Genomic DNA, 284,997 nt, shown 5'->3' with positions numbered 1-284,997 from the left:
GGCCGTAGCGGAAGGCTCAATATCAGTGCCTCCCTTCCTGGGCTTCCGCATCGGATGGGTGCAGCGGAACTCGAGCCTTCCACTTGCCTCGCTTCTCCTGGACTAGGGTCCAGCCCTCCATAGCGTCGTCTGGGGGTTGGTTAGCAGGGGTCGTGTCGGGGGGTGGAGGCGATGGTTCAGGGGTTTGGGGGAGTAGCAGTGAGGCAGCATGAAGGGCGGGGGGTTCTCCTTGGGGCGGGCCCTCTCCTATACCCAGTAATATCTTTGCCACACCCTCCTCCATAGGCTCTACCAGATTGGTAATAGCAAGGGTGGGACTCCCTTGCTCGCCTGGGCGTTGTAGGGAAGGTGATTCTTGGGCCTGGATGGGAGCAGCGGTGGATCGAGTAGGAGGAGGGTTGGTTTCAGGTGCCGGGTGGCCAGGGGCGTCGGCAACGACGGGGCCGATGTCCTGCCAGGTCTCGGGGGTCTCGGGTGCCCCTCCCCCCTGGGCCAAAGGGCAGTCTCTGCGGACATGCCCCGCTGAGCAGCAGAGGTAGCACCGGGCCTCTCCAGTGGAGTAAAAGACCCGATAGCGGGCTCCTTGGTAGGGGACTAGGAAGGACCCCTCGAGCGCCTCTCCGTCCTGCACCGCTGCCGGCGGTAGAAGCTGCACTTGCCGGTGGAATGAAAGGACGTGACGGAGGGTGGGGTCCTTGCAGCCCAACGGGAGAGGGCTGATGACAGAGACAAGTTTCCCCAGGGTGGAGAGAGCGGGTAACAGGGCGGCATTGGGTAAAAAGGGAGGAACGGAGGTGAGGACGAGGCGAATGCCCAGGTCTTCTAGCGGCTCTAGGGGGACAAACGCCCCGCCCCCACCGCCAGGCCCCTCTCCACCGCCTCCTGGGCGGCAGCCTCCGAAGCTAAGAAAAAAACGAACTTCCCGTACATTTTGGAGCCCGCCACGATAGCCGTGGGTCCTACCACCTTCGCCAATGCCTGCACGTATGTCTCCACGTGGGGCGAGGCGGGCACAAAGAGGCAACGGACGCCGTGCCTCCTGGTCATGGTGGGAAAGGGCCCCGGCCGCTGGTGATGGCAGCGGAGGCAGTGGGTGGGCGAGATGACAGGGGGAAGCCTGCCACCGCCCGGGCATACGTCCTGGGGGCCGGGGGAGGGACGTTCGCAGAGCTGGTGGACGGAACAGCGGGGGGGGGGGGGGCGCCACGGTCGATGACGAGGCCACAGCGGTGGGGGCAGCCCCTGCCATGGAGGGCCTAGTGGTTTTAGCGGGGCCCTTTCCTTTCTTCCGCCCTGGCCTTTCCGGCCAACTGGGGGGGCGTTCCTAGAATCTGGGGGGGGCGGTGAACGTAGCAGCGGCAATAATCGCCCCGGTGCCGCCTGCTGCCGGTGCCCCAGCGGGGGTGGTGGCAGGTGTTTTGACAGTGGTGGTGGTGGGGAGGGTTCGGGGGTTGGGCAGGGGGGCAGGTGGGGGAGGGACAACTGATATTGTTAGAGGGGCCTCGCCCCTCTCATTCCCCGCCATTGTGAGCAGGGAGAGACGGGGAGACACCAGAAGGAGGAGGGGGAAGCAGATTAACCGCTCCTCCTTGCTGGGCTGCAGGCGGGGCGGGGGTACCAAATGGGTTGGACTGGAAGGGGGGAAAAACAAAAATCGGGGTCCGGTGATAGGGGCAAGCTGTGGGGTGAACAGTCCAGGGGGGGGTGGTTGTGGACCCATGCACGTTTGTCCAAAGAGTCTCATTTGGTCGGCTGATATGTCCGGTCCGAAAGGCAAAGTTCAAAGCAAACAGCTAGATCCGAAGGCAGATGGCAGGTTGCCAGCAGGGACGGACAGCGGGGGGCCGTGACAGTTGTAATAATGTTGGGGGGGCACCGATGGATCGGGGGGCAGCTCCGTGCCACACCTCCTGTGCGGCCACAAACACAATCAAACCACAATCAGACTCCCCCCCCCACAAAAGTATAATTCAAAAAGTTACTCAATCTTACGGCCCCCTCCACGATGATTTGTAGCTTCCCTGGGTGATTTCTTCTGTTTTCTATCTTCTTCTTCTCCAGCTCTGTTGACTTTGTACCAAGGCTTCCGGTATGTCGAGAATGTTGCAGAGATAAGAAGTAAATTCCGAGCTGCCAGCAAAACGGCTGGGTCTGGGGGCTTCCACTCCCCCCTCCGGGTAGCAGGTCGGCAATCTTCCCCCCCCCCCCCCAGGGGTTTCAGCTAAGGCAAATAGCTGCGCCCGGGAGCAGGCATCGGGGGGGTGCTGGCGGCAAGCTGGCAGCAGACCAGCACTCAACGGCAGCAAAAAAAAATGGCAAAAAAACAAAACAAAACAAAACAAGCGTCTGGCCCGGTCGGGGGGGACTAAGGCAGGCTCAAAAAGTAAGAAAAATCCAGGCCAGGGGGCTTTAGGAAAGAATAGAAAGCAGATAGCTGAGGAGCAAGTGAGGGAGGTCCCGTTTCCCAACAGGGAAGGTTCCAGAACAATCAGGAACCTTCTGGAGACAATTAAGACAGTCTGATTAGAACACCTGCAGCCAATCAAGAAGCTGCTAGAATCAATTAGAAGAAGGGGTTGGCAAGAGGCCATGGGGAAGTAGCCCAGGGAGTTGTAGCTGTCACACAGCTGTTCCAGGAGGCACTCTAGACAGCTGCATTGCACAGGGCCCTGGGCTGGAACCTGGAGTAGAGGGCGGGCCCGGGTTCCCCCCAAATCCTCCCAACTCCTGGTCAGACACAGGAGGAGTTGACCTGGACTGTGGGTTCACAAAAATGGCCAAACTGAGGGCTGCCATGAAGCTCCAAGGCGAGCAAATCCGCCAATAAGCGCAAGACCCACCAAGGTAGAGGAGGAACTTTGTCACACAGTATATACTGACTTTCATAGATTTTGCCACCCGATGGGCGGAAGCAGTAGCTCTAAGCAACTCTAGGGCTAAAAGTGCGTGCCAGGCACTAGCAGACATTTTTGCCAGGGTAGGTTGGCCCTCCGACATCCTTACAGATGCCAGAACTAATTTCCTGGGAGGAACCATGGAAAGCCTTTGGGAAGCTCATGGGGTAAATCACTTGGTTGCCACCCGATGGGCGGAAGCAGTAGCTCTAAGCAACTCTAGGGCTAAAAGTGCGTGCCAGGCACTAGCAGACATTTTTGCCAGGGTAGGTTGGCCCTCCGACATCCTTACAGATGCCAGAACTAATTTCCTGGGAGGAACCATGGAAAGCCTTTGGGAAGCTCATGGGGTAAATCACTTGGTTGCCACTCCTTACCACCATCAAACAAATGGAATGGTGGAGAAGTTTAATGGAACTCTGGGGGCCATGATACGTATTCGTAAATGAGCACTCCAATGATTGGGACCTAGTGTTGCAGCAGTTGCTCTTTGCCTACAGAGCTGTACCACGTCCCAGTTTAGGGTTTTCACCATTTGAACTTGTATATGGCCGCAAGGTTAAGGGGCCATTACAGCTGGTGAAGCAGCAATGGGAATTTATTATTCCCAGAATTACACCTTCTCCAGGAACTAACATTCTGGACTTTGTAACCAACCTACAAAACACCCTCCGACGGCTACGCACCGACAACATCTAATGACTTGAAGACATCTAATGTGTCTAAGTTTAAGTCAACTAAAGAATATTTGTGTGGCAATAAAAGCCAACCCCCTCCCCAACCCCCAAGTCCAGTGGTGTTAATTAAAGGAAGGGCTACGAGCCGACGTTCTCACCCACCCCAGGACTGACTGAACGGGCATACCACTTCATTGACACACGTAATGCTCACCCAATTAGAGCCCCAACTTACCAGGTGTCTCCTCAAGCTAAAACTGCTGTAGAATGGGAGATCCAGGAAAGGCTGCAGATGGGTGTAATCCACCCCTCTGGCAGTGCATGGGCATCTCCAGTGGTTCTAGTTCCCAAACCAGATGGGGAGATACGTTTTTGCGTAGACTACTGTAAGCAAAATGCTGTAACACACCCACACAACTATCCAATGCCACGCACAGATGAACTATTAGAGAAACTGGGACGGGCCCAGTTCATCTCAACCTTGGACTTAACCAAGGGGTACTGGCAGGTACCGCTAGATGAATCCGCCAAGGAAAGGTCGGCCTTCATCACACAGGTCAGGCTGTATGAATGTAATGTGCTCCCTTTCGGGCTGTGGAATGCACCCGCCACCTTCCAAAAACTTGTAAATGGTCTCCTAGCAGGATTGGGAGAATATGCAGTTACTTACCTTAACGATGTGGCCATATTTTCAGCTTCCTCGGCAGAACACCTGGAGCATCTACGAAAAGTCTTCGAGCGCATATGGGAGGCAGGACTAACAGTGAAGGCTAAGAAGTGTCAAATAGGTCTAAACAGAGTGACTAACCTTGGACACCAGGTTGGTCAAGGAACTATCAACCCCCTACAGGCCAAAGTGGATACTATCCAAAAGTGGCCTGGCCCAAAGTCAAAGAAACAGGTCCAATCCTTCTTAGGCTTGGCTGGATATTACAGGCGATTTGTACCGCAATACAGCCAAATTGCCACCCCACTGACAGACCTGACCAAAAAGAAACAGCCAAATGCCGTTCAGGGGACCAAAGAGCGTCAGAAGGCCTTTAACCAGCTTAAAGCGACACTCATGTCTGACCCTGTGATAAGGGCCCCAGACTTTGACAAACCGTTCCTAGTAACCACAGATGTGTCCGAGTGTGGTGTGGGAGCAGTCTTAATGCAGGCAGGACCAGATCAAGCATTCCATCCTGTCGTGTTTCTCAGCAAGAAGCTATCTGAGAGGGAAAGCCACTGGTCAGTCAATGAAAAGGAATGTTACGCCATTGTCTACGCTCTGGAAAAGCTACACCCATACGTTTGGGGACAGCGTTTCCACCTGCAAACCGACCATGCTGTGCTACAGTGGCTTCATACCGCCAAGGGAAATAACAGACTTATTCGGTGGAGTTTAGTTCTCCAAGATTTTGATTTTGACATCCAACACATCTCAGGAGCTTCTAACCAAGTGGCTGATGCACTCTCCCATGAAAGTTTCCCGGAATCAACTGACGTCCAAATCATCCTTGAGATGTGGGAAATATTGTTAGTCTTTATACAGTTAGAAGTATATTTAGAGAGGCATGTGTCTTATTAATACTGTTTTCTCCTAGAGCTCCAGGAAGAAATCACAGCCAGTGTTTCACCCTATCTGCGATTTGTGGGGCGTGTCATAAATATAAAGGGAAGGGTAACCACCTTTCTGTATACAGTGCTATAAAACCCCTCCTGGCCAGAGGCAAAACCCTTTCACCCGTAAAGGGTTAAGAAGCTAAGGTAACCCCGCTGGCACCTGACCCAGAATGACCAATGAGGGGACAAGATACTTTCAAATCTGGAGGGGGGAAAAAGGCTTTTGGCGGTCTGTGTGATACTGTGATACCTTTGCCAGGAACAGATCAAGGATGCAAGCCTTCCAACTCTTGTAAAGTAAGTAAGTAATCTGTCTAGACAATGCATTAGGTTTTCTGTGTTTTGGCTTGTAAATTCGCTGTGTTGGAAGAAATGTGTATTCCTGTTTTTGTGTCTTTTTGTAACTTAAGGTTTTGCCTAGAGGGATTCTCTGTTTTGAATCTGATTGCCCTGTAAGATTATTTTCCATTCTGATCTTACAGAGTTGTTCTCTCTTTTTCTTTGTTCTTCTAATAAAGTTCTGATTTTTAAGACCCAAAAAACACAATCAGATTCTTAAAAATCCAAGCCTGGTTTGTGCTCATCTTGTTTATTCTCAAGCCTCCCCAGGAAAGGGGGTGTCAGGGCTTGGGGGGATATTTCGGGGAAATAGGAACTCCAAGTGGTCCTTTCCCTGTTCTTTGTCTAAATCACTTGGTGGTGGAGGCATACTGTTCAAGGACAAGGCAAAGTTTGTTCCTTGGGAAGGTTTTTCACTTAATCTGGTAAAAATAAGTTTAGGGAGTCCTTTATGCAGGTCCTCACATCTGTACCCCAGAGTTCAGAGTGGGGAAGGAACCCTGACAGGGCCCTTGCAGAGCTAAGGCCAGGGTTCCCAGGTGCCGGGGGAGCCTCTCCCTGGCTCACAAAACCCAGGGTGCTCAGAGTCAGTGCCCAGGGAAATCAGCAGTGGAGTTCTGTGCCCACCTGGGATTGGCTGCACCCAGCTCCCCCATCAGGCTCAGCTCGTCCCCCGACTCCCCCCGTGCAGCAGGTGTCCTGGTGTCTGCCTGGCCCCCGAGGGGCTGGGTGTGTCACTGCAGATGGCGCTGCCGTGGTGGGTATCGGGCACTGGACAGGCTGGGGAATCCCTGGCACCAGGGGTTAATTGGGGGCTGAGTTGAGGGCTCAGGCTCATGTAAGCAAGAAGGCAGATTAATTACATTATGGGCAAGCAGCGCTGGCAAAGCTGAGCCTAAATCCAGGCAAAGCCCTTAATACCCTTTAAGGGGACATCACGCTGCAGCACAAATCCCCGACTTCCCATGGTATGCCCAGGCCATGCTCCCGCCCGGGGAAAGGGGAACGGGTCTGGCTGGCTTTCCCTGCCTCCTGGCCATGCTCCAGCACCCTCACTGGGACATGGCTCCTGCATCGCCCCAGGGTGATGAACTTCACGCCCTAATGGGGCTTAGCTCGGACTGGGAGCCAGGCTGCAGTCCCAGCTCCTGGCAGCCCTGCCTGGGTGGATGGCGGGGAAATAGTCCAGTGGCCAGGGCGCCGGCCAATGCTGGGTTCCTGCCATTTGCAGGGTCAGGGAATTAAGACTCCACAGACAGCCTTAACTCAGCCCTGGCACCTGCCCAACCTGGAGCCACGTGACCCCAGAGTGGGCAACCAACCCACCAGCCCTTGTGCTGAGCTGAGTTCTAAGCCCCTTCCCCACTATCCCCCAACCCTGCTTTAGCTGGCCCACCCCAGACTGGCTAGAGCCAGAGATTCTCCCCCCCAGCTCACAACATCCTGCCCAAGGCAGCCAGAAACTCCAGACTAGGATGCCGACTCTGTCCCCTACAGCACCGCTCCTCTTGGCCCCCATGGACCAGAGCCTGCGGGCCAGGGCCAGGGGCTCCAGCAAGTCTGTGTCAGCTGGAGTGATGGGGCTGGAGCGGAGATCCTCTGCTGGGGTTAGCGGGGGTTCTTGTTCTATAGGCCCATGTGGGAGAGACAGGGCAGGCAGTGACCCAGCCTCCTCCCCGAATACCCTGTCTCAGATCTCAGCTGAGCTCCAGGGGGTAGGCAGGTCCCTGACCCAGCATCAGACTGCCAGAGGTTAACACCCCTCAAGCAGCTGCAGCCTGGCACCAGTGAACAGGAGAGCCCAGGGTGAGAGGAAGAGGCAGCCATGTGGCAGAGAGAGAGCCTGGCCATGGCCACCTGGCACTGCCTCTGGGCTCCAGGCATGGGCGTTTAGCAGCAGCACTTCCAAATTTTCCTGCGAGAGGGTCGCTGGCTCCTGTGGGGGGAGGCGCATGTGCTGTGGCAGGGGGTTTGCTACCCCTGCCAGGGCCTCAGACTTGGTGCCTTTCCTTTTGGCAGGGGAAATAATCGTAGCAGGGCTCAACCCCTCAGGGCCCATTCAACCCCTGTCATTGCTTCCCACCAGGACCCCAGCTGCTGCCAGCATGGGGGGTGGGAAGGGGGCGCTGGACTTCTGGCTTCATGGACCCACCTGCAGCGAGCAGCCCTCTCCCGTTCGAGGATTGTGGCTCCAGGAACAGCCCTGCTGCCTCCCAGAGCCATTTGGATGGGCCAGTGCAGGCCCTTTGCACCTGGCATTAGAGCATGCCAGAGTTGGGGGCAGGAGCTGAAAGGCCAGGGGCAGCCACGCTCTGGGATGTGCTTCCCTGGGGCATTGAAACCTGCTGGGACCTGATTAACTGCACCCCAAGAACTTCTCTCCACCTGGCTTAGAGATGTCCTGGGAGCTGGGCCACCCCACAGCTGCTGTCTCCAGGAGCCTCAGGGTAGGTGGTGCAGGTACAGTACCACCCCCTCCCTGTTCCCACCCCTGGGAAAGGGGAAGGCAGGGACCTTGGCCCTATCCTCCCCATGCCACGAACTTCCCCCAGCCCTGCAAACTCCCACGCCAGCTTCTTCTCCAGGCCCCAGTACCCCAAACAGGCTGAGCCACCAACAACGCTAGTATCAGTTTTAGCCGTCCAAAGCCAGGCCTACTCCCCCTTTTCCACCGCAGCTAAGCCTGGTGCATTGCCCCACTTCCAGCTAATCAGCAGGGGTCCCCTGCTCCTTCCACTTCCTAAATTGGGTCGCTTCTCCAGCAGGCCAACCCCAGCCCTGCACAAGGGAGCAGAGCTCCTGCCACCCAGCCCTGGGCACCGCTCCCACACAGACTCTTCCTAGGGTGGGACCATCTCATGCATTGGCCGCCTTCCCTGGACGCAGTCTCCCCAGGATGCAAGGGCCAGGCTGCCAAAGGTATTTAGGCCTTTAAAGGTTTTCAAAAGTTGCAGCATGTCGACTGCTCCGCCTAGGGCCAGGGAATCAGAGGCAAGTGGCAGCCACACACATCACTGCAGGAGAGACAGGGAGTGAAATGTAAAAGTGTCTTTTAATATAAATATAGATACATCTGAATGGGTCCAGCACAGAGAATAAAAGCACGGCCTTCAGAGATAGGCAGACCCAACACCCACATGGGCTTGGTCACTCTTCGCATGTGGGGATAGCTCAGTGGTTTGATCATTGGCCTGCTAAACCCAGGGTTGTGAGTTCAATCCTTGAGGGGGCCATTTAGGGATCTGGGACAAAAATTGGGGATTGGTTCTGCTTTGAGCAGGGGATTGGACTAGATGACTTCACCCTTCCAACCCTGATAGTCTATGATTTCATCAGTCCCTGGTGACTTGAAGACATCTAATGTGTCTACATTTAAGTCAACTAAAGAATATTTGTGTGGCAGTAAAAGCCAACCCCTTCCCCGCCCCCCAAGTCCAGTGGTGTTAATTAAAGGGCGGGCGGGTGCTCGGTGCCCCGGGGCAGCCAGCCTGAGGAGTCATGGGCTGAGCATGTTTCCAAAGATCCAGCTTGGGGACTGAGACAGGCCCAGGTGAAAAGCAACCCCATTGGGTGGCGTGGGGGGCACAGGAGAGCTGCCGGTGCAGGCAGGACCGAGGGAAGTGGGGCCAGGATCAGGCCGATCTCTGCAGGGAGAGCAGTGTGCACAGGGCGATGGGGAGCTCAGTGATTGTGGTCCAGATCTCCCTGGAAACGCAGGACCCCGGGGGCTCCAGCCTCATTCGCCCCATGGGACACAATGCCCCTGGCCCCAGGCTGTGCCAGGGGAACCCGGCCTCTGACTGCCCCATAGACCCCAGCTGGCTTGAAAGAGGCTGGAAACACCATGTGGGCAGCAGGCTCTGGTGCCCACAGCTCCTGGCGCAGGGGATTTACAGACTAACCCTGATCTCTCTCACAGAGCTGGTGCCCAGCCCTGCGAGAATCTGTGCCGGGTGCTGGCAGGGGGTGCCTGGCCACAGCTCCCTGGCTAGACAAAGGGCATTAGCAGTGATGTGAGCACCAGGAGCAGTAGGACGGCCAGCAGGCTGGGCTGGGGGAGCCAGGCTGAGCCCCGCAGGGTCTCCTTGTTAGTCTCGTCCCCAGCTGAGCCCCGCACGCTGCCAGGCGGCCTGGCCCGTGCACTGCACAGGTCATGCAGGTTCCCTTGGAACTGGATCTTCCTGGACTCCTGGCGCAGTGACTCCCAGATGGCAGCAGCTTCATCGGGGCAGCTGGACAAGACCCCGCTGGCGCAGGTGTGAAAGTCGTCCCAGGACCTGGGCCGAGGAGAGGGAAGAGTCAGAGACAAAGGCCAGAAGGGTCCATGGCGATCAGGCCTTGTGATCTGTGTGTTACACCAACTGACAGGCCCCCATGCCTATAGCCAGCCCAGCGCTGCTCTGTCCCACTCCGGCCCTGCCCCTAGCCAGCCCCACCCCACCTCTAGCCAGCCCGGCCCTGCCCAGCCCCTAGCCAGCCTTGCTTCACCCCACCCTGCCCCTAGCCAGCCCTGCCTTGCCCATAACTAGCCCTGCTTCACTCCACCTCACCCCCAGCCAGCCCAGACCTACCCATAGCCAGCCCCACCCCTGCCCTGCCCCCAGCCAGCCTGGACCTACCCATGGCCAGCCCCACCCCTGCCCTGCCCCTAGCCAGCCCAGCTCCACCCCTAGCCAATCCAGCCTTGACCCACTCTCCCCATAGCCAGCTTAGCCCTGTCCTGCCCCACCCATAGCCAGCCTGGCCCCACTGTTCGTGATGGTAACAGAGCATTTAGGCCTGTGTATTTGCCTGGAGATAGAATTTTGGGTTTGTCCGTTTGATTTTTGATATTCTTATACCCGTATGAACACGTAAACAAGGAACAAAGACACAGTGTTTTGCTTCTGCCCAGCCAGACGGGTTCGTTAGTAGAATGAGAAAAGAAGAAATAGAGCTCACATGATGCTGGGAATTTCTCAAGGACAAGGGCAAGCAGCCAGTTGGGAGGGATAAGGGGGATGCAGGGAGGGATAAGAAACCCTAAAAACCAGAGAAAAGGGGACCTTGGCCAGTGTACAACCTCCTTCCCTGCCCACCCAGGGGTGCAAAAGAGGTGGTACCGAAGCCCCCGGACTCAGAACCCTCCAAACCAGAACAGCGCCACAGATTGTAAGGGGTGGGACTGGGGTGAGCACTCAGGTATAACTAAGCCTACTAAGAAGGTGCTTGCGGGGCGGGGGAGGAGATAGGACAAATCTCTACTGGCGTACAGAACTGCGGCTATGCTCGTTTGTTCACCCTAACCAACATCGCATCGCCTGCGCTTCCCCCTCCAGCCTCCTGCTTTCCGTCTGTGTCACAGGAAGCAAGGGAGGGCAGGGAAGCCCTAACACCCACGCTGCCCATAACCAGCCTGGCCCTGCCCCACCCCTAGCCAGCCTGATCCCCCCCCTCACCCTGCCCCTAGCCACTCCCTCCCTTCCCTGCCCTGCCCCTAACCAGCCTGATCCCCTACCACCACCCTGCCCCTAACTAGCTTAGTCCCCGCTGCCCTACCCCAAAGCCAGCCTGGCCAGCCCCTCCCTGCCTGGCATGGTTCCTTGGGCTAGCGCAGATCTTCTAGAACAGGGGTAGGCAAACTTTTTGGCCTCAGGGCCACATCTGGGTGGGGAAATTGTATGCAGGGCTGGGGTGTGAGAGGGAGTGCGGTGTGCAGGAAGGGGCTCAGGGCAAGGGATTGGGGCAGAGGACGGGTGCAGGAGGGGGCTCAGGGCAGGGGTGCAGGAAGAGTGCGGGGTGTGTCGGGGAGCAAAGGGCAGGGGCTCTGGCCTGGCACCACTTACCTAAAGCGGCTCCGGGGTGGCAGCAGCACGCACCGGGACCAGGGCAGGCTCCCTGCCTGCCTGCCCTGGCCCCACGCTGTGCTGGGAAGTGGCCGGCACCACGTCCCTGCAGGGCCCCTGGGGCACGGGGGGCACAGGGCTCCGCGTGCTGCCCTTGCTGTGCCTCCAGGTACCTCCCCCTCTGCCCCCACCCCCAGGACTTGGTGCCAGCCGCTTCTGAGAGTAGCACGGGGCCTGCGGCACCATGGGGGGGGGCAATCCCAGGGGCCAGATCCAAAGCCCTGAGGGGCCAGATCCGGCCCGCAGTTTGCCCACCCCTGCTCTAGAAAGAGCTGTCCAGCCTCCCTGTGCAGAGAGCCCAGTGCCCATGGCTAGTCCCCAGCCCTGGCCAATGAGCAGGATGAGACATGGCCCTGTGCAGATCAGCCCTCCCGGACTCCACCTCCACACACAGGCCAGCTGGCTCCTCCCAGCACCGAGTTCCCTGCCGTCCCCTGCCCCCACTGCTGACAGGATCTGCCCCCGCAGCCAGGCTGGGAACCTGCCCCCTTTTCCCCCTGGCTGGGCCCCTCGACCTGAGGTCCAAAGGGTTCTGCCGAGAGTTCTCCCCCCAGCCCCGCAGTGCTGTCCCCTCTGCCCCACAGCCGAAACCCCACTGTCTGGGGGGCACCTGCAGGGAGACTGGGACCCTGCTACTCTCACCTGCAGATGGTGTCCAGTTCCTGCCTGTCCTGCTGCTGCTTCTGGACGCTCTGGGCCATGCTGTCCCCCAGGCTGATGAGGCATTCGGCAAAGCCCTTGTAGATAGCGTCACATCTCCGCCCAGCCGTGCTCACCGGATCCTCGGCCACAGCTGCACAGGGGACAAGAGTCACTGATAAGCCCCCTCTCCAGCTCTCAGCCCTCACTGGGCAGGTCTGCATCCTGGCCCCAGCTCCCCCAGACCCCACAATGGGGCTTCTCCCTGCCCCCGGGACGTTCACTGTTTCTGTCTGCCAGAGTGTTGTACGTGAGCCCCATTCCCAAGCCATGCCTGCACATACAGGGACTATCCAGCCACATGGGGGGCAGGGCAGAGCTATTGCCCCCAAGGGAAGAGGAGGGGGAAGGGTTGACCCCCCCCGGTTGAATCTTGGGCTTGTAGAAGGGACACTGCACTCTGTGCAATGCCCTCCTCGTGCCTGAGGTCCGCACACCTCCCACGATGGGGCCCACTCCAGACCTTCCTGTCCCATAAACCTGTGGGATGTTGCAGTTACTTCCACCCCAGAGGAGGCTGCAAAGCAGCAGTGGGAAAGCCCTCCACTGATCCCGAAGCAAAGCGCTTTGGACTGTGAGCTACAAGGGGATCTCACTGAACTGGGCGACAAAACGACCGATGAAATTCAATGCTGATAAGTGCAAAGTCAGTCACACTGGAAAACATCATCCCAACTGTTCATACAGAATGACGGGGTCTAAATTAGCTGGTCCCACTCAAGGAACATCTTGGAGTCATGGTGGATGGTTCTCTGAAAACATCTGCTCAATGTGCAGCCACAGCCAAAAAAGCGAACAGAATGTTGGGAGCTCTTAGGAAAAGGACAGATCAGATAGAAAATACCATAATACCCCTGTATAATTCCATGGGATGCCCACACCTTGAATACTGCATGCAGATGTGGTCGCCCCATCTCAAAATAGATAGATTAGAATTGGAAAAGGTACAGAAAAGGGGTATGGAACAGCTTCCATACGAAGAGAGATTAATAAAACACTGACTTTTCATCTTGGAAAAGAGATGAAGGAGGGGATATGATAGAGGTCTATAAAATTATGACTGGTGTGGGCAGAATGAATAAGGAAGTGTTATTTACCCCCTCACACAAGACAAGAATCAGGGGTCACCCAATGAAATTAACAGGCAGCAGGTTTAAAACAAACAAAAGGAAGTACTTCATCACACAACGCACAGTCAACCTGTGGAACTCCTTGCCAGGGGATGTTGTGAAGGCCAGAAGTATAACTGGGTTCAAAGAAGAATTAGCAAAGTTCATGGAAGACAGGTCCATCAATGGGAGGAGAAAGGGAGGCACCAAGACGCCCTGGAGACTGGCACTACTATGTAGCCTCCATGCCCTGAGCAGGGGCAGCTTGCTGGGCAGGGGGCACTGTTCTGTGCCCCTGCTGAGCAGCTCAGTCTGTGTCACGCTCTAGCCCTGGCATCTGCAGGGGCAGCTGGAGCTGCAGACAACACCCCACCCACCTGTAGCCATCCGTGTCTGGGGTTTGCATTCGCTCCCCAAGCCTCCTTCCCGGGCAACAAGCTGAGCCCAAAGCCATTGAGCTCAGGTGTGTCTCCCCATTCAGCTTCCCACGGCAAGGGGGGTCCTGGCATGGGCGAGGCACCACACAGCAGGTGGCTGGAAAGTTTCCCTCAGTGCCCCAGTTGCTCTGGGCAACTGGGAGAGGGACACACGGCCATTAGTTGCCTTTACCCTGCGTGGTCCTTCCCAGCCCTACACCAGGGCCAGGGTGCTGACAGCAGCTGCAGTGGGCAAAGCGGTGCTCCCATGGGGTTGCAAGCCGCCAGGAGTGGGCTCCCCTGTCCCACGCGCTGGAGACGGGTCCTGCAGGGAAAGCCCAGGCAGTAGCATCTCTCAGGCTAGAAACGGGGCTGGGATGAGCGAGATGGGAAATTCTTTGCTGCTGGGCACAGACCGACCCTGTGGCTTTGTCCCAGGCTGCCTAGCGTTGGCCTGAAGTGGTGGCTGGTTGTGGCTACACCCCAGGCTGCTGAGTGTTCAGCCAGGAGGCCCGGCCCGACGCCGTTTGACGGATCCTGGTGCCTCGTGCAAATCCAGTGCATTGTAGGAGTCCTGCAGCGCCCCTCCTGTGTGCCCAGCTGGGAGCCAGAATACCCGCCGCGAGGTGCTGGACCAGCTGAGCTCCTCCACGGACACAGGGAGGAGGCCAGCCCCCACATCCCTGTTGCGAGCAGCTCCTGGGACGCGCCTGGCAGGCTGTTGTGTGAGGCTGTGAAGTTCTGCCCAGGCACCAGCAGCCACAGCACCCTGGCAGGGCTGTTCCTCCCACAGGGAGGGGAGCGGGACAATCTCAGACCTACCTCGCTCTACAGGAATTCTTTATTAAAGCAACAAAGTTGGGTTAATGACAGACAAGCTGGGGCAGAGGGCAACCCCCCCAGGACTCCCAGTGCCCAGCCCCACCGCCTCCTCTGCCACACAGTACCTTCCAGGATGCCTTATGGGATCTTGCAGGATAAGGCGGATTTAACCTTCGCCGTCAGCCAGACGGCAGAGCCTGGCACAGCATCGCCCTGCTGCTGCGGGAGGAGAGGGGTGCCATCTGACCACATGGGGCCCTCTCCTGGTGGTCCGTGGTGTGGCACCTGCCCTAACCCCCTGCATGCCCATTCCCAGCCTGGCTCACTGGCCCAGCAAATGCCATGCAGTGCCATCTTCCAAGGCACATGCCCACAGGCCACTCTCCAGCGCAGGTATAGGGGAGACACGGGCCAGAGGCTGGGATAACTGCCCTTGCTGGTACAGACACTGCCATGGTCTATGGCAAAGCCCCCTGCCTGTGCGACCAGCTGAGCAAGACAGAGGTTACTGCTCCCAGTCTTGGCCCCCATTGCAGGTGTGCCCACCAAGGGGCATAGGCTGAGCAATCCCAGGCCTCAGACACCCACTAGTGCCAAGGGACACTGGCAATGCCACTCCCTGGGGACAGGGCAGTACCCCACGCCCTCCATCCCCAGGATCCCTGAGGCTCAGCAAGATGGTTGAGATCAACTCAGGAGGAGAAAGCAACAGAACTAAATCGGCGGCACGTGGGTAACCAGTGATGGCAGGGGAAGCGAGGGGTGTGAGAACAGCCTAGGAACACCTGGGTGGGCACCACACGGAGGAGAGGGATTCGTTGGGGTGCTATGGGGGTGAGGCTGAAACAAGCGAAGGAAAACTTAGGCTGTCAGGGAGCAGTCCCTTGCAGGAGGAGATTTGCTGGGCTGGGAGACAGTCTCCCCAGGACAGGGCACACCCTGGAGACACTGTGCTGCAAGGAGCTGCCCGAGGAGTGGAGCAGACATCTGTTCTCGCTTTTCCCTGCTCGAGTTTCTAGCATTTTATATACAAAGGCCATTTCTGTCCAAAGCTCATATCCCGTGACTCCAGCTACTACTCCCCTAGGGCAGAGCCCCGCGTGGGACTGGTTTCAATCCTGCCCTGCAATACCCACCCACTCCTGTGTTGGGTATTGCATTTTTATCCCGCTCCCACCGGCAAAAACCAACGCTCCCCCCAATCCCGCAAGAGAGACAGATTCTCCCACGCTGCTAAAAACACAACAGCCGGTTCATATAGTAGCAATATAAACGGAATTCAGACCGTTTTTACCACTAACCGAATAAACCAATTTTGCCTAAACCATGTACAAAAATACTGTAACTCCTGTTATAACGGGCATCAGAGCTCTTTCTAGCCCTTGCTTAAATTATAAGTATTAAAATCTTTATTAAAAAAAAAAAAAGAAAAAAGCTTGCGTTGCTGAAGTTGGCTGTCAAATGGCTGTCGTGTGTAGATCCCATGGAATATAAACCAATTGCAGTACAGCTTTGCCTTAAAAGGTGCAGATTTTTGTTAATGATTATAAAAATTAAGTTGTTTTTTTTAAAAAAATTGAGAATTTTTAAACTGCTGTGATGTTCCCCAGGATACAGTCTGGACTGATGGACAGTTGAGTCCCCTCAGTTCCCCAACCTGGGGTGCCTTTTACCCTACTTTGCTGAGAGCAATCGCTCCTGGTCTGCTCACAGGCAGCCTCCAGCATGTAAATCACTCCCAGCTATACTGTACGAGTGCTGTAGCCAACCCACTCTTGAATTACATGGCAGGGCAACACTAGCAAAATCCCAGTCCCAGACTTTCCCCCAACCATGTGCATCCCGTACTGCCCAGCACCCTCCTAGACAATACAAACTCATAGAAGTCCACCATTTCATTAATAGAAAATTATATGCATAAACCTTATCTCGAGTTTCCTAAACACTTGAATCCAAACACACACCAGTTTAGATAAGACAATAAAACACAGATAGATGTTAAGTGATTACAAGTAAAGAGGTATAAAGTCAGAATTAGTTATAAGAAAATAAAAAGATAAAACACATCTAATACCTAACTTTACAAGCTAAATGAATTCAAAGCAAAGGTTTCTCTCACCACATGCTCTAGCAGTCTTACTGGTTGGAAACCTTTCAGCCAGGACCCCTCCCCCAGTTCAGTGTTAATTTTCTTGTCCTTCAGGTGTTGTTGACATCACAAGCAGCAAGAAAGGGAGGAGCATTGTGGGGCATCTGTTCCCTTTTTATAGCTCTCTTTTTGAGAATCTCTCCAGCTGAGGTTCCGGAGACAGAAGGTCTGAGGGGATGGGAACCTCCAGCTTTTTCTTTGCCCACATGTAAATTTCTCACTCTCGCCCTTTTTTCTGCCAAAGAATGGTCACTTAACCAGACAATACTCCATTTTTGATTTTGTGGATACCTGGCTGAGCTGCCAGTTTGCCTTTGAGGCACTGGTTTATGCCTGCTTTTCTAAACTTGGATCATGTCTCAGTAACGTCATACAGTAGAGTCTTATAACTATATGTTGCCACATATTTTACCAGGACAATAACTATCAGGAAATTATGAGTTTTCAAATGATCTCACTTTGGACTTTGTACAAAATCCGTTACAGTTTTGTAAAAAGGGGTAAGCGTAGGGATACAGACCGTCACAACCACTTAAGCACCGTTTCTGGAACTTTGAAATATACCATTCAAGTCATTTGTGTGTCAGAATGATTATTGCTTTTTGACGAACATTTAACAGGAAAACTGCTCACTACACTAGGTTTTTCACAGAAATAAATTTTAAAAAGAGGCTCAAACTAAGTGATCGATAAGGTCAACTTAAAACAGCAGGTGTACCTGCACTTGCATTTTGTTTTCCCACAAAATATCAGTCTGTGGGTTTTTCTGTCCACTCAGTCCTGCCCACAACAAAGTACATTTCACCCGTTCCTGCTATTATAGCAGTGGATCCTGCGGGACCACAGTCCTGCTGCAGGGCTCTATTCTAGGACAGGGGACAGACTGCTCTCTGCTTGTGGTCCCTGGGGGAGATGCGCTTCACCCTATGGCCTGGCTTCACCTCCATAGGACAGATCATCACTGCCCCATTCCCATGCAAACCCTCCAGGGCCAGCAAGAGCCCTGAATTCAACAACAGCTTCCGAGCCAGCTGCTGCCAGATACCTGCAGGGCCCAAGCCCCAACTGCAGAGCAATGGAGAGGGAGCAAACAGTCCAGATTACAAGGAAGTTGTATTAAACGTCCTAGACACAAGGAGGTTAACCACTGGTGGGGGAGCGGGGAGCTGTTTTCCTGATTTGTGGTGATGTCAGTCAGGGGGTGGGGCTCTCACAGTGGCACCTAGGCCATGCCCACTTGCAGGTAGCAGCGTGGAGAGGGGGACAGGGATTCTCAGAGCCTGAGGTCTAGCCTCTCCCACACTGGCTCTCTGCTGCAGTAATCCCAGCAGTGTCCCTTTAACAGCAGACAGAGCCAGATGCAGCGCTGGAGAATCAGTGTGGGATGTGGTGGTTGGCAGGCAGCCTCCCCATGGCTAAGGCAGCAGGAGGCGCTCAGCAGGAAGTCGCTCTCTGCACATCCCCCAGGCAGCAAGCAAGGCAGGAGAAAGAGCAGACAGCCCTGGGGTAAGGCTCACCGGCTCTGCCCTTGCTTTGGAACTCTGCAGAGCTCTGCGCTGGCGAGGAGGAAGCTGATTAATGTTTTAAGGACGCTGGCCTGATTCAGCCTGATCAAACACATCAATAGCCACCCCCGCCACCCAGTTCCTCCACATGGGCAGGGCTGCACAGAGCCACCGGGCTGGAGGCCCCCCGAGCCCACTGGGAAGCGAGCACAGAGGAACTGGCCAGAGAAGAGGGCAGAAAGCAGATCATTAGCTGGGGAATGTGGCCAGCCCCCTGCTTTCCATCAAGATGCACCAGCAGCTGCTTTGGGAACAGGCTGTGTGTTCCTCTGGTGCAGCCTGCCAGGGAGGCACTAGGGGTCAGGCTGGCAGCTTGCCAGCAGACCACCCATTTAAAATCAGATCCACGTCCCCGCAACCTTAATATTTGCTTAGGCTCCTCTGAAGGCACTAGCCAGCTGGCAGCCGGGGCTCGAGGGGGCAGCTCAGCGCAGGGGAGCTGGTGTCAGTCATTCGACTCTGCCCATGCACCTGTGACTAAGCCAGAGCAGACGCAGGGAGGCCAGGATCCACGTGTCCCTCCCCACAGGGCTGCACGGCAGCTTGCCTGGCAGCCCGGGGTCACCAATGAGCTCTTTTGGGGCTGGGCACTGGGCCAGCCTTAGGGACTGGCGATCAGGGTGGTCACCCTGGCTGCCAGCTTGGGTTGGGCTCTTTTGCACTCAACCACTTTCCAAACATTTTCCAGCAAAACACCAGGGGCCGCCCTGCTGGCCACCCAGCATGCACCCCAAGTCTCCCCATGAACTCATCGGACACAGGTCACAGACTCCAGGTCTCCCGAGTCCCACTCCTGTGCTGTAACCACTTGCCCATGCTCCCTTTCCAGCCTGGTTGCCTGCAGCTTGTGTGCCCAGTATGTCTGTGCCAGGCAGGACCACTGGGACCATCCAGCCCAGCCCCCTGAATAAGGCCTGCTGAGCTAGAGCAGAGCTTTCCAAAAGAGACCCAGCCCTGACCCACCACGGCCCCTGGTGCCAACGCACCACTGCTCAAAGTTGGCCCGATTTCCAGTGGGAATTTGCCTCGTTTCACCTTACAGCCATTGCTCTGTGTTACATCCTGGTCCACTCCCCACACTGAGCTCAGTTCCCAGCTCCCCTGCAGGTGCCCCCCAAGAGGGCACATGGCCCTGGCCCCTTCCAGGAAGCGGCTGGGCTGGCAGCTCTCACAGATGCACTGCCTCAGCTCCTCAGCCAAGCTGGCGCCTGGCATCAAGCCTCCGGGGGCTCAGGGCAGCATGTAAACAGGGCCTTGCATCAGCGGCCTCTGGGGGGGCTGGCAATGACACAGCATGTGCTCTGCATGGGCACCTAGGGCCATGCTCCCCTCTGCCATTCTTTGCATCGGTCTTCACAGCTGAGGAGGTGAGGGAGATTCCCAAATCTGAGCCCTTCTTTCTGGAACCGTCCCAGCTTGAAGCGTCGGTAGAAGCGGCTTCGGAACAAATTGATGAACTTACTAAACAGCGATACCAGGACCAGACGGTATCACCCAAGAGTTCTGAGGAACTCAAATGTGAAGTTGCAGAACTAGTAACTGTAGACTCAAAAAGAACAGGAGGACTTGTGGCACCTTAGAGACTAACCAATTTATTTGTGCATAAGCTTTCGTGAGCTACAGCATCCGATGAAGTGGGCTGTAGCTCACGAAAGCTCATGCTCAAATAAATTGGTTAGTCTCTAAGGTGCCACAAGTCCTCCTTTTCTTTTTGCGAATACAGACTAACACGGCTGCTACTCCGATAACTGTAGTCTGTAACCTGTCACTTAAATCATTTCTGTACCAAATGACTGGAGAATAGCTAATGTGACACCAATTACACAGAAGGCTCCAGAGATGATCCCAGCAATTACAGGCTGGTAAGCCCAATTTCAGTACCAGGGAAATTGGTTGAAACTATAGTAAAAAAAGAATTCTCAGACACACAGATGAACATGATTTGCTGGGGAAGAATCAACATGGTTTTTGTAAAGAGAAATCATGCCTCACCAATCTAATAGAATTCTTTGAGGGGATAAACAAACATGTGGACAAGGGGGATCCAATAGATACATCATGTACACAGAATTTCAAAAAGCCTTTGATAAGGTCCCTCACCCTCTTAAACAAAGTAAGCAGTCATGAGATAAGAGGGAAGATCCTCTCATAGATCATTAACTGGTTAAAAGATAGGAAACAAAGGGTAGGAATAAATAGTCAGTTTTCAGAATGGAGAGAGGTAAATAGTGGTGTCCCCCAGGGGTCTGTTCCGGGACCAGTGCGGTTCAACATATTCATAAATGATCTGGAAAAAGGGGTAAACAGTGAGGCAAAGTTTGCAGATGATACAAAAAACTATTCAAGAAACATAAGTCAAAAGCTGACTGCGAAGAGTTACAAAGAAATCTCTGAAGACTAGCTGACTGGGCAACAAAATGGCAGATGAATTTCAGTGTTGATAAATGCAAAGTAATGCACATTGGAAAACATAATCCCAACTATACATATAAAATGATGGGGTCTGAATTAGCTGTTCCCACTCAAGAAAGAGATCTTGGAATCATTGTGAATAGTTATCTGAAAACTGCAGTCAATGTGCAGTGGCAGTCAAAAAAATGACCAGAATGTTAGGAACCATTAGGAAACGGATAGATAATAAGACAGAAAATATAATGACATTGTATAAATCCATGGTATGCCCACATCTTGAATACTGCGTGCAGATGTGGTCTACCCATCTCAAAAAAGATACACTGGAACTGGAAAAGGTACAGAAAAAGGCAACAAAAATGGAACAGGGTATGGAACAGCTTCCATAGGAGGAGAGATTAATAAGACTGGGACTTTTAAGCTTGGAAAAGAGATGACTAAGGGGGGGGATATGATAGAGGTCTATAAAATCATGACTGGTGTGGAGAAAGTAACTAAAGAAGTGTTATTTACTCCTTACCATAACAGAAGAACTAGGGGTCACCAAATTAAATTAGGTTTCAGAGTAACAGCCGTGTTAGTCTGTATTCACAAAAAGAAAAGGAGGACTTGTGGCACCCTAGAGACTAACCAATTTATTTGAACATAATTTGAGCATAAGCTTTCGTGAGCTACGTAGCTCACGAAAGCTCATGCTCAAATAAATTGGTTAGTCTCTAAGGTGCCACAAGTCCTCCTTTTCTTTTTGCAAATTAAATTAATAGCCAGCAGGCTTAAAAGAAACAAAAGGAAGTATTTCTTCACACAACACGGTCAACCTGTGGAACTCGTTCCCAGGGGATGTTGTGAAGGCCAAGACTATAATAGGGTTCAAAAAGGAACTAGATAAGTTCATGGAGGATAGGTCCATCAATGGCTATTAGCCGGGATGGGGTCCCCAGCCTCTGTTTGCCAGAAGCTGGGAAGGAGTGACAGGGGGTGGATTGCTGGATGATTCCCTGTTCTGTTCATTCCCTCTGAAGCACCTGGCATTGGCCACTGTTGGAAGAGAGGATGCTGGGCTAGATGGACCACTGCTCTGGCCATTCTTATGTTCACCCTCACCATACAGCAGCAGGGACTGGGGAGCCTGCATTACAGGAAGCAAGGCCGAGACCCTTGAGCAGCTCGGCCAAACAGCAGAAAGGTGCTAGCACCATGGAGGGACAGTCTTGGTGCCAGGGCACAGGGCCAGGAGCCAGGGCAGGCTCGGGAAGGTCCAGAGCCAATAGCAGCGGCTATTTCCCAGCTTGGAGAGAGAAACACCAGGCTCGGCACTACCTCCCGGGAGGGGTAGGAGCCTCGCCACACTGCAGAAGAGGAACAATCCTGCACTAGCCCCTGGGAAGGGCCTGACGGGACCCAACAGGCCCTTCCACTCCAAGTTCTCACTTGGCCTGGGCATCAGCCCAGGAGGTGCCCGCTTCACGGGACTAGGAGCCCTGGAGGGCAGGAATGCAGGCTAAGGGCTGGGGTAACCACACAAGGGAGATGCAGCCAGCAGCCCAGGCTTGGCTCTGGGGAGGTTTCCGGGGGGCACGACGGGAGCTGCCCTCTGTCTAGCACGCTTGGATATCCCTGCCCTTGGACTCGGCTCACGCTGCCCGCCCTGGCAGACCAGTGGATCCCAGCAGCGCTTGGAGTAGGGGCGGGGGCAGCTGTGCTGACATCCACCCCCAGCAGGCAAAAGCCACCCAGGGGTTCCTGGCAGAAACAGTGTCAGCCGGGCAAATGATTCACCCACCAGCCCAGCCAGCAGGGGCACGTCCTTCAGGGAACCAAGAGGCTGACGTGCCCAGGGCTGGAGCCTGCCTGGCCCACAGGACCTGTGCAAGGGCAGGTGAGCTGCAGCTAGCATCTTGCACGGCAGGGTCAATGCAGAGCCCCCCTCCCAGGCGCACCCACCCCGGGAGTGTGGCTGGGGGGAGGAGGGGCATCCACTAGACGAGAGTGTGCTGAGAGTCATGGTCCTGCGTCCCACCCAGAGGGCGGCACACGCCCCCCACTCGCAGGCCGCCCCCGGCAGCAATGGAGTGCTCGTTTGTAAATGTCACACGTGCGTGGCTTGGCGGCAGGTCAATTAACCAGAATATTTCCAAGGCCCCTTGGCTCAGAAGAGCTTGGACCGTCTCTGGGGCACCAGCGGCAGCCGCACTCCACGGCAGCTCTACACCTAGCCAGGACACACTCGTGTGGCTGTGTTTTCAGGCCTCAGGTTCTGGGCGCCCTGGGTCCCCTCTGCGCCCCACATAGAAAACCTGCACCGGGGGCAGATCAGAGGCCCACAAAGCTGTGCTCTGCTGTCCTCACCCCCACCATCCCCCAATTCCCTGCTCTGCGGGGCCCTGGGGACCACCAAGAGGGGGGACAGGCAGGTGCCCATACCTTGCCAGCCAACAGCATTCAACACACCACAAAACAGTCGCCACCCCAGCTGTGAACCCACCTGGGAAGTACGTTAACCCGAAAGTGGCAGGGAGGGGCTGCAGTTTTATTTGTTTTTTAAAACTTAAAGTGACTTTTGCAAACAGCGCAGACAGGCCCCTGCAGGTTTAGCAACAAGCAGAGTCAGCGAGACAGCTCCTGATTTGTCCTCCCGAGAGGAAAGGACTCAGGGTCTCCCTCTGCAGGGCTTCCTCCCGTCACTGCTGGAACGGAAGGCAAAGTCTCGGGGCCTTCCTCCACAAAGCACATGGCAGGGCAGGAATCGCCCGCCACGGCCGGCCACGTTGGGGCACCGGCCCAGCAGTTTCAGGCAGGAGAGGAGGGGGACACTGTAGGCCAGAAAAATGGCATCAATCCAGCTGGCCCATGGCCAGGATACTGGATTAACACCCGGACTCTTAAGTGCCTGCGGATTTATCACAATCTCACAGCTCCTCCAAGACCCCCTCCCACAGCAGAACAGCGCCTCCTAGAGCTGCACTGGGGCACCACCGAATCAGCTACACCAGTGCCTGCCACGGTCCTTCGCTCTCCAAGCCGAGGACTGACCTCTGAGCAATGCAAAGACAAAATGGGGTGAACAGAGAACCCAAAGGGCCTCGCGGGTGCCTACAGAGAGACGTGGTACGTCTTCTCCAGTGTGGCACTGTCCCGGGTCAGGACACAGAGTTCCCAGAGGCCGACACGAACGTTGAGCAGCCACCGGTAGCTCACACCTGCTGTGTCAGGTGTCGGAGAAACAGAAGACCTGGGTCACGTTCTTGGCCTGCCATTACCCGCAGCGCATATGGAGGCGCCCAGACCTGGCTGAGTGCCCGTGGGATGCTGGAGCTTCCCCCTTCGTCAGCGGCCAGGAAAGGGATGGGGATCTGGTTAGAGAAGAGGGGAAAAGCTGCCATGAAGTACAATGATGGTAACTAACGAGATGACAGCAGGGGCCTGCCCTGTCCCAGTGCGGCACTGCCCCGGGAAGGCTGAGAGCTGCGGACGATGCTGTCACTTCCATTGCGATCCTCCTGGGGAGAGCGAACAGACACCCAGCCAAAAGGTCACTCATGCAGGAACAGGGTCCCAGGTCACCTGCAAGCGGAGGACAGGTGGCACTGAAATCCACACTGGGATTTCTCTGCCAGACAGAGCGAGCCCTCTGCACATTCACAGGGGAAGGAGAGTAGTTGAAGGTAGCTCCTCCGGCCTGCCGGAAGAGAGCCTGGAGAAGCACCTGGTACTTAGGCTACAGCTCGCCTAGGGTCTGCCCTACGGCTGTGCTGAATGAACGGCTGGCCTCGGGTACCAGCCGCAGAGACTCAAAGCGCAGGGAGGGGCTGTTAAAGGAGCTGGGAAAGTAGGGGAGCGTCTGTAACCTACAGGGCAGGTTTGAGATGGGAAGCACTAGAGAACTGGATCCTTGATCACCACGACCCTCCTCTGCTTCCCCCATCCTGTCTGGGCCAGCCAAGAGGTGCAGCACCCTCACAGCCCTGGGGCCATCCTGAGCACGCAGCAGGAACATTCCCTGCAGCAGGTCCTGGAGCACTGACTGCTGAGCAGGTCCAGCCCTGCCAGCTGCCAGCCTAAGCCAGAGGAGTTAGGGCCCTGCAAAGCCGGAGTGAAGCCCTCTGCTGGCCTTGGCGTTAATCAGTCAAACAGGAGCCAAATATCACTCCAAGGACTCGCCACTCAACCAGCCGGGATAAAGGATCCAAGAATAACCCTTGGGCAGAGCTGGGCGGAGCCTGCCCAGCTGTCTCAGCCCTGCACAGAGAGCCCCCAGCCAGGACCCCAGACGTACCCACCCAGTTCCAAATGGGACTGCTGCCCGTGGACAAGGGGGAGGAACCTGCTGTGTGGGGAGAAGGGGGAGCTAGCAGCTGATGAACCCCAGGCCTAGACCATACTCAGATGTGGCTCGGAGAGGTTCATCTCCCAGGGGCGCTCTTGGCACAGCTATGCTCCAGCCGAATGGGGTGCAACACTCCTCTCTCTCAGGGCTGGCAGGGGAGACCAGAGGGTCACTGGTCCACATGAAATCCCCACACAGATAGTGGCAGGACGGAGAGTCCTCATCAGTGACGCCTGGCAAAACCCCACTGATCCTCACCCAGGCCCTCGCAAACCTGCCATGCCGAGTGAATTCTTACCTTCAAAGCAGCTGACGAGGCTAAGGGCTGGAGATGCCCAGGCAGACACACGGACCGCCTTACCCCTGTCCTCATATGACACTAGAGGGGCCCAGAATGAAAAAAGCTGCCATGGATTCTTGGAGACTTTTCCCAGGTTCTCACGGTGGGAGCAGCCCCCCAGAGCATTGCCACGACTAGACCGAGCATCTGAAAGGGCTGAACACTAGGAACAGGGGCGTACTTCATTTTGTGAATGGAAGTTAACTGATCGGAAGAGTTCAGCGGGAAGTGATGAGAAAAGCAAGGGGCTCAAGGCCCCTCCTGGTAAAAAGGGGATTACAAAGCCCAGAGGGGAAGGGGATGGGTGGAGCCACTGGAGAGAGGGGCAAGTGCAGGGAATCACCTGGCTGTTGAAAAGTGGGGGGCAGAGGGTAAAGTTGTGAACCGCAAGAGGGGCTTGGTTTGTTAGGATCTGGAATGGGGCCAGGAATTGGATAGTGCAGTTCTACACAAACCTGGCTGGACAGTCACTCGTTGGCCTATTTCATCCTAACAACAGTCCGTGTGAATGCTGTGATCAAACAGCCAATCAGCATCTAGTGATTACCAATGAATTCACCAGCCTCAGCCTGGCTGAAGTCGAAGGGAGTGGTAGGAAACAGAGGACAAACCGAGCCAGTGACAGCAGCTCATTCCTTGAAGGCAAAATGTAGTCACCTCCAGGAACCACCATGGAGCAGGAGCAAAAGGATCCACACTCACTCCAATCTGTTAAAATTAGGCTTTTTGGCTCCTCCAAGATCAAATGTGCCTTGGACTGAATCTTTGCTACTGAAGCTAAAGCAGAATATGGATGAGTTTGGTGACCCTGCAAGTGAGATTTTCAAGGCAGTCATCAAAACATGTCCCTGAGACTCTGGCCTTTGCTCCAGGCCTTCAAGTAGCTCTCCAGCACCAGTGTGTTTCAGGAGTTCTGTATGCTTTTCACCCCCAAAATGGCAGAGATCAATTGGCGGCTGTGGGGTCAAAAGCGAAAACAAAGATTTGAACTTCATGACACAATTGGGGCCTTTTATTCTAAAGGCAACCTTCAAAACAGCTCAAAGAGCAAGACAGAGAAACACCTCAAGCACTCTGTCCTGGATATCTTCCTCCAGACAGCTCTCAACTCACTCCTCAATGCTGTGAGAAACTGGAGGAAAGATTAAAAGCAAACTAAAAAATAATTAACATTGCTATTAATGCACAAGGACTGGCTGAAGCTGGGAAGTGACGACTACCGGCATCCCATGCAGAGAAAGAGACATTCCTACTTAACGCTGTTGATTCCGCAACTGAAAACACGCTGACGATACCAGTCAGGAATGCAGAGAACAGTCTGGCCGTGAAGCCTTTGCCATTTGCTCAGACATCCGGGGGCTCAGCACTCTGCTTAAACCTCACTAAGAAAGCAGCAACTACCAGCAGTCCTAAAGCGCATTGTGAGAGGTCAAGAGGTGTCTGAAATCACCATCAGCCTTGTGGTTGGGTGGTTGACTGAAAAGGTGGCGGGCAATGGATGCCCCAGCTTCCCAAAGATGCTTGCTGGACCTCTCAGGAAGACTCTCTCCACCTGCGTCCAGGCTTCTCCATCAGCAGGTCACACTGAGCATGAGGGTGATGCTGATCCAGACAGCTGAAAGAAAGCTAATGCTGTGCCAGTATCAGGTCTGACATCGATCCTGGTCAAGATAATGGAGCAGCTAATATGGGACTCAATTAATAAAGAATTAAAGGAAGGTAATATAATTAGTGCCAATCAACATGGGTTTATGGAAAATAAATCCTGCCAGATTAACTTGACATTTTTCTTATGGCATTACAAGTTCGGTTGATAAAGGCAACAGTGTTGGTGTAATATATTTAGAGAAGGTGTTTGATTTGATACCGTATGACATTCTGATTAAAAAACTAGACCGATATAAAATTAACATGGCCCACATTAAATGGATAAAAATCTGGCTGACTGAAGGTCTCAAAATGTAATTGTAAATGGGAATCATCATCGAGCGGGTGTGTTTGTAGTGGGGTTGTGCAGAGATCAGTTCTTGCCCCTACGCTATTTAACAGTTTTATTAATGACCGGAAAGAAAAACATAAAATCATCACTGATAAAGTTTGCAGCTGACACACAAATTGGGGGAGTGGACAATAATGAACAGGGCAGGTCACGGACAGAGCGATCTGGATCACTTGGTAAACTGCGCACAAACAATATGCATTTTAATATGGCTAAGTGTAAATGTACACATTTACAAACAAAGAACGTCAGCCATATCTGAAAGATTTGGGGATGGGAGTGGATGATCAGCTGAATGTGAGCTCCAGTGTGAGGCTCTGGCCAACAGAGCTCATGCCACCCTGGGATGTATCAGCCAGGTACAGCGGTAGAGCTGTTATTTGACCTCTGATCTAGCATTGGTGTGACCGCTGCTGGAACACTGTGTCCAGCTCTGGTGCTGAACAACTGAAGAAGGATCTTGATAAACTGAAGAGGGTTCAGAGAAGAGCCATGCAAATAATTAAAGGATTGGAAAACCCACCCTAGAGTGATGCACTCAAGGAGCTCCATCTATTTAGCTTAACAAAGACATGGGGTGACTTGATCACAGTTTTATGTACCTACTTGGGGAATAAAAATTTAATAATGGGCTCTTCAGTCTGGCAGAGAAAGGTCTAACATGAGTCGATGGCTGGAAGTTGAAGCTAGACAAATTCAGACTGGAAATAAAAAGTGTCAATTTTTAAAGGTGAGAGTAATTAACCACTAGAACAATTTACCAGGGGTTGTGGTGGATTCTCCATCACTGACAATTTTCAAGCTTGGCTGTTTTTCTCAAAGATCTGCTCTAGGAATGATTGTGGAGCAGGTCTCTGGCCTGTGCTATACAGGAGGTCAGATTAGATGGTCATGAGGGTCTTTTCTGGCCTGGGAATTGCTGACTCGACAAAAACCAAGGACCGAGAGACACGAGTCACAAAAGGAACTGAGGGAGGTTCAGAGGGACAGGGCAGATCACGAGCTGCTGATGCAGCTGCTACAGCCACCATGGAAGACTGACTCCATCTAACTACCAGTAAAGACCTGGAGCCACACAAGGGGAGAAACCGAGAAGTGACTGAAAAAAGCTGTGCAATCTTTCCCTTGCTTAACCCACATGACTGAGCCCAAACACAAAGCACCAAGGGAACCCGGAACAGGAAAAAGAGGCTGAAACTCAGTTCAGTTCTTTTTCTGTCCCCAACATTTACAGTGGAAGATCCAGGTTTGCACCCACACCCGTCCATGCAGGAGATCACATCCCCTCCCAGCCCACTGCGTCAGAACGGCAGCAAAGCATGGAAGTAGAGTCCCAGGAAGCAGCACCGAGAGTCAATCCAGAATTGTTTAAGGTTTTAGCCCTGACCCTTCCTCTCCAGCCAGATTAGAGTCAACGGAGCAGCTTTTAAACATCCAGACCCGGCTCAGTCTCAACTTCCTAACCAGTGGGAAGTTGGCAAAGGCACTAAGGTGGGAAAACTGTCAGCACCTTAGGGCAGGTACAGTAGAATGGGAGGAGGACTAACCAGGTAGCAGCTTGGGACTTGCAGGTCTTCACCTTTCCAAGGTGGACAACACGTGCCTTTCAGTCTCTGAGGAATAAGCCTGCGTGGAACGTGGCTCACAGCCTGCGTGCCGGGTTTCAGCCCCGAGACACTTCTGCCGGGACGATTCTGGGTTCTCCCTCGCCCCACTAAAACAGCACCGTTCTCTCAGGTTAGGTTTGCTGTGACGTTCCCCGATGGGAGATTGAGGGGGCGGGGGAGATTGGGAGGGGAAAGGTGCGGGGGTGGGGGGGAGGATAGAGCTGTGCACCAGGATGGGGCAATCAGGAGGGGAAAGGGAGAAGGAGAGGTGCTGATTTTCCCCCCTACAATAAAATTGCAATGGAAAATCTGCTCAGAGTTCAGGTGACCAAAGCCAGGTTTTGACAGCGCCCCAGGGAGCTGGATTCAGAAAAATCTACCAAACCTAAGCTGGGTCCCTGCAAGCACCACAGCTCACTGCCCTGCAGCAAGGCACAGGCTGGGCTATTGAGATCTTGGCGCTCTGTGAGCAAAACACTTAAGCCACAAAAACAGAGTCCCCCTGCAAACCTCACCAGCTGCTTCTCCTAGCCCCTGCTCTCCTGGGGACCAGCCAGCCCCTAACCCCAACTGCCCTACCCTTGCCCCATTCACTAGGAGCCCTTAATGCTGCCATGTTTCTCTTCCTCCAAGCAAAGCCAAGCACTGGATGATTCCCAGAGGAAGGAAAGCTCCAGCAAAGTCCTGCTTCATTCAGCACAGAGTCAGCAACCCAGGGGCACAAACCTCCCCCCCGTCCCACCCACATGGGTCCTGCAAAGGGCTGTGCCTGAGAAAGGCCCCATTGATGTTGTGTGTGGGGGGTGGGGTGGGGATCACACATTGGCTCTGTCAAGGTTCCTTCCCCACTCTGAACTCTAGGGTACGGATGTGGGGACCTGCACGAAAGGCCCCCTAAGCTTATTCTTACCAGCTTAGGTTAAAACTTCCCCAAAGGTACAAATTTTGCTTTGTCCTTGAACCCTATGCTGCCACCACCAAATGTTTAAAACAAAGGACAGGGAAAGAGACCACATGGAGACTTCTTCCCCCAAAATATCCCCCGCAAGCCCTACACCCCCTTTCCTGGGGAGGGCTTGATAAGAATCCTCATCAATTTGTACAGGTGAACACAGACCCAAACCCTTGGATCTTAAAAACAATGAAAAATCAATCAGGTTTTTAAAAGAAGAATTTTAATTAAAGAAAAGGTAAAAGAACCACCTCTGTAAAATCAGGATGGAAAATACCTTATAGGGTAATGAGATTCAAAACTTAGAGAATCCCTCTAGGCAAAACTTTAAGTTACAAAAAGACAAAAACAGGAATCTACATTCCATTCAGCACAGGTTATTTTACCAGCCATTAAAGAAAAGGAAATTTAACACATTTCTAGCTAGATTACTTACTAACTTAACAGGAGTTCTGAGGCTGCATTCCAGATCCGTTCCCGGCAAAAGCATCACACAGACAGACCAAACCCTTTGTTCCCCCCACTCCAGATTTGAAACAAACAATCTTGTCCCCTCATTGGCCATTTTGGGTCAGGTGCCAGCGGGGTTACCTTAGCTTCTTAACCCTTTACGGGTGAAAGGGTTTTGCCTCTGGCCAGGAGGGATTTTATAGCACTGTATACAGAAAGGTGGTTACCCTTCTCTTTATATTTATGACACGCCCCACAAATTGCAGATAGGGTGAAACACTGGCTGTGATTTCTTCCTGGAGCTCTAGGAGAAAACAGAGTTAATAAGACACATGCATCTCTAAATATACTTCTAACTGTATAAAGACTAACAATATTTCCCACATCTCAAGGACGATTTGGACCAGTTGATTCTGGGAAACTTTCATGGGAGAGTGCATCAGCCACTTTGTTAGAAGCTCCTGAGACGTATTGTATGTCGAAATCAAAATCCTGGAGAGCTAAACTCCATCGAATAAGTTTATTATTTCCCTTGGCAACATGAAGCCACTTAAGTGCAGCATGGTCGGTTTGCAGGTGGAAACACCGTCCCCAAACGTATGGGCGTAGCTTTTCCAGAGCGTAGACAATGGCATAACATTCCTTTTCACTGATTGACCAGTGGCTTTCCCTCTCAGACAGCTTCTTGCTGAGAAACACGACAGGGTAGAATTATTGATCCGGTCCTGCCTGCATTAAGATTGCTCCCATACCACGCTCGGATGCATCTGTGGTTACTAGGAACGGTTTGTCAAAGTCTGGGGCCCTTAGCACAGGGTCAGACATGAGTGTCGCTTTAAGCTGGTTAAAGGCCTTCTGACACTCTTCGGTCCCCTGAACGGCATTTGGCTGTTTCTTTTTGGTTAGGTCTGTCAGTGGGGTGACAATTTGGCTGTATTGTGGTACAAATCACCTGTAATATCCGGCCAAGCCTAAGAAGGATTGGACCTGTTTCTTTGACTTTGGGCCAGGCCACTTTTGGATAGCATCCACTTTGGCCTGTAGGGGGTTGATAGTTCTTTGACCCACCTGCTGTCCAAAGTAAGTCACTCTGTTTAGGCCTATTAGACACTTCTTAGCCTTAGCAGTTAGTCCAGCCTCCCTTATGTGCTCGAAGACTTTTCGTAGAAATTCCAGGTGTTCTGCCCAGGAATCCGAAAATATGGCCATATCGTCAAGGTAGGTGACTGCATATTCTCCCAATCATAGAATAATAGAATATCAGGGTTGGAAGGGACCTCAGGAGGTCATCTAGTCCAACCCCCTGCTCAAAGCAGGACCAATCCCCAACTAAATCATCCCAGCCAGGGCTTTCTCAAGCCTGACCTTAAAAACTTCTAAGGAAGGAGATTCCACCACCTCCCTAGGTAACGCATTCCAGTGTTTCACCACCCTCCTAATATCCAACCTAAACCTCCCCCACTGTAATTTGAGACCATTAGTCCTCGTTCTATCATCTGCTAGGATGACCATCTACAAGTTTTTGGAAGGTGGCGGGTGCATTCCCCAGTCTGAAAGGGAGCACATTAAATTCATACAGCCCAACATGTGTGATGAAGGCCGACCTTTCCTTGGCGGATTCATCTAGCAGTACCTGCCAGTACCCCTTGGTTAAGTCCAAGGTTGAGATGAACTGGGCCCGTCCCAGTTTCTCTAATAGTTCATCTGTGCGTGGCACTGGATAGTTGTGTGGGTGTGTTACAGCATTTAGCTTACGGTAGTCCATGCAAAAACTCCCCATCTGGTTTGGGAACTAGAACCACTGGAGATGCCCACGCACTGCCAGAGGGGTGGATTACACCCATTTGTAGCCTTTTCTGGATCTCCCGTTCTATAGCAGTTTTAGCTTGAGGAGACACCTGGTAAGGTGGGGCTCTAATTGGGTGAGCATTACCTATGTCAAGGGACTGGTATGCCCGTTCAGTCAGTCCTGGGGTGGCTGAGAACGTTGGCGCGTAGCTAGTGCACAGCTCCTTGATCTGCTGTTGCTGCGTACGCCCAAGGGTCATGGAGAGGTTCACCTTTTCCACGCCACCAGCACTTTTCCCTGCGTAGTAGACATCTTCGGGCCACTCAGCGTCGTCTCCTCCCTGGGCTGTAAACTGACAAACCTTTAATTCTCTGGAATAAAAGGGCTTTAGAGAATTAATATGGTACACCTTAGGCTTTCGGTTGGAGATGGGGAATGCTAGGAGATAATTAACAGCTCCCAGGCGCTCCTGGCCTGTGAATGGCCCTTCCCACGATGATTCCATTTTACGGGCCTGGAGTGCCTTTAAGACCATGACCCCGTCCCCTACTTTGAAGGAACGCTCTCCGGCATGTTTATCATACCAGGCTTTTTGCTCTTTATGAGCATCCTGTAGGTTTTCTTTAGCAAGGGCTAGAGAGGTTCAGAGGGTATTTTGTAGGTTGGTTACAAAGTCCAGAATGTTAGTTCCTGGAGAAGGTGTAAATCCCTCCCATTGCTGCTTCACCAACTGTAATGGCCCCTTAACCTTGAGGCCATACACAAGTTAAAATGGTGAAAACCCTAAACTGGGATGTGGTACAGCTCTGTAGGCAAAGAGCAACTGCTGCAACACTAGGCCCCAATCATTGGGGTGCTCATTTACAAACGTACATATCATGGCCCCCAAAGTTCCATTAAACTTCTCAGACAGTCCATTTGTTTGATGATGGTAAGGAGTGGCAACCAAGTGATTCACCCCATGAGCTTCCCAAAGGCTTTCCATGGTTCCTGCCTGGAAATTAGTCCCTGCATCTGTAAGGATGTCGCAGGGCCAACCTACCCTGGCAAAAATGTCTGCTAGTGCCTGGCACGCACTTTTAGTGCTAGAGTTGCTTAGATCTACTGCTTCCGGCCATCGGGTGACAAAATCCATGAAAAATCAGTATGTACTGCTTTCCTCTGGGTGTCTTTTTCAGAAAAGGATCCAGAATATCCACAGCAACTCGCTGAAATGGAACTTCAATGATGGGGAGTGGCTGGAGAGGGGCTTTGACCTGGTCTTGGGGTTTTCCCACTCTTTGGCACACCTCACAAGACCGGACATGGGTAGAAACATCCTTGCCCATTCCCTCCCAGTGGAATGACTTTCCCAAATGGTCTTTGGTCCTGTTCACTCCAGCATGGCCACTAGGATAATCGTAGGCTAAGCTTAAGAGCTTTACCTGGTACTTAGTTGGAACTACCAACTGTCTCCGAGGATGCCAGTCTTCCTGGTGGACACCAGAAAGAGTTTCCTTGTATAAAAGTCCTCTTTCTACAACAAACCTGGATCGATTAGAAGAGCTGAGAGGCAGTGGGTTGCTCCGTGCCGCCGTCCAAGCTCTCTGGAGGCTTTCATCTGCTTCCTGTTCGGTCTGGAACTGCTCCCTTGATGCTGGAGACATCAGTTCCTCATTGGATTGTGGACCTGGGCTTGGTCCCTCTGGAAGCGATGTAGGGGATGGGGCTGTTTCCGTGGACTGTGAACCGCTCTCCACTGGTGCACTATGTTGGGGTTCAGGCTCCGGCTGAGCCTCTTGTGTAGGGTTATCGGCTGCTGCTGGTGCAGGTTCGGTGGGGCCCTCTGGTGTTGGGGTTGCAAGTACTAGATTCAGTGCTGGCAATGGGTCTGGTGCTGGTTGTCCTGCCGGTTCCGGTTCTGGGACTGGCTCTGTCTGGGACTCTGGGACTTGATCCACTATTGCTGTTGCAGACGTTGGCATGGGGTCCGGGTCCATCACCCCGACCGAGTCCTAGTAGAAGTCTCCAGAACAGAGCTAGGCGTGACAGATTGCTTAGCCTGGCTGCGGGTGACCATTCCCACCTTCTTGGCTAGCTTTACATGATTGGTCAAGTCTTCCCCCAACAGCATGGGGATGGGATAATCATCATAGACCGCAAAAGTCCATGTTCCTGACCAGCCCTTGTACTGGACAGGCAACTTGGCTGTAGGCAAGTCGAAAGAGTTTGACGTGAAGGGTTGAATCGTCACCTGGACCACTGGGTAGATTAAATTGGGGTCCTCCATCCAAAGGAAGCATGGATAGCCAGCACTTGGGCTCTGGTGTCCCTCCACGCAGTGACCTTCTTCCCGCCCACACTCACAGTTTCCCTCCACTCTGAGGGTATCTAGGAGGCATCTGGGCCTGAGGACCTCTGGTGTGATTCTGGTGCAATGAATTGTCATCTGTTGGGGTTCTTGGGGCAGTTGGCCTTTACATGCCCCGGCACGTTACATTTAAAACATCGTCCAGCTGACGGGTCACTGGGGCGAGGTGGGTTGCTGGAGAACGGTGTGGCGGGACGATAAGGTGTCTGGAGCTTTCCTTGGGGTGTAGTTGGGGCCTTGGGCTGCCCCCGGTATAGGGTGTGGTCTGAGGGTGTCCCTTCTGGTATCTGCTCCAACTGCAACCAGGGTTGTTTCTCTCTCCTCCCATTTTGTTCTGGTTTGTCCCGCCTCTCTGGTGGTCTGGGACTGCTCGTATCGATCAGCATAAGCAGCAAGACTTTCTGCTGAGTCCGTTTTCTTATCCCATGAACACTGTTTTATATCCTCCTTGGACATATTCAGGAATTGCTCTTGAATCATTAAATCACACATTCCTTCAAAGCTAGTTACACCGCTTCCTTTGACCCATTTATCTAACATATTGTTCATCTGGTTTATAAGCGCCACATTATTTAGTTCAGGTCCTCTCTTAAGGGCTCTAAATTTTACTCAGTAAGTTTCAGGTGTAACTTGAAATTGCTTTAAAACCAAATCCTTGAATTTATTATAGTCAGAAGCCTCATCACTAGGCATCTTATTGAATATGTTCAGAGCTCTTCCAGTCAATTTTGCGACCAATTTGGTCACCTTGTGAGCTTCAGGAATTTTATGGAGTGTGCACAGTCTCTCAAAGGTGAGAAAATGTTCAGCAATATCACTGGATTCATCATACTGTGGACATAGTCGCTCCCATTTGTGGATTGTTGGGTAAGGATTGTTAGGGTTATTCAATATATTCTGCTGAGCCTTTGCCTTCTCCATCTCCAGTGCATGCTTCCTCTTTTTCCTTCTCCTCCAGTTCTTTTTCCTTTGCCTCCATTTCTCTCCGGTGGGCAGCCTCCCTTTCTTTTTCTTTGGCTGCTTGTACATCCGTCTCCATCTGTCTGAGTTCTACCCATCTTTCATGTTCCTTTTGTTTTTCCTCAGCCCCAAATCTGGCTAATTCCAGCTTCTGTTGATTATTGCTTTCTGTCATTCTAACCTCTCTGTTTTTAAGCTAGCTATACCTGAGAGTTAGGAAGAAAAAAAAAACGTGGCTTGTAAAATTTTGCTGTGCTGTAACCTGATACCTATTTCCTCTGATGGCTGTTCTCAGCCTACAGAAAAATCCTTTTGTTATGCCTGCTGCTCTGTCCCCCAGGCAGAGACATAGAATCTACAGCTGCAATCACCTTTTACAAAACCCTTTAAAATCCTGCTGTGCTTCTGGTTCAAAACGATCTCAAAATGATCCCACCGCTCTGCCACCATGTCAAGGTTCCTTCCCCACTCTGAACTCTAGGGTACAGATGTGGGGACCTGCACGAAAGACCCCCTAAGCTTATTCTTACCAGCTTAGGTTAAAAACTTCCCCAAGGTACAAACTTTGCCTTGTCCTTGACCCCTATGGTGCCACCACCAAGTGCTTAAACAAAGAACAGGGAAGGAGCCCACTTGGAGATGTCTTCCCCCAAAATATCCCCCCAAGCCCTACACCCCCTTTCCTGGGGAGGGCTTGATAAGAATCCTCACCAATTTGTATAGGTGAACACAGACCCAAACCCTTGGATCTTAAGAACAATGAAAAAGCAATCAGGTTCTTAAAAGAGGAATTTTAATAGAAGTAAAAGTAAAAGAATCACCTCTGTAAGCCTCGAGGCCCTATTGCCTAGACTGTAGAGTATAGGCTAGAATATATTTTGATGTTCATATTCCTTACAAGGTAATCAGATTCAAAACATAGAGAATCCCTCTAGGCAAAACCTTAAGTTACAAAAAGACACAAAAACAGGAATCTACATTCCCTCCAGCACAGCTTATTTTACCAGCCATTTGAAAGAATCTTGTCCCCTCATTGTCCATTTTGGGTCAGGTGCCAGTGAGGTTACCTTAGCTTCTTAACCCTTTACAGGTGAAAGGGTTTTGCCTCTGGCCAGGAGGGATTTTATAGCACTGTATACAGAAAGGTGGTTACCCTTCCCTTTATATCTATGACAAGCTCCAAGCAAGCGTTGTTGTTTTCATCTAAACCACCACCACCCACAAAGGAAAAGTTCAGGAGCATGCGGAGATCTTTCCACAGGGGGTGTGACGTTGTCCTAACCAGCCCTTGTCTCCCCATGGATGGGCAGAACGGCTCAGCCCTTGGCCCCAGAAAGGGTGCTGAGGTGCAAGGCAGCTCTCGGGCCAGGAAGGGGACAAAGGAAGCCAGGCATGCGAGATCCAGAGCCCGGGGGTGGGGGGGGCACACAGCGGCTGAGTAGGGAAGAGGGCTCAGGACCTGGCTGCCTGGGGAGCTGCCTCAGGGCAGGTAGGGCCCGAGTGAGGCACAGGCTGGGACACACCTCAGGAGAAGCAGCATATTTGTCGGAAGTCCCAAGCCACTGCCATGCCCTAGGTGAGGGGCTCACACTGGTTAACCCTCAAGCCAAGGCAGCCATCTTGTCCTGGCCCCATGACCAGATGTCAGCACATCCTCTGCTCCTGCCTCTCTCCTCTGCCTGCAAACTGATCCCAAACCCAGTCAGCACCGGGGCTGCCCCATAGCAACGTCCCTGCTGAGGGCATAAAAGCTCCTCCTCACAAGCCATTGGGCTGTCCAGGGGCGCTCTCTCCTGGACATGCAAAACAAACCAGACTGCACGCTAGACTCTCCCCCTGCCCCTGTCCTGGGGTAACTCAATCCAACGCCACCCTGGCCCACAAAGACGACTCCATAGAGCAAAACAACTCAGACCTTTCACACTTCCAGATAACACTGGTGGCCAAGCAGCCAACTTCCCTCGACACTTGGAAAGGTGAATTCTCTCACCCAATTCAGCCAGCTGGCCCCAAGCCTCTTGGGAAAAGCTCAGGAGTTTGCACGCACCTTGCGTTTAAAGGAGTCTCAGACTTGCATGGGAAGGGCATGAAGCAGAAGGCACTGGGGTGGAGAGTGGCCACATGCCCTAGGGAAAGCAACCAGGAGATGACTGGTCTTCAGAACTCTCATTTGGGCCAGGCTACAGCACTGTGCCCAGACAACACAGCAACGGGAGCATGAGGGAGCAGACGGTGGGAGGGTGGTTCAGGGAGATGATTCCAAGGGCAGAAGAGACCATTGTGATCATCTAGTCTGTCGTCATGTATAGCACAGGCCAGAGACCTGCCCAAAAATCATCCCTAGAACAGCCCATCTTGATTGAAAAATTGGCACCGATAGAGAATTCACCACAACCCTTGCTAAGTTGTTCCAATGGTGAATTATTCTCACCGTTAAAAATTTACATGTTCTTTCCAGTCTGAATTTGTCTAGTTTCAACTTCCAGCCATTGGCTCGTGTTAGACTCTCTGCTGGACAGAAGACCCATTATTAACTATTGGTTCCCCGTGTAGTTACTTACAAACTGGGATCAAGTCAGCCCTCCACTTTTCTTTGTTAAGCTAGATAGATTGAGCTCCTTGACTACCACAACAAGGCAGGTTTCTGATCCTTTAATCAATCTCGTGGCTCTTCTCTGACCCCTCTCCAATTTATCAACATCCTTCTTCAGTGGTTTGGCACCAGAACGGGACACAGAATTCTAGCAGTGGTTGCACCAGTGCCAAACACAGAGGTAAAATAACCTCCCTGTTCCCACTCAGCCATCCCATTTATCCATCCCAGGGTCGCATTAGTCCTTTCGGCCACAGGGTCACACTGGGAGCTCACGTTCAGCTGATTATCCACCACGACCCCCAAATGTTTTTCAAAGTCACTGCTTCTCAGGATAGACTTCCCCATTCTGTAAGTATAGCTACATTCTTTGTTCCTAAATGTATACATTTACATTTAGCCATATTAAAAACACACGTTGTTTGCTTGCATCCAGCTTATCAAGCAATCCACATCTCTCTGTATCAGCGACCTGTCCTCTTCATTATTTACCATATCCCCAATTTTTAGATCATCTGCAAATTTTATCAGTGCTGATTTTATGTTTTCTTCCAGTTCATTAATAAACATTTTAAATAGCATAGGGCTAAGAACTGGTCTCTTAAGGACCCTCCTAGAAACACACCACTTGATGATGATTCCCCATTTACAATTACATTTTGAGACCTTTCAGTCAGCCATCTTTTAATACATTTAATGTGGGCCATGTTAATTTTATGTTGCTCTAGTTTTTTAATCTAAAATCCCTTTGTTTCCCTTATCAATTTTCTATAATTCCAAGCTTCTGACTTATACTCATTATCAGCTTCCCTTTTCTTGCATTTGTTATATACGATTTCTTTTTCTTTTCTTCATAGCGGTCTTCACTTCCCCTCTGAACCAGGTCAGTTTAAAGAATATGGTCTTATTCCTCGATTGGGGCTTTGGGGGCATCTAGCAAAGCGTTCTTAAACCACTCCCAACGATCATGGACATTTTTTTCTGATTAAATTCTTCCTCTCAGCTGATTGGGCTCACAAATTGTTTTCGGCCCTGTAATTTGAGCTTTTTAAAGCACCAAGTATATATCACTCATCTGGACTTTATTCTATTTGTGCATTATAAATGTGATCAAATCATGGTCACATGTACCTAAGCTCCCATTCGTTTTTAGTTCTGTGATCAGTTTCTCTTTATCTGTCAAGAAGTAGTCTACTACAGAATTCCCCCATGTTGGATGCAACACTTGGAGAGTTAGGAAATTGTCATCTAGAATATTTAGAAATTCCAAGGATATTTTACTACTAGCAGCATGAGACCTCCAGCGTGCATCACTCAGATTGAAGTGGTCCATGATCATGCAGCGTCTTTTCCTAACGTTGTAAATAGGTGCGTAAGGAGCCGGTCATCCTGTTCCCTAGCGTGATATTGGGCATCTGCAGCAGACGCCAAATACCCCATCTTGTGCTTTATCTGTTCGGACATTGATCTGTAAGCATTCAAGATCATTTTCTTCTGAGTTATCAGTGACTCTGAAACAGGTAATGCCATTTTGGAGACAGAGTGCCACTCCCCTTCCCCTTTGCGCACTTGATTCTTCCACTGATTTGAATATTCCCAACATGGGACTCATCCCCCGAGGTTTTAGTGGTACCAACTAGATCACAGTTATGCTAGTAAGATTCCAATTCCTCTTGTCTGTCATCCTGGCTCCCAGCATCGGTGGAAAGGGAGAAAAACAACACACAAAGAAACCTGAATACAACCATTCCAGTAGGAGGCAGAAGCAGGCAATGGTAACGTCAGGGATTTGTGCGTGTTCATGAGCTGGGAGGCCAGGAGACCCCCTCGCACACACACAAGTTATGTTCCAACTCACATGACCATTGCTGAACGAATTATGACATGCCATTTGCCACAGTCTGCATCTTTGAGATGTTCCCCATGTCAGGAACCTCGCAGGTAAGTTACCTTGTCCAGCAGAGTGCCAGAGTAGGAGAAGCTGCCCAAGACTCTCCCTGCCCCTTAATCCTGCCCTCCTCCCTAACTCTGGCCAGGAACGGCCGCCTGACAAACGTGGTATTTTTATTTGTATTTTTAATATGCTTACCAGGAATAAGACCTCCTGAATGTTCAACAAATAATCCACCCGTAATAAGATCTACTTATCGCCACGCAAAGCAATCTTCCCACACACCAGCCCTGCAGCCTCTCCGGCCTCCTGCATTACGCAGCCCCTTCAGTAGGGCAAAGCAAGCCCGACGTCCCTCTCAAAGCAGGGAGAATGCCCTCAGGAGTGGACATTCCCACTGTGGGAACAACAAAGTCCGTCTTCTTCCTGGGCCAAACTTTACAAAGAGAGCCTCCAGCAACTAAACTCTGGCCTTTTAGCGGGCCGTTTCCTACAAGCCTCCTCTGGGAATAGGAGATGGGCCATCGGGGTTAAAGGGACCTGTGAAGGAGGTTTGGGCCCTTTCCCTCCCTCTCTGGATAAAGAAGGCCCCGAAATAAACACGAAATAACGGATAGAGGCCAGGTGCACACAGTTCTGTCTTTTTACATTTCCCCCCCTCCCTGTTTTCCCTGGAGAAGTGGAAGGCGCAGTCATAAATACCAAGGAAGGGAAACCAGGTTCATTGAGAGGGGAAGGGGTTTTTCATTCAGTCTGTTTGGAGCTTCTTGTTCTGGTTAAAGTTCATTTAATGCCAATCCCCAGCCAACATTTAGGAGAAAAGCTCCTTGGTTAAAGCCACAACCTCATGCTGCCCTTTCAGCGAAGGGCTAAGAAAGCTCCTTGTCCAGCCCTCCAAGGCAAGTCAGGTTGCCTCTAAATGTGATTTTAGCCATGTCAGTTCCAGGATATTAGAGACAAGGTGAGGGAGGTAATCGCTCTTATTGGACCAACCTCTGTTAGCGTAGCTCCAAAGCTTGTCTGTCTCTCTCATCCACTGAAATTGGTCCAATAAAAGACAGTACCTCGCCCACCTTGTCTCTAAGGCAGGACAAATAACCCATCAAATATCAGCCTTTATTTCTCCATCAGAAAGCAGCAGAAAGGGACAAGGCTAGGTTTCCCTGTCCAGGGTGCCTTGGAAAGGGGCCGCATCAGCCTAGCCTGGAAGCTCCTAGAGGGGCAGGGCAGGGGGAGGGATAGCTCAGTGGTTTGAGCATTGGCCTGCTAAACCCAGGGTTGTGAGTTCAATCCTTGAGGGGGCTGTTTAGGGATCTGGGCCAAAAATTGGGGCTTGGTCCTGCTTTGAGCAGGGGGTTGGACTAGATGACCTCCTGAGGTCCCTTCCAACCCTGAGAGTCTATGATTGTCCCTTTCCTACCTTTGGTGCAGCACCTAGCGCAATGGGGTGCTGACCTGTCGCGCCTCTGGGCTCTGCTGGCCTCAGAAGGGTAAAGCTACAAGAATCCCTCCTTTGTTCCGAAGCCCAAGGGGAAAGTGTGTTGTTACAAAGCAGGTTTCAATCCGGACACTGCAGCGCTGGGCTAGAGCGGCGGTTCTCAACCAGGGGTACACACACCCCTGGGGCGCTCAGCGGCCTTCCAGGGGGTGCATCAACTCATCTAGAGACTTGCCTGGTTTTACAACGGGCTGCATAAAAAGCACCAGCGAAGTCAGCACAATGGAAAATCTCAGGCAGGCAATGACTCGTTCATACTGCTCTGAATAGGATAGGCTGAACTGCAAGTACAATAGTTCTGTTCCCAGGGATTTATTTTAATAAGGACATGGTACAAAGGAGAGAGTCAGCCACTGGTCAGTAAGGGGGGCTGCCACACTTCTGTACTCTGATGTCTGATTGCCGAAACAAGTAGTTTTTAAGTGAGGTGAAGCTTGGGGGTAGGCAAGACAAATCAAACTCCCGAAAGTGTGGGGGGGTGTCGGGGGGGAGACAGGCGTCTGGAAAGGTTGAGAGCCACTGGGCTAGAGCATGAGATCCGGGCAGACAACCGCGGGGCCGCACACCACTGCCCCAGCTGGGAAAAACCCACCCAGGGACCCCGGGCAGCCTGGGGGACTGGGACCCCAGAGGGGGCGGACCATGCTGGGAGGCAGCATCAGACCAGGGTCACCCCCCGTGCCGGGGCGGGGGCCCCAGGGGAGCAGAGTGACCGGGAGGCCCCTGGTTTCTCCGGCGCTCAGAGCCGCCAGCTCCAGCGGGGAAGCCAGGAGAGTCCCCCGCTCGCAGCCCCCCAGCCCGGCCCGGCGACCCCGCGGGGAGACCCTGTGCGGGCGCTGCCCCGCAGGCCAGCCGTGTGCCCCCGGCAGCGGGCACCGCTCCCCCCAAGGGGTCCCCCCGGCCCGCCCAGCCCAGCCCTGCTGCAGCTGCCCTCGGGCCCGGGGGCTCCCGGCTGCGCCCCGACTCCCAGCTTGAGCGGACCCCACCGCGGTCAGCCCAGCCCCAACGCCCGGGGGCCCCACGTGGCTGGCCCCAGCCCGCCGCCCGGCCGGGGACTCACCCACGTGCAGCAGCAGCATCGTCCCCAGCCAAGCGGGCAGCTTCCAGCGGCCGCTGCCCATGGTGCCCGGTGCCCGCCCCGTGCGCCCGGCTCCGCGCAGCCGGCAGCCTCCTCTCGGCGCCCCGGGCGGGTCCCCGCCCCCCGCCGGCCCATCGCCCCGCCCCATGGCGCCCACGGGGCTCCACGTCTCCAGCGCGGCTCCCGGGCCCTGCCCCTCCGCCGCGGGGCTCTGGCCCCCCCGGGGAGCCGCGCCTCCCCGGCGGCCCCACGATACCACCCGGCCCCTTCCAAGCAGGCGCGTCTCCTGCGAAGGGGACAGCACCGGGGAGCCAGGTTCCAAACGATCAAAGCCCCTGCGCCGCCCCCCTGCTAGTCCTCCCAGCCGGCGGCTCTGGCAGGTGCCAGTCCTTCCAGCTCCTCCCAAGGACCGGGGCCCCCTTGGGCAGAAGATCCTCTCTGGTTAAGCCTAGCTATGGGTCCAAAAGTCCTTCGCTTGTCTGCTGGCCTCTGAGGCTGGAGAACCCGGTCTGAACCGGCACGCCGGAGATTCTGGGGCTGGGAGGGGGGTTACAATACAACCTGGGTGAATTTACCTACTCACCCCCCACTGCTCCCTGGGGCGGGTCTCGGCTTCAGCCTGATCCCTGTCCTCTGATCCTATTCGGTTTTCCATCAAGCCCAGGCCAACTGTCCACAGCATGGTCCGCTCATTTCCCAGAGACCGTTACAGCTCTGGGATTTTTGTCCATTAAACAGGGGTCGGGGCAGAGTTTATAGAATTGTTCTAGAACCATTAACACATAGGCCCCATCAACCAGGGTAATTTACCTAATTACCTGCCCCTGTTGTTAGCCCCCAGAGGGCTGTGGTCAACCCCACCCCCTGGAATTACATACAATCCGTGGCCCACAATGATCCATAAACCAAATTGCCCTATCTGTCACAGGGAGGATATGGCTTTTGCTTCTCACACTTGACATTCAAGAAAGCTGGTTAAACTTTAGGAGCCTTGACTCGGATGAGAAGTGAATTCGGGATTTCTCTAGCATTTTGCATGCTGTCTCACTGCACTTCGCAAGGGCTTGAGCCAGATCCTGGCAGCAAAGGGAAGTGTGGCAAGTGGTGGTGGATTACTCTGGTGCTTTAACTTCAATGTATGGAGAAATGAAGCACAGCACCTTCTCCCTCCAGGAACTACTACAGCATTCATGCATGGGCTGAGCTGGGCAAGCCAGTTCCATGGCTGTGCGATTTGTTGCAGAACCGTGCTCCCAAATCTAAGCTTTCATTAACAAAATACAAAGTGTCTGCGTTTGGAAGTCATGCTGGGAAGGAAATTAATGCAGCATTTGCTGACCGCCTGAAAAAAGGAGGTGTGAAATGTTCTTATTCCGCTTAAACGTTAACTCTGAAACTTAAGGACGACAGTGTAAATGTCAACATTATTAACTTTTTCACTGCTGATTTTTTTTTTTTTTGTAAAGAACACAATGTAGTGAGCTTTCTCCAGCTGGTTACTGGCACAGTTACCCACACAATTTAGGGCTCTTTCCTCCCCCTTCGGGGTACAATGGCTCTCTATAAATTAACGGGAGCTTGTCACAATAAAGGAGTCTTTATCACACAGTAAATTTTCTTAAACATGTATTTATTAGCAATTGAGAATACACATGCCAAGCATCTAATGCTGACCACTCCCAATAAAGCAGACTGATGTTTCCCAATGGGCAGTCAGGGTCTGATCTCATCTGGAACTCTGGCTTCCACACAGTCTAGTCATGCAGGGGTTAAAAATCCTAGCAGCTTTAGTCTTGAGCTGTATCCCAGAGTAAAGGTCCAATGTGCTTATTTCCTGACCCCCGTTACATAGTTAACATGAGGGTTTCTCTTATCTATGTCATAACCAATTATTTTACTCCAAGCATAGCTATGCAAAACACTAACCAATTATTTTCAGTATACAAAGATTCACATACCTAAGACCACCTACTCATTAGCTTTTGTTGGTTTCAAAATTAGCAAAATCTTTTCAAGGTCTGCTTATCTATACGCTCATTAGTGGGATAGCCTTGCAACAGCAAACCCTTGTGCTTTTTATTATCAAGAAGAAGCTGCAGACACTCAGGGCTCCCATTCTCATGACTGTGAATATCTATCTATCCCTGTTCGTAATGCTGCAGCTACTACATTTCTATCTATCTGTCTGCCTACATCAAGGCCGAATTCTCCTGACTCTAGCTTTTGTTTTCAATTTATGGTGGCTAAACGTAGATGGCTGCAGGTTACGCTAAGGTGACTGTGGGTCATGTCAAGTCCGGGCCTCTGGTTACAACGCAGGGAATTACGAGTTCAAACCCACACTTCTTTCCCCTTCCTTGTTAGATGAATGAAATTTGCAAATGAAGCACAAGTTAAGAGGAACTCAGTAAAGAAGTTAGTTCATTTCTGTACTGTAAGGGGCCTCCAGTAACTGGAATGCCAACAAAGCTCTTGGAGATGGGCTCAGTCCAACAGCTAAAAATGCCCACTCTCTGTGGGGCTGCATGGGACGGGGTTTTAACGGGAGAGGCCCCAGAGCCCATCCTGCCCTCTCTGCAGCCTGGCAAAGGACCCCCCAGCAAATCTCACCCTTCTGAAAGGAAAAGACTGACAAATTTAAGAGACTCCAACAAAGGAGGGCACGGCTGATAAAAGGATTAGAGGGTATCAGCTAGGAAGAGATTAAGGGGACAGACTGTGCAAACAACACAGGGGAGGGGAGAAAGACCAGACCAGGCAGACTGGCGAGGGGAGGGGGCGGTTATTGTAGTAACAGGCTGTAACTCCAAGGCAGGTGATGTGGCTGGAAGGGGGAACTGGAGTCCCATTACCACAGCTGTTCAAGGCTGCTCTGGGTTTTGATCCTGCTGGCCCTTTCCAGGATGGGGTGGGGCTGGCTAGGTGACCTGGCCAGCCCATTCTGGCTCTGGGGATTGGAGAGTGACTAGGCCCAGGGGCTCTTCGTGCATTGTATGTACAGTCAGCTGGGAGCCCAAGGGTTTCCTGCCCAGTATTTTAATCCTTAAAGCCTTTTTGATTTATCGAGCTGCAAGAACCCCCCGAGCAGCAGCCGGAATACTGTGGCCAGGCCTGCCCCAGCTGATTGCCGTTGTGTAAGATCTGATCCCCGCATTCCCCACAGCCGGCAAGAGTCCTCCACATGGCAGAGATTTTCACCACGAGGGGGGATGGGGCAGCTGCCACTGCCTGCCTACAGTGGGGCTGGCTCCATGTCTCCAGGCACAGCTTCAGGGTTCGCATCGTGCAGGAACTTCTCTTGCTTCCAGTTCCTACAAAGTATTGCAGGTTTCTGCCACGCAGCAATGCTCCCGTCAGCTTGACCAGGAAGAGCGGCTGCATGGAGGCTGGGATTAGCTGTCACATGCTAGCCAAGCCGGGCTGGATGGAGCTGCAGAGCAACACTGGCAGATCACTGTGTTCCGGCCAGCCAGAGCGAGCCAGGTGGTGTCTCATGCCTGCAGCTGGCTAGGGGTGCATTGGGGCGGAGGCAGGGTGCAGGACACAGATGTCCCCGCTCAGGTGACTCATGAAATTACTGTATTAATCAGGCCTGGTCTACACTAAAAATTAGGTCGACCTACCTACGTCACTCACAGGTGTGAAAAATCCACACCCCGGAGCAGCTTAGTTAAGCCAACCTAATTCCTAGTGTAGACGCCACTATATTGATGGAGGAATTCTCCATTGACCTAGCTACTGCCTCTCGGGGAGGTGGATTAACTACACTGATGGGAGAGCCCCCACCCCTTCCCCATTGGCACAGGTAAGCGTCTACACTGAAATGCTGCAGCTTCAAGTGGGGATGAGCCCTAAGGCTGATGAACTGCTCTTCCCCGGCTGCAGGGGCCTGAAGGAGACCCAGCCCTGCCCCAGAGGGTGTTCCTGGACCCAGCCACTGCTCCTGAGCACAGGTCAGCATCAGAGCAGCAAAGCTCTAAATGACAGTGGCGCAGCTGGTATCAGGCACTTCACAGACAGCAATCAATGGGCCGCCTCCTTGGAGCAAGGTCTTGTCCCCATTACACTAGTGGCTTTGATCAGGCAGGTCAAAGCTAGTCGAACAGCAAGCTGGATGCAGACTCAGGGAGAGAACCCAGCAGTCCTCACCCCCTGTTCCCGCATTGCAGCCACGAGATCCCACGGCCTCCCAAAGAATCTCACTGCTGCTCTCCTAAAGGGTCCCTCCGCCCCAACAGGGGAGCAGCTGTCCCGAGATGCCGTGCAAAGGGACGAGAACAGAGGCAACGCTAGTAGTTTGTTTTTTTCCAAAAGTCATTTATTGAACGTTTCTTAATGTTATTCAAAAAAGAAAGATTCAAATTTTAGATAAAAAGAAAAAAAAAAAAACGGGTTTAAAGGATCCTTGGACATGCTCCAGCACACGGAAAGAACAGCCCAGAGGGGCTCACAGCATGATGCTCCCTGACCAAACTGCCCCAGAGCCCCGCTTGGCTTGCCCTTCAGAACCAATGCAGGAGATGTGCACGCACTGCCCCCTGCTGGCACCAGACCTGCCCTGCATGGGGGACTAGCCAGGCTTCTTGCTGCTCGGCCAGTGTCACTGTGGGAACCAAGGGGCTAACAGAAACCATTTCCCCCTTCCACCCGCCCTACAGCATTGGGGAGTCAGCCGCCTAACTGGCTGAGAAGGATTCTGTGGGCTCCTGGACGGCAGCCTGGGACCCCTCCCGGGAGTGAGGGGTGCATGGCCAGCCCCATCCCCGCTCCCCTCTCCTCCACTCCTGGGAGCAAACGCCCAACTAAAGGGGGAAGAAATGGAATGGCCGTGCTGCTGTGTGACCAGGTGGTGGTGACTCAGGGATGGATGGGGGTGGGTGCTGAGAGGCCCAGAGCTCCCAGAAGAGGCTGTTTAAGAAAATAAGCCAAGTGAGCGTGGAGTGATTATTTGGGGCTATACACAGCTGGCGTTAGCCTTAGCGACGAGCAGGCTTGCCTTAGACACCACACACTGATTTGCTGACAGATTTCCCTGGCAAGAGCTCTTAACACAAGCCACACGGGGTTAGTAACTACTGGCTCTGCAGGGCGGGCTCCCCGGCAGCAACCCGCAGGGCAGCCGTGCGCCGTTAGGTCATGCTGGGGGTGACCAAGCCCTGAAGCATGATCATGAGGCGGCGGGCCGGCTTGCTCAGGGTGTTGTGAGATTCCGCCTGCAGGAACTGGAAGAGCTTCTGCCGCACCTGGTTCATGACCGACCCCATGTGGTCTCGGGTGATGGGGTCGCTGTGGTCCAGGTGCATCACCGCCTCCTCCAGGTAACTGAGGGGAGAAAGGAAAGCCCAGAGTTACGACTCCACTTCAGCCAGGGAATGTGCAGGCACCTCCTGTCTCCCCTGCCCCGGCTCAGGTAGCTAGCTCCTGATTTGTCTCTTAGCAAGGAGTCCAAGGCTGCCCCCGCTTCAGCACACGGGGCAGCTGGCAGACAGCTCCCTGCGTGCCACGTGCAGCCTGGTCGCTTGGACTCACCGGCTAGAACTCTGCCTGGACTGCACTTTGTACCGGATCTATAAAGCACAAGGAGTTTCTTCAGTGGTGTTTTCACGGCGTGAAGCAGAATGTGAGCTTTATTTGGCACTGGGGCAACATGTGACCTACGCAGCTCTCAAGCCCCAAACAGGGAACGAAGGGTGAAAGCAGACCGAACCTCAGGCAGGAAGCAGCACTATCATCAAATCTAAGAGTATGGCAGGAAATCACCTTGACCCAGACAGCAATGTATTGTGTCCTCCCATAGAGCCAACTTAGGACTGTTGTGGGAATCAAAGGCCAGATCTCCCCTTTCGAAGTCCCTCTATCAAGTCCTAGGGGAATTTGCCTTTCCAGGCTTCCAGACATTTCTGTTGCCCTTCTCAAGCTTTTTTATTTCAGAGGCCATGTGCCCTGCTGCTCTGCAATCATGGAATCAGATCCTCTCTGCTCCAGGATCTCTGCTGTCCTAGTAGAGAGCTACGTCTCCTGCCCTCATGGCTGTGAGGGAAACCTTCACACTGCGCAGCCTAAGAGTCAGCTAGTGAGCCAGTTCCCACCCCTGAGAGTCACTGCTTCAGGCTAAGTGGGAAGTTGACTCTGAAATCTAAAGATGTCAGTATTACCTGAAAGTGTTAACGACTTCACTGCGGAGCACTTTAGTAAAAACCCAAAGTCCCAAACTGCTATCTACCAACACTCCCTCTGATAACTTCCACCAGGCACCATCGGCACATGGAAATTAAAGATCACGGGGCAGCATAAAGTTATATTAACTATCAAATCATCCCAGGCGAATTGCGCTGGCTGTCCTGTTCATTAGTGGATTCAGTTCAACAGACACCTCCACATTTTCATTTCTCTGAACCTCCAGGCTGTCACACTGAAGTGCCCCAGAATCCAGGAGCCCTGCCCCAGAGACTGCCAAACCGTGGCTAAGCCTACTTTCCCGTGGGGTGACCAGAACTGAGCACAGGATTCAGGGGGAGGGCACATCACTGGCTTAGAGCCTCTCGTCTTCATATACACACACTCAGCAAACAGCCCAACTCAGCACTTAGGTACACTGGTGATGGAAGCTAAAGCAAACCCTATAGTTGGGTCGCCGTTATTTTTCAGCCTGTGCTCTGAGCAGAGCCTCTCACTGAGTTGTCCACGACGATGCTCTGGTCTTCTCCTGAGCGGAGAAGCCAGTAACATGCCGGAGGAGTTTGAGTTGTTCCTCAGAATGAGCATTGCCTGGTACTTGTCTACAACCAATCTGGAGAGACACACTGCTATTCCTGTCGCTAGAGGGTGGGGCAGGGCGGCGCTCCGGACCGACACTTACTTCAGTTTCAGTTCGGTGCGGGTGCCCAGATCCGAGGAGAGCTGCTGAATGAGAGACAGGAGGACGGGCTGGGAGAGCGGACATGGGTGCTGTCCAAACACCTGCTGAGGATCCACCGTCTCACAGACATATAGGACCAGGTTCAGATCAGCTGCTGTGAGAGTCTACGAGAAACGTATGTATTTAGAGATGTGGGGTGGAGGGGGACTGAGGAGCACTACAATGGAGGGAGGAGGCCCTGCTGCATACTTGGGCACAGCTGAAAGCAGGCCTTCCTGCCCAGAGATCTCTGCTCACTCAGCACACCAGCTGAAAGGAGTTCGGCTGCACCACACGTGGTAAGGACAGCTGTCTCCACTTAGGAGCCCCAGGACTGGAGCAGCAGATTGAGTCTGCAGGCTTCAGCCCAGTGGTGCGGGGAGGTCACTCACTGCACTGCCTCCACCGTCCATGCATTTAGCCCTTCGCTCCCAGGAACACCACGAGCATGGCCTGCGTTTGTTCAGAGCGCTGGGCAGGGGAAACCAGACCGATGGGGCCTGGCACACGGTAGGATGGTGCTCAGATCACACGTGGGACCCGGAGAGGAACACCACGAGCATGGCCTGCGTTTGTTCAGAGCGCTGGGCAGGGGAAACCAGACCGATGGGGCCTGGCACACGGTAGGATGGTGCTCAGATCACACGTGGGACCCGGAGAGGAACCTAGACGCTACTGTTCTTTCTGCGCCCCCTGCTGGCTCAGTGGCAGAGTAACAGTGCCCTGCACTTACAGGTGTTGGTACGCTGGGGTCAAGCACATCAGCTACTTTAATACACGGCACTACAAGGCTTTCTACGTTTTCACAGTTAACCCTTCACCTGCCCCACCCCACTGCTGTCAGAACGGGAAGCACCAGCTCCACAATGCTGCAGTGGCCAGAGCTGCCCACCTTGGGGGAGCCTTAGCAAAGCCTAGCTCCTGAGGAGCTACAGCAGCACAAGGGGCCATCTCCTCGCCTGGGCAGAGCCAGGGGACACATCTTGGCGCCTCTGGGAGGATCAGGCCTACATGGCAGCCTGCGTACCTGCTGAAAAGCCTGGTTGAGGCGGCCCTGCTGCAGCAGCTGCAGGACGTGAGTCTGCTGAGACTGGAAGTCCAGGTGAGCAGAGGGGATGGGCGTGCCTGCTGAGGAGCGCATCGCCTGCACAATGCTCGAGGTGACGGCCGCTTGCTGCTCCTTCATGGCCAGGCTCACCTCTCCCTTGATAACCCTCTGCACCTGGGTCAGAATAGAGTCCTGCATGCTAGAAACAGAGGGAGGTGTGAGAACAGGATGGAGCTGCCAGGGATTGCGCTGCTCTCGCGCTGGTCAAGCAGGGCTCCAGCTATCAGCATAGGCGCTTCTCACAGTTTACATTGGCATGAGCCCCAAGGGTTAACATGAAGGGCTTCGGTGCCCAGGCACAGACACTAAATACCTGGAATTCGGCAGAGCCCCTGCACAGGCGCCCGGGGCTAGGAATCTGTAGGAGAGGCATTCGCAGGGCCCCATTCTCCCCCATTCCTTAGCGAGCAGATGTTTGAACTTCTGCATGCGTCTGGTGCTGGTGACAGGTTGTAGAGATCCCTGCCCAAGCAGTCCCACCACACACAGCGGGGCTAGTTCCCCCACTGACCCATGCACTCTGAAAGGAACACCTGAAAGATGCAGGGGAGCCAAGTCCCCACTCAAGCCCTTGATAAGGGAGAGTTAGTGCCAATGGAGAGGGTGCTCTCTGAGATGTGGACACCTGTCTTCCGGGACACGGGCCCCAGCTCATAATGGGCATAAAGGGCAAAACTCTGGCCAGCTGCAGCCATGTCAGACCAGCGGAGATTCCCTGGAACCCAGTGGAGACTTCCCAGGGGGACAGGAAAATCTTCTCTCTGGGAAGGTACATGCTGTGCTGGCTGGAAACACGCAGGGACGCTGCCCTCCAGGTCTCTCGACAGCGAGAGTCGAGGATCAGCTCGCCCACCTGAAAGTTTGTTTCACTGCTGGGGTTCCCTAGATGTCAAGGCATGCGTTGCTGCAGAACAGGGGGGAGAGTGAGGGATTCCCCCAGGCTGGCTGAGGACATGGCGCATCAGGGAGATGCTGCAAACAGCAGCGTCAAATCAGAGTCCTTGTGGAAGGGAGTTGCCGTGCCCCACGGTGTGCCCAGGGCTCTGCCCGAGTGGCAGCGTGTGCATGCCAGGGACCAAGCTTCCATTTAGAACGAAGAGGCAGCTGCATGTTACAGAGCGAGCCACAAGCCAGCGTGGCCCCATTCTGTGCCTTTGAGAGCAGCAGAGTCGCACAAGCCTGCCGAAGCGCCTGCTGAAAAGCAGAACGTCACATGCTGCACCCCCACAGGGCAGCATGCCATGGACTCTTTGCCCCCCCCCCCCCGGTCCCTGCCCATTCCTCCTGCATGTCCAATCCAGCAGAAGCCCCAGACCCAATGCCTGACTTACTTGCCCACAATGACATGCAGCTGATGCTGCACTTCGGTGTGCACGCTGCTAGTGATGGTGGAGGCCAGCTGATCTGTGCTGCTCTGGAAGGTGCTGATCAGCTGCCGGAGCTGGCCCAGCATGGAGTCTCGGGCCTCCTGGTCTCGCGCCTTCTTGTTCTTCATGTGAGTCTCAAGCTGCTGGATATCTGCAACAGTCAGACGGTCCCTCAGAGCGCTGCCAATCACCACACCATCCCCCAGCAGAGCCCAGCTACTAGGGGGGGCTACCAAACCCTGTGTGTGATCTGTGACCTCCAGCCTCCTCCCCATCAGGAGCAAAGGGCCATGCGCCTGGCAGAACAGCAAACCCGACAGGTTCTGAGTGGCTGGGCTTTGCTGGGCTGTTCCGTCGGGCAGGGCGGGGCAGAGCATATACTAGAGCCCACTGTTGGCAAAGAGGCTCAATACCAATAAGGCCACAGGACAGGCACTGGGGACATTTCCTAGGCTGGAGCCAGGAGAGGGGAGGCCTGCAGAGATCAAAGGGGCTATTTCGTGATGGATTTTGAGGTTCAGAAGATGGTCTGATCAAAGGCAATGGGGATGCAAGCTCTGCAAAGGAGCAGCAGCCTTTGAGAGCTCACAAGGGCAGGGAGGGGCCCTGCTGACCTGGGGAACATGTCGCTAGGCGAATGGCTGGAAAGGTGCAGAACCAACCAGAAAGGCTGGAGTCCAGCAGTGCACGTCAGCTGGGGTCAGAGGAGTACGTTACCCGACAGCACGCTGGGGAACAAGCTCCAAGGCTTGGCTCACTGAGGGGGTGCAGACAGGCAGGGACGAGAGTCCCTTATGCAGCACTACACAGTCCCCCCAGCCATCCTGGGGTGCCCAGGGGAGTTCACTTCCTCCAGCAGCATCCCAGGTTGACCACTGACAGACAGGGTCCAGTGTGGAGATGGTCCTACCCTGCAGCTGAGCAAGAGAAATGGCTGGTACAGTGAGGCTATCTTGCCGGCAGAACTAGAGATGCGGCCCAGCAGTCTGCCTACAGGACTGGGAGCCAGGCACACCCCAGATCTAATCTGAGCTTTTAATGTCCTCTTCAAGCTCCCCTCACCCCTTCCTCAGTTTTCCCATCTGTAGAAGAGGGATTACACTTCCCTTCCTCATAGAGAGGCCGTGAGGAGCAGTAATTCTCCGTAAAGCTCTCTGACGAGGAACCACACTACATGAGGGCAGATCTCGGTTTCCAACAGGACTCACATTCCTGCGTCCCCTGCTTGAAGGTGTCGTTGATTTGCTGGAACATGGACTGGCAGCTCTTCTCAAACGCTGGCAACACAACGCTCTGGAACGCTTCCTTGTACGCCGACTGGATGGGCCCCTGCAGAGCATCCGCCGCTGCCCTCGCAACGGCATCTGTCAGGTTCTTCCAAGAACACAGGAGACCCTGCGTTTAGCATTTTCCTGCTGCACACCTAGGATGGAGGCACTTCGCCTCCCCCAACCCATCTGCAAGTCCCTGGACAAGCCAGAAGCAGTTAACCCCCCGTCCATTTGCCCTGGGCCACGAGCCCACCAAGCCTAAGTGTTAACACTATGATCTGATGGCTGGGGGATCTGAACGAGTGCGCCCGAAGGAACATCCAGGTTTCCTGGTACTTTAGCTCCATGGGTGGCTCTTCCCCCTTAACCTGCTAGCTCTCGCTGAGGCAGGGAGCTGCAGGGAGCTGGCGAGCAGCCGTGAGAACAGAGTTGAAGGAGTGAAGAAGAGCAAACACAGCAGTGATCTTCCACACACAAAGCAGAGGGAGCCTGGAAACGGCAAACCCACTAACACCGAGGGAGGAAAGTTGCTGTCCATCTTGGGGCAAAGGGAGCGCAAGCACCAAGTGGCATGAACTATGACTCTGGGATTCACTCAGGTCAGCTTAGACCAGCAATTCTCAACTTCATTGGACCGCAACCCCTTCTGACAACAAAATTATTATATGACCCCGGGGGAGAGGGGCCTGGAGCCTGAGCCCCAGGTCCCAGCAAGTCTAATACTGGCCCTGGCGACCCCAATAAAATGGGGTCCTGACCCACAGTTTGAGAACTGCTGGCTTAGACCAACGCAGTCTGAGAGAAAGCGGCTGGATAGCCATAAACCAAGGATCATGGCAGTGTGTGAACTTTGGTGGTGCGGTGTGGGGGGGTTAATGAATAAAATGGCACTGTGCCAAGTCTTGGGGGACCCTAGGAGGTGGGGTTAGTCCCCAGCTTAACATCTTCATTAGTGATTAGTCTGACGGGGGGATCGCGTGCTTGTCAGACACTCTGGAGGTGGTTGCAAATGCTCGTGAGCAGAGAGGAATTACATGGATGGGGCTCTGATTCAACACACGGGTAGGAAACAGGAGATTCCACTTGGAAAAATGCAGTTAAAACCCCACTAGGAAAAACACTCCCAAACATGAGGGACAGAGCAGCTTCCCCTGGCCCTGCATCACCACCACTTGCCACCCGGCTAGATCCGAGCGACGGGACGGAGAGACGACAACACAAAGTGCCAAACACCTTTCTCCCACCTGGCTTCCTGTTCCCTGCTAATGCTAAGAGGCAGCTCTGGTGCTGGAAGGGCCAGCAAACAGGTTGCCCGTCACCTGCACATGCCAACGGCTCCCACTGGCTTTGGGGCAAAGTGCAGGAGAAGCAGACTTGCCGACCCAGGCTGGCTGCACTGGGGCTGTTCCCGACACTAAGGCACGGCGCCTGGGCCTGGGCGTGAGCCTGTTTCAGCTGCCAGGGGAGGTGAAGGCACTTTCAGGAATGATCGCTGGCCGTGCATTCAAACACACAGTGCCCTCCTGGACAGGGAAACTAGGCAGAGCAAGGCCTAAGAAGCGGATGAGAGACTGGCGGGAGCTGGTGCCTGGCTCCTCAACAATCCAGACAAGGGGTCTCATCTGCCTATGCTAGCAGCTAAACTGTGTTGAGCCCCCGCTGAGGGGCAGGCAACGTGTCAGCTGTGAGTGGCTCACCCCAGAAGGGGAACACAGGATGGCCAGGTGGTTGTTGGTCTGGGCCTTACCTTTGATTTCACTAGCTTGGTGATGTTTTCCTTCAATGTCCCCTCGACAGCGGTGAGCTTGGCGGCAATCGTATTGCTCAGCTGGCCAGTGACAGGGTCCAGGCTCTTGGAAATGTCTGGGCGTGACAAAGGAAAAGGTGACTCAGGTTCACCCGAGCACTTTGGCTTTTCCCTTGCCGAGCAGTGGGAGGGGGCCATGGCACCCAGAATCACCTCGAGCCTGGTCATCGTTCTCAGGGGTGTGAAAAATCCACCCTCGAGCACCGCAGCTCTGCCAACCTACTGCCTATGTGGCTAGGTCAGGGGTGGGCAAACTTTTTGGTCAGAGGGCCATATCTGGGTATGGAAATTGTATGGCGGGTCATGAATGCTCACAAAATTAGGGGTTGGGGTGTGGGAGGGCTCCAGTTCGAGGTGCAGGCTCTGGGGTGGGGCTGAGGGGTTGGGGGTGCAGGAGGGTGCTCCCGGCTGGGACTCAGGGGTTTGCAGTGGGATTGGGGCTTCGACGGGGGTTGAGGCGTGGGAGGAAGTCAGGGGTGCAAACTCTGGGTGGCACTTACCTCAAGCAGCTCCCAGAAACAGCGGCATGTCCCCCTCTGGCTCCTACGTGGAGGTGCGGCCAAGCGGCTCTGCACCCTGCTCTGTCTGCAGGCGCCGCCCCTGCAGCTCCCATTGGCTGCAATTCCTGGCCAATGGGAGCTGCGGGGGGCAGCACTTGGAGTGGGGGCAGCGTGCAGAGCCCTCTGGCTGCCCCTATGCGTAGGAGCCGGAGAGGGGACACACCCCTGCTTCCGGGAACTGTGCGGAGTGGGGCAAGACCCCGACCCTGCTCCCGGCTGGAGCACCAGAGCGGGGCAAGCCCCGAACCCTGCTTCCCGGCGGGAGCTTGAGGGCTGGATTAAAACGTCTGGAGGGCCGGTTGTGGCCCCCGAACTGTAGTTTGCCCACCACTGGGTAGGTCGATGGACAAATGCTTCTGTCAGCCTAGCTACCGTCGCTTGGGGAGACTGAGTTCCCACAGGGATGGAAAAACCCTCCTCGCTCTACTTTGTGTCTATACTGTGGTGCCATAGCTATGCCACTGATAGCACCCGCCATGTAGACATGGCTCAAGACCCCTTCCAGAGCAGCACATCCCTCCCCCAGGAGCTCCTGCGAGCCCATCACAGATCCCCGTCTCCGGAGAGGTCTGCGATGCCAGGAGGTTCTCAGGGCTAAGCATGCCACATCCACAGTCCTGCGCCACCTATCGCCGCCCTGCAGCATGCGGCTTCACACCTACCTGCTAGGCCCACGCCGTATGAACTACCCAGCATCAGCACTTACACTGGGGCACTGTCTTCTTCATCTCCTCGCGGATGGTCCTCTCCAGGCGATTGCATGCAGCAGTGGAGAGGGACTGCGACAGCTGCTGGGACAGGTGCTCCTGGAGCTGCCCGTTCCGCTGCTGCCCCTCGGTCAGAGCTCGGTCCAGCCTCCGCTCTGGAGGTCACACATTAAGGAGCAACAGCCTCCAGGAGATGCCCCCTCCGATCCCGGCACTCCTCTCCTCTGGTGATGGGCACTGACCAGATACATACTATCTCCTGCACCACCTGCGGCTTCCAGAAGAGCAAGCTTGGGCCTTCGGTAATGGGGGACTCCAGGATACGGTGGTGTTAGCTCTTATAACCCCACCTGCCAGCAAACAGGCCACGGGAGGGATCAAGAGCAGTAACCGGAACCAGGTGCAGTGCAGGCTGGCCACTAGCATGCACCTGACAAGAACCATCAACCCCGCACCACAGCATCCCCTGCTATTTGAGTGCTGGGACCCCACACAGCTCTTCCGGTGCCCCCCAACCCCGCACTGCAGCAACCCCCCATCCCAGCCCTGGCACCCTTGAGCAGTGACTGCTGAACTCCAAGGTGATTTTATGGTACAGATATATGGCTGCTGCGACTGACGGGAAACTATGATGTCTCTCCTGCAGCACCACTCACCCCAGAAGGCCGGCCCTGTGGCATGCTGGCCCCGAGAGGGGTTTGCCAGGAAGGATACGCTCTTGTTCTTGCTGAGAATCAATCACTCGTTCCATGTGACCCATGAGGGAGCTCTGCACAGCATCCAGGTGGTCAGTAAGTCTCTGCATTAGTTCCATCTGGTTCTGTCTCAGCTCTGTGAGCTCCCTCTGTTGGCTCCGCAGCAGAGACATCAGCTCATCCTGGCACTCGACAGTCACCTGTTTGCAGACAAGGCAGCCAAATGATACGCTCTGACTCCACTGGCCACTGCATCTGTACTGAGATCGGAAGTCAGCAGAGAGGTTGAGCCCCTGCTAGGGAAACCCAGGGCCAGTTCACCCACCACTTAAGCCCAGGAGCAAAGCTCAACACAACCATGATAAGATTCAGGGCCAGTCCCAGGCCTCAAGGAAGCCAAGTGGCACAATTCCCCCCATCTCCAATAGGATCAGCACTTTGGCTTTACAGGAGCACACCGATGAGACCGCAAAACACACCATGTCCCAGGTTTCTTCCATGACCTAAGAGATTGAGCTGACTGGTAGCGAACCCTGCCCAGACCTTCCCAGGCTGTCTAACTCCAAATCTTTTGCTCCCCAAAGGTCATGTGCAAACCAGAGCCTAGCCCCCTCTCACTGGATCCCTGCAGCTGCCTACAACACTTAGAGGATATAGGTCTCTGCTGTCAGAGAAGCGGAAAGCCCCGGGATTTAAACAGCTGGCCTCGGGCACTTACGATGGAGCAATGCATTGTTTGGGGGGTGCACTGCCATTCACAGGGCCAGCACCATGGCACTTCCTCTAGCTCAGGAGGGGAAGTGGCTCTGGCCAGCTCCATGCCTGGAGGAAGGGGAAGTTATTTTGGAGACGTTCTCTGGCCCATATTATCCAGATGGTCAGACTAGATGATCACATTGGTCCCTTCTGACCTTGGAATCTACGGAGGTGCTTCACCCGCATCAGCTGGAGCCAGACTTTAACCTAGCGGGAAGCCATCTGAAACCCGGTGCTACAGGCAGCAGACCCCACTCTAGAGGCTGGCTGAGCCCTCGGTGTCCCAAGGGCATCCCAATGAGTCCTAAAACGTGGTCCCAGCACGCTACACTCTCCATTGGACATGGAGGTACAACCAGCAGAGATAAGGAGCTTGAACAGGCCAGAGCTGCTCTGTCCCAATGGGGCTAGGAATGCCTTGTTCTCCCACGGCTGGCGCACTCAAAGTGATTTCTATTGGTCTCACGCAGGAGCAAATACCAGAGCTGTGACTGGGCAGGTTGGATTGGAAAAAGCAGGACCACGTATATGCGAATCAGATGTGGCAAGCTGCAAAGGAAGCCACTGGTCTCATCAAGTCTGGGCACCCCTCTCAGACCATCTGCAAGCCACAGAGCTAAGCAAGTTCTGCAGGGCCTTAGTGAGCAGCAAAGCACAGCTGGCATGCCCTGCCGGCTCACAGAGCACAGGCCCCAAGCTCTGCAACAGACGCTGAGGGAGCTGGGATGGGCTTTCCTTTAAGTCATCAGTGAGCTAGCTAACAAGCAAGCAGGTGATGGAGCGTCGGATTCCCACTGGGACTAACCTGGCGATCACATGATCTTGGGGACTGGGTCACATCCCTGGAATCAAAAGAAGAGTTACTTACTAGTGAGTAAGACTCAAGGGACCCTTACACGGCTCCTCTAGGTGGGCTGATTTGACACAGGGCACCTACTGGGCCTGGCCCTTTGGCCTGAGGGTCACTGGCTCCCCTGCTGTTCACACAGCATGACCACAGCCTAGGCTGTTGAGCCTTGACTGAATTTGGGGACAGAGAAGTCACTCCCCTGATGTTATCTGCTCAAACATCAACATGGCAGTTTTCTCTCTTTCTTATAGAAAAAGATCAGGTGCACATTTTGAAGTTCTTAAAGAGTGTGTGTAAGGACTGTCTGGAGCCATATATTGCAGTATGGACTGAACAAAGAAAACATGGACTTGGTTTGTTAAGCAGGAGAGACCAGTTTGGCTCCTGCAAACCCGTGACTCCATGTTGATCCAAACCTGGCAAGAGGGAGGCATGTGCTGGTGGCTCACAGCCTGGATGGCCCGCAAGCACGACAGCAGCAATTCAGTTGTCTGAAAAGGACTGGGACATGGGAGGCAAATGGCATTTCTCAGCAGAGATTCCTGTTCCTGCAACCAACAATCTAAAGTCCCAGCCCGTGGTCTGCAATCATGACATACACAAGGACAGCTCCAAACCAGTCCCTGGAGCCGTATGAAAAGCACAGGAGTACAAAGCCATTTGCAGAGGTTGCACTGATTTTCCTGTACACAGGACTTAGCACATTGGACTGTGCTACCTGATCACCTTCTCATGGGCTGACCCTTCAGCTGATCAAGTTTCAGCCAGAGCACATTCATACGGTCAAGTTTCAAACACAGACGCAGCAGGCAGCTGCCAGATGTTACTGCATGTGGCCACTGTGATTGGGCCTAGAAGCCACCCAGATCAGAGCTCTGTCATGCTGGGTGCTGAAAAACGTTTAGAGAATGACCATCCTGAAGGAGCCTTCCCCGAAGTGGGGCAGATTGCTCTGCCATGGGGCAGCACAGGAGTAGAAACGAGGCTGTGTACCCCTCTCATTCATCTCACTGTAATGAGCCTGCCTCCCACAAGTTCTTCTGAAGCCTGTGCTGGCCCTGCAGCCCCCCCGGAAGGGCAGGACAGAGCCCGCTCCCATGCCCCTCTGAGATGGCCAATGCAGCGCTTTCACCAGGGTTGGCGGGTTACTGCTCACAAAGCTCAGATCCCCGTGCGCAGACAGCAGCAGCTCTAGGGCACCACTAGGCTAGCTTATCTGCTAGTGGGTTTCTCAGATTGCAACCCTGTGCTGCCAATCCCACAGCTGTCTGCCCTGGAAGCCCAGCGTACCCGTCATCTTTCTTGCCCTTCCGTTTGAGCTTGGGGGAAGCCCGAGGGGACACCTTGGCTTTCCAGTCCTTCACAGGCAGCCTCTGTGCAGATGCTTTGGCACTAAACCCGCCTGATGTAGAAGCCAAACTTGCAACTTCATCATCATGGTCACTGCAAAAGAAGACCAGGGAGAGGAGGTTGCTAGCAGTACTGGGGAGAGCCAGCCCGACGGGGCTTCAGCCACCCTGCCCTACAGCCGGCTAGGTCGTCAATCCAGAGGAGTCCGCAGGGCCCAGCATGAAGCGCTCCACCTTGACCCAAGGAACCAGGCTGCTCAGATCAAGATGAAGCATGGCATGATGAGACCTGTAGTCTCTGCATTAGGCTGGGCTGCAGAGGTCTCTAACTGCTCCCCAGTGTGGAATTTGCTGACTAGGGAGGGGACCCAGCACAACATGCCTCTCAAGCCAAGCGGCTGAAGGTGCCGTAACCCAGTGAGAACCACAGCGTGGAGAGACCGAGGGCCGTCCAGGCAGTAACTGAACTACCCACTGACGGGGGCGGGGGGGGGGGGGGGGGGCTGACCCTGCCACCTCTGGCTGCAGCTCTCCCATTGAAGGCAGTGAGAATTTGGCATGTAGGAGCAGCCCCTGGTGGTGAAGGGCAGACCATGACTGGGCAGGATCTCGGAGAGCACAGCAGTGTCCATGGGCACTCGATCTACCTCGCTTTACACTTAAGGGCTGGGCTCCACCAAACGGTGCCCATTGGTTGGTTTGCACTGATGACTGGACCAAGCGACACGAGCCACGCTCGGTCCACGTTCCCCCGAGCAACCCAGCGAGCACTCTGACCCTGAAGAGCGTGACCCAGGTGACAGCATCTTGCAAGCCAGCCCAAGCTATCAGGGTAGGACTGGTTTCATGGCCTCCCTCATGTCAGAGCTGGGGGGCAGGAGGCAAAGCAGATGAAGACTTGCCAAGGACAGAGGCACAGATGCAGCATGAACAGAGTCCATGCCGGGGCCACGTGGGCCGGTACCTTTGCTCTGCGCTGGCATCCTGGCTGTCGTGCTGCAGCAGATGGTAGCTGTGCCTATGATAGGAAGAGCTCTTGTGCTTCTCTGCAACGTCATCCCTTGGGCTGGGGGAAAGGGAAACGCCATCATGGAAACATCTCCCGGCCTGGTTATCTGCTCATCCCACTGCCTGCACAGGGGTGGGCCTGCTGACAGCAGGCTGGGCTCGGAGCCCACACCGCTGGGGGTTCACAGAACTGGTGGGGTCTGACAGCCCGGCCCTGGCATAGTGGGTGTCTGGGAGGGGAGGGGGTCAGATGCTTGGGTGCGATCACACACCCTTCAGAGCCTGGGCGGGTCTGTAGATGTCAGGCCAGTCTGAGGCTGATAAGAGACTGCACAAGCTCCTAGGCTGGAGGACGGGCGCAGTTTATAAACACCAGTGAACAGGAAGCAGCTGGCAGGAACTCCACGCTGCTCTCCTCCAGATGCAGGTGGTGCACTACGGTTACAGCGCGTCCCCCAGCCATTGTGTTTTCACCTGTCCAGGGAGTATTTCAGATCCCCAGACACTGTGCATTAGTGGTAAGAGCAAGAGGTCGTTGCCTGGACACTGGCACACCTGCAGAGTGCAGCAAGTTACAAGGCCAAGGGGAACCAGCCACCATGGCAAGGCTTTTCTAAACTTGCACCCTGGATCCAGACAGTCGACATGTGGGACATGAAAGCAGCATGGAGCATCCAGACAGTTCAATGGCAGCTCCCAATCCCTCTCCCCCATGCAGTGGGGACAGGAAGTGCTGCAAAGGCAGCACTCTCAGCTGCTAGGGTGGAAGGATGGCTGTATCTCCTGTAACTCAGGGGACGTCTCTGCTAGGGTGGAAGGATGGCTGTGTCTCCTGTAACTCAGGGGACGTCTCTGCTAGGGTGGAAGGATGGCTGTCTCCCCTGTAACTCAGGGGACGTCTCTGCTAGGGCGGAAGGATGGCTGTCTCCCCTGTAACTCAGGGGACGTCTCTGCTAGGGCGGAAGGATGGCTGTGTCTCCTGTAACTCAGGGGACATCTCTGCTCTATTAAGGAGCGGTGCGGGCAGGCTGCTGGCCTCGCTCAGAAGGATGGAGGCTGCAGGGCTGGCCCTGGGACGTGCAGCCTCCCAATCTATGAGAGGCCTGGGGACAAATCAGGACATTCTGCTCCACTCCTGCCAGAGGAGGTAGGATCTGGCCAGCCCAGGCATTCCAGACCTGCAGGGAACACCCCCAGCTGCTTGGGCTGGAAGAGTTTGTCTCCAAGACATGGCTACGCATAACCCTTCTCTCAGGCTACATCTCTGTGCTTCCCAGCTTGGGCAGACATACCCTCAGACCTGCTTCGCCATGTGAATCAATCACAGCTACTCACTTCAGGGACTAAGTTTGTTTGGCATCTCTGTTACTGCTGGCTCTGCAGAGCCAGCCCAGTCGCAGGTGAGAGACTCGTCACTCTCATGCACTGGCAGCAGAACTGGCTACCGAGTGCCACTCAGTTCCCCCCAAGAGGGCTGCACAGGTGTTGCCACGGGCAGAATTTGGGCTGCACAACCTTTATTCTGCTGGTCATGCACAAGATGGAAAGACCCCAGACTGACTTTGAGAACCCAGGGTAAGTGTGCAGGGCTGGCAACTAGAAAAAAGGGTTAAGGTGCTGAGCTCCTTAGAGCCGGAGCAGGTGAGAAACAGACGTCCCGCGGCTATCCTGGAGTCCCTGTTGCAGAGTAGAGATTCATGTTAAAGCTGGCCTGGAGGTGGGGGACAGTGATGCTGAGCCTACAAAGCCAGGGTGCAGGGAGGAGAAGTGGCTTATTGGGGCTCTGAAAGGAGGGACAGCCGAGGCCCTGAAACACCAGTTTTCCACCAACGTGCCGACTGGACATGGCTAAAAAAATGCCCCCAAGTAAAGCAGAGCAAAGCTCACCCAGCCGGTTACCTGTCTGCTATGCTGTTCCTGGTTTCCCTGGTGATGTCGGGGGCTGCTGGCCACGGCTGGCTCACGACGCTGTTGGAAGATGCATTTTCCTGAGTTAAAGCAGTCTCCAGTAACGAGGGTGTGGTCAATCTGTCCACCTCCACGGGGGCCATGTCCAGGGAGTGCTGGCTGTGCTCGGAGCTGTGCCGGTTCCTCGGGGACAGCAAGTGCAAGGCCGACGCAGCTGAGGCCATGCTGTCCGCATGGTGATTGGGCTCCAGCACCTCTGCAGGGAGCCCGGCTGGGGCTGCGGCAAAGCTGCGCTGCAGCGTCTCAGAGGCGATCTCTGGGATATCCTGGGACATGGCCGTGGAGGCCGAGGAAATGACATCGGGGGAGCGCTCCCGGGTGGGTGAGGCCTGGGCTACCACAAGGGGCTCCACTTCCTGCAGCTCCAGAGCCAGAGGGGGGTTTGCTGGAGTGACCTGACCAACAGAAACAAGCCAACTTTCACTGTCATGCAGAGACACCCAAACCACACTAGCAACCTCAAGGACCATCAGCACCTCATGCCAACCAGCCTTCAAGGGAGGGAGCGGAGAGGCCCCATCCTGGCCTTAGTACTGCTATGCCCCCAGGGCAGGGCTGCTCAGGAGCCAGGAAGATGGGGGAGGCCCTCAGACATCTGGGCCTGACTGCATTCTGATCCTTTGCTGTTCCAGCACCCCTATTACCCGCCAGCACAGAACCAGCTGTCCAGTAGGACAGCTCTGTCCTTCCTGTGCGCTGTTAACTCTGTCGGGAGCAGCATTCACTGACCGGGGTCACGCTGCACTTAGTCAGGGTTTGCAAACACTTCAGCACATAACACCGCCAATCTCAGCAGTCCAGGGGATTGCACAGGTGAATCACCTACGTAAGTGCCTGCAGGACCGGTCTAAGATTTCACGTTTCTCTCACCGAAGAGGCAAGACGCACTAGCTGCAGGGTCATCAGCTTAAAACACCTGTTTCCAGTTGAAGATTTCATACTGATTGTTACAAGTAACATCTAAAGTCTCCAGAACTGAAAGAGATTTGAGGAAATATTCCTCTTTCCATTTGCTTTACTGGCTACAATCAACTTCACTGGATCTTTCCTACAGAAGCAGGGGCAGAAACATTTTAAAAGAGGAACTTCTTGTTGCAAGTCCAAAAAGCAAGCAGCAGCAGCAGACTCAGCTCGGATTTCAGTATACCCTGGTCAGGAAATGTACAATGTCAGAGCAATCTGTGTGTCCTCTGACCATCTGGTAGCTTTCCCTGGGGTGCTTCCTTGACTCCCTTCCACCCAGCCACAAGGTCTCCTAGCATGGGGGGTGACTGCTCCTAACGTCGCTGATGATGGAATAAGAAAAGTGACCCTGTGCTAGAGGTGCCCCCATTTTTAAAGCCACGGCTTTTACGGACCGGCAGTCTGCGACAACATGTGCTGGCAAAGCAGCACCTTCCAGCCACTCGAATGGGCCAGCATGGGCACCCTGGTGCATTCCAGCTGGCAGAGGATCATGGAAAGAAAGGGAGAGTTACCATGTGCCAAAAGCAGAAGGTGGCAACAGTGCTGGGAGCCTTACCGGGACAGGCGCCTTTGGGGTCAGCTTGTCAGAGAGTCCAGGGATAAGGACTGAATGGTTCCTAGGACTCGTCTGGAGACTGCTGCTACTGCTGCTCAGCGTGAGGCTGGTGTCCAGCTGCATCTTTGGGCTCAAAGTCAGGTCTTCCGATGGCCTGTACAGGGAGATGGAACGAGCTGAGCACCAGATTTTGTAGGGTTGGTTCCGACAGAGCCCCTGAGCTCAGGAACTGCGATTCCTGCTGTGCTTGGTCAATGCAAGCGAGCCTGGCCCCAGTTGACCCAGTGTCCCCCAAGCTCTGTGGTTCCTCCCACCCAATGGGAGACCATCCCTCGGAGTGACCACTCTTCCTAAACGAGGAACTGAACAGAAGAGCTTCACAACCTTGCTAGACGGAGTCTGTTAGAATCAGGGGGTCAGATCCTGATCGGGGGGATTTGATAGCAGCCTTCAACTACCTGAAAGGGGTTCCAAAGAGGATGGAGCTCGGCTATTCTCAGTGGTAGCAGATGACAGAACAAGGAGCAATGGTCTCAAGTTGCAGTGGGGAAGGTTTAGGTTGGATATGAGGAAACACTATTTCACGAGGAGGGTGGTGAAGCACTGGAATGGGTTCCCTAGGGAGGTGGTGGAATCTCCTTCCTTAGAGGTATTTAAGGCCCAGCTTGACAAAGCCCTGGCTGGGATGATTTAGTTGGAGACTGGTCCTGCTTTGAGGAGGGGGTTGGACTAGATGACCTCCTGAGGTCTCTTCCAACCCTGATCTTCTATGAGTCTGATCCTCTAGTCTAGCCCATCTCTGGGGGAGGAGAACATGACGTCTGCAGGACTTGTCCTTGCCCTCCTCTCCCAAGCACTGAGGCTTCTACCCTATTATACTCTTCACCACCAGGAAGCTGTGCCTAATGTTCAGTGTAAGTGTGCCTCAGCTGGCGTCATTCCCCTTCCCTCAACCTCCCAGTAATGCCTCTCTGTCCTTGGGGTCTGCAGCCTTCACTGGTCGCAAACTGCAACATCCCCTTCAGAAGAGCAAGGGAAGCAACCGAGCGGTGGTGCGATGGGAGAACCTCTCTGTGGCGGAAACAGAGCAGGCTGCCTCTGCGCCACCCCGGTCTCCTGAGGCACAGGGAAGGAGGCAGGTTCGCTCAGCACTGCCGTAGAGTGTCTCTCAGATGCCTGGTTTCAGAGGAGCAGCTGTGTTAGTCTGTATTCGCAAAAAGAAAAGGAGTACTTGTGGCACTTTAGAGACTAACCAATTTATTTGAGCATAAACTTTCGTGGGCTACAGCCGAAATGAGCTGTAGCTCACGAAAGCTTACGGTCAAATAAATTGGTTAGTCTCTAAGGTGCCCCAAGTCCTCCTTTTCTTTTCTCAGATGCCTGCAACTGGAACCAATTTGTAACCCCTGGAGCGCCAGCCTGCTCTGCAGATGGGGCCTGACTCGGCTGGGAAGGACACGAGCTCTGGCTCCACTTACCTGGGCACAGTGGGGTCATTGACAGAAGCGCTGCTCATGGCTGTGACTGCAGTCAGGGAACTGACACTGCTTCCCGGCGACACGGCAATCTAGCAGAAACATAGATCTATGCTTTGAGGAGGCTCTGCGGCTAGTCCTCTCCCTGAGCAACTCCTGGCTCCCTCCACAGTCCCACTACGGAGCGTGCAGAAGGTGACAGAGACTCTCCCAAGATTCCAGATGTGCCTAGGGCACCAGTCAAGGACCAGGCCCCTTCGCGGCCTTTGACAGAACTTGGCATGAGGTTTTGGAGACCCAACTGCAGATAGGACGGAAAGGCCCTTCTGGGGGTTTGCTCCTTTCCTCTCTAAGACACTACTTGCTTTCCCTGCTGCAGAGCACTCACAGGTGGAGTTCGGCAGGGCTCAGCCCTGTCACCCCTCCCGTTCACACACATGCAGCTGCTAGAGGAGAAGGGGCTAAGCTGTTCCACTAGGAGGTGCCCAGCACTCAGATCTACATCCCCTCGTTCATCCTGGATAGCATGGTCCTCGGGTTCTCCCCGCACCTGCTACAGAAACAGACCTGGATGGAAGCCGAGTGGCTTGGCCTTGAGGTAGAGAAGTGCTGCCAACAGGTAGAGAGAAGCATCTAAATGGACTGATGGGGGACTGCTGGTCACCTTCTATGGGATGGGTATGTCTGAGCATTGCTGTTACAGTTTGCAGTGTGACCAAGGGACCTCTTGAGTCCAAGTGGCAGAGGGCAAAAGGGGGGCATAAGGAATCCCCTGCGTCTGGTAGATTGATTCCCTGGCACCATTAAAGCAAGCCGGCTCAGCAGAAAGTCCTCTGAGCAGCCAGCAGCAATACAGACAAGCTCTGGGGAGCACACCCAGGCCACTTCAGAGAGGGGCAGCAATTGCACACAGCCCTTGGGAGGGGATCTCCACCCCAGAAGCTAAACCCCACAAAGCAAGAACATGCTGCCACACCGCCGGCTCACTGGTTTGGGGACGGGTCTTGCACCAAAGATGCTCAGGTCCCAGCTTCCTGCTGCTCATTGCAGGTCTCTCTCAGCATGAGCTTGGGTCAGCTTGGCATTTTAAAGGTGCTGCAGCCCCCGCTGCTAAGCTCTGGCCTTCCTTCCTCATTACTGTATTTGCATCTCAATCCTGCAAGAAGCAGGAGTACTGCGGTTTCCTCCCCAAAAGAACCCTTACAGGAAACCTCTGGGATTCAGATTGTTTGGTCCTAGGAGCCAAGATTTCCTGGTGGACTTTCCATAAGCCAACTGCAAAGGGTAAGAAAAGGCTAAGAGTTCTGAGCACTTCCTATGCTTTGTACTCTAGATTATCCGGACTACCCGAGTCATCACAGCCCAGGTGGGATTCCCCAGAGCGCAAAATCCCAGATCATCCCCTACATTCCCAACTGGCCCTGCCCATCACATCCAGCTACCTGCTGAAGAGATGTGCTTGGGGTCATGAACGCATCTGGGGTCATCAGCTTGGGTTTGGCATCATTGGAGAGGGCAAGAAAATCCGCTGGCACGGGCAGGTCTGCAATGCGCCGTAAGTCTGGTTGGGAGCCATGTACAGACCCCTTCTCCGATCCCAGCCCTTCTGAGCCCAGGTCAGCCAGGTGGTCTGGAAACACTTCAGAGAGATACGTACAAATTAACCTGAGAGCGCTTCCACAGGAGCCAGGCAGGGAAGGTTTTATCCCCTGCAAAACACGAGTTATACCACTTCCACCAGCCCAGGCACCAAGAACAGGACTGGAAAGCCCACGGCTGTCACAGTCAGGGCACGGAAGCAGCCTGATGGAGGAGGAACAGACTCATGGCCTTTGCCAGGGAAGGCACGTGATCCACACGCAAGCTTCCCTGCAAATGGGTTTGAGTGGCACAGCAGCAATACAGGGCAATATACTCACCTGGGCCCAGCCTTCAATCCCTCCTCTGCTCTCGTCACGGGGAGACCTGTCCTGCCTGAGCGCAGCTTCCCCAGGAGGAAGTCCCAGACCAGCCAGAGGGGGCGCTACAGAGCACACAAAGCACTACATCCATCGCTCAACATGCTGTTTTGCCAGGATCCTATGCTCTGTGCTCAGCCTCATCTCTTTAACCCGCCAGGCCTCCCACGCCCAGCTCAGCAGTCTGGATGCCTTCGGGATAACAAAGTCAATCCTCCAAAGGATGCCAGGAGCCCACCAAACATCCCTTCCAACCTCCAATGACTACACAATGCTGGAGACACGATGCTGGGAAGCTCAAAGCACCGGATGGTTCCGGCCAGAACCCCTGACTGAATGGACTTACCGAAATCTTCATGGGAGCCATGGGAAGGGATCGGTGCAGCCATATCTGGACTATGAAGAGGTTGGAATCTGATCTGCACATCCTGCAGGGCCCTGTAACGTTCCGAAATGCTGGGTTAGTTCACACGTCAGCCACAGAGCCATAAACCGTGGCGGATTCCCCTTCCTGCAGCTGGTCCTGGAAAGCGCTTTAGTATTTTCTGCCTACTAAGGACCAAGTGGGAGTCCCCAGGCAGTGCTGCCCCGCCTCAGCTCAGCCCTTCCTGTGCCGACCACACCTGAAAGCTGTCCAGTCTCAAGCCCCAAGCAGCAACATGGCAGGTCAGCACTAACCCAACGAGTCCTGGCCCCCAAGTCAGCAGACACGTTCAGCTGCTGACACATTGTGCAAAGGCTCAGAGCTCGAGAGTCCACAGGAAAAGACATGGGAAGCATTTTAAATGGAGCAATGAAGAGACCTAGGGCCTGCTACCCAGCCAGACCAAAGGCCTCCCATGCCAAGGATACTCTCCATGTCTACTGCTCCAGGTGGGTTTCATACTGAGGGATGTGTGCAGGAACAGTAGGTGATCACATCCCCCCCACTGCAAGCAGAGAACAGCTAGTGACCCTGGTGGCCAAGGGGGTTTTAGGAAGGAAAGAGCACACAGCTGTCCGTACCAAGCCCTAAGCATACTCACTTGGTGTGGACGCAGAAGAGCTTGATCAGCACACCTGCGGCCGATTCGACAGCCCCAGCCCCCTGAGCACCTTCTGGAATAGAGACAAGAAATACAAAGTGGGCTGTAGCATGGGCTGCTGCACATGTCCTTAGGCCTCAAACTCTCAGGGAGCAAAGGCTCTGAGGTGGAGCACTCCCTTGTGCTCGTTCAGACCTCAGATATCAGTGAAACGGCTCTTAAAATCCCCTCACACTCTTTCGGACTCTGCCCCCGCTTTAAACAGCCTCCTGCCTGTGCGTTCACACCACACAGATTGCGTGGGAATGCTCCCTCCGTTCCCCCGAGCACCATGCCAGAGGGTGAAACAGAGGCATTAAGACGGATCCCAGTAGCAGTCACCCAGCGATTGTAAGCCCTGTGCCCTAGCCACCAGCCCATCCTCCTCCCTCAAATCTGGGCCACTCTAGGCAGGTCAGTATTGTTCTCCAGCACTGCCAGCTCCTCAAGGGAGTTTCTCACTAATATATTCCAGCTGTGTCGCCAGGAAGCAGCTCCCAGAGCTTCCTGGGAAACAAGGGCTGGCTGGCTGCCCCTCGTTGCTCACCTGTGCTCAAGCTGTCGCTTTCCTCTTCAGCTGGGAGGACCTCTGTGTGCCGCAGACGGCAGCGGCTCACTACCTGGATGCCGAAGCTCAGGACTGGGTGGGTGAGGAGGAACTCCGAGATGGAGCTGAAGTAAGCTCTGCCCTCCTCCTGGTTCTGCAAAAGCTCCATCACGTACAGGACCTGGAAGCAGAGCACCAGAAACACCCTGCAACAACCCAAGTCGCTGGGGCTTTGGCAGCAGACTGCCAGGTGTGGTCAGAGAGTTCTACAACAAAGTCAAACACCAGCCTTCCCCTTGTACCCAGGAGTAGCTCCCACACGACTTCCCAGAATGCCACACACAGCTTACCTGAGCCAGGAAAAGCTCTTTGGATCCAGGTGGCGAAATGTATGCTGGGGAGTGTAGTCCGCACAAGCTGCCCCTCTCTATTACAGAGGTACCCATCTAGGTATTTGTCACCCACCATCATGGGATCTAGATCTGGCTACAATATGTTCCATTTTTGCCAACTGCCAATGCAGCATCCCCACTGATGCCTATAGTTAGTGACCCACTATTAAGTTTTAATTAGCTTAACAAAACCTTACGTTCCACTGTCTAAATTCTGCCTGCTCCCCCCACCCCAGCAGCCTTCTTCAACAAAACGATCAGAGCGCATCCAGGCTTGCTACCCCAGCCCAGAACATCAGGACTCAAGTCCTGTGGAAGTTATAATTTCACAGACGGCATAGAAATCATGAAATTAGCCCAATACTGTGATTTTCCAGCAGCGGGGAGGTGGAAGCAGGAGGGTGGGTCAGGCGGGGGTGGCATGGTGCTATCCTGGGGAAGAGGAGGAAGCATGTCTTACCACATGGCACGGGCCGGTCCAGTTCAGGGCACTCTGCACTGAGCTCTGGCCCAGGCCACGCCTACTGCTTCCTGCCCAGCTGGCAGGGGGGCAGCACTGACAATGTGGCAATTAGGAGCCCCAGCCCGTCTTGTCCCACAGCAGCCCTTGAGAAGACACCCGGGGAGCGAAACCTGGGATCAATCCCCCACACCATAGCCACCCGCCCTGCCACTGCGTGCAGGAGCCTTGCCCTGGGGGGAGGGATTCTGGTCTCAGCTCCTCACCAGCCCATGCTGTCTCCTCTGGGTTGTGCTGGGGGGAGGAGGAAGGGGCTTCTAAATGCCACATTGTCAGTGCCATCCCTTTCTCCCTGCCAGCTGGACAGGAAGCAGCAGTGGCAGCCTGGCCACAGAGCTAGCGTGGCCCTGATCCCTGACTCAGCTTGGACCGGCTAGCGCCATGTGATGAGACAACTGACCTGCCACCTCCCCACTGCCCTCCAGAATGGGACCAGCCCACTAACTGCCCACTGGCAGCCATAGCCTTAGCAGGGATGTCTGCTTCCACCTCCTGGCTGCTGGAGAAATCCCGATATCCTATAAAACTCCAACATTCACCTGCAATGCTGCTGAGAGTGTTTTTAAAAAATCCATGACTGTCACAGGGCCCCAAAGTGGACACAGAGAGGGGAAGAAGAGAGCCCCTGTACTGGGCTACAGCACCACCAACCAGCAGGGTTTTCCATCTAGAAATCAAGGCCGCCCCTACCACCAGCATAACAGGCCAGGTCCACTGAGAACAAACCAGACCTCTCAAAGCAAAGCAGAGCCTCTGCTCTGAGATAGCTGTGCGGCTGCCAAGCAGTGGTTACTTGGCACTGCTCTCTCTGTCCTCCTAAAAGCAAGGAGCTTAAACACGAAAGAGAGCCAGTGTCTTTCCCTCCACCCTGTTACAGCAGAGTACATCTGATCCCCCATGCTGAGAGCCCTGCCACTAGACGGGTACCCTGGGGCGAGGGGTTAATGATAGACCAAGAGCGTATCTCTTGAGTCACCCGGCTTTAAGGAGCTTGGTCGAACCATTACAGCACTTGCGGGTCAGTTTCCTTTTCAAATGCCAGTTTTTACTTTAACACCAGCATTAATCCTGTGCCTCGCCCAAGGCTCCGTTGGGCCCAGTCAGCACCAGCAGAACCATTCTCCACCTTACGCTGAAATGGTACAGGCCAGCTTGGCTTCTTCTCAGCAGTGAGCGCAGCCAGCCCTGCCACAGTTGTGGTGGCTGCGCAGGAGTCCCGATCTCCCTGCACCCAGCGTGGCTGAAGCAGCCAGGAAAGTGGGAGCCACGTACTTTTCTCTGCACGTCACTCAGGATCAGGAATTCAGCAGAGAGGTCCAGGCAGGCTTTCAGACTCGGGGGAACACTCTTGGAACTGAAGATGTCAGGGGAAAAGCTGGGTTCCGCAACAAGAGAGAATACACAGAAGGCGAGAGCCATTAGCACAACAGAAAGCCTCTATGGCACAGCGTTCCAGCTTGACTACGAGCAGCTTAGCAAAGTGTCAGTCAGATGTTCCGCTGCCCCCAGTTACCGAAACGAGGAACCCCACGCAAACACGGGAGGGGAACTGGCAGAACAAAATCTACCCTAACTATGGGCCTAAAGTGTCTAAACCTGGGATTTAATTGGGGATGGGTCCTGCTTTTGAGCAGGGTTTTGGACTAGATGACCTCCTGAGGTCCCTTCCAACCCTGATATTCTATGATTCTATGATGCCAGGCTAGCAAGAGAAGGGATGCTGGGATCGTGTGGTAAAACACAGCCCTAGCAGCTGAGAGACCAGCTGGGCAAAGCGCACCGCTACCGGAGTAGAGGGTAACCATTCAGCACTCAGCTGTGTTCTACTCCGTGGGTCACAGGAGGGAGATGCCAAAGCTGGCTCTCGCGTCTGCATCCGCTGGAGCTGCTTCTAGGGCCATGATCCCCACGCAGACAGAATGCTTTGTGGGGGATGGAGCACACCGGATTGGGCAGCCATTCTCGGTGCTGGCTGGCTCCCCAGACAAGTCCTGAGCTGCCCAAGTAATACAACACTAAGCAGACAAAGCGACAGGGGAAGAGATGCTGGAACGCTTGCCACACTTGACCAAGTGAGCAGTCACTATTTACACAGACAAGCGTCCAATATGCAGGCTCCAGAATCCTTTCCTGGGACCCAGGGTACATCTGTGCTCTACAGACCTGAGCAAAGATGACAGAATAAAGCCGTTAAGGGTCAAACCCTGCAAGCCCGGCCGTGGGACACCCAGATCCATTTGGCACAGAGCTCATCACAGTACTGACATTAGCAGAGGCTGTCACATTCCTTTCAGTAACTATGCTAATTTGGCATAGGAAGAGGCTCCAGGTGGGACTAGAATAGACTCCATTGTAGCTCACTGACAGCCTCTTCCCCTGCAGAGTAATTATATTGCCAGGATCCTAATAGGTCCCTGAGTTCTGCTCGGACCTGTGGACTCTTCAGACTAAGCCCCACCTCTCAGAGACCTAGCTTACAGGTCTACATGTATCACTACTCACCGGACAGTTTGCAGACAGGTCCAAGAAACGGTGCACCACATCTTCAGCTCTCGGTTCTGATCTGCTCCAGTGATGAGAAATCTCCAGAAAGGAACCCTGAAGGCACAAGAGAGAAGTCTTGGGAAGGAATGCTGTCAGAAGGCGTAGCCCCTCCCTGCAAGTGCCTCCTGCAGGAACACTGCTCAGAGGCTGCTTGTGGCTAAACTTGGCCAGTAATGTCCCACACTCCCAGGGCAGTTTCTGCACCATGGACAGGTTACAACCGGGCACACCTTCTGAGGCCCTGCTCTCTAGGGAAGCAGTAAGACCCCAGCCAAATGTTAGAAAGGGTCAGAAGCAGGAACTATGATAGAAGCTTGAGACAGAGTAAGCCAGGCTAGGCTGACCAACAGCACTAGCCTGAATGTATCGTTCTACCTAGAAGCACTTTCATTGGTGAGTTCTCCACACTCAAGAACTGACTCTGGAAAAAGGACAATTCGTGCACTGCCTCACTGAGCCCCAACTACTCCCGGGTCAGAGAGAGCAACTCATTCCATACAGGATACTGTCCGCTTGCTGCTACAATAGCTGAGTACTGTGTGTGTAAATGCAATGCAATTACAAGGATCCTGTCTTAATGCATGGAGCTGAGGGTTTGCTATACCCTGTGGCTCAAAGTCCAGGACCAAGACTTACTCTGGGTCTTGTTTTTTGTGATTATCACAGAAGAGCAGGCAGGAGAGCGGCCTGCCGTCATGGGGCTTCCATTCATGCAGGCACCTAGGAGAGAACCAGAGAGAAGAGGGGACATGTACACCAAAACTACCAGAAATAGAAGGGCTCTGAACAATTCACAGCCTTCATTACTCAGTCACCAGTTTGAACTGAGCCCAAGTCAGCAGTGATCAAGAGTTATCACCCGATGGCAGTTTGCTGGCCTGTGTGAAACAAGTCCAGTTGGCAGTGGACAACGGACTCTGCCACAAAAAATACCACAATGATGGGCGTCTGCATGGAGCATCTAGAACCAGAAAGGATAATGGAGACTGAATGCCGCCACTCGGATTTCTGTGGCAGCAGGTCAGTAGAAGGATATTTGCTCTGTCAGTGCCTGTGCCGTCCCTGTTCTATGGACAGGACTTCTGTCTCCAGAGAGAGCCAGTGAACCTTTCACCAGCATTAAACTGATTCCCTGCCCTCCCCCATTTTTAGAAGTGCTGAGCACATCCTACAATACTCAGCAATTCTAAAATGCTCTGCAATGCTAGAGTGTTGTATAGACATTAGTCCTACAGGTCCTCCTCATGGTCTGAGAAGCAATCAGATAAGGAATCCCCAAGAGCTGAACTTCTCTGTCTCAGCCAGGGGACGCTCCAGTTGTACTCTGTTCCTTCTTTTCTGCTTCTTAAGTTACCTTGGCTCGTCTTGCCCCTCTATGTAGATCTGCCAGAATTTGACATAGCCATCATGGCTTGCTGTGGCCAAAACCGTCCCATCTGGAGAGAGCGCTCCCTCACTCAGGCACTAAAGAGGGAATAGGAAAGCAAATCAGCCATTCCATGTCTCCGCAGGAAAACAGAATTTAAATATAGAGAAAGTGTGATGGGTCAGGGTGCTAAAGATAAGTAAAAGTAACCAGGGGTTTATCCCCCCCCACAAAGAATCAACACGTTTCCACCCCAGGTAATAATCCCCTTTTCCAGACAGTGAGTTAAATATGCTGGGTTGTGCTCGTAGGCAACTGAGGCCCCCATCTGATGTCACTCCTTTCTTAAGAAATTCATATTAAGAGCACATTTAATTTTATTTCCAAATCTTTCGGATCTCTACTTCTAAGACCATTAACTTATACACAACAGCATCAACTCTGCGTTTCCTGCTTGTGCCAAGAGTTAAGTGGATAGAAATATACAAGTTTTTGAAACTAAACAGCCAAAATATTAAAATTGTCTCATCCCAAGCCTGTAATTCTGATCCAACCTAAACCTTTACACCAAAGAGTGTACTCACCGCTTAGCCTGATGGAAACTGCCAATGAAAACATGATAAGCAGCTTCCATATAATGAGAACACACCCAGGGAATGTTCAAACACTCATTACAAAAACTTCCCTGTGTTACTGACACTGAAAATGCATCACTTACCTGTAACTGGAGGTTTGTTGAGATGTGTGGTCCCTATATGTATTCCACACATGGATATGCATGTGCACCATGTGCCTAAGTCCAGAGATTTTTAGTAAGCAGTGTCCGTTGGTCTGCATAGTTGCAGTTCTCCTCATGCTCTGAACCAAGGATATAAAGGGCAGTGCAGACCAATGCCTCTCCAGTTCTTTCTCCCACCACAAATCCAGTTATGATCTGCAGCAGAGGGACAGAAGGCAGGTAGTGGAATACAGACAGTGACCATACAGCTTGAAGAACCTCCAGTTACAAGTAACCAACCTCCATTTCTTCTTGGAATGATGTTCCCTATGTGTATTCCACATGTGGGAAATTAGCAAGGGTAGTCATTCAGGAGGTAGGTGCGAGGAGACAGAAGTGATGGCTGATTGCAACACTGCTGTCCCCACAGCTGTATCTGTAGCAGAAGACTGGACCAAAGCATAATGGCCTGTGAAGGTGTGTAAGCAGCTCCAGGCAGCTGCCCTACATATCTTTAGTAGAGGTATGACTTGCAGAACTGCAACAGAGGTTGCTTGTGCTCAGGTGGCATGGACCCTCACCCCCTCTGGGGGTCAGGGAACGTGAGCTAGTTGGTAGCAAAGGATAAAGTAGCCAGAGATCCACTTAGAAAGTTTGCGCAGATACAGCTTGAACCCCAGAACCCTCTGTTATGGTAACTAAAAGACTAGGTGTCTAAGAGCTTTTGTTCTTTTCAGATAAAAGACCAGTGCTCTTCAGATGTTCAGAGAATGAAGGGTCCTCTCCTCATCAGAAGCATACGGTTTCAGAAAAAATGTTGATAAGTGGATGGTTTGACTCATGTGAAACTCTGAAATTGCTTTAGGGTGAATTGGTGGTGCGGGGGAGAGTGCAAAGAAAGACCTCCTCTTTATGGAAGGTGGTGTATGGTAGGCCTGCTCCCAGCTCATTGATACTTCTGGCTGATGTGATGGCAACTAGGAAGGCAACTTTCAGCAAGAAGTAGGACACAGCACATGTGACTGAAGGGACGTTTGGTGAGAGACGAAAGAATGAGGTTGCCGTCCCATTGAGGTGTTGGGCTTTACCAATGGTGAGAAGGATCTAAGAAATCGTTTCAGGAATCTAGTCATTGTGGGATGAGTGAAGTTAGTGTGGCTGTCGATAGGGGGATGAAAAGCACAGATTGCTCCGAAATGAATCTGCAGAGAACTAACAGAGAGACCCAAAGTCTTAAGGCAGTGGTTCTCAACCTATTTACCATTATGGGCTGCATATGCAGCTCTCTGTGTGTTATGTGGACCACATCCACACAATATATGCACTACCTGTATGGCCCTGAGGATGTCACATGGGCCACAGTTGTGTTTTGACTGGGCCGCAAGTGGCCTGTAAGCTAAGAACAAATGTTTTAAGGGTAAGTAGATATTCTAGAATAGCAGAAATCCCAGTGGACTCTGGAGATAACTGGTGTTGTGCCCAAGAGGAGAATCGCTCCCACTTGGCTGAATAGCATTTCCTGGTAGCACCCTTCCAGCTTTGGTTGAGGATGGATGTCCTGGAAAATGAACACTCTACATCTTGATGCCCATCCAAATACCAGGTCTTGAGTTGCAGTGGTCCCAGAATGGCGGCCTGGAAAGGTGCTGTTGTGTTGCATTAGCAGGCCCAGAAATGGTTGAATGTTGATGGGCGGACAGGCTGAAAGTCTCAGTAGGTCTGTGAATCAGAACAGTCTCTGCCAGTTGGGTGCAATAAGGATGACTTGAGCCCTGTTGTAACGGATTTTCCACAGGACCTGTGGTATGAATAGGATGGGAGGAAAAGCAGACCTGGAGTGATCCCTCCATTGTAGCAGAAGAGTCTCCCTTTGAGCCGCTGCCTAGCGCTGCCCTGGAGCAGTACTGGGGAAGTTTTTTGTTCACCTGTGAGGCCTAAGATGGCATTTTCCAGCAGGTGAAGACTTTGTTCAGGACTGAATTGTGACTCTCCCATTCCTGGTCTGTGGAAAAATGTCTGCTGTTAGGGAGTTCTGCAGCCCTTGTAAACATGCTTCAGAAAGGACTACGAGATATCTGATACCTCAATTCCAGAGGTTAACGGTCTACATACAGAAGGAGGGATCTTGTCCCCCCTTGCTTGTTTATATAGAAAACAGTCACCATATTGTCCGACATTGTCTGGATGTGCCGAGATCGGAAGAGTTGGAGGGAAGTGTTGCAGGCCCGATGGACAACTCTGAGTTCCAGGAAACTGATATGGATCTTGGACTCCTGAGAGGTCCACAAGCCATGTGCAGTATGATCTTTCATATGAGCTCCACAACCTAAGAGGGAGGCATCGATAAAGATAGTCACTTTGGGTATTGGTGTGGGGAAGGAGCCCCTACTCAAACTTTCTCCGGCATTGTCTGCCAGATGAGAGAGGCCAGAATTGTTCCTTTGGCATTGTTGATGACTTTTTCTGGTGAGTAGATGGACTGAAGCCAGGTTTGCAGCCAATGGAGATGGAGCCTGGCAAATGGCATCTCGTATGCGCATGAGGCCATGCGGCTGAGAAGGGAAAGGGCAAGTTCTGACTGGAGTCTAAGAGTGACCTCTTGTACAAGATCGCCCCATGGCATGGAATCTCTCGATAGGTAGACAGGCACTTGTAGTCGAGTCCAAGGTTGCTCATATGAAGTTTATGGACCTTGTGGGGTCAAAGTGGACTTTTCATGGTTGACACAAATTCCTATGGAAGTTAGTAGCTGGAGCAGGAATTGGTTGATAAACTGGATTTCCTTGTACAATCTGCTTGTCAGAAACCAGCTGCTGAGGAATGGGAAGATGGTAAACTGGTTTCTCCTCATCCAAGCTGCCACCACTGAAAAGACTTTTGTAAAGACTCTGGGTGTGGTAGCTAGCCAGAATGGAAGAGCTCTGACTTGATAATGGACTTGACAAAGGAAGAACTTGAGGACCCTTCTGAGGGATGAGGGAACGTCTATGTGAAATTATGCATCTTCCATGTCAAGAGCCGCGAATCAGGTGCCGTCTTCCAGAGAGGGGATCATTGATGCCATCTAGAATTTTAGATAATTATAGTTAGTTGGCATAGAGGTTAGGAGTCTATTTCAGCAGTGGGTGGATGAAGTTCTGTGGCCTGCAATGTGCAGGAGTTCAGACTAGATGATCATGATGGTCCCTTCTGGCCTTAGAGTCTGTGAGTCAAGAATTAGCCTCCATCCCCCATTCTTTTTGGGGACTAAGAAGTATGGGGAGTAGAATCTTTTCCCTTCAAGTTGAGACGGAACTCCTCTGTGGCTCCCTGGTGGAGAAGAGAGTCCCCTTCTTGACACAGAATTTCCTTGTGAGACTGGTCCCTGAAAATGGACCAGGAAGAGGTTGACAAACTCAATCAGATGTCTGGTAGTGAATAATTTCTAGCACACATTTGTCTGTTAAAGCTGTCCAGTGTGGGCAAATTGGATAAGGAAGCCTCCAAAAAACTGAGGGACAGGATGAAGTGGCATCAATAAAGGGATGTGGGTCGAAACAGTCCCATCAAAATAAATCCCTTGGCTGTGGGTTAGAGTGAGCTGTGGCAATAGATGTTGCAGGAGCAGTGTACCTGGACCTTTGAACCTCTATTGTTTGATTGATGATTCCTGGGAGCATTAGTAGTAAAATTGTTGAGGTGTCTTGCGCTGTGATACTGCCTCTTCAGAGCAGGTGTACAGCTATCCAGAGAACAAAACATTGTCCTCAAGTCCTTCAGAGTGTGGAAGGAATCATCCGTCTTATCACTGAACAGGTTAACTATATCAAAGGGCAGATCTCGAATGGTACTCTGCACCTTTCTAGGGAAACCTGAGCATTGTAACCAGGAATCGTTCCTCAAGACAATGGCTGTAACAATCTCTCTGGATGCTGTGTCCACAGCATCTACTGCAGCCTGTAGAGTGTTTTGGCCACTAATTTTCCTTCATCAAGCAAGGACTGGAACTGAGTTCTATTTTCCTGAGGGAGTGTTTCTTTAAAATCCAACAATGTTGCATAATTAGTGAAGTTGTATTTAGCTAGAAGGGCCTGATCATTTGAAATTCTAAATTGGAGAAAGGCAGAGAAGACCGTTCTCCCTAGGAGGTTGAGCTGTATGACAGGCACCTTGTCCAAGGGTGCAGTTTTGGGGGTCTCATAAAAATAAAGGGAAGGGTAACCACCTTTCTGTATACAGTGCTATAAAATCCCTCCTGGCCAGAGGCAGAACCCTTTCACCTGTAAAGGGTTAAGAAGCTAAGATAACCTCCCTGGCACCTGACCAAAATGACGAATGAGGAGACAAGATACTTTCAAAGCTGGAGGGGGGGACACAAAGGGTGTCTGTCTGTCTGTGTGATGCTTTTGCCGGGAACAGATCAGGAATGCAATCTCAGAAACTCTGTTAATTTAGTAAGTAATCTAGCTAGAAATGCGTTCGATTTCTTTTTGTTAAATGGCTGCTAAAATAAGCTGTGCTGAATGGAATGGATATTCCTGTTTTTGTGTCTTTTTGTAACTTAAGGTTTTGCCTAGAGGGATACTCTATGTTTTGAATCTGATTACCCTGTAAGGTATTTACCATCCTGATTTTACAGAGATGGTTCTCTTACCTTTTCTTTAATTAAAATTCTTTTAAGAACCTGATTGATTTTTCATTGTTCTTAAGATCCAAGAGTTTGGGTCTGTGTTCACCTGTACAAATTGGTGAGGATTTTTATCAAGCCTTCCCCAGGAAAGGGGGTGTAGGGCTTGGGGGGAAGGCGTCTCCAAATGGGCTCTTTCCCTGTTCTTTGTTTAACACGCTTGGTGGTGGCAGCATAGGGTTCAAGGACAAGGCAAAGTTTGTACCTCGGGGAAGTTTTTAACCTAAGCTGGTAAGAATAAGCTTAAGGGGTCTTTCATGCAGGTCCCCAGATCTGTACCCTAGAGTTCAGAGTGACAGGGGTGTTGACAGGGGTGTTGCAGCCTGGATCTTTTGGTGACTCCCTGTGCCATCACAGAATTTGAGAATAGAAACTCTGCCTCCGCTTAGATGGAACAAAGTAGAGCTTCTCAACCCTCTTTGGGGTAGGAGCACAGAAAGCAGAAGTGTGCCACACTGTTCTAGCTGGATCCATGATGGCCTCGTTAACTGGGAGGGTTGCTCAACTGGGACCCGTGGATTGCAAGATGTCCAGCAATCTACATAGGGGCTCCTCAACTTCTTCAAGCTGCATTTGGAGCTCAGACACCACCCTTTGAAGGAGTTCCTGATATTGCCTGTACGTGTCAGATGGAGATGGGGTAACTGCCTCATCTGGGGAAGTTGATGAAGTTGCTCCCAGAACAGTTGAACTAGTCGGATCCGGTTCAACTTTGTCTTCCGCAAACTCTGATGGGGCCAGTAGGTGCTGACCAAGAAATGGCAAGTAAGGCTCATGTAGTGATCCCAGCTGCCTAGAGCAGAGATCCTACAGGAACCAATAACGCCAGCATGAAGGATCAGCCAGCTGAGGAGGATCCCATGGCACTGGGTACCACCTGTCTCTTGCAAAGTCATCTGATCGGCAAACAGAACCCTCATCTCCTAGGGCTTCTGTCCAGCCCCGTTTCTGAATGGCAGGCTAGGGGCTCTTCTGGAACCTCTGACTCATCAGATGAAAAAGCTGAATCCTAAGCTACCAGCGAAGCTGACAATACCAATGGCTGGGTACTCAGGCTCGCGGGTGGGAAAGGAGAGCGGCTCTATGTCCTCAGAATAGCTTCTTCCATGGGAAGAACTGCGTGTCTGAATAAAGAGGAAATGGGAGTGAGGACAGGGGAGAGCAAAAATGTCCTTTGGGGAAACGTAGGTCTCAGACTGCCCCAGGGTACAGGGTGAGTCACTTGGTGGAGCCATTGGATCCAGTGCTTCTCTGGTCACAGTGGAAGTCGGATCCCTCTGGGGACATGATGATATTGGCACATAGTCTGATCTGGATGTTGAAGGGACCAGCGTGGGATGTCTATCTTTAGTTTGCACACTGGACCCAGAACCGACGGATGTGTGCTCCTTTGTGCAACTTTCTCCTGCTGAGGAGATTTACTCAGGACTAAATCTTTAGGACCCCTGCGTGAGGGGACTCCCCCGACTCTGAGGAGTCAAGGAGGGATCTCTTTTCTTCAGGTCAGCTCCGGAAGCAGAGAACTTGTCTCTATGCTTGTGAGAGTGCTCCTTACTCTCATGAGACACCTTCTCCTTAGGCTTAGAAGTCTTGTCCTCAACTCCCGAGCTTGCGCTTTGAAGGGCACTGCCTGCTCATTGAAGCTGACGTGGTGCGCGCGCGGGGGGGGTGGGTGGGGGGGTGTCTCCCCAGCTGGGATCTGCATGGGGTCTCATGGCCTTCTCCAGATGTTTAGTACGTCTTTGCTCTCGACCCTCATGAGTTCTGGGAGGGAATGAGCAGCCCATACTGCACTTAGCTGAGATGTGAGCCTAGTCTAGTCAGTAAAGGCAGTGTTGGTGTTCCTTGCTCATTGAAAAGGAGCTGGGGCAGAACACGCAATTCTTAAACCTTGGTACTCTGGGCCTAATCCTAGTCTCCTGGGAAGCATTTCCCTGAAGTGGGGGGAAAACAGCTACCGACCTACACTCATACTTAAGACTAAAAGAATACTGAAACTATTTACAATATTCACAGACTGAAGCAGTCAAAGTAAGCAGCTGTGGACGCAGAAGATTCTGACTCAGGCCATGCGGCAGTCAGAAGGAACTGGAGAGGTCCCGGTCTGCACCGCCCCTTATGCCCTCGGTTCAGAGCACAAGGAGAACAACTGCGCATGTGAGGACCAACGGACACGGCTTTCTAAAGATCTCAGGCACGTGGTGCGCGTGTGTACCCACGGGTGGAATACACATGGGGACCATCCCTCAAAGAAATTGTACAATTCTCATTTACTTTCCCCCAGTGATGCAATTTTATTTACTTTTCACCTTTCACTCAGTATGGAGAGTGAAACCAAACTCATTCATTGTTATTCCTTTCCAGATTCTAATGGTTTCACTCTCCATACTGAGTGAAAGGTGAAATGAGAGCAAAGACTTACTAAACATCTGGAGAAGGCCATGAGACCCCACACAGATCCCAGCTGGGGAGACACCCCCCCACACACGTCAGCCTCAATCAGCAGGCAGTGTCTTCTTCATTTCTCAGAAATAAGCTTTCCCAGTATAACTGCACCCACACTAGCAGTTGTACCAGCAAAACTATTCCCATATAGCTAAAACTGTACCTGGTGCTTAGACAACCCTTTAGAAATATCATGAATAGGATTTGTGAATCTTAAATTACACTCATGGTCTACGGATGGGTTTTTTGAAAGCACGTAAGTGACTTTCAATGGGAATGGCTCCCAAGTCATTCTGATACCTTTGAAAATCTTATATATGCACAATTACGAATGATGCACCTTATACACATTGACAGCAATCCCTTACAGTGTAATTAGTTTTCTGCATTCCTATAATTTCAGAAATTGACTGTAGTTTAATGGGAACTAAGCCCCATGTGATACAGAAGTCAGAGATGAAAGAGACCCTTTGATCCTATTCAGCTCCTTGCAAGGGTAGGACAAGGGTCCCCAAAGACCACATATAATGAAGTCTGCCAAACTGAGTTCATAACTTTTCCTATATGTACATTCTTATCCTTCCTGTTGTCATAGTTCCCCCATTCTGTCTGAGAAGGTGAAAGGTAAGTGTGAGAGCATCAGAAGAGATGCTGCTGTTGAGAAGGCAAAAGCCAAAGAGCCTGAATGCCTTTTTACACTCCCAGGGCAGCTGAGCTTTGAGGGTCTACCTGGTAAGTCGCACACTTCTAAGGTAATCACAGAGATCCACACAAAAGGACTAAGTACCATGCTCCACAAGAGCCATTGGGTAAATAATTTGTCCTTTGATTGTCTGCAGCAGCCAAAGCATTTATGGGCCAACACAGCATTTCTCCAGAGGTGGCTTTTGGCTGGTTTGGCTGTAACAAAAATTAACGTTGCTTTGAGATGCAGGCTCACCGGTCTCTCTCTCTGACATTTGCAGAACTGCCCATTAAGCCCGTAAGAAGAAACTGCAAGAAAATTGGACTCTCCTGAAAATGGCTGAGCCACTAAACACTGTCGTGTTTCAAGGAACGACTGTGTCCCCACCATATTGCTTGGTGACTCGCAGCCTCAAGCTGCAAACGAGCTTGTCCTGAAAGACAGACTATAGAAGTGACAGCCCAGCCTCTCCATTATGAAAGGCATGGCAGGTGTCTGTCTCCTGGAAGTTCCTGCTCCTACCAGCCCCACAGGCAATGCATATGAGGACCCAAGGGCATAAGGAGCTAAGGACATGATCACATCCCTGCTTGCCTTTGATTTCATCAAGCGATATGAATGTAGGTATTTATGTTGCAATGTTCAGTAATGCCAGACAGATGACTCAGCAGCTCGGCAGCGGCAGAGACGTTCATTCAACTTTAAGTCACCGACAGCAGCCCAGGGCTGCATCATCTTTATTTAAGGTGGGTAACAGTCCAACTCAGTAAGTTGAGGGAGCTAACGGTTCAAGATATGCCAAAGAGACTGAAAATGACATGGAGAGTGCTCCAGCGATCGGCTTTGGTGTGTCAGTGACTCGCCTGTCCCCACACTGCTCTTCTGAGAAGATCATCCACCAGAGGGAACCCAAGTTCCAGAGAGGACAGAGGGCTCTAGATAACAACAGGCAGTAGTGCTCTTACCGTGCTATGGCCTTTCACCACAATGAAGCCCTCTTTGATGTTAGTTACCTCCACTGGCCAGGAACTGTTGTTGGCTCGGATAATATCCAGATCCCAAACCTCTGCCTGGAGGAGAACAAGGAGAAATGAGTACATGTGCATGCCTGCAGGCCAGTGCCTGAAACCTCCCCAGCTCCTTTTAACAGTCACAGCTGCCATAAACCCTCTCGTCCAGCTGCCACCTCTGGCCAGTGCAGCACTGGGCCCCATGCAATATATTCACTCAGAACTACACAAACACAAAACAGCTTTTGGGCACAGCAATGATGCATCCAGCCTCATGCAGCAGCCTCAGAGGCCTAGGGGCAACAAAAGCTTGGTCATGTAGGGGAATCCAAGTTTGGTCCCATATCCCTGCGCTGTGCTCAGTGCCTGGAGAGCATCAGTCAGAAGAACCTATCAGCCTAGTGCAGGGACTCTGAAGAGGGTGCAGGGCAAGGGGACAATCCTCAGCACAGGTGCCCCTTATATAAGTTAGATGGTGCCCTCTGCCCTGACATCTGTGGTGGGCAAGACAACATCAGACTCAAGCAGCCCAGTTTTCTGAGTGCCCTGCGTGCATGGGCAGATTGCTCCTCCTCAGCACTGTGCATGGGGGCAGATTTGGACCCAGTGAAGCCCCAGTAGCCAAGCATTCAGTTCCTTTTCTGATTTTTCATTGCTGCTGTGACTGAAGAACCTGGAGATCAGCTAAACTAGGTACGACCTTGGAAATCAATCAGGTTTTGCAGCGTAACTAACTTGAGTGCTTAAGAAGGGTTCTTTTAGCAATGGGGACTTAACCACCATAGTACGTGGAAAAAGCAGAGACCAAAGCACAGGAATCAGAGAAAGACTGGCCTAGTCCATCCCATCCGGCCCACCAGGATTATTCTCTACTGTACATTTTACAGTTAGACAGCACTAGTAGTGTCCCAAGTGGCGGATTCCCACCCCTTTCCTTTGTAGCCTGATAACTTTCTGCTAGTGAAATGTTTCTCCAGATACGAAGCCTTTATTTTCCTAGTAACTTAATCCCGCTGTTTTTATTATGCTCTACGGGTCACTCATGCTCCTTCCTTGGCTTTCCCACCCCTCAACTATTATATTCCCTTCATTGCCAAGCTCTATGGATTTAGCTGTTTTAAAAGGACAGTGTCACGATGCCTCTCCACATACAGCCCAAAGCTGTATGTGCTTTTTCGTTGCCCTACCACACTGCAGATCCGTGCTTTGCTTGCTGCCCTCTGCCATCCTAAGGGCCATTTGGTGTTGCTGCTTTCCAGAGGAATTCCTCTAGAGAGGAGGAGGTGTTTATTTTTCCCTTGATGTATTAGCTGCATTCCCCCACCCGCTTGTGTCTCACATTAATTTCTGCCTGTGTTTCTAGTCTCTCTAGCCCTAGATTAGTTCTCCGACATACTTCTCGTTCACAGCTTCTTCCCATTCCGTGCCATCTGTGCTTTTCACTGATGTGTGGGTTACTCCATCTATTAGATCAATGCTGAGCATGGTCCATAAGACCCTACCTAGCAGCAGACTGGAGATGAGACTCCTATCCAAGGAATCCACTCTGAGAGCTTCTCTACATGAACATTTAGTTTGCAGTAAGCGGGGGTGCGAACGTAACATGCACTAGTCTGCCACAGACTAACAATCCATGTGGACCCTGCTGACATACACAAACAGCTGGTTAATGTGCTTCCATCTAGTCCTGTTTCAAAGAGACCTAGATCAGGTGGAAAGTCTGGTTGAGTTTAGGAAGGGGTTTGAGCAGATTATGGAGCAAAGACATGAGGTATCTGAAGGGAAAAGCTCAGCCTTGCAGACGGAAGCAGGACTGGGGAATTCTGAGGGGAGACTGGGTGTGGAAAGTGGTCAGTGGAAGCATGTGACTAAAAGAACCAGGCAGAGGAAAAGACGGGCTAGTGAAGGAGAAATAGAGCTCAAGAATAGGTTTGCAGAGTTGGAAAATGAAGAAGGGGCTCAGCAGGTGGTCCCTGAAGGTGGAAGGGCAAGGAAGAAGAGAAGAGCAGCTAGTCCTATAGGAAAAGCAGAAGAGTTAATGGAGACTACACCAAATATGAGCCCCAGGAGGATACAGGATGGGTTAAGGAGGATGACAAGGGAGAATAGGAATGGAAAGAACTTGCAGCCAGAGGGAACAGTAGATAGACTGGAGAATAGCACCGTCACCAGGAAAAGGCAGGTCTATGTGATTGGGGACTCTTTACTGAGAAGAATAGACAGGCCTGTAACCAGAGCTGATCCAGAGAATAGGAGGATGTGCTGTCTTCCAGGTGCTAAGATACGGGATGTAGACCTGAGGTTGAAAAGGATTCTAAAGGGAGCAGGAAAGAATCCCCTAATTATCCTTCATATGGGAACAAATGATGCGGCTAGATTCTCACTGGAACGTATGAAGGGAGACTATGCTAGGCTGGGGAAGACGCTTAAGGAAATTGAGGCTCAGGTAATCTTTAGTGGGATTCTGCCTATTCTTAGAGAAGGGCAACAAAGGTGTGACAAGATTATGACTATCAACAGATGGCTCAGGCAGTGGTGCTATAAGGAGGGCTTTGGGATGTATGGCCACTGGGAGGCATTCATGGACAGAGGACAGTTCTCTCGGGATGGACTTCATCTGAGTAGGGAAGGAAATAGACTTCTAGGATGGAGGCTGGCACAACTGATTAAGAGAGCTTTAAACTAGGAATTAGGGGGAGATGGTTGGGAGATGTCCAGGTAATCTCCACGCCAGAATTTAGCATTGAGAGGGAAGAAAACGAAGTAAGAAAGGATACAGCCGTGGGTAGGAGAATATAGATAAGGAGGAAGGGCAGTGTGGATCCCAGTCTAATAGGTTATACTGGCTGTAGAATGACCGGGCCTAATCGGGTACAGAATGTGAGCGAGGCCAAACAGCAGGAATGAAGATGTTTGTACCCCAGTGCGCGGAGCCGGGTAACAAAATGGAGGAACTAGAGCTACTGGTGCAGGAAGTGAAACCAGCTATTCTAGGGAGAACAGAGACAGGGCGGAATAGTCGTCACGACTGGGCTACGGGTATTGAAGGGTCTGTGCTGTTTAGGAAAGACCGAAATAAAGGTAAAGGTGGTGGAGTAGCACTGTGTATCAATGATGAGGTAGAATGTAAAGAAATAAGAAGCAATGAAATGGATATGACTGAGTCCATCTAGGCAAAAATTATATTGGGGAAGAAAACTATTAGAGCCTCCTTTGGGATAGTGCTTGGGGTGTGCTATAGACCACTGGGATCTAATCTGGATATGGATAGAGCCCTTTTTAATGTTTTTAATAAAGTAAATACTAATGGAAACTGCGTGATCATGGGAGACTTTAACTTCCCAGATATAGACTGGAGGACGAGCGCTAGTAATAATAACAGGGCTCAGATTTTCCTAGATGCGATAGCTGATGGATTCCTTCAGCAAGTAGGTGCTGAACCGACTAGAGGGGATGCCACTTTAGAGTTGGTTTTGGTGAGTAGTGAGGACCTCATAGAAGAAATGGTTGTAGGGGATAATCTTGGCTCAAGTGATCATGTTCAAACTGAACAGAAGGATTAACAAAAATAAACCTGCAACTAGGGTTTTTGATTTCAAAAGGGCTGACTTTCAAAAATTAAGGAAATTAGTTAGGGAAGTGGATTGGTCTGAAGAATTTATGGATCTAAAGGTAGAGGAGGCCTGGGATTATTTTAAATCAAAGCTGCAGAAGTTATCGGAAGCCTGCATCCCAAGAAAGGGGAAAAATTCATAGGCAGGAGTTGTAGACCAAGCTGGATAAGCAAGCATCTCAGAGAGGTGATTAAGGAAAAGCAGAAAGCATACAGGGAGTGGAAGAAGGGAGGGATCAGCAAGGAAAGCTACCTTATTGAGGTCAGAACATGTAGGGATAAAGTGAGACAGGCTAAAAGTCAAGTAGAGTTGGACCTTGCAAAGGGAATTAAAACCAATAGTAAAAGGTTCCATAGCCATATAAATAAGAAGAAAATAAAGAAAGAAGAAGTGGGACCGCTAAACATTGAGGATGGAATGGAGGTCAAGGATAATCTAGGCATGGCCCAATATCTAAACAAATACTTTGCCTCAGTCTTTAATAAGACTAAAGAGGATCTTAGGGATAATGGAATCATGACAAATGGGAATGAGGATATGGAGGTAGACATTACCATATTTGAGGTAGAAGCGAAACTCAAACAGCTTAATGGGACTAAATCGGGGGGCCCAGATAATCTTCATCCAAGAATATTAAAGGAATTGGCACATGAAATTGCAATCCCATTAGCAAGAATTTTTAATGAATCTGTAAACTCAGGGGTTGTACCGTATGATTGGAGAATTGCTAACATAGTTCCTATTTTTAAGAAAGGGAAAAAAAGTGATCCGGGTAATTATAGGCCTGTTAGTTTGACATCTATAGTATGCAAGGTCTTGGAAAAAAATTTTGAAGGAGAAGGTAGTTAAGGACATTGAAGTCAATGGTAAATGGGACAAAATACAACATGGTTTTACAAAAGGTAGATCGTGCCAAACCAACCTGATCTCCTTCTTTGAGAAAGTAAGAGATTTTTTAGACAAAGGAAACGCAGTGGATCTAATTTGCCTAGATTTCAGTAAGGCATTTGATACCGTGCCACATGCGGAATTATTAGTTAAATTGGATAAGGTGGGGATCAATAGGAAAATTGAAAGGTGGATAAGGAATTGGTTAAAGGGGAGACTACAACGGGTCCTACTGAAAGGTGAACTGTCAGGCTGGAGGGAGGTTACCAGTGCAGTTCCTCAAGGATCGGTTTTGGGACCAATCTTATTTCATCTTTTTATTACTGACCTTGGCACAAAAAGTGGGAGTGTGCTAATAAAGTTTGTGGATGATACAAAGCTGGGCGGTATTGCCAATTTAGAGAAGGACAGGGATATCCTACAGGAGGATCTGAATGACCTTGTAAACTGGAGTAATAGTAATACGATGAAATTTAATAGTGAGAAGTATAAGGTTATGCATTTAGGGATTAATAACAAGAATTTTAGTTATAAGCTAGGGATGCATCAATTAGAAGTAACGGAGGAGGAAAAGGACCTTGGGGTATTGGTTGATCATAGGATGATTGTGAGCCACCAATGTAATATGGCCGTGAAAAAAGCGAATGCGGTCTTGGGATGCATCAGGCAAGGTATTTCCAGTAGAGATAAGGAGGTTTTAGTACCGTTATACAAGGCACTGGTGAGACCTCACCTGGAATACTGTATGCAGTTCTGGTCTCCCATGTTTAAGAAGGATAAATTCAAACTGGAACAGGTACAGAGAAGGGCTAATAGGATGATCCGAGGAATGGATATAACCTTGTCACTGCAGTGCTTGAGAGTCTCTCAACAAGCACATAGTGAATTTATTCTCAATGCTTCTGTGAGGCAGGAAAGTGTTATCCCTATTTACAGATGGGAAACTGAGGCCTAGAGGCCAAGATTTTCAGAAGTGACCTGCTGCAATTGTGGGAGCCTCAAGTTTTGGGTGTCTAACTTGACACACTTTAAAAGGGCCTGATTTTCAAATGGCAGGTGCGCAGGACTTTCTGAAAATCAAGTCCTTTCAGAGTGTCTTAAAGCACTTAAGAATTTAGGCACCCCAAATGACTGGGTACTTCTGAAACTCTTGTCCAGAGAGATTAAGCATCTGGCCCAGATCTGAGAGGTGTGAACTGAAGCCACATCTTCTGAGACTCAGAGCAGGGCCTCATCCACAAGATCATCCTTCCTTATTCACCACACACTGTTCACTTTCTGCTGTGCACAGGGGGCGCTGGGGGCTCCAGCCTCATTCACTGCACAGCCATACCTCATTCACTGTCTCATCTGGGCACTCAGCAGGCAGAGAAATGCAATCATGTAATTTAATGTACCCTGCTAACCCATATTCACAGGGAAAAGTTAGTCTGGGCATTTCCTGACTTCTGAACCCTTCGCTTTGCAGTTTTAAGGCTCTTTGAACATGGTCTTTGGCTCATTTATTCAGCTTTCTAAACTAAATGGTTTGGTATTCATTCTCCCTCATGTGGAAATATTTCATGCATCTAATCTGAGTTCCCTTCTCTGTTTTGATATTTCCTTTTTGAAAAGAAGTGTTGAGAATTGAACATTTCGTATTTAAGGAGAGGCTTTACCCCTGCTCTGCAGAGTGGCATAATATTTTCTGTACTCTTCTCTAGCCTTTTTTGACACAGCTTAAACCCATTTGCTTTTTGATTGTCACTGCATGCCGAGCAAAGGTTTTTCACAGAACTAATCACAGCAATACCCTCAGAGGCCACGGTTAATTTAGAAACCAGCATGATTCTAAACAGAAGCTGTCTGGTTTGTCTACCACGTCATACTCACTTAGGTTCAACAACAAACCTGAAACACAAGGACCCTCACGCTAATGTCACTTCCGTCCCCTCTGACTCTGCTCCTGGGGGAAGGGGCCATGGGTTTCCATGCCTGCATATCTCAGAGCACACTTTAGGTGCTCAATTAAATTGTGGTTTTCCAACATTTTTATTATGAACAGTGCCATATGCGCTATGCAGTCTGTGTCAGCAAGAGCATCTGCTTACTGTAATCAAAGTGACAGGAAAGGCAGAATCCAGCAGAAGGCCCCATTTATTTTACAAAGGCACCAGAGCCTGAATTCTGTTTTGTGTTCACAATAGTGAATGTTTAACAACACTGGCTAGAAGTCAGGAAGAGGCATAGCCGTTACCAATGTATCTTATCGCATACCTGCAGCACCCTCATTGCTATTCTAGCCTCTCCTGAACACATGGTTCATTAACATGGGAGGGTTCTGCTATTCAGCGTAGTCCATAACCATTACATTCCCATCATGTGACCATACCCGCATTTCAATCCAGGGACCCAGAGGAGGATTACAGTCTCTCTTGGGATTACAATAGGGGATAACGTTTCAAGTAAGACCCACAGGCCTCCTTACCCTGTCCTCGTGCAGCAATGCCAACGTTTGGCTGCCTTCTTCACCGCTCTCCTCATTCTCGTCTGGGATGAAGGGGCACCATATGATTCTCCGGAAGCTGTTCAGTGGGGTGCCCTCAGGTCGTTTTATGTTCACCAAGATCTCCTCTCTAATCACCACGTTAAGGAAGACACACAGTTCTGTCTGTTACTAGAGTTCAGATATAATCCTCTCAGGGTGGATCCTTGTGTGATGTCTAAAACAATTAGTGCTTTTTAGTTCTGAATTACTAGCCACAGAAACCAGTTACAAGAACATTGGTCGGGAAGGCAGGTCGGCTTACCTCCACTGGCAAGAACATAACGTTTACAAGTGACACTTAGATCCTTGTAAATTTCACTTATTGTCTGCATACAAGAATGGACAGACAGACACGACAGAGAAACAGATTAGGGTCACAGTTGCACGTTATCAGAGAAATTCTAAGCGTTTTTGGTTTTGTAGCGCTGGAATCTGAGTTGGCTCTGGTTTTATTATTTCAGCCAGCACTGCGGTATTGCTTGAAAAAACAATGGAAAGAGATGCATGAAGGCCATCCCAATCACACAGAGTGATCCAATTCATATACCTACACGTAGAACTTTAAATAATCACAATATGCCATTGGCCACCCTCACTCCTCATTTTGAAGTAGTTATACACATCAACAATAAGGCTGGGAAATTGTGACCCTCCTGTATACAGTAATGTGTTTCCCAGGAACACTGGAAAAGTAACTCATATCCGTCAGGAAAGGAAGAGGTTCATAACACTAAAATCCAGTGACTCACTTCAAGCAGACCAAAAAAAGCAATAAAGATTGGCTTTGGGGTAAGCATCCCAGCCCTCTTTCCCAGAGCCATGGAAGCAGAAAAACACTGATAGAACCAGACAGTTGTAGGCCAGTGTACTTTAAACATGATTCAGATGACAACACAGAGTAGTACGCCTGGGCGAGCCAGGAGTCCATGGGGCTCCTGGGTGAAACCCCTCTTTGCCAGTTACTCCTGTCTGAACACACAGCTCAAACTCTTGTCTAGTCTCTCATCATCTTGTATCTTGGTTATTTCCTCTGGCCTTCACAAATGCAACCCTGCACTGCTCAGACCCATTCAGAATGCTGCCGCAAACATATCACCCCTCTCTTTGCATCCCTCCACTGGTCCCCTCTTCATTGTCTCAAACATAAGCTGCTCATCTTCACTTTCAAGGCCCGTGGGGCCTATCTCCGCTCTATCATCTCTCATTCACTGGTTGGACACTGTCATGTGATCCTTAATGGAAGGAGCAAGACTACCCAGGCTCCTTGCCTGCCAAGCTCTAAGGGAAACAGGAGATAAACACAGAGGGAAACCAGATAAAATGTCCCTTTGTAGAGGCCCTGAAATTGAGCCCAGCTTTGCTGTTGCATCAGTGTGTTGCTGCTACACAAATACTCCCACAGAGTTTATTCCAATAAGATACTGGATTTTCCCATTGTCCATGGCCAGGCACCAGACAAAGAGGTTGCCAGCCTCATCGAGGCAGGCCAGCTGGTTGGAGTTGAGATGGGCGAAAGCCAGGTCTGCCACGCCTCCCGTAAATCCTTTCAGCAAGGTCCGCTCGGCAGTGCTGATGCTCAGTACCCGCACCATAGCAGAGCCATTACTGGCACCTATAAAGGAGAACAAAAAGAAGAGAAGTCAATGCTTGTCAGGCTTTTTCTTCACAGGATTTCCTCTGGCCTCAGCAGCTACCTTCCAGTTTTCAGCATCCCTGCTGGCCAACAGACAGTATCGAGGCACATTGACAAGCTCCGTCAGCATGCCCATCCCAACAAGTGATGGGTGAGGGCAGAGAGAAAGGCCACAGCGCAGGCACAACGAGACGTCACTCTTGCAGATGATCAGAAGCCTGTTCCACATGTTCTGCAGAAGCTGATCTTTCCTTGTAAATTGCACTAGTACCACACCCTCGCAATGTGCCTGCCTTTTTGGGAGCTTGTTTCTTCTAAGGTTTATCTTAAATGACACAACTGGTCTTAATTTAAGCAAATCAATTCATCCTGTGTGTCTGTGCTGCTCTCTGTCCTCAAGGAGTATCTGTCCTTATCCAGGGAAAAAGGCTTGTTTACAGCAGAAGGGCTCCCCTGGATAGAATCAAGTCTCTATGGACTCCCAGCTCTGGCATTGCTGCTTGATTCCCTTCAGTTTCACAACTCCCCACCTCCAGAGCAAACAGGACCCAGATCTTAACCCAGGGGGAGCAGAGTGACAGGAGCAGCATCTGCAGCGACTAACTCACGTAAACATGTCCTAGTTTCCCTTCACGCTAGCCTGGAAGTGTGCAGCTCCCTACACTATTCCCAAGCCTTACTGAATCTTGTGGTTTCAAGGCACCCGTCCCGCAGGGCGCATCCCACCTCCTCCCCTTTTCCTGGGACAGTGTCCGCTCTTAGGGACACAGCTAATCCCAGTACAACCTCTCAGCTTCACCCTCATGCTCCTCCCTGCCTCCACCGGGGCTTTTGCCAGTCTCACATTTCTAACTCCAACGACTCTTACTCCTACTCCCAAGTCCACCTGACCCACAATAATGCCCCCAATATGGGAACCAGAAATGGTGAGCTAGCGTTAGGTTGCACTGGTAACAACTGAAATAAGCAGGAGGAGCCCAATACAGATCACATGAAGCAGCAGGAACTGGTCCTCACCTCTAATGGCATATGCCAGGCAGGAGTTTGATACAGCTATCAGGTTGCCATAGTAGTATTTCTGCTCCCAGTCATATCTGGCTACTGGCTGTATTTTTACCTAGATGGAGGAAAGAAATAAAAGACTAGCTGAAGCAAAGTGAAAGAAACAGAAATATCTGCAATAAAGCCACCAAACAAGAGGAAAGGGTAATGCTCTGGCTGGCAGTTGGCTATTCCACAGTGGGATTTCAGAGTGAAGCGGGGCACTACAGCCCTGAGCATAGGAAGAGACTTCTAATGAAGCTGCTGAAGAGTCCCTGCTCCTGCAGGGAGGAATGCTGTTTACACTGGAGTGACTGCCACTATGATTCTCTACTGTGGAATGATGCTAGCAAAGGGATTGAGGCCAAGTCTGGGATCCCACTTAAAAGTCAACGAAAAGGGTGTTTGGGATAAAGGCACCATTCAGTCCCTGGGGTGGAGGCAGCTTCACCCTGGCTTCAGGATTCCCTTCTTGGGGATCCAAAAAGGGCTCACACAGAGGCCTGGCCCAACCTGGTAAGTGCCACCCCTGCAATAGGTGCAAAGTAAGGAACTAAGAGGGACTAGGAGAGTCACGGCAGCAAATACACTCACTTCCATGTGAGATTGCCTGGCAGATTCCATCCCATCCTGTCACACCAGAGGTGGCCAAGGGGAGCCACATGCTCCATCACTGCAGCTCATAGCTAGGCATGAAGCCACAGGCTCTGGAAAAGCTCTGAGTGATGCAAAACATAGCAGAGCTTCTGCTGAGCAACACAGGTGGCCACGAATACATGCTGGTGCTCTGCCCTCAGCACAGAGTTCATTCAAAGGCCTCCCTGGGAGTGGCCCTAGCTACCCAAGAAGGCACCTCTCCTTCCGTGACCTCCCACAGCAGCTACATTTCACTGGACCAAGGAAACCACTGGCCAATAGGGGAGGCTTGTGAGGTCAGGAAAGGGCACTTCCCAGAGCTAGCTCTTGACTATAGAGCTCAGTCCTGCAAGAGAAACACAGGAGCACAGACCCCAGCACAGTCAGGGTTACATGCAAACCTCATCTGACTCAGCTGTCCCTCAGTAAGTTCTTCAATCACCCTTATAACCAAGCAAGCTTTTGCCCTCCTCCAAGCCAGGAAGAAAGAGAGGTATTTCTGTCTGTCGCTCCACGGGGGGTGCACAGATACTGCGGGGATGGGGTACATGGGTTAGATACACCCTCCCCTTTACCTTGTTGCTCCCTCTGGCCTTACTGATGATGCTAGAGTCACTGCTGGCCACAATCTCCACGTCTTTTGCCGATATCACCACACAGGTGGAGCTGTCATCTCCAGAAAGGCAGCTTTTAAGAGAAATAAAGAGCTCAGCTCACACACTTGGCCTCCCTGAGACCGTGAGAGGGGAACCCAGCACAGGTATTGCTGGTAGCCATTTTAATCCATAACTCAGAGAGACTTCTGGGCAGCTTCCAGGGCGCACACTGAAGATTAGTACCAAAGAGGGCCCTTCATTCATCTAAAAGGCTGCTCCTTGGCAGAATCAAGCACAGAGGCCTGGCTTTCTCCTCCTCAAGTCTGCCAAAGAGCTCTCTCATAGCCAAGTTATCCACTCTCCTGTTCCAAATGATAGATTTACTCTGAGCTACTTTGGGCCACACTCCAAATACCTCCAAGATGCAGCTGGCCCAATGTCAACCAAGCAACTAACCCTGGCAGTGAAACATGCTGCAATTCCCCCAGCAACAGCTCAGAAACAAGGAACTTGCCAAACAGCTAGTCTTCAGAAAGCCAAACTATAAGCTTGTCAGGCAAGAAAACCTAATGCTGAGGAGTCAATGCAGGAGGCAGGGTACTAGATAGAGCGCGTAGACCAATGAGCTGCTCCTAGGAGCACTTCTTGTGTTGTTATGTCGTCACTCACGTTTTGGAGAAATAGGCTTGGCTCCTCTATGCACAGACGCCCTGCTGTCTAATTAACACATATTTGCGTATATTCACAGATACACCTAATTATTTCTCCTATTTAGTGGAGGGTCAAGTAGTCACTTGACCTGCTCTTCTGCTGCATGATACCTGAAGACAGAGTCTGAAAAATTCAGAGTTAATAATGCAAGTGACAGAGGGCATGGGCTAGCTGAAGTCTCCATATATGGGAAAGTTTCCATCGATACTTTTGCCAATGCAGACTGCTAATCCCTGGCTTCCCCACTAAACGAGTCCTGAACTTGTCACAGTGCTCTGCTGATGCTCCTTAATACTGACCTGCAGCACACCCTGCTCCTCCTTCCCCCACACAGCTCCACCCATGCTCCGCACTCCTGCTATGCAGCAGGCCCTACTGCTCAAGGCCTATCATTACTCAGCTTCAGAACTCTTCCTTTCCCCACTGACCAGTAAAAACATGGACACGGATCATCTGAAGAGACAGGATCGGCTGCTGAATTGCTCACAACCTCAACCTCATTTTCACAGCTGAGAACTGGGTTTGTCCCACTCTCATCAGAGCCAAAATCAGATTGAGCTTCCCCTTACCGATGCCCTGTGCTCAACCTCTACTCTCCCTGGGGAACACTTACATGACTTGCTTCTCTTGCAGGGTTCCCAGAGGAACAGTTCGGAGCATTGGTTTAGCCAGGGGAGCTCCATCTCCAGCTGCAATGGGGTCTGGCACCAGCAGCCCATTCAAGTCCCCGTTGTACGAGTTGGGTGGCCTTTGGTTTTCGTTCACTGAACCTAAGTGAAAACAACACGCGCAATATTTAATCACAGGAGTGACACAGCACAGTGTGAAATACCCTACCTCAGGTGCCACTGCCCTACCAGCTGGGGTATGCTGACTGGGCAGGAGAGAACGCCATGTTCCGAGAGAACATGTGCCACACACCTGTGTAGAGGTCCTTTAGTTCTTCTCCCATCAGGATAAGGAGAAGTCAATGGACTTCTCAGTAAACAAAAAGGAGAAGTCAATGGACACAACCAAGAAATCCATCAAACTCAAGTTACTGAATGCCCAACAGCAGGTGGGTCGGGGGTACTGTTATGGGGCACGGGGTATTGTTAGATGGGGTGGGTCAGGGCTATTGTCGAATACCTGCCCTGTGGGCCAAATGCAGCCAGCTCGAGCCATTCATCCAGTGTCACACTGAAAGGTAGGTCTCTAGTTGTTATGGCTACAGAGGAAGCCTTCCAAAAATGACCCAAGTAACTGATGTGGTGGTAAATTCCTGAGTCTGCAGGCAACCTGAGACAACAGATGTGAACTACCGCATTCATCTCAATTGGCTAGGGACTGAAGCCTAATGAAACTAAGAGAGAGATCATCAAATAATGTGGATTCGCAACCATATACCTAGTATGTGCTGATAACTACTGCAGCTGTTGCATCCACATCAGCTAATCCCATGTACAACTGCCAACACAAACAGCAGAAATAGCAGTTGGCCTCCAAGTACCTATGATATTTCCCGAGTTTACCAGGCACAGAAGGATTGTTCTGCATCCTGACCCTTTGTGCAAACCTCCATCTGTTATCAGCGGGAGCTCTGCTTTGAATCAAGGCATGCATATGGCCCCAACTTTGTAAGCCTGGCCTGCAACATGTTGCCTTTCAATCAGAGGAACTCCTAGCCACTTTGTAATGGCCAGTCACCAGGCCTGCTGGAGGCCTTCAGAAGGTCAGCAATGTCAGGGACACATTTCCATGTCAAAGTTACTCAAGTAGGTAGGGCTAAGGGTTAACAATCCCAAGCGGAAATGAACGAGCACCAAACCACCTGGCACTGTGCCTTGCCACTTGACAGTCACTTGCCTCTGCAAAACTTTCTTTTCTTTATTACAGCTGTGTGAAATTTTCACTGGACCAGAAAACTGAAACCTGGTTTATGGTTGCCCTGGCAACAACTGCTGCAATGGTCTTGTTGTGAAATGGCTGCTCCTACAACCATAGGTTAATGCTCTTTTGTTATTGGCAAAGATAATGAACCCAAATATAACTCCATCCACAAACAGCAGGTCCTCAGAAAGCAAGACAGACTTTCCAGTTACCAACAGGATGGTTAATTGCTTTAATACATCAGGGAATGCAGTTAATGCTGCTGCCAGCAGAAGTAATTGTGAATAGAATTCATTCTCCAGGTTTATTTAGAAGACTGCTTTACTGTAAAAAGAGGAGCTAAATCAGAGACTGCACGTTCAACATCCCAGAAACAGGCATGCAGGGCTGCATTATCACGGGCCATGCTAATCAGCATTGCAAGGAGCAGATGGCAGCTACATTCATCCTCTACACAAAGACTCCAGACCACAGAATGCACTGCACTCCCTACCATAGGGTGAGGACTGCATCTATTGTGGCTTGCCCAGCAGCAACATGAAACTGATGCAATCCTAGCTGGTTTCACTCTGTCCTTCCTTGTTGCCCCTGCAGGAAAGTGCTCGGTGCAGCAGAGCTGTGATCTGCTGTGGCAAGAGATGCTATAAAGGAGGTAAATTCTCTGCTCTTTCTATGCCCAGAGATAGTGGAGGTTCCCATGTACCTTTGCTGCTGATGCCAGAAAAATGCAATCCTGGGGAAAGAGAGAAAGAGCATCATACAGCAATGGGGGCCATGGATGGCTGGCACAATGACCTACTCCAGCACATCAGAGTTCAGGATCATATTTAGTCCCTCGCACCCCGTTCCTCGCCTGAGCCAACTGCATTGCAAGGGCACTACACTCAAACATATGTGGGGGGAACAGGGTCACTCTAGCAACCATATCAACAGGAACAAGAGTCATCCTGAACTATTACGGTCCTTCCCCATGGCTTCAAGGAGAAAGCACGAGACAAGCACATTCACCACCAGCCTGCAAAGAAAAGAAAGCAGCTGATCATAAGCTGGGTGTTAGACTCACCTCCTCACACAGGACTGTTCCTGCTGCCCCACGCAAGGGAACAATGGTTTGTATGAAATAGAGTGTCACATTAAGTCCCTCATTTGAACAGGGTGATGGGGCTGGTGTGCTGCCTCTTGCCAGCAGTGGTTTGGATAAGGATTTAGAGGAATGCTGCCCAGCTCTCTAGCAAAGGCTCTACTAATTAACACATTGGCACCCTTAGCAGCAGAAGGCACACATGAGGCAAGAGACTCCCAGCACTACCAAGTTAGGCTAGGAGATGGTGAGAAGAGACAGCACTGCTTTCTTGGGGTACATTCCCAAAGACAAGGCGGCAGCTACCAGTCACCCAACCGTCTGTGGCTGAGCTGGGGATTTACAGAAGTGAGTGACATCTGAGTCGCTGATGGAGCAGTGTTGGCCTACTGAAAGTCGCTGATACCTCACCTCACAGAAAACAGTCTATGGAGACAGCTGCAGAGGATTACTTTTGGATCAGAAGGGATAACACTCCCCATTCCAGAAGATGGGAGGTTATTCATTCTAAAGGTAGCTCTATTGCAGAGTTTCTTTAGGTTACTAATCCAACCAAATTATCAGACTGGTAAGAAAAACTCTCGAACAATTGCAACAGCAAAACCTTTAAGGGTGAAAAGGAAAAACAAATAAGCTAGGAAGTACTCAGGGCTTGTCTACGCTTGACTCTGTGGCGATCGATGCATCGGTCGACTGCTGATCACTCTCCCGTCAACTCCTGTACTCCACCTGATTGAGAAGAGTAACGGGAGTCAATGGGAGAGTGTCTCCCATCGACATCATGCTAAGTAGATCTAAGCTATGTTGATTTGAGTTATGCTATTCACATAACTCAAATTGCATAGCCTAGATTGACTTTTCCCTTTAGTGCAGACAAGGCCTCAGTTAAGAAGCTCAAGCCAACTTTAAATCTAACCTCTATAGTCCCTTGCTCACCCTTCCACATCCAGACAACCTCCACCTGTCCTCTCACTACAGCAAAGAGATGGAGCTCCAGCACCCATATCACTAGAGAGGACAGTAGGAGAGTGAAGCAGCAGAGGATCCTACAGCCCAGGGATGGAGGTTAAGAAGCAAACTCTGGATCATACCAGGCTAGCTGAAATAGGAAGCATCTCTACACAAATCAGGAAGGCAGCAATTTCCAGATTATGTGGACAATCTAAATCTTTTGCACATCAGGGACACTAGCGGTCAGGTCTATACCACTAAATGGAAGTGTTGTACAGAGACTGAGTCCAGCAGGGTTGTCTATTCATTCAGACCACTGTTATGTGCCTACTACAACCTTCATACAACTGTCCGCAGTGGAATTAGATGCAGAGATTAGAATTTCTCAGGCAGTTGGATGTCACAGTCACATGAAAGCCCTGTCTGATAGCTGACTATTTGAAAACAGAAGCTGTTACCAACCATTTGCCAAACCAGCCCTCTTCACTTACATACCCAACAGGAGAATGAGGAGAGAATGTAACTGGAGAGGCTGAGGAGCTGGTAGGATTAAGCTGAACCAGGTGTTTGAGATGCTTCACTCATAGATTTTAACTTTCAAACTGTTAAGAAATCCAGCAGGATGCAGAGTCACTACTGTGGGTGGCAGCATCTGCACTTCCACAATGCAAAGCCTTTGTCACAGCTATCGAAGAGCCACACTTGGACCCTCGAGGAGCTCAGCTCTGACAGGGCTCTGCAGCGAGCACATCAGTTGTTGCAAAGGCAACTCCACTGGGCCTCTCACAACACACAGCAAGTGTGTCAACACATGCTCACACTTTACGCAGCCAAGGCCCACACTGGCAAATGAGCAGGAGTCCAGGGGCCAAAGGCAGGCAGACTGAAGGCAACCTCATTGTTGGTATGGAGACAAGGCCCACAGAAACCCTGGCTTCTGCCTGGATAAGATGGCACACTGTATGTTGGGGGCAATGAGCACTCTGTGGCCATGCTTTGGCCACCCCAGGAGTGGAGCAGTGCAGGTCAGGAATCCAAGGGTGCTCCTGTCCTCTATGCCATCACACCAGGTACTACCCAAGGCACATCAGAGACATTTCCCAGAATACAGTGTGGCTGCTCCGACATGATGAGAGAACATTTTGGCACAGTTTAGCTGTGCTGCTGGAAATCGTTTGGGCTTTGGTGCTCTGGCAGTCACAGAGTTACATTTAAGATCTTATTAATCACTAGGATCTTATTATTTGTATCACTGCAGCATCTCGAAGCCTTCATCATCCACCAAGACCCAACTGTGCAAAGCACAGAACAACAAGATAACCCCTTCCCCGAGGAGCTTACAAATGCAGTATAAGATGAGAGACAACAGGTGATACAATACTTGAGACAATATTGGTCAGCATGAGAAGCAATGTTTTTAGTACATCAGCAGTTTAGCCATTGCGAAGTTCTCTGTAGCCCTCATGGCTAAGAAGAGTTAAGGAGGAATCTGAAAGAGGATAACGAGGTAGCTCTATGGATGTTTACAGGAAGCTCCTCTTAAGGATGAGGGGCTGCATGGGAAAAAGCATGAAGGTGTTTGAAAATTTAACACATGCACAATGGAGACTGGCCTCAGGGGTGTCCGAGGTGAGCACTGACAGCCTGATACTGACTGAGAGAGGACAGGTAGGGTGGGGATTGACTGTGAAGGGCCTTAAGAGTGAAGACAAGCAGCTGATGTCTGATGTAATGAAAAAGGGGAAGCCAGTGGAGCACTCAGAAAGGGGGTGACATGGCCGAACTGACAGGGGAAGAAAAAGATCTAACGTCTCCCCCTCACGAGGAACAAGCATGTGAGATTAGGGGAGCGGCGGTAACAAGAAAACTGGGGGTGGGGGGGCGTTGAGAATGTAGAGAAACTACATTTCCATCCGGCTCCTCTTCCGCCGGCGCTGCCGTTTCCCCAAGAGAGGAGAGCTGCCCGGCCTAGCCTGGCCCCTGCAGCAGCCCGGCTCCACCCTACCACCCGGCGGCTCCTGGCCCGGGATCGCCGCAGAGGGACTCCCGCACCTTGTAGCCCACCACAGCGCCACGGCTGGAGGAGCAGAGACCAGCGCCACGGGCACAGCTCAGGGGGCTGGAGGAAGAGGAGCAGAAAGGAGGGATCCACAGCGCGCCCCCAGCGGGCGGGGAAGGGGGGGGGCGCGCGCCCCGAGGGACACAAGCGGGCGGGGAAGGGGGGGGCGCGCGCCCCGAGGGACACAAGCGGGCGGGGAAGGGGGGGGGCGCGCGCCCCGAGGGACACAAGCGGGCGGGGAAGGGGGGGGGCCCGAGGGACACAAGCGGGCGGGGAAGGGGGGGGGCGCGCGCCCCGAGGGACACAAGCGGGCGGGGAAGGGGGGGGGCGCGCGCCCCGAGGGACACAAGCGGGCGGGGAAGGGGGGGGCGCGCGCCCCGAGGGACACAAGCGGGCGGGGAAGGGGGGGCGCGCGCCCCGAGGGACACAAGCGGGCGGGGAAGGGGGGGGGGCCCGAGGGACACAAGCGGGCGGGGAAGGGGGGGGGCCCGAGGGACACAAGCGGGCGGGGAAGGGGGGGGCGCGCGCCCCGAGGGACACAAGCGGGCGGGGAAGGGGGGGGGGCGCGCGCCCCGAGGGACACAAGCGGGCGGGGAAGGGGGGGGGCCCGAGGGACACAAGCGGGCGGGGAAGGGGGGGGCGCGCGCCCCGAGGGACACAAGCGGGCGGGGGGGGGGCGCCCCGACGGACACAAGCGGGCGGGGGGGGGCGCCCCCGGCGAGGACAGCCGAGCACGGGCGGGACAGTCTCGGGGCCCTCACCCGCCGGCCGGTCCAGCTTGAGGATGTCCCTCAGGTGCTGGGTCGCGTCCTCGATGTCGATGCTGGCAGAGGCCATGGGCCCGCTTCCCGCTACGCTCCCAGCTCCGGTCAGACCCGCCGACTCCACTTCCGCTTCCGGTCCGTTCGCCACCGCGGCCCCCGGAAACCAGCCCTGGTCAGGCACGTTCCGACCGAACCAGAGGCGGTGGGCGAGATACCCCCTCCCCTGCCCTGACCTGGCCGCGCCCCCACTGTCTGGAGACCCCCTGACCGGCGGCCGGAGCGTGATGTATGTCTGTCAGTAGGTATCGTTGGGGGGCAGGGGGCATTGTTCGACGGGGTGGGTCGGGGGGGCCGTTGTTACGGGGGGGAGGGGGCATTGTTAGACGGGGTGGGTCAGGGGCCGTTGTTACGGGGGGAGGGGGCATTGTTAGACGGGGTGGGTCGGGGGCCGTTGTTACGGGGGCAGGGGGCATTGTTAGAAGGGGTGGGTCGGGGGGGACATTGTTACGGGGGGAGGGGGCATTGTTAGACGGGGTGGGTCAGGGGGGCCGTTGTTACGGGGGAGGGGGCATTGTTAGACGGGGTGGGTCGGGGGGGCCGTTGTTACGGGGGAGGGGGCATTGTTAGACGGGGTGGGTCGGGGGGGCCGTTGTTACGGGGGGAGGGGGCATTGTTAGACGGGGTGGGTCGGGGGCCGTTGTTACGGGGGCAGGGGGCATTGTTAGAAGGGGTGGGTCGGGGGGGACATTGTTACGGGGGGAGGGGGCATTGTTAGAAGGGGTGGGTCGGGGGGGCCGTTGTTACGGGGGGAGGGGGCATTGTTAGAAGGGGTAGGTCGGGGGGGCCGTTGTTACGGGGGGAGGGGGCATTGTTAGACGGGGTGGGTCGGGGGCCGTTGTTACGGGGGCAGGGGGCATTGTTAGAAGGGGTGGGTCGGGGGGGACATTGTTACGGGGGGAGGGGGCATTGTTAGACGGGGTGGGTCAGGGGGGACATTGTTACGGGGAGGGGCATTGTTAGACGGGGTGGGTCGGGGGCCGTTGTTACGGGGGGAGGGGGCATTGTTAGACGGGGTGGGTCGGGGGGCCGTTGTTACGGGGGGAGGGGGCATTGTTAGAAGGGGTAGGTCGGGGGGGACATTGTTACGGGGGGGAGGGGGCATTGTTAGACGGGGTGGGTCGGGGGCCGTTGTTACGGGGGCAGGGGGCATTGTTAGAAGGGGTGGGTCGGGGGGGACATTGTTACGGGGGGAGGGGGCATTGTTAGACGGGGTGGGTCGGGGGGGCCGTTGTTACGGGGGGCAGGGGGCATTGTTAGACAGGGTGGGTCAGGGGGGACATTGTTACAGGGGAGGGGGCATTGTTAGACGGGGTGGGTTGGGGGCCGTTGTTACGGGGGGAGGGGGCATTGTTAGACAGGGTGGGTCAGGGGGGCCGTTGTTACGGGGGGGGGGGCATTGTTAGACGGGGTGGGTCGGGGGCCGTTGTTACGGGGGGAGGGGGCATTGTTAGACAGGGTGGGTCGGGGGGGCCGTTGTTACGGGGGGGAGGGGGCATTGTTAGACGGGGTGGGTCGGGGGGGCCGTTGTTACGGGGGGGAGGGGGCATTGTTAGACGGGGTGGGTCGGGGGCCGTTGTTACGGGGGGAGGGGGCAGTTAGACAGGGTGGGTCGGGGGGGACATTGTTACGGGGGAGGGGGCATTGTTAGACGGGGTGGGTCGGGGGGGACATTGTTACGGGGGGAGGGGGCATTGTTAGACAGGGTGGGTCGGGGGGGCCGTTGTTACGGGGGGGAGGGGGCATTGTTAGACGGGGTGGGTCGGGGGCCGTTGTTACGGGGGGAGGGGGCATTGTTAGACGGGGTAGGTTGGGGGGGACATTGTTACGGGGGAGGGGACATTGTTAGACGGGGTGGGTCGGGGGGGACATTGTTACGGGGGAGGGGGCATTGTTAGACGGGGTGGGTCAGGGGCCGTTGTTACGGGGGGAGGGGGCATTGTTAGACAGGGTGGGTCGGGGGCCGTTGTTACGGGGGGAGGGGGCATTGTTAGAAGGGGTAGGTCGGGGGGGACATTGTTACGGGGGGGAGGGGGCATTGTTAGACGGGGTAGGTCGGGGGCCGTTGTTACGGGGGGAGGGGGCATTGTTAGAAGGGGTGGGTCGGGGGGGACATTGTTACGGGGGGAGGGGGCATTGTTAGACGGGGTGGGTCGGGGGGGCCGTTGTTACGGGGGGGGAGGGGGCATTGTTAGATGGGGTAGGTCGGGGGGGACATTGTTACGGGGAGGGGGCATTGTTAGATGGGGTGGGTCGGGGGCCGTTGTTACGGGGGGAGGGGGCATTGTTAGAAGGGGTGGGTCGGGGGGGCATTGTTAATGGGGAGGGGGCATTGTTAGACGGGGTGGGTCGGGGGCTATTGTTACAGGGCAGGGGGTATTGCCTGAATTGCCTCTGCCCCATCAAGGCCGAGGGTCCTATGGACCAGCAGAGGCAGCACCTGAGCGCCTTGTGGAGATTCTGCTACCACCTCAAAGAGAAAGTTGGTGTCATTTCCTTGCTTCTGAGGGGTCACCCGTGCATCGAAGGCACAGAGGGACCTAGGGCAGCTGACTCAGGCTGCAGGGCCATAAAACTGCAGCATAGACACTCCGGTGCAGGATGGAGCCTGCACTCTGACGCTCTCCCCACCTCCTGAGGACTCAGAGCCCAAGCTTCAGTCCAAGCCCAAATGTCTACACTGCAATGTTCTAGCCCTGCATGACGAGCCCTGTGAGCCCAAGTCTGCTATCCTGGGCTAGCCACACGTCTTTTATTGCAGTGTAGACATACCTATAGAATTTGTCTGAACTAAAGAGAGAGGTCTCGGGGCTAGCCACCATATTTTCTACCTTGACCCAACTATGAGAAATTCTCTGTTACAGACCCATCTTAACACTTTTTGTCTTGATTTTGCTGGTCAAGGTTCACCTAGATTAGCTAAATCAAGGTAAAAAGCATTAATCTGCAGCTTTACTAAGAAAAAGGAAAGACTACCTAACACGTGTTAGTTAGCCCCAACCTAACCTTGTCCTCTCTTCCTAATCTAGGCAAACCAAGCCATTGCTCTGAAAGGAAAGCCTTGTGCCTGTGGTTGGGCATATTCCACTGCCTCTTCCAAATAGGACCTCCACAGCCCCAAGATCCAAGGCAGATTGATGATCCCTGGGGAACAGGAGCAGGTGTGCTGTGGACTAAGAGATGCACCCAGGGGGCACAGGGTGAATCCTGTTAGAGAGCTCCTGAAGCAGCTTCAAGGACAAGGACTGTCTCAGCTCCTGTCTTCCTGTGGCAGGTGTGAGCCCTGGGGCTCTCCGCTGCCTGCTCTGTTTGGGGGCCGGAAAGGCACTAGGAGACTCCTTCTGCCCTGGGAATGGAAGGAAACAGACTAGGACTATTTTCTCAAAGAAAAGCAAAGAGAGCAGGATGACATGGCCCTGAAACCATCTTTTCCTCTTGCCATAATGGGCTGCCCCCTCCCAGTTAAACAGAAGCAGTGGATCCTCTGCCTTGAACACCTTCCACCACTTTTAGATCCTTTCCATTCACAAGCATAAACATTTATCTCCCCCTCACACTAAAGCTCGGGTGCCTGGCCCTAGCTAATACAAAAGCTACTTTCAGACCCAAACAGGCCCAATGCTCCTTGAACTGGGCTAGCAAGGAATGTAGTGGTCTCAGCTATATGCATCATTCCAATCTCTTTCCAACTGGGCAACTGCTATAGAGAAGAGGGGAGGCAACAGTGGCGCAAGTCTTCACTTACTGCTTCTGGTTTGGATCAAGGATACCTAGGTAAGTGCTCTGCATTTTGACAGAAGATCAGGCTAAGAAAGACAATGAGCCTGAAATTCATGACTACAGTTTGGCTTGGAGGGGTCTGATTTGCTCTTGGAGGAGGGAAAGCATTCTATTTAAACTGAGCTTCTCAGGGCCCATGTTCAACAACAACAGTGCAGCAGTCTGAGGGTGGAGGAGGTAAAGGATGGATATACAACCACAAACAAGTATTGTGGCGCAGATCAGTACAAATAAGGAGACATGGTGAGGTGAAATGTTATCGGGGGACAGACTGCTTCACAAGTTGAGAGAGGTTTGAGCTTCTTTTTTTAAAAGAAAAAATGCTGCGGCAAATCATGTTACTTCAGTCTTTCCCTTGGATATGTCCATTGCCAGAGACACTGTTTAGCCCACATACAGTATCTTTAGACAAAGGAGTGAAAAGCTTTCCTTGGGTCAAAGTCAAATAAATCCTTCACAGGAGGTCAGTTTGGGGTTCCTGTCAGCCAAACAAAGCAGAGCACAGCTTCGTGCTTTCCCAAGTAAGCTCCCTTTCCCTATCCATGATGGGACCAGACAGCAGCCTTCATCCTAAAGCAAGTTTATAGCCACACCCAAGGTTATGGCATTACACCTAGGCTGCAGAGTCATACTGAAGGCAGCCTCAATTCTACTCACTCTTTTGGGACCAACAGGAGATTGGATAACGTGAGTCTGTGGCTGAACAACTGTTAAATGAGCACAGATTAACAGGACCCCCTCCCCAATCATAAAACCCATCGCTATTAAGGTGGCATGTGAAAACTGGTAGATGTGAGAAATAACAAAGCAGTGTCCTTTAGAGGAAGCTCACACAGACAATGCAGTCTGAAAGCAGCTGCCTGTCACTGCAAATAGGATTCAGGAGGAGAAGTCACATCTAACGCAATTAGGGAGATCCAAGATCTTTGGTAACAAGAACTTCAGCCTGTAAGTTGTCATCATGATGAGGAGTCTAAATTTCCCTTAAGAGTAGGCAAAGCACCATAACCCAATAAACTCATCTTACCAGCAGTGCACTAGTTTGAGCAGCGAGGAGGTCTGCATTCCCTCTAGCAGCTGAGTGGTAGGTTGAGATATTTCACACCCAATGGCAGGAATACTGCAGTAAAGCTGAGCTGTTCTCGGCACTTCCCCAGTCTAGTTTTTCCAGTGTTAGGACCCAGCCATAATCTAATCTCTGGTTTCTTGGCTTGAGCCCAAGCAAGCAACCTTTGTTGAAGAAAACCTTTATTGATTAACACATTGGTCACAGGTACAATCATAACAAGCCATCATCATACAGTAGAGCATATACTGAATGTATAGTCTTACTCCACACACCTGTTCACTTGACTTAAATTGACCCACAAGGCTATTGCTGTACATAGGCCTACAATTTTAAAGACCTGTTTTCCTCTGTAAGCACATAGATTTCCCATCACAAAACATTGTGTAAGCTCTGTATCATTCAATGACTGCATCAGGTTTTTTCCATTTTCTTCTGATAAGCCAGATAACTGCTGGTGGCACATTTTCATGTTTACAGCTAGTGGACAGAGAACTCATGACCCAGAGGTATTCCAAGGAGGGTCACATCTGGAGCAATATTAGAGCATCAAGAGGTCACCCTATTTCTGTAGCAAGTAGCACAATGGTCTTCCAGTTTATTCACAAGAGAGCAGCTCTGGCATAATAGCTAATACAGAGTACAGAGCTAGGTGGTCAAACACCCAACACTGCGTATTGCACACAACTGCGGATGTTTAAAGTCTATGGTGCAGATTAGCTTAGAAATTCTTCCCCTCCAATTTGAGTTAGGGTTAGAACCCATTTTCTTCAGCCAAGACAATTCTAGATAGCTGTCCAAGGCAGCTATAACTGCAGTACATATGTGCCACCAAGGGGAAGGTTCCAAGTTATTCAGTGTGAACAGAAGCCAGTCATTCCCTTCTTAGGGACAAGGAACATGCTTTTCCTTTCCCCACCTTCTAGTCAACATGTGATGTTCCATAAGGACTAGATAGGTTGTCCGCAATAATCACATTTGGGGAATTTTCTTAAGGCATCTTTTTAATATGGCTATTAACACTGCTAATATTAAGGCCAGCATGACCTTCCAGCTAAGCATGGTACCATGAGAGGATCCCAAAAGTTTCATCCAGGGTGGGCAGGACAAGACAGGCTTTTTGGAATGAGAATCCTGGGTTTATAGAACGCATCATTCTCCCCACCTAGAGTAGTTAGTTAAGAGGGGCAAGAACATCCCCTCTCCTCCTCCCTCCAGGCAGCCCCCCTACATTTGTAGGTGGCTATTTCAGAATTCACTCCAACACTTGCAGTGAGATATGGGCAGCAGTGCAAGAGCAACGGTTTACGTTGGAATAAATGGCTTCTTTAAAGCAGTCCTTGAGCGGAAGCCGTAACTAAGAGAGCAAGTGTCTCTCCCCTTACCCTGGCTCAGCGAACGAGCTGCAGCCTCCCAGAAGCACTTTATGTAGCACTGGCTTCTGCAGGAAGTAGAACTGGCACTTGTCTTCTCTAGATAGGGAGCCAGGGCCGAACTACCAAGGGGAAGAAACTTACTGCAACGCAAGAAGTTAAGCAGGCAAGAAACCTTCTGGGGCAGCTGATTGCACCGTTCTCTGAATTTCAGGTTTGTAAAGCGTAAGAGGGGAGCATGTGAAATAATGGTCAGACTAAGATTGATAGGAAGCATCACTCCTTTAGCGTAGTAATTAAGTAGCTCTCTTGCAAGAGCAAGTTATAGAGTTGGATGCTAAGGGGTCTCTGGGTTTAGTGGGCAGGATCTTTCTGCATAACAGATCTTACCTGATCACTCTCGTTACAATGTATATGGCAACAACCATTGTTCCATGTTCTCTGTGTATATAAAATCCCCCTACTGTATTTTCCACTGCATGCATCCAATGAAGTGAGCTATAGCTTACGAAAGCTTATGCTCAAATAAATTGGTTAGTCTCTAAGGTGCCACAAGTACTCCTGTTCTTTTTTGCAGATACAGACTAACACGGCTGCTACTCTGAAGAAAGATTCGATTAGTGAGTCAACTCTATTTGAGCCAGCCTCCTCTCTCTAATTCGAGAACAGACTGGAAGAAGATGGGTCTAAGGTCTAATAGCAGAGGGGAGGGTTTCCTATCTTGAGATCAAAAAAACAATAGCCCCAGACCATGAAGAATGGCCCTTTTGTATATAAGGGTTTTTCTGCTAAGGACTAATCCTTCTATTATGGGATTAATAGAACATTGTGATACTATTTCTAGAGCAGAGAAGCAGTAATAGGAAATTAACAGTCTGCTACTTCTATTCCTTGTTGCCCATTTAAAATTGAGGTGAACAGCAAGTTAGAGTGGAACAAGGACAGTGTGGTTAGCACATCAATGAGAGAGCCCAAAGCCTGTTTTCAGGAGAGCTCAGCTCCCATTTAGGGACCAAAATACATGACCAGATTTTCAAGAGAGCCGAGCACACTGTGTACTGAGCTCTCTTGGAAACCTGGCCATAAGTGTCACAATAAGAGCAGCTGAGTTCTGTGCACTTTTGAAAATCTGGACCCATCAGGTTAGTCAGCCGTAAGTGACGTGAACGATGCAATCTAGTTAATGTGGCATCTTTTACTATGAAAAAAAATCTAGAAATACTCAAATATAGGAATCCCTTCACCAATGAAATGCTGCCCCCTCTGGGTGGCATGCGGCAGCTGACTGCCTATCAACAAGAACACTATATACCGGTTTAGAACAGAGTTTGAATGCATACCCAATTCAAACCACAGGGGAAGTTCAGAGGCTGAATGTAGTTACTTAGAGTGGGAATTTGGCTAGGACATTGGCATTAAATGCAATTTTGAGAAGAGGGAGACATGCAAAAAAACAAAGTTCTATTGGCAATTCAGAAAGCTGGAGGCTACATTACCCAGAGCAGTAGAACACAGAGGAAATACAGTTGGCATATTTAGCTGGAAGGACTTAGCGATGATTGACACCATAACGAGTGTTATGACAAGACACGTGACTAATACATATTGCCATGATTGTCAACTTTGTGCATTACCTTCTGTCTGTTCTGCATAAAATAAAGACTAAAAAAAGCTTAAACAACTGAAGTCTGACTTTACAGGGCACATGAAAATATGAACCACAAGCCTCCACCTCTGGCTGCTGAAGTGGGGGGGGCGGGAGAGAGGAAGAGATCTGTGGCCAAGGCATATTAGGACTGATGTTCAGCTGCAAGAGACGCGATGCAAGTGTACAGTTAGAACTAAAGGGTCAGGTTGATTTTCAGGTTTGTAAGTGTAGACAGCCAGGTAGACACAGGAAATCCAAAGAACTGACTAAAGACTTTATGGTTATGCACTCAACATCCAAGTCATTAAAACAATTTAAACTGTTAAGAAAATCTCATGGTTTTATTATTGTATAATGTAGCATTGAGACATCTGAACAAATCAGTATCTGGGCTGTACAGGCCGCTGTTCTTTCCTTTCATTTCTTTGGGTTACTAGAGCAACTGGTCAGTACATAAAGAGACAACCTTTTGCATTATGGATTCTTTCCAAGGCATGCTGGTACAACACACATTTCTCTTGTCAAATGCAGCTAAGTCTAACTTCCAAACATCATGCACAAGAAACTCATCTAGTGACAACGTAAACTTGGCAGAAGGGCAGGTCATGGATCTTGCTCGCTCGCTCACTGCGGTGTTGCAGGTTTGTGTAGGATATTTGGAATGTTCCGTGAGTGTGAATATATCAGTAAAGGAGAGGAGAAAGAGAAAGCACAGGTGCCTTGGGGGTACCAGCTCAGCCGTAGTTGTGCAGTGCTAGCCTGAACATGTCATTGGTGCAAACCCAGGCATCATTGATGTTCTTTAATATAAATATCTGGTGGAATCCTATGATAGGATCTTCGTCAGCCTATGGAGAGGGGAGGGAAAAAAAGATTTTAAAAAGCTCTTCACTTTGCCAAATATATTCAAAACACAAGATTCAGCAGCTGATGCCAATGGTGATGTCATGCTCTATAATGTACCTTACACCTCCCAACAATACCATTCAGCTTTAAGATAGCCAGGGATTTCTCCTCTTAGATGTTCACACCATATTTTTAATTCAGTGATGTAGGATTTCCTCAGTGCAGCTTACCTAAACCCAGAGTTTTTCTAAAGCCACTGGAGATTTAGCATAGATTTATTATTGTTACAGCAGCACTTGCCTCCTACAGATAAAGATGCAACTGCACTCACACAAACTGGTGGTTTCAGCAGTACTCCTTATTCTGGCCCCAAAAGAACAGCCCAGCAACAAACTGAAATAGTGATTTGGTTAAGTGTAAAAAAGTCATATGAAAGTCAATGAAGTAGTGCATTATGTTAAAATAAACCACAGTCTGGTAAGAAGTTAGTTTGTGATGTAACTGCCGTGGTGGGGACTGGCTTCAGAAGGGAGTTTCCATGGAAGTCAGCAGCAGTAACTTGGCCTAAGGATGTAGCACCATGATGGTTTAGGGAGAAGGTTCCAGAGGGTGGACCATGCAGAGCTGACTGGTTACGTGTTACTAACTCTTCTCTTTGTTTCCAGGTGGTAGTCTGCATTAAGAAAAGCTAAATATGTGAGTTACCATCATAATGTTACTTTTCCATGTAAACGATTGCTGTGGTTGCCATGGGATGTCCTGGGATAACGAATGACATGTTAAGTGTCCATGAGGATCTCTATAAGATGTGGTTTACACTAAAATGTTGGAAAACCCAGATTTGGGGTATTTAATGCCAGATTATAAATAATGAGTAACTGAAACTGTTAGTTTGGATGGCACTACGCTCAGCCTACACACACAATGCTCTGCCCACCACAACCTCAAGAACTTTGGTTACGTCTTGCAGTCACGTACACCTGTCTTCAGCAGCACTGCTCCTGATCAGGTGGAGGGGTTACTTCAAGGTGACTCAAGACCCACCCCAGGACCAAGTGAAAAACCAATCTAGACTCTCCAACTCAAAGCCCATACCACATGCTTTAAGAAATGTGTTTGTTAGTATGAGATCTCTTTGGAACAGAAACATGCAAGTGCTCTCCAGAAAGTGACTTAATACAGCTTTAACCAGAGAGGCCAAATGGTTCCCTAAGAATGGGTTCCCTAAGAATGGATTCCCATCTCACAGGAAATGGAACATACTGTGGCCTCGTATGAGTGATTCTCATCTCTTTCCCAAAAGTTTATAGATATATTTTAGAGCTGCTACAAACAAAAGTTGACACCACTGTTCCATTCTTCAAGTTATAAGAGCTTGCATCTTCCCTAACCAATAGCCATGGATCAAGAGTTTAATCTTAATTTCAGATTAAATTGCTTTGGCAGGTCTGCAACTCATTATTAAATCAAGTATTTTCTATTCTCCTCTTTCTGAGCATCAATAAGCAAGTAAATCTAAAGGGAATTCCAGTGGGAATAGAACTGTAGTAGCTCTGAAGTTCTGAATAGAGACTTCATGGCATCAGCACAGTGTGAACAGAGACTGCCAAACCAGATTAGGTCCAGCTAGTCCAGAGGTTGGCAATCTACGGCCCGCGGGCCACATCCGGCCCAAAGGACCGTCCTGTCCTGCCCAGCCCCTGAGCTCCTCCCCCAGTGTCCCCCATCCCCTGCAGCCTGAGCGTTCCGCGCCACTAGTGCTCTGGCCCGCCGCTCTTGCCGGGCAGCGCAGCGGTGTGGCTAGCTCTGGCATGGTAAGGGGGCGGGGGGTCCCGGGGCATCAGTCAGGGGACAGGGAGCGGGGGGGGGTTGGATGGGGTGGAGGCGGTCAGGGGATGGGGAAAAGGGGGGGTTGGATAGGGCATGGGAGTCCCAGGAGGGGGTGGTCAGGGGACAAGGAGTAGGGGGGGGTCAGATGGGGTCGGAGGTTCTGAGGGGGGCAGTCAGGGGGCGGGAAGTGGGAGGGGTCCGATAGGGGGAGGGGGCCAGGCTCTTTGGGGAGGCACAGCCTTCCCTACCCAGCCGCCCTCCATATAGTTTTACAACCCCAATGTGGCTCTCCTGCCAAAAAGTTTGCCCACCCCGAGCTAGTCCCATTACTCTGCCTCTGACAATGGCCAACACCAGATGTTGCAGAGGAAAATGCTAGCAGCTACAATAATGGAATAATCTGCCCTTCTAGGAAGCGTCTCACCTCATTTAGAGATTGGTTTATGCCCTAAAACATGAGGATTTATATCACTCCTAGATTTAACCTATCAAATATAACTATGGATTTTTCTCATAATTCATACAAATATCTATGCCTTTTATGAATCCTAAACTCTTGCTAGTGCTTGATATTTTGTGGCAAAGACTTCCACAGATTTGTTCGTTCAGTAGGTAGAGGAATATTTCTTTCACAGCTTAAAATGCATGCCTTCCAAAGTCCTTTGAGGTTCCCTACCTCTTTGGCAGAGAACCTCACAAAGGGCTATGAATGAAGCTAAGTGATTACACAGTAAGAGGTAAATTCCACCACTGATAAGAGCTTGTTTATTGGCTTAATTTGGGCTGGGTTTCCATTTTCTGAATGGATACCATTTAGCTGGGATCCCTTCCTACCAAAGCCATCAACAGCCATTTAAGCACACACTTTTGTTTGTGGCACCTTAGAGACTAACCAATTTATTCGTCTCTAAGGTGCCACAAGTACTCCTTTTCTTTTTGCGAATACAGACTAACACGGCTGTTACTCTGAAACCACTCTTTTGTTTGCCTTCCTGCTTCCCTTGTGCCTTTATTATTGGCTGCATGCCACCTGCATGCTAAGCTATGGATTTTAACAGCAGGGTTGGACTAGTTTCTTTTTGTGATTCCCCTTTCCAAAGGGAAGTGTCACTATGCTGGATTTTGGGGAACTTTCTTCTTTGAGGATGTTGAGCATAGCTACACTGCAGTCACGGTTATTTAATGGCTCAACTAGCGCTCTGATCAACTCTTTCAGAACTAGCAGTTTCAAAAAATTTAAACTGCTTCTTTAACCCTTTGCTGACCAGACTGACCATAGGAACGGCCATATGGGTCAGACCAATGGTCCATCTACCCCAGTATCCCGTCTTCCAACAATGGTGACTATCACATGCTTCAAAGTGAATGAACAGGAAAATCATCAAGTGAGCCATCCTGTCGTCCAGTCCCGTATCTGGCAGTCAGAGCCTAGAGACACCCAGAACATGGGGCTGCATCACTGACCATCTTGGCTAATAGCCATTGATAGACCTATCCTCCATGAACGTATCTAATTCTTTTTTGAATCCAGTCATAGTTTTGGCCTTCACAATATCCCCAGGTTGACTGTGTGTTGTGTGTTCATTTTGTTTGTTTTAAATCTGCTGCCTATTAATTTCATTAGGAGACCCTGGGTTCATATGTTATGTGAAGGGGTAAATAACACTTTTTTATTCGCTTTCTCCGCACCTTTCATGATTTTAGGTGTCTCTTTTCCAAGCTGACTAGTCCCAGTCTTTTTAATCTCCTCATATGGAAACTGTTCCATCCCCTTAATCATTTCTGTTGTCCTTCTCTGTACCTTTTCCATTTCTAATATATCTTTTTTGAGATGGGGCGACCAGAAATACATGCAGTATTCCAGGTGTCAGTGTACCATGGATTTATATGGTGGTATGATATTTTCTGTCTTATCTTCTCCCTTTCCTAATAGTTCCTAACATTCTATTATCTTTTTGACCAGTTTACAGAATGAAGTCACCCATTATTACTGCTTTATTTGATTTTTGTTACCTCCACATTGTACACAGTATTTTTTCCTGACCCAGAGGCCATTAGTACACAACTCTACTAGCGTATTTGTATAACTTGGCATTTGCATCTCTGCAGACTTGACTGAATGGGCCTCTTCACTCAAATTCTGTCTCATGTTTTAGGGAAAAAGAAAAGGAGGACTTGTGGCACCTTAGAGACTAACCAATTTATTTGAGCATAAGCTTTTGTGAGCTACAGCCCACTTCACTGGATGCTGTAGCTCACGAAAGCTTATGCTCAAATAAATTGGTTAGTCTCTAAGGTGCCTCAAGTACCCCTGTTCTTTTTGCGGATACAGACTAACACGGCTGCTACTCTGAAACATGTTTTAGGGAGTCTCTTTAGGTACAGTTCTACTCCCACCACCTCTGCATATGTTCCAGGGACTCTCAAGGTACAGTACTACTCCCACCAGCACTGCAGACTAAATCAGCCCTTCCTTTTTAGCTGGTTACTAGGTATCTCAGTATCTCACTGATTTTTGGAAACCAACCACGTTTCAGTAATGCCTTTCAGGTCAGGCTCCTCTTCCACTGCCAGGCATTCCACTTCATCCCTTTTGCTTTTTATTACTTCTTGTATGCAGACAGACATTTCTCTTTGGTTTTGGCCACCATGCCTATTTTCCAGCTTAGCTCTGAGACCCAATTACTGTTCTGGAACGTACCTCTGATCTCAAGGCAAAGAATTAAGCTACGTCTACACTACTGACCTTACAATGGCACAGCTGTCCTGCTGCAGCTGCACCTTTGTAACGTCTCCTGTGTAGCTGCTCTATGCAAGGGGAAGGGAGCTCTGCCATTGGCATAATTCAGCCACCCCCAATGAGAGGCCATAGCTATGTCGGCGAGAGAACATCTCCCGCTGACATAAAATCGCTGGTGTGGACAGCACTGTCAGTGAAGCTTATGTCGGTCAGGGTTGTGTTTTTTCACACCCCTGACTGACAAAAGTTCTACCGACAAAAATGCTAGTGTGGACATAACCTTAATGTCACAGATTCTTTCAGATTTTCATCAGGTCTTATCTGGCAAGTTTCAAACAATGCTTTAAGTGTTCACCATGCAGCACAAACATCCAAGTTTCTCAAGTGATACAAGCTGCATATTTCATTTTTCAAATCAAACACACTATTGGACACTTTACATACAGAATTAGTTATTCTGAATTAATTCTGTAGTAATCACTTCCAAAACCACACCCCATAAAGGAGCATTTGGAGATCCAAAGATTTGCCATATTGCTTTGAAAATGCACAAGCAACAGCCATGCTACTCAGACACTACAAGATCAATCAAGGTGTAAGAGCAAGCAGAAAGCATGCCTTACTCAGGAAGGAAGGTGAAGACCACCAGAGACGGAGAGAGGGCAGAGGTTAAATGTTGTGGAGGGCTAGCCTGAAGACTTCATTGGTGCACACCCAAGCACCTTGAAAACTTTTCAACAAAAAGGTTTGGTGGAAACCTAGAACTTGGTCATCGTCTGCCTGAGCAGGAGGAAAAAACACACACACATAACTAGACAGAAGTTCCAAGAACACAGGGTGCCATAGTCACTGCTGGATTTGGCTGATGCAGGTAGAACCTATAGGCCTCAAATGCAGTCTCCTCTTTCTGTCTGAACAAATGCTCAACAGCAGTGGAGGCCTTCAGGGAAGGGAGAAGCAGCAAGAAGTGATGGGAACAAAATTAGGATACATGGGAGAATTTAGTTGATCCTTCCCACACTAATTCCAGATGTGTAAAGTAATGACAAAATACTAGCCCAGCTACAAAATCTGCTTGCTCATCCTGATCATTGTGATTATTATTTCAAAAAAAAAAAAAAAAAAGGGGGGGGGGGAGGGGGGATTTTACTACCACTACCCCCAAGATGAGTTTTGGGAGGCTAGTTTAATATCTGTTTAAGAAGTTTTTTGCCAATGAAAGCGTGACTGTTGTACTGTTTCTGCTCAGATACAGTAAGAATCCAAGAATCCAGTAAGAAGTGAGCTGTAGCTCACGAAAGCTTATGCTCAAATAAATTGGTTCGTCTCTAAGGTGCCACAAATACTCCTTTTCTTTTTGCGAATACAGACTAACACGGCTGTTACTCTGAAACATAGTAGGGATAGGATACAGAGGGCCCTAGACAAATTAGAGGATTGGGCCAAAAGAAATCTGATGAGGTTCAACAAGGACAAGTGCAGAGTCCTGCACTTAGGACGGAAGAGCCCCATGCACCGCTACAGACTAGGGACCGAATGGCTCGGCAGCAGCTCTGCAGAGAAGGACCTAGGGGTTACAGTGGACGAGAAGCTGGATATGAGTCAACAGCGTGCCCTTGTTGCCAAGAAGGCCAATGGCATTTTGGGATGTATACATAGGGGCATTGCCAGCAGATCGAGGGACGTGATCCTTCCCCTCTATTCGACATTGGTGAGGCCTCATCTGGAATACTGTGTCCAGTTTTGGGCCCCACACTACAAGAAGGATGTGGAAAAATTGGAAAGCGTCCAGCGGAGGGCAACAAAAATGATTAGGGGACTGGAACACATGAGTTATGAGGAGAGGCTGAGGGAACTGGGATTGTTTAGTCTGCGGAAGAGAAGAATGAGGGGGGATTCGATAGCTGCTTTCAACTACCTGAAAGGGGGTTCCAAAGAGGATGGATCTAGACTGTTGTCAGTGGTAGCTGATGACAGAACAAGGAGTAATGGTCTCAAGTTGCAATGGGGGAGGTTTAGGTTGGATATTAGGAAAAACTTTTTCACTAGGAGGGTGGTGAAACACTGGAATGCGTTACCTAGGGAGGTGGTGGAATCTCCTTCCTTAGATATTTTTAAGGTCAGGCTTGACAAAGCCCTGGATGGGATGATTTAGTTGGGGATTGGTCCTGCTTTGAGCAGGGGGTTGGACTAGATGACCTCCTGAGATCCCTTCCAACCCTGATATTCTATGCTTCTATGATTGTCCATGTTGGGGTCCATCCTACTGCACAACCAGAAACCTAACAGTTTACAGAGCCTATTCCTTAAGGAGATTAAGGGCAGAACCCAAGGATTTACCCCCAAATACATCCCTTGCTGCAGAATCGTGATCCATTTAAAAAAAAAATCCTACCCTTTATGGTGACGAAGATAACCTTGAAAGCATGAGTGGTATAACTACTGCAGCTTCATCTGCCCGAGATGGCAGAGAACCTGAAAGTGTCTCAGATATGAAGGGCCCACAGGCACCTAAACCAGGGCCCCATGCTAAGATTCTGAGACTGTTAAACTTAGTATTCCCCCTTCACCACCACCTCCCCCTGCCCCGAAAGAGAGACATGGAATTAAGCATTTTTGCCATGAAATAGTTATTTGCTGCAGCCAGGTGCCTGACATCTTGCTCTGCAGTTTTCCTCACTGGGGTTAAGTTCATTGTACATACTGCATGCTCGCAGCACTGTTCCATGGAACCAAGCTGCAGAGGCTAATGGACCAGAGCTGGAGTCCAGCTTGCAGCTAGGGAGCCAGAAGTATAGGCTGGCCAGCTGGGCTGCCGGTAGAACAGTGCAGCCACCAAGGCTTGGGAAGTCAGAGAGCTGAACTTCTGAGGTCAGCTCCATGTTCGCCTCCCACCCCCATTCCTAGCCCCACATGAGAGGGAAGCGGTTCTGAACGAGACTGCCTGGGCAGTTGCAGAAGCAAAGGCCTAGGCTACCTGGAGAACATAGTGAAAAGCACACCCTTGAAAATAATCAATACTTTTACATCACTGAGAATTTTCACTGATGAGCCACAGCTTGGGGGGAGGGAGAAGAGGGGGCATGGTGGGAATGGGACAGACAGGGGGACATAGAGGGAAACGCAAAGGATAATTTGTGATGGTACAATGTAGTTGTTGCTGGCATTTTCTACCTGGGTTCCAATTATAGGGTAATCCTTGGTCTTCACTAAAAGAGGAAGACCTGTAGTTTTAGGTTTCAATAATGTCCAGAAGCAGGTGGTGTGAGGCCAAGAGCTGCTCTTCCCCACTACCCAACTAGAGCAGATCAGCTCCTTTGGGGGCTCAAGGGGATTTAAATAACTCAGATCCACCCTGACACTTTAGTCCATCCCAGATTCTGCTGGAGGTTCGATGACAAGAACACGCTGTTTACAGAGTCTGAAGGAGTAAACATTGACAGTATTCTGTGAAGGAAACTGGAGCATGCTAGCCACAAAGCTGGATGGGCTGGGGATCCTGTCGTGGCACCATGCACTCTCACAGGACCCAGCATGTTTCTGGCATGCCTCACTGAGTGTTAATGCCATTGGCTTTGGCTAGTTTCTTTAAAGGAACTTTGTGGCCTCAAGGACAAGGCAGCTCTTATTCTAAAGAACAAGCCCAACAAATCCTCTCAATCTACTGTCTTCAGGACTTTGGAAGCACAGCTCTTCCCCCAGAGAGGTGGAGGACCAAAATGAGGTTGATTTAGTTCAACAGCACAGCAGAGGTGACAATGTATACATTGTGCGTTCAGGGCAAACTGAAGCCATGTGGGTAAAAATAATCTGGAGCAGTGTTCGCTCTAATTTTTCCCACTCATGTGTGGAATGAATATTGTTACGTGCACCAATATGGAGGTGATGTGTGACAAATCACCTCCATATTGGTGCACGTAAAATTACTGGGGAGGGGAGGGTTTTGGAGTGTGGGAGGGGGCTCAGGGCTCTAGGGCAAAGGGTTGGGGTGTGGGCTCTGGCTGGGGGTGATGGATTCAGGGTGTGGGAGGGGGCTCAGGGCGAGTTTCAGAGGGTTGGGGTGCAGGGAGGTGTGACGGCTCCAGCTGGGGACATGGGCTCTAGGGTGGGGCTGGCGATGAGGAGTTTGGGGTGCTGGCATGCTGCCCTGGGGCCAAAGGACTCCCCCTCCCCCCCCACCGTCTCCCTGCTGGCAGCCCACAGAGCTCCGGGGGAGGGGTCATCCTCTTCCCGCTGGCAGAGGTTAGCGAGCGGCTGGTGGCAGCCCTGCACTCCTCAGCTTGCTCCCCTCCCCAGACCCCACCCACCCCCTACCTCTCTCCTCTCCAGGCCTCTGCTGCACGGCCCTTTATAGCCTGCCACGTGGCCACGCGGCTTAGAGAGAACTTAGAACTGGAGTAGCTTCCAGAGAAGGGACCTCTTCAATGCTTGATGGCATGAGCTCACTCAGACAATATCACCATTCCTGAATCAGTTTTGGCCACAAAGAGGCAGAACAGGATTGCAGATGCAATCCCTGGGCATTTGACCCAAGTGCCCTATCAGTCAGCCCTACTCTTCCCAAACTGCGGCTGACTAACCTTAACCCAAGTGCCTGCACAGAAATGGAATAGCAAGGCTCCATTACAAGGACTGTCAACTAATATGAAGAACTACTAGACTGTCCTTGCTCTTCCATGGAGCAGCTGTACCAGAGGGCAGATGGAGGCATCACAGCCTGCACTGCTAAACTGTATGAACAAGGAAACCAAATTTACACCTTCCTGAAGAATTATGAACCAAGCTGCCATTAAACAGAAACTGCATCAGTTAAGACAGTGGTTCTCAACCCACGGTATTGGATGCGGCCCACATAACACATCGTGGGCCGCATATGTGGTCCACAATGGTAACTAGGTTGAGAACCACTGAGTTAAGACCTTTACTGCAGCCATGACTTCAGTATGAATGAGAAGAACAGTACATCTAAAAGCCAAACCAAAGAAGTGATGCTTCCCATGACATTGCTGAGGTGCAGATGTTTTACAAAGGGCTTTTAATCTAGCGTGGCGAGCAGTTTCTCTTGGAAATGTTCTACACCAGAAGCATGACACACCAGTGTAGGCATTAATAGGTGCCTCCTAGATACATAAGCTGCTTTATAAACATCAGATGATTAAGTATCCTGAAGAAAACATTAGGACATTAGCATTTATTTCCCTGTAATGGAAAGAAGAGTTTACCTTAAGTTGTCCCACAACCATACTGAGTATACAACTGTCAGGCGTGGGCTGATGGTCTTGTGATGTGATGCTGTGCTGTATTTTTTGAAAAGGAAGGCTCTACAATGAGAAGGAAAAGAACAGGGTGAGCAGATAGGAAGTGTTCCCCTCCTTAGAATTTACTATACAATACACATTTCATGTAGGAAATCAGTTAAGTGCAGTGGCATAAGAAGCTGAACTAGTTTGAAAATAGATATAAGTTTACATTCTCAGTGCCCTAGAAAGATGCAGGTGGTCAGCAACTGAGTACCTGTGTTTTTCTGAAGACTTTCTACTAAAGAACAAAATTAATTTTGCAGATAAACAAATACTCCATAAGCCCCATCTCAAAGTGGAAGTCAGATTTAGCAGCTACCCTTTTAATGAAAAGAACCTGGTATCTCTGGAGTGACAACCTGGTTGTTCCCTCCAGCCCTGCGAAAGGCTGCAAGAAATCTTCACCAGAGAGGCACTTATAATTAATTATGTTATTGTAGGTTCTCATCTCAGAGTCCCCATTCTCTTCCCTTTCTGCATTCCACTTTCTAGCACCTTCACTCCTTTTATTTGTCCCTCCTGAGTTATTTCAGACACATGGATATGACGGCCACTGAATACTACCAAGCTACATTCAGCTAGGTTGACCACAATCAGCTAACCCATTTTTAAAGGTGTTGAACTCTGTCTCCGTCAGCTGCTAAGGAGTGCTTAAAAAGCACTCACCTTTTTTCTTAATCTAACTAGACCGCGCCTTATGGTTGCTTTATAAATGAGGTGAAGCTCTGTTCAATATGAACTTTCATACTCGTAAGAGCTGAATTTGAAACAAAAGCTGTGCTAATATCACTGAGGCAGGTGGCATGCAATTTGAGATTCAATACCCAGAGCCCTGCCAGTAAAGACCACAAACTTTTGCTCTCTCATTAGTATAGTGGCTGCCAGCAGAGGGCTCAGAAATGTCAAGTTTAATCAAATGTACCTGTAGGGGGAACTTCTCTGTTTCTACATGCAAGGAAATGCTTCCTTTATACTTTGGAAACTGGTGCTTTCTTTAATATAGTCTGGTTCAGTAAGCACCTCACATGTGAACAGCTGATGAGCACTAGATTTGAGAGAAAAGTTGGGCATGACAATTATATTGTTGGTTTCTAGAAGGGAATAGTCTACCTATAGCTAATACAGCAGATTTATTAAGTTCAGCATCATACACAGAACATCTCTGAGGGCACAACAAAAAGCAGCATTTAGTAGCAGGACAACAAAAGCCAGTGTTGGTGGCAGTGAATTTGTGCACCCAACGTGTGGCAGAGACTCTAGAGAGCAGATTTTTGCCATATTGGTGATAATGTGTCTGCCTGACACCAAGTGCTAACCTAACCAAGGGTTAGGCTAGACCAGGACATTGATTCAAATCCCCTTGCCCATTTTCCTCTGAGCCTCACTTTCTGATACATTTCCCCAGGCTGAATCTCTGAGATTTTAACAGAAACCTGCTTGCTTTGCAATGTCCCATAGCTCCTCACCTGGCCCAACAGACCCAGTGGCTGCTAAGAAAATTTGCAGAAGGTGGATTGAAGGGGTTTCACTGTAAGATGCCATCTGAGTTTATTTTGATTGCTGCTCCCCTTATATGTGCTGTTGTCTTTTTAGCACAAGTATTTAAATTGCAAACTATTTGTAGCAGGCACGGTCTCTCATTGTGTGTGTGTCTGCCACTAGGGCCCTGATCCTGGGAGGTGCCTCTAGGGGCTACGAATAAAAGAGAATCACAATTAATAATAAAAATTTTGAAGACAAAGTTAGGTTCTAATGACACCTGTGCTACCCTGTTGCCGTTCGTGGATTTGCACAAGTGTACTGATTGGAACTAAGTAAACAATTCAGTTGATGCACAAGAAATACAGGCCAGGTCCCTCTCAGCTGTGTTGGCTCTGCAGGGCTAATGGGAGCATTCACAAAAGAAACTGAACATGGAGTGAAGGTGCTCAGCACTATCCTGCACTCCTCAGGCCCTTTCAGAACACAGGAGTTTAATTCCCCAAACTCAAAATGCTGGAAAACCAGGATAAGGAATTACAGTGACACTTTGCACAGAAACAGCCTTAACCATTCCCCTTCCCTAGTGAGTCCTTCTAGGGAAATCACAGTACCTGGCATGTCCCTCAGACTCTGCCAACCAGCAGCAAGTGCTCCCTGAAGTACAGTGAGGGTCTGCTGGCTTGTATAAATAGCAGAGCTGATTTGGAGCTGAGTAGGGCAAAGAGAAAGTAGCAGGTTTGGTTAGGGAGAAATAGGGTACGGGTCTGTTCCCAGGTCCGAGAGAGATATTCACATGGCACAGAGTTAAGGCTGTTTGGGGATATGTTTCGACTCTATATACAATTTTATCCTGCCCTCATCATCAGAGTATCCAAGTGCCTTCCAGCAGTGCATTAAGCAGTGGGAGAGAACTATATGTGCTTAGTTCCTGTGGGAGTTCGTTTCACATTCTTGCACTGGCCCTTTGGCCCTGAAGAAAGCTCCATCTCCTGCACAAACAAGCTTTTCAGTGCTGTGGGGGACATGCCATCTTAACTCAACATTTCCTGAGTCTCCCCCACTCGTGTTTTTTCCCATACTGCTAGCCTTCGCATAAAGGGCACGTAAAAGGAACTTTAACTCCACATATCCTGGTGTGCCACCATTCCAGTTCTGGGAATTAAACTCTTGAGGGACACTGCCTATATTGTTTTAGGCTGGGTCCAGGGGAATCAGCTGAAGAATCTGCGCTCACAGCTGTTGAAATCTCAGATCAGCACCACTTTCCGTAACCCGCCTGCTAAATGGTGTGGTGGGGGGGCAGGGGGAAAGGTTAAATCACTGAGCCTCTGATTCACTGAGCTCTTCCTCAAGAAGCCAGAGCCCAACTTCGCCCTCTGGATCAGGCAGGAAAACTCCCCTGCAATGATGCTCACAAGAAACCTGAGGCAGGTGGTGTCTCTACATTTCCATATGCAAGAAAGGTCAGTCAACGGGCCCAGGTTTTAAACGCCAGTTGTCTGAGTGTCTGGTGATCACGGTCACTTGTCTGGCCTAACTTTTCAGCTGGCCTGGGGATGCTGCCTAGACTGGTCTTCCTGCTCCTACCTGGGGAGCCATAGTGCCTTTCCTTTCCAGTCAGGGACAAGGGAACACCAGATACCCAGAGGCAGTTTTGTTTTGAATTGGAGAGTCCAAATAGTATAGGATAGAACTGACATGAATACTTCCCAGATTGAGATTTAGTGTTTGAACAACACTCATCAGCAGGTCACATTCACAGAATCATAGAAGATTAGGGTTGGAAGAGACCTCGGGAGGTCATGTAGTCCAACCCCCTGCTCAAAGCAGGACCAACACCAACTAAAGCATCCCAGCCAGCCTTTTGTCAAGCCGGGCCTTAAAAACCTCTAAGGATGGAGATTCCACCACCTCCCTAGGTAAACCATTCCAGTGCTTCACCACCCTCCTAGTGAAAGAGTGTTTCCTAATATCCAGCCTAGACGCCCCCCACTGCAACTTGAGACCATTGCTCCCTTGTTCTGTCATCTGCCACCACTGAGAACAGCCGAGCTCCATCCTCTTAGGAACCCCCCCCTTCAGGTAGTTGAAGGCTGCTATCAAATTCCCCCTCACTCTTTTCTTCTGCAGACTGAACAAGCCCAGTTCCCTCAGCCTCTCCTCGTAAGACACGTGCCCCAACCTCTGAAAATTTCCGTTGCCCTCCACTGGACTCTCTCCAATTTGTCCACATCCTTTCGCGGGGGGCCCAAAACTGCATGCAATATTCCAGGGGTGGCCTCACCAGTGCTGAATAGAGGGGAATAATCACTTCCCTCGATCTGCTGGCAATGCTCCTACTAATGCAGTCCAATACGTTGTTAGCCATCTTGGCAACATGGGCACACTGCTGACTCTTATCCAGCTTCTCATCCACTGTAATCCCCAGGTCCTTTTTTGCAGAACTGCTGCTTAGCCAGTCGGTCCCCAGCCTCACGAATCCAAGAGAGAACTCCAGAGCCACACTTTGAAAAATATCATGTCTATAAAAAACACTGCTGAGGGTCCAATGGTCTGTTGAGCTATCATACAGCAAAGCCATCTAAGGTGAGAGATTTCGGCTGGAGGTGGAATGGTCAGCTGATACCTGCTGAAGTTCACCTTGTTTTTGAAGAGACTAGCTCTTCTAGAGCAACCCACAGCAAAAAAAAAAAAAAAAAAAAAAAACCCACCTAAATCCCAGACACTGGAAAACCTCCTCAAACTTCTGCTGTTCAGAACAGAATCAGTCTAACAAGCTTGGATTCCCATGGATGCAGACAAATGCTAGGTCCTGTTCAGATAAGCTCTTTGGGAGAAGGGATTTTTAATGCAGGAACTCCTAAAGCTTGAAACTGGGCTGCCTTCGCTTTCCCTATTGTGGGGGAGGGATAGCTCAGTGGTTTGAGCATTGGCCTACTAAACCCAGGGTTATGAGTTCAATCCTTGAGGGGGCCATTTGGGATCTGGGGCAAAAATCTGTCAGGGATGGTACTTGGTCCTGCTGTGGAGGCAGGGGGACTGGACTCTATGACCTTTTGTGATGAAGTGGGACTGTTCTTAATGTTTTCTCTGAATATTGTGGGGGTGCCTCAGTTTCCCCTATAAAAAGGAGTACTTGTGGCACCTTAGAGACTAACCAATTTATTTGAGCATAAGCTTTTGTGAGCTACAGCTCATTTCATTGGATGCAGTGAGCTGTAGCTCACAAAAGCTCATGCTCAAATAAATTTGTTAGTCTTTAAGGTGCCACAAGTACTCCTTTTCTTTTTGCAAATACAGACTAACAGAGCTGCTACTCTGAAATCAGTTTCCCCTAGGCAGTTCTTAAGTATCTAGGTGGTGGGATAAGGGTGTATGATCGTTGCAGAGCCCTAGAGGGCAGGTGTGTGCAGGGGTCTGGACACAGAGAATGGCCAACACCCTGTGTCCTGGCAACTGATGGCCTGACCCTTCCCCCCTGCAAGTTGAGAGCTAAAGGGTTGGAGAACAAAGGAATCAGGTGACCTACTGGGGGGGGGAAGGGGGGGAGAGAGGAGACACACACGACAGACAAAGCCCAGAGGAGGAGGGACTGGAGAGGGTTTCAGTTTAGTGCTGGGTGGTGGCATGCAGGGAACCCCAGGGCTGGGGTCTAAGTTCCCTGCCCCCCAGAAGGACTTGACTGAGGGGTCCTGGTTGTACCCACAAGTTCTGTTTTAGACTGTGTTCCTATTGTCCAATAACCCTTCCGTTTTACTGGCTGGCTGAGAGTAACAGTGAATCCCAGGAAGAGGGGTGCAGGGCCCGGGCTCCCCCACACACAGTGACACCTTTCAAGGTCCCTTCCAGTTCTGTGATATAAGTATATCTCCATACTAAAAACACTATTTCCTGTACATTCAAGTACATCCTTCAGATGTGCTCCCAACTCCATTGTAGAAGGTCAGCAACCAAAGACTATTTCATGAAGAAACATCTTCCTTTCTAAAGGATCAGGTTGCAGAGTCTTCTGGAGAGTTCGCAAAAAGAAAAGGAGTACTTGTGGCACCTTAGAGACTAACCAATTTATTTGAGCATGAGCTTTCGTGAGCTACAGCTCACTTCATCGGATGCATACCGTGGAAACTGGATTCCCACAATAGCAGGACTCTGCAGCACAATCTCTAGAGGAATTGGAGTCTGCACTTATAGGCCTTGTATGTGCTAAGTTAACTGCAAATTGCAAAACAGAAATTAAGAGATTTTGGGGAGAATTAAACAGCCCACTCTCTGCAATAAGAAACTGGGACTTTTAGAGTTTCAAAGCACTATTTTCTGGAGAAAATGAACTCCACAAATTGACAAAACTGGGAGACTGTCTGCAGACTTTGGAGATGAACTAGGGAACTAGTTAAAAAGAAAAGGAGTACTTGTGGCACCTTAGAGACTAACCAATTTATTTGAGCATAAGCTTTCGTGAGCTACAGCTCACTTCATCGGATGAAATGAGCTGTAGCTCACGAAAGCTTATGCTCAAATAAATTGGTTAGTCTCTAAGGTGCCACAAGTACTCCTTTTCTTACTGTAAGGAGAGTGATCACTTAAGATGAGCTATTACCAGCAGGAGAGCGGCGGGGGGGAATAAACATGGGGAAATAAAGTGTTTTACTTTGTGTAATGACACACCCATTCCCAGTCTCTATTCAAGCCTAAGTTATTTGTATCCAGTTTGCAAATTAATTCCAATTCAGCAGTCTTTCGTTGGAGTCTGTTTTTGAAGTCTTTTTGTTCTAATATTTGCGACCTCTAGGTCTGAAATCGAGTGACCAGAGAGATTGAAGTGTTCTCTGACTGGTTTATGAATGTTATAATTTTTGACATCTGATTTGTGTCCATTTATTCTTTTACATAGAGACTGTCCAGTTTGACCAATGTACATGGCAGAGGGGCATTGCTGGCACATGATGGCATATATCACATGGGTAGATGTGCAGGTGAACGAGCCTCTGATAGTGTGGCTGATGTGATGAGGCCCTATGATGGTGTCCCCTGAATAGATATGTGGACACAGTTGGCAACGGGCTTTGTTGCAAGGATAGGTTCCTGGGTTAGTGGTTCTGTTGTGTGGTGTGTGGTTGCTGGTGAGTATTTGCTTCAGGTTGGGGGGCTGTCTGTAGGCAAGGACTGGCCTGTCTCCCAAGATTTGTGAGAGTGATGGGTCTTCCTTCAGGATAGGTTGTAGATCCTTGATGATGCGTTGGAGAGGTTTTAGTTGGGGGCTGAAGGTGATGGCTAGTGGCGTTCTGTTATTATCTTTGTTGGGCCTGTCCTGTAGTAGGTGACTTCTGGGTACTCTTCTGGCTCTGTCAATTTGTTTCGTCACTTCAGCAGGTGGGTATTGTAGTTGTAAGAATGCTTGATCGGGAACTAGTTGCATCCGATGAAGTGAGCTGTAGCTCAGGAAAGCTTATTTATGCTCAAATAAATTTGTTAGACTCTAAGGTGCCACAAGTACTCCTCTTCTTTTAGGGAACTTGGTTTTCACTTGACAAGAGAATTACACGTTACCTGTTGTCAGCAGCAGCAGCAGCTTTCATGCTGAACGTGGTTGTTTAACATTGATTCTGCATCCCTGCAGGCCCTTGATTCACTGGAAGCAAGCAGTGTCCCCAAGGGACAGCAGAGTGTCTCTAGAGTTGTGAGTTGCAATGGACACTGGAAATCCAAGTCCCATAAAAGCAATATTTGAATACTGCGTCATCACCTCTGAATAAGCAACAGCTACAGAACTAGCAGAATTTTATCCCATTAATAATGTCCCAGCCAGCCCAAGAAGCGAATATGTCAGTGCTGTGGGTCTCAACTAGTGGACTGCACTGTGTGTTTTCTAATAACTTGTCTCAGAGGAAGAGCCAAGAAAAGAATACATTCAGTGAGGTGAGTACCCCAAACAGCCCAATGAGAGAGAATCCTGTGATAGAAGAAAAACTCAAACCTGTCTTACTAAGTAGCTCAGAAGTGGAAAGGTTTCCCTACACAGAGGGCTAGGGAACATGTTCTAAAGCTCCTAAGTCACTCTGGAGCCTAAGACCCATTTTCAAAGTTTAGGCTCTCAGTCACTGCTGAACATGTGATTTAGACACGTTTGAAAATTTTATCTTCGATGTAAGAAGCAAAACAATTTAGATCTTTAGAGCTGTTTCCCAAGACATTTCATTTAGAAAAAAACATTGCATAGACTTACGGAGAGTTTTTCAACTATAGCTGTTTTGCCCTGGCATTGCTGCCCTTCCCAGGTAAGGCATGATGCATCAATCTGAAACAGTCAAAACAAATTTGGTCACAGCCTGCTTGGGAAAGTAAATAAACGATTTCTCTTCAATAACGCCAGCAAGGGAAGACTTACCAATGCTGTGCATGCACACAGATTTATCAGAGCTCAAACTGGCTACACTCAGCTTCCCTAGGAAAAGTGAGGCATGTAACTGTTTGCATGGTTCTCTACAGAGCAATTAATTCTGTAATGTCAATTACACACGTGCACTGCCTCCTGTAACTAGCTCAATGGATTGCCAGTACTGTTAATAAGGGTAGGAGTCACTTACTACTGGCTGCCAAGGGTACAAGGTAAGGAAATTAGTTACCTAAAGGGAGAGGGGGAAAAACAAATGCAGACGGAGCAATACAAGTAGTAACTGGTTTTTCCTGGTGGTCTGTGGGATTGGGTAATGACGACACTTCATAATCAGAATATATCGGTCAAAAAGCTGCTTCAATTGTGTCAGAGCAGGTGGTGTTTTTTCTGGAAACTACAGGAGGACAGGAAGAGAAGTAAAGGACATCAGACACACCCAGAACAGATGGAGAGCATGAAGAATTTATGCTAACAAATCTGGTACAATTACTTACAGAAACTTAGAGATTAGAAATAGACATGCCCTATCAGGGCCCCCAGTTCATTTCAGGAAAGGCAAAAAACTTTCTAGAGAACCATTCTAATACTTCATCCAGTCTGGTTTTCAAGTGATTCAGACAGCTTCCATCTCTGAGCCCTTCTAGACTGTAAGAGGCAAGAAGCCTGCCCTATCTGTGGTCCACTAAAGCTGCTTCCCATGAGCACCAGAACAAATGGCCACTAGAAGTTAGTTTCAGAGGATGCAGTCAGAACAGTCTCTTGTCAGACCAAGGCTATAGCTACACTAAGAGCTTACTGTGGTGCAGCTGAGCTGCTGTGAGCTCTGTAGCGTAGCCGCTCTAAACCAAAAGGAGAGAACTCTCCCGTTGACTTACTTAATCCACCCCCAATGAGTGACGGTAGCTGTTTCGGCAGGAGACACTCTTCCTCCAACAGAGCACTGTCCACATCAGTGCTTAGGTCAGTGTAATTTACGTCACTCGGAGGGTGGCTTATTCACACCCGAGTGACATAAGTTACACCAATATAAGTAGTAGTGTAGACATAGCCCAAGAAGCTGGATTCTCTGAAGCATGGACCATTAAAATCACATCATCTCTTTTTTCTTTTTTAAATTCTTGATTTCACTGAGCTTTACAAAGCCACAACCTAATTGGAAATTTTGCACTATTGCAATGTTTATCTTTAGAATCAACTGAACTATAAGTGCAGTTTTTAAAGCAGTTTTCAGGGTCATTAATGGTAGGATTTCTTATCTGAAGACCACAAAAAATTGGTATAGGCAAAAGAACATTAAAACTGTATTTATTCAAAACGTCTTATAAATCCATAATGGTACAAAATCAGCGTGTCTACAAAAAGCTTGCAATTTTAAAACAGAAAAGTTGTTTAGCATTTCAAAACAAAGTTCAAATTTGTCAAAGCTTTCTGTGAACACACAAAGTTTTATCATTAATTTCATAATGCAACAATTTAAACAAAATTACAATCCATGGTCCAAAATCTTAATATAGTTACCTGAGAGTCCCATTATTCAAACTGACTGAGGGTGCTTTTAAGGCTTTCAGAATTTAAATGCTCAATAAGGAAATAAGGAAAGTCAGCTTTGAAGACCTATCTGTTCTCCAGTAAATATCTGATTGCACTAAGCTGAGTGATGAAAACAGGTTATTCAACACCAGTAGAAGAAACTGGAGCTGTTAAGAGTTGCAACTGTTCTTTCAATGTCTTCTTTCTTTGTTTTCAGCCAGGCTCTTTACTTGAGATTTCCATCTCTGAACAGCTGCTACATTTTTCAGTATTTCACTGGAGAAAGTAACTTGCTGAAATAAAGACAACAGTAGCCTGCTACAGCAGTTACTGTCAGCAGAAACCCATTAAGTGCCGACTGCTCTGGTGTGAGTGGAACCTGGCACATGCAGGGATCAATCATATTTTACAAAGTGACATGGCATTTACGCATGATCATAATGCTTTCAGAACATGCACCACAATTTTAGTCAGTAAATTTATTCAGTCTTCCAGACTTCAACAGTTTCAGCAATTGAACATGAATTCCTCGCTATAGAACCGAGGGCTATTGCTATTGACATCCACATCTAAAGCAACGCCTCAGCACCCCTCTTCACACCAGTATTTGTCACCTTCTGGCAGAGACTCAACATCCTGTTTATACTGTTAGCAGATTTTCATTAACTAGCCACTTTGAAGAAGTACTCCACCTTACTTCAGGCGGTATGACAAAAAGTGCATAGTCAGTATGATCTGATATTCTCTCCTTCAAAGTTTCCGGACAGTAAATTTAGCATATGTGCGGATCAGCCATGTTACTGGCAAAAGATTTCCTCATCTTAGCCATATTGGCTGTCATAAGATTAGTCATATGGCACTTATATCCATGCACACTTTTTGACAATCACTAGTGGCTGAAGTCAAATACTCAGGCGAATGCACAGAGATATCAATGCTTGTCATACAAGTAAACAACTTGTGCCTGATCAATAATCATAATACACAAGAAGTTCCTTGTAAACATTATATGACTCCATCTGAAGAGGATCTGGGGATGATAGTGGAGAACAAATTGAATATAGTCAACAATGTGATGCAATTGCAAAAAAGGCTAATATTCTGGGCTGTATTACCAGGAGTGTCATATGTAAGACATGGGAGGTAATTGCCCTACTCTACTCAGCACTGGTGGGGCGTTAGCTGCAATAGTGTGTCCAGTTCTGAGCACCACACTTTAGGAAAGATGTGGATAAACTGGACAGAGTCCAGAGAAGAGCAACAAAAATGATAAAAGGCGACCAGACCTATGAGGAAAGGTTAAAAAAACTGGGTCTGTTTAGTCTTTTGGGCGGGGGGGGGGGGGGGGGAGGAAGACCTGACAACAGTCATCACACATGTTAAGAGCTGTTATAAAGAGGACTGATCAATTGTTCTCCATCTTCACTGGAGGTAGGATAAGAAGTAATGGGCTTAATTTGCAGCAAGGGAGATTTAGGTTAGATATGAGGAAAATTTTTCTACCTGTAAGGGTAGTTGAGCTCTGGAATAGGCTTCCAAGGAAGGTTTTGGAATCCCCATACCTGGAGGTTTTTAAGAACAGGTTGGACACACACCTGTTAGAGATGGTCTGTGTTTACTTGGTCCTACCTCAGTGCAGGGAGTTGGATTTGATGTTGTCTCAATGTCCCTTTCAGCATCACATTTCTATGATTCTATTTGCTCAGTTTCTAAAACCTCAGTCTCCTCTTCAAACACTTCATCCAGGAGACATCCAGTCACTGCAAACCCTGGTGGAGCAGCATTTCAATCTTTCTGATTTGTGACTGTTCAGTACATCAGAAGACAGTACTCCTTACAAGCACAGCACCAGCTATTACCTTGTCAATTGTGTGTTCTAGTTTGTGGTGTTCTCAAAACAAAAGATGAGAAAGAGGGTCTGGGGGTGGTCTTTTTTGATGCTGATGCACATTAAGTGTGAAACCTAACAGAAAACTCCATGTAAAAAGTCAAATTCTACAGAAAAGAGTACAGAGTAGCCACTTCAATTGTTTAAGACTAAAATGAGAAGAAAGTAACTTTAGTAAATGTAAATAAAAAACAGATGTAATATTTTTCAAGATAATGATTTTATCTGACCTGCTGTACTTTGCACAGTACATCACCTTGTTGCTTCCAAGCTGTTTATTCTAGTGGTTCATATTTAAGTTAGTGAAACACTTGTCCTTTCACTTGAGTGTTATAATCACTATAACAAACTGCTTTCATATAACCAAGATTGGCAATATCCGTGGTACTTAAAACATGCCCTGTACCTTGTTGAGCTGCCACTTAGGACTAATTCAGTCAGGACCAAGCAGCTCACACTGGCCTCAGAGGGCTTATGCTCAAACAAGACCATTTTTTATTGTTCTTTCAAAATATGGCCAACACCACACTAGCCACCAATTGTCCAGGTGATGAAGTGATCGCCTGTTGAGTGCTTCAAGGGATGACCTGTACACCCATTATCCCATGCCCCCATCAAGTTACTACAGTTTAGGCTTGAAATTAGACAAAGGTTTCTAATAATCAGAGGAGCAAAGTTCTGGAACAGCCTTCCAAGGAGAACAGTGGGGCCAAAAAACCTAACTGGCTTCAAGACTGAGCTTGATAAGTTTATGGAAGGGATAAATATGATAAAACTGCCTACAACGGCATGTTGCCAATATGTGACTGCTAGCAGCAAGTATCTCCAATGGCTGGTGATGGGACACTAGATGGGGAGGGCTCTGAGTTACTACAGAGAATTCTTTCCCATGATGGTCTCTTCTGGCCTTAAAGTCTATAGCACACGCTTTAAAAAAAAAAACAAAAAAAAACTTCACTGAACTTTTGAACACACACACACACACAAAATGAGCTGAGTGACTCTGTTGTATGCAAACCAGAACTCGAGCAGACTAAAAGCAAAATGAAGTCCGTTTCTAGATACAGATTCCTGATGGCCTTTGAGAGTCAGCTTAGAGCTCAGATGATTCAGAATACCATCTCCTTCATTTTGGTTCCTGTATGACCAAAGCCTCAGTTACTTTTTTTAAATGCCTGTTGCTTTAGCGGTCACAGGGCAGACTGACTCAGATGCCTTTCCGGTTTTTGCTTCATTTCTGGAGAAAGGAAACAGTTTGGCTTTTTTGGCATGGTCTGAGGGCTCTGGGTATTTCCTGAGAAAGAGGTATTTGGGCTTGGTTCTTCTTTTGTCAGAGGACACATGAGAAGGACTTGTCATAGCAGTGCGTGCCCTGGCTGTATAGAGCTGGTGGAGAAGCTGTTAAGCAATCCTTTAAGTGCTGAGCCCAGTTCAGGAGATCTCAGGAAGACAAACTATTGGCTACTGAAGATTCTGGCTGTCCTTGCACATGTTAAAAGGACCAAGCGTAAATGTTTGGTGATTAAGGGCCCAAGTTCTGTAGGGATCCATAAGGATGATGCAACTGCTGAAAAAGCTCTGCCTAAGGGTCCCTTGTGGACACTATCTGTGAACATAAATAGAAGGCCGACTTACCCCTGTCTGGGTCATTACAGGAGAAGTTGTGGTAGGGGGTCCCTGCAGATAGTGGATATGGTAGCTGGAGCAGGGGCCAGAGGAGCAGAGCAAGAAGCAGAGGTAGCTCAGACAGACTGCTGAACTCTCATGCATCCTTTGGAAAAATAGAGGCATCTTCTGTGAAGCTGCTATACAGGGGACGCAGGAGCCAGGGCATCCACCATGCCTGCTGATACCTGCATTGTGAAGGGCATGGGGCAGACACTGCTCATGGAGGTGGCACTGGTAGGGCTTTGAGGGCACCACTTCCTCCACTGGGCCTGCTCTGAAACAGCCACTCTAGCCTGCTTGCAGGAGGAAGCTGCTACCTGGGTCCTCTTGCTGGGTGAAGGGGCTTCCACCAATGCACAGTTGAAGGGGGAGCACCAGAGTGTACACGTCCTAGCCGCGCTGCCTTTGTTACTTCAGTAGTTTTCTCCACCCCGCAAAAGCTTTGGCTGAGGAGTGGCTATGGTGGAGATGGGAGCTGGACAGCTCCAGAGGGGTTTAATTTGGGGACCCCCACAAAATAATTTGGAACAAGTCAGGAGTAAAATTTTAAATTCTTGTGCTCTGAAGAGAAATACAACATGAAGTCCGAGAACTACATGCTGCAGCTACTAGGCACAGCTGGGACTTACCAAGCTCCATCTGATTGCCAAGTCTAAGCCTGCTTCCTATGCACCCATGAAGAGGAATGGAAAGCCTGGATGTGAGGTACAACAATTTAATCCCTATGCCACTGTTCACCACTTGGTTCACAGGGAGCTTCCCTGGCACCAGCCTATAGGCAAAGGGAGTCACAGAAGGCAAAGAGTAGAGAGTTGCTAGACCTCCGACATGGCTCCACTCTGTGCTTGAATGGAAAATGAACAAGAATAGGCTTTTCAGGCATAATTAGGGCCCTATCAAATTCACGGCCATGAAAATTGCATCACAGACCATGAAATCTGGTCTCCCCGCCCTCAAAATCTGGTCTCTTGAGTGCTTTTACCTATACTATACAGATTTCATGGGGGAGACCAGCGTTTCTCAAATTGGGGGTCCTGACCCAAAAGGGACTTGCAGGGAGGTTGCAAGGTTTTTTTAGGGGGGTTGTGGTATTGCCACCCTTACTTCTGTGCTGCTGCCTTCAGAGCTGGGCGGCCGGAGAGTGGTGGCTGCTGACCGAGGGCCCAGCTCAGCAACACCGAAGTAAAGGTGGCAATACCATCCCAGGCCATCCTGACTTCTGCGCTGCTGCTGGAAGCGGCTCTGCTTTCAGAGCTGGGCTCCCAGCTCAAAGCCACCACTCTCCAGCTGCCCAGCTCCGAAGGCAATGCTGCCACCAGTGGCAGCTCAGAAGTAAGGGGAGCCATACCACAAACTCCGAATAACCTTGCAATCCCCCCACAACTCCTTTTTGAGTCGGGACCCCTACAATTACAACACTCTGAAATGTTAGATTAAAATAGCTGAAATCATGAAATTTACAATTTTTAATATCACATGACCGTGAAACTGACCAAAATGGACCGTGAATTTGATAGGGCCCTAGGCATAGTGCTGGCTGTGGCGGGGTCTTGAAATCACGGAGGGCACATTTATCTTTCCCATAACAAAAACAGCTACTGTCCTGCTCCCAGCATATTCTCAGGGTTATAGATGCGGACCCTGATATCCTCAGTTCAGCTCCATCCTTGAGTTCCCAAAATTACCTAATTCAGTTTACCCCACTAACTAGCAAAACGAAGCAAGCATGTGGCTTTTACACAGAGGTTTCCTCATGGGACAACCTATGGTGCCCTCACAACCTACCAACAATGGGTGCTGTTCTGAGCACAACTGTCACAAAGCAGGCAGACAATGCTAAGAAGAAGTGAGAGGGGCGGGGAATAAATAATCCAGGAAGTGTGACTGAGAGGACTAACATTTTGGATTGCGGGGGGGAAAAAAACCCATCAGCTTTTCCAGTGCAAGAGTTTAAGATAAACATCAATGAAATCTGATAAGGGTTATGAGAACCCTCCTCCCACAGGAGAGAGGCAGATTTAAGAAGTGGTAGAGGGCCCTCACACCCCTTCATTTGGTACTTACATATAGGGATCCTAAATGGGTCCTGTCTGTATCAAATATCCGGTAGTAATGTTGTACAAAACTGGATCCAATCTGCTCCCAAATAGGCTTGTCTCCCATTCTGAATCCTCCGCCGGAGCCAGTGACTGTAAAAAAAAGTCAGAAAGAACAGTTCATTGATTCTAAGGCTAGAAGGGACCCTTGTGATCACCTAGTCTGACCTCCTGTAGAGCACAGGCCAGAGACCTACCCCAAAGTAATTCCTACAGCAGGTCTTTTAGAAAACATCCCATCTTGATTTAAAAGTTAAATGCTGGAGAATCCACCACGACCCTTGGTAAACTGTGTCAATGGTTAATTACTCTCACTATTAAAAAGGTACACCTTATTTCCAGTCTGCATTTGTCTAGCTTCAACTTCCAGCCATTGGGTCATGTATGTTTGTTACAGCTTTCTCTCCTAAACTGAAGCACCCATTATTAAATATTTGTTACCCATGTAGATACTTAAAGACTGTAGTCAAGTCGCCCCTTCTGACACGAAAGAGCCGCCAAAGGCTGTGTTAATATGTAAACAGTTAAATCAGTCTTAGACTACAGCCTTACAGTGTACAGCCAGCCAAGAACATAACTCTCACTAGGCTTTTAGACTACCAGATCTGTGCTGCTGCAATATAGCAGCTGTCTGCAGCATGATTGGGGACGTCACACAGAACTGCATTTAGGGAGCTCCTGCACTTCTCTGGCACAGTGGCAATGGAGAATGGAGCCTTTAATTGCGCCAATAAAGCTGCCTCTGCCACTTGGTGATGGCCATTTTACATAGCTCACTGGGGAATAAATTGCTTCCTTTGTTGTCCCAAAGAGCAAAGCTACAGTCACCCGCCCTGTAGCGACACCTCTACCAATAACCACAAGACAGTGATACCCAGGATTTCAGTGCAGTTGTTTTCTACATTAAATATCTCCTTTGGGGCAGTCAGTACCCACCACTTCCCATTCAACTAGGCAAACTAGCCCTCAGTGGAGTCTGGTCTGCTCTTGCAGTACCAGATTTGGACCAATCTAAACTCTGTTAGAGCATGGACAACTGAATGAGAGGAAGGAGGGCAGCAATTATGCATTGGGGCCCAGGACCAAGGCTCACTATTAAAAAATAGGGAGGAGAAACCTGAAGTAACAGCCATGACCTAGAAGTACTGGTAAGGATACCAGCAGGTGGTAGTCACTGCCTTATAGTTAGTATAACAGGGGAACTCTATTTTCCCCAGAAATGACCCCATCTGGTGCAGTTTCCCAGTATGGATTAGGACTGGTATCCCCTGGCATACAGCATGGAGACATTAATCAAAGGTGGGAGCAGAAACTTTTTTTTTTTTTTTTTTTGCCAGTTACAGAATCAATGAGTCTGCCATCTTGTTTTGGCAAGTTACAAATTGAGTATTGAGCCTCAAGTGGACCTTCCAGATCTGTGAATAGAATGACAAAGGCTAGCCCCTGGAGCAGCTTCTTGTGGTGCCTGCATACCTAGCCTTGATCACCAATTTTGAGTTCTCCATGTGTTAGCAAATATAAGAAAAACTAGAATCCACAAAAGCAGCACCAATATGTTTGGGATCTCAACAGGAAGAGGTAGGCTCAGATAATCGCCTGTTAAAGTATTGGTAGAATGTTCTTTAGCTGTTCTAATGGAAGTAAACTTAAGAAACTGTTGCGGGGCACTAAGGGATAGATAACCCATCTGAGAGAGTAGTCCCAGAGCTCGAATGCTCAAGACAGATCTCACTAACATTTTCTGGCAATGAGCTGAAGGGGTAAAACATTCATTTCAATCAGGGATTAAGGTAACTGTTGATACTTCGTCAGTCTAAAAGGATGCAAAGTTTGTGGGTCTCTGTGTGGGGGATTATTCTTAAATATTATAAGGGGACTTCCTCTCAGAATAGAAGGAAGGACACAGCATGAGTATCATACATAGAGTCAGGAACAATTCAATAAATATGAAAGGAATGTGGGACCCCTTGGCTGAATGTAGGGTTAGGGTGGGAGCAGCGGCTTGTTTTTCTAGCTAGCGCTCAAGGGACCTGTAGAATCAATCCTGATCCCTTTTCTCTCAAGGAGGACTGGTGTGAGACAGGAGGCATTTCCTGACACACGTGAAATGGAGCAAGTTTGCCCACACACATGATAATTTACATTAATTACATATACATTGAAAAGTACAACACAAATCAAATATAGTAGCTAGAACCTACATGTGCACGAGGAGCTATATGTTAGAGTCGCTGGTGAGTTTTAAAAAAAAATACCAGTACAAGCTATTATATTGCAGCTAATATTTCACTTAAAATCTCACTTCCAAGTTCATCACTAAATTCCTGAAGACCCCAAGACATCAGATGTGAACTTCTTAGTCAGACTTTGCATTAGACCCAGACGAGTCTTCTATCCTTCCTGCAGTGTTTGTCATAGTCTGCATGAGTCTGTGGAGAAATCAATGGTGGCAAATTTTCCAGACAGTTGAGCTCTCGCTAAGTCTACACTGTGCTTCTACTGCCCAAGTGAGCAGAACCTCTTGACTGTCACCTTCTTGCACTGGGCTCCCCACACAGCGTTCACTATTACGATCAACTTTGCCTGGCTTTGCTATCTAATATCCATGCAAAAACCTCACTCTTCAGTCACTGGGCTAGGGATCTGGGGAACGAGAGGTGAGTACGAGCGTGTTTAATTTTGTTGTGCTCAGTCAGATCTGCACAGAAAACCTTTCTAAAAATCACTAGATGAACAGAATGAGAAAAACACATTTTAAAATAACTAAATCTAAAAAAATACATATTTAAGGAGCACTGCTAGAAAACAACATTTTTTAAAACAAACAAAAACAAGTTAACAGTATTTCGTTCAGCCTAGTTCTTTGGCGGCATCACAAAACACAGCCCCAGTTCATATGGTTTTAGAAAAGTGAAGGAGCATTTTCAGAAACAGGCCCAGGAGGTTGTGATGTGCATAAAGCTTAACATTCATCCATCCATGGAGTTAGAATGTATACCATTAAAGTAATCAAAGCTATGATCAAACATTAAGCCATCCTTTCTGATGCAAGCAGATTCTCGTTTCTTATTCTAATGATAGTCTAAAATGTACACTAAAACTCTGTTATACTCTATAGACAATTTGGCTCATCTACTGCAGCATCTGGAAAATTTATCTTCAGTGCTATTTAAGCTGGAGGCCAAAATTTACATCAGTAACTGGGTTTGAAAGAGAACCACAGTGACAAACAAAACAAGAAAAAGTTAAGTGCATGAATAGTAGAAAAGTCTCCAAACTTAATAGTAATTCTAAAATTCAAGCGACCTACTTCTCTCTTAGAGAGCTGAGGAGCAAAGCCTCTGAGAATCCCTCCCAAGAAGGAAAAGCTACATTTTCTTTTTCCTAAATTGAGAATGAGCTTTAGGGTATTTCTACACAGTAATCAGGTTTCAGAGTAGCAGCCGTGTTAGTCTATATTCGCAAAAAGAAAAGGAGGACTTGTGGCACCTCAGAGACTAACCAATTTATTTGAGCATAAGCTTTCGTGAGCTACAGCTCACTTCATCAGATGCATTCCTGTGAAGTGAGCTGTAGCTCACGAAAGCTTACGCTCAAATAAACTGGTTAGTCTCTAAGGTGCCACAAGTACTCCTTTTCTCGCTACACAGTAATATAAGCTCAAGGTTAGTGGAATTCAGGTCAGCTGACCTGTGTCCAGGAACTCTGGGCTTGAATGTCTACACTGCATTTAAACCCTAGGTTAAGGATTTTCTGATCCATGCTCAAACCTAGCATCCACACTGCAGTGCACAGACCCAAGTCAAAGTAACCCTATCCCAGAGTGCTTTGTGCTCTCCCCTCCCCAGGTGACACTCTAGCCCTACAAATGTGTTGCACCATTTCCTAATTGTGATGGTGCTATTGATCGGACTCAGGTGCCCATAAAGAACAGATGAGTACATAAACTGCATAATTAGCTCCTTTGGTGGCTATCCCCCAGTAGAATGATTGCAGTGTGAGAAGGCTTTATACCAAACTACCATCTAATCTGAGAATTGGGCTCTCCACTTTTAGGCTGAGGCACACTGGCAGGAAAATGCCCATGTGCACCTGCTCCAAGGATAATTAGGACATCAGTCTCCAGGGCTGTCAAGCTATTAAAATGAAACTTTGCAAGTCTTAATATTTAGAATGGGATGTTCAGTGAAGGGGTTTTTGTTTGGTTGGTTTATTTATTTATGTCTGTTTGTTTTGATATTTGACATAAAATGTAGGTTTCTGAGGAAGAACACACACACCCCTGCCTGGCTGCTGCTGAGCAGTGAAGTGCATCTCCAGCAGACCCCGGGGATCACTTATCCCTTCTCACACTGCACCCAGGAGGCAGGAATAAGGGATCCCCATGAGGCTGTGGGGAAGTTTTGGGGCTGGCTCCCACTCACTGCCCTGACAGTGCATGCTGCCCAGGTGTTTCTGTGCATACAGTCCCAGAGAAGGTAGGGGAGCCAAGGAGCAAGGGACAGAGAAAGGAGTGGGACCTGCCACATGAACCATAACTAGAGAGCTAAGCTTTCAGTTGGCATATGAATCTGTATGATTCCCAAATAAGCCCACAGCTGCCTGTTTAAAATCACTCCAATGTAAAGCTAGTAGCAGGTATTAACATTAAGAGATTCACTGGCACCTGGCACACATCCACTAGCACGTTCTGCTGCAGCTAAAAAGGTTAGCTAATCTGAACATTGGCTATTTCTAAATTAAATCTTCTCTCATACGTCACATGCATTTAGCTTCAAGAATCCATTGCACCAGTAGTATCAATTTAAGGGCAAGCCATTTGCAAACACTGCTGTAATCTGTTTTTGCTCTTAGCTAAGAAACTTGCAATCCCCACTCTCCACGCACACACATAGCCTCTTCCAACAGCTCCAGATGGACCCCCATTGCTCTGGAAGTTTTACAAATCTTGGCTGCAAAATCCCACCCCAAAAAGAAATAAAATTATTTGTTTTTAATCTAGACTTAAAATGGGACAGTCCCTGCAACCTTTACTATGGAGAAGCTACTGTGACTATGCTTGGGACTGGACTTTACTCCTATATGCACGATACATACCTGAAACTAAACAGAGTGGTGTATTGTTTTGTTACATTCTTTTATAAAAATTTAGTACTTGAACAACTCAAACTGTCAAATATTTGACATTATTTGTGCTAATATTTGACCAAATACAAATGCACAAAAATATACACACAAAAAAGGGATGAAATTGGTGAATAGGTCATAAAATCATAGGAATGTAACACTGAAAGGGATCTTAAGAGGTCATCAAGTCCAGTCCCTGTGCTGAGGCAGGATCAAGTAAACCTAGTCCATCCCTGATAGGTGTTTATCCTTTAAAGGTGTATACCCTTTAAAAAAAAAACCCAAGAACACAAACCCTTCCTCATAGGTAAGGTTTTCTAAACCTTTAAAACATTTGTGTTGCTCTCCTCCAGACTCTCTCCAATTTGTCCACATCTTTCCTAAAGTGCGGTGGCTTAACTGGACACAGCACTCCAGCTGTAGCCTCACCAGAGCAGAGGACAATTTCCTCCTGTGTCTTACATACTACATCCCTGCTAATACATCCCAGAACAACACTAGCCTTTCTCACAACTGCATCACACTGACACACATTCAATTTGCAATCCATTATAACACACAGATTAGGGCTGTCGAACTATTAAAAAAAAAAAATCAATCGCGTGATTAATCGCATTGTTAAACAATAATGGAATACTATTTATTTTAATATTTTCTACATCTTCAAATATATTGATTTGAATTACAACTCAGATACAAAATGTATAGCGCTCACTTTATAGTTATTTTTTATTACAAATATTTGTACTGTAAAAAACAAAAACAGTATTTGAATTCACCTCATACAAGTGCTGTAGTGCAATCATGAAAGAGCAACTTACAAATATAGAATTATGTACAAAAAATAACTGCATTGAAAAATAAAACAATGTAAAATTTTAGAGCCTACAAATCCACTCGGTCCTACTTTTAGCCAATCACTCAGACAAACAAACTTGTTTACAATTTGCAGGAGATAATGCTGCCCGCTTCTTGTTTACAATGTCACCTGAAAGTGAGAACAAGCGTTTGCATGGCACTTTGTAGCCCGCGTCGCAAGATATTTACATGCCAGGTGCGTTAAAGATTCATATGTCCCTTCATCTTCAACCACCATTCCACAGGACATGCATCCATGCTGATGATGGGTTCTGCTCGTGTGATGCATGGCCAGAAAGGGTTAAACATCCTGCAAAATAAAAAACCCTCAAAAGACATGTGGGGAGATAATGTATGAGTAGGGTTGACAAATGTAATCAACAGTCCCTGTCTATGCTGTATTCTGATACTTCAGACTCAAAAGAACATCCTTTCATTTAAATGAATTGTAAACATGGGATATCTTGGCATTCATCTCTCTTTGAAACGAACTGTGAATGGTGGAGGAACAAGCAAATGACCTTATGTTAATTTGTATAGCTAAGTACCAGTGATGGACCTCCTTCAAAGTCATCCTAATGACCTTTTGTTCCCTGAGGAACTCCAACTTGTCAAAGGACATGAAATTGTACAAAAGATCCTAGGGTCCTGATTCTCTCATCTCAGATCTGCTTAGGCTTCATTGGGGGAAGTTTGAGTCGCAAGACTGAGGTCCCAGTTATACTGGTAGGCCCTGAATGTGATAGTTGGACATTGGACTATAACCTATGAACTGAATTCTAAAGGAACTCTTTGTAACTACAAAGCTCACCATCTCTGCTATGAATTTGAACCTCAATGAATTGAACTCAAGTCTGTATGTATATTGATCTTTTAACCATACTCTCACTTCTGTGTTTTAATAAATTTTAGTTTAATTAATAAGAATTGGCTGTAGTGTGTATTTGGGTAAGATCTGAAATATTCATTAAGTTGGAAGGTAACATGTCTGATCCTTCGGGATTGGAAGAACCGTTTCTTTTATATGATGAAATAAGATTTACAGAAATTTTCATCACATTTGTCGGGGGTACCTGGATGGAAGCCTGAGGCAGGATCACTTTAAGGCAGGGGTTTTCAAACTGGGGGTTGGTACACCTCAGGGGGTTGCGAGGTTATTATGTTGGGGGGGGTCCACGAGCTGTCAGCCTCCACCCCAAACCCCACTTTGTATCCAGCATTTATTATGGTGTTAAATATATATAAAAAAGTGTTTCAAATTGATAAGGGGGTTGGGGGGTTGCACTCAGAGGGTTGCTGTGTGAAAGGGGTCACCAGCACAAAAGTTTGAGAACTACTGCTTTAAAGGAACTGTGTTGTTTGGACTTCTGAGTCACCAGTAAGGTATGCAAGAAACTGATTTACACTGCTTGTTAAATCTAAGTATTACTCAGATGCCACCAGCAGAAGGTTGATTTTCTTTTTTGGTGGTTTGGGTTCTGTAGTTTCCGCATCTGAGGTTTGCTCTTTTAAGACTTCTGAAAGCATGCTCCACACCTCGTCCCTCTCAAATTTTGGAAGGCACTTCTGATTCTCAAACCTTGGGTCAAGTGCTGTAGCTATTTTTAGATACATTGGTATCTTCTTTGCATTTTGTCAAATCTGCTGCGAAAGCGCTCTTAAAACAAACATGTGCTAGGTCATCATTCGAGACTGCCGTAACATGAAATATATGGCAGAAAGTGGGTAAAAGAGAGCCGAAGACATACAGTTCTCCCCCAAGGAGTTCAGTCCTAATTTAATTAACGCATTATTTTTTAATAAGCATCGTCAGCATGGAAGCATGTCCTCTGGAATGGTGGCCGTGGCATGAAGGGGCATCCGAATGTTTAGCATATCTGGCACGTAAATACCTTGCAACACTGGCTACAAAAGTGTCATGCGAACGCCTGTTTTCACTTTCAGGTGACACTGTAAATAAGAAGCACACAGCAGCATCTCCAGTAAATGTAAACAAACTTGTTTGTCTTAGCGATTGGCGGAACAAGAACTAGGACTGAGTGAACTTGTAGGCTCTAAAGTTTTACATTGTTTTGTTTCTGAGAGCAGTTATGTAACAACAACAAAAATCTACATTTGTAAGTTGCACTTCCATGATAAAGAGACTGCACTACAGTCCTTGTATGTAGTGAATTGAAAAATACTATTTCTTTTGTTCATCATTTTTACAGTACAAATATTTGTAATCAAAAATAATATGAAGTGAAAAGAAAAGGAGTACTTGTGGCACCTTAGAGACTAACAAATTTATTTGAGCATAAGCTTTTGTGAGCTACAGCTCACTTCATCCGATGCATGCAATGGAAAATATAGTGGGGAGATTTTATATACACAGAGATCATGAAACAATGGGTGTTACCATACATGCTGTAACGAGAGTGATCAGGTAAGGTGAGCTATTACCAGCAGGAGAGAAAAAAACCTTTTGTAGTGATCATCAAGGTGGGCCATTTCCAGCAGTTGACAAGAACGTCTGAGGAACAGTTTTGGGGCGGGGAATAAACATGGGGAAATGGCTTTACTTTGTGTAATGACACATCCACTCCTGGTCTTTATTCAAGCCTAAGTTAATTGTATCCAGTTTGCAAATTAATTCCAATTCAGCAGTCTCTCGTTGGAGTCTGTTTTTGAAGTTTTTTTGCTGAAGAATTACAACTTATGTCTGTAATCGAGTGACCAGAGAGATTGATGTGTTCTCCGACTGGTTTTTGAAGGTTATACTTCCTGACGTCTGATTTGTGTCCATTTATTCTTTTACATAGAGACAGTCCGGTTTGGCCTATGTACATGGCAGAGGGGCATTGCTGGCACATGATGGCATATATCACACGGGTAGATGTGCAGGTGAACAAGCCTCTGATAGTGTGGCTGATGTGATTAGGCCCTATGATGGTGTCTCCTGAATAGATATGTGGACACAGTTGGCAGTGGGCTTTGTTGCAAGGATAGGTTCCTGGGTTAGTGTTTTTGTTGTATGGTTGCTGGTATTTGCTTCATGTTGGGGGGCTGTCTGTAAGCAAGGACTGGGCTGTCTCCCAAGATCTGTGAGAGTGATGGGTCGTCCTTCAGGATCGGTTGTAGATCCTTGATGATGTGTTGGAGAGGTTTTAGTTGGGGGCTGAAGGCGATGGCTAGTGGCGTTCTGTTATTTTCTTTGTTGGGCCTGTCCTATAGTCGGTAAATTCTGGGTACTCTTCTGGCTCTGTCCATCTGTTTCTCTACTTCAGTAGGTGGGTACTGTAGTTGTAAGAAAGCTTGATAGAGATCTTGTAGGTGTTTGTCTCTGTCTGAGGGGTTGGAGCAATTGCGGTTGTATTGTAGAGCTTGGCTGTAGACAATGGATCGTGTGGTGTGGTCTGGATGAAAGCTGGAGGGATGTAGGTAAGCAGAGCAGTCAATAGGTTTCCGGTATAGGGTGGTATTTATGTGACCATTGCTTATTAGCACCGTAATGTCCAGGAAGTGGATCTCTTGTGTGGACTGGTCCAGGCTGAGTTTGATGGTGGGATGGAAATTGTTGAAATCATGGTGGAATTCCTCAAGGGCTTCTTTTCCATGAGTCCACGGTCTCCCACAGTATTCTTGTCAGCAAGTTAAGGAAGTATGGGCTGGATGAATGCACTATAAGGTGGGTAGAAAGCTGGCTAGATTGTTGGGCTCAACGGGTAGTGATCAATGGCTCCATGTCTAGTTGGCAGCCGGTATCAAGTGGAGTGCCCCAAGGGTCGGTCCTGGGGCCGGTTTTGTTCAATATCTTCATAAATGATCTGGAGGATGGTGTGGATTGCACTCTCAGCAAATTTGCGGATGATACTAAACTGGGAGGAGTGGTAGATACGCTGGAGGGGAGGGATAGGATACAGAAGGACCTAGACAAATTGGAGGATTGGGCCAAAAGAAATCTGATGAGGTTCAATAAGGATAAGTGCAGGGTCCTGCACTTAGGACGGAAGAACCCAATGCACCGCTACAGACTAGGGACCGAATGGCTAGGCAGCAGTTCTGTGGAAAAGGACCTAGGGGTGACGGTGGACGAGAAGCTGGATATGAGTCAGCAGTGTGCCCTTGTTGCCAAGAAGGCCAATGGCATTTTGGGATGTATAAGTAGGGGCATAGCGAGCAGATCGAGGGACGTGATCGTTCCCCTCTATTCGAAATTGGTGAGGCCTCATCTGGAGTACTGTGTCCAGTTTTGGGCCCCACACTTCAAGAAGGATGTGGATAAATTGGAGAGAGTCCAGCAAAGGGCAACAAAAATGATTACGGGACTGGAACACATGAGTTATGAGGAGAGGCTGAGGGAGCTGGGATTGTTTAGCCTGCAGAAGAGAAGAATGAGGGGGGATTTGATAGCTGCTTTCAACTACCTGAAAGGGGGTTCCAAAGAGGATGGCTCTAGACTGTTCTCAATGGTAGCAGATGACAGAACGAGGAGTAATGGTCTCAAGTTGCAGTGGGGGAGGTTTAGATTGGATATTAGGAAAAACTTTTTCACTAAGAGGGTGGTGAAACACTGGAATGCGTTACCTAGGGAGGTGGTAGAATCTCCTTCCTTAGAGGTTTTTAAGGTCAGGCTTGACAAAGCCCTGGCTGGGATGATTTAACTGGGAATTGGTCCTGCTTTGAGCAGGGGGTTGGACTAGATGACCTTCTGGGGTCCCTTCCAACCCTGATATTCTATGATTCTATGATTCCAGATGATGAAGATGACATCAATGTAGCTCGAGTTGGGGCATTAGAGGACGAGAACTGAGGAAGCATTGTTCTAAGTCAGCCATAAAAATGTTGGCATACTGTGGGGCCATGCGGGTACCCATAGCAGTGCTGCTGATTTGAAGGTATACATTGTTCCCATTACATTACGCTTGAATAAAGACTGGGAGTGGATATATCATTACACAAAGTAAAACTATTTCCCCATGTTTATCCCCCTCCCCTGTTCCTCACACGTTCTTGTCAACTGCTGGAAATGGCCCACCTTGATGATCACTACAAAAGGGTTTTTTTTCTCTCCTGCTGGTAATAGCTCACCTTACCTGATCACTCTCGTTACAGTGTGTACGGTAACACCCATTGTTTCATGATCTCTGTGTATACAAAATCTCCCCACTGTATTTTCCCACTGCATGCATCTGATGAGGTGAGCTGTAGCTCACGAAAGCTTATGCTCAAATAAATTGGTTAGTCTCTAAGGTGCCACAAGTCCTCCTTTTCTTTTTGCGGATACAGATTAACACGGCTGCTACTCTGAAATATAAAGTCAGCGCTGTACACTTTGTATTCTGCGTTGTAGTAGAAATCAATATATTTGAAAATGTAAAAAAAAATCCAAAAATATTTAATAAATTTCAATTGGTATTCTATTGTTTAACAGTACGATTAATTGCGATTAATTTTTTTGACTTAATCGCGTGAATTACCTGCAATTAATTGACCACCAGAACCCAGATCCTTTTCAGCAGTACTACTGCCTAGCCACTTATTCCCCATTTTGTAGCTGTGAAAAATCCTCAGGAAGGATTTTTCCTCCCTAAAGCTGTGTCTGCATTACGGACCTTATAGCTGTACCACTGCAGCTACAGTGCTGTAAGGTCTCCTGCATAGCTCCTCTAAGCCGGGGAAGGGAGCTCTCCCGCCAGCATAAATAAACCACCCCCAACAAGAAGCAATAGCTATGTTGGCAGGAGAGCATCTCCCACCAACATAGCACTGTCCACACCGGCATTTTTGTCTGTGAAACTTATGTCGGTCAGGGGTGTGCCAACGAAAGTGGTGGTGTCGGCAAAGCCTCAGTGTAGCACTTTGCCCTTGTCTTTACATTTATTTTTGTTGATTTCAGACCAATTCTCCAATTTGCCAAGGTCATTCTGAATTCTAATCCTGTCCTCCAAAGTGCTTGCAACCCCACACTGTTTGGTGTCATGTGCAAATTCTATAAGCATACCCTCCACTCCATTATCCAAATTATAATGAAAATATTCACTAGTATTGGACCCAGGACAGACCCCGTGAGACCCTATTAGATACACCCTCCCAATCTGACAGCAAACCATCTCTCCGAGTAGTCTTTCAACCAGTTGTGCACGCACCTTACAGTATTTTCATCTAGACCACATTTCCCTAGTTTGCTTATGAAAATGTCACATGGGACTGAATCAAAAGCCTGACTAAAATCAAGATACCACATCTATTGTTCCCCCCCCGCCCATCCACTAGGCCAGTAAACCTGCCAAAGAAGGAAATTAGGCTGGTTTGGCAGGACTTCTTGGAAAAAAAAAAAAAAAACCACACACACCATGTCAGCTATTCCTTTTAACGAAGGCTGCATGTCTGTCACGGAGGTCACGGATTCTGTGACTTTCCATGACCTCCATGACTTTTGCAGCAGCTGCCCGAGACAGGCAGCCCCAAACTGCTGCTGCTGGCTCAGGGTGTGTGAGAGGAGGCTAGTGCAGGTGGTTAAGGGAGGGGGCACTTACCTTGGGGAGAGGGGCTCCTCAGTTCCCACTGGCATGGCCCACCTGCCACTCCTAGGCGGCAGAGGGGCCCAGGGTGGGGCTCAGTGCTGTACGCCCCGCAGCTCACGTTGGCTGCGGTTTCTGGCCAATGGGAGCTGCGGCAGCCAGTGTTGTGGCGAGAGCAGTGGAACCAGGCCCCTGGCTCTGCCACCTAGGAACTGGAGGGACGTGGAGCTGGGTAGGAAGCCCCTGCCAGCCCTTCCTCCCAGTACCAGCAGGGGTCCCGGGCCACATCCCCCAGCACCTGTGGTGCCCCTGGACTGCCCCACCCCGAGCAACCACGGCCCCCTGCCCAAGTTTTAGTCAAGGTGCGTATTTTTAGTAAAAGTCATGGACAGGTTACTAAAAATACCAGTTACTAAAACGTAGCCTTACTTATAATCTTATTATCCTCTAAATTGTCCTTATAAATTCATTGAGTGGACAGACTGGTTAATTTGAGCTGTTTCCATTGCCCACTGTATTTTCCACTGAATGCATCCGATGAAATGAGCTGTAGCTCACGAAAGCTTATGCTCAAATAAATTGGTTAGTCTCTAAGGTGCCACAAGTCCTCCTTTTCTTTTCACTCAAAGTGAGTCTCTTCTGTTGAGATGAGCTTTCATTACATTGTGGCTAAAATTGAGCAGAATCAGTCTGAGCTGTCTGCTTCCGTGGGTGCAGAGAGCTAACTAGAGGAGACAAACACTTGGTTGTCTTGTCTTAGTTTAGGCCACTGTTCTTCACTGGGGCTCTAGAGGGCATTGGGAGTACTTTATGCCACAGCCTGTGCTTGTCTTTCCCGGGTGGTGAAGGCCAAATATAGTGAGAAAAGCATTCACAGCTGGCAGGGATTTTCAAACACCTCAAGATTGGTTTGGGGGTTATTTGTTCTGCCCTGAGGATTCTCTTCTGTGGTGCTCTGCAGGTTAACAAGCATATGGAGACACTCGAAGGGCTAGGAAAGAGGCATGAGCATAGTGATTTCAAAATGCCAATAAGAAAGGGAGGACTTGTGGCACCTTAGAGACTAACCAATTTATTTGAGCTTTCGTGAGCTACAGCTCACTTCATTGGATTCATACTGTGGAAAATACAGATGTTTGTTTTTATACACACAAACCATGAAAAAATGGGTGTTTATCACTACAAAAGGTTCTCTCTCCCCCCACCCCACTCTCCTGCTGGTAATAGCTTATGTAAAGTGATCACTCTCCTTACAATGTGTATGATAATCAAGGTGGGCCATTTCCAGCGAAAATCCAGGGTTTAACAAGAACGTGGGGGGGGGGGGGGGAAGAGGGGTTAGGAAAACGAGGGGAAATAGGTTACTTTGCATAATGACTTAGCCACTCCCAGTCTCTATTCAAGCCTAAGTTAATTGTATCCAATTTGCAAATGAATTCCAATTCAGCAGTCTCTCGCTGGAGTCTGGATTTGAAGTTTTTCCTGTTGTAATATTGCAACTCTCATGTCTGTAATTGCGTGACCAGAGAGATTGACGTGTTCTCCGACTGGTTTATGAAAGTTATAATTCTTGACGTCTGATTTGTGTCCATTTATTCTTTTACGTAGAGACTGTCCAGTTTGACCAATGTACATGGCAGAGGGGCATTGCTGGCACATGATGGCATATATTACATGGGTAGATGTGCAGGTGAACGAGCCTCTGATAGTGTGGCTGATGTGATTAGGCCCTGTGATGGTGTCCCCTGAATAGATGTGGGCACAGTTGGCAACGGGCTTTGTTGCAAGGATAGGTTCCTGGGTTAGTGGTTCTGTTGTGTGGTTGCTGGTGAATATTTGCTTCAGGTTGGGGGGCTGTCTGTAGGCAAGGACTGGCCTGTCTCCCAAGATTTGGGAGAGTGTTGGGTCATCCTTCAGGATAGGTTGTAGATCCTTGATAATGCGTCGGAGGGGTTTTAGTTGGGAGCTGAAGGTGACGGCTAGTGGCGTTCTGTTATTTTCTTTGTTAGGCCTGTCCTGTAGTGGGTGACTTCTGGGAACTCTTCTGGCTCTATCAATCTGTTTCTTCACTTCCTCAGCTGGGTACTGTAGTTGTAAGAAAGCTTGACAGAGCTCTTGTAGGCGTTTGTCTCTGTCTGAGGGGTTGGAGCAAATGCGGTTGTATCGCAGAGCTTGGCTGTAGACGATGGATCGTGTGGTGTGGTCAGGGTGAAAGCTGGAGGCATGTAGGTAGGAATAGCGGTCAGTAGGTTTCCGGTATAGGGTGGTGTTTATGTGACCATCATTTATTAGCACTGTAGTGTCCAGGAAGTGGATCTCTTGTGTGGACTGGACCAGACTGAGGTTGATGGTGGGATGGAAATTGTTGAAATCATGGTGGAATTCCTCAAGAGCTTCTTTTCCATGGGTCCAGATGATGAAGATGTCATCAATATAGCGCAAGTAGAGTAGGTGCGTTAGGGGACGAGAGCTAAGCTATTACCAGCAGGAGAGTGGGGTGGGGGGAGAGAAAACCTTTTGTAGTGATAAACACCCATTTTTTCATGATTTGTGTGTATAAAAACAAACATCTTCTGTATTTTCCACAGTATGTATCCGATGAAGTGAGCTGTAGCTCACGAAAGCTCATGCTCAAATAAACTGGTTAGTCTCTAAGGTGCCACAAGCACTCCTTCTCTTTTTGTGAATACAGACTAACACGGCTGTTACTCTGAAACCTGTCAAAATGCCAATGACACCCAGCTCCCTCTTTCATGCAGTCCTGCCACCACTGTCGAACGTCTCACCTAACATTTGGTAGATTGGGGCGTGGATGAGGGGTAGGTGGCCAATACTCAATCTGGAGAAGAGAGGGAACAGCAGAAGGTTGGGGAAAAAAGAAAAAACACAAGAAGTGGCAAGGATCATCTGTCCTTTTGAGGGTCTCAGCCATTAGTTACTGGAGTCTGCAATCTAGGGGTACTATTTGACCTATGCCTGCTGTTGGGTGCAGCTCCCCACCCCTATCGCTGTTCAGCCCAGAGACCATTTCTTTTGGATGTAGACCTGGCTAACAGAATACAAACTTTTATACCCTCAAAACTATGTGACAGTGTAATCTGCACATGGCTAACCCTTTACTCTAGCCAGAAACTGCAGGCAGTGAAAAATACAGCAGCCCATTTGTAAACTGTCTCTCTCTGGGAGCAAAGCAGCAGTGCCCTGGGACCAGTTATCCATTTGGCTTCTGAGTGAAGTTGAAGGTTTTGGATTTAACCTATACAACTCTACATGGCTTGGGGCCTCCCTGCCTTAGACCCCGCCTTCTCCATTTCAAGCTGCCACAGAGCAGTCTGCAGTGTTCAAGTTGGAGCCCCAGCCATGTATGAAAGCAGCAGCTGTGAGCAGAGCATTCTCTTTGAGAAGGACATGCCAGCTCTACAAGACTTTGCTTACAACAGCACAGGGAGGTGGGATATCTTACTGCTCTCCTGCTGGACAGAACCTATAAATTACATTTCTAGGATGACAGGCTAGCTGTGGTATGCTCTCTTCCTGAAGCTAAGTGGTAGATTACAGCAAAGAAAGGGTCAGTACGAATAAAGACATTGCCCTGAGCTCTTAAAAGAGCAGTAGCTCCTATACTAGAAGATTTCAGACAGAGGGCCCGGGGAACAGCTTTTCAGCCACGTTGCCTCTTGTAAGAAAGAAGAAATCATGCAGCACTCTCTCCTCTGGTAAGTCCCCCAAACTTGAGTGACACATCTAGTCTCATTTACCATACATTGGTCCTAGCAACCAGCACGTACATTAAATACACTGAGCCCTTCTTTCTCATGTAGTGTGACTAACATTGTATTCAGACTTGTCACTTGGGAAAAGGACAAAGTGGGTCAGGTAATATTGGACTAACTTCTGATGGTGAAAGGTACAAGCTTTCAAGCTACACAGAGCTCTTCTTCAGGTTTGGGGAAGAAACATAAATATTCTCTTACATATGGAAAAAGAAAAGGAGTACTTGTGGCACCTTAGAGACTAACCAATTTATTTGAGCATAAGCTTTCGTGAGCTACAGCTCACTTCATCGGATGCATACTGTAGCTCACGAAAGCTTATGCTCAAATAAATTGGTTAGTCTCTAAGGTGCCACAAGTACTCCTTTTCTTTTTGTGAATACAGACTAACATGGCTGTTACTCTGAAATCTTACATATGGGTAATTCCAGAACCTGCAAAAGTTTAAGAGTTAGGAAAAGGGGGATCTTTGGGATTTGGGGAGAGACTAGTTTGTACATTCTGACCAGTAACACTGTTTTACCTGCATACTGAAGCACACCCAAAACAGCCTCTACAGTCTCTTTCTTGCAAGAAATGTAGAGAACCTCAGAATATTTAATGGTTATTTTTAGCTTTTTAGAGTACGCTAGAGTAGCCCTCCAGTAATAAAAATCCTAAGTATTGTCTGAAATGCTAAGCAAAGCTAGCATTTAAATATAAACAAACAATGTGGAAGTACCTAACTTCAATTGTTAATGAATACCAGACCCTGTAAGAGTTTATAGTTGACCATTCAGACGGAATCCAGGGATAGTCAACTGCAAAACTTGCCCAGTGCAGAATCATCAAATTCAGTCACCAAAGCCACATGAAGTCATACATGTCAGAGCAAAATTTTAGTCAATTCTTTGATTCAGAGGAGGCCAATGAAGAGGAAACAGACAGCCTAAAATGGAATATTCTGGCCACTGCATCTAAGTCACTACTACAGACTGCAAGCTGCTTAGTAGGAATAGCAGCAACTGAAGAATTGAGAGAGGTATTCCTAGAAAATTAGGCAGCACCATTTCCTCAAACTACGCAGAGTTCTATTTACTGAACTGATTTAAAACAAGCCAGAGTAACCACAGATGAAAACACTGCAACTAGGAAAGGACTACTTTAGGTTTTCTACACATTGCCCCAAAGCAAACATTCTTTAAGAACGGAGGAACTTTCCATTATGCGCACATACTTATTAACAAAATTACTTAAATAATAATAGTACTAACTTCAATCTTATCGGCACAACATTCCAACAAAAATAATGTCCTGGAAGTTCTAATGTTTAGTCGCAGGTATACCACCTCTGCCTTTTCAGGCCTTTCTATGGGCCTGGGAAAACCCGTATTCTATAAGGAAACGCCCTTTGATTGGTTCCTTTTTCTCATTCCCCTGCCTCCCGAAGAAGGGCAACCAATCACAGTTGCTGAACAGGATTGTTTAGGTACGCTGTAGCTGGCAGGAATGCAGGTGACCCTGCTCTGATTCCCAAGCCTGTGGTGGGGAGAGAAAAAAGGCAGTTCCCACAGGTACCAACTGCAACCCTTGGCCTGAAGAGTGAAGAGCTAGGTGCAAGAACCAAAACCCACCAATACATACACCGTTTCCCCCTCCCCACCCCCACTGCTGCAGGAGTAAGTGGTAGAAGACTTCTGAAAGTTAAGATGTAGAAAATTAAATGCTGAGGTTTGCTGTATGGGGGGAGCTGAGAATGGAATGCTCAGCTGGGAACCGGATGTAAAATGGCAGCATTGGGAGGAAAGAGAATTAAGCACTTGGTTAGGAAGGGGAAGCCAAATTAATTGAATGAAAAATTAGAAAGGGTTCAGAAGAGAGGTGCAAGAATTATCTGAGGTTCAGAAAACCTGCCTTATAGCAAGAAACTTTAGATGCGCCATCTATTTAGTTTGTCCAGGAGAAGGTTAAGAGACAATTCGATCATAGTCTAAAAGTACACAGGGAGAAGATTTCTGATACTTTAGGGTTCTTTAATCTAGCAAAGACAATGAAATGCAGTGGCTGAAAGCTGAATCTAGACAAATTCAGAATAAAAATAGGATGAATATTTTACTAGTGAGGGTAAGGAACCATTGAAATAACTGACCTATGCACTTGGTGGATTCTCTCTCACTTGTAGCCTTTAAACATAGACTGTGGTCTCTTTTGAAAAGATATGCTCAAGGTCATCCACAAGTTAGTGGGCTTGATACAGAAATCAGTGGGTGACATTTTTTGCTTATGGACTTTTGGCAGATGTGTGGCTGCCAGTAAGCCACATGCATTAGAAGACCATATAGATAAGAGCTGCTAGTCACAGTCTTGACACCATCATAGAGAAAGTCTTCCTAGATTGGGGTGGGCAAACTACGGCCCACAAGCCGTTTTAATCCAGCCCTCGAGCTCCTGCTGGGGAGCAAGGTCTGGGGCTTGCCCTGCTCCAGCACTCCAGCCAGGGAGCAGGGTTGTGGGCCGCTCTGTACGGCTTCTGGAAGCAGTGGCGTGGCATGGCCCGCCTCTGGCTCCTTCGCATAGGGGCAGCCCCTGCTCCAAGCACTGCCCCCCACAGCTCCCAATGGCCAGGAACTGCACCTTATGGGAGCTGCGGGAGCAGCGCCTGAAGACATGGCAGCGTGCAGAGCCGCCTGGCTGCACAGGAGCTGGAGGGGGGACATGCCGCTGCTTCTGGGAGCTGCTTGAGGTAAGCGCCGCCTGGAGCCTGCACCCATGAGCCACATCCCCAGACCCTGCCCTGATCCCCCTCCTACCCTCTAAACTCCTCAGTCTCAGCCCAGAGCCCCCTCCTGCACCCCAAACCCATCATCCTCAGCCTCACCCCAGAGCCTGCACCCCCAGCTGGAGCCCCCACCCCTCCCATGCCCCAATCCCCTGCCCCAGCCTGGAGCCCCCTCCCGCACCCTGAACTCCTCATTTCTGGCCCCACCCCGGAGCTCACACCCCCAGCCAGAGCCCTCACCCCCTCCCACACCCCAACCCCAATTTTGTGAGCATTCATGGCCCGCTAGAATGGCCTGTACCCAGATGTGGCCCTCAGACCAAAGTTTGCCCACTCCTGTCCTAGATGCTTTCCCAGGATAGTCATGAGCAGCTAAGTGGCTTAGAAACATTACGGTCTGTGGAAAGAGTGTGCCTACCTGCTCATTTTCAATGAGCCTTAGGCTATATCTCAGGACCGTGGTAAGTCAACCTACCCTGCGCAACTCCAGCTACATGAATTATGTAGCTGGAGTCGATGTACCTTAGGTCGAGTTACCGCGGGGTCTACACTGCAGGGTGTCGACAGGAGAAACTCTCCCGTCAACTTACTTTACTCTTCTCATCAGGGGTAGAGTACAGTGGTTGACTAGAGAGTGATCTGCTATCGATTCGGCCGGTCTTCACTAGACCTGCTAAATCGACTGCCGGTGGATTGATCTCAGAGCATCGATCCCAGCTATAGTATAGATGTAGCCTGGGCCACAAGGCTATATAGCTACTGTCTGACTTAAAAGTATTTTAAAGAAATATAATTCATGTTCAAGGACCTACGGAGTTAACATCTGATCATGAGGACCTCAGACTTGTCATCTTCAGGAAAGGATGGAAGTTCTTCCTTCACCTCAGACGAACTATGAGATAACATGTTTAGATCCCAAAAAGATACTTTATATGGTGTATGTAGGCTTGGAAGGATTAGATTTATATTGGTAAAGCAAGTAAATTTAAACATCATTTTCACACACAAACCAACACAAATATTTCCATCAATAATACTCGAAATTTACAGATGGGCAGAATAAGAAAAATGTTGCTTGGAACTGAAGAGTTTGATTTAAAGATATTTACCAGGGATGTTGGCAATTTGTGTTTTAACAGTTCTAAAACTTTAACTTTATGAACCTCAATGTTTGTCATTAAGGTATTATTGTCTGACATCCCCATAATTTCCCACAATGTGAAAATGAAAATCGATAAAAAATACAAAAAAAAATGCTTAAAATAAGCATTGATCTTAGCTGTCAAAATTCTAAAAATATAAAGATTGAATTCTGCAATGCCTAGGTATTTGTAATTGGTCTGTGCAATTCACTCTTGCAGAAGATTGTCAAGACAAATATTATGACAGTTAAAAAAAAGAGGATTGGAAAACTAGTTATTAACATCTCTAACTATGGAAGCTAAGATTGATATGTAATTAATTCTTATATATCAAGGTGTAAACTGAGTACCTGTAGAGACTTCTCTTCAGTGGACATGGAGAACAGCCCTTAACATATTTGAAGATTTATCAGGACCCACCCTCAGTCTTCATGTCCTTCTCCTAGACTCCTCCCCAAAAATCATTACTAAACAGCCAGCTAGACTTATTATTGGGTGAGGATTACTTTTATTCTTTCGAGGCTCAGCAATGTGTAGATAAAATCAGTCAATATTCATTTAAATTTTACTAAAACCAAAAGTTTTCTTCATAGTTGTATAGTCTTGGTGGCTGCGACAAAAGATGTTAAAAAGGAAATCTGCCTAAATACCAAATTCTCTCTCAACACTGGGAACTGCAGCTCAAGTTTGGCATTATTTAAAAACAAACAAAAAAAACAAAAAAAAACGCCACATGTAAACTTATCCCATTATCTAGTTGTGAAGATACTAGTATTTAATTGGTGACAGGTTTCAGTGGTAGCCGTGTTAGTCTATCAGCAAAAAAAAAAAAAAAAGGGCGGGGTTAGGAGGAGTCCTTGTGGCACCTTAGAGACTAATAAAGTTATTTGGGCATAAGCTTTCGTGGGCTAGAACCCTTTTCATCAGATATATGAACTAAAAGATACAAGAGCAGGTATAAATACATGAAATGATGTAGGTTGCTTTACCAAGTGTTAGGTCAGTCTAACGATCAATTAACAGCAGAATACCAAGGGAGGAGAAGAAGTGAGCTGTAGCTCACGAAAGCTTATGCTCTAATAAATTGGTTAGTCTCTAAGGTGCCACAAGTCCTCCTTTTCTTTTTAAGGGAGGAGAAATAACTTTTGAAGTGGTAAGAGAGTGGCCCATTACAGACAGTTGAGAAGAAGGTGTGAGTAACAGTAGAGAGAAATTGGGGAAATTAAGTTTAGGTTTTGTAATGACCCAACCACTCCCAGTCTTTATTCAGGCCTAATCAGTTGGTATCTAGTTTGCAAATTAATTCCAGTTCTGCAGCTTCATGTTGTAGTCTGTTTTTGAAGAATTGCAACTTTGAGGTCTGTTATTGAGTGACCAGAGAGATCGGAGTGTTCTCCTACTGGTTTTTGAATGTTATGATTCCTGATATCAGATTTGTGTTCATTTATTTACTATTTACCTACAAGTCTTTACAAAAAGAACACAAGGAATTGTTGCTGGAGAGTAACTCCTTCCAGAACCGGAGGAATCCGAGGTACATACTATCCCAGAAGGAGCAGGTTGTTGCAGTGATATATTTAACTTTCAAGTAGCAGTTCTGCAACCACTCTCTCCATTTCTTACCACATAGGTAATTGTTTTGTTCCAATGGGATATTCCAATCTAATATGCTATATATGCCACAAATCCACACACATCACATAGAACTCAGCCAACTTGATGCAGGAGTGACTGGGTAAAATACTACAGCCTGAGCTATTATGCAGGAGGTCAGACCAGATTATCGGAATAGGTATTACGGCCAGAAAGGACCATTAAGAGAATTTCTGCTCCATTTGAGAACATACAAATACATTGCTCTTACAGTACATTTTTTTTGCAATTGTTTACAAAAGACAGCAGCAGCTATTGAAGTTCGCTGCTTGTATCAGGGCAAGCAGCTTCCTTCTCAGATCACACGAGAAAAAGAACACACACATGTGCACGCATGCTCTCGTTCAGTCAGAAAATACACATCTGGCCCTAGTTCAAGACTACCTGAACCTGTTATTTCTGTCCATGATACAGCCACTCAACCAGCCTCAGCTGAAATTACTCCACTCTCCATGGGTACAGGACCTCTGCTAAAACAGTGTAGCACTAACTGGACTACCCAAATATTGTAACAATACCTGAAGTCTAAAAATGCCAGATTTTGCCTTGCTCTGAACTCTCCAAATATGAGGCTCTTGCCATTTCTGTTCCCAATTCTCTTATTCTCCACTACCCCAGCCCCCAATGCTCAGCTCCTTTTGCGTCTTTTCTGTGACACAAATCACACAGGCAATATGAGGCACAGAGCTCCATGATGCACACGAGTAAAGTACCTTAGGCCTTATCTGCACTGAAGATTTGCCGCTTTAACTAGGCTAGTATAGTCCCCAGGGTGGACACAGTTATACCAATATAGCTTATTCTAGTTTGGCAAAACAAAATAAGCTATACTGGTATAACTGCATCTACACTAGGACTTTTACTGGCATAACTATGTCAACAACAAAAAAACAACTCACAGCTTACTAAAAGTTATGCCAGCAAAATTTTTTAAGTTTAGACCATACCTACCAGATCATGGAGGGGAAGTGGGGCGGGAGGTAGCATTGCTGAGTAGCATAGAAGGAAAACAATGTCAAATTCATAAATAACCGAAAAGAAAGTAGAACTGGGAGAGAAATTAATTTAAAGTGATAAGCAGTTAGACCAGTGGTGCCCAAACTTTTCCTGTTGTGCCCCCCTTACCAGTAATGGAATCTGTCTGCACCTCCCTCCATTACAGCAGTTGGTTCAGCAGAGGAGCTTGGGCTGAAGGCAAAGCTGAGGGCAGAACTGGGAATGCCGGAGAAGCTGGGACTAGAGACGGAGCCAGGCCCCACCGTGTCCCCTCCGAACATTCCTCCGTGCCCCCTAGGAGGGGAATGTCCCACACTTTGGGGATCATTGAGTTATACTAAACGACAAATAAGCAGGGTTCGTGTGTAACGGATAAAATTTTATGCAGTTTTGAAGTGAGAACAATAGACTATAGAAAAAACAGTATAAAGTAAAAGTTATGACACTTCAAATATCAAAATTAGTCTGGTGAAGCATGGTTTGTGTCATTAGAAATAAACATCAAATAGGACCTAGTGAATTTAGTCATTTAAAAAACAAACACTAATCATATATTCATAGACAAGAGTTGTAAGTGCACTGAAATCACTCCCACTTGTGCCTATATATTGTTTTCAGCATGTGTATTGGTTTGAGAAAGCATCCTGTACGTGGATGAAAGCCACAACCTTAAGTACAGTTTATAACTTTACTTTCTTGTATTTTTCTGCAAGTAACCTGCTCTTCATGCTCTAGCTAGACTATATATTTTAATCTGCTCCAGTAATTCAACCATTGTGGAAAATGGTAAGAAATCTTGATTTATTAAGAACAAAAGAATGGCCATACTGGCTCAGACCAACGGCCCATCTAGCCCAGTATCCTGTCTGCGGACAGTGGCCAGTGCCAAGTGCTTCAGAGGGAATGAACAGAACAGGCAATCAAATGATCCATCCTATCATCTACTCCGAGTTTCTGGCAATGGATGACAAGTTCTCTAGTTCTCTCAGACTACCAATGATCAAGAAATAGTTTAGACTTTTACCACTTATGGCCATTTAAATGGGTTTTTTTCAGCAGTTTCTCTTTTTAAGAGGAGATTATTCACACAGAGATAATTAAGTATCAGTTTCTGCTCTGAAACACAAATGTGTAGTGTACTAACATGTGGTGGTCCAATTAGTATTTTATTTCAGCTGAACTACTATTGAATCTAGTCATCCATAAAGCAATCTGTATACAAAGGGAAAACTGACTCAGTTAAATCTGGTTAGGTACAGTGGATCTAATACAGGGATGCAATATTTTGATATTACCAGTATGTTTTAAAATATTAACATCTTATCACAATTCAGTTTTTACAATTGCATAAGACTCCAATCCAGATTAAACTTCCAAGTGCAGTTCATCAAGAGAGTGCAAGGAAAAACTTGCTTTAAAAAAGGCAGTTCTACCAAGAACTGGTAAGCTACTTCTGAAAATGTTTCTCATGACAATTTATAAATACACTCAGTCAACTCGAATATTTGAAAACATTTTGGTCTTCGTGTCATAACCTGTCAGACAGTAATAGTCCCAGTCAGGGATACAGTAAAGGAGAAAGCCTAACAACTCATTTTCTAGGCCCTGGATGCTGGCTCTCGTCTAATCCTAAAAAGACGAGAGGTTCTGTTGCTATGGCCAGCTGGGAGGTAGCCTTGTATTCATGAAGGACGTTACAGTTACAATCTCCTCCTAATGAGTTTGTTTCATCTCCAGTACAGAGACAGCTCTCAGTGTAATGCACACTTACACAGTAAGATATGAATAGCCATCTGCCATAACAACATTTGAATCATTCATCTGTGAAACAGAGGATAATATGGCTATGAAAGAGAATAAAACAAGGAACCAGAATTTACCTCCTTGGTTTGGGGAGCTGACATTCACATTGAGTGCTCTCCTAGCTAGAATCTGTAGAGTCCTCTTGTCCACTAGCTCTTGCTCTTAATCTAGTCTTGAATTTTGCCTCTTTTATTAAGTGTTAGTGGCCTTCTGACAAGTTGTAGGTTAGGCGTTATGAATTTCAGGTTCATCTTTTGTTACTCAACAAAACAAACAATAGATTGCTTCTGATCACATAACATGAATAACTTGAGAAAACCATCCAAGTAAAGACAATGCAAAAAATAGAGCTGTAAATTCAATTTACAGCTCTGATAGCACTTAGTACTTTACATTTGCAAAACACTATACCCATATCCTCACAACATACATGTAGTGCAGGGGTGGGAAAACTTTTTGGCCTGAGGGCCATATCTGGGTGGGGAAATTGTATGAGGGCCATGAATGTAGGGCTGGGGCAGGGGGTTGGGGTGTGGGAGGGAGTGCAGGGTGAGGGAGGGAGTCAGGGCAGGGGGCTCAGGCTCCAGCCCAGCGCCGCTTACTTCGAGCAGCTCTGGGGTGGCAGCGGCATGCAGCAGAGCTAAGGCAGGCTCCCTGCCTACCCTGGCAGTGACCAGCATGTCTGGCAGTGGTTTTAGGGGTGGGACGGGACAGGCGGCTCCGCTGCACACTGCCCTCGCCTGTGGATACCACGCCCGAAGCTCCCATTGGCTGCAGTTCCTGGTTCCCCCTTCCCGCCCCGCAGCTCCCATGGGCCAGGGAGGGGGGGGGGGGGGAGAGAGAGTATCTGCAGGTGAGGGCAGGGCACAGAGCCCTCTTCCCCACCTTGCAGGGGCCAAAGGGACATGGTGCCACAGGGCTGGCAATCCCTTGGGCCAGATTCAGTCCGCTGGCTGTAGTTTGCCCTCCCCTGATGTAGTGCAAACATTGTTCCCATCTTACACATGGGAAAAAAAGAAACAGAGAAAGTTACTTGCCCAAGATCTTACAAGTCAGTGACACTGATGGAATTAGTACTCAGGATCGCCTCACTTCTAACACTATGCACCACCTTTCAGATACGGACAGAAATGGAATGCAATACACTGGAAATACCGGAGAGAGAATTATTATAAAGGCATCTCAAGAGGGATAATGAATTATTATGGGTCTAAACAGCAGCTCTCTGAAGAACTATATGTACAGCTGAGTTATTACAAGGACAGGACAGACTACAGTTAAAGCAAGAAGCATTCCTAGATGGAAAAGATTCCAGAAATCTCAATGTAATGCTTTCCAATAGGAAGAGTGTACAAAAAACAATAACTGTAACAAGAACAACAGGGAGTCTGGTGCCACCTTAAAGACTAACAGATTTATTTGGGCATAAGCTTTCGTGGGTAAAAAATCCACTTCCATATTCACTTTCTCCACAGTAGTCATGATTGTATTGTCCTTTATCAACCCCCCTCAGTCATCTTTCTTCCAAGCTGAACAGACTCTCTTCATGGGGAAGCTGTTCCATACCCCAATCATCTGCTCTTACTATTTCCAATTCTAATATATCCTTTTTGAGATGGGCTGACCAGAACTGCATGCAGTATTCAAGGTGTGGTCATATCATGGGTTTAAATAGTGGCATTATGATATTTTCTGTCTTATTATTGATCCCTAGCCTAATAGTTCTTAATGTTGTTAAAAAAAACACAAAAAACTGACTGTTGCTGCACATTGAGCAGATGTTTTCAGAAAGCTATCCATGATGAGTCCAGGATGTCTTTCTTGAGTGATAAAAGCTAACAGACTCCATCATTTTGTATGTATAGTTGGGTTTATGTTTCCCAATGTGCATCATTTTGCATTTATTGACACTAAATTTCATCTCCTGTTTTTTTGCCCAGTCACCCAGTTTTGCGAGTTCCCTTTGTAACTCTTCGCAGTCTACTTTGGACCTTATTATCTTGAGTAATTTTGTATTGTCCACAAACTTTGCCACTTTGCTGTTTACTCTTTTTTTTCCAAATCATTTATAAATATGTTGAACAGCACTGGTACCAGTACAGATCCTTAGGATACCCTGCTGTTTACTTCTCTCCACTGCGAAAAATGACCATCTATTCTTAACTTTTCCCCCTTGTCTTTTAACAAGTTACTGATTCATGAGAGGACCTTCTCTCTTATCCCAGCACTCCTTACTTCGCTGAAGAATCTTTGGTGAGGGACCTCGTCAAAGGCTTTATAAAATCCCAACTACGCTATATCCACTGGATCCCCCTTGTCCACGTTTGTTGACCCCCTCAAAGAATTTTAATAGATTGGTGAAGCACAACTTCCTTTCACAAAAGCCACCTTGACTCCTCCCCAACAAATCCTGTTCCTGGATGTATCTGATCATTCTGTGCTATAGTTTAACCAGTTGGCCCGGTACTGCAGGCAGGCTTACCGGCCTGTAGTTGCCAGGATCGCCTGCAGACCCCTTGTTAAAAGCGGGCGTTACATTATCTGCCCTCCAGCCCCCGGTACAGAGGTACTGCTTCCAGCCACGGGTTTCCTACCACACCGAGTAGCTCTGCAGCTTCACAGCGGACATAGTCCAGAGCCGGCCACAGGTGACCAGCCTGGGCTCGGCCCCTGTGGCCAGCGGGGCTGCTGGCAGCGACTCCCGCCGCACTGTGCAGGGGTCCGGCCCGCGCGGCCCCGAGAAGGGCAGCTCCGCGCGGGGCTGGGGCGAGTCACCGCGCTGCCCTGGAGCCCCCGCCCCTCCTGTCAGGGCGCAGCGGGCTGGGCGGGCGGCAGTAGACCGCCGGCTCCCGCTCCCACCGCGCCAAGGCCCGCGGAGCCGCCCCCTCGCCACACCGCGATGCTGCCCGGGCCGGCTCCGGCCCGCAGCTCCGCTCCCGCTGCCCAGCCCGCCTACCTGGGGCCCGCACTCACCGCGCGGCTCCCACGATGGCGGCGGCACCGAGCGCGGCCTGAACCCACTGAGCCGCCTTCCCCCGCGCTCCCCGCCCCGCCCGGGCACGCCCATCCCCCCGTGGCACGCCGGGAAAGCGAGTCCTGCCGCAGCCAATAAACAGCCCCGGCTGGGAGCGCGCGGACTACCATTCCCGGCGTGCCACGCGTCACGGCCGCCCACCGACTCCCAGCTTGAATGAAAGGCAACGAAACAACATTCTGCCGTTAGCGCGCTTTAGCCGCAGAGCGTTGTGGGATAGTGGCGGAGCGCGGCGCTGTGGGTTTCCTTTACCTCAAAACTCCGCTCTTGGCGGGACTCGGCCTAGCCCGGCAGCCGCTTGGGGACAGCGCGGGGTCAGCTGCTCTGCGGGGCGAGGGGTCCCCGTGGAGGGCCTGGCCTGGCTTGGCCGCCCCGCTCTCCTTCGGGGTGGGGCTCAGCTGTCAGCGCCGCCGGCTCCAGCGCTGCCGTACAGGGAGCAGCCGCTCTGGCGGGGCCGGGGCCTAAGAACAGTCGGTCCCCGGTCCCCCTTCCCTTCTGCCCCCTGAGCCCGCACACCCTGATCCGCGGCACTGCCTCCCTCTCTTCCAGCAGCGGCATCACCCTCGCCTTGCAAGCCGCTGTACACTCACCCGCCTCCGCGAGGCCCCTGCTCTCTCCGCCCCTCCTCCCTGCTCTCTTCTAGTGTCTCTTGAGTCTTGGCGTCACACCTTCCCTCATGCTGCCTTTCGCTGGGACACGCTCCCATTTCTACTTGGCCAAGCAGCCTCTAATATCTCCTTCAGCGCTCTCCTTAAACCCCATCTTCTTCTTCCAGGGGGAAGTGACATCATCTACCACGGTGGTGCTGGTGGCATAGGTTCTCTGCCTCCTGAAATCCATGCACCCCAAAGAAACTAGTCCATTAGTTGCCTAATGGCCACTCCTAAATGGAGGCAAAGACTAGAGAGCTATTTTGTCAAGAAAATTCATCCCAGACTGGAGGGGAAGACATAGTGGTGCCTAATCTTAGAAGGGCAGAAAAAGAAATGGAAAAATACCAAGCAAACAGTTAAACAAAGGAACTTTTGCAAGAATTCAAAGCAATGGAAACTGATTTTCTTACTAAATGCCTGGCTGTTAAGGAAAAGAAGAGAGAGCTGATTTTGATGATAGGATAAGGACTTCTGATGTGGGAGTCATGAGAAAGTGGACACAGCGGTCCATCTGCAGTTGTGAGTGAAGCAAGAGGTAAGGAGAAAGGAGGGAAACGGTGCAGATGAAGAATGTTAGAATCAAATGGAAAGTGTGGAAAAGAGAAAACTTGTTTTATTGCTCCAAAGTATTCTTAAAGACTTGCTAAATTTAAACTTAGCAAAAGCTGCAGTGGCCCACTGAGCCCTTTTCTCCCCTCCTGCAGTGGGAAGCTATCCTGTAGACATAATAGTGCAGTGATGCTATTTCAACAGAAAGAGGTAATCATGGAAGAAGGTGAGAGAATAAAAATGTCCATACAAGAACATAGTCTGATGTTTCTAGACCTCTTGGCCATGAGTGAGCCAAATGAAGGAATTGGGTAAAGTTATTAAATCAATCTGAAAAATGAACAGATGTGATTTTCCCCATAAAGCTCACCTAACTTTCAAAACAAGAGTTATATTGAAAAATCTGAAAAAGAAATACTCCCTGGGAATGGCAAGTGAAGAAACAATGAGACTGGAAGGGGCAAGGTAGGCCTCTGGCAAATAATGAAGCCCCAAAGGAGAAGAATCCTAAAGCGGGGCAGGGGAAGTATGAACCAACACAACTCCACTGGAAACGTGCACAATTCAGTAAAGTGGCAGACAGCCACTAATGACACATAACAGAGAGGGTTTATAAGAAGGGTTTATAATTATATGGAAATGAAAAATGCAGAAACAGGTATTTAGAGCTGTGAGGTTCAGGATTTTGAGAAATAATCCAGCCACTGTCTTGGACCTCATGCAAGGAGTGGTCAGAGCTCCCCCAGCTTCCAGGCAGCATAAGGGCCATGAAACCATGGTTTAAGCCCTGAAGATTCCCAGCTTTCCACAGGTCATCCCAGGAGGCTTCTACCTGACTCCTGTCGCAGTGACCGCAACTGGGATGAGACTTTCTTTTCTTTTGTGCTCATGAGTTCTGCCTCCCAGAGCAGTTGGCTGGACAGAGGCAGGACTGCGGTTGAAAGCTGAGGAAGCTAGGGTGCTGCTGGAGTGGGAGAGACAAAAGGAATGGAGCCACAGTGCAGTATTGAATGCAGCAGGCAGCTTCCCTCAGTAAATTCCCAGGCTTGTTAGTGGGCGTCTTTCCCCCTGAAAACATAATCGCATCCCCTGACAATCCCTTGGCTCCTCACAGCTTAGAGCTGGTGACTGCAGGTGGCTGATGCCATCCTTGGGCTGGAAGCCTGGATGAGCAGTGACCTGGGCAGCCAATTTCCTGTTTCTCTTCCTCTGGCTGGGCCACAGGCCCATTCTTCGGATGAAAGGGGGCTCTGTGCTCTCTCCCTGGGCTTTCCCCACAGAGCTGCCAAGTCACTAGTTTTTAGATGGAGAGTCCATCAATCTGGTCAACCTTGGTCAACCTGTGGAACTTGTTTTCAGGAGATGTTGTGAAGATCAAAACTATAAGGGGGTTAAAATAAATTAGATAAGTTTACAGAGGATAGGTCTATCAATGGCTGTTAGCCAAGATGGTCAGGGACCCAACCCCATGCTCTGGGTGTCCCTAAACCTCTGACTGCCAGATGCTGGAACTGGATGATAGGTGATGTATCACTCAGGGATTGCCTGTTCTGTTCTTTACCTCTGTAGCACCTGGCATTGGCCACTCTTGGAGTACAGAATCCTAGGCTAGATGGACCATTGATCTGACCCAGTATGGCCATTCTTATGTTCCCCCTCCAGCTCTCCTGCCATGTCGAGCTTTCTGGCTGCCCAACTGAGCTGTGTTCTGTGCCTTACACCTACTGCTGCAGGGAAGGAAGGAAGCACAACTATCAGCAGCAAGCAAAGATAATCCTTTCTCCACCAGCCCTGACTGCAGGGGGCTGTATATCATGGGTAGGGCTCCCTCTCCCTGACTGGTCAGAAGCTGCAGCTGCCTTCCACTCCATGGAGGGCAGTGCTTTCAGAGGAAAAGAAGAACCCGTCAGCTATTGAGAGGAGCGGAGCTCCAGGAGCTGTTTTGTTTGAAGATTTTGTGAGGAGGGGCAGAGTACTGATTGTGTGAGGGGCTGAATGCTGGGTGGCTTGTGGAGGGAGGAGAGAGTTGCATTGTGGGGATGTTTTGCTTCTGGGAAAACTGTTCAGACATTTCAGAGTAACAGCCGTGTTAGTCTGTATTCGCAAAAAGAAAAGGAGTACTTGTGGCACCTCACGAAAGCTTATGCTCAAATAAATTGGTTAGTCTCTAAGGTGCCACAAGTACTCCTTTTCTTTTTGTTCAGACATTGTCTCCCAAATGGTTTCCAGGCACAGGCAGATCTCGTTGCCCTTCAATTTCCAGTTCAATCTGTGGGCTGGGAGTTGCTGCTGCAGCTGTCTGGGCTGGGCTCCAGCCCTTTGATGTGAGGGAGAACAGGGGCAGCAGCAGCTGCTGCTTCCTGGTTCTGTATTAATAGTGGTAGTAGCAGAGGTATTCTCCAAAATGAGATCCAGATGGGAGACCCATTGTGCTGGGTGCTGTATAAACACACTCAAGAGACAATGACTGCCCTGGCGAGTTTACATAAGAATATAAGAATGGCCATACTGGGTTAGACAACTGGTCCATTTAGCCCAGTATCCTGTATTCCAACAGCGACTGGTGCCAGTTGCTTCAAAAGGAATGAACAAAACAGTACAGAGTGGTAGCTGTGTTAGTCTGTATCAGCAAAAACAACGAGGAGTCCTTGTGGCACCTTAGAGACTAACAAATTTATTTGGGCATAAGCTTTCCTGGGCTAGAACCCACTTCATGCATGGAGTGGAAAATACAATAGCAGGTATATTTATACATAATACATGAAAAAATGGGAGTTGCCTTACCAGGTGGGGGGGGGGTCAGTCTAACGAGACAATTAAATTATCAGTAGAATACCAAGGTAGGAAAAATCACTTTTGTTGTGGTAATGAGGGTGGCCCATTTCAAACAGTTGGGAAGAAGGTGTGAGTAACAGCAGGGGAACATTAGTATGGTAAAATTAGGTTTGGTAATGACTCATCCACTCACAGTCTTTATTCAGGCCTAACTTGATGGTGTCCAGTTTGCAAATTAATTCCAGTTCTGCAGTTTCAAGTTGGGAATCTGTTTTTGAAGTTTTTTTGTTGAAGAATTGCCACTTTTAAGTCTGTTTATTGAATGACCAGGGAGGCTGAAGTGTTCTCCTACTGGTTTTTGAATGTTGTAATTCCTAATGTCAGATTTGGGTCTATTTATTCTTTTGTGTAGAGACTGTCCAGTTTGGCCAACCCTCTGTAGTTTAGTCAGAGCTTTAGGAACATCCATAGCATCGTGTTGCATCCCTGACCATCTTAGCTAATAGCCATCGATTACATTATCCTTCATTAACTTATCTAATTCTTATTTAATTTTTTGAATTCGGTTATATCTTTTGTGTTCACAACATCCCCTTGCAACAAGTTTCACAAGTTCACTGCATTGTGTGAAAAAGTACTTCCTTATGTTTGTTTTAAACCTGCTGCCTATTCATTTCATTGGATGACTCCTGGTTCTTGTTTTATGAGAAAAGGTAAATAACACTTCTGTATTCACTTTCTCCACACCAGTCATGATTGTATAGTCCTTTATCATATCCCACCTCAGTCATCTCTCTTCTGAACTGAGGTCATGTGGAAGCTGTTCCATTCCCCTAATCATTTTTCTTGCCCTTACTATTTCCAATTCTAATATATCTTTTTTGAGATGAGGTGACCAGAACTGCACACAGTACTCGAGGTGTGGGCATATCATGGGTTTATATAGTGGCATTATTATATTTTCTGTCTTGTTATTGATCCCTAACCTAATAGTTCTTAATGTTGGGTTTTTTTTTGGTTTTTGGTTTTTTTTGACTGCTGCTGCACATTAAGCAGATGTTTTCAGAAAACTATCCACGATGATTCCGGAATGTCTTTCATGAGTGATAAAAGCTAACTTAGACTCCATCATTTTATATGTATAGTTGGGTTTATGTTTCCCAATGTGCATTACTTTGCATTTATCAACACTGAATTTCATCTCCTGTTTTCTTGCCCAGTCACCCAGTTTTGTGAGATCCCTTTGTAACCCTTCACAGTCTGCTTTGGATGTAACTCTCTCGTCAGCTCTCAATTGTGCAGAATTCTCATGAGTCAAGGCCATCTCCATTGTGAAAACTTCTGTATCTCTCTGATGCAGCAAAACCCAGAGAAATCTCCCCTGCAGGAGAGCCTCAATGGTGAGACTTTGGATTAATGCAAGTTAGTCTGTCTGGTGTACGTGGCCAGGATGGAAGTGTGGTGGGGGCAGGGGAAAGCCAAGGCAATGGAGATCACAGCCTGGATGCTATCTAGGCAGGGCCACCATAGAACTGACCTTGCTGGGGGCCTTGTTGGAAAGGAGGATTGTGCTTACTCCATGGCTGAGCTCTGAAAAAGCCAGCTGAGCGAGCCCTTGAGAGCAGGCTGAGCCCACTGCAGCTGGTGCAGATCTGAGGGCAGCTTTACATGCAGGCTCCTGAGGCTGCTCTGACAAAGGGCCCAAAGCAGAATTTTCAGCAAAATGCTAACATTTTTCCTGTAGAGGATTTCGAAGGAAGGTTCTCACGGACAGCAGAGGAGTGGAGGCACTCGCTGGCCAAAAGCAGTGCACTGGGACTGATGGTGCAGAACAACACGGTGGTCAGCAGTGGGAGTCTGGATCCAAGGGGAACAGAATTTGATAGCAGAGCTGCCTCCAAAGCTAAATAGATGGAATTATCCTGCAGTGCAGGACATGGCAGCAGCTACCCGGCCTCTGGAAAGGACTGGAGCCATCTTATCTCTCCCTACTTATGCAGCAGTTAAGTGGCCTGTGGGAGTCTAATTCTTCCTCCTCTGCCCAGGGTAGAATGGGTCACACAGGTCCAACAATGCCACTTCCAGCTCCACTATCCCAGATCCATGCTGCTCCATAACATTGATTCAAAAAGGGTGGAAGGAAAGGACCTCCTCAGAAGCCCCCATTTGTTTGTGTATCTCATTGCATGTGCAGGAGCAGCTCAGCCTTCAGCAAACACTCCTCTGGCTCCTGCAGGAAAATGGGAACCATCCCTGTTCTGTGCAGAGGCAGTTGGGAGAACTTGGTGGGGCAGGGAAGAGCAACAAGGTTGGTTTGGGGACTTGCCCCAGTGCATCTGTTGCGGCCATGGAGGAAGCTCTCTAGGCGTGGCCCCAGGCCATACTTACCTGTGGAGCAGGATGTAGAGCTGGAAGGCACCCCAGTACACAAGGCAGGGCAAGGAAGACTCGCTAGTAACCTTTTAAGAGGAACGAGATTCCAGAAAACAAACAATAGGTAATGCAGACAACCCAGGAAATAGCCCCATCACAGCCCTTCTCAGGATGATACCAGCCCTGATGCCCGCCTCCCTCACTGGTCACAGTCTGGTGTCCTGTGCCTGCGATAACATTAGCTCTCATGAGAGTTTCCTGATCTGCACAACAACCCTACTTCGTCCCATGGATTCTGCTATGGTTCCAGTGCCCACCCCATCAGGAGTTCTTGTCACTGAGCTGAGGCAGGTGCTCTTCAAGGAGGAACCAGAGGTTCAGAAACTGCAAGGGGGTGGGGGGGCTGGAAGGGAAACTGGGTGCAAACCTGGAATGGAAGGATTTCCAGCAGAGGAAATTTGAGAAACCCACTGAAAACTAGTTTGGGAATAGCTCTGAAAAATATCCTCCAGAGAACAATGCTGTAGTGGCTGGGAGGTTGCTGGCTAGCGGTACGTTGTAATCTCTTCCCTCTCCAGCCTAATCCCTGCATGGGGCAATACTTGTTTTTAAAACCAAAATGGGGTTAAGCAAGGTTTGAGAATAAGCTCCCAAGAGGCTTTAGACAAAATAAAAAGCAAAGATTAGCATTGAAGAGAGATTTGTGCACTGGAACTGTAAATGTGATGGATTAAAGCAGTACTTTCTCCTTGCTGTGGGTCTGGTTGGTAATTTACCCCTTTGCTTTCTGGCCCTTATGGGTGAACTCACAGATGCAGGCTCCTAGGTGCTTATTCACTTCCCTTGCTCACAGCAGACTGATTGTAGCTACTATGCTTGAGACTCCTCAAAACTGAGGAATTGTTCTTTCAGTATGCATCACCTTGCACTTGTCTTCAGAGAGAGGTCTGGGCAATTGCTCTTTAATAAATGCTCCCCTAAGAGATGTCTGATTGAACTGTGTGTTCCTCCACACCTGTCAGCTTTTCCCCAGCCCTTAGTGTAAAAACTTCTCTACTACCTTTTTAGTTTTACAGGCTGGCAATCTGGTTCTGTTTTGGTTTAGGTGGAGCCCATCTTTCTGTGTATGCACCTCCTTTCCCAAGATTCTCCAGTTCCTAATTAACCTAAATGCCGCCCTCCCAATATCATTGTCTCATCGACCGTAAGACTCCACAGTTCTGCCTAACTGTGCAAGAAACTGGAAGCATTTCAGAGACTACTGCCGTGGAGGTCCAGGACTTGAATCCCTTTCCTAACAGCCTAAATTTGGCCTCCAGGACCTCTCTCACTGCTACCATAAGTGTAGGTGCACAAGAGGTACCTGGGCTTATGCCAGCATTGCTTGCCTATCTTTTATTTTCAAAAGGAAAACTGCTACTAGAACTGAACATAGCACAGGAATATAGTGAGCCAAGCCTAAGGTGCTGTTTTACAGAGCTACTGCATTACCCTCACCCACTTACCTTCATTTTGGAGAAGTTATAGGGAAAGTAAATGTAATAAGGCAAAATCTGAAAGCAACAGCCAGTTTTGCATCTTTCTTTCACTGTTCTTTACAAATGATTCCAGGGAACTAGTTTAGGAATTTGTGGATACCATTGCCAAAAAAAATCCTCTACAAAAATTGAGCATTGAGTTTTAATTGCAGATTTGAAGAGCCCAAAGGGTAATGTGCCAGTAAGTGAAAATAATTTCTTTCAGTACAGTGGCATTTGCAAGACTCTTCGCGTGCTCCCTGAACTGAAAACCAGTCCCCAAGAAAACAGGAGCACTCCTATCCTCAATTTCAATATGACAGGCAGTGCTGTGTGATCAACAACCTCAGCCCCGACACAGAATCCAGCTGAGTAAGAGACGCAGCTATCGAGCACATTAGGAAGTGGCACTGAAGCCCTGTTTGAACTCTCAGCAGAAGGGTAAGTGCAACCAAAGGGCATGAAGGCAGGTGTGCATTCAGGGGAAACCTAATCTGAACTGGAAAACATGGGCTCTATATATTTGCAACAGTGGGAACCAATAATAAAAGGTCCTCCAGGCAGTAGAAGTATTTGAGAAAGAAATGTGTCAAGTTACAATAGATAAACTTTGAGAAACCTAGTACAGGACTGAGGCTGCAGGTGTCCCACCTCCATTCCCAGCTTTCCTTAGAACCTCTCTGGAGGTAATGCTTACCTTCTCCCACAAAGGTACTATGAGGCTACAGTCAGTGTGTAAGGCAGTGAGACACCTCATCTATGACATGCTCTGAAAGTACTAATTGTGGTGAGACTGCATTACATAGGATTAGATCAGATTCAACAAGTCAGTTGTTACACGCATGATGTTTGGAAGGGCACCTCAGTCTGTATTAAAGTGCACAGTGCCAAGTTGTGGTTTAGACTAGGACACTTTGCAGATACGAACTAGACCTCTGGTATTGTAAAGACAGGCCCTCAGGGCACCATTCATACATTATACAGCACTGAAATAGGAAACATAACAAAACAAAATAGACTTTATTAAAATTAGGCATGTTAGCACCTCAGTGTAACCTGGAGAAATGGAACAGTCCAGCAGTTAACCAGTCCAGCACTCCAAATAGCTGAACGTCCTGAAGTGCATTACAATGGTAGAAAAGTACCATGACTATTACAACACGCACATTCTAAACACTCTCAGGCAGCTAGGAGGCACAAATAGTCTCATTTATAATATGCAAGAAAAAGAGACGTGCTGCCTATTGTCTTGATGGAAGTATAGCTATCAAAGTGAGATCGATTGACCATGTTACATGAGTTAAATCCGACACAGTGTAGCAAGCAAGTTTGCCAGTCCTTCCCCCATGAAAACTTGATGCAGTTGTGACTTGCACTGAAGTCTGCACATTAGGTAGCTGCAGTCTGAGCCAGGTATCAGATTGGAAAAATAAATTAAAAATGAAATTATACATATTTTTAGTACATGAATAGATCTCTCATCTTCCTGATCAACCAGCCAAGTCAATAGACAAGAGAACTGACCCACTCATCATAGTATCAGCTGCACCTACTGAAGTCCAGCTTAGCTGTCTGGATACTGAATGGCAGCTGGGCATATGCCCACTCCTGTAAATCACCCATGCAGCCTTCAGACTCAGTAATGCCAGCTACAGGGACAGACTGAACTGGACAGTTGGACAGCTAAAAGTTAGTCAGTGTTACAAAGATTTCAGTACTTCCCAACTAAAGATGATTTGTACATTTAGAAAAGGTGTATAAAATCTAGTAAAATCTGCAGCCCAATCCACTCTGGAGTGTAATGTACTCTAATTACAAGAGAAAGATCTTAAAATCCCAAACCTGTAGTTAATCAATTTAACTCCCCCCCACACTTGGCTGAAACACAGAGTCCGGACATTTTCTGATGTAATTATAGGGCACGCTTTTGGTGAATTGTTCTTTCCTAAAGCATATCACTGTTCAAATGCAAAGCATTAAATATAAGCATCAAGGTGGAGCCATTCAGGTGTATCAGACCCCCAGGAGCACTGAGTTACCAATTTCACTGGCTTTCTAATAATAATCTGAAAGTTACTGGAAGCTCAATCCAAGCTGTGGTAGTGTCACCTCTCTCCCCCCCACAATTTTTCTGGACAGTTTTGTTTTATTGTCCATGAAAAGTGGGGGACTAACACTGGCTAGTTCCAGAGACAGTGCAAGAATCCCATATGGATGGGTTATAATGCTCCTCAATCCTGGAGCAATGCCAGGATATAATCCAAACCTAGTTGTGCCAAGTAGATTACAAGCAAGCAACAAGGATTTGCAGAGTCACTGGAGACTAAACTCATTTCACTTGTGATATAAGCGAAAATGTCAACCAAGGTCTTTGTGAAAAAGCTAGGGTTTTAAAGCCCAGTATGCCTCTTAGTTATATTTGAGGAGTCAAATGTTTAAGCCAATGAGACAAACTGTAGCTACTGAATGTGAACAAGGAATGAAGCCAGTATACCAGATCAGAATAATCCTTGTCATTGTCAAGAGCATCAAGGCATCTGTAAATCTGTAACAACTACAGGTGTAATGAAAAGAGAAAGCAATGACTACACCATACAGTAGCACTCTTTAGTTTGAAGGGATTCTTTCACACGTGAAATGGCAGTCTCTAATGGCATCAGTAATTTACTGAAGAAACATCAGCCTGACAGGGCTTCTAAAGCTTTCTCATGTCTTTGCTTAAGGAGGCCAAACAGAACACTGGTTTTCACTTCTACGGAGGACACTACACCAGTCATGGTTTTAAACATGCTTTGGCAGGGAGCAGCATGACTGCTACCCAAGTTAACGTTGTACCAAGTTTCGTTCGGTCGCTGATGCTCATCGCCCTACATCCACTTAGTGGTAACATGGGTCCCTTCTAGAAAAGTTTTGCAAATGCTGTCACAACGCAGGGACAGCTCCTCCTGAACCAGCAGCACGGGGAGACCTAGCGCTGAGAGGGCACTGGCTGCCACCTACATTCGAAGCATGGTGTCACGGACACCCACCAGGACCTGGGGCTGGAAATGCAGTGGGCAGCCAGTGTCCCCTCCCCACTCCAGTACCCAGTGGTGCTCAGGTGGGTGGAGCTGCCACAGCCAGGATGGAGAGAACAGAGCCCTGGTGATGGCTCCCATGAAGAGGCTGGCAGTCAATGAGTTTATCCCCCCGTGACCCTGCGTGGGCTTGTCCGGCACCGGGGCCGTGATCCGCAGGCTGGGCCGGGCAGCTCAGCTCACGGGCCGGGCCGCCGGGACCCCACAGGCCGGGGATGTCGGGCTCTCAGAGGCCGGGCCGCTTGCGGGCCCCGGCGCTGGCGGCGTGCAGCAGCCGGTCCTTCTCGCGGATCTCCTCGCGGAGCTGGGCCTCGGCCAGGCGCAGGCGGCGGATGCTGCCCTTCATCTCCTTCATCTTCACCTGCAGCAGGGCGATGATGTCCCGCTGCTCGTTCAGCTTGCGCAGCAGCTCCTCGGCCGTGGTGCCCGACGACAGCGAGTACGAGTGGTCCGCGGGGCCGCCCTCGGCCGCGCCCTCCTCGCCCGCCAGCCGCGCCGGCGCCTCCGGCCCGCCGAACTCCACCTGCACCGTCAGGTCGATGGGCTTCACGTCCTCGGGGCCGGGCGGGGCCGGGCCGGGCTGCGGCTCGGCGGGCAGCGCCAGGAGCAGCGCGGGCGCGGCGGGCGCCGGGGCGGGGCGGGCGCGGCGGGCGCGGGCCCCCTTGCGCTCGTTGACGCCGCGCAGCGGGAAGATGGTGGGCACGCGCACCAGGTAGGACTTGCGGCCGCCCGGGAAGTGCTCGCTGCACACGCGGTGGCCCGTGGTGGGCTGGAAGGTGCTGAAGCAGCCGCTGACGCCGGCGCGCGAGACGTTCTTCAGCCAGAGGCGCCGCAGCTCGGGGTCCTTGGGGAAGGTGTAGAAGTGCAGCGCCTTGTCGCGGTGCGAGTTGTTGTAGCAGCCCGGCACGCAGCACGTGAAGCCCGGCATGGCCCCGCCGGCCGGCCGCGGCCGAGAGCGCCCCGGGAGGGACTACAGCTCCCACAAGGCCGCCGCGCCCGCCGCCCCAGCGCCGCCCGCCGCCGCGGAACCGGAACTACCCGCCCCACAGTGCCGCGCGCCGGACTGCCCGCCCCACAGTGCACCGCGCCTGCGGGGCGCCCGACTCCCCGCCTCGCAATGCACCGCGCCGGACCGCCCGCCCCACAATGCACCGCGCCGGACTGCCCGCCCCACAGTGCACCGCGCCTGCGGGGCGCCCGACTCCCCGCCTCGCAATGCACCGCGCCGGACCGCCCGCCCCACAATGCAGCGCGCCTAGACTGCCCGCCCCACAATGCACCGCGCCGGACCGCCCGCCCCACAATGCAGCGCGCCTAGACTGCCGCCCCACAGTGCACCGCGCCTGCGGGGCGCCCGACTCCCCGCCTCGCAATGCACCGCGCCGGACCGCCCGCCCCACAATGCACCGCGCCGGACCGCCCGCCCCACAATGCAGCGCGCCTAGACTGCCGCCCCACAGTGCACCGCGCCTGCGGGGCGCCCGACTCCCCGCCTCGCAATGCACCGCGCCGGACTGCCCGCCCCACAATGCACAGCGCCTAGACTGCCGCCCCACAATGCACCGCGCCGGACTGCCCACTCCACGGTGCAGCGCGCCTACACTGCGCTGGACTGCCCTCCCCACAATGCACCGCGCCGGGAACGCGCCGGACGGTCCGCCCCACAATGCACCGCGCCTAGACTGCCCGCCCCACAATGCACCGCGCCGGACTGCCCGCCCCACAGTGCAGCGCGCCGGGAGAGGACCGGACTGCCCGCCCCACAATGCAGCGCGCCGGGAGAGGACCGGACTGCCTGCCCCACAATGCACCACGCCGGGCGGCCCGCGCCTCAATGCACCGCGCCTAGACTGCGCAGGACTGCTTACCCCACAATGCACTGCGCCGCACTGCCCGCCCCACAGTGCACCGCGCCGGAGTGCCTGTCCCGCAGTGCTCCGCGCCTGCAGTGCGCCGAGCCTGCGCGCCCCACAGTTCGGGACTGCCCGACCCACAGTACACCGCAGCGGGACTTCCCCGAACTGACGGCCCCGCAATCCACCGTGAGGGGATCGGCACGGATTGCCCGCCCCACAGTGCGGAGGGCAGGGACTGCCTGATCCACAATGCCCCGGGCCCGGACCCCCACAGCCAAGAAACTGCCTGCCCCACAATGCACTGTCGCTGAGATGAGACCCTGTGGAAGTACAGAAGATAAATACTGGTGTCATAGGGGCATATGTGTGAGAGAGACAGGCAGGCCCAGTGGTTGGGGTTCAGGTCCCTGCTCTCCTAGAGAGTCCCTGTGTGATGCCATGCCATTCAAACTGTGCCTCAGTTTCCCATTGCTAAGATGGGGGGTGATGTTGCACCCGCTGTGTTGTAGAGAACTGCTAAGACTAAATAAACCTTAAAAGAAAAGGAGTACTTGTGGCGATGAAGTGAGCTGTAGCTCACGAAAGCTTATGCTCAAATAAATTGGTTAGTTTCTAAGGTGCCACAAGTATTCTTTTTCTTTTTGCGGATACAGACTAACACGGCTGCTACTCTGAAACCTGTCATGAAATAAATGTTGTGAGCCACTCAGATACTGCAGTGATGGGATGTAAACATTCCAGAACAAATTGGATGTAGAGTCACAACACACCAGGCAACTATGCAACTCGTACCTGCTGTACTGCATCGAAGGACTTCCATTCATAACCCACAATGCACTGCATCCCTGAAACTCCCTTCCTGAGCAGGAGCTAGGCAGGCAGCTGAGCTACATAACCCACATTGGCCAGGGCATGAAAGACAGTTGCAATCTGGCAGTACAAACCACCTCCCCTTTATCCAAGCATCCTGGTCCTAGGAGTGGGACAGCATTCCCCAGAGCTCAACAGGGACAAAGACAGTGGGCAACCCAGTCCCACAGTATACCTTGTCCATTCAGATCTATGCCTCCCACTGCACCCACATATAAAAATGTTTCCCAGAGAGTGCACCTTGCCCAAACAGAACTACATTTCTCTGGAAGTACTATGCTTTTTGGAATTGTTGGCAAGTGGAATGTGTCTCTGACAAAGCAATGCAGAAGGTTTACAAACAGACTATTAAGTGTTTCATAGTCTCATAGTAAAGCATAGGAAAATGCAGAGAAGCCTGTGCTCTGCAAAATAGTTCTTTATCATTTGCACCCATTATTTGAGTTCTGTCTTTTCTAAACAGACCTGTGCTCTGTTTGCTGAGGAAGATATATACCTTAAACTGTGTAGACCTTTAACAACACATGGTGGAGTTCCAGAGGAGAAGTACAAAGGAATTGGTTTAATTTTTCTTACGTAAGGCTCAGCTTCCAAAACTTTGAGAAACACTGGACCTAGTTTTAGAGTTCAGATGATCCCCATGTCCTAACATAAAATGCCTGGGCTGGGATGTATGGTGACCCTTGTGGACAGAGCCGGCTCCAGGCACCAGTGTTCCAAGCAGGTGCCTGGGGCGGCAGTCCGTGTGTTGTTAAGGCGGCCTGGTTTTTTTTTCACCACAGGGGCAATGCGGTGGCAGCTTGTATCTTCACAGTCCTGCGGTGGCAATTCAGCGGCAGCCGCCTTCTTCGGCTGTCTGCGGCGGCAATTCAGCAGCAGCTCCCTTCTTCAGGTGGCAATTCGGCACACTGCTTGGGGCGGCAAAAAGCGTAGAGCCGGCCCTGCCTGTGGATTAACTTCCCTCCCTCTTCCTCAATGATTTCCCCATACCTTTTGTTTCTGTTCTTCAAAGTGAACTTTTAAAAATGGCACGAGTGTGATTGTCTCTCCCAGATCAAATATATCCTATTTACAAGAAAACAAATTTGTTTTCTAAGTACCATCCATGCAAACTTACTGACATAGGTGATCCGTGTGGGTCTAGTCTGAAACCAAGTGTAGAGAGGTGTAAAGTGCAGAAGTAGGGCTCAGAGCCCCTGAAATGTCAGCACTTTCAGTAGTGGTGCTGTTGTGGGTCCCCCAAACACAAGTGGAGAGATCCAAACTACAAATGTGAACTCCAGAAGAACAGCAGGAGAGGCTAGGCCAAAGAAGCTGGGTCCCCCCCAAAGTGGGTGGGCGATTTTTTTGCTCTACCTAATTACTTAGCTTGGAGGGGGCAGGTGTCCGTGTTTGAGGCAGCTTGCACCCACCCCCGAGTCACATTGTGGGGGAGGGCAAGCTAAAAGCTAGAGAGAGGCTGCCCTGCCGCGGGGCAAGAACTACCACTCCCAGCAGACACCGCATGGCGTCAGGAACTACCACTCCCAGCAGTCACCGCGCGGTGGGCCTGGTCGGGAGTTCTCGCGAGGTTTCGCTTGAATCGGCAGGCGGGAGGAAGAGCTGCCCGGTGCCGTTGGGCAGGGCTGGGCTCGCGCGGGGGGGACCGAACTCGGAGCGTCGCACCTCCCCTTGGGGCGTGAGGAACCCGGCGAGTAGCTATCGCGGCCGCCATCCCCAGAGCGGTGGGGGCGGCTGGAGGGGAGCACTAGTGCCGACGGGGGCGCTCTGAGGGAACCCCTGGCCCCCACGAGGGGGGCTCAGTCCCCAGGCTCAGCTATGGGGGACGGGGCGGAGGGAACCATTAGCGCTTACGAGCCCCAAACCGAGCCACGGGGGGGGGAGGCGTCCTCGGGGGGCCACCTCCCCCTCCCATGACTGCGCCCGGTGGCAAAGACCGCCCCCCCCAGCTGTGTAAGGCTGGGCCCCATTGCTCTGTCCAGCTTTTGACTCCCCTGGTCTATTGCAGCTTGTAGAGCCTGCATCAGTCTCCCCGCCGCCCCCAGACCTCCTTTGGGGCAGCGCTTCCCTGCGACCCCCCGGCCCCGAGCCTGCCCCCACCCTGCGACCCCCCGGCCCCGAGCCTGCCCCCACCCTGCGACCCCCCGGCCCCGAGCCTGCCCCCACCCTGCGACCCCCCGGCCCCGAGCCTGCCCCCACCCTGCGACCCCCCGGCCCCGAGCCTGCCCCCACCCTGCGACCCCCCGGCCCCGAGCCTGCCCCCACCCTGCGACCCCCCGGCCCCGAGCCTGCCCCCACCCTGCGACCCCCCGGCCCCGAGCCTGCCCCCACCCTGCGACCCCCCGGCCCCGAGCCTGCCCCCACCCTGCGACCCCCCGGCCCCGAGCCTGCCCCCACCCTGCGACCCCCCGGCCCCGAGCCTGCCCCCACCCTGCTTACTGAACAGCGTGTGCTTGCCTGTGTGTTTTTGCAGCATGTCTGACACCAGGACTTCCCCCAGGACCAGGAGCTCTACCGGAGTCGGTCAGCAGGCTGGGGCGGCATCTCCCTCGATGGCCCTGCGCCATAAAATGAAACAGAGGGTCCAGCAGTCCGTGGAGAGAAAGGTACCGTTTGCTCCTCTGATGCTTTGATATCACCTTGGGATTTTCTGACTCTGAACCTATACGTACCTACATAGAAACCAAAAATCTGATGATAAAACAATCTTCAGTCTAGCAGACAAAATATAACAAGATCCAATGTATGGAAGAAGTTAGACAAATTCAGACATGAAATAAAGTGCAGATTTTTAACTGTGAGGGTAATTAATTATTGGAACAACTTATCAAGGATGGTGGTGGATTCTCCACTATTGGAAACTTTCTAAATTAAGACTTGATCTCCTTCTACAGGATCTGCTCTAGTTCAAGCAGGAATTAATTCTGGGAAGTTCTATGCCTGTGTTAAACAGGACCTCAGACTAGATGATCATAATGCTCCCTTGTAGCCTTAGAACCTGTGCAATGGAGCATAACTGAGTTCACACAGTGGAGCTGTAAGACATAAGTCTGTTTGCCTGCCTGAGGCAGCATTCAGGTGGTGGACTGTCTGGTTTTTAATACAAGTAGTTAAATGGTTTAAATGAGTACAGATGATTTGAAACAGGGTTTTCAGCTCTCTTCCATTTTTTTTCAGTAGGAGACTGATCAGTCACACCAGCTAAGCAGTGTTTTGCTTTCCAAGATACATTATCTGATAGAAGCACAGTTCTGATTGTGCAATACTCTCTTTTTCCAGCAATAAAAACTCAACTACTTGATAATGCTGCTGCTGCATCACTTTCTTTGGTAATAGCAGAGTTCTTCAGTCTCTGCTTTGCAGATCTGCTCTCAAATATACTGCCCTTCTTATTAATAATATTATTTCTAGTGCCCTAGCACATTGAAATCAGGGTCCCACTGTGGTAGGCCCTGTACAAACATAAAGAGATGATCTCTGCCCTGAACAGCTTACAATGTCTAAGGCAAGAGACAACAGGTGGGTATTGCATACAGATGGGAGAGCAGTAGGAAACAATGTTTTTTGTACATTATTAACTAGTAAATGCTGGAGAGGCAGGAACTCAACAAAAAAAGTAAGTCCTACATGCCTGGATCTTCCCAATTTCACACCTCTAAGGAGAACAAAATACTTGAATCCATCATGTGGATTGGAGAGCAACATTTTTGGTCTCCTTTAGCTGTTCAGCTTGATTGTGCTCTTTTATTTTTCAGATATGGCTTTTGTGGGGATGGGAGGGGGGTGGCTCATGAAATGGAGACACCCATTCATAATTAGAGCCATGCATAGTGTCTGTTTGTCTTTAGGTGATTTAGGACTGAAGACAGTCCATCATGGTAAAGTGAAATGCAAACGCTGCTAAAGAGCAAATGGAGGATGGTATTTTTTGGGAACCAAAGAGATAGGTAGTAGGATCTCTGATCTGAGGAAAATACTCCATACAACTGTGTGGTTGGAGGCTTTAGCTAGAATAACTTTCACCAGAAGATATGTCCTTAACACTTTTGCTTCTAAGGTTCAGGTTTGTTGCTGAAAATGAGAGCTTGAGTTGGTCGTCTTTGATTTCTCCTCTAGCACTTGTCTGATCCAAGGAGGCAAAGCATTTCTGACAAAACCTCCCTGTCAAAGAACAGACCAACTATTCTCCCTGATCTTGATAATGATACGCCAAGGGTGGTGCTTAGAAGAATCATCCAGACCCGTAAGTCGAAAATCCTTCTCTAGGAAGGCAGACAGTGGTGAAACAATTCTTTAAAGGATATGGGGAGTGGGAGTTGGTTTGTAATCTTTGATTACTCTGTTGCGCAGAGGAGGAATTCAGACCATTTTGTGATTCCCTCATACAAAAAGGTAGGTATCAGTGTATTGCAGCTGAAAGTGTCATGCAAGAAGTGTTGACTTTCAAGATAGTGTATGTTTCACCTTTGCAAACATAGAAGAGAATTTCTGCCACCCTATCTTTTAGTATCAGAACCACTGGACATGCATAGAAATGGTGCCTTAGCCTTTACAGCTACACTAGAATTTTCTAAAAAAAATTTAAGGCTGTCAAGCAATTAAAAAAATTAATCCTGATTCATCACCCGATTAAACAATAATAGAATACCATTTATTTAAATATTTTGGATGATTTCTACATTTTCAAATATATTGATTTCAATTACAACACAGAATACAAAGTGTACAGTGCTCACTTTATATTTTTATTACAAAAATTTGCACTGTAAGAAAGAAACAAAAGAAATCATATTTTTCAATTCACCTCATACAAGTACTGTAGTGCAATCTCTTTATCATAAAAGTTGAACTTACAAACGTAGAATTGTGTAAAAAAAAAAAAAAAAAGCACTTGAAAACAAAACAATGTAAAACTTTAGAGCTTACAAGTTCACTCAGTCTTACTACTTGTTCAGCAAATCACTCAGACAAACAAGTTTCAGAGTAGCAGCCATGTTAGTCTGTAATCGCAAAAAGAAAAGGAGTACTTGTGGCACCTGTGAGGTGTATTGCACTACAGTACTTGTATAACGTGCCACAAGTACTCCTTTTCTTCAGACAAACAAGTTGGTTTACATTTGCAGGAGATAACTCTGCCTGCTTCTTGTTTACAATGTCACCTGGAAGTGAGAACACGTGTTTGCATGGCACTGTTGTAGCCAGTGTTGCAAGGTATTTATGTGCCAGATGCACTAGAGTCCTATGCCCCTTCATGCTTTGCCCACCATTCCAGAGAACATGCTGATGACGAGTTCTACTTGATAACGATCCAAAGCAGCGCGGACTGACACATGTTCATTTTCGTCATCTGAATCAGATGTCACCAGCAGAAAGGTTGATTTTCTTTTTTGGTGGTTCGGGTTCTGTCGTTTTTCACATCGGGCTGTGTTCTTTTAAGACTTCTGAAAACATGCTCCACACCTCGTCCCTATCTCAGATTTTGGAAGGCACTTCAGATTCTTAAACCTTGGGTCGAGGGTTATATCTGTCTTTAGAAATCTCACATTGGTACTGTCATAAATATAAAGGGAAGGGTAAACCCCTTTGAAATCCCTCCTGGCCAGGGGAAAGCTCCTCTCACCTGTAAAGGGTTAAGAAGCTAAAGGTAACCTCGCTGGCACCTGACCAAAATGACCAATGAGGAGACAAGATACTTTCAAAAGCTGGGAGGAGGGAGAGAAACAAAGGGTCTGGGTCTGTCTGTAGTCGTCTTGGCCAGGGACAGAACAGGAATGGAGTCTTAGAACTTTTAGTAAGTAATCTAGCTAGGTATGTGTTAGATTATGATTTCTTTAAATGGCTGAGAAAAGAATTGTGCTGAATAGAATAACTATTTCTGTCTGTGTATCTTTTTTGTAACTTAAGGTTTTGCCTAGAGGGGTTCTCTATGTTTTGAATCTAATTACCCTGTAAGATATCTACCATCCTGATTTTACAGGGGGGATTTCTTTATTTCTATTTACTTCTATTTTTTATTAAAAGTCTTCTTGTAAAACACTGAATGCTTTTTCATTGTTCTCAGATCCAAGGGTTTGGGTCTGTGGTCACCTATGCAAATTGGTGAGGCTTTTTATCCAACATTTCCCAGGAAAGGGGGGGTGCAAGTGTTGGGAGGATTGTTCATTGTTCTTAAGATCCAAGGGTCTGGATCTGTAGTCACCTAAGCAAATTGGTGAGGCTTTTTACCAAACCTTGTCCAGGAAGTGGGGTGCAAGGTTTTGGGAAGTATTTTGGGGGGAAGGACGCGTCCAAACAGCTCTTCCCCAGTAACCAGTATTAGTTTGGTGGTGGTAGCGGCCAGTCCAAGGTGTAATATTTTGTACCTTGGGGAAGTTTTGACCTAAGCTGGTAAAGATAAGCTTAGGAGGTTTTTCATGCAGGTCCCCACATCTGTACCCTAGAGTTCAGAGTGGGGGAGGAACCGTGACAGGTACCTTCTTTGCATTTTGTCAAATCTGCAGTGAAAGTGTTCTTAAATCGAACGTGTGCTGTGTCATCATCCAAGACTGCCATAATATGAAATATATGGCAGAATGCTGGTAAAACTGAGCAGGAGAAATACAGTTCTCCCCCAAGGAGTTCAGTCACAAATTTAATTAATGAATTATTTTTTTAACAAGCGTCATCAGCATGCAAGCATGTCCTCTGGAATGGTGGCTGAAGCATGAAAGGGGCATACAAATGTTTAACATACCTGGCATGTAAATACCTAGCAATGTTTGCTAAAAGAGTGCCATGTGAACACCTGTTCTCATTTTCAGGTGACATTGTAAATAAGAAGCAGCAGCATTATCTCCTGTAAATGTAAACAAGCTTGTTTGTCTTAGTGATTTGGCTGAACAAGAAGCAGGACTGAGTGGACTTGTAGGCTCTAAAGTTTTACATTGTTTTGTTTTTGAGCAGTTTTATGTAACCAAAAAATCTATGTTTTTAAATTGCACTTCACTTCAGTACTTGTATGAGGTGAATTAAAGAAATAGTATTTTTCATCATTTTTACAATGGAAATATTAGTAATAAAAATGAGCACTGTACATTTTGGACTCTGTGTTGGAAATTGAAATCAAATATTTGAAAATGTAGAAAAACATCCAAAATATTTAATAAATTTCAATTGGTATTGTTTAACAGTGCGATTAAAACTGTGATTAATCACGATTAACTTTTTTAATCGTGCGAGTTAACTGCAATTAATCGACAGCCCTAAACATTTTCACTACTGCCAACTTTGGATCAGCTGCACTAGAATATGGGTTGCCAGCTGCTGCCTGAGGGTTTGTTTGTTTTTTTTAATGCTACTAATCATAATGAAACCTAACCAGTAGAAAGCCTTGCTGCAAAATTAATTGTGAGCTTGCCATGGAGTATGCAGGTCTCACTTGGGGAGAACTGATTGGCATCTACTCCTATTCTGCCTCCACTGTGGCATCCTAGACAATGAATAAATATTTTATCCTAGTTTAGAAATAGGAAGACGGTAACCTGACGAAAGAGTGGGGTACCCATCATTGCACTGCCATATTAACTTTCTTACTAGTTTAATTTGTGGAAACAAAGTACTCTCTGTTGACAGAGCCACAAGTTTCACCTCTGGTTCCTAAAATGAGTGAGACCAAAGAACCTGAAGAGCCTGGATCACAGCCTCCATCTGAGAGAATTTCCAGTGGGTAAGTAGTTTCCTGTCAACTTGTTAAGTATGGATAGAGTTCCAGCTTCTATCGGGGGGGGTTCGGAGTTTCTTGACCTTATCTGATTTAAATGGCCAGAATTTCAATGTACTGCACAACCACTTCAAAAATATTGGTGTAAATGTCTTTAATACATTAGCCTTAAATCTCTGGAGATGTAATTCTTTAGAATAAAAATAGGAAAGATGTGGGAGAGAAGGGGCTGTCCCATCCCAGTACAGTATAATTTACTGACATGCTTTATTTCTTCATATCCTTATTACTTAGTTGGTTTGTGTCTGGGAATTTGCCTAGAACGTGTCAGTAGTGATCGTGGAGATTTCACATAGACTGGTGCAAAAAAAAAATCATCTTGCAAGTTGCATTTTCACTTTGGGCCAGATTGGTTCAGGAGGTGCTCATCCTGCAAAGGGCAGGGAGTTCTAAAAGACCACCTAGTGCCAGGCAATGGCATGCGGTAGATGAAGGCTTTAAATGCAGATGACTGCTTGAAAGAGAGGTGGACTGATTTGAATTAGGAGATCTAAATCACCTCTTTTTATTGTTTGTGTTTTCTCCTTGGTTAGCTGGTATGAGGCCATACCATGTTCAGACTATTAGCTGTCTGCTTATCCAGATGTCTCATCTTAACATTAGGTGTAATTTTATACTTCTAACTTAGACATTAATTTATTCACCAAAAAAATCTTTATTTACATATAAATAAAAATGCCTTTTTCAGTTCTAGATACTCCTCTTAACACATAAAAAATACCCAAACATCATACAAACTATTAAAACTGTTAAGAATGAAAAGGATACAATCATCTTACAAGCTTCGCTTCTGTCTGAAAACTTTTTACATACTGTTGTTACAAGAAACAGCTAAGATCACTGCAACTGGTAGATAAGGGAGAAAATACATTTGTGCAGTTGACAACATTTTGTGTTTAATCACTTTCCTTGTTTCCCTTATATATTCATTTATTCGTTTCCCCCAGTTTGTGTGGGTTATTCACAAAACAGGGAAAGAAATTGTTTAAAAAATGAAAATGTGATTGCAAAACCACAAAAATTGGCAGGGGAGTTGGACAGGTGCAGTTCTAGAAACTACTAACTATTCTCCTAAAATAAACATATTTAGGCTTGTGATTCCAGGATGCAGGCTGAAATGAACTCTTCAGTAAGTAACTGCTAGACACTGCATTGCTTCTGACATTGTAACTATAGAATCATAGAATATCAGGGTTGGAAGGGACCTCAGGAGGTCATCTATTCCAGCCCCCTGCTCAAAGCAGGACCAATCCCCTAAATCATCCCAGCCAGGGCTTTCTCAAGCCTGACCTTAAAAATTCCTAAGGAAGGAGATTCCACCACCTCCCTAGGTAACGCATTCCAGTGTTTCACCACCCTCCAAGTGAAAAAGTTTTTCCTAATATCCAACCTAAACCTCCCCCACTGCAACTTGAGACCATTACTCCTTGTTCTGTCATCAGCTACCCCTGAGAACAGTCTAGATCCATCCTCTTTGGAACCCCCTTTCAGGTAGTTGAAAGCAGCTATCAAATCCCCCCTCATTCTTCTCTTCCGCAGACTAAACAATCCCAGTTCCCTCAACCTCTCCTCATAAGTCATGTGTTCCAGTCCCCTAATCATTTTTGTTGCCCTCCGCTGGACTCTTTCCAATTTTTCCACATCCTTCTTGTAGTGTGGGGCCCAAAACTGGACACAGTACTCCAGATGAGGCCTCACCAATGTCGAATAGAGGGGAACGATCACGTCCCTCGATCTGCTGGCAATGCCCCTACGTATACATCCCAAAATGCCATTGGCCTTCTTGACAACAAGGGCATGCTGTTGACTCATATCCAGCTTCTCGTCCGCTGTAACCCCTGGGTCCGTTTCTGCAGAACTGCTGCCGAGTCATTCGGTCCCTAGTCTGTAGCGGTGCATGGGATTCTTCCGTCCTAAGTGCAGGACTATGCACTTGTCCTTGTTGAACCTAATCAGGTTTCTTTTGGCCCAATCCTCTAATTTGTCTAGGGCCCTCTGTATCCTATCCCTACCCTCCAGCGTATCTACCTCTCCTCCCAGTTTAGTGTCTTCTGCAAACTTGCTGAGGGTGCAATCCACACCATCCTCCAGATCATTTATGAAGATATTGAACAAAAATGGCCCGAGGACCAACCCTTGTGTGTATATATAGTAACAAGACCATAGTATCTGGGCACTGATGCTAAATTATGGTTTGTTGGCAATCTGAAAAGATTACTTACTATGCTGATTTAAGCAAATCGTATCGTTCTCCCCCCGGAGCCTCCCCCCCCCTCCTCCCAGTCAGTCATGGTCTCTAACCTATTTAGCAAAGTTCCTCCATCTACTTTTGTAAACTTGACTTTATGCCCAGTGTAGTGGAAAACGGAGGAGTGATGTAAGATTTTTAAAGAGACAAGGTGGGGGATGTAATATCTTTTATTGGTCCAACTTCTGTTGGTGAGAGAGATCAGCTTTTGAGCTGTCATTAACAGTTACTGCAAAGTAAAGAATATTTTGCTCAAAATAACGACCTAGTAACTCTTTCCATTTTTTCTATACATCTGTGAATTTTCTTACAATGTCAAATAACCGACCTTAAAGGTGACCTGCAGAGTATTTTTGAGCAAGTGGGTCTCTGCACCTTTTTCTTTCTTTATGATGAAAGAAACCATGAGAAGGCTTTTCTTTTCCTGGTTTTGATGATGGAGTTTTTGGAAGTCTCAGACAATGTCTGTTGTCAGCTCTTATATCTTAACCAAAGGGAAGGAGGAGCTGGATCTTTAAGAGACTTCCTTTGTCAAAATATTAACTAGTCATTGAGAATAAATGGTTGTAAAAAAAGTTTTAAGTTGTCTGGCTAAAAAATCCCTTCTGGCCATTGCTCCAGCTTTCGTTTTCTTGGTAATTGTGTTACTGTTTTTCCAGTTGCTCTACAGCCTTCCAGAGCAGTTGTGAAAAACAAGCAGACACTTCTTTTCTAACCAGTCTTTCAGGTTTTTTCCTGTCATAAAGAAGTAAAAAAGAACACCAGCCCATTTTTTTCTCCTTTCAGGTATCCTTTAATAATAATTGCTTGCCTTAATCTTGTAACAAAAGTAGTGAAACACAGATGCACTTCTGATCTTCCCCAGCAGATGTCACTGTGAGGGAAAGAACATATTTAAATGTTAATGAATCATAACTGAATGGTGCAGGTACTTTTCTTCTTGCAGGGGATGCCAAACTGCACAGCTCTGACAAGCATGCTGCTCCCACTGAGGAGTATCCTATTGACTGCTCTGCTCCAGTCCCACTGTCCTAGGTGCAAAGGGCTGAGAAGGGGATGCACCAGGGCCTAAAGGAGCATTCTGTTATCCTGTAGCCATGGAGCTCTGCAGATCCAACACACTGTAACATAGTGGGGATGGGCATTGTACTGGAATAAGATTGCTGAAGATCTTGCTGCCTCAACAGTGTTGGGATCTGAACTGTTTCCACCCCCTGAGATCCTCTCCACCATCACCACATTGCCCCTCCCCCAGCTCAGCCTTGCTCCCTTCCCCACTCTGTTTACATCTCCCTTCAAGCTTCTGTGCCCCTTTGCATCCCCCTCCACCAACAATGGAAGTCTGAGTCTGACAGTTGGGTCTACCTGGAACTCCACAGTCCATGTGGCTGCAGAACCATCTCCCCTCATCTTCCTTCCATTGCCTGACAGGCTTCCAATTCCCTTCCACCAACATCTGCCCTACCCCTTCTCTGCCTAAAATTCAGCTGACTATCTGTTCTTCCATCGCTCAGAGGGTCAGCATTGCCCCCTGTCCTCCCTCTGCAGCAGGTTTGAGTCAAGCTTTGCTTTCACATGGGAGGGTTCTTGCCAGCATGGAGGGGCAGAACAGGGCAATTTTTATATCTTCTTTCCTGCTAGCTTTCTGCTCCTGGCCCAAGTCCCTGACTAGATAAGCATCTTTCTCCTGTTTTCCTATATTCAAGCATCCCTGATGACATTTCATGATGACTCCTTCTTATTTACCAAGCGGTACAGCGATAAATGTTCATTGCTCTCTCTTGTTCTTATGGGGGGAGAATTGTGAAACTGGGTTGAGTGTGATCTGATCCTTCGTTTTTGCCTTAAGTTCACAGAACCCTTCTGTCAGGGCTGATTCCCCATTCTGGCACTTTGAGTGCAGAAGGTGGGGCCCGCAAGGTTTCTAAAAATTAATGCTGGCCACTCCAGGCTTGTATTAAACTTCTAAGGGTACAGCTCTTCTCTGACCTTGGATGGGTAGATGCTGCCACCACCCCAAGTGCAAAAACCCCCACTTTGAGAACTTAGGAAGGAGCACTTGGGAATTCCTTCCTGTCGGGTACCCTCAAGCCCCTTCACCAGGGAAGAGCTGAGAAAGGAAACAAAGGAAATCAGCTGGTGCCACCATCTAATTAAACAACATTATGCACAAACCTCTTAGGATGCACAAATCCAATCCGGTTCTTAAAAAGGTAAATTTTATTAAAAACAAAAAAAAAAGTCTTAAAAACTCAGACTATTGCTAGATTTTAAAAATAACCACTTATAAGGAGTAAGCATCAAAATAACTTTCTTGAGGTTCAGCTTAAAGGTTTAAGCAAAACAAAAGCACCCGGGGTTAGCACAGGGGAGTCCACAAGCCTTACAGAAATAAAAGAGATAAACCTAATTGCGTCTTCCTAGACATTTCCTGATCTACTTACATATCTGGGGTTTCAAATGAGTAGTTTCTAAGTATGACTTTATGATTTTTCATACCTGGCACAAGCTTCTTACAGCATTGCTGCTCTGTGTCTCCTCTTCAGAGAGGAAAAACCACAGACAGACAAAGGAGAGTCTTGTTTCAATTTTAAAAAGTTCTAGCCGTCCCATTGGCTCTTTTGGCCATGTACCCACTCACTTTCTTTTACCTGTGCATGCAGTCAGACTTTTTAACCCTTTACAGGTAAAGCAAGTAGAGAACAGCTACCAAAAGTGATTTTTGTAGCTAACTGGCTGGCTGGGTGTCCATAAAAGGACACCTCCCCCCCTTCATTTATCATACCTTCATTGAAAATATGCATTTGGATCTCTTTTGCTCTCTTCCTTGAAATCTGCTTTGGTTGGTAAGACAAGTGAGTGACACCTTCTTGTATTTACTGACCCCATCATTGCTTAGTTCCTCATTTCTGCTGCTCCAAAAGGTCGGAAACAGAAATGAATGTTACTGCTGCTAGGAGCTGAGCGTACCTGGATGATAACGCTAGAATGTTGGCCTGCACTAAAACCTTGGCTTGTTTGTTTTGATAGCTTGGAAATGCATCTGCCGGACTTTGTTCCTGAGGGCACAGTTATGACTGCATTACACATGAGTAGGAAGAAAAAGAAGTTCAGCATTTCTGAGTTTGAGAGAGGAGCAGATGAGCGACTTCCTCGAAAACTTGGTAAGGCAGATCAAGGAACTCCTTGCTTGACTCTGAACTCCAAGGTTTTCAGGGAGCTTCAAAAGAGATTTCTTGAACTCTACAACTGCAGTAGGTCAGCTCTGAGCAGCTTCTCTGTTCGGCAGTTCCGCACCAGGAAGCGGTGTGTGTGGCAAGTACAAAAGGGGCGCTCTGGAGGCGGGTCGAAGGCCATCTCTTCAGATTAAAAATAAACATGGTTGAGCTACTAAAACCACCCAAGTTGCAAGTAACTGGCTCCTCCCTGAGCAGCTCCTCCATTTGTGACTGTCAGGCTGGCTTGCCATGTTGGTATTCTTCCACTTTGAATTCTAAATTTTAGCTTAGCAAAGAGAAGGTTAAGAGGCAACTTGATTAGTCTATAACGGGGGTGGGCAAACTTTGTGGCCCTAGGGCCACATCAGGTACAGAAATTGTATGGAGGGCCGTGTAGGGAAGGCTGGGAGGAGGCTATGCCTCCCCAAACAGCGAGGCGTGGCCTGGCCCCTATCCAGCCCTCTCCACCCCGGTCCAACCCACCCTGCTCCCCATCCCTAACTGCTCCCCTGGGACTCCCACATCCAAACACCCCTGCTCTCTGCCCCCCTGACCATTCCCCCCGGGATGCCAGTCCCCTATCCAATCCCCCCTGCTCCCCACCCCCTGACTGCCCTATCCAACTCTCCCTGCCCCATGTACCTGTGGGGTGGCGAAAAGGGGGGCTCAGTCCTTTCCCTGTGCGTTTCCCCTGCTTGTTTGGCTGCTCTCCCTGGCAGTTGGGCAGGGCTCACTCCTTCTCTGGGCTTGACTGCTGAGGACAGGGGCCAAGCGTGCTGGGGATGGAGGGGGGTGCCCCAGCTTGCTCTGCCCCTGTCCCCAGCAGCAGTGCCCAGGCCCCTTGACTGCCCCCCCTGCAACCCTCCTGGATATATTGTGACTAATAACGTAAATGGGGTTAATACTACTGAATGAGGTAGCTTCTCTTGCATTACGCTGTCTTTTGTATCAACGGTCTATTGCTCTTTCAGAGAACTAGCCACTAATATGTAGCATTGCAATTCAGAATAGGAATCGTGAAGCTGTCATTTTATTTTCCTAAAACAAACTGAAAATTAGTGAAATACAGGAAAATGCACTGAATATTTTTCTGTTATTTCTGCCCAATTCATGGTGCCTTAAATATGAGGTAGTGGATGTAGCATACTAGCTTTGCTCTTGGGGGATCGTAGTGTAACCAGCCCTGAAAGGTGGAGAGGGATAAGATTGTTCCCTCACACTAGTAATATCTGTACAGGTTGTGCCATACTCAGCTAATATGTGCCTCAAACTTTTTCCAGCCCAGCCAGCGTTGGACAACTCTTCTCTGACACGGTGAGTTAAACCACAAAGGCTTTTGCTTTTGACTGGCATGACTACAACTGCTCTGATTCATCAGACCTTCTCTAGCTGGGAGGAGCAGGCAGGATGGGCCAGTACACGGTCTTTGGAAGAGCTCTCTTGAACTCCACAGCTGCAGTAAGTCAGCTCTGAGCAGTTTCTCTGTTGGGCAGTTCTGCACCAGGAAGCAGAACTACCTATATCCAGCACTTCCATGCCCACTTTTTTCCCTTTCACAGCAACATGCAATAGGATCCTGTAGGTTGAACAGTAATGATAAAGCAGTTCCACAGTTTGATACCAGGTGTTGGTGATAGTTGATTGCATACCCTCTGATATCCTGGGGTTGTGGATGCAAGATGGTCTTTTAAATCAGTTCTGATTTGACTCCTCCCTCTCCATTGCCCCACACGTTCAGGCTGGATCCAAATCCTGTTGCTCTTCCATTACATTTCCAAGATGTGGCCTCCTCTGTCCCTACAGCTAAGCCTCGCCTAGGACCCTCATCAGTCCCCCTCAAATCCGTGCACAATGTAGCTATGGTCATTTTTGTCCATTATTTGGCGCACATCAGATCTCTCAGTCAGCTCCCCCTTTTCCACTGCATGTAGTTCAAGCTGCTTTTTCTCACCTTTTGAGACTCTCCACAATGCTGCTGCACCAGTGCTCTGCCAGTGATGCTATCCATGACTGCCCACAACCTCTGTGTTTTCTTCCATGCTGCTCATGCCTATGCCCCCCCACCACCCCCGGTTTGAGCCGAGCCTGTCCTTCCTGCCTTCAGATCTCTCCTTAAGACACACTTCAGCTGTGATGCCTGATGGAAAGGTTGAGGGACAGTCGGCCTTTATATCTGGCCTTTATTTTTATTTATTTTAGAATTCATAATGTGTACCTCTCCTCCGCTTTGTATGTTGCTTGTCTTAGCCGCTGCCCTGAAAAGTTTACAACCTGTTTCCTTGTGTGTGTCGACAGCCCCCAGCATTGTGGACGCTAACAGAATGTCAATATTAAATGCTTTCCCAGATGTGTTCTGAAGCCTTTTTCTTCCTGTATCTTGCAGGAGGGAGCCTATACGTTTATTTACTTTTTAAGGCTTCCCTCCTAGGTTTAAGGCTTCATAAGTGTTAGTCTTTTTTCAGGTACATCAACCATACAGCTCTCTGTAGGCAGGAAGCTGTAAAACATGTCACAATCATTCTGATTCACCTGAAATATGTAGCTTAATGTTAGATAATCCATTGTATGTTAAACTCTGTTGCTAAAGCGGACTGGTGTCAGATTATTTAAATTGCCCAAATGTGTTTCCACTCTCCTTATGTAGTTAAGGGGAAGAGGTGAGTTGTGTGCTGGAGATCACAGTTAAAATGGTTCTTAATTCTTGTTCTGCACCAGCTGTGGAAGGCGCAAATAATTTAAAATATTAAACCTCAGGGAATTTCCTACAAACACCCCTCCGTCCCTTAAGGGCTCATGTTAACTTTGGTTTTAGAATGCATCCAGTACCTTTCTGGTGGAGCCCTTTTCTGAAGGTGCTTGCTAACTCTTTTGACGTTGAACAGTATGGCACATACTAGCTGGAGGCATAGAGAAAGATCTCAAACTGCTCAATCCCCTCTTGAGGGATCTCAAGAAGGAATTAGGAGGAGAGGAGTAGGGAACTCAGTTGCTCACCAAGCAAAGTCACAACCGTGACAGAAATGGAGTTGATACATAATGTTATGAATACTGCAGGAGCTGCCAGGTGAGACTCTAGGAATGTTGATGTGTAACCTAGTTATCTAGAGAGACTGTACAACTTACATTGCGATTATAAGACTTTCCTGTGTGACTGTGTTGATCTAATTGTATAAAGCTGTGAGAAGAGCAAGCAGGGAAGCAAAACATTGGCTTCCCAGATAAGAGTATCTAGATAGATGATTATAGGTGGGTTGCAGCTGTTAGCTTATAAGATCCTCTGTCTTGTCTCCTGTTTACAAATCTTGTTCTGCAGTGCTGAGAATTAGAGAGCAAATGACTAAAAAGTTAAAAAGCCTTTCGGGGGTGGGAGGGTCCACTTGCATGCAGCTGTCTAAGCTAACAAGCTGGTATGGACAGGCTGTATGGAGGAGTCTGAAGGAACTGAGCCCCACAGATCCAGGGAACTCAGCCTTAGGGAAGAACTAGATATCCATGCAATATGCTTTATTGTTTTCAAGATACTACATCTCTGAACTATTATTCTAAAATGATACTTTAGTACAAGAAGGTAGTTAGGTTACTCGATTCCATTGTCATTGCTCTGCAGGGTATGAGCCTACAAAATTATGTTGACCTAACTTGTGTTGGCATACAGCCACCGCAGTTATTATAGTGTGTGTGTGTGTGTGTGTGTGTGTGTACACTTGGTTTCTTGGGTCAGCAGTGTGTGTCCTCACTAGTAGCACTTGTATCAATTTATTGCCATTGTAAGGAGTTGTGGGATGGCTCCTGAAAGCCAGTTACAGTCGTCAAAAGTAATGCAGTGTCTACACTCATGCTGGGTTGATCTAATTACATTGACTGTGACTTTAAGCTGCTCAGGGAGGTGGTGTTACTAAATCAGCATAGAGAGGCACTTACGTTGCCTCTCTATGTGGGAGAACCACATTTAAGTGAAGACACTTGCACAGCAAGGTCAACGCAAGGCCACTTATGTTGACCTAACCCTGTAGAAAATCTCCTCAAGTTAACACAATGTTTAAACCCCCATTCTTTGGCTACTGGCAAAAGTGATCTGGGATGGGAGTGGGAAACAGTAGGTCTGGAGCAGTGTTATACTCTGTCTCTTTTCAGGTCTCTTCAGATCTCTCTTGCTACCCCAGTACCACCAGAGTCTGTTGAAAAAAGAGGCTTAATCCGCAGGCCAAAGAATCGCAAAACTGTCAATGTGGAGGCTTTCGAAGGAGGCGTGGAACAGAATTTGTTGCAGATAAAAGGCAGTGGGTGTTGACTGTTATTTCTCCTGTTTTGGGCGAAGAGGGGTGTTGTGTGGAGAAGCAGATTGCTAGGGTTTCAGGATTTCCAGGCCACTTCCATGTTTACAGTGACATGGAAGTGATCCTAAACAAAAAGTTGGGAGGGGCACAAACCTACTTCTAGCTACTCTGGTGACTCAGCCTGTCCTTGGTGCCTGAGCCACCTTCTCTGAATATCACCGGTCTGAGTCTACTTCCATCCTGCTAATTAGCAGCCGTCACTGCCTAAACAGGAGTCAGGAGCGGTTCTGAATCCATGCTTCCTGTTTGGCATCTCCTTAGTGACACTGGCCTTAGGAGACCTGGGACTGAGGGAGGAGGTAGTGAGAACTGAAGTATAGTGACTGACTGATTTCAGTCACATCTATTCATAACCACAGAGCTGCTCGTCCTTTGGCTCCCTACTTCTGTACTGAGCCTGCTGTCATCGTGTCTCCACGATGTTCCCTCGCTGCTGGGAAGTGTTGCTTGCCACCTATTGTTTCACCACCTTTCTGCTCACGATGAAACTATGCAGGTGAAATGCAGCTGCTGGCATCAAGGCTGGAACTGAGGTGTCTGGGAGCACAGGCCCTTGTAGTCCTCTACCCCAGCAGCTGGGATCTTCCAGAGTAATGGGGTAGGGTGGGAAGTGCTCAGGAAGACCCACATGGCAATTTGATGATCTGGTAGCCAATTTGAGGCAATAATTTTGCTGTGTTTCAAATTAAAAATCTCTGTTGTTAGTGTGCATTGGCGTGTTAAACCCTTTAGTCAATTTTCCTGCTGTTTTTTACTTTTAGAAATTTCAGGACTGTCAGGTCACCCTTGCCCTAGTTTTGTCAGAGGGCCTTTGAGGGCTCTCAGAGCTTTGGTACTGGAGCTGCTCACCTTTCAGGATGTTGAATCTTTAGCAAAGATGTTGTTTCTCCATAATGTGTACTAGGCATTGAAGTTCAATAGGTGTTGACAAAGCCAGAGTTTTAAATAGTCTTGAGTAAAAATCTTTCTCTCTTGGGACATCATTGTTTCATTAGTTCTCCACCTTCCATCAAAAAGAAACAGAAAGGGCATAAGGCTAATGCATTTTTATTTTTTATACCTTTATAGAAACGAAACATCTGTCACAGATATCGCTAGGCGGATATACATCATTTTTTTTAAAAAAAAAAGCCCAAGTAAAGAAAAGGACACTTTACAAGTAGGCTCATCACTAAACTCGCTCCCCCCAATCAGGCCGTCATCATTACACATGAGTCTGGTGCAGCACTCATGAGTTAATATGTGCATATGTTAGAATATTTTAATGTCAGTGTGAATTTTGTATGAGCTGTCTGGAAAGCCCAGGTTATTTCACTGCATCCTGTCCCTGTATCATCTGGGGCTCTGTTAAAGAGGTCCGAGCCGGATGTCATACCAGAAGATAGGTGTGCTCTAGACAGACTCAGCAGCACTGCGGCTTGTGAAAGCTTTGTGTGTTGGGGATACTAAGTTTAATCAACTCCCAGTTTTAAAACCATCCCTGCTCTGGGAGTGTAACATTTTTGCATTTTGCTCCAAGTGCTCTGGCTCTGTCAGACCAGTGGAGGAAGGAAATCCCATAATTTGGGGGCTCTCCACCTAGCAGGACCTGTCTCCGGTCCAGGAATGTTCAAATCTAGGGATTGTTGGGAAGGGCACCCCAGCTGCCTTCATAACCTATTTGATAAAATGCTCGTCACCGCAGGCTATGTCTACATTTGAAGCTAGGGGTGTGATCTCCAGCTTGAGCAGATGGTACTCGCATTAGGTGGTCTTGGGGCAGCATGCTAAAACCAGCGGCATGCCTGTGGTAGCACAGGCAGTGGCATAGATTAGCCACCCCATGCAGGTGCCCAGGGGGCCCAGCTGGGTTTGCACTTTGGGTGGCTAGCCCATGCTGCCGCAGCCCAAACTGTTGTGGCTATACTCGTAGTTTTAGATGAGCTAGCACAAGTATGTCTACTTGAACGGGAAATCACACCTCCAACTCCAAGGGCAGACATAGCCTTAGTGTGCTTTCATGGAACGAAAGAGGTGGCCAGAATCCAAAGTATTTCAGAGCTTTGTAAATAGCCTTTACTTTGAATGGCTTTGCATGGCACCCAGAAGCTAGCCCAGTCCTTGGCAAAGTGATGTTACATGCTCTTGGTGGCTAGCGCTACCAAATGGGTGGGCAGCACCACTGTTGCACAGCAGACAGTTAGCCAGGGCTCAGGACAGACTGAGGAATGCAGGCCTGGCAAAGACCCCAGAATGCAGAGACTGCCTGACTTTTATTGACAGCGGAACTGAGCGGGTTTCTATGCTTGTATCATTCTGTGGAAGATGCCTTGTTGAGCTACTACTGAATTATCTTGTCCTTCCAAACATCTCTCTCTTACTGGGCTTTTTAACTTCCTGGCCCTCCCTGGGGATTTCTGCTTTAATGGATGTCTTCCTGGTCAGAATTCCCAGTAACAGTCACTATTGCACTGAAGTCTCTGGCAATGCTACAACAGCTCTGCACATCCATTGTGTTGTCCCATAAGGGTGGAACCAACCATTCTCCTCTCTCTAGGTTAGAGGTTGTTATAGCTCTGATCTGATTTGTTCTACTTGCAGATTGGTTTGGAAGTCTCCTTTCTGTTCTCTAATTACTCTTGGCCCTAAGCAATCCAAGTGCATGAAAGACCTGTTCATGTGGGCCCGTGGCAGATGGGGAATTCCATGAGAACTTTACAGTACCTATTGGCAGAATGAAGTCTCCCAGTAAATCTTTGGGTGCCCTAGGGTTTGGAGAGCGATGTCTGCATTGTTCTGCTGCTCTTATCCAGAATGCTATGGGTTGGTGTATAAAGCACAGGTCCTTTTGGCTGGCGTTAAATTGCTATAAAGGCTTATGGATTGACATCAAGGGCAGGACAAGAGTTTTGAGTTAATGACTCTGTATACATGTCCTGCTAATGTATTTGCTTTCCTAGGACCCTGAATGATTCCACAGATTAAACTTATTTTAAAAATTTCTAACCAGCACAAAATTATCTGGCGGAGTCACAAGCAACTTCCATGATTGGAATGACCATGGGAACGAGTGATACCGAAATCATCCTCAGCAACACGGAGCTCTTTGCTCAACCGCAGCTCGGTGAGCAAAGCCAAGTGAGGTTTTCTGAACAAAAGTTCTTGAAAGGAAAAATTCCAGTGCAAGGGAGAAAGGCTTCTAATGCGGCTACTGAGGAGGGCATGCTGTCTGATGTGGATGCCGAGGATGGAATGACAGAGAGACTTCAGAAGAAGGACTTGGCCCGGGATCCTGAACACACTGACCAGATGGCCACTGAGTCTCAGGGACGGGCGGTGAGCCTGAACTCAGAGCAGCGAGAACATACCCGAGGGAGCAGTTATGCAGAGCAACTTCCTGGAGCAGATAGGCTGGTGGTTGAGTACCGTAGGAGCCAAAGAGAGTTGAGCTGGGACCTGCTCTGTAAGTTGCTTCCCCTATAATCAGAGAATGGCTGTTGTAAACTAGCTTGCTGGATACATTAATCACACCTGAGTCTGGCACTTTGCCAGGCCCACCCTGTGTCCTCAAGCCCTCCAGGGGAAGAGAGTCCCCTGTCCTCCCCATTATGTCTACACAACAACTAGATGCCTGGGGCCAGCTTGTTCCAGCCAACTTGGGCTTGCGGGGCTTGGGCTGCGGGGCTGTTTCATTGCTGTGTTTTGGCTTGGGCCACAGCCTGGGCTCTCAGACCCTGCAAGATGGGACAGTCACACAGCAATGAAACAGCCCCGCAGCCCAAACCCTGCAAGCCTGAGTCAGCTGGTCCAGGCCAGCTGCAGGTTTTTCTTGGCTATGTAGGCATACCCTTAGTTGTCACCATCTCCCCTTCCCTGCCTAGCCCAAGTTCTCCCACAGTTGGGAGACCACTGCTGGCACGGGCTTTGCTCCCAGTTTCTTGTGCAGGCACTGCCCGGGGATCCCTGCCCCCACTGAGCAGAAGCTTCTTTAGGACCAACCCTGGTTGGTGGGTTTTATTTCTGCTATGGGGTCCTCCCCCATCCCAGTGCGAGGAAGACCTCCTCCCTTGTCATTTGGCGAGAAAGCAATGCCCTGCTTGACCCCATCTTTATTCCTGGCCAGTCTCCAGAAGACTGCAGGAGTGGGTTCTCCCTGGCAAGTGGGTCTCCCCACCAAAATACAGCAAAGGAGAATTATGGAGGCAGGCTGGAGCTGGAGGGGTGGATAGGGATACAGTCTGGGCCTGAGACAGGAGAACAAACAAGATTGGATGTTTTTCTAAAAGATCTGCTTTAGGAATTATTTTGGGGGACATTCTATGGCCTCTGCCATCTGAGTAGATGATCACAATGATCCCTTCTGGCCTTGGAATTGATGAATGTTTGAAAAAAGTCTTCTCCCCTCTCCTCACCTGGAAGTTAGGGGTCTTCCCCGTCCAGGATTTTATCTACTACTTTTGTTTCTAGTCCACGGTAGGAAAACCCTGTTCTAGACCAGCTCTGTACTGAGGCTCTAGTTTGAAATTAGTCTGAGCCCAAACCATTGTTCAAGGGCTCGCTTAGATTTAGGACAGTCGTTGTGCTGGTCTGATCTCTTCCATTTTCATCCCAGTTACATATTCTATGAATTGTTTCTTTAAACCTGTCCCTGACTCTGGGATATTTACAGGTGGGCACAGTCTCATTCTGGACGTAGAGAGCTGCCAGCTTAATGCCTGGGTTTTATGGGAGGCTGAGAGTAGGAACTCCATTATGGGCAGGAACTAACACTGATGGCTGACATGAGTCTGAGTGCACCTGTTGCCTTTACAGAAATTGAGGCAGGATCGCTGCACCAGGGTCACCATCTGAAATGGTAAATAGCTTTGCACAGCTCTTCCTGCAAAACACACAGGATTCTGATTAAAATACAGAGCCCTGTGACTATCCTGGCATTTCTTTTACACTCAGTTCCTATCTTATGACTTTTGTCAGGAGGGCCAGATCAGTATTTAAGCATGGCCAGTACACTAGGTACTGTACAGAATAGCTGTGGAGAGAGAAGTTCCCTGCCCTGTAAAGCTTCCAATTTTCCTAGAGTACAGCATCCTGAAGAACAGGCCAATAATGCTCTAACTTGGGAGGGCTCTCACTCGTGAGCTTGGTGGAAGAAATTAGTTTAAGGGACAGATATGACTGAAGAGAGGGAGGGAACTTTGGGCCAAACAGGCAGCATGGAGGAAGGTGTGAGGATTGCGTTGAGCAAAGGGAATGAGAGGAAGAAAAGAAAGGGAGCATGTCCTAAGGGCACTGGTGTTTGTGTTCCATTAATATCAAAGACTGATGAGGCAGCCTAGTTCTGGTGCTACAGTATAGCTAATGCTTTTAATGCACCATGTGGCTCTCTCCAGCAGGGGCTGAGAAAAGCCAGCTGAGAAGGTCTCTTTCAAACCTACTTCCTGATGCACAGTGCGAACTCTCTGAGCTGTCTTGAGTAAAGCGAGGGCAAGTCATGCAAACTCCTTCCTTGGTGTCTGGATATGTTTCATACTTGCAACAAGTGCCACAATAAATGTCATAAAGATACATTGGGGACTTAGCTTCTGTGTTAACCTAACTCTCTGAATGTCTAGCTTCTGACAGACCAAGCTCCTCACTGCCAGCTGCCTCCGGGAGTCTGAGCAGACGTTCGGACACCCTGTCTGCTCTACAGCCTGTGAAATCCAGCAGACCATCAGTGAGAGAAACTGTCGCCCATATAATTGAGAAGCTGGATGATGCAGATGAGAGCAAAGAGATGGCTGATGTGGAGCAGGAAATGGAGGATGACAGAGCTGAGCAGGCAGGGGCTGCCAGTGAGGGTAAGAAGCGCTTTCAGGGCAGTGATAGAAGGCAACTGAGTACACTGCTCTGGTGTAAACCAATGAGCAGCAGGAGTCTTGGTGTGCAAAACATGACTTTGTCCCCCAGCAGGTTCTGGAGATAATCTCTTCCAAGTAACCTCAAAGGCATGGCTGGTCAGGCACTCTAAATGGAGTGTCAGGCTGGCTGCCATGCTCATTTGCCTGTTCTTGTTTCACACACAGTGACTGACAGTGGAATTTGTTTTCTATTCACATGCTCTTGGCAGGTCTGTACAACTATGTATATGAACAGACAGCTCCCAGAGAGAGGTGGATAACTTCCTTTCTGGGCAAGCCATGTTTCAGCTAAGCCCATTTCCTGTGTTTGAGTGTCCCAGATAACTAAGTTTGCTTCACCTGATTAGAGAGGCCAAGCTGGCCAGGATTTTGTGTTGGGCATTCCCTTTACAAAAGTTCAGCAGAAGAGCAGTTATTCCATGGTTCTGAGGCTGTTTCTGCCCTGGAATGGGGGCATCCTGTGGGGTCTCTTCTCTTGTTTTCATCTTGCTCCATTTTTACCCAGGGTGCCTCTGGCAAGCACATAGCTGGAAACCGAAGCTGGTACAGAATGTGGCAGCTGAATGTTAAGCAGTGTGTCCTGTGGGAAGCACATAACCACAACACTCTCCGGGTTTTGCATTGGCTGTGTGTTGGACTTCTGGGTGGAACTTAAGGTGTTGGCTTTGACCTAAATGAAAAAACAGATTCCAGGCCAAAGACCTGCTCTGTCGCTGGGCTACACTGCCGTACCTGAGATCAGCACAGGCAGTTGACAAACAAGGGGCAACAGGCAGGCTGTTCTCTAGAATGTACCCTTCTATCCTGTTGGTCTAGAATAGAGGTTTCCAAGAGATATGCGCTATCTTTGTGCCCAGGCTTTTGGGGAAGGAGCAGTGTGCGCCAAAGGGCTGTGATTGATAATTGGGGTGGAGGGCTGTTTTTATTTCTTGGCTTTGGGAAGATGGCTGGGTTTACCGCTGTTAGTCCTGGTGTGATGCACAAATGTGCCAAGAGTCCAGGAAAGCTGCTTGTTATGTATTGTGTACATCTAACTACACCCCTCTCCCACCACCGCAGTTCAGACGGGTCTATCTGTCTTGTTTATATAGAGGGTCTGTTTTGAGCAGAGGTCTCTTCTTTGCCCACAAGGTTAGCTCTTTATTTAGCTTTAGGCAGAGATCTGTTCTGTGTACGTGTAGGGAGCACAACAGGGATGGCATTCTGGGTAGCCAGCTCATTAGTTCAATATCACTGAATTTGCTGCCTACCAAGGTGTTGCAGACGGTGTTCCACACAGTGGCTCCTTTAAACTTACATTCTCTTCCTTTATGTAGCAGTAGGTCATGTTGGTCCTAGGATAATAGAGAGAGAACGTGGGTGAGCTGGCATCTTTTATTGGACCAACTTCTGTTGGTGAGAGAGAGAAGCTTTCAAGCTTACACAGAGCTCCTCTTCAGGTCTGGGAAACAGGCTCAGTGTCCCAGCTAATTACAAAGTGGAAGAGATTGTGTAGCATAAGTAGTTAACACACACTTCAAGGTGAAGTGGCCCAATAACACCCCTCCAGTCATAGGGAGGAGAGGAAGGATGGGGGAAGTAAGCTGGGGCAGTTGCTACTGGGTTGTAGATTGTTGTAATAAGCCATAAATCCAGTGTCTCTGTTCAGTCCATGATTTTTAGTGTCTAGCAAAGTTATGAATTTAAGCTTCCAGGCTTGTCATTTGAAGGTGTTGTGCAGCTTTCCTTTGAGAATGAGGACTCAGAGGTCACCTATAGAGTAATCATTTGGTGAGAAGTGTTTGCCACCAGACAAAACACTTCAAGGTATTGGGTTTGGGCCTCACTACTTCATCTTGTGCCACAGTATTGTATTGTATTGTTTGTATTTCAGTAGCGCCTAGAGGCCCAAGCTGAGAGTGGGCCCTTTTGTGCTTTTTGCCGTACATACAGATACACAGTAAGAGAGTTCCTGCCTCAGAGAGCTTGCAGTGTAGATGAACAAAGGAAAGGTCTCTCTTTTATTGACAGGAAACCAAACAGAGATGGAATGACTTGCTTAGTGTCACCCAGGGAGTTTGTGCCAGAGCTAGGAACAGAACCCCAATCTCCTGAGTCCCAGCTTGGTGCCTTAACCACAGACCCTCCTTTCCCTCAAGTGTTTGTTAATTATTATGTGGGGGAAAATGCAGGGTAATATGGAACTTGATTACAAGAGTGGTGTGATTTAAAATCTTGAGTGCAGAGTTGCACTGAACTCAGAACGCGATGGAATTTAAGCAAAAAACCTTGGAAAGTCCTTCCTTTCCTAGGCATTCCAATGGCTCGACATTGTGTTTGTCCTCTGTCTAATTTTGGAGTTCCTGCTGGGAAATGTAATTAAAGGAAACTTTCTCCATTGACAAATTTCTAAATGCTATTGACAATTATTTTTAGCTATACTGTGTGTTCTTCCCTAAGTAGTTACTTTGCTTCAGAAAGCTGAGTGCAGCAACTTCTTTCTAAAGCCCGCTCAGATGTGTGTCCTGTTTTGATTATGGCTTTTTCCCCTGGAGAAAATGCCCTGTATGTAACGCTACTTGCTGTTCATCTAAGGAAAAACGCTTGTTACTTACGTGTGTCTGATCCATAGAAGCTACGTTGTCAGTGAGAGGTTAGATATGAGAGGGCCTGACTTCCATTCTAAGTGGGATCTCTTGCAGTTTGCTTTCTGGGCCAGCCTGCTGTTATAAATTACTTGTTTTGACTGGACTATAGCTGGTCATGTAAAGGTTATTGACTTGGTGTTCTGATGTGGTGAATGTTCTTTTTGTTGCTGCTCATTACTGGAGTACTGTCATGGATGGATATAAACTGTTCAGGAAGGACAAAGGCAGGGCAGAAACGGTGGGGGAGTTGCATTGTATGGAAGAGAGCAGTATGACTGCTCAGAGCTCCGGTATGAAACTGCAGAAAAACCTGAGAATCTCTGGATTAAGTTTAGAAGTGTGAGCAACAAGGGTGATGTCATGGTGGGAGTCTGCTATAGACCACCAGACCAGGGGGATGAGGTAGTCTAGGCTTTCTTCAGGCAACTAACAGAAGTTACTAGATTGCAGGCCCTGGTTCTCATGGGGGACTTCAATCACCCCTATATCTGCTGGGAGAGCAATACAGCGGCGCACAGATAATCCAGGAAGGTTTTGGGAAGTATAGGGGACAAATTCCTGGTGTAAGTGCTGGAGGAACCAACTGGGGCAGAGCTCTTCTTGACCTGCTGCTCGCAAACAGGGAAGAATTAGTAGGGGAAGCAAAAATGGATGGGAACCTGGGAGGCAGTGACCATGAGATGGTCGAGTTCAGGATCCTGACACAAGGAAGAAAGGAGAGCAGCAGAATACGGACCGTGGACTTGAGAAAAGCAGACGTTGACTCCCTCAGGGAGCTGATTGGCAGGATCCCCTGGGAGAATAACATGAGGGGGGAAAGGAGTCCAGGAGAGCTGGCTGTATTTTAAAGAATCCTTATTGAGGTTGCAAGTACAAACCATCCTGATGTGTAGAAAGATTAGTAAATATATCAGGCAACCAACTTGGCTTAACAGTGAAATCTTTGCTGATCTTGAACACAAAAAAGAAGCTTACAAGAAGTGGAATATTGGACAAATGACCAGGGAGGAGTATAAAAAAATTGCTCAGACATGGAGGAGTGAAATCAGGAAGGTCAAATCACACTTGGAGTTGCAACTAGCAAGGGATGTTAAGAGTAACAAGAAGGGTTTCTTCAGGTATGTTAGCAACAAGAAGGTGGTCAGGGAAACTGTTGGGCCCCTTACTGAATGGGAGAGGCAACCTAGTGACAGAGGATGTGGAAAAAGCTAATGTACTCAATGCTTTTTTTGCCTCTGTGTTCATGAACAAGGTCAGCTCCCAGACTACTGCACTGGGCAGCACAGCATGGGGAGGAGGTGACCAGCCCTCTGTGGAGAAAGAAATGGTTCGGGACTATTTAGAAAAGCTGAACAAGCACAAGTCCATGGGTCCAGATGCACTGCATCCGAGAGTGCTAAAGGAATTGGCGGATGTGATTGCAGCACCATTAGCCATTATCTTTGAAAACTCATGGCGATCGGGGGAGGTCCCGGATGACTGAAAAAAGGCTCATGTAGTGCCCATTCTTTAAAAAAGGGAAGGAGGAGGATCCAGGGAACTACAGGCCAGTCAGCTCACCTCAGTCCCTGGAAAAATCATGGAGCAGGTCCTCAAGGAATCAATTCTGAAGCGCTTAGAGGAGGGGAAAGTGATCAGGAACAGACAGCATGGATTCACCAAGGGCAAGTCATGTCTGACTAATCTAATTGCCTTCTATGATGAGATAACTGGCTCTGTGGATGAGGGGAAAGCAGTGGATGTGTTATTCCTTGACTTTAGCAAAGCTTTTGACACTGTCTCCCGTAGGATTCTTGTCAGCAAGTTAAAGAAGTATGGGCTGGAGGAATGGACTATAAGATGGATAGAAAGCTGGCTTGATCATTGGGCTCAACGGGTAGTAATCAATGGCTCCAGGTCTAGTTGGCAGCCGGTATCGAGCAGAGTGCCCCAAGGGTTGGTTCTGGGGCCGGTTTTGTTCAATATCTTCATTAATGATCTGGAGGATGGCGTGGACTGCACCCTCAGCAAGTTTGCAGATGACACTAAACTGGGAGGAGAAGTAGATACGCTGGAGGGTAGGGACAGGATACAGGATTGGGCCATAGGAAATCTGTTGAGGTTCAACAAGGACAAGTACAGAGTCCTGCACTTAGGACAGAAGAATCCCATGCACAGCTACAGACTAGGGACCGAACGGCTAGGCAGCAGTTCTGCAGAAAAGGACCTAGGGTTTACAGTGGATGAGAAGCTGGATACGAGTTGACAGTGTGCCCTTGTTGCCAAGAAGGGTAACAGCATTTTGGGCTATATAAGTAGGGGCATTGCCAGCAGACTGAAGAATGTGATCATTCCCCTCTATTTGGCATTGGTGAGGCCTCATCTGGAGTATTGTGTCCAGTTTTGGGCTCCATACTACAAGAAGGATGTGGAAAAATTGGAAAGAGTCTAGTGGATGGGCAACAAAAATGATTAGGGGGCTGGAGCACATGACTTATGAGGAGAGGTTGAGGAAACTGGGTTTGTTTAGTCTGCAGAAGAGAAGAACGGTGGTGGGGGAAGTTTGTGAGCTGCTTTCAGCTATCTGAAAGGGGGTTCCAAAGAGGGTGGATCTAGACTGTTCTCAGTGGTAGCAGATGATAGAACAAGGAGTAATGGTCTCAAGTTGTAGTGGGGGAGGTTTAGGTTGGATATTAGGAAAAAGCTTTTTCACTAGGAGGGTGGTGAAACACTGGAATGCGTTACCTAGGGATGTGGTGGAATCTCCTTCCTTAGATGTTTTTAAGGTCAGGCTTGACAAAGCCCTGGCTGGGATGATTTAGCTGGGGATTGGCCCTGCTTTGAGCAGGGGGTTGGACTAGATGACCTCCTGAGGTCCCTTCCAACCCTGATATTCTATGATTAGAAACTGAAATCTCCATAAGTAGCTGGTAAGGAGGAAATATCTCAGCGTCACTTAGGTTTAAAGAAATACTTGGAGCTCTCAGGCTTGGAGAGAGCTGCTCCTCTCAGCTCAGGTTCACAATAAGGACTGATCGCTTTTTGCCATGCACAAACTGGCATATATTTAACAATTCGCTTTAATTCCCATTGGCATTCCAGATCCCCTTCTTAAAATTACACTTGAGACCAGCATTATGGGCACCAGAAGTAAGAGACGTAAACCTGCTTCTCTCATGCTTTAGGATGCTTTAACATCTGAACTGGAATGAACATGGGAACAGCCTTTCCCTAGTTGCATAAAGCTCTTCTGATGTGAGGTATTGAAGCAGGCTGGAAACTGATCTAGAAATCAACACTGAGATTCCTCTCTGCCCTCTCGCTGCAGCTGTCCTGCTGGTGTCAGAATGTCCCTAGTAAGTGAGGTGGGCATTGATAGGCAGCTCAAATGTCAATCTGAACTAAAACCTCTAGTTTTATTTCTACTTCTCCATATTGGCAAGGGCTGTTCTGTATGTCCTTCAGAAAGCTAGGCAGAGTAAAATGTATGCCCTCTTCCTTCAGAATTCAGTGGAGAGGAAGCCGAGTGAACTATTATGACTAAATTTTCAGAGTGTCATGAAGTAGTTATGGCAGTGAACTAGTTCTACTTCCAACCCTCTAACCTTGGCCAAGTAACTTAAACTCCGTGCCTCGGTTTACCTTGCAACTAAATTATTAAAAACCAGCACTATATGCTTACACAGCGCGTTCCATACTAAAGACAGACATTTTGCCAGTGACTATTTGTCTAAGCCTCAGCCCCCATTTGAGACGATGTGTGTGAGGACAAGCCTTGGCTGAAAGGCCTGTTAGAGTAAAGCTTGTTTATTATTCCTTATCTAGTTGTCGAGAGCCCCAGAAGTGCAAGAACCCGCAGCTTGAGCAGGCATTCTACCGCCATGTCTGCTGAGTATCCTGAGAAATATGGAAGGAAATTGATGAAGGAAGCTGTAGGACGAGAAGCTGAGCTGGCTGGTGGAGCTGTAACAGGAGAGGTGGGTGACTCCGAGGAAGAGGAGATGACTGAGGAGGAAGCTGAAACTGAGGATCCTGAGAGTGAGGGTAAGAACGCACTCATGTTGGTGGTAGAAGTTAGTTGGAGGGGCTGCCCCAAGGCCTGTCAATAGATTGTGGAAGGGTTTTGGTAACAATATTACCACCTATGTTGTCCACTAGATTCCACAGTAGAGTAATGACAAGTTTCAGAGTAGCAGCCGTGTTAGTCTGTATTCGCAAAAAGAAAAGGAGTACTAGTGGCACTTTAGAGACTAACAAATTTATTTGAGCATAAGCTTTCGTGAGCTACAGCTCACTTCATTGGATGCATTCAGCTAGACCGCACTGCTGAAGAATGTTGTTACTGTGATTTCTCTTGAATGAAAAGGGAATATTTCAATGCTGTTGCTATCTCCAATAGTCTAAACCTAAGGACTTGTTAAAGGCTTGGTCCTGACCATTGGCCTGTCTCCCCCTAGTAACATCGCTTACTCTTTCGCATAGAGTTATTTGGTGTCAGATCAACTAGTGCTTTGAGTTGCCAAGTCCCTAGGTTCTCATCTAAGGCCTAAAAAATCTCAATGCTAGTCTTAGCTGTAGGTTGCTCAGGGCATATACTTTTGGTCCAGCTCCATCCAGTTACATGTGCTAGTCAAAAATGAAATGCTTCTAACATCCAACACCCAGTGTGAGCCAGGGAGCAGGAGTTTGGGGCAGTAGCCAACTTGCACAAAGCTATGAAAATTCTCCTGCCTACAGAGACTGAAACTCACATATAGGTAGACTGGTGCTGTAATGTCAGGGCAGGCTCCACAGAGATCAAAGTGGTTGGGGTTATTGAAAGGACTGAGCCAGTCCAAGAGCATATGGGCAGAGATGGTGACCTGACATTATCACTCTTAAGTCTGCATTACACACAGCAAGAGGGGCATCTGCCTCAGGACTCTCCTCTTCAGAGACCACTGAAGGTTACTCAATCTCTCAGGAGCACTCCTGTCTGCTTTCTTGTTGAAGAGTGCTGGGTTCTCCACCAAACAAGTCTCTGCCTGAGACAAGTTTTAGTGTCCTGCTTGACTGGTACAAAAATCTCCCAGAATGGCATGCACCATGGAGTGGGGGATTTGTGGGAAGGCATTCTAAAAAAATAACTCCCTGATCTCTGCTCTCGTCACTAGCAGCTGAAGCAGTGTAGGGTGGTCAGAATGCCCACGCTAGCGTATGTTGTGCAGAGGGGCCAACTGGGTTGACACTAGTGTCGAAAGAAATGTTGTGGATGTACTTAACCATGCTACCAAGTGCACTGGGCCTTTAGGTGGCTCTGTCTATAGAGTTGATTGGGCCTGCTCTCTATAATGCTGTTCACGGGGGGGAGGACAGTAGTGTAACATTGGATAAAGGCAGGGAGAGAAGTCGGACAAAGAGATCAAAGCCAAGCATCGCCCTCTGAATCACCTGAAGAGACCCTGAAGAGCCTAGCATAGTGCTGCAGTTCGCCACCCCAGGCACTGCACCCCACCCCCCCAAACGCACAGGATTGCGTGCTCAGAAAGGGCTAACGTGAGGGACCATGTCAGTCAGTGGCATTGCCCCATTCTCAGAGGGACTCTGAGCATTGCATTCAGTGTGTGGAGCGCTCAGTAGCTTCTCCCTTGCAGCAGATGACTACTGCTCAAGGCCGGTGGCGGTAGCACCCGTTTTCTGCAACAGGCCGTGTTGTTCTCGCTGTTTGTAACCATCACTAGGTTAAACTAATGCCACGTTGATCACACAACTTCCGGCTTTCCCCAGACTGCAGAGGAAACTAGGAAGCAAGGAGTCCCACCCACTCCCCCATTCCCTCCTCAGACAAGAAGTCATGGAGTCATTGCCTCATTTCTCCACCTAACTTGCTTTTTCCTTCCTGCTCCCACTTGTGGGGGAGAAGCAGATGGAAGGTTCAAAAATGAAGCTGAAGAGGGTAGATGAGGGCGTATGCCCCAGATGAAGCTCACCTGGTGGCTGCTACCCCTTCTGATAGAGGCAGGCTCGCAGCCCTCCAGAATCCTGGTTTGGTGTCTCACTCCCACTTCTGTCACCCTTCTATGACCTGGGCTTCAGCTGGCTGGCTCTTTCTGTGGAAGTGGGCGATGCTGCTAGACTCTGCCCCTTCCAGTGTAAGGGAAGGAACTTATTCCTAGGCTTGTCCCTGGTGCAGGGAGAATGGCAGGGTTTAACTCGGAGGAACTGGAATAATTCAGGGCTGTTGGGAGCCTCCTTGGGAACTGAATGTAGCAGAACCAGCTCCATATCCTGTGGAATCTCCTCTCGCCATGGCCATGGAATACAAGACTAGGTGTGCAGAGTTGGCCAGGCACACAGGGAGAGAGAAAGCCAGAGGAGACTGATTAATATCTCTCAAAAAGGAAAGAAGCCTTATCTCCCTAAAAGCAGCTGCAATCCATAAGACTCAGGATGGAACCACGGCTTTAGTTGCTGAGGATTGTTGTCATCCATACTTAAAGGAAAAGAGGCTACAAGACGCTTATAATGTGATCTGTACTGTGGAAAATTTGACATCCCCACCCCCTTATGGGAGCATTTGCAGCAGGAACGCCAAATCACTAAAATCCAGGGCTTAAGTGTCTCATGCTCTCTCTCCTCAGAGCTGTCCATGAAGACACCTGCATTCGTCCGTGCTAAAGCGTATAGACCATCTCCCTTACTGTCGACCCCATGGACCCTGAAAACTGCTGCTTCCAAGTAAGTGTGAACCCACACTCCACAGTAGTCAGGCAGAGCTGGAAGCTGGTGTAGCTGCCAAGACCAGACTCCAGGGGATTATTCCCTTGCCAATCACCCTTGGAGCTCTGTGAACTGTTAGGTGTTGCTTCAGTGGTGCCAGGGAGCAAGGGACCCTGAACTCTGACTTTGGCAAGTGAATAAAGGCAGCTATTGAGCGACTGTTAATAAAATATTCTCTCAGGGCAGGTCTCAGGCCGCAAGCCCTTTCAGTGAGCACTCATTGAACTCTCTCCTGAAGGCTCTTCATAGTGTGGAGGCAAATCAGGGGTACTGGATTGCATCTGCTAATGCAGTGCTACAGTAATACATAGTCATAGAATCACAGAAGGTTAGGGTTGGAAGGGACCTCAGGAGGTCATCTAGTCCAGCCCCCTGCTTGAAGCAGGACTAATCCCCAATTTTTGCCTCAGATCCCTAAATGGCCCCCTCAAGGATTGAGCTCACAACCCTGGGTTTAGCAGGCCAATGCTCAAACCACTGAGCTATCCCCCCCCATAGTAAATAGCAATAGCCCAAAATTGGAACCCTGAGATCCTGGCAAGGCAAGATGCAAGTCCCTTTATCGTGTTAAATGAACTGTGGTGTTTTGGATTTTGAAAGCCACTGTCCACTATTGCCCAGTGACTAGTGCACTTCCCAGTACAGAGTGTGGGCTGTACCTGACTGGAGGCACAAAAGGCACCTCTGCCCTGGATCACTCTAAACCAGTCAGGTTAATGGCTGATACCACCTGGCCAGCCATGTGCTTCATCAGAGCCGGCAATAAGAGGTTCTTCTGCCCCTGGAATTCAGTCTCTCCAGCCCCAGGACTATCTGGGCTTTGTCCGGCTTCTCCAGTGGTATGGCAGAGGGTGATATTGTAAGCACTCATGGTGGACGCTGCTCTGAACGGAGATGGCAAAGGATGCATCACAGCTTGGGCTGACCGTGCTCATTCTGCGTTACAGGATATGGTGAAGGATTGGTCAGTAGAAAAGCACAGTAATGTGTGACACAATGCAGAACCTCAGCCAGCGAAACCAGCAGGTGCCTGTTTCACATCCAGAGAGAGCGTGGGAGTTTGGTGGTGCAGATGGCCAGTGTAAGAGCCACAGCACTTGTGTTATGCCACCAGGGAATCCCCTTCTGTTGGTGCAATCCTCCCATGACCAGCTACTCTGTCTTTAGGGCCATGATCTGCAGGATTGGGGGCAAAGTGCCTTTCACAGAATCATAGAAATGTAGGACTGGAAGGGACCTCGAGAGGTCATCATGTCCAGCCCCTTGCACCGAGGCAGGAGCAAGTAAACCTAGACCGTCCCTGACAGTTTTGTCCAATCTGTTCTTAAAAACTTCCAGTGTTGGGGATTCCACAACCGCCTGGGGAAGCCTATTGCAGAGTTTAACTACCCTGAGAGTTAGAAAGCTTTTCCCAATATCTAATCTAAATCTCCCTTGCTACAGATTACTTTTTGTCCTACCTTCTGTGGATCAATTGATCACTGTCCTCTTTATAACAGCCCTGAATATATTTGAAGACTGTTATTGCATTCCCCCCCACAGTGTTCTTTTCTCAAGACTAAATATGCCTGCTAAGAAGAGGATCTACATTTTCCTTTGTCTTTCTTTTGTTCCTAATGTATTTAAATAACCATTTCTTACTGCCTTTTATGTCTCTTGCTAGGTGTAACTCATTTTGTGCCTTGGCCTTTCTGATTTTGTCCCCACATGCTTCTGCTATTCTTTGTACTTCACCTTATCAACTTGTCCATGCTACCACTTTTTGTGGGATTCCTTTTTTATAGTCAGGTCATTAAAGAGCTCTTGATGGAGCCATATTGGCCTCTTACTATTCTTCTTCTTTCCTTCACATCAGGATAGTTTGTTGTACCTTTAATATTGTCTCTTTGAGAAACTGCCAGCTCTCCTGGTCTTTTCCCTTAGATTTTGTTCCCATGGTACCTTACCTACCAGGTCTTTGAGTTTGCTGAAATCTGCTTTTTTGAAGTCCATTGTCCTTACCCTGCTGCTCTCACTCCTTCCTTTCTTTAGAATAATGAAATTAGACTGTTCTCAGTGGTAGCTGATGACAGAACAAGGAGTAATGGTCTCAAGTTACAGTGGGGGAGGTTTAGGTTGGATATTAGGAAAAACTTTTTCACTAGGAGGGTGGTGAAACACTGGAATGCGTTACCTAGGGAGGTAGTGGAATCTCCTTCCTTATTTATTTTTAAGGTCAGGCTTGACAAAGCCCTGGCTGGGATGATTTAGTTGGGGATTGGTCCTGCTTTGAGCAGGGGGTTGGACTAGATGACCTCCTGAGGTCCCTTCCAACCCTGATATTCTATGATTCTATTATCATAAGCCTAGCCCTGCATGGTCATTTTCACTCAAACTGCCTTCCACCTTCAGATTTGCAACCAATTCCTCCCTTGGTCAGAATCACATCTAAAGGGCTGAGCCCTGGTTACTTCCTCCACCTTCTGAAACAAGTTGTCCCCAGTACATCCCAAGAACTTATTTTGTTACATTACTTTTCTAGCGGATGTCTGGAAAGTTAGTCCCGCTTTACCACTAGGTCTTACATTTTGCATATTTCTGTTGTTTGTTTTAGAAATACTGCATCCATTTCTTCCTCCTGATTTGGTGGTCTATAGTAGACCCCTATCATGATGTCACTCTGTTGTCGTTCCCCCCTTTTATCGCCACCAGAGGCTTTCAGCTGGTCTGCTTCTCCCCTCCTTCTGGACCTCAGAACAAGTGTCTATATTCTTGATGTACAATGCGACACCTCCACCCTTTTTTCCCCTGCCTCTTTTTCCTGAACAAGCTTTACCCCTCCAGACCAATATTCCAGTCATGAGATTTATCCCAAGTCAGTGATGCCAATTAAGTCATAACTTAGCTTGTGTACAGATCTCGAAGATCTGTTTAGATTCGCTCACTGTTTCCCCTCTGACACTATTGTAATTGTCCATTTCCCCACCACCCACACATACACATCTAGCCCTCTGTTAAGGTTGCCTTTTTTTAATAGTTACCTGCCCCTTGGATTGTAGTTTAAAGCCATCCCCACTAGGTTGGCAATTGGTGTCCAAAGATGCTCTTCTCCTTCTTGGTTAGGTGGACCCCAACTCTTTCCAGCAGTCCTTCCCAAAACAGCATTCCATGGTCAAGGTAGCCAAAGCCCTCCCATCTACACCATCTGTGCAGCCTTGCATTCATGTCTAGGGTGCATGTGTCCCTACCTGGGCCCTTATCCTCAACCAAGAGGATGGACAAAAATGCTGCCTGTGCCCTTGACTCCATCAGCTTCACTTCCGGAGCCCGGTGGTCACTGCTGATCTGCTCAGGGTCGGACCTGGCAAGTGTCATTAGTCTCAGATAGATGAGCAGCATGCAGTAGTGGTCAGAGGGAATCCCAAAGCATTTCAACCCCTGACCTCCCCCACGAGTCAGGCATGCATATCCCCATTTGACAGATGGGTACTGGGACACAGGGGCAGTAACTTGCCCAAGATCACATATGTTAGAACCAAGGCGTCCTTTTTCCATCTTCATACCCCAGCTTCTTCACATACTTCATTCATCTATGGGGCTGATTTGTTTCCAGCTGCCTATACCATCCATTTGCACAGTCCTGCTAGAGTAGGGGTTCTGAAACTGGGGGTTGGGACCCTTGAGGGGGTCGTGAGGTTATTACATGGGGGGGGTTGTGAGCTGTCGGCCTCCACCCCAAACCCCACTTGGCCTCCACCCCAAACCCCACTTGGCCTCCAGCATTTATAATAGTGTTAAATATATTAAGAAGTGTTTTTAATTGATAGCGGGGGTCACAGACAATGGCTTGCAATGTGAAAGGGGTCACCAGGACAAAAGTCTGAAAACCCCTGAGCTGGAGCTCTGACCAAAGACCATGCAGATGGGGTGAAGGGCGAGTCCGATAGAGACCTTGTGTGCAGGGTCTCTGGGAGGACTGGACTGAGACTCCGGAGTCCTGGATTCTACCCTCTGCTCTGTCACTGCTGGGTGACCCTGGCCCCTCTCAGTGTCTCCTTTTCCCCTCTGTAAAATGGTAACAGTGATGCTGGCTAACTCTAACGTGCTTTGGGCTCTACAGATGAGAAGTGCAGTAGCATTGCTAGGTGGTAGTCGTAATAACACACACTTGGACTGGGGCTTCTGTTCCAAAGAGGAAGGTTACCATTAAGAGGATCCTTCTGCAGAGCGGTACAGGACAGTGTCTGTGTAAGAGCATTATGATACTTAAAATAAGCAACTTATGAACTCTGGGGGCGGAATAGCTAGGAGAAAAATGCCCCGTTTGCAATTACTGAAGATGGTCAAACTACTCCAAAGGCAATCCTGTAAGATCTAGGATTCCCTTTGGGTCTTGGTCTTCCTGCTTCCTCCATCCACTCCTCACCTGTTAACTTTTGTCAACTGGCAAAAATGTGGCTAAGTGAGTCTTGAGGCCCTCATCTGAGTGTGCAGAGCTGGCTTGCAGAGCTACCCAGCTTCCCACACTGCTGTGGGATTGGATGCACAGTGGTGACTTGGCCCCAGAACAGTTTCTGCGCATTTGTAGTTCCCCCCCTTGCATAGTTCTGCTGACGGTGCCTGCAAACCAGCCCCACAGATGTACATACCCAGTCCCGAAATCCTGGCCCTAGCCGTAACTCTCCCAAAGGTGCTGTAATACTGCAGGAGAGTCTCGCAAAGGGGGCGAGTCCTCTGGCTCTTCCAGCCTTCGGAGAGAGCAGACAGAAAGGCCCTAGGGCATGCCAGGACTGGCCCTTCTTTGTGTTCAGTTGTGGGTTCCTCTGCCAGAACTCATTTGTGCTCTCACTTCTCTTCCACCCACTCTGCCTGCTTGTTTGGTTTGCTTAGTGCTTTGTTTCCTGGCAGGTTTCCCCCAAAGCCTCCCCTGGGTCAACAGGCTGCAAAGAGAACAGCGATGGCTCCCAGGAGAAAGCGAGAGCCTGCACTACCCAGCAGCTTGGTGAAGAAGATCTTTAGCCATTATGTGAAAGTGCCGGTGGCCAGAGATGCATTTAAGGTTGTTGAGAAGTGGTGAGTAGCAGCAAACTCCTCTGCTCCCCAGCCCCCGTTACCTGCCCGTAGACCTGCTGTCCTGTAGCCCTTTCCAACTAAGTAGAGGAAGGCGTGGCAGAAAGGGGCTGCCATGCGGTGAGAGAGAGGGGGCAGACTACATTCTCAACACAGACCTGGCCTGTCCATAAGCACTGTTGGGGGGGTGCAGTGCTCAGCACCCCATGCTGCTGTGCAGGAGCCTTGGGTTTAGGGCCCGAGGTCTCCGTGTAAACCAGCCATATTTGTGTTACTTGGGTATCTTTCTTCTAATAGTGGTGCAGAGGGGCTGGCAGGAATCTGGCTGTGGAACATGTCAGTGAGTGTGAAACTGGGCATGGTGAAGGGCAGGGCTTTGTGTGGTGCAGAACACCCCAGGAGAGCTGTTCCAGCTCAGTGCAGCGGTGTATTCTACCATCTACTAATCCCCACAGCTCTGGAGCTTTCTGATTGTCCTTGGGGTGGGGCCCCTCGCACCTCTCCGTTCCTGGAAGGCAGCAACCTGTGCTGTGATTAGTTGCAGCGTAGATAGCCCTGGAGAAAGGGCTGAGGAGGAGGATGCAGCAGCTTTTGTGTTCTGCTGATTAACTTCTCTCCTCCCCTCCCCTCCAGCGTGGAGGTGTACTTCAGGCAGCTCAGTAACGACTTGGAGGCTTACACCATGCATGCTAGGAGGAAGACTGTGGAGGAAGCTGACCTGGAGCTCCTCATGAGAAGGTAGGGTGGAGTTTATTCTATTATGTTGGTCACATGAAAGAGAAGTGCAAACAAATTTGCTCATGGGAGCATTTCAAAAGCTCCCAAGGGGTGAAGCATCTCTCACTGACAAGTGGTTAGGGAGAGAGGGTGGGTGAAGAGGATACAACCCCAGCCGGCATCTTGGAGCCCCAGGCTGGGGTGGGAGCCCATTCTCAGACTAGAAACTAGTTCCCGACAGACTTTAACTCTGATCTAACCCTTTGACCAGCAAGGTACTGATCCCCTCTCTGCTTTTAGTCCCCTGTGGCATCCCTGGTATATGCTCCTGGCTGTAACACCTTCTGGAGCTATAGGACAGTTTCCAGTGTTCCCTGTATTTGGCACTGCCTGGCATCCTCAGAGTTAAGTCAGAATTTAGGGCAGTTCACTTGTAATATCAGTGTTCTCTGTAAATATTGGTATCCAAGGAGTGTCTAGATTCCTGCCTCTGCAAGTATGGGCCCTGCAGGAAACGAAGAAGCTAGCTCATCCATTGTATCTAGCCAAGGATTCCAACACTCAACCTTGTTGTCTCTGTTCCTAACACAGCGCTTTGTTGGTGGTGCATGTTAACATAACAGTTACATACAGTCTATTGCTCTGCTCAGAAACTGCATGAGTAGAATTTGTGAAGCACTCAGTTTATTCAGGTTTGCACAGTTATGTAGCTTCTTGACAAGGGTGTTAGGCTTCTCCTTTTTGGGAAATGACTAAAATCTGCAGTGGGAGTAATGCCGCTTACCTGCGGCTCAGACAGCCCCCAGCCAACAACTGCTGCTTGATAATTCACTTTAATCCTCACAGCCTGTGAATTCTGGGCCGAGGAGCACGCTGTTGAAAGCTGGCTGTTGAAAGCTTGAGCATTCACTGGCGGCTGAAGCTGTTGGCAATGTCCTTGCCATGCCCAAAGCCTAGGAGAACCTTGACAAACCCTTCCTGTATTCTGAGGCTCTTGTCTAGCCAAAAAACTGGGGTAGCTCTGAAGCCACCCAAATCATTATCCTACTGTCTCCTTGAAAAGCCCCGCGCTCATTCCATTCCAGGGATTCCCCAGGACGTGACAATTCATTCAAGGCTACAATTGCATTTGTGTCTAAAATGGGACTAACATTGGTTCTTCCAGAGTTTATCGGTCAGACTCCTAGAAGATACATTCCTGTCCCTCTGGCTGAGAAGTGTGTTAGAATTAGTGTGAACTGGCTGAGGGCCCATCAGGGGACTTTGGCCAGTGGTGGGAACTCTGCATGTGGAGTCCTGTGTTTGCACTTCAGAATAGTTTGATGTATGATGTACACCTCCTCAGCTCTGGTTAAGGAACTGTTCTTGGCTCATAACAGAGAACAAAATTTCATCCCCCTCCCCTGGACTGGGGGAATTGGCAGCCACTTGCTGCCCTCTACAAGTAGGACACTGTGCTCCAGCCAGTTCTGTAAAAGCCTTCCTTGTAGAAAAGTGGATCTGTCTGATAACCCCCAGATATTTCTGAGCATGTGCAGAGCAGGTTGGGTAAGAACTCCTCTGCTCGCTGGGGCTGAGGACATCTGGCACACCCATGCTTGCTGTAACTGGGTGTAAGTGTGACCGTGTCTGGCCTTAGCACCGCACAGGCAGCGGTGGGATCTGTATTACCATTATTAACAGGGTAAAATGTCCTCTTTGAGCAAACCCCCAAGGGGATTTGGGTACAGATCTTGTCAGGGTAGTCTGATTAAATGGACCACACTGTTTATTCTCTTTCCCCTCGCCTCTTCAATCGAAGACAAGGGCTGGTGACAGACAAGATGCCTCTACATGTGCTGATAGAGCGCCACCTTCCTCTGGAGTACAGGAAGCTACTGATTCCAGTTGCCACGAGTGGAAATAAAGTGATCCCTCACAAATAGATGTGTGCTGCCTCCGGCCTGCTTCAGATGCGTGGGAACTTAACACCACAGCAGAGACTGGCTTTAAGCTGCTTCACGGGACCTGTCCGATTCCCTGCGGCGGTTGTACATTAGAAACTGAGTCAGGCCTAAGGGTGTTGAATAGCTAGCGGAGGTTATTCTCTTGGATTGACCCTCTGAGTTCACTGACGCTCACTGGATCTCCTACGTGAACAGTGGAGCCCTCCCACGGATAGAAATGACCTCCCTGTGCTGTGTCCACATCACATGCCCATGCAGCTGAGCTGCTTTGTCTCCTAATGTGTAAATGTCAATAAAAGGTGGATGTTTTGCAGCACCCAGGTGCTGTGTGTTCCAAGGAACTGCTAGTCCCTTACATGGTCACCCCTTCTGGTGCACAGCATGTCCTGCTCCCCGCAGCCTCTTCGCTCTGCTCATGCTCTTCACAGGAACTGGCTGGCTGCTCGTAGAAGGTGTTTTAGGTGGAATCTTTATTTGCTCTTTAATCCTTGGTGTACTGCCAAGCGGATTACTTGGCAGATACACCAGGGTATCCATCTAGAGCAGTGGTTTTCAAACTTTTTTTCTGGGGACCCAGTTGAAGAAAATCGATGCCCACAACCCAAGGAGCTGGGGATGAGGGGCTTGGGGTGTGGGAGGGGCTCAGGGCTGGGCCAGAGGGCTGCAGAGTGGGGCCAGGAATGAAGGGTTCAGGGTCAGGGGGGGGCTCTGGGCTGGCGCAGGGATTGGAGCATGGACTTACCTCTGGCAACTCCTAGTCAGCAGCACAGCAGGGGTCCAGAGGCAGGCTTCCCGCCCATCCTCGGACCGCGCTGCACCCCTGAAGCGGCCAGCAGCGGGTCCAGCTCCTAGGTGGAGGTGTGCAAGTAGCTCCACGTGGCTCTCACCCGCAGGCTCTGCTGCCCCATCCCCAGGCCAATGGGAGTGCAGAGCTGGAGCTCAGGGCGGGGGCAGCGCGCAGAGCCCTGTGGCCCCCTGCTCAGAAGCCGGACCTGCTGCTGGCCGCTTCCGGGGCTCAGGATGGCGTCAGAACAGGTAGCTGGGCAGCACCGCAGACAGGACTTCTAACGTCCCAGTCGGCGGTGCTGCCCAGAGCCGCCCTGCACCTTACCTGCTACAACCCAGTCCTGGGTCGTGACTCAGGTGTTGAAAAATACTGATCTAGAGCAGCTGAGTAATTGGTGTTTCCAGCTTCCCCTGAAAACAATCAGAACCTTCATGTCCCAAGACCATTAGCAGATAGAGATGGTTGCACCTTAGTAGTCAGCTGGCCTTAGGACTGCTGCCCCTGGCTCCTCACTCAGCTATCCTGGCAGCTAATGCATGGGCTCTTCCACAGCCAGACCAACTCTTGCGGGTCCCTGGACAAGTAGGGCCAACAGCCTTCAGCAGACGGCAGGGGCTTATGGCATTGGCATGAGGAAGGGGTCTCGTACCATGGGGTGAGGGTAAGCCAGGGCTAAGTCCCAGCTAAGAATCTGTGTTGCTCTGCCTCCTGCAGCCAGAAGCAATGCTTCATGGCAGCTTGGAGCTCAGCCAGTGTCCTGACAGTTAAATAAACAGAAGATTTTAGGCACAGACTGACCTCCAAAGTTGTCAGATTGTAATTGGAGAGAAGAGGACATAGGAAATCTACATTCTGAATATCCAGAAGCTATTTTAAACCTAGACTTATTAACACTACAAATAAAATGAACAGATCTTGTTGATTCCGCTGCATGGTGTGTTAACGTAGGACTGCTCTCTATCCTGTATGCCCCGTGTCTTCTCTAGCCCAGTACTAGGTGCCTTCAGTGATGGAGCTCACCCATATCTGTTAGAGACTGATTACAATTCAGTGAAATGCTCCTTGATAGTCACTGAATTCCACCACACTGTGCCTAGTTCCACCCACTCACACCACACTCACCATTATTCTCCTGGCAAGGGGTTTCCAGACTTATTTCCACCTACTGCTGTAGTTTGGTTTCTAGCTACGCTATGCTGTATTGTTGCTTTCCCTGCTCAGTGTAGACTTTTCCTGGTGTGGAGATGCACAGCCCGCATGCAGTGTTCCAGGGGTAAGAACTTCACAGAAGCATACAGCATACCCCCTCCCTACCCTAATCCAGCTAGGTTGTGGGGCCTCTGCACCCCAACTTTTCTGGGGCTCTTCTTGCTGACATTCCACTTCATGCTTGCACCTAACTGGTGTTTGTTACTTCAGCTAGAGATCTCCTGCCATTTCAGCTTTCCCCATCCCTCCCATCCAATGTGTGGTAGGAGGAAGGGAAGAAGCCCGATGTTTATATTCTGGCAGGGTGACTCTTAATTCTAAGTTGCTAGGTGGTGGAGTAAACAAGCTAACTGCCATAGAGCTGCTTTCCTGATCTCTGACATTTGGCCCAAAGCAGCAGAGGGCTCAGGGAATTCTGAGAGGACCAGCCCTGAGTGGGCACACACTGGTAAGGATTAGTGAATGGCTGTGCAAAGTTACCCATACCACCTTGGCCCTTTCCTTTGGGGCTGGAGTCCTAGGGCTTGTCCCCAGGGCCACTTGTCCAGTTATACCTGTCAAGCTAGACTGGGGACTCTCTTATTTGGGATAAGAGGGACTTTTTGGGGTTTAGCTTAAACCACTTCCAAACTGCCCAAACCTCATTGAAAAAGGCACTCTCCCCCTGGAATAAGTGTCCCCACAGAGTTCCAGCTGTATTACTGAAGCAGTTTAAATTCACACCCTACCTTATAGCAGGATCACTTCCCCCTGTAGCCAAGCCCTTCTTTAGAAATCTTGCTCTTGTGAAAACTTGCCTGACTTCTCAAAATGAGGAAACAGGAGTGGTGGGGTCTTTTAAACAGTGAGGGTCTAATTTTCCAGGCTGTTGAGTACCAGCACCCCAGCCTTGGGCTTTAAGGAGGGCTTAAAGGTCTCAGCAGCTGTGATGATCAAGTGAGTAGTGGAGTGTTCATGAAAATTGACACTGACATCCCTAGAGACTAGCGGTCCCTGGCCTCCAGCTTGCTTTGGAGGGATGAGCTGCCTCTGCTGGGACTGCAGACAGGATGCCAAGTGAACCCTGCTCCCAGAGAGAACTGAAATTAAACTATTTACATAGGCCACTGAGCTGCGTAGGAACTCTCATCTGCTTGAGCTGGCTGCACTACTGATGATACAAATCAATCAAGCCTCTCTGCTGTTAACGATCAGTCAGCCTGTAAACAAACTCAGTGCAGTAGCCCCTATGAGTACCCTTTTGTAAAGCTAGACACAAGTATTTAGCTGAGTACATAAGGGGTGAGAGGAGCCCTTTAACAATAATTGTAGGCCTCTGCCTCTCCCCGTTCTGAGAGGCTTGTGTAGATCTCTTCAGGAAGGGGGCCTATTCGTTTTGTGTCTCCAGCCAGCAGTCTCTCAACCACTGTGTCCACAGGCAGAGAGCCAGTCTGATCCCACTGTTCTTTTGAGGCCTGGAATGCCAGGCAAATGTAGGCGTCCAGTGTTAGGTCATCAATAGCAGGATCAATGGCACCGAAGGCTGTCTTCAGATCGTCCACTTTCACCTCCCTGTGTACAAAAGCAAGCCAAACAATACTCTGATGTCTGACCCAGGAAATCCTTGTAGATTAATGCAGCATTGGGAATCTACACCCATCTCCTGGGGAGCAAGGACCCCTCCCATGCTTCCCCCTCTGCCCTCTCCTGCAGCCTCTGTTCTGTATTACTGTGTTGCAAAGTCAAGCTCTCAAATGTTCAGAATTGCCAGAATTATGACTGACTGCTTGACCTTAATCCAGCCCCCTTGTGTGGCTACAGCGTGACAGTCTAACTACTCATAGCTCATGCTATTTCCTGTCTCCATTTTGTGCACATGATGGACGGTGCTCAGGGGATGAGCAGATATTCAATATTTTGTTTGGCCCTGGGAATTTACTGACTGCCACTCTTCAACCTGCTTTGAAGACAGAGCCATTACTTTTCTCATGGGATTTACAGTGTCAGAACTTCACCATCTCTGATTTTCACAACAAGCTGGGAGGGGAGAGGGTGGTATTTGCCCCACTGTCAGAGGGGGAGCTAGGGCACAGAGATGAAGGTCAAATGTCACTAATTTTAGGTTCCCAATTTGAGTCACTTAGGACCTACTTTGTCTTTATATGGCTCTTGCTATGTTCAGCACACAACTCACATCGATGGCAGTTGCATTGGAGTGCTCAGCTCTTCTGGAAATCAGGTCCAGCAGCACATAGGAACTCCTCTCTGGCGGAGATAGGGCTGGACTTCAGTTCTCCAGGGCAACGTTCAACTGCCTTCACCATGAGACCATCCTGTCTCTTCCTGCAATCCCCTACCTCATTCACTGCACACCTGCCAGCTTCTGCAACCAATGAACCAGGGGTCCCACAGACAACAGCCTCTTTTACTACACAGCCCTGATTCATCCCCAGAGCAAGTCCATTCTGTGCACTGAATCAAGCAAGGTCATGGGGAGAAAACAGCATGTGGTCATGTAATTAAAGTAGGTATCATAATGTAGATGCAGAAGGAGGGGGCTGAATGAAGGTTGCATGGTACCCTTAATTCTGACATTGCCTAACTCTTGAGTGCTTGACTTTGCAACCTTAATAATGTTCTTTCAATGGCATTTTTGTATGTAATTTCTAGGTACTACAAAAAGCACAGAAATTCCACCATGTGTCAACATATTGACACCATGTGGGTCATCAGCAGCATTGGAACCTTTAGAGCCACGGCCCAGATCTATGCCACTTTAGCTGAGTAACTGACTGCAGTAGTTGATTTTTAACCTCTATGGAGAGCAGCACTAGCCAGGGATGGGATGCTTTGCCTGCTGATTTCACAGCTCTTTGCTGACAGCAGAGGAATGGTGAGACTCAGGCATCTTGGGTCCCATTCCAGGCTCAAGGGGAGTGCTCTCTAGCAGGCACAGATTATTCTGCCCACTCTCCCCCCCCCCTCCCAAGCTTGACCTCTTCTGCTCTGTCCCCTCCAACTGGTCCCTGTCCCAGTCACGTCTCTTCCCCATCCCTTGCTCTTTGTCCCACTTCATTCTCCTCACCAAGCCAGTCCCGCTGTCCGCTTCTCACTCTTCTCATCACAGTTCCAAACTCCTTGCCCAGCCAACCTTACTCTGCCCTCTCCAGACTCCTAGTCCCAGTCTCCTTGTCCAGCCCAAGTACCCTCTCTACCCTCTAGCTCCTTGCTCAGACAGGCCAAGTTCTGCTCCTCTGGCTCCTCATTGAATCTCTGTCTCCTGCACCCTGGCCTCCAGTCACTTCCCTCCCCCAGTTTCCTGGCCCCACTGGCTCCCAGTTTTCTCCTTCAGGCTCTTCTTCTAGTCTTTTCTCCCCTGGGTTCCTCAACCCAGTCTCCTTGCTCAGCCACTTCCAGTTCTCCCCCTGCACCTCGGCTTCTCATCAGATCTGTCTCACCTCTGTCCCTCTACCCCACAAGTTCTTTGTCCCAGATTCCCACCCCTCCTCATCCGATCTCTATCTTTCCCCCATCCAAGTTTCCCCCCCCCCCCCCCGGCTCCTAGTCCCAGTCTACCCCGACTCAACTCTCAGTCCCAGTTTCCCTCTCCCCATGCCCCGCCCTTCCTGCTGGTTCCTTGTCCTGATCAACCCACCCTGCCCCCTCCACAGGTCCAGCTCCTGTCCCCTCTACATTCAAATCATGCAGCTTCAGAGGAGTCAGGAGAGACAGGCTCCTTGCTCTCAGTTCAGGCACCTGGACTCAATATGGACCACTGCAGCCCAGAGCAGGGAAAGTCCTGCTCAGCCCTGGGCTGGAGCATGCTCCTTGTGGACAGACTCTTCAGGGCATTTAGCTGCTAAAATTTAAGGCTGTACTGAGCATGTGCACATGGCACCTTTTCAGAGGCTTATGTCTTGGCCAAATCTCAGCAGATTTTCACAGGGCTGGTAAAAAGCAAAGCCCTGCCACAAGAGCCAACCACCTGCCAAGTTTCAAGTCCCTGTTCCAAAGCACTAGGATGTCTCAAGAACAAGGCGGATGGAATTTTTTAACATGAGCGAAACACTGTCTGGTCCTCTAGCCTCGTTCTCAGCAATGGTTGAAACTTTCCAAAACAATTCAGCCCCAGGCAGATGCTCAGCAAGGAAACTTTCAACCCACCTGGTTAAAGTTACAAGCAATTGACAACAGGGTCTTCGACTGGGATGTGTCAGGGAGCCTTAATAACAGGTGGTGCTAGCAGCCCTGCCTAGAATAATCAATCTGGGGACAGAGTAAAATGTGTGTATATTGTGGGGGTAGCCAGCAGCCTCCATCAGGATCAGGCCCATGGTGCTGAGCCTGTACTAGCCCTCAGAAGCCCTGGGCTGAGGCACTGGCCGTCCAGAAGGGCATGCTGTGTGTGGCCATAATGAAGCTGGGTGGGTTTCAGCTTATGTGCTGTGGGGGTTACCTGCCCTTGTGCTATTCGCTCCTCTCCCAGAGGTAATTACAATGGGAAAGGCTGCCTTTAGGAGGCGCTCTCCCAAAAGGTGACCCATTCCCTTTGGCGACACTAAGTGGAGGGCTGCTCTGAACACTGTCTGAACGGCTGCTAGGTGAGGGAGAGGGTTGAATTCTGAACGATCCCTCAGCTAGGCAGGTGCATGATGATTACTGCTGCTGGACAGCTAGAAATTGCACCCTCCCTGCTGGCCTGTCCCAGCACGCTGGTTTGCCTTGTCATAGAATCATAAAATATCAGGGTTGGAAGGGACCTCAGGAGGTCATCTGGTCCCACCCCCTGCTCAAAGCGGGACCAATCCCCAACTAAATCATCCCAGCCAGGGCTTTCTCAAGCCTGACCTTAAAAACTTCAAAACTGGCAAGGGAAGGAGATTCAACCACCTCCCTAGGTAACGCATTCCAGTGCTTCACCACTCTCCTAGTGAAAAAGTTTTTCCTAATATCCAACCTAAACCTCCCCCACTGCAACTTGAGACCATTACTCCTTGTTCTGTCATCTGCTACCACTGAGAACAGTCTAGAGCCATCCTCTTTGGAACCCCCTTTCAGGTAGTTGAAAGCAGCTATCAAATCCCCCCTCATTCTTCTCTTCCGCAGACTAAACAATCCCAGTTCCCTCAGCCTCTCCTCATAAGTCATGTGTTCCAGTCCACTAATCATTTCTGTTGCCCTCTGCTGGATGCTTTCCAACTTTTTCACATCCTTCTTGTAGTGTGGGGCCCAAAACTGGACACAGTACTCCAGATGAGGCCTCACCAATGTCGAATAGAGGGGAACAATCACGTCCCTTGATCTGCTGGCAATGCCCCTACCTATACATCCCAAAATGGCATTGGCCTTCTTGGCAACAGGGGCACACTGTTGACTCATATCCAGCTTCTCGTCCACTGTCACCCCAGGTCCTTTTCCGCAGAACTGCTGTGCCGAGCCATTCGGTCCCTAGTCTGTAGCGGTGCATGGGATTCTTCCGTCCACTTGGTCCATCTTGTCTGTTAGGCTGCATATGCCCTTTGGAGCAGGGGTTGCCCGTTCTGTCTGTACAGTGGGGTCCGCCCCAATGGTGACCGCATGCTACACATCCAATGCCTTTTGAGAGCTCCCAAAAGCATTTGGCCCTGTTCCTGCTGGCTCGCCTCTGTACTCTTAGGGCCCAGTTACTGCACTGTCCATTCTGAGTTATTATTACTCACACTGGTTCATTCTCCACCCCCACCCGCTGTGCCCCATTCACCTGCCTATCTCATCACCCTGAGCTCACTGCCAGGCAGCTGCACCTGAAGATCCTGCACCCACCACAGGATTTCTTGGCAATCCAAGAGGGGAACAGAAAACATGGGATCTGAATAGCTCAGCTACTCACGGCATGTGGCCCAGCTCATTCCTCAGTTCTCTCAGATACTCCTGCTTCTCGCTAGCGTATTGGCTCCTGATCTTCGCAATGAAGGGCTCAGCGTTGCCCTCCTCGTCCTGCAAGAGACAGCAGGGCCCTTGGCACCAGAGCCTGGCTCTGGTGCACTGCTCCATCACAAGCCCCAGCAGAACACACGCCTGGGTGCATTAAAGACTTGGATCTGGAGGCTCTTAATGCATTGAAGCAGCATCCTTTGTGCCAGCAGGACTGGGCTGTAACCAGCACTCTGGCTGTGGGCAGCTGCTGCATGCACTGATCCCCACCTCTGCCAGCCACCTGGAACTCTTTCGGAGAGAGCAAAGGTTTCGGGTGCAGCGCTCAGAATCCCACTCCCTGCTGGTTTCCTACCCAAGGCCAGCCAGAGCGCTGGTGTACTCCTCTGGCCAGCTAGCAGCATGCTGGGACGGCAACCTCTAGCGCTACTGGACTGAGGGGAGCTGAGCATGGTGGACATGAAGCAGGGCATGTGGAATGGAGGGTTAAATGCTGACTAAGCGTATGGAGTCTGGCAGGGGACTTCCAGTGCATAGGCAATGAGTGAGAAATGAGTAGGTAGAAGGGGCAGAAAATACAGACTTTGGGAATTGTGGGATAGCATTGGAGGACCATCAAAACCTGAGCTCTTCAGAGGCATCGCCACTGCAAAGTAGGCAGATCAGAGCCCACCTGGATTCTAATCTCTACCGCCATCTAGGAAAGCAAGCCCAGGCTGATGACACATATAAGCCTGGTCATGAGGGTTATCCATGGGAACGGTGGGGTTTGGGGTAAGAGCCCAGGGTAAGCCTGCAGTGAGAACGTACTGTAGGAGCGATGTTAGATTTTGGCCTGGGGGCCTGGGCAGGATCCCCTGGGAGAATAACATGAGGGGGAAAGGAGTCCAGGAGAGCTGGCTGTATTTTAAAGAATCCTTATTGAAGTTACAGGGAGAAACCATCCCGATGTGTAGAAAGAATAGTAAATATGGCAGGCGACCAGCTTGGCTTCACAGTGAAATCCTTGCTGATCTTCAACACAAAAAAGAAGCTTACAAGAAGTGGAAGATTGGACAAATGACCACGGAAGAGTATAAAAATATTGCTCAGGCATGCAGGAGTGAAATCAGGAAATCAGGAAGGCCAAATCGTACCTGGAGTTGCAGCTAGCAAGAGATGTTAAGAGTAACAAGAAGGGTTTCTTCAGGTATGTTAGCAACAAGAAGGAAGTCAAGGAAAGTGTGGGCCCCTTACTGAATGCGGGAGGCAACCTAGTGACAGAGGATGTGGAAAAAGCTAATGTACTCAACGTTTTTTTTGCCTCTGTCTTCACGAACAAGGTCAGCTCCCAGACTACTGCACTGGGCAGCACAGCATGGGGAGGAGGTGACCAGCCCTCTGTGGAGAAAGAAGTGGTTCGGGACTGTCATAAATATAAAGGGAAGGGTAAACACCTTTAAATCCCTCCTAGCCAGAAGAGGAACCCTTTCACCTGTAAAGAGTTAAGAAGCTAGGATAACCTCACTGGCACCTGACCAAAATGACCAATGAGGAGACAAGATACTTTCAAAGCTGGAGGGGGGGGAAAACAAAGGTTCTCTTTGTCTGTGTGATGCTTTTGCCAGGAACAAAAAAAGGAATGGAGTCTTAGAACGTAGTAAGTAATCTAGCTAGATATGCGTTAGATTCTGTTTTGTTTAAATGGCTGATAAAATAAGTTGTGCTGAATGGAATGTAGATTCCTGTTTTTGTGTCTTTTTGTAACTTAAGGTTTTGCCTAGAGGGATTCTCTATATTTTGAATCTGATTACCCTGTAAGGTATTTACCATCCTGATTTTACAGAGGTGATTCTTTTACTTTTTCTTCAATTAAAATTCTTCTTTTAAGAACCTGATTGCTTTTTCATTGTTCTTAAGATCCAAGGGTTTGGGTCTGTGTTCACCTATGCAAATTGGTGAGGATTTCTTATCAAGCCTTCCCCAGGAAAGGGGGTGTAGGGTTTGGGGAGGATTTTTTCGGGGGGAAGACATTTCCAAGAGGGCTCTTTCCCTGTTATATATTTGTTAGATGCTTGGTGGTGGCAGCATTAAGTCCAAGGGCAAAAAGGTAAAATAGTTTGTACCTTGGGGAAGTTTTAACCTAAGCTGGTAAAAATAACCTTAGGGGGTTTTTCATGCAGGTCCCCACATCTGTACCCTAGAGTTCAGAGTGGGGAAGGAACCTTGACAGGGACTATTTAGAAAACCTGGACGAGCACAAGTCCATGGGGCCGGATGTGTTGCATCCGAGAGTGCTAAAGGAGTTGGCGGATGTGATTGCAGAGCCATTGGCCATTATCTTTGAAAACTCATGGCAATTGGGGGAGGTCCCGGATGACTGGAAAAAGGCTAATGTAGTGCCCATCTTTAAAAAAGGGAAGGAGGAGGATCCAGAGAACTACAGGCCAGTCAGCCTCACCTCAGTCCCTGGAAAAATCATGGAGCAGGTCCTCAAGAAATCAGTTCTGAAGCACTCAGAGGAGAGGAAAGTGATCAGGAACAGTCAGCATGGATTCACCAAGGGCAAGTCATGTCTGACTAATCTAATTGCCTTCTATGACGAAATAACTGGCTCTGTGGATGAGGGGAAAGCAGTGGATGTGTTGTTCCTTGACTTTAGCAAAGCTTTTGACACAGTCTCCCACAGTATTCTTGCCAGTAAGTTAAAGAAGTATGGGCTGGATGAATGGACGATAAGGTGGATAGAAAGCTGGCTAGACTGTTGGGCTCAACGGGTAGTGATCAATGGCTCCATGTCTAGTTGGCAGCCGATATAAAGTGGAGTGCCCCAAGGGTCGGTCCTTGGGCCGGTTTTGTTCAATATCTTCATTAATGATCTGGAGGATGGTGTGGATTGCACCCTCAGCAAGTTTGCAGATGACACCAAACTGGGAGGAGAGGTAGATACGCTGGAGGGTAGGGATAGGATACAGAGGGCCCTAGACAAATTAGAGGATTGGGCCAAAAGAAATCTGATGAGGTTCAACAAGGACGAGTGCAGAGTCCTGCACTTAGGATGGAAGAATCTCATGCACAGCTACAGACTAGGGACCGAATGGCTCAGCAGCAGTTCTGCAGAAAAGGACCTAGGGGTTACAGTGGACCAGAAGCTGGATAGGAGTCAACAGTGTGCCCTTGTTGCCAAGAAGGCCAATGGCATTTTGGGATGTATAAGTAGGGACATTGCCAGCAGATCGAGGGACATGATCGTTCCCCTCTATTCAACATTGGTGAGGCCTCATTTGGAGTACTGTGTCCAATTTTAGGCCCCACACTACAAGGAGGATGTGGAAAAATTGAAAATGTCCAGCGGAGGGCAACAAAAATGATTAGTGGACTGGAACACATGACTTATGAGGAGAGGCTGAGCGAAATGGGATTGTTTAGTCTGTGGAAGAGAAGAATGAGGTGGGATTTGATAGCTGCTTTCAACTACCTGAAAGCGGGTTCCAAAGAGGATGGATCTAGCCTGTTCTCAGTGGTAGCTGATGACAGAATGAGGAGTAATGGTCTCAAGTTGCAGTGGGGGAGGTTTAGGTTGGATATTAGGAAAAACTTTTTCACTAGGAGGGTGGTGAAACACTGGAATGCGTTACCTAGGGAGGTGGTGGAATCTCCTTCCTTAGATATTTTTAAGGTCAGGCTTGAGAAAGCCCTGGCTGGGATGATTTAGTTGGGGATTGGTCCTGCTTTGAGCAGGGGGTTGGACTAGATGACCTCCTGAGGTCCCTTCCAACCCTGATATTCTATGATTCTATGACTGAAAGAGCTCAGCTGAGAGAGACATGGCAGAGGAGACAGGTCCCTCTGACTGAGAGAAGCCCAGGGTTAGGACACACATACAGAGACAACAGGGACAGTGTAGACTCCTGCCAGGGAAGTAGAGAGGAAAAGACTTCCGTAGCCCAAGAGGCTAGGAGAACTGTTCAGTTTTGTTTGGACTTGTTTATGGTATCCTGGAAGGAATCTGAACTTAAGTGACTTGGCCGGAGGGCAGAGCCACAGAAGACTTGGGGCCAGAGACAAGTGACCAGCAGGAAGTGCTGGAGGCAATGCCCCACACCAGTGCAAGGATGAGTGAGCCATGCCACAGGCTTCTTTTACTCATCCTAAATGAGAGGGCGTGAAGTGCATTTTCATCCTCTGCAGGCTGCTTTCAGGATGTAGATTCTACAGTGGGGATTGCAGTTCCATTAGCACGTGGATTCAAACCATTCTTCCTTGGTGAAACCTAAACCAGAACCAGAAGAAAGACTAAAGAAGCTGCAGCCTACCTCCATGAATAAGGACCTGTAGTCAATGAAGTCCTCTGTGCTTTGTGCCTTGTACCTGCTTGCATCTATTAGCTCCTGGATCTGATCATTACTTTTCAAGGGACAAGCGGCCCTCAGTGCCAGGCTGTATGGAGAAAGAGGAGCATCACAACCACAGGTATGGGTGGCCCAGCAGCGTGTGCATGGACACCCGCTCGGAGCGTGACCAGGCCCTCCTATCAAGGGGTGTGTGGCCGTTCAGGTGCATGGCACACACTGTTGGCTGTGCAGCACCCCCAGAAGCCAGCACTCCAGGAGCAGGTGTTCAAGAGCGCAGCATTTGCAATCAGGGCAGGGTCTTCAGAAGAGTTCAGCCCCTGTGCAGGCATCAAAACAAGGGCCACATTTGCAGTAGAGCTCAGCATGTGGGTGCATGCTGGGTGCTGAGCTCTTGGGGAAATGTGGCCCAGCTGCGGGTGCTGACTGCCAGACAGTCTGGCCCCATGTGACTAGCAGCTCTGGAGAGAGGCACATATTCCTAGCAGAAGGGCTAGTGCACGTAGCTTCTACCCCACTTCAACGGATCGTTATATCTGGACATCTCCCAGGGAACCACTTAATCTGGCACTTGCCAGTTGCTACAACAGTTGCTTAACTGGGCAAGAATCAGCAAAAATGATCCCTAGAGCAGAATGTTCAGATGTGCTTTGTCCTCACAGTCAGTGCCAGATTTCCCAGAGAACCTAGGCTCCCATCTGGGCACCAAAATACGTGGCCAGACTCCAGCAGAGCTGTGCAAGGTGGGGGCCAAGTGCTTTTGCAAATCTGCTCTAGACTGTGGGTGCTGAGCACTTGGCAACCTGGCCCTGAACACTTCAGAAAATCTGACCGTGAACCTGGACTCATTTCACCAGTGCCAGAGTGTTACAGGGTGTCTCCGCCTGAATCTTGTAATACAGCTGTTAGCAGAGTGGTGAGATTCTGCCCTCCGATGGACTCCTAACTTCTGCCTCTGGCACTGTGCAGGGTTATCTGAGGTGAGAATGTAGCCCAGGATGGAGATCAGATGGTGCCCAATCACTCTGCCAGGGAGAGAACCAGTGAAACCTGCTGATAAAACTGGCATAGCAACACAACTCTGCTTCGGACTAGTCCATTCCCTGCCATCACAGTGGCTTGGGGCACCTGTCTCTCCTGTTCTCTGCCTTTGGCACACAACAGTGAGTCTCCCAAGGACTACAATACTATGGTGTAACTGAGTTATTGGGCTTAATGTAGGGGTAACTGGGTGCAATGTAATGGCTGGTGATTTACAGGAGGTCACAGTGGGTGATCGAATGGACCTGGCTGGCCTTAAACACTAGGAAGCTCTAAGATCTTCTACGCTGGATGGCGGGGCTCAGACAGCTGCAGCACCTCTTACTTGAACTGTTCAGTCATGAGAGTTCCGTTGTTTGAGCTGTCGCTGGCCGTCAGCTCCTTCAGCAGGTTGGAGATTAGCTGGTTCTGGCCATGGTATAGTCCTTCATCCACCTGTGAAACAGGAAGCGTCCACAGGTCACTGACAGCACCACTGAGGAGCTAGCCTCCCAATGTAGAAGGAAAGTCAGGGCAGTAATGGGGAAGATGGCACCACCCAGAGACAGCACGTCATTTCCATCCAAGCATCTTTTGGTAATTTACAAATCATTAAGCAAGCCAGATGGTGCTCCCCCCGAGGCTGGTATTATAATCGCTTCATATAGAACACCCATCCTTCCAAAGCAGCTTATGTGCAATGATATACTGGATCAGTGAAAAGCAGCCCTCTCTGGGGTGGAACGCAGCAGCCAGAAAAACAGCACATTGCACGACACAGTGAGGCGTGGTGCTGTGGCAATCCCTCACCTTATTGAGCAGCAGACAGGACCTCTGCTTTGAAAGCCCCATATGCAATGAACTGCTGCATGCAAATCCGCTTCTTAGCCAGAGGATGGAGACTTTCATTGCCCTCATGGTTGACGGTATCCATGCCTCTCACCCACTCCTGAGCAGGACGTATGTAACTCCTGGGCTGCTGTTTCCATGCAGTATCCAGAGCATCAGAGTGTGTACGGTGCAGGAGAACTCTATAATGTTGTGGGGCATTGGCAGCTCAGGAGGAGTGCAACCAGAGGCATGAGGAAGTACAGGAGACTTTTCCATCTCCATAGGGTGGGAATGAGCCCCGTTGAGCTGCCCAGCCCAGGGGAGCACTGCAGCTGGGAGTCGTGCTGTTTTGTGGATTGTACAGGAAGTGTAAAGGACTAGATGTCAGGGAGCAAAGGGGATTGTAAGTATGTAGCTAAGCAAACTGTGGCCCTCTGACGTCAGTGGGAGGATGTGATGTGATCAGTGCTCCTGAAAGAACAGGGGCCTTCCAACAGGAACCTGAGAGTTTCCACAACATGCTGAGTAACCTCACTCCCATTGTGAGCAGTAGGGTGTGCGGGTGCTCAGCTCACCACAGGGCTTCCCCCCAGTTCCCTCGCTCTCTCACAAGGAAGCAGAGGTAGGACACCAGGTTCCCAGGCCACTCACCTTCCCACTCAGTATGTCATAGAACAAGCTCATGGCTTCGTTTGATCGGTACAGCTTGATGTTTTCATAGATGGTGTAAGCCCATTCAAAGGCAGAGGCGTCTCCATACCTCTTCTGGAGGTAGTTAAGGAAGAACTCTGGAAGGCTGGATTGCTTCCCTTTCTGCCAAAAAGAAGACAGCTGCTCTAGAAAACAGGTTGAGGCTGGAGGGGGCTGATCCCTTCAGAGCTGCTCCTGAGCTCCAAACACCAGAGAAGACCCAGGCCACCTTCCTTCTCTTGAGGGTGTTCACAGCTGAATGAAGCACAGAAACTCCAGCTGTCCCCTGGATCTGAGCAGTGGATATCACTCCCCATCCCTAAAAAGGAGACAGCCCAATGGCCACTCTTCAATTGGGAATGAGCACTAAATCTCCTCCTCCCACCCCACATTTGTAGGGCCCTCCATGCCCCAGGTTGGAACCACACATTTGCACATCTTGCCCTCTGCCAGCACATCTGGACACTGCCATTCTGGCCAGGGTGGGGTGGGCAGGCTTTCCCCAAACCCACCAGGTCACCCCAGGAGCAGAGCACCCCTCACCCTACTGGCTAAGAAAGGGGCCTAATCTCTGGTCTGTAGAACCATGCAGAGCACTGTTATCAGTGTCATGCTAGAAGCTTCCCTGACTCTTCCTGCTGACCACAGTGACACTCGTAACTGCCTTAAGGTCCCCTTGTGCTCAGCTTAGTTAGTAGGCTGCGCGGTACCTTGGGTGTGTAGTTTATGTCTGTTAGGCCCCTGTACCAGGATGGCTGGCACAACACCAGGGCACTTACTTGCCTAGCCATCCTGGAGACCTGGTTACAGGAGCACCATCACCCACCAGGATAGCACATCCCAGAAGTGACAGTGGGAAATGGGGGCTGGAAAACAGCAAAATGACTTGCTCCTACAGCATCCTCGGTTGACAGGGTCAGAGAGTGACACGAACTGTGGCTTAGGTGCAGCCCTGGCTTCCCAACCCCTTCCAGCCAGCAGGACTGTCCCAGTAGCTGACAGCAAGGAATCAAGTGGTTTTTAGTTATGGGGAAAAATAGGATAAAGAGAACCTGCAGATCTGCTGAAACTTTCTCTTTCCAGATCTCCTTCACGATGTTCACCACATCCTTTTTGTTTAGCTTCTTGTTCTTCACCTGGCCTTCGTACCTCAGGTACACAGGGACCTTGTCCCCTTTGCCCTAGATAATACAAGAGACCAACAGGAATTCACATCAGGTAGCAAAGAAGCTATTTCCATAGAATATGGAGCCACAGAAAAGGTTCGTGTCTCTGGGTAAGCTCACAAGGTGGGAGCCATCTGGGACAGGTTCTTTCATTCCCCGTGTTTCATAGGAAGTTCTGGTGCCGCAATGAAGCCACAAGGGTGGACATGAGTCAGTTGGAGTCTGCACTAGGCGTGTCTCCTCTTTCCTCCTTGCAGTGAACTAGATCAAACCCTTGCTACATGAGTGACTTTTCTTGTGACTCCTATCTCAACCCCATTGCACCCATGCAGCTGTGAACATGACTTCTGTGCATGCCTCACAGTACAGAACGATGTTCCTCTGACACAGATGGTGAGCGTGTCATGCAGATAAGACACACAGGCTGGGTAACCCTCCAGCCCATATTAGTGAATGGCTATTTCCCAGGGAGGAGTAACATTTCCCTGACATGGACATGCAGTTTGACGGCAGCGCCTGGCATCACTTAACATGGTGCATGTTCTGGGGGCAGTTTAGAAAGTGCACTGAATAGCTGCTAAAGAGAGTCCCTTCGCCACAAAGCGGGGGAGGGCCAAGGGCTTTAACATAACAAAAATGTGGGGACATCCTCCTGCAGTGATGCAGAGAACATCTGAGCAGAGGGTAAAATCATTCAAGCTCCTGGAGAAAACTAAGGAGGAAGAGACCTGTTGTAAGTGGGAGTCACCAACTCATGAGGGCAGGCAAAAGGAAATCTGAATCCACACGTGACAGACCAGCTGCTTAGTACAATGTAAACTGTCACAGCAACATGACCCCAGGTTCACTGAGCTGCTTGTTAGGGAGGCATCAGCAAGGAGATCTTTATATAATGACAGGTTTCAGAGTAACAGCCGTGTTAGTCTGTATTCGCAAAAAGAAAAGGAGGACTTGTGGCACCTTAGAGACTAACCAATTTATTTGAGCATAAGCTTTCGTGAGCTACAGCTCACTTCATCGGATGACGAAAGGTGCCACAAGTACTCCTTTTCTTTATATAATGCAGCATTTGTCACTTGTTTGTTTGGGGGCTAGGGAAGACACAGTGGCAAAGTGTATCTATCACAGGTTACAAGCAATAGGCAGTGTCGGCAGGGAAAGGACACCCTTAGCCCAGTAACTCCTGGGCAACAATTCCTTAGCTAATACTTTGCACTTTCAGTAGCTGCTGGTAAATCTCAACTTGGAGATTAATCTCTTAGTAAGAGGGCAACTGGTTGTCCTTGGCCTAAGGTTTCCAGCAAATGATTACTCCAACAATCTGATCTTTATGGGTCAGTATGGCAGTCATGAAAACAGCTGTGGAATTCTGAATGGGAAAGGCTCTTCCCTACTTTGCCAACAGTCAGATATGTATTACTGAGTCCTCTCACCAGAGCAAAGCAACCAAGAAAGAAACACAAATACCAGTCCAGGGAAGGAGTCTTTCTCCTTCAGCAGTCCTGTTCCTATTTCCTCCAGAAGCACATCCACCAGCTGGTCACTGGTCTTCCCCTCTTCCAGATAGCTCCACCGCACAGGCCCACCAGAAATCACCTCTGTAAGAGCAGAAACAAACACACCTGTTGAAGGAGGGAGAGTACTCCCAGCATGTCCTCCAACTGGCGTTGGTGGGAGTTTTAGATTTGTACAGATCTCTATCGGTGCTCAGCCCTTATGTTAAACACCCAATACAAAACAAGAGTCACTGAGCCCCTCCAGCTCTCAGCTCTCCCCCCTCCATAAAAGCCTGTGTGGGGGAAATGGGGCTCTGCACTGTACCCAGAGGTTAACAAATGCAGCAACTCACAGCACTTTGAGATGAGATGTCCAAAGCAAATCATCATCAACGATGGTACCTGCACATTTTGCCCAGTCAGGCCGGGGCGTGGAGCTGCGCTGAACTTGCTGGAGTTTGTTGTAGAAGCAGTCTCGCTCTTCCACAGTCTCTTGGTGGATTTCCAACAGAGTGTCATACTCCTTTTGGAGGTCATCAAAATCCTTCTGCAGGACTTCCATCTAACATAAGGGAAAGTGGGGCAGAGATAAACCAGTGCTGATGACTCTGGACTTCTTGCAGTTATTCAATCCCTTTTCAGACTGAATTTTAGACCAGAGCTGGCCAAAGAGCAGCATAGGCGAGCCCCGGTTAGTCCACAGCTTTCTAGAGTATGGCTGCTCATCTTCAGAATGGAGGTGGAGCCCCAGAATGCAATATTCCACTTGGCCACCCAGATCAAGCAGAGCATGTTTTGCTGGGACTTGTAGCCTCTGAAAGCTGCCACACTAACGGGAAATTGCTGCTTTTTAAAGGTGAACTGCAAAGAATTTTTGTAAAGTTTTTTTTTTTTTTGGGGGGGGGGGGGGGGTTATGGTGTAAAATGGGGCTTGAATGGGGCTTTATTTTTTGTTCTTTAAGAAAAAGGTCTTGGGGGCACGGTGCCTGTGGCAGACCAGGTGCCAGCTCATGCCAAAGTCCCCATGCCTCAGTTGAACACTGTCAAATACCTACCTGGGATCAGTCTGACTCCTGTGTTTATAGTGTTGTTAAAATAGGTATTAGAATTTGTCAGGGTTCCTTCCCCACTCTGAACTCGAGGGTACAGATGTAGGGACCCGCATGAAAGCCCCCCCTAACTTTATTTCTACCAGCTTAGGTTAAAGCCTGGTACGCTGCCGCCACCAAGCAATTTAACAAAGAATCAGGGAAGAGAGCACTTGGAGACGTCTTCCCCCAAAATATCCCCCCAAGCCTTACACACCCCCTTTCCTGGGGAGGCTTGAGAATAATATCCTAACCAACTGGTTACAAAATGGTCGAAGACCCAGACCCCTGGGTCTTGGAACAATGGAAAAATCAGTCAGGTTCTTAAAAGAAGGATTTTATTTAAAAAACAAAGAGAGAGATAAAAATCACCTCTGTAAAATCAGGATGGAAAATACTTTACAGGGTATTCAGATTCAAAACACAGAGGATCCCCCTCTGGACAAACCTTAAAGTTACAGAAAACAGGAATAAACCTCCCTCTTAACACTGGGAAAATTCACATAAACCAAAAGATAAACTAATCCGCCTTGCCTGGCTCACCTCTACTGGTTGCAATATTGGAGACTTGGATTGTTGGATCATATTAAAGAAGTTCTGTATTAAAATCACAAATGAGTTTGATTCCCCAGAGTTTAAATTCCAGGGTATTACTAATTAAGGGGTCTCTTGGTTTTTGGTACTGTTTCTCTCCCTCTGTGTGTGAAACTTGCAAGCTGCTAATTGTGTTAGTACATTCTAAGACAGAGTCTGTTCTCAAAGCAATTCACAGAGAGAGAGACTCAAAACAATACCCTGTAACAACAGAAACAGCACCCAGAGACTCCCCGCCCTTTTGTTGTATTAACCATTGTGATTAAAATAGAGATAGAGGATGTATGTGGATGGATGCTTGGTGTGGATAATAACTGAATGATCAGGGAGGTGCCAGCCTAAGAATCCAGTGTCCATCGGCTGAAGAAGGCGTCAAGTGGAAATAACCAGAGGACCCCCCCCCCCCCCGGAGGGCAGACTGGAATCCACCCAACAGCCTCAAGAATGGGAGAACCAAAGAACAAGATAACATCTTGGAGCCATCAGGAATGTGCTATCTGCTGATTGATTCAGCAACAGCATGATGAAGCAATTCCCATAGACTGGCATAGGAAGAAATTCCTATAAAAATAGACTCTAAAAAGTGAGAACTTTGGGGTCTGATTCTGCAAACCAACTTCCAGGAGCATCAGATGAGCATCTGACAAGGCCCTGCTCCCTCCTCATGTCCAGGCCACCTGGCCAGTGGCTTGGCATGAGCAACTCTAAGGCTGGTAACTATGATAACAACCTTGCAGAACCTGTGTGTGTGGGTGTGTATATGAATGAATGTGTGAATAAATATGAGATTGAATGGAATGTTATAGCTATAACTAACTGCTTACTATGATTCTTTCTGTATTCACAATAAATGTGGTATTTTGCCTTTTTCCCTTTAATAAGATCCTGCTGGTTTTTATTTTATTGGTACAACAGGATTAGGATGGGTTGGAGAAGATGGATTTCTGTCTGGCCTCTCTCAGTCCCAAGAGAGAACAACCACATAAACAAAGAGCACAAACAAACCCTCTTCTCCCACCCCCCAGATTTGAAAGTATCTTTTGTCCCCATTGGTTCCTTTGGTCAGCTGCCAACCAGGTTATTTGAGCTTCTTAACCCTTTACAGGTAAGGAGGAATTTTAGGCTATTCTCATGGTTATGACAGAATTATAGAGGTGAGTTTAGTGTTTGGACATTACTGAATGCTTGTGAGTTGCTGCCTGCATTCATCTCACCTTATAAGAGCTGTATCCCATATGATAAGGTAATGGTTGAGTGTTTGCATTATAAGCCTATGTAAATCACCAGACGGAGAGACATTAACTAGTCTGAAATGCTGGCCTCCAATATAAGTTTTTATGTCCTGCCCAACAAGGAAGGCCCATCAACACCAGACAGACTAGAAAGGAACATTAAAGAAGGTATAAGACTTTGTTGTTTGCTCTCCTTCCACTGCATGAAGAGGAGTCTTGCAAGTGAATTCCTCCCATCAGTTGAGTTTGCATCTCAAAGCTGAAATGGTGAAGGGAATAAAAAGCCCTAAGAACAAGGAACTATATCTTTATGCTAGTTGGACTCCTCGGAACCACAATTACTAGGCATAAGCAAAAGTTCCCCAGCTGCTTAGCCTGGGTTAGCTCTAAAGGACATACAGAACTTGCTTATCACAGAAGCTTCTGTTACTTTGGAAACTTAAGATTGTAACTCATTTGTGTGCATCTATGTTTAGGTGCTATAACCATGTAAATAAAACTTATTTCCTTTTCCTGTTAATAAAACTGAATATAGTTTATTATAGAATAGGCTACCAGTCTTGTCTTTGGTGTGAGATCTAAGATGCAATTGACCTGGGGCAAGACAGATTGGAGCACCCCAGGGGGACTGTCTGTGACTCCATGGCCGGCTGTTATAATGCCTGAGGAGTTCACACTTCATAATTGGTTGGTGAAATCTAGGTGTAGAACTCGAAGCTACATTGGGGTTTGTGCCCTGGTTCGTAACACTCTGCCTTGAGGTTGCAACCCGCGCTCTTGAACCAATGCAGGACAGCTTGACATGCATCTGTTTGTTACTTGAGAAATATCTGGTCTGAAGTGACCTGTTTTTGCTATCAGTCCTCCTGAAGGGTGGAAGCACTAGCAAGATTATGACTGAAACCCAAACCTTGAGAGGGAGAGAAAGGGAGTTTTATTCACACCTTCATTGTTTATGACTCTGTTTATGATATCTATAACTCAAACTCCTGGGAGAAAAGTTCTCTTTGTGAAAGATCCAACACCTGCTTCCCTGTAACTGAAGGCTGAGAGCCTTTGCTCCAGCAAAAATAGATACATTAGAAATACTAAGCCTTATGTAATAACCAGGCAGAAAAGCTTCAGAAACCTGCCAGGCCTCAACCCCTCAGAGGGAAGCAAAACAGGTGCATGCACTATATATATTTTTTGCAGTTCACCTTTAATGCAAATTTGGGCACCCCCAAACTAGACCCCTTGCATAGATACATCAACTTTCTTCCAGTGCATCAGGCAGCTCTTTGCTCTTTCAGAGGAGAGGAGTTACTCTGAGCCAAGCCCCCTCCACACCCCCATTCTCTCCTTTGCACCCTGACCAATGGCAGGAATGATACTGAAACAACCAGGAGGCTTGCTACAGATTGACTGAGCGATTCCTTGCTCTAGGGTCTAGTCCAGCTGGGAGCTGGGTTGAATGGCCTCTTCTAGCCCATGACAGCTCAGGAACAGGGCTAAGCCTAGGACTTTGCTCGTTTTTGTTCATTATGTCCTTTGCTGCACTGTAGGAAAACAGGCGCTGCTCCTGTGTGTGCACTGCCAGCCGAGTGCTCACACTGTTTGCTCCGAAAAGGAGGCAAACAAACAAAGCGAGCCACCTACAACAGAAGCTATTTAAGCCCTCAGTCCAGCTTGGGGAAATGTCTTCAGTCCACTAGCAGCATGGTGACCCTGGAGTCACAGAAGACTAAGGAACCCATTTCATATCTGAGGGAAATGCAGCAGCACCACCAAGCAGACACAGAAAACTACCAGCTGAGTCCTTCTTTCAGTAAGCAGAACTATGGAGAGGGCTGTGGTGTAAGATATACCTACTTCATTAACTGATTTCACCACTGTTTTACAGCACTACACGCAGCTAAACTTGACTCTCTCTTATTAGCAGTAAGAGAGCCGGCAATGCAGTAGGATATTTATGCTAATCAACACGTATCCAACTCTGTCTATTACTGTTAATACACCATGGCAAAACCAACAGTGCTTCGAATCCAGAGGTTACAGCTGTTCAGAGATGGCTCTTTAATTGTTCTATGGGAAGCCCCAATCAAGGGGATGAGACATTTATTTGTGGGGAGGAATTAAACAATGTACTGAAATATTGCTAAGGCTGAGATCCAAACTGTCAACAAGCAGGCACTTCTGCGTTACCATTTCATCCCTACCTTATCTCCTTGTGCCAACAGACAAGAGCCAGCTGCAATGGGACAAGTTAGGGTTGGAGTGAGCACCTCCTGGCTTTACTTAGTCTAGCCTGCACCCCAATTTACAGGATGGCATTTGTGTGGTAGACACAGCCTTATGATCACCTTCTCAAACAGATCAGAATATTTTTTCTCCTGCGATTCGAAGTCTCTCCTGGGTACAACGTCTCCATAATCTGCTTTCATCGTGTTCAGCTCCACCTGGGCTTTCGTGAGGTCCTGCCGAGCTATCTTCAACGCCAGCGTTACCTTGACCAAGTCTTCACCCTTGACGTCTTTAAACAACAATCATCAATGCACAGTCAGATGGAGGGCCGTGACCGCAAGCCCAGCTCTCTGGAGGCACGTTCTCAAGTGAGCGTTATTAAAGCCCTCAGGGGTTCTGATGTGTTGTCCCTACTGATGCAATGCTGCAGTCCTGGTGCTCCCAGCTTTTGACAGTTCAAGAGTCACATGAGTCTGGCTGGGTCTGGAGCCCATCTGCTCATGGCATGAGAATCTCCAGTCCTCTTGTGAATGTCAGTCCTGCCTGGGGGGGGGGGGGAGGAACCCCCATCTGACTGGCTGCCTTCCCCACTGCCCCACCTCCTGGGGAAGAGCAGCCAATCAGGGCTTCTGCAGGGGGCAGGCAGAACTCTCTCCCCTTTCCCCAGAAGCTGACACTGCACTCACAGGATGAAGGTGGAGGGAAGAGAGAACTAAAGAGCACAGCAGCTTAGGGTGGCTCCATCCCTTCTTCCCCCCTCCCCTCCTGTGAGCAACAGGAGCAGGATGGTGCCTCTGCACCACCTGGAACACCCTGCCTCGGAGCAGGAAGGTGGGTTGAAGAACCCAGGAGCTATAGGAGGAGCAAATGTGGGACTGGGAGGGCAGATCTGATGTGGGGCTGAGGAGGTGCACAGTTAATTGCTGGGCTGAATGAGGAGCAGATGTGGAGCTGCTCTTCCAGAATGGAGGAGGAGGAGGAAGGGGACTGGAGAGTAGCTGGAAGCTTCGCACAGCACGGCCAGAATTTGGGAGACTCAGCAGTGCTGTAATGGCCATATACACAAGGGGTGGGGGTGGAACCCCTCTCAATCTGCCCTTCCTGCTTGACTTGTGAACCACTGATAAGTACTCTCTGGAAATGGTTTTCCAACCAGTTATGCACCCACTTTATAGTAGCTCCATCTAGGTTATATTTCCCTTGTTTGTTTATGAGAAGGTCATATGTATGTATTTATGCAAACACTTATTTGCATAGCCCTTCAATCCCCATTGGTGCCTCTGGCTGCTATTGTAATGCAAACATTCAATACTAAAATCAGGACTAATAAAGAACAAGAAGAAAGGCTACTTACCAGTAACTGTATTTCTTGGAGTAAATTATCTTTGCGGACCCACATTCCCTGCCCTCCTTACCCATATTCAAAGTCCCAGGCTGAATTTTGGGTTAGCGGGAAAGGACAGAGCAGAAGCAGGGATGTGCTGTCTTTGGGTCTGAACATTCAAATCCATATATGGGGCGCTCATGTGGACACCTAGCTATTGTTTTCCAGCAAGTTCCCAAACAGCAGCACTGGGGGTGACTCTGCAGGGGCCACCTACTCAATCACTATCACAGGTAAATAACCTGGCTGGCACAAACTCAGAGCAGTTTTGTAAACACAAATGCTCAAGATCCTTGACTTCCAGAAGGTTCGCTGGTTCGGAGGGATCGACCCTGCAGCCTGCCTGTCACAAGATCCTTGAGCACCAACAACTTCCACTGAAGTCAAATAGCACTAAGGGCTCTCAGCACCTTGCAGAATCTGGCCCTGCAATACCTGTTTCGTTAAGTAGCGGGTGAGTGCTGAGTCTTCCGTGCAATGTTGGTTATATGGCTCTGGATTTGGGGCTTGTTGCAGGATAAGCTCTTACAAAAATTTGCTTTCTCTACCTTGGACTTGGCGAAGCGACATTTCCAACTGCTGATTGCGCATTTCATTCAGGTCTGCTAGCAGCAGCTTGCGTGCGTCACACTCATTAATGTAGCGCATGTATTCCTTGGCCATATTCTTCCGCAGCATGTTCACCTGCAGGGGACAGGATACTGGGCTGACCACTGCACTCAAGCTCTCAGATACTGTAGAAATGAGCACCACTGAAAAGCCCATGAGAAAACTAATCGTTCTGTCTTCAGATCCGGGTTTGAATAGTGTGCAGTAAATAAGGCCTGGGGCCACACACAGAACAATGAGGAGAAAACTAAATATTGAATAGCTGCTCATTCTCTGAGCACTGTCCACCCTGTGCACTGAATGAGGCAGGCTCCTGCGGGAAAACAGCATGTGATCATGTACTTAAAGCCTGTATCATAATGCATATGCACCAGGGGGTCAAATTAAGGTTGCAAAGGCAGCATTAATTTTGGCATTTCCTTCCTTTTGAGTGATTGACTTTGCAACCTTAATAGCATTCTTTGACTTTTTTTGGTAGTAACATTGTACATATACAAAGATAGCTTAAACCACCTTTGTCCATCTCCCTCCCCGCCCCCACTCCCCCATCGTCTGAACCTCTGAGAGGCTTGGCACAGAATCTAGCCCCAGCTTCCATTCCCAGATCTGCCAGAAGTGACGTTGTGCAGCCTCTCGGTTACCCCAGCTGTACAATGCAGGGGCATGAGGCTCTGCTCATCAAGAAGGGCTGTGAAGTGCACAGCAGCATAAGCACCAGTCAGTGAGGAGCTGAGACTGGAACTCATGGTCTGCGCCTGCCTGGTGCCCAGAACTCCTTCCCCCAGTGGTTAAAATAGACTGAAATAGGAGCGAGTTTTCACTGCACAAGCCAAGGAGCAGTAAGTGGGGTGGCGAGTTGCACCTTCAAGCCAAGTAGAGGAGGGGGAGTTTGACCTTTTGCATTTAGAGAGTGCTGAGCTTCCCACACTTACCTTTACTTGCCTAACCCCTGCCTTTCCCTAGCCCAACGGGGTGACAACAGCTGCTGCTGCTGCACCATCCCCCCAGTCAGGAGTTCTAGCTCTGTGGCTGCAAGAAGCATGCTTAGTGTGGAGGGACAGCATGTTAGGAAGCACTGTGTGGCTGGAGCATGCTCAGTGAAGATGGACTGGTTGGAGATTTTAGCTAAAGTTCAACTAAGTATGTGCAAATGTGATGCTCTGTAGTCATAAGTCAGCTAAATCTGGGTGGATTTTCATGAGGCCAGCAAAAGGCACTTCCTCAACCCCTGCCCCATTTAAAGTTCCCGCTTCAAACCCTGGAGGTGCCAGAGCTCCTTAAAGAAACAACTGAATATATCTTTTGACAGTGTCAAAACTATACCCATTTTCTCCTAACTTCTCTTTTAGAAACAGCTGTCATGGAGTCACCGGCGTGCTGCTCTGGAACTACTTCATACGAAGCCAGTCAGGACTCTGGGGGAGCCGCCTCCTCTCTCTGAGCTTACTGTCACCTGGGCAAGAAGCTTACACAGCTTCGACCTTCCTGGGTCTGACCTCGGAGCATTCAGCATCCCCTTCCACATTGGGCGCTTCCCGCAGTGAGTCCTCCCAGGCGGGGCTCATGGGGAAGCCAGAGGGCCCTGCACCCCAACTCCGCAGTCAGACAGGACTCTCAGGCAGTCAGTAAAACAGAAGGTTTATTAGTCCATAAGAACACAGTGTAGGACAGAACTTGTTAGCATAGAAATCAGTGACTTTCAGTCAAGTCCATCTTGCGGGGACGGGAGCCCAGAGCCAGGGCTCTGCTCCTTCTCCTGTGTCATAAGCCAGTGGAGACTCATCCTGGGCCCTGCCCTGCCCTGCCCGTGGCTCCTCCTCTGGCCTTTGTCTCGCTTCCCAGGCCAAGAATCACCGCATCCCCCTCCTAGGTCTCAGGTTACTATAGCATTGTTACAGGCAGCGGGAGCAGCCTCCGCAAAAGTCACACTCCCTATTCCCACCACCTAGACATTGGTGCAATACACACGGAAAGTGAGGTACACAGAGCATTCATGCAAAACAGTAAGACTCACATAGGCTCATATACAACATAACAAGGGAAAATCCCCACTTCGTCACAATAGCTTAACTCAGTTCTTGCTGAAACTTAAAAAAAATCCACGAGGCAGTGTGATGGGATGTCCACCCCACACAAGGCTGAAGGAGTTAAGGTAGCTACATGGGCCAATTAACCTCCTTGGCTGCACCTGGAGGACGAGCCTGGGAGCAACTCAGACTAATTAGAGACAAGGCTCTGCTGGACAGGAACTGGAGGGGCCTGTATAAAATCCAGGAGCTGAGAGCAGCTGTGGGTGGCAGAGTGAAAAGCTACAGTCACTCCTGAGGTGAGAGAAGGCAAGGTAGGAAGTAGCTCCAGGATAGGACTGTACTGACCTTGACTGCTTGTTGTAAGGTCCCTGGGCTGGAATCCTGTGCAGAGGGCATGCCTGGATTCCCCTACCAGCCACTGGAGAAGTGGCACCATTAAGAGGGCAGTGAAAGAGAAGACTGCCTAAGACAGTGGGTCCTGAGAGATGTTGATACAGTGGAAGGGAAGGGGACAGTGAACAGAGGACCAAGCCACAAAGTGGGAGCAGATGAATCCTGAGGGTGTGAAAGTGCTGGAGTACAATGGCAGGAAGTGGTATTGACCTTGCAGAGCAAATCCCCAGATAGGGCCAGAAGGAGGTACTCTATCAGAGAGTAGAGCACCCTGGTGACAAACAGACACCTCATATTCTAGCCTGAGCAGTTTGTTTGACAAAGTTATAAGCAACTGAAAACTTATAAATGGAAAATGTAAGGCAGCCTTCACTGTAAGTGTCACTACCAGCATCACCTACAATAAAGTGAATGATAGATGCAATATGGACAGGTAGAGACAGGTACACCCACACCCATATAAATGGAAGTGGGAGTCATGTGACAAACTTTGGAGCCATGAGGTCAATTGCATTTCACAAGCACTTCTGACTGGCTCTCTGCCCACTAACTCACCTCCCCTGGAACTCATCTAGTATTCCACAGTTCTTAGCAAATTAAGCCATTTTAAATATTTCCTCCTTCTCCCCGAAATGGGGATTTCCCCACAGAAAATCAATCTGCCCAAAATCCAGGCCAGAAACATCCTTTCTAGATGTAAAAATGTCATGGCTTTTTTCTGATCTGATCTTCATCCCACTGGAAGAGGGAGAATTAGAGCAGGACCCAGTGGTCACTTCCAGCTCTGCAGGGCCATGAGACATTGGTGTTTATCATCAAGTCAGTTTTTAGAACTCTCTTAGATTACTACTAATAGGCTAATACTAATACTCTCTTTTAGATTACTCTAATAGGTTTTGTTATGGGGTTGATATAAACATTTTCTCAACACTCACGAGGGAGGATCTAAATAACTCATTTGTGGCTTTGTCACGTGTCAGTAATGTGCCTATCCCACGTATTGTGTACACAGACACAGTGAATAGTATTGACATGATGGCTGGGGAAGACACTGCAACAGGGCCACCCAGAGGATTCAGTGGGCCTGGGGTCTTTGGCAGCAGGGGTTCTTCTGCTCCAGGTCTTCGGGGCACTTCGACAAAGATATGGAGCAGAAGGATCCCCGCTGCCGAAGACCCAGAGTGGAAGAAGCAGCGGTGGGTCCTTCAGTCCGGGTGTGTTCGGCAGCACAGAAAGACCCCTGCCGCTGAATTGCCACCGAAAACTCTCGTGGGGGCCTGGGGCAAATTGCCCCACCCCTCTGGGTGGCCCTGCACTGCCATCTCTAGGGTTGGCAGTTCATAGCCCTGGCACCCCTGGGCTTGCTGCATCAGTTATGAAAGTGTAAAAATTGCTTGAGCCCTGACACTCTTTCATTACAAATTAAGCACCAGGGAAGACAGACCTACATCCACAACTCAGAAGAGTTTTGACAGCATAGCACAGTGGAACGTGCCATCTGCAGGGAACACTGTGATGGAGACCTCTGCATTAGCACTGAATCAGGCTGAGCACGCCAAATCATCAGCACCTTACGAGGCCTATGGCTGCTCCCATTGATTCAGTGGGAGCAGGATCGGGCTGTCTGGGACTAGATGCATAAGGCTGGGGTGGGAAACATCTGGTTGACCATTTTACCTGAGTCTGCAGGGAGCCCTTCTCCTCCTCCATTTTGTCGATAAGCTTTAACAAATACAGTTTCTCTTTCTTCAGCTTGGTTATTTCAGCTTTCTCCTCCTCCTGGAGTGCCACGATCTGCCGGGTGCACTCATCTGACACACACACCAGCATTGCCTTCAAGGGCTCCAGGGAGCGGATCTTCTCCCTCAGGTGAGCTAAAGGAGGAAAGGGTGGGCTCTCTAATTAAGGACTCAACAGGGCTATGGAATTAGGCAGAAGACTCAATCTAAGAACTACTGTTCAATACTGGAACCTGTGACAAAACCAGCAAGTTTTTCCTCCACCTGCTATGGTGAACAGCTGAGGGCTGGCTTTCTTTGGGATTCTAGCTTCTGGGACTATATTCTGCTGATCTCTCTTCCTACAGGTCTAAGCTCCATGTGGGCTGCTGATCTTAATACACTGCTATTTATATTAAAAAGAAAAGGAGTACTGGTGGCACCTTAGAGACAAACACATTTATTTGAGCATAAGCTTTCGTGAGCTACAGCTCACTTCATCGGATGCATAAAGTGGAAAGTACAGTGAGGAGATTTTATATACACACAGACCATGAAAAAAATGTACATTGTAAGGAGAGTGATCACTTAAGATGAGCTATTACCAGCAGGAGAGTGGGGTGGGGGGAGAGAGAACCTTTTGAAGTGATAATCAAGGTGGGCCATTTCCAGCACATTTCCAGGAGTTAACAAGAACATCTGAGGAACAGTGTTGGGGGGGGGGGGGAGGAATAAACAAGGGGAAATAGTTTCACTTAGTATAATGACTCAACCACTCCCAGTCTCTATTCAAGCCTAAGTTAATTTTATCCAATTTGCAAATTAATTCCAATTCAGCAGTCTCTCGTTGGAGTCTGTTTTTGAGGTTTTTTTGTTGAAGGATAGTCACTTTCAGGTCAAAAATCGAGTGACCAGAGAGATTGAAGTGTTCTCTGACTGGTTTATGAATGTTATAATTCTTGACATCTGATTTGTGTCCATTTATTCTTTTACATAGAGACTGTCCGGTTTGCCCAATGTACATGGCAGAGGGGCATTGCTGGCACTTGATGGCATATATCATGTTGGTGGATGTGCAGGTGAACGAGCCTCTGATAGTGTGGCTGATGTGATTAGGCCCTATGATGGTGTCCCCTGAATGGATATGTAGACACAGTTGGCAACGGGCTTTGTTGCAAGGATAGGTTCCTGGGTTAACCATGAATTTAAAACTCGATCTCAGACCTAAAGGTCGCATTATTAAAACAAAAAGACTTTGAAAACAGACTCCAACGAGAGACTGCTGAATTGGAATTAATTTGCAAATTGGATACAATTAACTTAGGCTTGAATAGAGATTGGGAGTGGTTGAGTCATTATTCCAAGGTTCCTGGGTTAGTAGTTCTGTTGTGTGGTTGCTGGTGAGCATTTGCTTCAGGTTGGGGGGCTCTCTGTAGGCAAGGACTGGCCTGTCTCCCTAGATTTGTGAGAGTGATGGGTCGTCCTTCAGGATAGGTTGTAGATCCTTGATGATGCGTTGGAGAGGTTTTAGTTGGGGGCTGAAGGTGATGGCTAGTGGCGTTCTGTTATTATCTTTGTTGGGCCTGTCCTGTAGTAGGTGACTTCTGGGAACTCTTCTGGCTCTGTCAATCTGTTTCTTCACTTCCTCAGCTGGGTATTGTAGTTGTAAGAATGCTTGATAGAGATCTTGTAGGTGTTTGTCTCTGTCTGAGGAGTTGGAGCGAATGCGGTTGTATCGTAGAGCTTGGCTGTAGACGATGGATCGTATGGTGTGGTCTGGGTGAAAGCTGGAGGCATGTAGGTAGGAATAGCGGTCAGTAGGTTTCCGGCATAGGGTGGTGTTTGTGACCATCACTTATTAGCACCATAGTGTCCAGGAAGTGGATCTCTTGTGTGGACTGGTCCAGGCTGAGGTTGATGTTGGGATGGAAATTGTTGCAATCATGGTGGAATTCCTCAAGGGCTTCTTTTCCATGGGTCCAGATGATGAAGATGTCATCAATGTAGCGCAAGTAGAGTAGGGGCATTAGGGGACGAGAGCTGAGGAAGCATTGTTCTAAGTCAGCCATAAAAATGTTGGCATACCCATTGCAGTGCCGCTGATCTGAAGGTATACATTGTCCCCAAATGTGAAATAGTTATGGGTGAGGACAAAGTCACAAAGTTCAGCCAGCAGGTTTGCCGTGACATTATCCGGGATACTGTTCCTGACAGCTTGTAGTCCATCTGTGTGTGGAATGTTGGTGTAGAGGGCTTCTACATCCATAGTGGCCAGGATGGTGTTTTCAGGAAGATCACCGATGGACTGTAGTTTCCTCAGGAAGTCAGTGGTGTCTCGAAGACAGTTGGGAGTGCTGGTAGCATAGGGCCTGAGGAGGGAGTCTACATAGCCAGACAATCCTGTTGTCAGGGTGCCAATGCCTGAGATGATGGGGCGCCCAGGATTTCCAGGTTTATGGATCTTGGGTAGCAGATAGAATGCCCCAGGTCGGAGTTCCAGGGTGTGTCTGTGCGGATTTGTTCTTGTGCTTTTTCAGGGAGTTTCTTGAGCAAATGCTGTAGTTTCTTTTGGTAACCCTCAGAAGGTAATGGATTGTAGAAAGTGGTGTGAGAGAGCTGCCTAGCAGCCTCTTGTTCATATTCCGACCTATTCATGACGACGACAGCACCTCCTTTGTCAGCCTTTTTGATTATGATGTCAGAGTTGTTTCTGAGGCTGTGGATGGCATTGTGTTCTGCACAGCCGAGGTTATGGGGTAAGTGATGCTGCTCTTCCACAATTTCAGCCTGTGCATGTTGGCGGAAGCACTCTATGTAGAAGTCCAGTCTGTTGTTTCGACCTTCAGGAGGAGTCCATCTAGAATCCTTCTTTTTGTAGTGTTGGTAGGAAGGTCTCTGTGGATTAGTATGTTGTTCAGAGGTGTTTTGGAAATATTCCTTGAGTCAGAGACGTTGAAAATAGGATTCTAGGTCACCACAGAACTGTATCATGTTCGTGGGAGGTGGACGGACAGAAGTAGAGGCGCTGAGATAGAACAGATTCTTCTGCTGGGATAAGAGTATAGTTGGATAGATTGACAATATTGCTGGGTGGGTTAAGGGAACCATTGCTGTGGCCTCTTGTGGCATGTAGTAGTTTAGATTGTTTCTCTACAAAAGAAAAAGGACACTAAACTAAGTGCGTGTTGTAATTGGCTTGTCTACTTTTTGTAAAGTATAGCCAGGAGGAAGTTTGTGTGGAAGGTTGGTTTTTTATGAGAGTATCCAGTTCTGAGAGCTCATTCTTAATCTTTCCCTGTTTGCTGTAGAGGAAGTTGATCAGGTGGTTCCACAGTTTCTTTGAGAGCGTGTGGCACAAGCTGTCAGCATAGTCTGTATGGTATGTAGATTGTAATGAATTCTCTCTGGTCACTCAATCTCACACCTAAAGGTCGCAATATTAAAACAAAGACTTCAAAACCAGACTCCAACGAGAGACTACTGAATTGGAATTAATTTGCAAACTGGATACAATTAACTTAGGCTTGAATAGAGACTGGGAATGGATGTGTCATTACACAAAGTAAAACTATTCTCCCTCCCCCCGCCCCCCAACTGCTCCTCCGACGTTCCTGTTAACTGCTGGAAATGGCCCACCTTGATTATCACTACAAAAGGTCCCTCTCCCCGCTCTCCTGCTGGTAATAGCTCATCTTAAGTGATCACTCTCCTTACAGTGTGTATGATAACACCCATTTTTTCATGTTGTGTGTGTTTATAAATCTCCTCACTGTATTTTCCACTGAATGTATCCGATGAAGTGAGCTGTAGCTCACAAAAGCTTATGGTCAAATAAATTGGTTAGTCTCTAAGGTGCCACCAGTATTCCTTTTCTCATTACACAGACTCTCCAGTTCACAATAAGTACAAGAGGTAGTTAACAAGAGCCCATTTATTATTACTTTGGCATTGAAGCCTGTCCCTACTGCTCATCCTGTAGCTACCTGATACAGCTAATTTACTGTGTAAAGCCACCTGTCTAGAATGACTGTTACTCCCAGCAGAACAGAATCCAAGATCTTACCCAATGTAACTTCATACTCATTCTTTATGGCAGACAGCAGGGGCTTGTAGGTTTTGAAGTCCTCTATGAAGAACTCAAAGATCTCTCTATAAGGCTAACAGAAGACAGAGAGAGAGGGAACACTATCAAGGACTCTGTTCATTTTCCTTATCTAGAACGTTGGGCTAGCTGTTGAGGCAATCACTGTTGCTGTCTTAATTACTGCACAGATTATGATGATGTCAACATCCTTTTAAAAATACTGTTAAGTCTTAAAATAAACACTGTTACAATTCTCAATATGCAGCTAATGTATCCCAAAGTAAGTCACAAAAAATATACTTCTAGCTTTGCCATTGAAATGCAACAACCTCTGGGGTGGAGGATGACAGACAGTGGGGCAATGGGAAATTCTGGCCAAATCCCCAATCATATGAAAAATGCCATGGGATCTTTAGTGTCTGAGCAGAGCTGACAGGACCTCGGGTTTTGGGGTGAGCAAGTTTTGTTCTGGGTGGAAGCTAAGTTATTTTCAGAATATGAGCCAGTTGTGACTGATCAGGGTTTGCCCTTAGATTTCAAAATAATTATAACATGATGTTTATTACCAATATCTCCAAAATACCTTACATTTGGTGCCAGTGCTTGGTATTCATGGAAAGCCTGGAACAGGAGCTATCTAGTGACACCAAATTCCATCTAAAATTCCAAGCCACTAAAGAGCTAGACCTGGACATGAAACGAAGTAATCTGGCCTTTTCTATAACTCTTCCCTTGTTTAATACAGACATTTACTGCCAAGCAGAACAGCTTACAGCAGTAACAGGTAGCTGTAAAGGGACTATATTCCCATACACACATCTGTAATGAACCACTTCTATTTTCTTCTATTCATTTCATTTGAACTAAGAAAGGCATTCCTGGCAGTGATTCCGAGTTCCTCACATCCCCACTGCATGCTGAACTCTCTAATCACTATGGGGTGTTCCTCCGTACTAAAGATAAGCGAAAAGAGACATTGCTTTGGCCCTTAGTCAGTTTAGATACTAAGGGCTGCCAGGCAGGAATTCTCTCTCCCTACCTGTATGGTCAGTGCTCAGCACAAGAGGGTCAAACTTGTTTGGGAGGGAGTGGAAATTAGTACCTTTCAGGTTTCAGAGTAGTAATTAGTACCTTTCAGTCAGTGTCCATGGGCTGGAGTACCATGCACCAGGAAGAGCTTCCCAGTCTTACTGACTGCAGAGTGGACCCCTTTACTGAGGCACTTACAGGGTTTCACTTAAAGAAATTTCTCATTTATGAAACCTTTTTCCCTCTGTCCAGTTATCTCTCTTTATTCCCCTCCACCCAACCCTTTCCCCTCACCCCCACTGGGGTTCTTTCCCCTCTCTTGTGGCCCCTTTGGGGATTTGTCTCTGTCTCCACACCCCCAAAGTGTGTGAGTGGGAAGAGCAAGAGCCACTTCCCTGAACCTGGGGTGATCTGATCTGCAGAGGGGGAGGCAGGGAGAAGCAGCCACTCCTCTGAGGCCAGGGCTCAGCAGGAGCAGGGAAGAGAGAAGGAAGAAGCCTCTCCACTAAACCTCTACTCTGCGCATTGGTCAGCAAGGCTATTCAAAGGGGCTCAGCAGGCGGAGGGGGAGTGAGTGACCCATGCCCAATCTAGCATGAGGCTGAAGAAATAGGTCTTAGGGTCAGATCTGGCCCATGAGCTGTATGCTTGGAACCCTGGCCTAGGAGAATGGGGTCCTGGTCAAGCGTGGGACCTGTTTTTTGTATTACAATAGTGCAAGGCAATGCATGACGGCCATAGCGTGGAATTTCAGCAACTGCATTTGGCCCACAAGTTGCATTCTGGGGCCCATTCACATTTCCAAAAAACAATGGAGAAACTAGGTAGTGGCTGGGCAAGAAAATGTGAAGTGTTCTAGGAGGTGCTAAGTGTTATCATCCTAGCACAGTTACACTGCTTTGTGCACATGGCTTCAAAGTGCCAAGCAAAGCCAGTTCTCATTCAGCACTGCCAAAGGGTCTTCTCTGTCCATCTGCTTTTCTTTTAAGGAACCTATGAATGGCCAGTTTAAAAAAAAAAAAATCCATCCCACTTTGCACTGATGTTTGAATTCACCAGTGTCCCCCTTCCATCAGACCTGGAGCTTAAGTTCCTGAGCGTTCTCTTTAGTCAGGTCCAGAGACTGCAGCTCTTTCCTTAGGTAGGATTCCAGCTCTTCCAGGTACCGTGGTTTTGCAATGGTAAGAGAAGCCAGTTTCTTGCTGCAGACAGACAGAAAATGACAGGCAAAATTCTACCACATCTATGGTTTACAATCCGTGAGCTCTAGGGTTCTCTCCCCCCATCCGCCATAGCTTTAGAGTGGATCACTTTACTGTGGCGGTACATCCTTCCAGTATATGAGACTCAGTGTCCTGAGCGGCTCACAGGAACAGAGGCAGATTCGATTGCCACCCAGCCAGACTTTACCTCATTACTCAGGTTCAATAGGGCTGTGCCTCATATATAGGTTGCACTACAAAGAGACTCACATTTTTCCCTGCTCAATATCTGTGAAAAGAAGTATTGGGGTCCATCTGTATTTGTGTCAGACTGGAGAATAGTGTGTATTTGAGGCAGAGAGTAGGTCTTCCCCCCATTACATTTTCTGTCTTTCCATCTAGGCCCAAAACTCTGGCACTGGAGTTCTCATCAAGGTGTGTGCGTGTGAGAGAGAGAGAGTGCACAGGTGAGACAGTTTGTCTGTCCGCTCCTCCATGTGTATGTGGAGCCTCGCCTTGCACCAACCCACTTCCCATTACTAACCTCGCAACCAGGGCTAGCCTTCGTTGTCCTGGCTGACTGGCCAAGCTGCTGGCCTGCAGGGAGGTGACAACTCCCAGCGCCATCAATACAGGGTTCAGCTGCAGCCAAATTTACTAGAACACTTATTTACATCAATCAGATTTGTTCTAGTTGGAGCCTGCCCTGTTGGCTGACAGGAGTTGTAGTCAACTCTGTCCTGGAAAGCACCTGACTGCCTAGGCAGGATACCCAGGGAAAGGCCTGAGAGGTCTTCATATCAACTGTTGGGAATGGGCCACATCCACCATGATTGAATTGGCCTCGTCAGCACTGACCCCCCACTTGGTAAGGCAACTCCCATCTTTTCATGTGCTGTGATATATATACTGCTTACTGTATTTTACACTCATAGAATCATAGAATATCAGGGTTGGAAGGGACCTCAGGAGGTCATCTAGTCCAACCCCCTGCTCAAAGCAGGACCAATCCCCAATTAAATCATCCCAGCCAGGGCTTTGTCAAGCCTGACCTTAAAAACTTCTAAGGAAGGAGATTCTACCACCTCCCTAGGTAACGCATTCCAGTGTTTCACCACCCTCCTAGTGAAAAAGTTTTCCCTAATATCCAACCTAAACCTCCCCCACTGCAACTTGAGACCATTACTCCTTGTCCTGTCCTCTTCTACCACTGAGAATAGTCTAGAACCATCCTCTCTGGAACCACCTCTCAGGTAGTTGAAAGCAGCTATCAAATCCCCCCTCATTCTTCTCTTCTGCAGACTAAACAATCCCAGTTCCCTCAGCCTCTCCTCATAAGTCATGTGTTCCAGACCCCTAATCATTTTTGTTGCCCTTCGCTGGACTCTCTCCAATTTTTCCACATCCTTCTTGTAGTGTGGGGCCCAAAACTGGACACAGTACTCCAGATGAGGCCTCACCAATGTCGAATAGAGGGGGACGATCACGTCCCTCGATCTGCTGGCTATGCCCCTACTTATACATCCCAAAATGCCATTGGCCTTCTTGGCAACAAGGGCACACTGCTGACTCATATCCAGCTTCTTGTCCACTATCACCCCTAGGTCCTTTTCCACAGAACTGCTGCCTAGCCATTCGGTCCCTAGTCTGTAGCTGTGCATTGGGTTCTTCCATCCTAAGTGCAGGACCCTGCACTTATCCTTATTGAACCTCATCAGATTTCTTTTGGCCCAATCCTCCAATTTGTCTAGGTCCCTCTGTATCCTATCCCTGCCCTCCAGCATATCTACCACTCCTCCCAGTTTAGTATCATCCGCAAATTTGCTGAGAGTGCAATCCACACCATCCTCCAGATCATTTATGAAGATATTGAACAAAACCGGCCCCAGGACCGACCCCTGGGGCACTCCACTTGACACCGGCTGCCAACTAGACATGGAGCCATTGATCACTACCCGTTGAGCCCGACAATCTAGCCAACCTTCTACCCACCTTATAGTGCATTCATTCAGCCCATACTTCTTTAACTTGCTGACAAGAATACTGTGGGAGACCGTGTCATCAGACTCCATGCATCTGATGAAGTGTGTTATAGCCCACGAAAGCTTATGCCCAAATAAATTTATTAGTCTCTAAGGTGCCACAAGGACTCCTTGTTGCTTTTGCTGACATAGACTAACATGGGTACCCCTCTGAAACCTGTCTTAATGTCTGGTAGACCCAATGTAATGCGAAGCAGTGCATCGAGACCGAAGGACATTTTCAGCTTAAGAACCAGTTTTGGTTTTTGATTAAGCACTGACCACAAATCACTATTAAACAAACCCTTGGTGTTTCCCACACAGCTGCTGCTCAGAACTGGCCCTGCTTTGTCTGATACCAGAAGTCCTTAGGGATGCTGCCAGCACCCCACACTAGAGTTCCAACTGATGCAGCTGAGTAGCAACGGTGGTGATTTTGTTCTATAATTCCTGGGTATAGACAAGCCCATTTTCTGCTACCCTGCTGGAACATCTTGGGCCTATTTCCGAGATCCCATGCTGTACGCTGCAGTTTTTCCTAGCACTTTTAATAATAAAGTGCTAGTCTTACCTTCTCCCCTCTGGACTACAACAGGGTTTCTGATTCTGTAAGATAGCCTGCCCAGATGCATATGCAGGCCATGTAGACAAACGACCTCCAACAGAAAACCGGTAGGCCTGAAAGAAAAGCAGAAATCACACCTGTGAATCCCTCTGTGCCCAGTGTTTCTAATTGGGGTTAGAATAATCAGGTGCCTTTCTAGAACCAGCACAGATGGCCCAGGGACAGTTAAACTCAGGAAAGAGAAGGTGCCAGAAAACCCCTTTCTCTCAGCTAGGGGAGGAATAGCTCAGTGGTTTGAGCATTGGCCTGCTTAAACCCAGGGGTGTGAGTTCAATCCTTGAGGGGGGCCATTTTGGGATCTGGGGCAACAATAAGGGATGGTATTTGGTCCTGCTGTGAAGGCAGGAGACTGGACTCAATGACCTTTCAAGGTCCCTTCCAGCTCTATGAGATAGGTATATCTCCATAAGCCATGGTAGCATGTCTGCTGCTCCTTAATGTAACCAAGAATAATCATTTATGGGGGGAGGGATAGCTTGGTGGTTTGAGCATGAGCCTGCTAAACCCAGGGTTGTGAGCTCAATCCTTGAGGGGGCCATTTAGGGATCTGGGGCAAAAAAAATTGGGGATTGGCCCTGTTTTGAACAGGGTGTTGGAGAAGATGACCTCCTGAGGTCCCTTCCAACCCTGATATTCTGTGACATCCAAAGACTAATTGAACTATTGTCTGTCTCGCTCTCTTTTTTGTTTTTTAAGGAAAATTACCTGCACTGAGTGGTTTAGTTAATTAAAATAGTGCAAGTCAGTGTGTAAAAAAGCCCATGGTGGCTGTGGGACATGCTTCTTAGACTGCATGTTCCTCGGGGCAGGGGCATGTCTTTCCACAGATGTCTGGAGCTCTAGCACAGACTAACACAATGGTCCCCCGATCCTGACTGAGGACTTTGTGTGCTATTGCAAAATAAATATCATGTCAACAAAGCAGCATTCTGGTCTAACTTCCAAATCTGTATGAAAACCAGAATTTGATGCTTCACTTGGGCCTTGTCTCCATTAGGAATTTATGCACTGTGGGAGCTGTCCCATGCAACCCCTCAGTGGAGCTGTATTGTGCTGATGGAAAGCCAAGCACATATTGGGGTTGTTTACCCATTTGGAACCAGAGCATGTCATATCCATGTAAGCCCCACTTTACATTATGCAGCACATCATCACTGGGGGTTTGCGGGGATGTAGCACCATGCATGCAAATCTTGCTAATGGAGGCAAGCCCTAAAGAAAAGAATCAATTGCCAATAAAATTGAATTTCCTTTCAAAACACTGAATTGCCTCTGAAAAAAGAAGCAGACCCCTGTGGTGAATTCTGAAAGCCTACCAGCCATTTCAGAACTTTCCCACCACTGCATCTTGCAGCGTTTCTCAGTGACACACTGACTTCCATAAGTCATTATTTCCTTGGAGAAAAGTGTCGGAGGTGACTTGCCACTCTTTATGTTCACTATTATCACGGGATAGTTGGAGTTCTGATTGTCTAAGACAAATTCCTTATGTCTGGAAACTTTATAAAGAGTTATCCATGGGAGAAGTTTTAATCTCAGGATGCCAAAGATGATCCTGTGATAGTTTAAATATCCCTCTGACCTCAGTAAGAAGTGGAGAAATTGTACTGGTGGAGCATTGTGACTCCAATTTACTGAGACTTAAAGATATTGTGTTGTGAGAAAAGTTCTAAAATGACTTCCCAACTGTAGGAACAAAGCAGTACAGTTTGCAAGGAGAGTTACTGTATGAGTAGGCTATACAGCTCACTCCAGGAGCTGACACATTCCCAGAGTGCCACTAAACTCTCACAATGGTGTTGTTTTTTTAAGAAACAATGTGTGACGTATCCAACTCCTTCTGCCCTCCCAAGTTATCTACAATAATATGGTGTTTCTGGAGTTTGCTCTCTGTTAGTGGGACACTCTTATACAAGCAGGTTAAGGTTTTATTTTACTCAGTATGACTGCCACTTTTGAAGGAACTGATGTTCTTTTAAGTAGCTTTTAGCTCATGATTACATAGCATGTGATGTCAGGTCTAATTCTGTTTACTGCATTGGCCAAACTCTGGCTTTGGTCGTCTGCCATATTGTGGTTATATTAAAAAAAACTGCAGCCAAGAAGAGAATTGAAGCACAACTGTTATTTCTCTCCCCCCCTCCCCCACATCTGCCACTGATTATTCAAAGACTCCAGCCTGCAGTACCGTTTCTTGATCTGAAAAGCCAGGGATTGCAGCACTGCATGCCGAGACCTGTAGCCTCTGTGGACTGCACAGAGATGAAAACCGCTGAAATTTGCTTTATTTTATAAGTGTCTGGCATAGCCCTTGGGCTTCTGGCAAGTTGCCAAAGCATCCCCAGGTGGACCAAGATTAGGTGCTCCGTGGTTATATTTCCACTCACCAGAGTCTTTCGTTTCTTCAGAAGGGTGTGTTTCAGACTACCAGTCTGTATTTGGTAACTTGAACTCTCCGGGGAATGTAGACTAGGTGCCCATCTGTAATGACAGAAAAGAAACCTACATTTCAAAAAATGTGCAACAACATCCAAAATACTATTCTGAATGCCACTGGGCAACAAAAGGTATGTAATCCCATCACCATCAGCTGGAACCCAATACGCTGCAGAAACCAGTGGTTTAGTGGGCTCTCCTAATAGGATGGGGGTGATAGCAATGGAAGAGGGAAGAATCCAGGGGCAAGGTTACTTACTCATTATGCCTGTGAAAGTCTGCATCTTTTTCACATCACTTTTCCCCATTTGTTGCTACCAATGATGCTCAGCACTTATAATTTCAGAGCTCCATGTGGTTGGAGTAGATTAGTATTATTGTCCCCACCTTCTAGATACAGTAAATTAGAAATACAATCCTGTTGACCATCTCTGCTTCACTTGTCAGAGAAGATTCAATGAATTCAAGCCCACTGCTGACCAAACACCCACTCATCTTTCAGAGTAGGCGTCCTGCTGCCTTTGATTGTAATGTGTAATTTTCTTTGGCAGCTTTCATTTTCTGTCTGCTTAATCACCTTTTGGATTCACTAGCCCAGATTTCTGGGTTGGATATGCAGAGGGTGTAACCAGAGCATGCCTTCCAAGACCAGCTGCTTATAAATGCAGATGGCTAGAGTTTATAAGGGGTACAAATATGGCTGCATTCACATCTTTTGGGGAAGTAGGGTTGCCACCTATTTGGCTCCATGATACAGCAGATATGGTTATTTCTGGATGTTCTGATGAAGTTGCATTGTCACTTTGTCACACACTGGCACAACACTGATCTGTCACTCAGGCTTGCAACTTGGGAGTCCTCTTCAACTCATACCTCTCTCTAGGTCCTTACATCCAGACTATGTCAAAATCATACAGATTCTTTCTGCATAACATCTCTAAGATACGGTCTTTCCTTTCTATCCATACAGCTAAAACTCTCATCTTGCATCTCAATTACTGCAGCCGCCTTTTCTCTGGTGTTGACAAATGCAACTATGCAATCCATTCAGAATGTTGTTGTAAAGGTCAATTTCCTAGCTTGTCACTATGTGTCACGCCCTCTTTGAATCCCTCCACTGGCCCCCCCTTCTCAACTGCATCAAACATAAGCTACTTATCTTAACTTTCAAAGCCCTTCGTGACCTACCCCCACTCTACCTATCATCTCTCTTTCACTACTGAGATGTTGACTTCCATTGATCACGATGCCAGCCTCCATTCTCTCACTCTTTAAATTTTCAAACAAGCACCTTTGTGCTTTCTCTCATAGAAGAATCATAGAATAACAGAGTTGGAAGGGACCTCTGGAGGCCATCTAGTCCAACCCCCTGCCCAGAGCAGGACCAATCCCAACTAAATCATCCCAGCCAGGGCTTTGTCAAGCCTGACCTTAAAAACTTCTAAGGAAGGGGATTCCACCACCTCCCTAGGTAACGCATTCCAGTGTTTCACCACCCTCCGAGTGAAAAAGTTTTTCCCAATATCCAACCTAAACCTTCCCCACTGCAACTTGAGACCATTACTCCTTGTCCTGTCATCTGCTATCACTGAGAATAGTCGAGATCCATCCTCTTTGGATCCACCTTTCAGGTATTTAAAAGCAGCTATCAAATCCCCCCTCATTCTTCTCTTCCGTAGACTAAACAATCCCAGTTCCCTCAGCCTCTCCTCATAACTCATGTGTTCCAGTCCCCTAATCATTTTTGTTGCCCTTCGCTGGACTCCCTCCAATTTCTCCACATCCTTCTTGTAGTGTGGGGCCCAAAATTGGACACAGTACTCCAGATGAGGCCTCACCAATGTCGAATAGAAGGGAACGATCACATCCCTCGATCTGCTGGCAACGCCCCTACTTATACACCCCAAAATGCCATTGGCCTTCTTGGCAACAAGGGCACACTGTTGACTCATATCCAGCTTCTCGTCCACTGTAACCCCTAGGTCCTTCTCTGCAGAACTGCTGCCTAGCCATTCGGTCCCTAGTCTGTAGCGGTGCATTGGTTTCTTCCGTCCTAAGTGCAGGACTCTGCACTTGTCCTTGTTGAACCTCATCAGATTTCTTTTGGCCCAATCCTCCAATTTGTCTAGGTCCCTCTGTATCCTATCCCTACCCTCCAGCGTATCTACCACTCCTCCCAGTTTAGTGTCATCCGCAAACTTGCTGAGAGTGCAATCCACACCATCCTCCAGATCATTTATGAAGATATTGAACAAAATCGGCCCCAGGACCGACCCTTGGGGCACTCTGCTAGATACCAGCTGCCAACTAGACATGGAGCCATTGATCATTACCCGTTGAGCCCGACAATCTAGCCAACTTTCTACCCACCTTGTAGTGCATCCATCCAGCCCATACTTCTTCAACTTGCTGACAAGAATACTGTGGGAGACCGTGTCAAAAGCTTTGCTAAAGTCGAGGAATAACGCGTCCACTGCTTTTCCTTCATCCACAGAACCAGTTATCTCATCATAGAAGGCAATTAGATTATGCTACCCCTCACATGCTACCCTTCACACTTGGGAGGAGCGCTGATGTGCATCTGCAAAGCTACCTCATTATCCTCCTTCAAAACCCCCTTTAAAACTCTCCTTTGGCATGATGCCAACAAAAAACTTGAAAATGGCCAGCCTGCTGGCTTGCTAAGATAACTGTCCATCATGCTCACTGTTTCCTTGTACTTTCCCATCAGTATCCATCTGTTGACCCTTGTCTTATACTAACAGGGTAAGCTTCTTGGGGCAAAGGCCATTTTTTGTACAGCGGCTAGCACAACGGTCCTTGACTAAGGCTCCTTGGCATGACAGTAATGCAAATAATTATGTTTAAAGGGAGTCAAACTTAGTGTGTTGTTCATAAATGTACAAGCAGCCTAAGACTCTTAACTGGGAATACTTTAGAAACCTAAAAGTCTAGTAAATAAATTGGTTCAGAAAATCTGTTCTCAAAGCTTTTGTAGGTGTCAAGAAGAAAAGAGGTCTCCGATATTTTGAAATCCTACATTACTGTTAAAGTGGTGAGGTACTGTTGGCAGATAAACACAGGCTGCAGCTATGTGCTACTGGAAACATTTCTGTATATCTCCAGTACATCACAGGCCGTAAAACATGAAATAACTTGCATCTTTAAGGATTTGTAGCAATCGGATAATGGAACTGCAATTTTAATGCATCTACTGCTTAATTTAATCAAAATGGATCCTAACCATCCAGAGACGAAAATCATATAATCACACCTGTAGCTAACCATGCACTAAGCACCCCCAATCCCCAGTGACTTCAATAGAAATTAAGTTAATTTAGCATTCTGGAGAACACGGTCAGATTTTTGCAGGGTTGGGCCTTCAGATTGATTGCCGCTATCAGCTAGCTCCCACAAGTGTCAGGAAGGCATTTTTCTCTCAGATGCACCACTGGACAATTGGCCAGGTGCATGCTGGGTTTTCTCTCTCTTCCTGACAGAAGCAGGATCTCAGACTAGATTGGCCATGGTTTGGTATGGAAAATTCCATGCTCCATACCTGGTGAAATGTAAACAAATTTTAAAGAAACCCACAAGTGAAAAGTTGTGTCCAGATCAGAGGTGGGCAAACTATGGCCCGTGGGCCCGTCCTGCCAGCCCTTGAGCTCCCGGCTGGGGAGGCTAGTCCCCGGCCCCTCCCTCGTTGTCCCCCTCCCCCACAGCCTCAGTGTACCGCCAGTGCGGGAGGGGGCTGCACTGCAGGGGCAAGGGAGAGCAGGAAGGTGTGGCGTTTAGATGCTCCTTGTAATGATTAGAAATGGGAGCATTGGCTGTTGGAAGTCTGAAAGGACAGGAAACAGGAAGCTGGGGGGGAAGTTGAGGAGGCGGAGTGAGAGCTACCGAGGGTGCAGCAGCAACTTGGTAAAGAGGTTTCCACTTTAAAAATAAAGTCCTGTTGAAGTTCGTTAGTACCTTGCCTGGTTGCCTCAACATTTTGGCGACGAGGATGGATCTTCTGTCTCTGAACCCACCTGCACCCTTTCTGCAAAGCCCAGGTGAGCCTCCAATTGCTTTTAATGCCTGGATCCATTTGTTAGAGACTTATCTGCTTGCAATCACTGCTACAGAGATTTCTGAAGTAAGAAAGCGTGCTCTGCTAATCCACTGCCTTGGAGCAGAAGGGCAGCGTATATTTTACACCTTTCTCTTTGCAGATAATAAATATGAGACTGCACTCACTGCATTAAAGAACTTTTTGTGCCAAAAGTGAATGTAGTAGCTAATTGCTACAGATTTCGCCAATGTGAGCAGAAAACAGGGGAGACTATAATGCAGTATATTGCTTCCCTGAGGAGTCTGATTGTAACTTGTGACTTTGGGAATGTGGCAGATGAGATGATTAGAGACCAGCTCATTGAGAAAACAACCATGCTTCATGTAAGAGAACGCTTGCTTCTACAACCACAGCTTACACTAGAAAAAGCAATAACCATTGCTACTCAGATTGAGTCAGTTACAGCTGAAGCCAAAATAATGAGCATGGATATAGGAGGCACAGTCCAGGCTGTGACTCCTTTGCAGAAAAGTTCACTATCGCTGCAGACAAATGATTACAAGAGGAAAACTAATGGAAAACCACAGAATCAGCAAATTCAAAATACAGTAAAAGCATACTTTCGCTGTGGATCCCCACATCACCTTGCAAGCTACACAGGATGTCTGGTAAAAGTAGCTCAGTGCAATCATTGCAAAGAGATTGGACATTTTGCTAAAGTATGTCGTAGCAGCCAGTTCAATCAACAGGTGCATGCAGTTACAATACCAGATGTTACTGTGCTGAGCGTGGACAAAATCACTACTGCACATATTCCAGAATAAAGTGCACTGTAAACATTTCTGCCATACCCTCAGGCAAATCACACTCTATTCAGCTAATGTTGGACACTGTCTCAGCAGTATCTATACTACCTGATTCCATCTATCTGCATTACTTTAAAGATGTGCCTCTTACTGAACCCAAACTTCACTTGGTGTGCTATTTGAAAAAACATATTCCAGTACATGGCTGCCTGCCAGCAATAGTTACTTTTGGTGATTGCTGTGTAACTGCAGAGTTCTACATTGTCCACCACGGCACTCCTATCCTTGGCAGAGATTTATTGGCTGCTTTAAATCTCAGGGTAGTTAATGGATTAATTGATCTCCCTCAGCAACGCACTCTTGCGGTACACACACAAGTTTCAGCTAGGACCCAACACCAGGTTGAGGAGAAACTCGGCTGTGCTTATGGGCTTCTGCATAAAGTTAAAATGTGGAATAATGTGATGCCTGTACAACAGACGTTACGGCGCTTACCATTTTCAGTCAGGGAAGCTGATTCAGAGGAACTTAGAAAACTTGTTCAAAAGGACATTATTGAGAAGATTGACTCCTCTGAATGGGTTTCACCTATAGTAGTGACGCAGAAGAAGGGTGGAGGCAGTCGCCTTTGTGTGGACTTACGGGAGCCAAATAAAGCTATTGTGATTGACAGCCATCCTCTTCCTCACATAGAAGAAGTATTTGCAGAACTCCGTAGAGCAAAGATGTTTTCTACTCTTGATTTGCAGACCGCATACTACCAGGTTATGTTGCATGAAGATAGCAGAGACCTCACAGCATTTATTACATGAGGGACTATTTCGTTTTAAAGGTGTTCCATATGGTCTCGCATCTGCCCCAAGTGCTTTCCAAAAAATGTCATTGATTCTGAAGAATCAACATGGAATTCAGTGCTATCTGGATGATATTATCGTGTTTGGAAATACTTTTGAGGAGCATGACAATAACCTGCAGTCTGTACTAAACTGCATCAGCAAAGCAGGCCTCAAGCTCAATAGGTCCAAATGCAAATTTAGACAAACTGAACTCTCCTTTCTGGGGCATATAATTTCACAGGCTGGACTAAAACCTGATCCAGATCATATCCTGGCAATTTCAAATGCTCCTCCTCCAACAGATTTGCAAACCTTACATTCCTTCTTGGGTCTTACCCCCGGTATGCAAAATTCATTCCCAATTATGCTTCTGTCATTGAACCATTACGAGAATTACTATGGAGAAGTTCAACCTTAGTGTGGACAATGGATGCACAAGCTAGTTTCGAAACGGTGAAAGACTTGATTGTACATAGTTCAGTACTTGCACTATTCAGTCCTGCATTGCCCACAATTGTAACTACTGATGCTTCTGATTATGGACTTGGGGCTGTCCTCACACAACTTCATGAGGACAACACAGAGAGGACTGTTGCATTCGTTTCGAGGACACTAAGTAGTGCCAAGAGGAAATATTCTACAGTCGAAAAAGAAGCACTTGCTTGTGTCTGGGCTACTGAAAAATTGAGAACTTACCTGTGGGGCTGCACATTCAAGTTGAGCACAGACCACAGCCCTTTGACGATGTTGCTCACCGTGAAAGGACAGGGAAGAGCAGGATATTGTATTGCTAGATGGTCTGCAAGACTACTCCTTTTCAATTAGGAACTCATAGAATCATAGAATATCAGGGTTGGAAGGGACCCCAGAAGGTCATCTAGTCCAACCCCCTGCTCAAAGCAGGACCAATTCCCAGTTAAATCATCAACTAGCATAAATCATCAACTAGCATATAAGCCTGGAAACCAAAATGTGGTAGCTGATTGCCTTCACCAGATGGTCCACCGGAGGATGAGGATGTAGTAGTTGTGCATATTACAAGCACTCTTACTGCAGTTACAAAAGAACAATTTCAGGCTGCTTGTTCAGCGTGTCCAATTCAACAAAAACGACGGGAATTTCTGACAAAGAGACGGCCCAATAACCCTAAAAACCTTGACCCAGTTTTGCTGCCTTATTTTAGAGTTCGGGATTAACTTTCTTTGCTTGATGGTTGTGTGCTATGAGGTACACACCAGCTACTTGTGCCAGAAGAGTTACAGTCAAAACTCATACACCTGGCGCACAATACTCATCAAGGAATTGTCAGAACCTAACAATGACTGTGGGAGCTGTATTGGTGGCCAGGGATGGACTCTCAAACTGAAGCACTCATAAAATCCTGTGTCACTTGCCAAATGCATGATAAGACAGCAGAGACAGGTACCCCTCCATTACAGCCTGATCCTCTTCCTGAATCTCCATGGGAAAAAGTGGTGATTGACACTGATACTGCTCCAAGTGACTGCCGTTATGCCATCACTTTAATAGACTATTTCAGTAAATGGCCTGAGGTAGGGTTTACATTACAAATCTCTTCTGCTACAGTAATTAAATTCCTCTCTCCAGTTTTTAGCAGGGAAGGTTACACCAAAGAACTGGTTTCAGATAATGGTAGTCAATTTACTTCCCTGGAGTTTGCAAAAAGAAAAGGAGTACTATTGGCACCTTAGAGACTAACCAATTTATTTGTTTAGTCTCTAAGGTGCCACTAGTACTCCTTTTCTTTTTGCGAATACAGACTAACACGGCTGCTACTCTGTTCCCTGGAGTTTGAAACTTTTCTAGCAGAGAGGAACATTTTACACAGAAGGTCATCCCTATATTACCCTCAAGCCAATGGGGAAATCGCACAATTTAACAGAAGTTTGAAAGAGTTTGCAAACGGCTAAACTGGAAGGACGATTGTGGATAACCTTTGCTACTGATTTCTTGCAAGCATACTGGGCTACGACATGCCACAATGCAAAGATCACCCGCAGAATTACTGCATGGGAAACAGATGAATACTAAACATTGCTGGATTGTTAAAGGCACGACCTGATGCCCCAACTGAGGATGATGTGAGGAAAAACAGTTGAACAGAACCAAGCAAAGTATAAGGCTTTCACAGAGAAGCGGCAGGGTGCTAAGGAACGAAAGTTTGAGTATGGTTCCTTCGTTAGAATTCGAAAACCTGGAATTTTATGCCAAGGGGACCATAAATTCACAAAAAGAAAAGGAGTACTTGTGGCACCTTAGAGACTAACAAATTTATTTGAGCATAAGCTTTCGTGAGCTACAGCTCACTTCATCGGATGCATTCAGCTCCTCTTAAAATCATAGAGACCTTACACCTATCGACTTTCTGATGGGCGGGTATGGAATGCTTCTTATCTTGCACCTACCAACACCCAGACTGCATTGGATGACTTCACAGTAGTATCAATACAACAAGACACTGCACTGGAATCAGGGCTTGAGAGACAGCCTGTCAGACCCAGACAACCACCTGTCTGGACTAGAGACTTATGTAGTATCTACAGTGTTTTTTCAGTGTAATATTTCTGCCAACAGTGTAGTGTCTTGTTTCATATTTGTTCCTGTGGTTAGAACAACAATGTTTATTTTAATTGGGAGAGCTTCTTAAGAGAGGAGGGAATGTGGTGTTTAGATGCTGCTTGTAATTATTAGAACTGGGAGCACTGGCTGTTGGGAGTCTGAAAGGACAGTAAACCGGAACAGGGGGTGGAGTTGAGGAGGCAGAGTGAGAGCTACCGAGGGTGCAGCAGCAACTTGGTAAAGAGGTTTCCACTTTAAAAATAAAGTCCTGTTGAAGTTTGTTAGTACCTTGCCTGGTTGTTACAACAGAAGGGAGGCTCACCTGCAGCCTCAGGGAAAAGGCGGGCGGCGCGGGTGGCAGGAGTGCGGCGAACATGGGTGGGCGACTCAGGAGGAGCATCGGGCAGCCAGCCAGAGAGAAGCGGCGCTTTAAAGGGGAAACTGCTGCTTCCCTCCGATTGCCCCTGCTCCTCCTGAGTCCTCCGCCCATGTTTGCAGGGCCACATTCTGAAAGGGGCTTTAGAGGAGGGCCTGTCAGGGGGCGGGGGTGTGGATAGGGGGCGGGGCAGTCAGGGAGCAGGGGGTTTGGATTGGGGGTGTGGTTAGGGGCAGGGGGTCCCAGGAGGAGGTGGTCAGGGGACAAGGAGAATGGGGGGGTTGGATGGGTTGGAGGTTCTGAGTGGGGCAGTCAATGGGTGGGAAGTGGGATAGGGTGAATAGGGTTAGGGTTTTGGGAGGCACAGCCTTCCCTACCCAGCCCTCCATACAGTTTTGGAACCCTGATGTGGCCCTCAGGCCAAAAAATTTGCTCACCCCTGCTCTAGATCCTCTTCACAAGTGATAACAATTGTATCCTGGACTACAGTGCAGAAGGTTAGATCCAAAAGGTAGAATCTGCTCGGTATAATGTCAGCACAGTAATGTTTAGCAAAACTGGAGTTACAAGAAATGCTAGTTGATTTGACACAGGATGCTTCTCAGCCACTGTCAGACAGAGATCCTGTAGAGGCAAGAGGTCAATACCCACAATTTTCACTTAATGAAGGCTGCTTTTACTACATGTAAAAATCCAGTTTTCTCATATCATCCACTAAGGCTGAAGTTCTGTAAATTTATATTAGTAAACAACCACACATTTATTTAGGATGTAAATAAAACTAAATACCAAAGAAAATGCACGTAAACAAAAAGAGCAGGTCAGCATAAGAGTTACATAAATCAATACAGGGCATTTTCAAAATTGGTCACAAATCTAGCATTTCTTATTGCAAGCAAAAATAAGTCACTTCTAGGGTGCATGTAAGATACTCCACATGTAACTTAATATAAATATTTTGTAAATACAAGTAGATAAGACTATATGGTGGAAGAAAGAAGCAAATATCTAAACTCAAAAATTTCTGTTATGTTAAAATGTAAATGCTCTAGCAAAAATATAGGTTTCAAGTTATAAACTGTTATGAGTTCTATAGTTTGGAACTTACTGTCTTGTGTGCATTTAAAACTTACTTCCTAATATTGCATTAAACATTTTTTTACATTTAATTTATACTTCATCTTTCTTCGGCATCACTTAGAAGCCTTTGATATTGATCCCCTGGATATCTTGACAGGTAGCTAATGGACAGCTGCTTGAATCACTTATGGTCTCTTGCTTCAGGTCTGGTTTCATCTTGCTTTTGTAATCTGGTTGGGTTTTGCCTTCTTTTGATTGGGGTGGCCTAGATCCAGGATTGCTTCTTAAATCTACCATGCTAAGCAAAATTGGCTTCTTAGGTCACTCTACAAACCCTGTCATCTCCACTGGGTGCTATTATAATCTCCCTGAATTCAGCAGAACTCTGTCCCTGAAATATCTGATAACTAACTTTCAATGAACTGTTAGAATAAGATTTCTAGGTAATTGTAGTGAAGCCATAAAGGCTGTTGTTGAGGAACATATGATGCATTGATTGATGGGTCAGGAGCTCTTTGTATTCTCGCCCTTTACCCTTACTTCCTAATCTTAAAGACTGTTTCTGTTTATAGTTGTTATCTAAGGCTGTTTATAACAAGTCTTCTCACTCTCCATGATAGTGGTGTTACTGGATGATAATTGCAATTACTTGCATCCTGGGTCTCTCAACCACTCTTGACAGATTTTTCATGAGTTTACTAATAAGTATCTGCAAAATCCTGGTATAATTAGAGTTGGCTGATATCCCTCTAATTATCTTGTTGCAATGAAGAATGAAAACAGGGAGGCAAATGGCCTTGGTTCTCATACTCAGGGGATGTTTTTGAGGGTTTTTTTCTAGGATCATTTACCAAAATACTGATTAAAACTTGCAGATGTTTCCTATCTGTTTCACTCTCAATCACTGTGTTTTTCAGGAAATTTAGAAAATATTAATACTCATGTTTTTTCAAGCCCAGGGTAATGATTCCTACACTAGCTTTATAAACCTACTTGCAGCTATAAATGTACAGTAAATTAAAGCAATCAAATAGTGCATAAATAGCTCATGAGTCAATCAACTCCTTCTCCTGTGACCCTGGAGCTTAATTCAAAGCTTATTACCTTGTTTGTGTAGTATAATCCCTGGAATAAAAAGTGGAAAATCAGGTCATTTTATGACTGCAAAATCTTTGCTGTAACGCAAGTAGAAGTCATTTGCCAGGATTGCAAGTTTTATGGAATCATAAGATGGATCATGGAAGCCATTTAAAAACCCATGAAACCTAAGATAGCCTCTTCAGTCTAATTCCCTTCCTAATTATAGTTAAATATGAAAAACTATTTTAAAGCAACATTAAGGAATTTACTTACATCAACAAAAGCCAAGATTAAAAGGCCATCACAGGTGACGACTACACTCATAAGAACATAAAAATGGCCCTACTGGGTCAGTCCAAGGGTCCATCTAGCCCAGTATCCGGTCTTCCGACAGTGGCCAGTGCCAGGTGCCCCAGAGGGAATGAACAGATCAGGTAAGCATCAAGAGATCCATCCCTTGTCGCCCATTCCCAGCTTCTGGCAAACAGAAGCTAGGGACACCATTCCTGCCCATCCTGGTTAATAGCCATTGATGGACCTATCCTCCATTAATTTATCTAGTTCTTTTTTGAACCCTGTTCTGGTCTTGGCCTTCACAACATCCTCCTCACTTAGCCTTAGGAAACTGCACTGACAATGTTCTTATCTGTGGGATTAAGGGGAGGTTCCAGCAATGAGGAGGTTAAATGAGTCGAAAAGCATTCCACTCCTGACCCAACCACCTTCAAGAAACCCTTTTAATTCCCAAAACATCTCACCCCATTGGTCCACGTCCCAAACTGCACAGATTAGCTAGCATCCACTCTTTATCATCTTATTATTTATTTGCATTGTGGTGATGTTTAGAATAGTGGTTCTCAAGTGATGGCCCACGGGTTGCTTGTGGTCCAATCAGCACACAGATGTGGCCCATGTGACATCCTCAGGGCCATACAAGTAGTGTATATATATTGTGTGGCTGCAGCCCACATAACACACACATATGCAGCCCACAATGGTAAAGAGTTGAGAACCACTGGTCTAGAGGCTCCAATCAGTGGTCAAAGCCCCTTTGTACTAGACACTGTACAAACATATAACAAAGGGATGAACCCTGCCCTGAAAGGCTTTTAATCTAAGTATAAAAAAGCCAGGTGGTCAAATGACCAAAGCCATCTACTCAGAACTGGCCAATTTTCCAAGGGTTATCACATCCTGCTTTTCCTATGTATTGAAGCACCCCTGATGCAAACATTAAGCACTGCTCTGAAACCCTGCCAACACCTACAACAAGAAAGGGGAGTTAAGTCCCAAGTTGCATTCTTAACCATTCCACTAAAAATGGGGCCACAACATTATTTATTAAAGGAAAAACCTAGCAGCAGCAGCACAGCACAGACTGAGGGCTTGTCTACACTACTGCTTAAGTCGATGTAAGTTATGTTGCTTGGGGGTGTGAAAAAAACATCCCTCTGAGAGACGTAACTTACATCGACTTAAAGCGGCACCTACACTGAGCTATGTCAGCAAAAGAAGCAGAGTAATTACGTCAACGTAATGCATCTTCACCAGACACGCTACATCAGCGCTGCAGAACCAATTTAGCGCGGTAATGAAGACAAGTCCTGAGACCTTACACTAACAAATCAGAGCAAAGCCTTGGTCATACATACTATGTAAAAGGTCACACCCACATTGCAGAATAAAGAATAGAAAGGATCTCTTTGGTAGTGTCTCTAAAGTGAACCCTTATCTTTAACGTAGAACTTGTGTCTTGAAATGGTAATATTCAAAAATATTCACCATCAAAGCACTCAGCATACCATCATCATATTGGACATTGGGGTACTCTAGATTAGATGGATTATAGATTTATTCCAAAATGGCATTTCCTTCATCCATTGATTCATGTGAAATCAATGGAATTTCAGGGTGAAGGAACAACCCTGTAGGAACTTTAAAACATTTAAAAATATTTTGTTTATGCAGGCCACTGCAAGTAACCTCCTAGGACTGTCCCCATAGGCATTCAACAGAGCGTAGAGGGTGCCCACCCAAATGTTTCCTAAAGCAAAGTACTAAACAGAATGGAAAAGAATAACGCATGCTATGCAATTACTGAACTAAGAGTGGTAGGTCCCTGTGATACCTGTTATGAAAATTATTGGCACATCCATGGATAGATCTGAAGAGGCTAAGTGAAGAAGTAAAATGGGAAAGGTATATTCTCTCCACTGTAGGGACTATAATCTCCAAATTAGCTTGTGCAACAATATGTTCGCTAGTGTTGATGTCTGGGTAATGGAACAGAATCCAAGCTGAAAACTTTTATGATACAGTTCAGAAGGTATCATTTTTGTAACCTCTTGTTTGGCATCACAAGCATCCCGGCAATTTTCCACAGGAAAATTGGAGATTCTCCAAGCTTGGGAGGGAATGGAAGTTCATATGGATGACATTTTAGTTGATAGGGGAGTCAGAGAAAGAGCATCATAAACCAATAGCAGAATATGCACCAGGGAAGTCCCGAGTAGTAGATGACAGTGGGGTAAGCCCAGCTCATCTGTTTATCGGTCAAGAGATCATAACAAAATTGCCAACCTTCATCCCAAGTGGCTCTACTTAAAGGATCTGAGGTAGAGATGCCAAATGTAAAATCTCAGGCTTTATCCTTTAAACATTAGAATGCAACTAACACTTACCCAAGCTTAAACAAGGAGACCCAGTCCAAATAAAACTAAATTGGGAAAGATATTGGACAACTCCAGTTGTTAATGCATGAAGCTGCACCCCAAGATCCTGCATGGTTCAGGCTAATAGAGGTACAAAGAATCTTGAAGAATGACTGGCAGGTAACCAACACAACTGATTCCAACCACAGATGCATGTTTCCCTTATAGCAATAGCACTCACAGCTGGAGTGAATGGGTGAATTCAGTAAATCTACTGAACCAGAACCTACATCTTTGGGATTTGATAATCCAGATCAATCAGCTGGACAAAACCATTCTCAATCACAAAACTGTGAAGCTAGTGACTCAGCTGGGTAATTTGTTGTTAAAGATTATTTCTTGTTACAGGTTGTTTATACAAAAAACCCAGGATGGATAAAAATCAATGATTTTTTTTTAATCTGACTTTTTTTATTTAAATCAAATTTTTTTGATAAGTTTTTTCCCTCAAAAAGCATTTTATCTAAAGATAGTTTTAATTAAGATACATTATTGCTCAAAGATATATCATCATGGAGTAGGGATTATAAATTCTAATTATATAGTATGAGACAATATATTCCTGTAATGTTTAAAAAAAGTTTTGTAAATGAGTTCCAATAGTTAGTGGATTAGGGACCCAATCTTATAGGGTTCCACAGGCTTCTGTATAGATTATTTAGGCTAATCTTTCTGTCTACCCAATGGGACTCAGTGCTCAGTCTAGAACAGTGGTTCTCAAAGCCGGTCTGCTGCTTGTTCAGGGAAAGCCCCTGGCGGGCCGGACCGATTTGTTTACCTGCCGCATCGGCAGGTTTGGCCGATTGCAGCTCCCACTGGCCGCGGTTCACTGCTCCAGGCCAATGGGGGCTGTGGAAAGGGCGGCCAGCACGTCCCTTGGCCCATGCCGTTTCCCACAGCCCCCATTGGTCTGGAGCGGCGAACCGCAGCCAGTGGGAGCAGTGATTAGCCGAACCTGCGGAGGCGGCAGGTAAACAAATGGGTCCAGCCTGCCAGGGGCTTTCCCTGAACAAGTGGCCAGACCAGCTTTGAGAACCACTGGTCTAGAATACACCATCAGAGATGCTTAGTTTTGCAGTTCTCAAACTGTGGATTTGTGTCTCCAGAGGTAGCAAGATGCTTGTTAACAGCAAAAATGTTTTTAAAAAAATAATATATAAAGGTGAGAAATAACTGACCTCAACTCTATTGTCCCTCTGCAAATTTGTGTACACAGAGTCTATCCCTTACCTCTCTCTAAAACTGTGAAGTTTCAAAAAGTTCAATGAATAGAAGATTGTTGGGAGCAGAACATTGGACAAGGAGAAGTCTGGAGATAAATGTGAGACGCGAGGGACATATGCTTGTTTTGTTAAAATATTATATGTTTGCTGTTGAAGAAAAAAATCCAGAATACTTAACATTTAAACAATTTAAATGTCTGTCTGGTGATGTTCTCATCCCAATACAGCATGGCAAGAAAATCCTCCAAATATTAATGATAGTTCACCTCTCAATGACTTCATAAACATCTGCCTCAATTGCCTTTGGTAAATGAAATAACCAAACAATCATTCATTTTCTGATATAGCTGTAAAACTAATCTGAAAAGTTTTCAAAATAAATATTGTTTAAAAATGTATAGTGTGTACCTTCTAAAAATGAAACCTACATCTATCTCTGAGTTGTGAAGAATATGTATTAAGGTTATATTAACCAACAAGAATGCACTCTTATGTAGAAAACCACGATTAAATAGAGTCTTCCTGACTAGTGATTTAAACCAAATCCACCCTGAAAAAACCTCAAACAAACAAAAAACCAAACCTATTTTATTTATTTTAATAAAGTTCCTTGTTCAGTATTAGAAGAAAGCAACTCTTTCTGAGATTCTTTACTAATGTCATATAACAGTACATGCCAAAAATGTGAATAGAATATGGTAGGGCAACATCCTCAGGGTTCTAAGTACCTAGATTGTTCTTAACTGACCACTTTGTTTCAAAATGAAATTAAGAGAGCAGAGATCACTGTTCATGAAACAAAATCAAAATGCTTCCTCTATTTACAGCCACATTTAACTATTAAAACAATTGCAAGAACTAGGCTGACAATAAGGCTTATTCCAAACTAGGAAGCAAACAAAAAAAAGCCATGCTCAGGGAAAGCAAAATCAATGCTTACCACATGGAAAAGACTGGTAGAGAGAAAAATGCTATCTTTAGACTTTGTAAAGGGAATAAATTATAAACAATTGAAATGTTAAATGAAAATATTAAAGAGTGTACTTTTTATTGTAAATGTGTATAATTGTGGCTAACACAATGTTATACATTGACAGAACAAAACCTATCATCTACGGCATAAGACTGGGATATTCTGAAGTATTGCAATAGGAATATATCTGCATACCAACTGTCCTTCATTAGGAGCCTATGGCCAGGATGATCTGTGATAATATCAGATCTCGACCTTCCAAGGTGGTGTTAATATTAAATTTACTCCTGGGGGAATTCTGTACCACTGTGCACATGCAGAATTCATGTCCCCCTGCAGATTTTTTTCACCACAGAATACAGATTCTGTTGGAGAGGTGATACAGTTACACCTTTAGCCCACCAAGGACTGCTGTGGCACCAGAAGAGAGGGCAGCCGGCAGCTGTGTTCCTCACAGCTGGGCCAAGTGAGGAGTCATGGGAGAGACAGAGTGGGGCACATGGGTTGCTGGAGGGTATGTCACAGACTGGGGTTCAGAATGGCTAGTGGGGGACAGAATGGGGTGCAGGCTCAGGAGCTAGTGGCATGACAGCATTGAGCCAGGGGCTAAACGGGGGTGTGTGTTGCAGGGCCACATGGGGTTGGGGGAGGCGGGTGCAGGGAAAATGTGCTGACTGAATGGAAGAGGCTAGAGGTCAGCCAGGGTCTGCATGGGGGAAGCTCCCCAACTCCCAAAGAATCCTTCCCCCCACTGAAAAAAATCCATTCCATATTTCTCCCACTCACACCCAACAACCCTCCAGATTCACCCCCAGGCTCCTTCCCTCTCCCTCAGCTCCTCTGTTACCCCTTACCCCCCCAAGCCTTTGCACTGCCTCTGGGAGGTTCGAGAAATATGTTTCGGTATTGTAGTTTGAACAAATTATTACTCAAAGTTCTGGACTAATATGCCTTGTAAGGAATCTCTGTCAACAAACGTATCCTGAGTCTTTTTTGTGTGTGTCTCTGTATTGTTACAGACATTCTTGTTGACAGGTATTTTGAAATAAATTATGCAAATAACCAAAGCTAATGTGATTATCTTGTGTTACACTGACAACTAAAATATGCAGAATTTTAAAATACGGTGCACACAGTTTGTAATGTTTGAGCGCAGACTTCCCCTAGGAGTATCCATCCAGCGGTGACCATCGTGCTGTAGGGCTGGAGCGGCTCTCAGGTGGAGGAGGCACAGAGGCAGCTCCTTCAAGTGCCAACAGCAATTTCTGCAAGCCCTGCCTTACTCCCAGGCAGAGGAACCTGACCCATCGTGTCCTGCCCACGCAGCACACCCGTCACTGCACCCAGCTCATCCTACTTGTATGGAGCCCGCAGAAGCCGCTGCGTAAATAACCCCCTGAGCAGTGGTTTCTCCAGGAATTGAAATTAGGGGGGTGTTTGAATTTACAGGGGTGTGTGTGTCAGGGCTAATGAGGAGTGAGACTGTGAGGGTGAAGGTGCGCTGTATGGCACTATAGTAAAAACTGAAAAAATGTTTCATGACCATTTTATTAGATTTAACTCGTGTTTTAAAATCATCACACAAATTAAAGTTGGCTACTCAAGCCTCCTATGAAGCACTACGTCTACATCCTTCTTGGTTTCTTGTTATAATTTTGCACAACTCAGTTAATGAACTTCTTGAATGCAATGTGTTCATCTTTGGTGGCTTCTCGTGTGTCCGGTACTTCCATTCTTTCAATTGATATGCTCATTAGTTCATTCACATGATCAGAACGAAGACTACTTCTTTCAGAACACAAAATTATATTCAATGATGAAAAAGAACGCTCAATTGTAGCTGTTGTGACTGGGAGTAGCAAGAGATGAATTCCTACTTCTTTCATCCCAGAAAACAGCACAAAGATCAGGTCGAGTCATTAGCGATGATAAAAAAAGAAGTTGAAGTCAAATCTTCATTCATTCGTCGTATGATATTCCACTCTGTGTTCAAATTCTCTATTCTGTCCTGAGCACATGGCAGCCCCATTGCTGGTAGTGCCTCACTCCAGTCACCTGCCTGTGTTTTATAGGACAGGCATCTGTAAAATCTACGTAGAGGTTGAGTAGAATCTAGAAGTCGCTGTTGTAGATTTTTAAGAATCAAGTCTGTGTACTTTTTCAGTTGTCTTAAACACTTCTTGTCCTCTTCACTTAAGGATTCAATATAAATGCCTTCATTAGTCAACTTCTGGACTGAAGTCTTTGCTTCTTCCAGTACTTTTCCAGCATGCGATGAAGTGAGCTGTAGCTCACGAAAGCTCATGCTCAAATAAATTGGTTAGTCTCTAAGGTGCCACAAGTACTTCTTTTCTTTTTACTTTTTCAATGGATAGCTCTCTGATTGATCCAAATGTAGCTTCTATTGCTGGACAAAGATCTACTACTGTTGTAGCAGATGTCTGGATGGCATTGTTTAATGACCCAAGCGGTTTCAACAGTAGACTTATGAGAGAGAGAATGGCAATAGTCTTCTCTGAACGTAATAGCAAAAGTAATCCACCAGCCTCACTACTTAGATCCATCCCATCTTGGTAGATACTTTCCAAAGCCAGTAATAACGGCTGGAGTAATTTTAAGACAACAGCCAAGGATCGCTCATGAGAAAGCCAGAGGGTTTTCCCAGGTTGGACTAATATGAACTTCAGTCCCAGTGTATCTTCTATATTTTCCAAGATATTTAGTCTTTTTGGACTCTTGCTGAAAAAAGAATATAATGAAGACATGAAATTTATAGCTTTTTAAATGTCTTTTGAAGATTCTGCAGCTCATACTAGTGCTAGTTGGAGTAGATGGCCTCTGCAGTGTGTATAGGAGAGATTAGGATTACACTTTTCTCTGAGCAAAGCTCGTACTCCACCATGTCTTCCAGTGAAGTGTGCAGCTCCATCAAATGCACAAGCAGTCATCTGTTTGGGGTCCAATTGACAAGCATTTAACTCTTCTAAGATGTGGGTTGTTACAGATGCAGCCAATGTGTCTTCTATAACTTGAACATCTAGAAATGCCTTTACTGGCCTACCACTGACATCAAGATAACGTACTGTGACAAAGTTCCTCCTCTACCTTGGTGGGTCTTACGCTTATTGGCGGATTTGCTCACCTTGGAGCTTCATAGCAGCCCTCAGTTTGGCCATTTTTGTAAACCCACAGTCCAGGTTAACTGCTCCTGTGCCTGACCAGGAGTTGGGAGGTTTGGGGGGAACCCGGGCCCGCCCTCTACTCTGGGTTCCAGCCCAGGGCCCTGTGGAATGCAGCCGTCTAGAGTGCCTTCTGGAACAGCTGTGCGACAGCTACAACTCCCTGGGCTACTTCCCCATGGCCTCCTCCCAACCCCTTCTTTATCCTCACCATAGGACCTTCCTCCTAGTGTCTGATAATGCTTGTACTCCTCAGTCCTCCAACAGTATACGTTCTCACTCTCAGCTCCTAGCGCCTCTTGCTCCCAGCTCCCTTTTTTTTTTTTCCGGAGCACCATGATTTATTGTCCTTGTGCACATACCTTCCCCAGCTGAGTCACCTCACAAGGAATCGTTTTTTTCCCCTTTCAGCAGAAGCCCCGGTTTTGGCCTCTGGTTTACAGCAGACTAAAGCATTACCAATGCCACACAGTCACCAGCCCACGCATGGATTTGCTCAGGCACAGCAGGTGAAGGCTGCGGTGAGAACAGGGGACGGTCCTTTCAACAGAGGCAAGAGCTGGGGCTGGCAGGTACAAGTGACACAATTAAAAAGAAAAATCGATAACCATTCCTGGAAGCACAACACACAACATCCATATCCATGTTACAATCCCCAGTACGGTCCTGATTGGGTGCTGGGCTGCACAGAGGCACTGTCCGTGCCAAGATCACTTTGGTTTGCGCCATCTCACCAGACCAGAAGCATGGGCTGGAGAGGCAGTGTGCAGAGCTGGCAGGAGGGGACACCAGGCCCCAAGGCAGAGCAGAGCAGGGACTCTGGCAGGAGTCTGCCTTTTCTGCCCAGAGCAGCTCCCAGAATAGTGCGTGGCTTTGACACGCACAAAAGCGCACCCACAGGAGGTCAAGGGCTGCGGTCTGCTATGCTGCATTGTCCAGCTAGAGCAGACCCCTACCCACACCCAGGAGAGCCTTGCTGTCCAAAGCAAATCAAGGGTCCTCCACTGTTGCGTGAGAGGTTGTTTTGCTGAAAAAGGTTTTTTACATCCAGCTGGTTTACAAGGGAAGAGGAGATGTCAACGGATTCTGATTCTCCACCCACTCAGTGTAAAGTCTCACTCATGAGCTACACTGGTGCTCAGCGAGAAGAGGGGAAAGGGGCCTGATCCTGCCCTCTGGGGGCCTAATTCTGGTCACTAACTCATATAAGTCAGGAGTAACTCCAGTGAAACCAAGGGAGCCGCACTATAGCGGAGAGGAGAATCAAGCCCCGAACCTGTGCAGAGAGTACAAGTGCGCATGCCTCAGTCGGGTTTCTTTACTACTCACAGCTGCAGAGAATCCCAACACAGGAGCGTTTCCCCGCAGGGCTGATCAGACACAGGCAGTGCAGGATGGTGGAGAATCAAACCTGGCCCATCCCTTTAAACCAGCTGCTATCTACAGGTGAGAGTAGCTCTTGATATGCATCAAATGAAACACCCCAACACGTAGTATACATATTAAAAACCACACACATCCGACCGGGCTCGTTACAGCACTAGAGAGCTGGAAACGGAGCCATTTAAATTGCGCCATGATATAAAACTCCCCCTGCCCTGCCCCCACGCCAGATACCCCTGGCAGACCCAGGTGGCCCAAGCTGTGATGTTCAGCTCTGACCACCCAGCCACGCTTGCGAGCAGCAGGATTGCTAAGGCCCTGGCTTGGATTCCACAATCACCAACACACATCTGTATAAATGACACACTAGTATATTAAGAAAAGGCCCCCACACTGCAGAGAAAGCCAGACCTTTGTGTTACTGTCTCACTGATAACTGTACCAAAGCTTAAACAATAGCGATCTGGCTTCAGAAGGCTGTTTGCTCAATGCCAATCTACACGGCGGCACTAAACAATGGGCTAGTTACTCCCACTCAGGACTGGCTCCCTGGACAGCTTCTCCACTGAGCTTCTGTCAGAATTAACAGATCGCTCTCCCTAGTCCAAAACCAAACCAAGCAGCCAGCAGGGGAGGGGGGCGCTGAGTCCTGCTTGGACACGTCTTTGAGCTTTTCACACAGATATTTCACTCCTTTGCCAAGGCTAGGTAAGTGCTAATGCATGCATTTGGTGGGATCTACACCCCCGATATGCCACTGGATTGTATCCAGGGCTGACCCTGCGATGTTTTAAAGCGCTCTGTGGCGAGTAGCGAGTGGAAGTAGGGTTAGGCACCAGCCAAAGCAGGTTGTTGCAGTCTGTGGTAATTGACCCCAGGTTCTTCCCCTGCCTCCCTGGTTTGTGAAATGCAATTTACAAGTTATATGCTCCAGGCAGCTGCTGGACATTCAGGTCCTGATTCAGCAAAGCACTTCAGCCTCTGCTGAAGCTTTAGGCTCCTGTTGAAGTGTTTACTGAGCTGGGGAATGAGACCAATTCAGATGCTCAACGGCAAGGTCAGAGCCGCTGAAATGCTAAGACCGAAAGGGAACTGTTTTGTCACAAAAATCCTGCTCCAAATTCACCCCAGGGGGAAGCCAGAGTCACCCAGGGACAGGCTGTTTGTGTTTAAATGAGCTTCCAGGGAGCGCAGCTACTGCTGGGAGATAACGCCACGCCCAAGGCAGGGCTAGGCAGACTGGTCTCACACCATAAGCGTGGTGATATCTGGCAGCTGCAGCAGGTCCTGGAGTCTCCCTGCCAAGCTAAGAGACCAGTGAGTCAGAGAAATGAGGGCAGGATGTGGCCCGAAGGGGCTGAGATGAAGGACCCATCTCCACTATTCAAGAGCGATCTTGTTCCCCCAGCACCAATAAAAGCACAATTCCATTTTATGAGAACAGGACTTTCACCATCGCCCCGAACCTGGCTGGATTCTGAATCCAGAACATGGCTTGTGGGGCAGAAGAGACACAATCAAGATCCCATCTACACTACAAGAGGGAACAGTGCCGCAACAACAGCTGATATGCATTTGACAGTGTCAATGGGCCCTCGGAGGGAATCCTGCAGGGATGACGCTTCCTCACCTCCCACCAACCACCCAGCTCCTTACAAGCGCACCACAAACTGAAGTGAGCTCCTTTTTAAAACCAGGTGCCCTGATTAGCTCGCCTTAATTGATTCTAGCAGCTTCTTGATTGGCTGCAGGTGTTCTAATCAGCCTGTCCGTCTTAATTGTCTCCAGAAGGTTCCTGATTGTTCTGAAACCTTCCCTGTTACCTTATCCAGGGAAAAGGGACCTACTTAACCTGCTTTCTATTACTCTATTCTATTACTCTCTTGTAGCCATCTGGCCCGACCCTGTCACAGTACACAATAACTTAATACTTGATGCCCATTTGCATCGGTGCATTCATCAGCCATGTATACAATTTTTTTGAATGTGGGGAGAGAGTTCTTCACTTTTTCAACTGTTGAATCTTCCACTGTTGCACCACATGTGTCTAGCCAGTCAGTTGAGTTTCCTTCAGAAATACAGTGAGTATTTTCTGGTCTTGTTCGGAACCAATGTTCAACTACAAGATGAACAAGTGACCATGCACTTCACATTGACCTCCAGTTTGTAGTGTGTGGTATCTCTTGCTTAAATAAAAAGTATAATACCACGGCCATGTTTGTTCACATGAACTGTGTTGTGTCTCCAGCATTCTTAACAGCCTCATTAAGTACTTGTAAAATTGGCTTTGAAAGTGGGCTTATAAGGCTTTCTGCATGTTGATGCAGTCCAGAGGCCTGGTGTTTTGCTGCCTTTTCACATAGTTTGTCATCATTGGCTTTGCTGATCGGTCTGACAAACCAAGCTTCTCCACTTTTACCAGTTATAGCATTGGAAAGCTTTCCTTCTTTGTAAGTTTTTCTGCAAGAAGTGCACCAGTAGCCATCTTTTGTAACTTCAATAAATGGGAACACTTTGACCGACAAACATCAGGAACTGCCTTTAGGTTTTAAAGACACTTTCTTCAGTAGGTAGCTGTATTTGTGCTTTGGGCTGGTTGGATGTAGATACACCACCAAGATGACATGTTGATATATTCAAGGTGAAGAACACATCAAGAACCAAGGTTAGTTTTTGAGGCCTTTGAGTGGAAAAATTATTGTATTTTTTTGTCTTTTCATTTTCACTTTGACCTACAACATATAAAAGAGATATGAATAAAGTAAATGTTTTGTTAGGATAATGCAAATTTAACACAAGGATAATGCAAAATACACCAAAACACATAACAGGTCTAGATTTCTAAAAAAATATAAATTAAAAAAAATGTATTTAATTTAAATTGACATTTGAAATGTAAGCCATCATGGGATAAGAGGGAAGTCCTCTCATGGATCAGGAACTGGTTAAAAGATGGGAAACAAAGGGTAGGAATAAATTATCAGTTTTCAGAATGGAGAAAGATAAATAGTGGTATCCCTGAGGGGTCCATACTGGGACCATTACTGTTCAACATATTCATAAATGATCTGGAAAAATGGGTAAACAATGAGGTGGAAAAGTTTGCAGATGATACAAAACTATTCAAGATAGTTAAGTCCAAAGCAGACTGCGAAGAGTTACAAAGGGATCTCACAAAACTGGGTGACTGGACAACAAAATGGCAGATGAAATTCAATGTTGATAAATGCAAAGTATTGGACGTTGGAAAACATAATCTCAACTATACATACAAAATGATGGGGTCTAAATTAGCTGTTAACACTCAAGAAAGAGATGTTGGAGTCATTGTGGATGGTTCTCTGAAAATATCCATTCAATGTGCAGCGGCAGTCAACAAAGCAAACAGAATGTTGGGAATCATTAAGAAAGGGATAGATAATAAGACAGAAAATATCATATTGCCTCTCTATAAATCCATGGTACGTACACACCTTGAATACTGTGTGCAGATCTGGTCACCCCATCCCAAAAAAGATATATTGGAATTGGAAAGGGTACAGAGATGGGCAACTAAAATGATTAGGGGTATGAAACAGGAGGAGAGATTAAAATGACTGGGAATTTTCATCTTAGAAAAGAGACGACTAAGGGGGGATATGATAGAGGTCTATAAAATCTTGACTGGTGTGAAGAAAGTGAATAAGAAATGTTATTTAATCCTTCACATAACACAAGAACTAGCAGTCTCCCAATGAAATTAATAGGCAGCAGGTTTTAAAAAACAAAAGGAAGTACTTCTTCACACAACATAAAGTCAACCTGCGAAACTCTTTGCCAGGGGATGCTGTGAAGATCAAAATTATAACAGGATTAAAAAAAGAACTCAATAAATTCCTGGAGCATAGGTCCATCAGTGACTATTAGCCAGGATGGGGAGGGATGCAACACCATGCTCTGAGTGTCCCTCGCCTGTCTGCCAGAAGCTGGGAATGGGCAACAGGGCTTGGATCACTTGATTACCTGTTCTGTTCATTCCCTCTGAAGCATCTGGCCTTGACCACTGTCAGAAGACAGGATACTGGGCTATATGGACCATTGGTCTGACCCAGTATGACCATTCCTATATAATAATAAAAACGTTTAGTACAGAAACTCACCAACATAATGACCTCTCAAGATAGCAATGATGTGAGATAACAACCCTGGCAAATAATGTATTCTAAAAATCTTGGCCTACTAGGAAACATATGTATATAAGTTTCCATTCCCAGTCATAAATCTAGCATTCTGGAGCAAAGTCACTAAAATATAGTCCCACAAACAAATGTTTATTTAACGTGCCCCTCACTTTTCCCTCCACCGCACCCCACTCACCGGTGTTGTCCTTGGTCAGTGGAGACTCAGAGTTCAGAGGTGCTTTCACGTGAGTTCACCTCCCAGGTGGGGGGTAAGAAGGCACCTTGCTCATTCCTGCAGCTGCTCACTGTTCGCTCTGTCCACTGTTGTTCGTTGTGCCATGTTCACTCCACTGCTCTGTTGCCAATGGCCCTGTGCAGTCACCTTCTGCTGCCACCTGCCACTGTGACCTCTGTGAGTCGGTCTCTTGCGGTTCCGCCGGCTCTCAGTGATTTCAGCTGAGATCTCAGTGGGGGAACCTCACTGCTAGTGCAGACTGGGCCGTCTCTTCCACAGAAACACTGTCCCCACAGCAGGACTAAGCACTTAGACCTGATTATCAGTGACTTCAGCTGTAGTGGTCACTTAACAGAACAAAAGATTCTCTATGGAGCCTAATCAGCTCTGTCTTTAAACAGTGGAGAGGGGCAGGTCAAATGGTACTTGTGACTCAGGCAGACCCTCAAGCAAAACACTTGTCCCCACCCTCTCTCTTGATGCCCTCAATCAGCACAGGCCAAGGACAGTTCTACTGCCCTTTACTCATACAATAAGAATAACAACATTTCATTACTCCCCCCCCCCACGCATTCAAGTGATTTGTAACCCAACCCCAGCCAAAATCTATTACTTGGGCAAGGCAGCTCTGTTTGCTGGATACCTAGGTAGATTAGCTGTGAATGTAAATACAACCTGGTCCTGAAGCCTTTCCCCCCAGCCCCCAGCTCATCACTAGCTGTCGGGGGGGGGGAGGAGGGGGGGGCTCATTTAGACTTTGCTTCCAAATCATAATTTGAAATTATTAGGTTGGCCAACATCGGGGACATGAATGCACTGACACGGTCATAAAAACAACAGCTGTAGAAGGAAGCTAGTCCATGCTCACACTTCTCAAATTATTCTACTTTTTCAGATACACGTCTTTTATCAGACACTGCATCTGCTTTTAAAGTGAGTATTAATGTTTCAGTGTCAAGTCACGTTTCCAAACAGTCGCTACATTGGCATGTAACTAGTTCGCGGGGCGGGGGCGGGGGCGGGGGGGGTAGGGAAATCACTGCCCCCGAGTAACTGCGGCTCCGCAAGCTGAGCGGCCCTTCTCCGGCCCGCGCAGCCCCGGGGCTCCGTCCCGCCGGCCAGGCTCGAGCCGCGGGGCGCGGTCCTCCGGCCGACAGGGGCCGGCCCATGGCACGGGCTCCCCGCGGCGCGGACCCCGGCTCCCACCGCCCACGACCTTACCCGAGCGAAGGGGCCAGGGCCATGGCCGGGCGCAGGTTGTTGATACGGTCACCATGGAGACAAGCCCGGCCCCGCCGCCCAGGACCCCGCCTCTGCCATAGCTGGCCGGCGGCCGCCTGACAAACAGCCGCGCGCCAGTCCGAGCGCGTGGGGTCGGGGCAGGGCTCAGCTTGCGGGGCGGGGGGAGGTAGGGACGGCTGGGCCGGCTTGAGGTGTCCCCGCCGAGGTGACCTAGCCCGCCAGCGTGCGTCCGGGGCAAGGCGACGAGTAGCGCTGAGCCGGCTACCTGCGGGGGGGGGTACCCTGGGGAAGGCGGAGGGCAGGCCGCAGGGGGGTACCCTGGGGGAGGCAGGCTGTAGGAGAGTACTTGGGGAAACCGGGGGGGGGATGCAGGCCGCAGGGGGGTAGCCTGGGGGAGGCAGGCTGTAGGAGAGTACTTGGGGAACCCGGGGGGGGGGGGATGCAGGCCGCAGGGGGGTACCCTGGGGGAGGCAGGCTGTAGGAGAGTACTTGGGGAAACCGGGGGGGGGATGCAGGCCGCAGGGGGGTACCCTGGGGGAGGCAGGCTGTAGGAGAGTACTTGGGGAAACCGGGGGGGGGATGCAGGCCGCAGGGGGGTAGCCTGGGGGAGGCAGGCTGTAGGAGAGTACTTGGGGAACCTGGGGGGGGAATGCAGGCCGCAGGGGGGTACCCTGGGGGAGGCAGGCTGTAGGAGAGTACTTGGGGAAACCGGGGGGGGGATGCAGGCCGCAGGGGGGTAGCCTGGGGGAGGCAGGCTGTAGGAGAGTACTTGGGGAACCCGGGGGGGGGGGATGCAGGCCGCAGGGGGGTACCCTGGGGGAGGCAGGCTGTAGGAGAGTACTTGGGGAACCCGGGGGGGGGGGATGCAGGCCGCAGGGGGGTAGCCTGGGGGAGGCAGGCTGTAGGAGAGTACTTGGGGAACCCGGGGGGGGGGGATGCAGGCCGCAGGGGGGTAGCCTGGGGGAGGCAGGCTGTAGGAGAGTACTTGGGGAAACCGGGGGGGGGATGCAGGCCGCAGGGGGGTACCCTGGGGGAGGCAGGCTGTAGGAGAGTACTTGGGGAACCCGGGGGGGGGGGATGCAGGCCGCAGGGGGGTAGCCTGGGGGAGGCAGGCTGTAGGAGAGTACTTGGGGAAACCGGGGGGGGGGGATGCAGGCCGCAGGGGGGTAGCCTGGGGGAGGCAGGCTGTAGGAGAGTACTTGGGGAACCCGGGGGGGGGGGGGGGATGCAGGCCGCAGGGGGGTAGCCTGGGGGAGGAAGGCTATAGGAGAGTACTTGGGGAAACCGGGGGGGGGGGATGCAGGCCGCAGGGGGGTAGCCTGGGGAGGCAGGCTGTAGGAGAGTACTTGGGGAAACCGGGGGGGGGGGGGATGCAGGCCGCAGGGGGGTAGCCTGGGGGAGGCAGGCTATACGAGAGTACTTGG

General features: G+C 48.6%; 6 protein-coding genes and 1 long non-coding RNA gene across 19 annotated transcripts; 2 read left to right on the top strand and 5 right to left on the bottom strand.

Moving 5' to 3' along the window:
* Positions 1-8,567: 8,567 nt before the first annotated feature.
* Positions 8,568-42,463, bottom strand: NRN1L (neuritin 1 like). Its single transcript, XM_073308438.2, has 3 exons — positions 42,389-42,463; positions 12,043-12,193; positions 8,568-9,792 (listed from the first exon to the last, which is right to left on the bottom strand). The coding sequence occupies exons 1-3, from the start codon at positions 42,447-42,449 to the stop codon at positions 9,504-9,506; spliced, it is 501 nt and encodes a 166-aa protein (XP_073164539.1). The 5' UTR covers positions 42,450-42,463; the 3' UTR covers positions 8,568-9,503.
* Positions 42,464-46,702: 4,239 nt separating this feature from the next.
* On the bottom strand, positions 46,703-102,166 carry EDC4 (enhancer of mRNA decapping 4). 3 transcript variants are annotated; one of them, XM_073307245.2, is made up of 29 exons: positions 102,030-102,166; positions 95,922-96,078; positions 94,577-94,688; positions 93,342-93,441; positions 92,114-92,303; positions 90,632-90,779; positions 83,618-83,722; positions 74,127-74,236; positions 73,409-73,492; positions 72,731-72,847; positions 71,501-71,603; positions 69,317-69,497; positions 68,731-68,803; positions 68,052-68,143; positions 67,190-67,386; positions 65,751-65,839; positions 64,273-64,426; positions 62,682-63,145; positions 60,739-60,840; positions 59,716-59,868; positions 58,381-58,417; positions 56,839-57,019; positions 56,124-56,279; positions 54,798-54,913; positions 52,988-53,153; positions 51,744-51,930; positions 50,332-50,551; positions 49,266-49,429; positions 46,703-47,728 (listed from the first exon to the last, which is right to left on the bottom strand). In XM_073307245.2, exons 1-29 carry the CDS (start codon positions 102,103-102,105, stop codon positions 47,536-47,538), a joined length of 4,227 nt encoding a protein of 1,408 aa, XP_073163346.2. In that variant the 5' UTR covers positions 102,106-102,166; the 3' UTR covers positions 46,703-47,535. The 3 variants fall into 3 exon arrangements, with proteins under 3 accessions (XP_073163346.2, XP_073163347.2, XP_073163349.2); XM_073307246.2 differs by having other exon boundaries at positions 72,731-72,826; XM_073307248.2 differs by having other exon boundaries at positions 83,666-83,722.
* Positions 102,167-102,202: 36 nt separating this feature from the next.
* LOC140896106 (uncharacterized) lies at positions 102,203-112,421 on the top strand. 2 transcript variants are annotated; one of them, XR_012154450.2, is made up of 3 exons: positions 102,203-102,318; positions 105,119-105,863; positions 108,886-112,421. It is a non-coding gene; the product is annotated as an uncharacterized LOC140896106 (long non-coding RNA). The 2 variants fall into 2 exon arrangements; XR_012154451.2 differs by having other exon boundaries at positions 108,412-112,421.
* Positions 107,101-164,151, bottom strand: NUTF2 (nuclear transport factor 2). Of its 6 annotated transcripts, none has more exons than XM_073307241.2 (5): positions 163,968-164,151; positions 135,699-135,823; positions 128,378-128,449; positions 120,595-120,693; positions 107,101-110,804 (listed from the first exon to the last, which is right to left on the bottom strand). In XM_073307241.2, the coding sequence occupies exons 2-5, from the start codon at positions 135,795-135,797 to the stop codon at positions 110,691-110,693; spliced, it is 384 nt and encodes a 127-aa protein (XP_073163342.1). In that variant the 5' UTR covers positions 135,798-135,823; positions 163,968-164,151; the 3' UTR covers positions 107,101-110,690. The 6 variants fall into 6 exon arrangements, with proteins under 6 accessions (XP_073163342.1, XP_073163344.1, XP_073163340.1 ...); XM_073307243.2 differs by lacking the exon at positions 163,968-164,151 and adding an exon at positions 163,630-163,854; XM_073307239.2 differs by lacking the exon at positions 163,968-164,151 and adding an exon at positions 163,300-163,402.
* Positions 164,152-172,249: 8,098 nt separating this feature from the next.
* Positions 172,250-175,611, bottom strand: THAP11 (THAP domain containing 11). Its single transcript, XM_073307236.2, has one exon. The coding sequence runs from the start codon at positions 175,247-175,249 to the stop codon at positions 174,548-174,550; it is 702 nt and encodes a 233-aa protein (XP_073163337.1). The 5' UTR covers positions 175,250-175,611; the 3' UTR covers positions 172,250-174,547.
* On the top strand, positions 174,963-218,157 carry CENPT (centromere protein T). Of its 3 annotated transcripts, XM_073307232.2 has the most exons (15): positions 174,963-177,623; positions 177,830-177,939; positions 179,521-179,653; positions 181,164-181,290; positions 184,659-184,752; positions 190,085-190,218; positions 191,553-191,586; positions 194,407-194,552; positions 197,599-198,051; positions 200,201-200,428; positions 206,920-207,138; positions 209,715-209,811; positions 214,741-214,905; positions 215,536-215,640; positions 217,421-218,157. In XM_073307232.2, the coding sequence occupies exons 3-15, from the start codon at positions 179,522-179,524 to the stop codon at positions 217,542-217,544; spliced, it is 2,058 nt and encodes a 685-aa protein (XP_073163333.2). In that variant the 5' UTR covers positions 174,963-177,623; positions 177,830-177,939; position 179,521; the 3' UTR covers positions 217,545-218,157. The 3 variants fall into 3 exon arrangements, with proteins under 3 accessions (XP_073163333.2, XP_073163331.2, XP_078704197.1); XM_073307230.2 differs by lacking the exons at positions 174,963-177,623; positions 177,830-177,939 and adding an exon at positions 178,618-178,737; XM_078848071.1 differs by lacking the exons at positions 174,963-177,623; positions 177,830-177,939 and adding an exon at positions 178,618-178,771.
* Positions 218,158-218,664: 507 nt separating this feature from the next.
* Positions 218,665-283,633, bottom strand: TSNAXIP1 (translin associated factor X interacting protein 1). Of its 3 annotated transcripts, XM_073307226.2 has the most exons (16): positions 283,553-283,633; positions 257,607-257,700; positions 255,166-255,272; positions 252,450-252,573; positions 250,322-250,415; positions 246,218-246,414; positions 242,057-242,192; positions 240,244-240,413; positions 235,390-235,549; positions 234,959-235,089; positions 233,378-233,506; positions 232,287-232,448; positions 231,151-231,260; positions 229,749-229,872; positions 225,410-225,516; positions 218,665-221,112 (listed from the first exon to the last, which is right to left on the bottom strand). In XM_073307226.2, the coding sequence occupies exons 1-16, from the start codon at positions 283,573-283,575 to the stop codon at positions 220,857-220,859; spliced, it is 2,124 nt and encodes a 707-aa protein (XP_073163327.1). In that variant the 5' UTR covers positions 283,576-283,633; the 3' UTR covers positions 218,665-220,856. The 3 variants fall into 3 exon arrangements, with proteins under 3 accessions (XP_073163327.1, XP_073163328.1, XP_073163329.1); XM_073307228.1 differs by lacking the exon at positions 225,410-225,516 and having other exon boundaries at positions 220,973-221,112; XM_073307227.2 differs by lacking the exons at positions 240,244-240,413; positions 242,057-242,192.
* Positions 283,634-284,997: the final 1,364 nt, after the last annotated feature.

This window comes from Lepidochelys kempii, chromosome 12 (genome assembly GCF_965140285.1).
Source record: "Lepidochelys kempii isolate rLepKem1 chromosome 12, rLepKem1.hap1, whole genome shotgun sequence".
In the NCBI taxonomy this organism is placed as follows: Eukaryota; Metazoa; Chordata; order Testudines; family Cheloniidae; genus Lepidochelys; species Lepidochelys kempii.
This window is presented reverse-complemented; position numbering and strand designations above follow the sequence as displayed.

Bases quoted from the DNA above. Each gene is read 5' to 3' on its own strand.
- EDC4 (XM_073307245.2), bottom strand. From the start codon at position 102,105: ATGGCCTCTGCCAGCATCGACATCGAGGACGCGACCCAGCACCTGAGG. The intron at 74,237-83,617 runs GTAAGAGCACTA...TTCCCTCTTTAG, and splicing joins TGGTGAAAGGCCATAGCACG to TGCCTGAGTGAGGGAGCGCT. The intron at 56,280-56,838 runs GTATCCTTCCTG...TGTGACCTCCAG, and splicing joins TTCTCAGCAAGAACAAGAGC to AGCGGAGGCTGGACCGAGCT.
- NRN1L (XM_073308438.2), bottom strand. From the start codon at position 42,449: ATGGGCAGCGGCCGCTGGAAGCTGCCCGCTTGGCTGGGGACGATGCTG. The intron at 12,194-42,388 runs GTGAGTCCCCGG...TCCCCTGTGCAG, and splicing joins GATGCTGCTGCTGCACGTGG to CTGTGGCCGAGGATCCGGTG. The intron at 9,793-12,042 runs GTGAGAGTAGCA...TCCTCGGCCCAG, and splicing joins GAACTGGACACCATCTGCAG to GTCCTGGGACGACTTTCACA.
- THAP11 (XM_073307236.2), bottom strand. From the start codon at position 175,249: ATGCCGGGCTTCACGTGCTGCGTGCCGGGCTGCTACAACAACTCGCAC.
- NUTF2 (XM_073307237.2), bottom strand. From the start codon at position 138,072: ATGTCTTGGGGTCTTCAGGAATTTAGTGATGAACTTGGAA. The intron at 128,450-135,698 runs GTAAGTACCAAA...TGACTGTTTCAG, and splicing joins CCCATTTAGGATCCCTATAT to ATTGATGCATCATGCCTTAC. The intron at 120,694-128,377 runs GTAAGTCTATGC...TTCTCATTGTAG, and splicing joins CTATAGTTGAAAAACTCTCC to AGCCTTCCTTTTCAAAAAAT.
- CENPT (XM_073307232.2), top strand. From the start codon at position 179,522: ATGTCTGACACCAGGACTTCCCCCAGGACCAGGAGCTCTACCGGAGTC. The intron at 179,654-181,163 runs GTACCGTTTGCT...TTTCTCCTCTAG, and splicing joins AGCAGTCCGTGGAGAGAAAG to CACTTGTCTGATCCAAGGAG. The intron at 190,219-191,552 runs GTAAGGCAGATC...AACTTTTTCCAG, and splicing joins GCGACTTCCTCGAAAACTTG to CCCAGCCAGCGTTGGACAAC.
- TSNAXIP1 (XM_073307226.2), bottom strand. From the start codon at position 283,575: ATGGCCCTGGCCCCTTCGCTCGG. The intron at 252,574-255,165 runs GTAAGACTAGCA...GTCTGTCTGCAG, and splicing joins TGTAGTCCAGAGGGGAGAAG to CAAGAAACTGGCTTCTCTTA. The intron at 235,550-240,243 runs GTGATCATAAGG...CCCTTATGTTAG, and splicing joins ATTCTGATCTGTTTGAGAAG to ATGGAAGTCCTGCAGAAGGA.